At 40.4% G+C, this 249617-nt stretch overlaps 7 protein-coding genes across 26 annotated transcripts in view; 4 read left to right on the forward strand and 3 right to left on the reverse strand.

Annotated features, from left to right (window-relative positions):
• Positions 1-10636, reverse strand: part of brd2.S (bromodomain containing 2 S homeolog) — a 13696-nt gene extending 3060 nt beyond the window's left edge. Inside the window, exons 1-10 of one of the 5 annotated variants that reach the window (XM_018233213.2) lie at positions 9907-10636; positions 6322-6622; positions 4430-4567; positions 4186-4324; positions 3353-3555; positions 2902-3270; positions 1927-2055; positions 1642-1848; positions 998-1227; positions 369-673 (exon numbers count right to left, since the gene is read on the reverse strand). In XM_018233213.2, the coding sequence (XP_018088702.1) occupies positions 369-673; positions 998-1227; positions 1642-1848; positions 1927-2055; positions 2902-3270; positions 3353-3555; positions 4186-4324; positions 4430-4567; positions 6322-6597 (1996 nt within the window). In that variant the 5' untranslated portion in view covers positions 6598-6622; positions 9907-10636. The other 4 variants (XM_018233212.2, XM_018233211.2, XM_018233210.2 and 1 more) reach the window with 4 other exon arrangements.
• An 18691-nt stretch (positions 10637-29327) lies between these two features.
• mhc2a.S (major histocompatibility complex class II alpha chain precursor S homeolog) lies at positions 29328-73390 on the forward strand. Of its 2 annotated transcripts, XM_041574143.1 has the most exons (10): positions 29328-29708; positions 29782-29896; positions 31892-32149; positions 33771-34046; positions 35405-35533; positions 60825-61112; positions 64116-64394; positions 68273-68389; positions 72366-72414; positions 72947-73390. In XM_041574143.1, exons 2-9 carry the CDS (start codon positions 29818-29820, stop codon positions 72401-72403), a joined length of 1464 nt encoding a protein of 487 aa, XP_041430077.1. In that variant the 5' UTR covers positions 29328-29708; positions 29782-29817; the 3' UTR covers positions 72404-72414; positions 72947-73390.
• Positions 73391-80294: 6904 nt separating this feature from the next.
• LOC108700221 (HAUS augmin-like complex subunit 3) lies at positions 80295-124331 on the forward strand. Of its 5 annotated transcripts, none has more exons than XM_018233217.2 (5): positions 80295-80421; positions 120964-121865; positions 121967-122391; positions 123398-123614; positions 124064-124331. In XM_018233217.2, the coding sequence occupies exons 2-5, from the start codon at positions 120990-120992 to the stop codon at positions 124283-124285; spliced, it is 1740 nt and encodes a 579-aa protein (XP_018088706.1). In that variant the 5' UTR covers positions 80295-80421; positions 120964-120989; the 3' UTR covers positions 124286-124331. The 5 variants fall into 5 exon arrangements, with proteins under 5 accessions (XP_018088706.1, XP_018088709.1, XP_018088705.1 ...); XM_018233220.2 differs by lacking the exon at positions 80295-80421 and adding an exon at positions 114610-114847 and having other exon boundaries at positions 124109-124331; XM_018233216.2 differs by lacking the exon at positions 80295-80421 and adding an exon at positions 114611-114847.
• On the reverse strand, positions 86462-107269 carry psmb9.S (proteasome subunit beta 9 S homeolog). Of its 3 annotated transcripts, none has more exons than XM_041574067.1 (7): positions 107238-107269; positions 101444-101504; positions 95923-95990; positions 94057-94188; positions 90987-91116; positions 88706-88847; positions 86462-86646 (listed from the first exon to the last, which is right to left on the reverse strand). In XM_041574067.1, exons 1-7 carry the CDS (start codon positions 107252-107254, stop codon positions 86519-86521), a joined length of 678 nt encoding a protein of 225 aa, XP_041430001.1. In that variant the 5' UTR covers positions 107255-107269; the 3' UTR covers positions 86462-86518.
• Positions 124332-125134: 803 nt separating the features above from the next.
• Positions 125135-181868, forward strand: notch4.S (notch 4 S homeolog). The gene is made up of 32 exons (XM_041575228.1): positions 125135-125280; positions 132202-132271; positions 132457-132581; positions 132988-133323; positions 133422-133544; positions 134646-134876; positions 137653-137805; positions 137962-138147; positions 138527-138640; positions 139645-139758; positions 140796-141029; positions 141282-141474; positions 142606-142748; positions 145842-145961; positions 148131-148280; positions 149785-150007; positions 152261-152462; positions 153454-153607; positions 155315-155499; positions 157596-157725; positions 158337-158582; positions 158986-159098; positions 161068-161390; positions 164253-164645; positions 165200-165354; positions 165663-165882; positions 168015-168096; positions 168185-168326; positions 168897-169204; positions 179396-179543; positions 179806-179903; positions 180079-181868. The coding sequence occupies exons 1-32, from the start codon at positions 125229-125231 to the stop codon at positions 180925-180927; spliced, it is 6315 nt and encodes a 2104-aa protein (XP_041431162.1). The 5' UTR covers positions 125135-125228; the 3' UTR covers positions 180928-181868.
• A 9438-nt stretch (positions 181869-191306) lies between these two features.
• LOC108700223 lies at positions 191307-214969 on the reverse strand. 7 transcript variants are annotated; one of them, XM_041575229.1, is made up of 6 exons: positions 214951-214969; positions 197771-197863; positions 195216-195807; positions 194948-195074; positions 193826-194127; positions 191307-192494 (listed from the first exon to the last, which is right to left on the reverse strand). In XM_041575229.1, the coding sequence occupies exons 3-6, from the start codon at positions 195585-195587 to the stop codon at positions 192351-192353; spliced, it is 945 nt and encodes a 314-aa protein (XP_041431163.1). In that variant the 5' UTR covers positions 195588-195807; positions 197771-197863; positions 214951-214969; the 3' UTR covers positions 191307-192350. The 7 variants fall into 7 exon arrangements, with proteins under 7 accessions (XP_041431163.1, XP_018088715.1, XP_018088713.1 ...); XM_018233226.2 differs by lacking the exon at positions 214951-214969 and adding an exon at positions 206702-207023 and having other exon boundaries at positions 197771-197886; XM_018233224.2 differs by lacking the exon at positions 214951-214969 and adding an exon at positions 202349-202383 and having other exon boundaries at positions 197771-197886.
• On the forward strand, positions 213083-234865 carry pbx2.S (pre-B-cell leukemia homeobox 2 S homeolog). Of its 3 annotated transcripts, none has more exons than XM_018233223.2 (9): positions 213083-213835; positions 222375-222448; positions 227363-227607; positions 227759-227949; positions 228128-228263; positions 230637-230790; positions 231481-231540; positions 232624-232651; positions 233225-234865. In XM_018233223.2, exons 1-9 carry the CDS (start codon positions 213633-213635, stop codon positions 233475-233477), a joined length of 1344 nt encoding a protein of 447 aa, XP_018088712.1. In that variant the 5' UTR covers positions 213083-213632; the 3' UTR covers positions 233478-234865. The 3 variants fall into 3 exon arrangements, with proteins under 3 accessions (XP_018088712.1, XP_018088711.1, XP_018088710.1); XM_018233221.2 differs by having other exon boundaries at positions 213088-213835; positions 231481-231569; positions 232568-232651; XM_018233222.2 differs by lacking the exon at positions 231481-231540 and having other exon boundaries at positions 213087-213835; positions 232568-232651; positions 233225-233365.
• The last annotated feature ends 14752 nt before the right edge of the window (positions 234866-249617 follow it).

Consider the following 249617-nt stretch of genomic DNA (forward strand, 5'->3'; position numbering starts at 1 on the left):
ATTGCTGCGCGACAGCACAAGAACTTCTGCTATGATATAGAGCCGAGCTAGCAAGCAGCATCCAGAATTAAGACTCGTTTATCAGCCAGAAAAATGTTCATGTGAACAAATACACCACACACAAAAAAAAATCCCCATTAATTTAGTGCAGTTTGTTTAAAAGATAGATATATTTCAAATGATTTTGCCAAAGGCAAATAAGTATTAACTCTGGCTAATCTTTTATTTTTAGAAATGAAAGTGATCTTATTGTGCTAGCAGATCATGGTTTGCTTTTACAAAAGAAATCTAATTTTGCATTCCTAAATAGCTTTTAGACAATGCTACAAGTTATACAAGTGTGTCATATATGAATTCAGGACACTTACTATAAGGCTTACGAGGTTTTTTCCTCAGGCAAGACATCACGTATCTCTCCAGTTCTCGCAGAGTAGAAGGTTTAAGGGTCTCAAAGTCTATTTCAATCTCTTCAGGATTAGAGTCTCGCAAAGAGGGCTCACGACACTGAATGATATGAACCACACGGCCAAGCTTCTCCCCTGGCAGTTTGTTAATGTCCAGGCTCAACTGCCGCTTCTCATCATAAGTCATTGGTTTGCTTTCCTCCTCTTCTTCCGAATCATACAAAACAGAGGGGGGAGGAGGTAAAGACTTAAGCGTTTTCTTGTTGCTCCTATTAAAGACAGGAAACACAGGAAATAAACTAGGTAAGCTAAATTCCTTTGCAAATGGTAATCACTTTAGCATTTTACACTATGTATTTAAAAAAAATCTCAATTCTAATCTTCATAAAAGCATGTCTTTCTGCTAGCATGTCAGCAATATTTAGTATTAAAAAGTTAGAGGGCCTTGTTGATGTATTTCTAGCCCTGAAGTCAACCTGCCCACAATGCTGTACAAGCAGGCAGATTCTTTACGTGTGTCCAGCTTTAGCAATGCAAATTATATGCAAAGCATCTTTGCTCAATTGGTTTTTATTACAGTATATCTAACTCACTTAGATACTGCAGGACTGATTGTACTGCTGGTAGCAATTCCTCCCCCAGATTTCTTGGAAGATTTTTTGGCTTGGGATGGTTTGGATTTGCTAGATCGCCATTCATCATCCTCTTTCCTCTTTTTTTTATCCGACTTCTTTTTCTTTTTCTCTTTTTTTTCTCGTTTCTTCTTTGGTTTGGAAATGGGGCCTTGAGAAAGTGCTGCCAGCTGCTCATGTACTGCACGGAGCTTAAGTGAAACACATAAATGGCACATCTTAGTCAATTACCAAGCAAAAAAAGTAAAAGTCCCAAAGAACTTTGATGTTCCCATAGCTGCATTTGAGTGTGAATGTGTGCTTAGCAAGGATAGGCTAGCCAAGGTTTAAAAAACAAAATAATAAATAAAATTTATGTATTGATGGTGCTTACACAAGTTTTTTTTAATGTCCTAAATATATATCTTATATGGGGAGTTTAGAAGCATGTTCACCAGGGCTAGTCTAGCCAAACTACTAAAGAGTACCATTTCTTGGATTGCAAAATATAACCTAATAAAAACTTCAAGTTTTCTTTCTTTGGAAAAAAAACACTATACAAAACTTTAGTTTGTTTATTTTCATGGCATCAGTTTGGAAAAGATTATGGGATTACACTACTATACCTGCTCCTGAAGCTCTGCCAGTCTGTTAGCTCTCTCTTCCTCAGAGTCATCGGAGCTCTCGCTGTCATCTGAACTCTCACTGCTGCTTTCACTGGAGGACTCTGAAGACGATTTTGAATCAGAAGGTGGCAGCTGAGAGGACGTAGATGGTGGATTTACAACAAGGGGTTCATCTGGCATCTTGGCATAACTGAACTCAAACACATCCTAAAACACAAAAACAGTATGTAAACAGCCTGCCAAAGGGGAGATTATCTAAAGTAGAACAGATTTGTGAAGACTTACTTGCAACTTCCGTGCCATAGCCACAACATCATGATCTGGAGGATTGTATTTGTAACAATTTGAAAACATAAGGCGAATAGCAGCTGCAAACTCTTGAGCATCCTTGAATTCTCTGCTGTCCATTTTCTTCTGCAGAAAAATGAGATAAAATTGTTAATTTCTTTATTTTTAATCTAGCAATTTGAATAAATCCACAAACTCTTGAATAGGCTGAAGGTAAAGAACTGTTGAGTTTGAAAGACCATTTGAAAATGCTTCTGACATGAATCATTTAGGGTAAGGACACACTGGACAATTTGTCGCCAACGTTTTAAAAAAGTAAATTGCGGCGACAAGACGATCGTCTTTTTTGAACAGACGATTCACAGCGACTATTGGCACAGAGCGATTTGTATCCCATTACTCTGTGCGATACGTGCCCCACCCAAACCGGAAACTGTTTGTGCTTCCCGCTGTAACCTGGCGTCTTTACGTGCTTGCGTCATTGCGTTCGCATTGTAATTTGAATACAATTGCTGCTACTTATCTGTATGTGTGTGCGTGTCTAGGAGATTTCAGTGCTTTTCTAAGTACATGCTATTTCTGATAAATTGCTCGGAAAAGGGTCTCTGTGCGTTTTGGAGCTACAGGCGATTCACAAACGCGCTGTGGGCACAGGAGCTTGCGTCTTTCATTTGGTTTTGTTCAGAGACAAAACGAGCGATATGTCGCCGCAATTTGCTTTTTAAAAACGTTGGCGACAAATTGTCCAGCGAGTCCTTACCCTTAAGGTAACAAAGTTGTCCAGAGTGGATCTAAAAATAAACAAGCAGGCCAGCTAAGGTGCAGAGTGTACAGGTAAGAAGGGTCTGACCCAAACAGGTTTGGTCAACTTTACAACTTATAAATAAGGTCTAACACTGTTCACCTATCATACACATTAAATATATAATGTCAAAGAACTGTGAACACTTTAGTCTGAAATCACACACAAACCTTGATGGTGCTCATGTCCATTGGATGCTTTATAATATCATAATAGTCATGCAATCCCAGCGCAGATACATCTACAGGCTTGTAAAAAGGCCACGCATAAGCAGCATGCTTCTTTGAGAGAAGCTCTTTCAGGATTCCATTACAGTACTTAAGTTGCTCAGACAATTTGCCCTTCTTTGATGTTTGATGCTGCTGCGAGTCTGGGAGATCTTTTTTTGGTGGCTTTATCGGGCGACCACTCTCCCTCCGGGCAAGTATTTTACCAGGCTTTGTCTCAGAAGCTTGTATGGGTGAGAAGTCTCCGCCAGTTGCAATGATATCTGTGGTGGTTGGCGTAGTGGTGTCAGCCTTTCGCTTTACCCCCTTTTTCTATCAGAAAATACATTTAAGTTAGCGTGAGAGAAAAAAAATCCAAACAAAAATTCAGGTCACATGACTGCAGACTAAATACCTTTGCAACAGGTTGTGTAGCCCCTGGCAATACAGACGACACCGTCTGTGAAGACGGCAAGGATTTAAGAACAGGATTAGAAATAATAGAAGGATGTGCCAGACTGAGCATTGTAGTAGGCAATTCAGGAGAGCTTGGATACAGAGACGATTGAGATGAGACAGCTGGTACTTGGTGTGCTGTGGTGACTCCACCGGTAAGCCCTGAAAAATAGAACAACTTCTTATAAAAAAAGGAATGTTTTCAGTGTGGTAGGATCAAGCTGTAATTTGGCCATACGCTCCCATTTGGTAAAACAGCGAGATTAATTTACTTTGACACTGGCCTATTCCACCCCGCTATCAAAATCAGTTTACAGTCACAGAACATTTCATTTGGTTGATGGATGGGTTAGCGGATATGAAAAGAACTACAGCTCAGACCACCTTTATGGAAATGCCACAAAGGGAAATTAGGCACCAGCATCAAATCTTTCTGCAGGTAATTTTCTCCAGTAGTATAAAAAACAAAAAAAAGTGGGCACTGGTTGCCTCAAGAGGAAATTTCAGAAAAACAAATATATGCGTCATTGCCCTTAGCCCCCAAAAGTAAACCGTGCTATTGTGGCCATACATGCAGATGTTTAAATTCCACCACACAGCAGTTTGACCTATAAAACAGTTATAGTTTTCTAAAACAAAAATGGAAGCTTGTTATGCTCCCAGTCCCCAGAGAATAAAATGGTTTACTTGTTACCCCGGGCCAGAAATCCTCTAGAAACACTGTGCTCAAGAACTACAATGTCATATTAAATTAAAACCGTGCACTCTGGACTTAGTCTCATGCATACTCACCAGAAGTCTTACTGTTCTTTACACTCTTGATTTTGGAAGCAGTATTAGGAATTTCTTGCTCCTCCTGGGGCATTTGAGCAACTTTCTGCAGAAACATCTTCTCCAGACTTTGGGCCATCAGCACAATATCATCAGTTGGCTTAAATAAGAGAAAGAAATTCAAATAAGCAACAGATTGAAATCTTATCACGCATACATACAAAGTTTTACAAACCGAATTATCCGAATTATTACATAAGCTTACTTTGTTGTAGATGTAACAGTTGGTAAACATGGTGTTGAAGTCCTGCATACACTCTAACGCACTCCAGTAATAGTTGTTTTCTAGCCTTTTCTTTACAGTTCCCATGTCCATTGGCTGCTTGATAATCTTATGATAGTCCTGTTTAGGGTACACATGAAATCCAGGAGACAAATTAGTTTTCACTTGACGATTTTGCAAAACGAAGAGGGAACAAAATTAAACCAAACATGCAACTTATTGTAAGCAAGTATCACTAGCTAAAAGGTGATGCATTAGAAATCCAAAATAAACTAAAAGGAAAAGCATGAAAAATGTAGGCATATATATTTTCACAACAATTCACAATGACTGCATGTCACCTAAAACATACAAAGCTTTTTTTGTTGTTGCAGCTTACCCATTAAAAGCTCAGGTGGCTTTCTGTGACCTTGGAACCTGATGACAGCTCTGGGTAACACTAGGCTTTTGGCATAAAACATTTGGTCACATAACAGCCATATTCTATACTGATCGAACGCTCTCCTTTTAAAAAACAATTCACAATTGGCTGTATGTTTGCCTTGTAATTGCAATATAGAATTCAATGAAGCATTCCTTACCTTCTAAATGCTATTCAACAGGGAAATACTAAACAATGACAAGCAGACAAAAGGGCTTGAGTTCCACCCCACCCAAAGATATGACACTTTTCTGTATTGCCAAGGAGCAGTCTGTTCCTGCCTGCTCTGCAGCATGTGGACTGTAAAATAATGCTATAGGTACATTGCTACTTTCTCTCTGCTTCAAAAGGGTAGCCCTTGCCAAAACAGAAGAAGAATGACGAGGCAATTGATGGGGCAAATTAGGACTATATTCTAACGACTAAACAATAGGACACCTACCAGTTTAAAGTACCTTCATACTTCTAATCCAAGACATCAGTATGTGTTGCTTTAATACTTTCACACTTGGGGTCCTTTACAAATTCATGGATGTGTAGATCTGAAACGCATCAATTGGAAATTTGCATTTCACAAAATAAGTAAGAGGCAACAATATTGAGGGTTGTGGCTACAAAGTTTGTGTGTAGAAATGCATTAACTATAATGCTTAAATACATCCATACATTTGTAAGGATGAATGGGAGGAATGTAGCGGACTGGAATGGTAAGGTAGCCGTTTAGGTTAAAGAGATTGTGACACCTGAAATTAAACCTTTTTTTTTTTACATCTATCATAACATTGTCTGATTGCTATTTATAATTTTGCCATAAAAGTGTGTACTGATGATTTTACGTTACCTATCTGATCCCTTATGTTTCTCTATGAGAGGGCTGCCATATTTGTGCAACAGTAGTCCATTAGCATTAGAAACTCTGACAGGCTGAGAAGGGACAGTCAGGTTGGCAAAACAGTCAGGCTTAAGAACTTCTAGTAACAAATACTTACAAAAGCAGACCTATTCGTGAAGAACGGTCAACATGACCCATAGGTAATTTTTTGTGTACACTAATATTTTGAAAAGCTGTATAGTGTCAGTATCACTTAAATGCAGAGATATCTGCTATTTGACAGTTATAAGGCTTATTCCACAAGATGAGAATTCAGCTTAAATGTTTATGTCCACAACTTAAAAACGTTAATTGTGAAATAAAGTGTGTTCACACAATCTCGAAAAAAGGGCCACAAGATCACTTTACGCTGCCAAAAAGAACTCAGCACAAAATGCCTCAAAACGGTCACAGACCCAGAACTGTCATCAGGCCGGGCATAAAGAATCACAATGCTCTTGAGAGACATAATGAAACTGAGTCAGAAGGCAAAATACAATGTTTCAGTTCAGCAAGTTAAAACAAACCTTTCCCAATGGTTAAAAACCGTTACAGCACTAATAGCAACAGAATGATACATACCGGTAAACCCAGTTTAACTGCATCCACAGGCTGTCTGAAAGGCCAAGAAAACTGATGCTTCCACAGTGACTTCACAACTGCTTTGTGTAGGTACTGCAGTTGGTTAGTAGAGCGTCCTGGCTTCTTAGGATTGATAAACTCAGGAGCTGGTGGGTTTGTCTGAGGCAGCTGATGAAACACACTTGATGTCATGTTGGGGCCTTCAAAATCCTCATAAAGGAGGGATGGCTTACGGATTCTTTTCCCTGGTGTGCCTTCTACAGACTGTCCCATCATGCCATGATTCAGATCCAAAGGTGGTCTGCAGAAAATGGAAGTGTCCTTTAAATTAACTTTTTCATCACGCTTCACTAAGTACAGAAAGAAAAGGTGTGCGCGTGTGTGTGTATAAACATACATACACGAGATTTACATACTGTTAAATCCTTTTCTCTTCAGTCATTAAGGGAGACACAAGGACCATGGGGTAAAGGGCCCCTCCCATCACGAGGAAGGACACTGATGACATCAGAGCTGAAGACCCTCCTATTCTCCCTTTACCCTCTAAAGGTGCCAGTTTGTAACCACAAAGAAAAACCAAGTAATGTAACTGCAGAACAGAACTCTCAACGACTGGAGAGAATAGGATTTAACAGAAAGTACACAAACATCCTTATCTCCCACGTCTAGGAGGATACAGGGACCATTAGAAAATACCAAAGCAACCCCACAGAAGGGAGGAAACAAACTGTTTATGAAATAACTGCATGGAGAACCATCCGTTCGAAATATGCCTTTGCAGACAGGTAAGTATTGAAGTGGTGCCTAGATGTGGTGATATACAAGGCATGTAAAAAAAAAAAGCTACACTGTTGTGCAGGTTGGTTTAGACGCAAGAATTAAAACCGAGCAGTTGTGCAACCTTCCCTGTCATCTGGCAAACTTAGTACAGGTATTTAATGTACTTCATTGTATATATAACGTAGTGGGCCCTCTCGCAGCTTCAAATAGAATTCATGACGAATACAGAAGTGTTCCTAGTACTGTGCATTGCAGAACAACAAATGTCATACAACAGTTTCATTGTCTTTACATACTACATAATGGAAATAAAATATTTATTTTTATACCATTCCATCAATTCTAGCCGTTCCCTCATTTTACATTGTTTTGTGGTCCCACCTATATATTATGCATAATACATTCCATAATTTTAAATTTTGGTCACCCAAAAAATGTAAAGTTAGGGTTCTACTGTAATTCTACGCAGGCATGTGTAAATAGAACCAGCAAATGAATGTACTAGCAATACAGGTATGGGAAAAGTTTTCTGGAAACCCATTACTGCGAATGACATCTCCCATAGGCTTTATTTTATCCAGAATACATGATTTCACACCAGCAGAGAACCCATACAACTTCACAAGCAATAGATTATAAATTCACTTTGTTAAACATCCTTATGCAAGAGTGGGTTATCTTACATCAAGCTGACCTCCCCCACCCCATACAAACCAAAGCAGTAGATGCCTGCTGCACTGTGGGATAACAACAACAAGCAGGAAACCAACAGTACTGATAAGGTACATTAACTACAACCAGCAGTCCCTATTGTTTTCACACACAACAGCAAAAGGAAGCTCCAAACGGAACGTGGCATATAGGGGGACCTTCTAGGCATGTCATGGCTATTTGAGTTGCATCTCACACTAAACACTTAATACAGGGGTGCCCAAAAGGTAGATTGGGGTCTACCAGTAGACCTTTAGCTTGTGATCAGTAGATCTCAAGACACTGTCAACAAACAGCTTTTCTAAATTACCCTCCTTTTTCCTGCTTTTAATTTAGATATTTAATATGTTAAGGTTACATAAGAAATAGGGGTTTGTTATATATAGCAATAAAAATCCCATTAATCAGCATATAAATCATATTTTCCATGGAACAGAATGCTAACAATGCTTTTATGGATGTAAATCATAATGGGACAACATAACCAAAAGTAGACCTCGCATTGGGCACGGCTGAGACTTAATACTACCACCTTTTAACCAAATAAGTAAACATCTGCCCTTGAAATAAAACTTTACACGTCACATACGCATGAAAGCAGAAAACTATAAACAGTCTAAGGAACATTTAGACGTACACAGTCTGGCAGACACGATAAATGCTATTCTGTAGTGAAATCTAAAAAACCAAGGACGTTATTTTGTCCCCTACAAAAAAAAAAATCATTTGAAAATGTTATTTTATTGATAGGGAGTCTATATAACTGATTGCTAAAATACAAAATGAGTCAAAGGGACTTCACCCAGTTCCCAAGGCACCAACAGTACAATGTACAATATAAATATATATATATATATATATATTATTTTTCTCCCAAAAGTAAAATTTAAAAATTAAGAATTGATTAAATAACACATTAAAATGGTACATACTGACCCCACATGACCCACCTATTTGATCATTTAACATTTGCCCTAGACAATGTGAAATCCAGCATAAACCAAATCTGCTCAGACCCCCGTTGCTAGGATACGCAGAGCCCCACCTCGAGGGAAACACAAGTCAAAACAGCCGGAAGAAAATGGCGGCGCCGCAGCGTAGGGAGGGAGCACATAACACCCGCCAAAGAAATATCGGATCGGGATCGGAGGTAGAAGGAATACAACACGCTACACATACGCCAGATAAATGTGTGTCTGGTTCAACTTGAATTTTACGTTTAATTTTATAGTCTGCCATATAAAGTCGAATGAGTAAACTACACAAACGCAATCTATTTGTTACATATATTTCGATGCCACAAATATTGTAATGGTAACAAGTGTACAAGGTCGCCACTGGGGACGTACCTCTTAACAGCCGGGTTAACGGCAGCCTCCATGCGGATGGACACGGATTGAATGGACGTCCGCACTCCGAGTGGGGGCGTTGCTAGCTTCCTACGTTACAAACCTCAAAAACTACCACTCTCCTCTCCAGTTGTCTGCTTCAACGAAATGGCGCCGCAATCCAGGCGGCCGGTAATTTATAGAGAAGATCCGAAGATGATTGGCTGGAAAAGTCCCTCCTCCACATCGAATACTAACGTATGATTGGCCGGCATGCATATTCATCTTCATTCTAACCGCCTCTTCGTGTAAAACGATCATCCTATTGGTTGAAAACTCAGCAGCTGTATTGTATGCCTCCAGTGGTCGTGCAAAGAATTGCACTTGTACAAGATGAAGAGAAAGCGCCCTTCCTTTCTCGAGTCTCCAGGACAAATGACTCAGCGCTGGTTCCACGTCATCACATGAAGGGTACGCCCTGATTGGTAGACTGTCTACAAGGCGGAGTGTTGAATCAGACTGCTATTGGCTGTTACCAGGGAGCGAGCTTAAACTGGGCATATTTGGCCTGTCACGCGATGAAAACGTTGTTTCTCCTTCAGCAACGTTCTAAGAGACGGCGCCATTTTGTTGCGAATGTGACTACATCCCGATCAGTCAAAAATAAATAAAATGACCGCTTTCTGCGACGTGTACTTATTACATTCGAAGATGAACACCAATATACCGGGGTTTAAATACGTTAAAAGCCATAAATAATACTCACAGACGGTTGCTAACTTAACACGCGCTCGTGTGAGAGATAAATCTTGTGTCCAGGAAACCGCTCTACTTCAGAATAGTCTTCCATTAGCAACAAACACGTTAAACGCGCATAATCGCCACGCCTGTGGTCTTTCGCGCCCCTCCGCGCATTAACCTTGGTTTTACATTTTCTGTTAAAAAATGCATTCCGCTGGATAGAATATGGTTCGTTCGCGAAGAAGAGTATAAACCCGTAAATTTCCTGGCAGGGAAGTAGCACCGAAGTCGGTAATACAGGACGCCGCCCCCGCCTGGATAGACCCGCCGCCATTTTGTCGCGAGGAGCGTAGAGCTGTGTCATGCTTCTCCATCCTCCTCCTCTCGTTCTCCTTTTCCCCCAACGACCTCTTTCCCACAGCTCCTAGGACGCCCCTGCCCCCGGATGCAAAAAGCGTTTTCGCCCCCTACTGGCGGTGATTTTCTTGATGCCTCTCCTCCCTCTATACTGCGCAAGTTATAGTTCCGTAATGGCAGCTGGGAAGCGATTTCTTTGTCGTGTACGTGTTCTTTGTTCTGAAGGAAACTACCCACAAGTTGTATTGCCATTCCACAGTCGCAACCACAGCCGTGACATCAATATTGGTGCTAAATTATTAGTTTTGAAGCTCGTGCTTTCTTGTTAGGAGGTTTAGCGGGTGTAGTTATGGGCGGGAGTCCCGCCATTTTATCGTGGTTTCTGTAGTGTGCGTCTCACCTTCTTATATCGACTAGACTAAACCACAAACATGTCTGGATTAACATCTCTTCCGTACATTAAAATTATGACACAAACAAGACTTGGAATGAGGCTGTTGTGATAAAGAGGAGGCACCTGAAGAGCGGCAACTCCCCAGCACATACAGTGGCCACTGTGATTAGCAGATCATTCTGTCAGAGCTGGTCTTACTGCAACAACTCCAAGGCCAGCAGGGTTGCCAGGTCTAATTTTCAAAAACAGCCAGTCAGCTACAAAACCAGGCTAAAACTAGGCAAATTTTCGAAGTTTTTTTCATTCGAATCCTTCACTCGAGCTTAGTAAATGTGCCCCTAGGTGTAACTACAGAGGGGGGCCCAGGAGGTAGGGTTGCCACCTCTTTCAGAAAAAAATACCGGCCTTCCTATATATATTTCTTTTTTCCCTATTAATAACATTGGGATTGGCCATCATTTTTACCGGCCAGGTGGCAACCCTACCACCCTTGATGACGCACAAATCTGTCCCATTTTGCTTCATGGAAAATTATGATAAACAGCGAAAATTTGCCTAGTTTTAGCCTGATTTTTACTGGCCAGGCCGGTAAAATGCCAGCCAGGTGGCAACCCTACCAGGAGGCAATATAGGCCATGATACATATGCAATTTCAGACATTTTGGTGGCCAGCAGATTTTTGTCCCAAAATTTTTGAAATTGAGAAAAGTCATCGGAAAATGCGGGAATGCTTAAGAGAGACGGGAGACTGAGGTGGAGACCCCAACAAATCCCCATTTAGGGTTGCCACCTGGCCGGTAGGAATGGCGGTTGATCCCAATGTTATTAATAGGGGAAAAAAGATAAATATATAGGAAGGCCAGTATTTTTGTTTTCAGAAAAGGTGGCAACCCTAGTCCCATTGCATGTGCTTGGCACATTAGGGCAAGAAAAAACTTTGGCTGGTTTCCACAGTACAAACCAGCCAAAGGCCCAAAAAGTAGCCCAAATTAGTAACCCGCATGGGCTTTAAATTAGTAGCCCAATTTGGCTGGAAAACCACCAACCTGGCAACCCTGACTCCCAGTATCCCCTCAGGGCACTGCTGAGGGTGTTTTAATCTCTGCCCCACACTCAGTGTGCCACCTGGGCGGTATTTTACCAGCTGTGCCGTATTTATTTTCCAGAAAAGGTGGCAAACCTACCCATAGTGGGTCATGGGAGTTTACATGTAAAGGGCAAGGAAACTCACATTTTCGGGGGAGGCAAATTATTATACCCTTGCTTCCTTTTCACTGAAAAACACACAGCCTGGGTTCAATCAGTTAAAACAAAGGAAGCTGGAGACAAGCAGGATTCCTGTGTCAGTCACTTTAGGCCACATCCTGTGTGATTTATTGTCGATGTAATTCCTAGGGGCTCCATGGGCTTTGCTCCAGCACTTCCTTGTTCCAGTGTATCAATTTTGGCTGCCCCATACTAGCATATGTGCAGAATAATATGACTTTATTGGGCATGCACTCATACTGGATCATTACAAGGAACCCCTGGAGGATTGTTGACACACATAGAATGGGCCCCTGGCAGGCCCAGATTGTCAATCTTGTGGTTTCTGGTAAACGCCAGAGGGGTTGCAGTTGGATGCCAAGTAAATCCTCAGTCCAACATAGCCAAAGTACCAGCCCCCCAAAGTGCAGTCAGTTATCCAATAGGAACCTCATAAATCAAACTGCATGAGTGTTAACTAAGAGAAAATCCTCAAACCAACTCCCAGTCTCGGGCACTTACACAGACCAGAAGGGTCTTCTTCTTCACTTGGCAACCCTTCTCCAAAAGCGCAGCAGCTCCCCAATTCCAGCAGTAACCAACTCCTCGGGGAACCTAGATTCTCAATGGTTCTGCTTGTGGGAGATACCTTCCTTGACGGGTAGCCAATACGTAGCATCGCAGCTACTATGTCCAATAACTCTACAACAACTACTGACTAACCCAGGTCCTCTTTGGGCAGTTTGAAAGGGCTTCAGATCCCAACCCCTTGTCATAAATTCTATTGTTTCAATTGATGGTCATTTCACTCACTGAGGATGAGGCATTAGTATTGCCTACCATAGTTCAAGCAGGCTGGTATATGTGACCTGCAGCACATCCTACATTGTGACCACCAGCATTAACCCATAGTCTCCTGGCACCTTTTTAACTCCAGCGTATGACACTTCTGCTGTTTTCTCGAAGCGATTATTATTACAGAAATAGATTGATGATTGCTAGATACTTTGGGGCAGATTTATCAAAGGTCGAATTTCGTGAATGTCTATTATTCGTCTGAATAGGAACCTACAAGTTTAGAGTAGGTTTGTAGTTTGGGATAAAAAGACAATTTTTTATGCCATTTTGCATTTACCAGAATGTGTACTTTTTCAATATATAGGATTTTCTGGGATATACTGTCAGGTACCACGGTAATAGCCTCCCCTACCCATCCCACTGAGAACAGGATAATCCCAGCTAAAGAATAGTAGGAGTGCCAGAGAACTCACAAGAATTGTAACACAGTATGTATGTATATGTATGTAAAAACAAGGCACCATTTTTTTCTGAGAAAAAAAAACGAATTTTCCGTGATTTATTAACCTCCGATGGTGTTTAAAGTCCGAAGAAAAATGTACTCTAACGCAGACCTGCCGAATTCATGTAGAAGTCAATGGCAGATGACATCTTGAGGATATCCTGATCTGCCATGGGTTTTGTTCTATAAGCCATACGATTTCACAGTTTTACGGCGATAATCTGAAAGAGTTGCAGCTTTCGGGCGTCAAATCCTAAAAACAGTTTTCAGTAACAAATACAAAAAATTTTGTAAGATTCAGATTTTTTTTCATGATTTTATCAAGTTTTTTTCCGCACAAAAAATGTTGTGAAAATTTATCGATGAATAGTAGGGAAAAGTGCACAATAATGAGAAAATTTCGGATTTTGATAAATAACCCCCTTAGTGTCTCACTACTGACACAGACCGTGCAAGCGCGTGCACAATTGGAGCTAGTCAAGAATCTGTTTCAACTGTGCATGCGCCTGCAGGGTACGTGTCGCCAAATAAACCTGAAGATTATCTGAATGGACAAAAGTGGCTGGTGGAGGTTTTTTTTTTTTTACTTATGGGGGTTTAGTTCTCCTTTAATGGATAAATATGTATTTATATATATATATATAACAGTCCGCAAGTAGTGAGTGCACACTGGGAACCATTCAATAGGTTTGTTTAAAACTTCATTTTATTTAAGTTAATTAAAAAACAGGACGACGTTTAGGTCCACTTCTAGGACCTTTATCAAGATCGTCTTGATAAACATTAAACAAACCTATTGAATGGTTCCCAGTGTGCACTCACTACTTGCGGACTGTTATTGATAACTTTTTTGAGTAGCACCTGGGTCATTTGCTTATTCCAGTGGAGTGCGGACACACCAAGGTTTTTTCTATATATATATATATATATATATATATATATATATATATATATATATATATATATATACACATATATATATTTGATATTGGCACATTCAGAAGACATAGGGCTGTACAAATCAGTTTGTATTATTGTGCATATGATATAAAGTGTTTCTGATATCCTTATATTATGGAAAATAGCTTAATCACTTAGAATTCCTTCTGTTCTTCTAACCCACTCAGCCCCCTCCCTCTGGAATTTGCTTTTGCGGTTGGCTATTGAGCATGCTCAGTTCTTCTCAACTCAGATTACTAAACACACCCTCCAGTCTAACAGCCAATGAAGCAATAGCATTGCTGGTTCCCATAGACACTGTGCTCTAGCTGTCTGATCCTATTTTTAAATCCTAACCCCTTATCATGAGCTCAGAGTAACCATTACAGTGCTCAATCTAAGCAGGAATTGTCATAGTAAACTCTGACATGAACTTTACATTGCATATGTGCTGTTTGCAGATATAAATGCACTGATGATGTGTCAGAGAAATTTCCCCTGGATGAAAGCTGCTATTTGCTTTAGGGATATGTAATGACGCTGGCAAACGGAGGGGATGTATGCAGTACAAATAATGCCATTTGGGTGGGGGAGATATGCCCAACTTATATACATGGGAGGAGAATGTAGGCTTTACGTGTCCTTTAACTAAAGAAGTAGGCTAGAAATATTGTACATTATGTATTCGGCTTCTTTACCAGCCCAAGGCTTATTTTCTGCTGATTCACTGCACATGCTCTGTGCTGCTGTCAATTACTGAGCTTAGGGACTGACTCACAATGTACAGAACACATAGATATAATATAAATGTCACAATATCAGGAAATTAGTAATTAATACAGATAATTACTACATGGCAACACAGAAACCACTGCAACTAGCATCAAGATTTAACAATCAGCCTTGTAGCATCAGCTTATATAAAGGCCAACCTGATAATTTGCGATGACCCCTAAGCTTAGCTTCTTAACAGCTGCTCAGAGCCCAGTGAGCATGTGAATGTCACATACACTTTCCAAGATGGTGACCCCCAGTGACAAGTTTGAAGTCCTGGATCATTGCTGCTATTGAGAAGATGAAACTTTAGGCTGGTGCAATACGTTAAGTATATAAAATATGGCATTTTTGGCCATGTTTATTTTTAGTGTTTAGTTCTCTTTTAAGTCAAAGGCAACTGGACTTTTAGTGGCTTCTTCAGTTCAACTGAGTGGTAGGGAATTCCCTGCCATTTAAACCTGTGAGGGTAGTACAGTCACAGACATCCAAGCACAATGGTTCCATTGAACTTCAGTAAAGTGTTGGCAAATTCTTAGCAACTTTTTCATTGGTCTTAATTTTTTATTTTGTATAGTTTTTAAATTATTTGCCTTCTTCTTCTGACTCAAACCACTGCCTGGTCGCTAGGCTAATTTAGACCCTAGAAACCAGATCTGTGCTGATATTCCAAACTGGAGAGTTGAACAAGATATTTTAATTTAATATTGTTACAGCCATTCTAGATTCTCTTTTTTTTTTAAATAAAAATGTTAATTTCAACATTTTATTTGTGGGTGCTATTTTGTACTGGGTGGGGCGGGCCCTTGAAATGAGGTTTCCTGGTGGGCCCCAGGAACCCCAGTCTGACACTGCTCTTTGCTGACATAGAAATGTAAATTAAGCACCACATCTTTCAGTTTTATTCTTGCCTAGTGCTATATGGGCTCTATCTATACATTGTTCGTTTGCTAGCACTTAAGGAGCTAACTGGGTAAAGAGACCAACCAGGTCCACATAGCCTTTTATTCATGTCTCCACATGTACAGTAGATTAAAGGGCATTCCCTAATTTGCACATCTTAATGAATGCAAATTAGTGGACCGTAAGGGGGCTGGGAGGGGGATGGCTACTACATATCTCCCAGTCACACCACTGATGACTATAGTGCTGGCTAATGCAGTGCATGTTCTTCAGGTCAGCTGCAGGCCATTGGGCTCTGAAAGGAAGCTCTCTAAGCAATTATAAATTACAACTTATCTTTATTATCTAGTTATTTGGTGGTCCCCATATTGATGTAAACTTTTATGCATGCCACAATGTTGTAAAATTCTTCTCAACATAATAGCTAAGGCTTTCTTTACCAGGGTATAAAGGGACCTATTTATCATGCTGTGTAAAAAAAAGGTGACAAAATACACCACATCAGCAGGCATCACTCTGTGGAAAACAATGTATGTATCAAGCTGTGTATTGATTTTTAGCAAATGCCTTCCACTTTGTAAATGAAAGTAATTGCTGCTTGAATTTTCCCCATGAATTATGCTAGGTCTAAAGTGGTGTAATATAATGGCGTCAGATCCAGTGTTCTGGTGGCGTAAAACAAAACAAACACCTTGATAAATTTGTCATTAATTACACCGCTTTTTTTAGCATTAATTGTTTACACAGGATGGCAAATAGGTCGCTAAGTGTTTAGTGGGGCAATAAAGCAATGTATACCTACAGCAAATTCAAAGTAGTGAGAACCAGTACTGTTAAGCAATCCGTTTTAAATCAGTGTCAGAACTAGGGGTAGGCAGAAGAGACGCAGAAATAGCAGGGAAGTGAAAAAGGTGGAAACCAGCAGTGGGTGAGTGAACATGGTGGTGGAGAGTAGGGCGTTGACCAAGTAGTATTGACTTGGGCACCTATTCTGGCCTCTAAGCTGCCCTGAGGTGACTCATGTGTTGCCGCCCTCCCTCCCCACTGCTCTTATCTATCTTGTGCTGTAGGGGGTCCAGGTTTAAAAAACAGTAATTTGTCTCTTAAAGTTACTAGGAGTGGCTTTTCCCTAGAAACTTGCAGGGCAATGTAGCCTGAGGCAAGGTTCTGACCTTGCCTCATGGCAGGTGCACCCCTGCTGTCACTGCACACATTGGTTGGATTTGAGCCTGAGTTTAAAGGTGGCCATACAAGGGCCGATAAAAGCTGCCGACAGAGACAGTTTATTGGCCCGTGTATGGGGCCTTCCGACGGGCTTCCCCAATCGATATCCGACCACCCATTGCTAGGAGATATAGGTGGAGGCCAAAGTGCATTGTAGACAAAAGGAAAAATGTATGAATGCATTTTGCAAAATTCAATTTCTGATGCAGTCACTTCTAGTTGGTGTTGTTTTTGGCGTTTGGTGGGAGAATGATTTGTACCCATTTCTTAAGCATATTCCTTTAATGAACAAGATTGGACTGGACTTTGGGTCATAAATGTGCCCTGAAATCATGTTCATTTACAGAATTTGTTGTAGTTTACCCCTGCTTGTCAGTTACCCCTTAAGTCTTATTTACAACAGCAGGTCAAGGTTTAAGTGGGAACACTCGGTAGTGTCCCCGCAGAGAGCTTGGGGACGCAAAGAGCACTCTACTTACTACCAATGGCTTAGATACCGCTTGGCCGACATATGAAGTTAAAAATATAGGTATAGCAACAATAATGTTCCTTTAAATGCAATACATCCATTTTTATGAGCTGTGATAGCAGGGTCGGATTTACATAGCGGGCGCCCTAGGCCAGCTGCGGCCCCTGTCCCTTCACCTTTATTTGCAAAATGTGTCATCATCGGGACCGGAGCAATGGGGATTTGCACACAGGAAATTTAAAAACCTATCTTATCTCCTGTGTTTCTGAACCATGTTACTCATTGCTATATAATGATATTTAATACACAAAAGTCTTTCAAGTTATTTAATAAAATTATACACATAATGAAAAAAAACTAGAGGTCCATGGGTCCAGTGCCAGACTTGGTCTGGAGCCTCTCTCACTGTGTCCTACAACTTATGCCTTTTTTAACCATAATCCTACTACCTACCCATATACTGTACTCTGATAACTGTGTTGGACTGGCGGGTCCGATGCTTCCTCCAAAGGGGCCCCACCCCTGGGCCTCCTCTGCTGCAACCTCCCTACAGGTCCCCCTGTCTCAGTCACAACCAGGGCTGAAACTAGGGGTAGGCAGAAGAGGCACCTACCTAGGGTGCCACGATAAGGGGGCAATTGGCAGATACCTATTAAGCGTCTTCTGCCTACCCCTAGTCCGTGTTCGCTGCCGTCTCTAGCAACCCCCTTCCCTTTCCTTCACTCTCAACTCCCTCCTTCACCCTCCCTCCCCCTTCCTCCACTCCTTCACTCTCCCATCCTACCCTCCCATACTTCACTCACCCCTCTGTTACTGCCCATGCAGGGCCATATATATATGTAGGCCCCCGAGGGCCTGTGCCTAAGCGGCACGGGGTGCCTATCTTTTTCGTAGGGGCATGTTCATGTCCGATGCTTAGGGTGGCATCGGACCTAAATACAGCCCTGTGCGCATGCACACAGTCATGGTCAGGGGGTAGTGGGCTGGCCGGCCGGGTTGCCTAGGGCGCCCGGTCGCTTGGCCTGGCCCTGGTCGCAACCCCCCCTCCGGCCCCCCGTGTACCTATTCTGTAGTTGTGGGACAGGAGAGGATGAGATTGGGGGCAACGCAGGCCATCAGGGCCGTCATCAGGGTGGCACAGGGTGGACAGTTGTCCCGGGACCACTGATTTTTGTGTGTTAGGGGGCCCCCCTACTGTCAGCCTGCTGCAAAGTTTAGAAGATGGGAGCTTCGGTGTACCCACATTGGTTGCTAAATCCCGGTAAAACTGTACAGGGATTGGATGGGTGAAGTAGGAACTTCCCCTCCAGCCTTTCCAATCCCAATGCCGGTCACCGGGACTTAACTTAATTGACCAATTAGGGTACAAATAGGAGAAACATAATTCTAGCTCCGGAGCTCCCGTCTTCTCTTCTAAACTTTGCAGCAAGCTGACGGGGGGGGGGGGGGGCGGTCATCAATTATTTTTTACTTGCATGGGGGGCCCTGATCAATGGCTTTTCAGAACTTGTGGGGGGGCCCAGGCCATCAATATTTTTTTTACTTGCAGGGGGGGTCCTAATTAGGGTTGCCACCTTTTAAATCTGGCCCTGGGGGGACTGCAGCACTTGGTTTTGGTGAGTAGGGGAGTGGGGGAGAGGGGCGGATCTGAGATGGGCCAGGGGCAGAACAATAGGGATTTCAAATTTACCAGCTAATACATTGACGGTAAATTTGTAATGCTAGTCCTGATCTATGGCTTTTTATAACTTTTAGGGGGAGGGGGGGCAGGCCATCAATATTTTTTTTACTTGCAGGGGCGCCCTGGGGGGCAGCATTTTTGCCGCCCTTGGTACCTAGTGGGGCGCTGCGGCCTGAGGCGAGAGCCTCAACCCACCTTATTGGCGAAACGCCTCTGCCTGCCACTGTAGTTGATACATTCATACTCCAGCTTTATTTTTCTGCTGTAAGGAAAGATATCTTTTTACACCCATGGGGCTCTCTCAGTTCCAGGTGGGCTTGACTGCAATACCTTTAGCCCATTGTACTTATGCCTTTGAGCACATGCAAGCTTCATAATCAGTTAAAGTGCATTAAATATTTATTTCTCTGTGTATTAAGATACCTGCATATACAAACCAACAGTACATGGGCAAAATAGGCGAAATAGGTGAAAATTAGATAACATGCAATACATACCGTAAGTGTTTCTTAACTGTGAAGTCACCAGGTGAGGCCTGAGTGGAGAAATGCCAAAATAAACAGTGCAAGTGGAAAAGCTGGTGTAAATTGATCTACAGTGGCCACAAGATGTCAGTATCACAGCACCCTGGCTCCAAAAAGTAGCTATGGTATCATTACTATATATCATTACTATATTTCTTTATTCTTTATTTGGACTATAGAAATTACACATCTTAAATTACACAATTTAAAGGAGAACTTTGGCTTCCAAACCATAATTTGATAAAGAGGCCCACATAACACAGAATCCCCTAATATACCCATCACAGTTACCTGTTTTTTCAAAAAGTATGAATAAATGCCATTTTCTATGCTGAAATCCAGCTGTTTAACAGTTCATCTCTTTCTGCATCATTTGAAATAATGGCAGGGAAGGAGGGACTAAACACTGATGTTACAAATTGTAACAACTTATCCACAGTTTACAGACAACATGCAGGAACTACATAAACCACAATGCATTGCACTGTGATATTCCATTCCTTATTGAAATCACATGTGCAGGGAACTGTGGGGTTTGGAGGCTGCAGGCTAAGGATAGTTGGTTGTTGATACAAAGTATCAGTAGTCAGCCAGCTCAGCAAAGTAGTCAGAGAGATCAGCAGGAGTGCAGAGGGCTAGGCTTAGTGAACTGTTCCAAACCATTAAAAATCATAAAAAGTTTGCATATTTTTTAATTGGTGTATATTGCAAAGTTGCTTGAAATTATGTTTACTTTTTAAAAAACTTAAGTTATGGTTTTTGTGGAGTTCCCCTTTAATTCTCTTCTCCACTTGAGTAAAATGTTGCAGGTTAGTTTTCTTTCAGCCTCCCATTCCAGTAACATGCTCATTGGTGCTGCCAGCCCTCTCCACTCCAATAACATACTTGCAAGGCTTCCAACCTCACATACTCTCTAGTAACATGTCTGCAGGTACCTTCCCCCTCCTCATTCTGATAACATGGCAACAATTGTCAGTTTTTAGAGCATAGTGCATTTATATTGCAGCCACAGTGTGAACATTTTGGAAATAAAAAAAGGGACAAAAAAGTTGGCATGCGTAGTGCAGCATTTTTTGGACCACACCCATTTCTGTGGTCACATCCCCTAATTACCATGTTAATTTTACAAAATTTGGCAGGTTATGAAAGTTTGAATATATTTCTGTCGTTTTTTTCAGTTATTACAGTTTTGCTAATGAAGGTGAATTGCCATTTAAGCTGTGAGTCTAACTTCTCCCAAGGGACCTGTTATCTTATATTGTTACAATTACTTATTTGCTTATCTTGAAATTGTTACAAAAGTATCTTATCTGCTGCTGTGGCTGTTCTGGGCTCTCTGCCAAAAGCCAATTAAGTTACAAACTTTGTGTCTTTTTCTGGCAGTTCAGTGCAGAGAAAAACCGTACTTTCCAGTACAAAGGAGGGACTGTGGGTTGAGCTATCAAAAGAGGGACTCTCCCTCTAAAAACAGGACAGTTGGGAAGTATGCCTTAAGCGTGAGGTCTTTCTGAAGTACTCTTGCTGTGGGTGGCTGCAGTCTGACCACAGCCAATTCTCATTAACTGAATTTGTTCCTTTGCCAACTAACTGCCTCTTATAAGACTGATGGCAGGGGGTGGGGGAAATACCTTTCCATCTGGATGACTGTAAATCACTGTAAACACTTGCTGTGAATCTGAGAAATGCATTTTATCTGCTTTCGATTGATAATACATTACCTATATGTTTTATCTATCTATGCTGTTTTTTACATGCAGTATGGCAGCAGGGCTGCCATCAGAAATCACAGGGCACTGTATGAAAAATAAATTCTGGGCCCCATCACCCCCAACAGGCCCCAGACCCCCACACACCCCCACACTACAGTAAAAAAGCCACACACACATGGGCGCTAAAACATGAACACTAAAGACCCATTGGTGGCTGGGGGTCTCACCTACAAGTTAAAAAAAAACAATTGGTGGTACGGGGCCCCCATAAAAGTTTAAAAATCTTTACTGATGGCCAGCAACCCCCCTACAACCCAGGCCCCCTACAAGTAAAAAAAAAAATTAGTCAGGGATCCCCATAAAAGTTTTAAAAAACTTCACTGGTGGCCAGACACCCCACCCTACAAGTTAAAAAAGCCACACAAACATGGGCGCTAAAACATGAACACTAAAAACCCATTGGTGGCCTGGTCCCCCTTACAGATAAAAAAAATCATTGGTGGTCAGGGACCCCATAGATTTTTTTAAAAAAATTGGTGGACAGCCCCCCCCCTTACAATGAAATAAACCATAGGTGGTCAGGGACCCCATAGATTTTTTAAAAAAAATTGGTGGACAGCCCCCCCCTTACAATGAAATAAACCATAGGTGGTCAGGGGCCCCATATAAAATGTAAAAACAATTTATGACTGACTGAGTTGGGGCTGTTCATGCTGTAGAAAATGCACTTAAGGAGTGCTATAATAACTATGTATAAATATATAAGGGGATCATATAATAATCTCTCGAATTCTTTATTTACCAGTAGGTCTTTCCAGCTGACACAAGGTCATCCATTAGAACAAAGGAAGAAAGGAAGTTCTGTCTAAATATTTGGAAGGGGTGTTTTACAGTGAGAGCTGTGAAGATGTGGAATTCTCTCCCTGGATCAGTCGTACAGGCTAATACATTAGATAGCTTTAAGAAGGGGTTGTGGCTTTTTAGTGAGGGAATACAGGGTTATGGAAGATAGGTCACAGTACAAGTTGATCCAGGGACTAGTCCGATTGCCATCTTGGAGTCAGGAAGGATTTTCTTCCCCCTCTGAGGCAATCAGAGAGGCTTCAAATGGTTTTTTTTTGGCTTCCTCTGGAACAACTAGGAGTTAGGCAGGCTATATTTAGACTAAAAAGAACTTGCCCCTCATTGACAATTACAGACAAGAACTTCCTAGATGTCCCTGCTCTCCACACATTCCCGCGTTCTCTTCACCATTTAATTGTGTAACCAGGGCATGGGGTTGGACATCGGGTCCCCCATTCTGGTGCACAAACAAGATTCTGAGATGATGCAAGGCTTGCCTTAATAAAAGGGTGTACAACAGTGTGTACAAAATGGCTCCTGCCTGCTTGCTGTAATTATTATTTCCAAAACTGAAGTAAACAAGATTCAAATAATTTATATAGTGTAATTAAAGTTCATTTTGCTTGACTGATGTGATAAAATAGGATTTTGAATAATTCTTTTTGGTGATGGGTCCCCTTTAATACCCAGCGGCATCCAAGTAGTGGAGGGCTGCTCCTGAAGTGAAAGGCGGCTGTTATTGGGTTGAGCCGTGACTGGGATCTTGGGGGCCCATTAACTTAGCTCGAGTAAAGGAATAGAGGAAAAAAAACTTTGAATTTCAAATGTTTATTTTGGCTACTTCGACCATAGAATGGGCTACTTCGACCTTCGACTACGACTTCGAAACAAACGATTCCAACTAAAAATCGTTCAACTATTCGACCATTCGTCAAAGTACTGTCTCTTTAAAAAAAAAAACTTCGACCCCCTAGTTTGCCACCTAAAACCTACCGAAGTCAATGTTAGCCTATGGGGAAGGTCCCCGTAGGCTTTGCTATCTTTTTTTGGTTGAAGAAAAATCGTTCGATCAATGGATTAAAATCCTTCGAATCGAACGAATTGCGGTAAATCCTTTTACATCGATATTCGAAGTCGAAGGATTTCAATTCAGCAGTCGAATATCGAGGGTTAATTAACCCTCGATATTCGACCTTAAATAAATTTGCCCCTCTGGGTTCAGGAATACCTTAAAGGGATACTGTCATGGGAAAAAAAATTTTTTCAAAATGAATCAATTAATAGTGCTGCTCCAGCAGAATTCTGCACTGAAATCCATTTCTGAAAAGAGCAAACAGATTTTTTTATATTCAATTTTGAAATCTGACATGGGGCTAGACATTTTGTCAATTACCCAGCTGCCCCATGTCATGTGACTTGTGCCTGCACTTCAGGAGAGAAATGCTTTCTGGCAGGCTGCTGTTTTTCCTTCTCAATGTAACTGAATGTGTCTCAGTGGGACATGGGTTTTTACTATTGAGTGTTGTTCTTAGATCTACCAGGCAGCTGTTATCTTGTGTTAGGGAGCTGCTATCTGGTTACCTTCCCATTGTTCTTTTGTTTGGCTGCTGGGGGGGAAAGGGAGGGGGGTGATATCACTCTAACTTGCAGTACAGCAGTAAAGAGTGATTGAAGTTTATCAGAGCACAAGTCACATGACTTGGGGCAGCTGGGAAATTGACAAAATGTCTAGCCCCATGTCAGATTTCAAAATTGAATATAAAAAAATCTGTTTGCTCTTTTGAGAAATGGATTTCAGTGCAGAATTCTGCTGGAGCAGCACTATTAACTGATTCATTTTGAAAATTTTTTTTTTTCCCATGACAGTATCCCTTTAAGTTACACAGATGTCTTGAAATTTTCCTTAAGAATTCTCTGGTATAGTTTAGAGTTCACTATTCCATCAATGATGGCGTGCCATTCAAGCTCAGATGCAACAAAACAGGCCCAAACCAGACCACTCCTACCACCAAGTTTCACAGATAATTTTCTTATGCTGGAATGCAGTATTTTTCCTTCTCCAAACTTAACACTCCTCATTTAAGCCAAAACATTCTATATTGACTTCATCCATCCACAAAACATTCTTCCAGTATCCTTCTGGTTTGTCCACATGATAGATGGTCAGCAATATTTTTGGTGGGGAACAGTGGCTTTCTTTTTGCTACTCTGCCATACACACCATTGCTGTTCATTGTTCAACATTTGTCAATGTGAGACAGGTCTTCAGTTGCTGAGATGTTACCCTGAGTTCCTTTGTAACTTTTGGACTATTAGATGCCTTGCAATTGCAGTTATCTTCTGGATAAAGTAACATCAGCCTTGAATTCCCTCCATTTGTACACAATTTGTCTGACTGTTGATTGGTGGAGTCCAAACTCTTTAGAGAAAGTCTTCTAACCTTTCCAGGTTTATGGGCTTCAATAACTCTTCTTCTGACCTCCTCAGACGCCTTCTTTGTTCAAGCCATGATACACATCCACAAATGTGTTGTACTGTACGTGTGATCAGGCTTTGCTGGATGCCCATTCTTTAAATAAAACAGGGTCTTTCACTCACACCTGACTGTCATCCCAGTGACTAAAAACACTAGGATGATAAATCTAAGGATTTACTTACTTTTGCCACATACAGATCAGGGATGTAATTTACAGAGGAAGCAGATGCTGTGGCTGCAGGGGGCCCCAGATGGTATAGGGGCCCCACAAGGCCTTAATTCATATACAATTTCAATAAATGTTGGTAACACAGGTCAACTTTTGGGGGCCTGAAAAATAATTTGCTGTGGAGCCTGTAATATCTAATTACGGCACTGACACAGATATGTCACTGGACAATTTTTTTCAATAAATACAGGACCAAATATAATAATTATTGTTTCATTTGTTTAAATAGATTTTCTTCATCCAATTTTAGGACTTGTTTGAAAATCAGATGATGTTTTAGCTCAAATTCATATAAAAATATAGAACATTTTAAATGGTTCACAAACTTGTATGCACAACTGTATCTATATTCTTGTATGGTTGACTACAAATAAATACATAAATATGTATGTAAACCTGAATACATTTGTCACATACCTATTTCACGTTCTTAGTGTGCCCATGGGCAAGAATTTCGGAAAATAAATGTACACACAAGTAAAGCCACATATTCTCTTAGGCATTTGTTGCTTAAAGGGGTGGTTCACCTTTAAGTTATGTTTTAGTATGTTATATAATCACTTATTCTAAGCAACTTTAATAGGCTTTCATTTATTATTTTTATACCTTTTAATTATTTGCCTCCTTCTTCTGACTCTGATATATACATATTTCATATGGGGGTCACTGACCCCATCTAAACACAAAAGCTCTGTGAGGCTACACATTTAGGGGCAGATTTATCAAGGGTTGAAATGAATTCAAGGGAATTTTCGAAGTAAAAAAATTCGAAATTCAAAGTAATTTTTTGGATACTTCGACCATCGAATAGGATACTACAACTTCGAATTTAATTCGAAGTAAAATAGTTTGAATATTGGATAATCGAAGTACTGTCTCTTTAAAAAAACTTCGACTTCAATAATTCGCCAAATTAAACCTGCCAAAGTGCTATGTTAGCCTATGGAGACCTTCTAGACCATTTTTCTAAGTCTTCATCGAAGTAAAATCGTTCGATCGAACAATTTTACTTCGATCGTTCGATGGCCAAATTCAGTGAAAGATACTTAGACTGCGATATTCGAAGTATTTCAATTCGATGGTCGAATTTCAAAGTATTTTTTACTTCGAAATTCGACCCTTGATAAATCTGCCCCTTATGGTTATTGCTACTTTTTATTAATTACCTTTCCATATAGGCCTCTACTATTCATATTCCAGTTGCTCATTTGAATCAATGCATGGTTACTAGGCTAATTTTGGCCCTAGCAACCAGACAGCTGATTTTGCAAACTGGAGATGTGCTAAATAAAAAGCTAAATTATTTAAAAACCACAAATAATAAAAAACAAAAACCAATTGAAAATTGTCTCAGAACATCAATCTCTACATCATACTAAAAGTTAACCTAAAAATGAACACCCCTTGTGATACTGATGCTAAAAATTTTCTTTTCAAAATATTAATCTACATTAAGGGACAGATTTATCAAGGGTCAAATTTCGAAGTGGAAAATACTTCAAATTCGACCATCGAATAGAATCCTCCGACATTCGAATTCAAAGTCGGAGGATTTTATTAATCGTACGATTGTATTCCGATTTTATTCATCGTACGATTGTATTCCGATCGCGGTAGTTTTTAAAGAGGCAGTACTTCGATTATCGAATGGTCGAATAGTCGAACGATTTTTACTTCGAATCGAAGTCAAAGTAAATTCGAAGTCGTAGTATCCTATTCGATGGTCGAAGTATCCAAAAAATTACTTTGAATTTTGAATTTTTTACTTCGAAAATTCCCTCGATTTCACTTCGACCCTTAGTAAATCAAGTTACCTATAGGTCATGTTGATCGTTTTTTACTGATAGTTCTGCTTTTGTAAGTAATTGTTACTTGAAGTTCCTTAACCTGACTGTTTTGCCAACCTGACTGTCCCTTCTTAACCTGTCACTTAGGGGCAAATTTACTTATGGTCGAATATCGTGGGTCGAATAGTCGAACGATTTTTAGTTCGAATCGTTCGATTCGAAGTCAAAGTCGTAGTTGAAGGTCGAAGTAGCCCTTTCGATGGTTGAAGTAGCCAAAAAAAACATTCGAAATTCGAAGTTTTTTTTATTTTATTCCTTCACTCGAACAAAGTAAATGGGCCCCCTAGAGTTTCTAATGATAACGGACTCCTGCTGCACAAATATGGCAGCCCCCTCATAGAGGCACATGGGGGTAAGAAAGGTAATGTAAAAGAATCAGGCAAATACTTTTATGTCTACATTACAAATAGTATACAAAGGCAATTTTATGTTAGATGTAAAAAAAGGTTATTTTCTGGTGTCAGCAATCATACTGACAACTGTCCCGTTTTTAGAGGGACAGTCCCTCTTTTGACAGCACAACCTGCAGTCCCTCGTTTGTACTGGAAAGTCCCATTTTTCTCTGCACAGAACAGCCAGAAAAAGAAACAAAGTTTCTAAAGCTGGCCATAGACACAAAGATCCGATTGTACGAATCCTCATTTTGTACGATTTTTGGGCCGTGTGTGGAGTGTCCCGACAGTTGTCGTGCCATGCCGATCGGTCGTTCAATCGATCGGACAGGTTAGAAGATTTCTGTCGGCTGCCGATAATATCTCTGCATGTATTGCTGATCTGACTATTTTCAGTGAGAGACCACTGACCGCTGTCACCAGCTTTGTCGGACATAAACTTTCGTATGATTGCTGTAGGGGCATAACATCGGCTGATCTGTTCTTTTACTACTTTATTTGATCTGAAAGGTTAGTGGCAGGTCAAGAGATTGGGACATCCGATTGTTTGTCCGATATGAAGGTAAATCTGCACGTCTATGGCCAGCTTAACTTAATTGGCTTTTGGCAGAGAGCCCAGAACAGCTACAGCTTCAGATAAGATACATTTGTAACAATTTCCAGATAAGCAAATAAGTAACTGTAACAATATAAGATAACAGGTCTCTGGGGAGAAGTTAGACTCACAGCTTAATTTAGGGTAAGGCCAGTCGAGGAGATTCGGGGAGTTTTTGTCGCCTGGCGACTTATCGCCACATCTTTTGCGCGACTATCTCCCCGAACTGCCTCAGCGTTTTTTCCCCATAGGCTACAGCGCAAAATCGCCTGCACTAATGCACACGGCGATGCGTTTTTAATAGTCACCCAAAGTTGCCTCACTGATTTTGCGCTGTAGCCTATGGGGAAAAAACGCTGAGGCAGTTCGGGGAGATAGTCGCGCAAAAGACGTGGCGATAAGTCGCCAGGCGACAAAACCTCCCCGAATCTCCTTGTCTGGCCTTACCCTAAAGGGCAATTCACCTTAATTAGCAAAACTGTAATACCTGGAAAAAAAACAGAAATATGTTCAAACTTTTATAAGCTGCCAAATTTTGTAAAATGTAATGTAATTATAAGGTGTGGCCACAAAAACGGGCGTGATAAAAACATTTTGCCGCGCTACGTGCACCAACTTTTTTGTCCCTCTTTTTATTTCCAAAATGTTGGGTGGTAGGCAGTATCTCTTTAAAGCACTGCACACTAAGTTGGTGCTTTATGAATAAATACTTGCTTAAAATACTTGTATAAAACAGTAAGTTGGAAGATGTATTTTTCACTTCCACAAAGTATATTAAAACTTTGTCTTTAAAGGAGAACCAAACCCTTAATTATAAAAAAAATCCTACCCTACATAGACCCCCTTCCTGCTCTCCCCCAGCCTAGCTTTACCCCCGGTAAATGCTCCAAACTCTTTACTTACCCCTTGGTGCAGATTCTGTGTCCGGAGTTCTCAGGTGCCTTCTTAAACTTCGGGATCGTCGTATTGGCGCATGCGCAGTTAGAGCAATGTTCAGGTTCACAACAACTGCGCATGCGCTGAAAGCACCGGAAGAAGACCCGAAGATTACCGAAGAGAAGAAGATGGCGCCCTTGAACTCTGCTGCATAGAATCAGCACTGAAGGGTAAGTAAAGAGGTAGGGGCATTTACTGGGGTAACACCTAGGTTGGGGGGGATCAGGGAGGGGGGTCTATGTAGGCTAGGGGGTAGGGGTTTTTATAATTTAGGGTTTGGTTCTCCATTAAACAACTTGGATTAGTGTTATTAAACCATCGCTCAAAATGTGATGTTTATAAACACCCTTGGTTTTCTAAGAACTGGTTTCTGCATTAGCAAAAGTTGGCAACATAAAAAGTGTGTGTTTCTCAAAACCCTGTAATTGATGTAAAAAGGGTTAATGTTGGTTTCAGAAAGAGTCCAGTTACAGCTCTGGGAAACACTTTTTATTATTAGCTGAAAGGAAAAGACTCTGCTTAGCAACAAATGATGTCATCTAGACGGAGATTTGCTATAGGGAGTAAACAAGGAACTGAGCTATTGAATACGTATTCCTCTTACAGAGAGTTCAGGTGATTTAATGTGGACTATAATTATACTCATATGTTCAACTTTGTGTCTCCACCATAGACTGAAAGATGACTGTATAGAAGGACTCCGCAAACCACCTGACTTATAGGAACTCAAATGCAAAGAGGTTATGAAAGCCCCTGAGCATTTAACTACTAATGAATGCAGAGACTGATGGACATATATCTCTTCATACAACTGCCTACAGTCCCAGAATATATATATTTATAGCATGATCCTGGATCTTACAGCATTATTCTGAAAGCTATGGACATAGACTTGCTGGAGTTCCCATTATAGGCAAATTGATATTCTGAATGCAAGAATTAATATAAATTAAGACGTTAATAACCCAGTACTCCTGGAGCTGATTTTAGGTAAGTCTATGCTGAATCCTATTGTGCCAAAAAGTGGATTATACCATTCTAACAGTATGTTCTGTGATTCCAGTGAAGGCCTGCGCTGTGTATTACAAGGCTTCCCCACATGGCTGTTTGGATCAAATGGAGTTTTTGGATACTGATGCTGAAGACATTCCCATTGATAGCATGGGGGGATGAGCAGGGTAAATATTGACAATAATGGAGGCTTGTAGTCTGTTAAATAGCAAGTCAATGCTTTCTGGAAAGTAATATGAATAAAACAGAACCTCAATATAACAGCACATTGTTTATATTGTGACACCTCTAGGAATGTGTGACAAAGAAAAACCAGTAGTTCTTATAACATTCCAACTTTTTAAAACGGCATTAATTAAATAAATCTGTGGAAGACTGCATCCAGTCGAGAGGGCCCATGGTCTTTTGCACAATTAAAGCAAACATTATTCTAAGAAACATTCCAATATCTTTAAATCAATATATTTTATGGTATTAAGGTTATTTGTAAATGTAATTTAAATGGTATGCAGCATTTGTTTTTCTGGTCTCTGGGTCTGACACTTGTAACAAGTCCACAGGTATTTCTCCTCCAGGTGTCTTAGCTACTCAGTAAATAGTAGATCATTATAACTTAAAGGATAATTAAACCCTGAAAATCAGTATGGCTAAAAATGCCATATTTTAGATACTGAACGTATTGCACCAGCCTAAAGTTTCAGCTTCTCATTAGCAGCAATGATCCATGACATCAAACTTGAGACAGAGGATCACCATCTTGGAAAGTGTCTGTGACACTCACATGCTCAGTGGGCTCTGAGCAGCTGTTGATAAACTGAGCTTAGGGGTCGTCACTAATTATCAATCAGAAAAAGATGTTTACCTGTAATATAGCTGATGCTACAAGGCTGATTATTAAATTCTGATGCTAGTTGCACTGGATTCTGTGCTGCCATGTAGTTATTATCAGTATTAATTACTAATCAGCCTTATATTGTGACTTTTATATTCTTTGTGCACTGTATATTGTGAGTTGGTCCCTAAGCTCAGTAAGTGGCAGCAGCACAGAGCATGTGCAGTAAATTAGCAGAAAAGAAGATGGGGAGCTACTGGGGCATCTTTGGAATCCCAGATCTTCCCATTTCTAAACTCCTTTAGTTAGGCTTTAGTACTCCTTTAAAGGACACTAAGTAAAACCTTTTTTCAATATTTCAAGTGGATGTGCACCTAACACTTTTTTGTTCAGTTGTTTATGGTTAGTGCATCAGAAATAAAGATGTATTCAATTGCTTTCTATTTTGTATTTTTGAAAAGGGATTGTTCACTTTCCTTCCTTTCAGTTCAGCTATTTGCATATTGTCCAACAGATATAAAAACTTTTTTCAATTGCTTTCTATTTTTTATTTTTTAATAACTGTAATTTTTTAAATATGATAATTGCAAAATTGAAGTTTAACGTTGTCTCCGGTGTTTCAGCAGCATCTATGGAATATCAGCAACTATTTTATCAATTTTAACAGTTGCCTTTAATGAAAATCAGGGATTCTGTTCAGCAGGGCCAAAGATAAGAAATGTATCAACTACATTTCAATTTAGAACAGTTACAGAGTCAGTAAGTCACTTTCCACCATATGTTATATAAGGCACTAAGTTTGCCCAGGAGCAGTAACCCATGACAACCAATAAGATTCTTGCATTTAAACAGGTGGCTAATAAATGCTGCCTGCTGATTGGTTGCTATGGTTTACTGCCCCTGGGCAAACTTAGTGCCTTTTATTACATAACCCCATAAGTCAGAAAGACATAAGCAGATGAAAAAGTAAACTTTAAGCTTCAATATAAGAAAAATGTTCTGAAATAGAAAATAGAAAGTAATTGTAAAATGTTTTTATTTCTGGTGGGCTATCTCAAACATGTTTTTCAGGATACAAAAAAAACATACAATAGTTGCTAATATTTCACAGATGATGCTGAGAAATGTATCAACTAATGTAGCAAATTGTGACAGTTCAGAATCTGCAAATTGTAAGAGTTCAGAATCTGCACCGGGAATAATGAGTTAAAAGACTGAAACACCAGGTATGGAAGGTGTGTGTATGGATGCTGGGTTTCTTCGCCCTCTCTTTCTCCCCTCTGTTTACAATATCTTTATTTTTGCTGGTTGTCACACTTTCTTTTTGCAGACCATTCCCTGAAACAGGTCCTGTTTTGTCAGCCACAGTCCCCATCCCCAGTTCTGTTGAAAATGTTTGACGAAGAGCAGATGTTCCAGTACAATTTTGCAGATAAATCCGTTGTACCTCGTATCCCAAACTTAAAGAAATGGGCCAACCAGGATGTTTTCTCCAATTCTTCGGACCTGGCGTTTGATATACAGTTGTGCACAGAGGCCATGCAAAACTTTACCCAAGCTGTTGTGAACATTACACCAGAGACTAAAGGTCAGCATGAGAATGTTTAAAACTCTCAGTACATGAATATACCGATGCATATATCAATCACAGCTACCATTGTATTGTTTTTTTGGGGGAAACCCAAACAGACATGGAAAAATATGCAAAGACATAAAAACACAAAATTCAGTGTGCCTCACCACAGTTCATAAATATTTTTACCTTTCAGCATACACTATTGCAATTAGTGATCTCTTCACTCTGCTTTGATTATTTAAGCATATACACATTAAGGCAAGGAAAGCCTGGAATTAACATTACCCTGGACCTACAGGTAATTCCAGGTTTCCTTTAGTGGGTTGCTTCATACCATTAGACGGAAGTGATGTGATCCCAACTCATGTTTAGGGAAAATAATGTCTGCCACAATAAGCACACAATTTACCAAGGTCGATGCTAACTAAAATGCTGCATTGTATGGTAATAAACATAACAATTTGCATTCATAACTATGAATTGCAGGAAGTGCCCTAGTTAGAAGTCACCTCCGTTTTGCAAGGTAGCAATGCCAATCTCTTCCTTTACATTTATTCATCTGTTTATAGTTCTTTCATCGCAAAGTACTGAGTGCAAAAAAAAAAAACAACCTGGTGCAATTCCCCATATTTTTTCACAATAAGGCAGCATGTTTTCCAACTATTGAAGCATCATTGCATCACTTTTTTTATAAGTCACTTCACATTAATAGGTCTCATAAAATTGAAACTTTGTGTTAAGTGACAAGGAGCATGACTTTTCTATTTGCCATTTTAACTAGTGTGGTGTTTTGCATCGCAAAAAAATAAGTATAGTGGGCTTCATTTACTAAGTGCTGAGTGCAAAAAAAAAAAACTGGTGCAATTCCCCATATTTATTCACAACAATGCAGCATGTTTTCCAACTATTTAAGCATCATTGCTTTTTCTATAAGTCACTTCATATTAATAGGTCACATAAAATGTAAACTTTGTGTTAAAAGGAGCATGAATTTTCTATTTGGCATTTAAACTAGTGTGGCGTTTTATTTATTTATTCACCCATCACTAATTTTAAAATTTTTACAGCATTATTACATGGGTCTTTGCTTTGTGTTGTACTCACCAAGAGTGCAAGAATGTCAGCTCACACACCAATAACCTGCATAATTAAGAACTGCACTTGAAAATATTCTTTACCCAGTGCAAAGCATAAACCAGACTGATACCAAGAAATGTATTTTTAGTCTGGCATCAGGTTCATGGGACACTCAGGGAAAAAACGGAAGCTAGTTCTTTAATTCACTTGCATCAATTACACTTTTTTCTTTTTTTTTTAACAAGGGCATTTTTCCTAAGATCCTGTTTGTTCAAAAGAAAAATAAAAGGTATGGATGTGGATGTCTAAAAACCTGAGTTAAAAAACTCACTTCTGTTTTTTCCTCCACGTCCTCCGAACTTGATGCCTAAGTAAAAATAAATCTACCTCTTGGGCCTTGTAGTGTCCATAAAGAAGTATTTTACCTGGCAAGTTATTATATAGCAAGGTAATCTCAAGTAAAAGGTTTATAACTGATGAACATTCTAGCATGTCTAACCTTTTTTTAAGTTGAATCTTGGGACCATGCTACAACTATCATATGTTTTTCTTTTAGGGATATTGGATATAAAAGTTTTTACATTACATCCACTTACCATAGGGAAGCCAAACACTCTGGTTTGTTTTATCAGTAATATAATTCCTCCTGACCTGAACATCACCTGGAGGAAGAATGGCATTTTGTTGACAGAAGGAATCAGCTATACAGGTTATTTTGCCTTGAGCAATATCGAGTACCAGACCTTCTCCTACCTCAATATCACTCCGACGTATACAGACAGCTATACATGTAATGCTCAAGAGGGAAGCACTACAGCTGTTGCATACTGGGGTAAGAACCTTTATCTTATCATGTTGAAAAAAGAAGGGGTCTATCTATGGGCCAAGTGAGTTGCAAGAGAGGCCACTGTGTCTAATTACAGTAAATCATTAAAGGAAAACTATACAATTTAGGTCTGTATATTGCATAAAACAGCTCATATGTAAAACCCTGATTAATGTAAATAAACAATTTTCATAATAATATACTTTTTTGTAGTATGTGCCATTGGGTAATCCTAATTAGAAAATTGACACGGGGTCTACCCTATGATTCACTGTGCACACAGACAAACCAAACAAACTATACTTGTTAGGTCACATGAGCCAATTAAAAGACAGAGTTCTGTCTTTTGCTTCCACACTTCTTCCTGTTACAGTTGATGTTAATCCAAACCTAGATACAAATTTATCAAATATTTTCTTTTCTTCAGTATGCACAATACATCAAACAATGTCTTAGTGCTATAATTATGCTGCTTAACAAAAACATACTTAGGATCATTTCTGTACACAATGACAATTGTGTTCATTCTAAAATAGGTGCAAATATTGCATCTATTAATGCCACTTGTTAGAGGTAGTAACGGCCAAACACGCTCCATGCACTTCTGTATGGATGTTCCTGTCTCTCTCAGTAAATTGTGTGCAGTTGCTCCTGATGCTGATGAACCTTGAAGCTACCACCACCCAGTGTTGGACTGGGACACCAGGGACCAGCCTAAAAACCTTTGACCAGGGGCCCACCAATTAATTTTAGACAAGGGGCCCAGTCTTAGTACTATTATTCTTTCTCTCCTATTCTCTTAGTCTCTTTTCTTTACATACTATAATCTGTTATTCCATCTATTTAGCCTCTTTGTTCTCATAGAAATAGGGAATGGCCATGCAATAGGCCAAATGTCTAGCAGCATGAAGGACCACTGACACCTGGGCCCACTGGGACTTTTTCTGGTATCCCGGTGGGCCAGTAGGACATTGCCACCACCCCAAACATGGTCGTAATCCCCAGTGTTCCCACAGTGAGCTGTGACAACAGAATTCAATGAATCTGTCAAAAGAATCAACCACAAATAACTCAGAAATGAATAAAGAGTGGTAGAATTGTATATATCAAATAATTAACTTTCACTAACTAAAAAGAAAGTGAGGGAATTTTTCTGTGGTGAGTTCTAATCTCACATTTTGACAATTCTTCCCCTATGTGTAGTTCTTGTCTGTAAATTGGTCTCGTGTATTTTTGTTTAAATTCCAGATTATGAGCATGGGGTATTTAATCTCACTTTCCACATGTCTGTCTAAGGAACCTGTAGCTGTTTGATTTACCAGTAACTGCTTTTAAATCCTCGCTGACAATGGTTATGTTTTCAGTTTCAGAATACCCGACCCCCTCTGAGATACTGGAAAATGTTCTCTGTTACTTGGCTATTGCTATTGGCATTGTGTTCCTCTTTCTGGGGCTTCTGTTCCTCTTTTTGACTTGGAAACAACATAGAAATGGTATGTATGAGTAGGAGGCATCTGATTTCAGTTGCAATCTTACAGAAATGTTATGAGCTGCGCTGTCTTATTTTTGCAGATCAGTGTAATTTGTAGGCAGGACTATGAACCTGAATCATTTCATTGTTAGATAATTAGCCTATATGCACAGAAGAATAGTAGGAAAAAAAAGACTAAATTCATTCTTATTTTTGGCTTATGATATTGTCCCAACATTTTAATATTAAAAGGTTGGAATAATTAGGCCATGGCTCAGTCTTCCCCAGACACAGCCAGAAAGAATGTGTCCCGCCTAAATCAGAACCATGAGGAATTATAATATACATATTTCATTACAATTATCGGTTGCATGGAGTTATTAAAGTGGCCAAACTCTTACAGAATAATGGGATATAACATGTGCAGGTTCATTGGTTCCTAATAAAGTAGTAAAAGTTGTGTGTGCTTTAAGCATCTTGTATAAACTTGTGAAGTGGTTGCAAAGCAGTCCAGAAACTCTGACCAGCGGTTACATAGACATACAGGAAAACAAATACAGCTGCAGCACCTCTTAGTTGGAAAAGTGAAAAATGTAATTTATTAGGTCAGACAGCCAGGCAATGTTCTGGGTTCACTTTCTGCCTTTCTCAAGCCTTGAGAAAGAGCGAGAGTGAACCCTAAACGTTGCCTGGTTGTCTGACCTAATAAATTAAATTTTTTTACTTTTGCAACTAAGAGGTGCTGCAGCTGTATTATTTTTTCAATTGGATCCTAATAAAACTGACCATAGTGTGTATGAATGAATGCAATGGAAACCTTAGACTGTAAGCTCCAAGGGCAGGGACTGATGTTAAAAGGACCCCCCCAAAAACCTTTTTTTTTTTTTTAATACATAATTAAAGAACATACAAACCTTCCCATCAAACATTCTTAATGGTTTATGTTACGCGACAATGTATTTGCTGTTGAAAGCAGTGTTTGTTTTTTCATTTTCTCTGCGTCTGTAAGGGCCCTTACACATGAGCGTTCCGACCTGCGCTCCCCTGCGTTCCGTTTTTTGGTGTTCAGCCGCAGGGGAGCGCAGGAATAGACGCAAGTCATTATTTGAAATGGGGCTGTACTCACTCAGGCGCGTGTAGGCGCCGAACGCAGGTTCAGACGCAACATGCTGCATTTTTCCTGCGTTCGGCGCCTACACGCGCCTGAGTGAGTACAGCCCCATTTCAAATAATGACTAGCGTCTATTCCTGCGCTCCCCTGCGGCTGAACGCCAAAAAACGGAACGCAGGGGAGCGCAGGTCGGAACGCTCAGGGGTAAGAGCCCTAAAAGTAGTCAGGCCTCCCTCTGGTCTGTTAATCAGCTGTTATGCAACAAGCAAACGCTGCTTTCAATAGCAATAGAAATTGCATTTGCAAATAACCTTAAAATTTTTGATGTTTAAAGCAGCTGTAGGAGGGATGTCACCAACTATTTAACTGTTCTAAATTGCAGTGTATCAACTAAATGTAGCAAATTGTAACAGCTAATATATTACAATATTACATTAGTGTAGTCGCCTAACTCAGAAAGCTAGTGTTAGAAGTTTTATACTATGCAGCAAGAGAGAGACACAAATATAAAATGCAAAGAGAATCATTTTGGATTAAAAAAAACAAACAAATAGTATTTATAGTTTAATTGTAGCATTTAATACAAACTAATACCTTTTAGATATTTTTACAGCATCACCTTCTGACACCAAACAATAATACACCACTAAAATAATTCCACTTCCTGTGCACAATTTGTGCCATCATGTAACTCTTTGAGAGTTCATTAGGTATTGCTACAAGGAGCCCCCGAAACACCCCTGGGAAGAGAGTTTTCCCTTAAACCATTATGCATTTACAGTATTTTGTAATACAGGTATGAGGTCCGTTATCCAGAAACTTGTTATCCAGAAAGTTCAGTCGTCTGCCATATACTCAATTTTATCAAAATAAATCATATATTTAAAAATGATTTCCTTTTTCTCTGTAATAATAAAACAGTAGCTTGTACTTGATCCCAATTAAGATATAATTAATCCTTATTGGAAGCAAAACCAGCCTATTGGGTTTATTTAATGTTTACATGATTTTCTAGTAATGACTATCCAAATAACGTAAAGATATGTTATCCGGAAAACCCCAGGTCTCTAACATTCTGGATAACAGGTCCCATACATGTACCATGCAGTAAACACTACAGCATCCCATGGACTTGGGCGAGGGGGCAAGTGCACAGAGCACAAATGGATGCTAAAACATGAATTCCTGTTTGTGTGACATTTTTATCAGCCAGGACTGGTCTTCCAAGGAGTCATTTTTAAAAAGTGCAAACATTTAATGCTATTGTTCCCTTATTTAATTTATATTTTTTGCCCCCACAGATTGAACCTATGACACTTTCCAGAGTTCATCTACACCTACAGGATGCCATATGTTTTTCTGCTCCCTGCAAATTATTGTGCTTTTCTGTTGTCTGACGCCTTCATTTAAATTCTTGGGAGATTTCTTAAAATAAATCCTGTACCAATCTAATGTAATATTAGATTAGATTATTTAACACAGATTGTTAGCAAAAAAAAGGCATATATTTTCCACATCACCAACAAGCTACCACAGAGAAACAAAAGTTGTAGTTCCTCAGCATCTGAATTGTTATATATTATACTCCCATTTCCTAATGTGTTACATTAAATAACTTGGACTGGAATGATGAGAATTGAGAAATGCATTCTATAATGCAGGGAGCCATTGTACTCTCTGCATTAGTGATGCAGGCCAGCAAAGTGATGCAGGCCCCCTTCTACCTGCTCTGACGCAGAAAAACGAAGTCCCAGGGAAGCAGCATACTTAAGGGCGGCACTCAACTACAAGATGCTCCTGACATCAACTGATACACATGTCCATAGAGAAAATACAATATATTAGAATACTAAATACAGAATAGTAAATTATGTAGCATGAAAGGAGATGCTGTGACATCCATTTAATTGTTTCTGGAAAAAAGCAGAAAATGTAAATTCTTTTGCCAGTTCAAGTACACATTTTTGTAAACTAGTTACAACCTGTGTGCCTCAAACACATTAAATACCTCTGGTCCACTACATCATACTAAATATTTAGCAAAACAGATCCCTCAAAACCTTTTATCCATAATACAGAGAAACTGTGTTGCTTTGGAATGGGTTACAGCTGTGCTTTTCTGTTCAGTCTGATTTAATAATAAAAATAAAGGCAGTGGATGGCCCCAGATCAGGGATATTTTTGACCTGTATTTAACGGAAGATGAATACTAAGGCTATGAATGTTAATATTTAGAACATGGGTGGGCATAGATCTTCTAATGCATGGAAATTAGCATCTATAAGCAGTGTTGAATTAAATTAATTGCAGGGAGATGGTTATAAAATAACAAAGGTTAAAAAGTATTTTAAACATATTGCACTCATAGCTGTTGATTCTACTGCTTTAAACATTCTTTTCTATCCTTTCACAAAAACTTTCACTGCAATTTGGTAAAATGTCCAATAAAAGCCAGACTCCAATTTTTTACCTCCATGATCCTGAAACCAAACTGGGTACATTTAAATGTTTTTTTTTATCTTGTACTTCAAAATAAAAAGTAAATATGTTACTAAATGCATTATTTTTCTTTACTCTAAAAGGCAGTCCATGCTCAGTTAAACAACCACATATAAAAATTTGTGTGCATCAGCGCACAGCTTAGAGGGAACAGTGGTCAGAATTTAATGGAAAAATGCTTTAAGAAATTTAGTGACATATTATTCCTTTTTGCTATCATGCTTAATGCTAGAACAGAATGTAGGGAGAGAGATCTCACTGCATGGAAAGTACATTTAATGCAAAAATGCATCCTAGGGGGTTATTTATCAAAGTCTGAATTTATCTCAGTATTTTCTGCTACAAACTCCAATTAAATCCGCTCAGAGTTTTTTACACTTATTTATTATTACATTTTCCCAAAATGTGCTTTGTGGGAAATAAAATCAGATTTTCACAATTCTATTTGGATTTTTCCATCCGATTTTCAATTTTTTTTCGGAATTTTCACCTGAAAACTTCGGGGTATTGCACGAAACCCAGACATCATTGGGACATCTTCATTGACTTATATGCAACCTCAACAGGTCTGAGATGCGATTCTGACTTTTCCATCCTCTGGGTTAATAAATTCTGAAAAATTTATGATTTTTTAAAAGTCTGATTTTATTAAAAAAAGATCAAGTTTTTCGTGATTTTTGCATTCTGGGTTTAGTAAAAAAAAAACTTATTGTAGAAAAAGTAGTTTATGGAAAGCCAACTGCCTTGCTTTGTGCTGAAGTTATGGCTACAAGAAAACAGTAATCCACAGGGTCGGACTGGGCCGACGGGACACCGAGAAAAAACTTGATGGGCCCCAGCGAGGTGCAGGATCAAAAAGCCATGTAAATAATGTAAATAATAATATAATTTCATTATTCAGATCTTATTGTTCAAGGTGAAACATATTACCATCTGATGTTTCGGTTCATCCTGGGGACCTTTTTTTTAACAATAATATGATGTGATAATACTACCCTTAAAATAACCCCCCCACTGTGAATTTTAGGCGCCAAATGATATCATCAGTCTGTAATAGGAATTGGATTAAAGTCCTTATCTCCATGACCCTTGAAACACTTTCACTCCTCCACCACTAGGAGTCACTGTAATGACGAAAAACTGCAACATATTGAAACAGAAAATGGTTACATTACTTACTTAAATGTCCAAATAAATGTATCTTTACATAATTCTTTCCAGGTCCCCTGAAAAACGTGAAATGGGAATTCTACTGTATTACCTATCAAGGTCTAATGCAGCTTTGAAACTGGCTCTGTGCAATGTTATCCTATCTTTAAATTAGGCCACATGGACATTTTATTATTTATAAAACCATCATGGCTGCACATGTCATTCTGTGCCCAATTATATATTTTGTGCCCATTCAGGATGCCTAAACTCAGTGCCAAGTATAAGTGTATTGCACATAACACATCCTATACATTTATGTTCCACTGAATGAAGAGACAGGAAATGTTGAGAAGGAGCTTTCTCATATTTGGCAATTGGATCTGAAGGCCTTAAAGGGGTGGTTCACTAAGTCAATGTTTAGTATGTTATAGAATGACTAATTCTAAGCAATTTTTCAATTGGTCTTTTTTCTTTTCTGTAGTGTTTGAGATATTTTCTGTAGGTTTAGCAAAGACAGTGGTTCTCAGTTTCTCTTGCTGTCTCTCCTTAAAACGTGAATCAATGCCTATACATAAATGGGCTATCAACTCAGGCAAATTCATCTTTAATATTTTCTGCAAGTTGCCAAATTCCATTCACTGTCTGCCACTAGTATTTTGAAATTCATAGCATACTCTGCTACAGACCAGTGCCACGACAAATGTGACGTGGCAGCCTCAACCACCAAAAACCATAGCCATAGTGGGCAGAAACTAGGGATGCACCGAATCCACTATTTTGGATTCGGCCGAACCCCTGAATCCTTCGTGAAAGATTTGGTCGAATACCGAACCAAACTCTAATTTGCATATGCAAATTAGAGTGGGAAGGGGAAACATTTTTACTTCCTTGTTTTCTGACAGAAAGTCACGTGATTTCCCTCCCCACCCCTAATTTGCATATGCAAATTAGGGTTCGGATTCGGTTCAGCCTGGCAGATGGATACGGCCGAATCCGAATCCTGCTGAAAAAGGCTGAATCCTGGCCAAATCCCGAACCGAATCCTGGATTCGGTGCATCCCTACCAGAAACCTTTCAAAATCAGAAAGTAAAGGGCTATTGTACTCAATAATGGGTGAAGCCCAAGCAAGAGCTTTCCCTTGCAAAAGAGTTATATAAATAATCCCTGAATGTGTTGCGTTAGCATGCAAAGTACTTATTATATGAGCCATGATACTCAGATGCTGACTCAAACTGGTAAGAGCTTGTTTAGTAGCCGCAGAATTCAGGTTAAGCACAGGCTCTTCATTGGCATCCATGGCCTGTTAAACAGTAATATCACTATCAGTAACCCACAAACCCAGAACAATTCCAAGGTCCCAGTCATAGCTCACCCTTCCAGAGGACCAGGTAAAAGGTTCTGGGCAAGAAAGGGAACCAGATCGTAGGATGAGGACTAAGGCAACTACAAGAATCAGAGTTATGCAGACCAGGCCAAAACCAGAACAGCAGCACAATACAAAACCAGGACCCAGAAGAGACGTCAAGCAGGCAAAGGGGTCGGTGCAGGCAAAGTTCAGTTGAAGTTAGGGAACCAGCAGGGTTCAGAGCGAGATATGCAGAACAGAAAGCACACGCAGGAACTATACTAAATAGACCTATAATGGGCATGGAAGGAATTGAGAGGTAGGGATTTATAGGCTGGATAATTGGAGTTTTAAAACAAGTGTGGGTAAATAGAGATCACCTATAGCCATCATGCTTGCTTGGAAAACTAAGGATATTATTGAAGTGAACCAAGACCCTGCCCCAGCAGTTTGCTCAACTAGGTGAGAAGTACGAAAACTGCATTATAAGCAGTGGGTTTCAGGTTCAAATCCAAACGGAATGTTGTAACACTCTGAGAATGAGAAATGGCTCTGTACATAAATCCTTTGCACAAGTCCCGGACTGGCAATCTGTGGGTTCTGGCAAATGCCAGAGGGGCTGCTATAAGGTGCTATATAAAGTCAGTATTTAGTGGACTGGTGGGGGCTGTTTTGGCCTCTGAAATGCCAGGGCCTCAGTCCAGACCTGCTTTGCACCCCTTAGTGTTCTAGAAATCTAGAAATCCACCCAGTGTGCAATCATTGAGCCTGAGAATATCTTTCGCTAAAGTAATTTTGAGAAGGTGACCAATCATTTAGTGATCTTTTTGGGTAAAAACATAGCAATGTGCTCTTTTTATTATAACATCACGGTAAAGAAGCTTTCTTCTTGTACCATTACTGACATACTGTAATTAAAATACAAATTACACGCTGTGTGACGTGATACTAGTGCAGACAGTCAATGGTACAGAAACAGAGGAACTCTGGTACTTCCTTGTTTCCTATTTACAGTACAAAAAAGTCCCTGGTAAACCTTTTATCACTCTCCCCAGCAACAACTGATGTCTGCTTGTATTATTTTCTGATTGGCTGCAGCTCAGATTATCCTTAGATTATGGTTATGCTGAACGAGGGGGATCACTGCAGAAATGAGGGAGTGTGGGAATTTGCTGTGGCTGCTGCTATGCTGCTCGTGCTGGTACACTGGATCAGGTACATATAGGAACATTATACAGATTTGTATTCAAATTAATTCATTCAAGAAACACACTGTTTCCTAAAAAAGTTTGGAAATGAGAATTTTATTTTCACTTTGTGTTTGGTATATACTGTACTTAAATTATTGGTACACTTATTAATGTTTGTGTTTTGAAAAGGTTCTTTAATTACATCAGGGGGTTCTGTGTGTCCCATTAGATAGGACAGCAGCTTGTGCTTAAAGAGGTTGTTCCCCTTTAAAATTAACTTTAAAGGGGAACTATCTCAAAACTGGAAATTTAATATAACCTTCAGCATACTGAAATAAGAAACTTACTAAATACAATCAATTAAAAATTGATTATGTACTGTTTCTGTAATAAGTTAATTTTCAATATTGCATCTGTTTCTCTTCATTCTGTCTTTATGCAGCAGTTGGGTGTCAGATATTCATTGACAGTTAGGTCCAATATATCTTAAAGGGGGGCTCCTTTTGCCTAGAAGATGTAACAGAGTTCACTATTAAAATTACCAGACATCATGTCTCTCTACATACAGGATTTCTTTAAAAGGCAGTTATTTTGTTAGATTTTGTTTGTACAAATCAGTTATTTGAGTGAGATCTAATACATCTGCTAGGAAAGGAAGCCCCCCTATAAGATATATTGGATCTAACTGTCAATGACTATCTGACACCCAAATGCTGAATGAAGACAGAATGAAGAGAAACAGATGCTGAGAGAGGAATAATGAACATAAACTTGATTATTTCAGAAACTATACAGATTTTTATTGATTGTATTTACAAAGTTTCTTATTTCAGTATGCTGAAGCTTATACCACATTTCCATTTTCACGATAGTAGAGAGTAGTAGAGATGTAGAAAGTAATATTCTGAGACTGTTTGTAGTTGGTTTTCATTTTTTTGTGGTTTTTGAGTTATGTAGCTTTTATTCAGCAGCTCTCTAGTTGGTCATTTCTGCAATCTGGTTGCTAGGGTCCAAATTATCCTAGCAACCATGCATTTATTTGAATAAGAGACTGGAATATGAATAGGAGAGGGCCTGAATAGAAAGATGAGTGATATAAAATAGCAAAGTAACTAAATATTTGTAACCTTACAGAGAATTTGCTTTAGATGGGGTCACTGGCCTCTCTTTGAAAGCTGGACAACGGCAAATAATGCAAACACTATAAAAAATAAAGACTAACTTAAAAGTTGCTTAGAATTAGACATTCTATCTATAAAATACTAAAAGGTAATTTAAAGGGAAGCCACCCCTTCAAGCCAAGTTGAAAACCTGGTACTGGGTGGCGATGGCATTAAGATGCAGATCTGGGCCGGCGGGGCCCACAAGAGCTCGGGGGCCCAACGGTTTTTTTCCCGTTGTCCCGCCGGCTCAGTCCGACCCTGGCTGCATGGCAGGTATTTTATATGAAGTATTAATGCAACACCAAGGAAGAAACAGAACTGTGATATTTTTTCAAGAAAGGGTAGGGACTTTAGGGAGTAGTTTGCCTTTGAACTCATTTTTCATATGTTGGAAGGTATAATACCATACCTCCTAGGCTGATGGCACACACCTCTACCACAGGTGACTAATCTCCTACAAATATTTTCCCACCAACAATAATGCAATGAATTTTAATTGTTGCTAAAGATGAGCTGTTTTTGATCAGAAACATTGGTAGGAAGCTTCAGAGCACAGCTCTCTCCTCTACTGAAAGGGAAATGTGCCCAGGATCACAAGATAATGTTGGCAAACATTAATATTATCTATAAGCTAAAATGCTCCCTGCCATTTCAGTTTCCTAGCAGCATTAGGGGAGCTTTGTTCTATATTGAGAGCAAATATCTCTGGTAGAGTACATGTAACCAGGAGGATTCAATTTATACAGTGGGACTTGAACCTACTAGTAGGGATGTAGCGAACGTCGGAAAAAAAGTTCGCGAACATATTCGCGAACTTGCGCAAAAATGCGAGCGGTTCGCGAACGGTTCGCGAACCCCATAGACTTCAATGGGAAGGCGAACTTTAACATCTAGAAAAGACATTTCTGGCCAGAAAAATGATTTTAAAGTTGTTTAAAGGGTGCAACGACCTGGACAGTGGCATGCCAGAGGGGGATCAAGGGCAAAAATGTATCTGAAAAATCTGCCTGTGTGTGCTTGGAAGAGATAGTGTAGGGGGAGAGCTGTTAGTGATTTCAGGGACAGATGATAGTAAGCTTGCTGGCTAGTAATCTGCTTGATACTGCTCTGTATTGGAGGGACAGAAGTCTGCAGGGATTTGAGGGACATTTTAGCTTAGGTAGCTTTGCTGGCTAGTAATCTACTGTTCTCTTTAAACAACTGCCATACGTTGACCTTGTAGGCATTGTTTGCCCAGTTTTTTTGGACGCAGCCACTGAAGCACAGTTGCCAGAAAAAATATGCCATATAAATGCTGAAAATAGTAATTTTTCGCCATACGTTGACCTTGTAGACATTGTTTGCCCAGTTTTTTTGGACGCAGCCACTGAAGCACAGTTGCCAGAAAAATTATGCCATATAAATGCTGAAAATATAAATTTTTTTGGTTGCAGCCACTGAAGCACAGAGGCCAGAAAAATTATGCCATATAAATGCAGAAAATATGCATTTTTTTGGTCGCAGCCACTGAAGCACAGTTGCCAGAAAAATTATGCCATATAAATGCTGAAAATATAAATTTTTTTGGTTGCAGCCACTGAAGCACAGAGGCCAGAAAAATTATGCCATATAAATGCAGAAAATATGCATTTTTTTGGTCGCAGCCACTGAAGCACAGTTGCCAGAAAAAATATGCCATATAAATGCTGAAAATAGTCATTTTTTGCCATATACGTTGAGTCAACGTATGGCAAAAAATTACTATTTTCAGCATTTATATGGCATATTTTTTCTGGCCTCTGTGCTTCAGTGGCTGCGGCCAAAAAAACTGGGCAAACAATGCCTACAAGGTCAACGTCGTTGACCTTGTAGGCATTGTTTGCCCAGTTTTTTTGGCCGCAGCCACTGAAGCACAGAGGCCAGAAAAAATATGCCATATAAATGCTGAAAATAGTAATTTTTTTTGGTCGCAGCCACTGAAGCACAGTTGCCAGAAAAATTATGCCATATAAATGCTGAAAATATAAATTTTTTTGGTTGCAGCCACTGAAGCACAGAGGCCAGAAAAATTATGCCATATAAATGCTGAAAATATAAATTTTTTTGGTTGCAGCCACTGAAGCACAGAGGCCAGAAAAATTATGCCATATAAATGCAGAAAATATGCATTTTTTTGGTCGCAGCCACTGAAGCACAGTTGCCAGAAAAATTATGCCATATAAATGCAGAAAATATGCATTTTTTTGGACGCAGCCACTGAAGCACAGTTGCCAGAAAAAATATGCCATATAAATGCTGAAATAGTCATTTTTTGCCATACGTTGACCTTGTAGACATTGTTTGCCCAGTTTTTTGGTTGCAGCCACTGAAGCACAGAGGCCAGAAAAAATTAAACCAGTAGGGTTTGCACCCTAGTTTGTAACGGTGGCGGAGGGAGGAGGAGGACGCTAAAGGACAGCTGTGTGTGGAGTCATGAGGCTTGAAGAGAAGGACAGCTGCATAGAAGTCAGAACAAGTCTTCCGGCGTGCAGTAACCCTCCGAGATCCACCCCTCATTCATTTTAATAAAGGTCAGGTAATCGACACTTTTGTGACCTAGGCGAGTTCTCTTCTCAGTTACAATCCCTCCTGCTGCACTGAAGGTCCTTTCTGAGAGCACACTTGAGGCTGGGCAAGACAAGAGGTTCATGGCAAATTGTGACAGCTCTGGCCACAGATCAAGCCTGCGCACCCAGTAGTCCAGGGGTTCATCGCTCCTCAGAGTGTCGATATCTGCAGTTAATGCCAGGTAGTCCGCTACCTGCCGGTCGAGGCGTTCTTTGAGGGTGGATCCAGAAGGGTTGTGGCGCTGCCTTGGACAGAAAAACATTTGCATGTCTGACGTTACAGACTGGCCAAAGGGCTTTGTCCTTGCAGGTGTGCTCGTGGCAGGATTACTGGCACCTCTGCCCCTGGAATGTTGATGAGTTCCTGAAGTGACATCACCCTTAAAAGCATTGTACAACATGTTTTGCAGGCTGGTTTGTAAATGCCGCATCTTTTCGGACTTGTGGTATGTTGGTAACATTTCTGACACTTTATGCTTGTACCGAGGGTCTAGTAGCGTTGCGACCCAGTACAGGTCCTTCTCCTTAAGCCTCTTGATACGGGGGTCCTTCAACAGGCATGACAGCATGAAAGACCCCATTCTCACAAGGTTGGATGCAGAGCTATCCATCTCCGCTTCCTCATTATCAAGGACTGCATCATCCACGGTCTCCTCCCCCCAGCCACGTACAAGACCAGGGGTCCCCAAAAGGTCACCACTAGCCCCCTGGGAAGCCTGCTCCTGTTGGTCCTCCTCCTCCTCCTCCACAAAGCCACCTTCCTCCTCTGACTCCACTTCTGGCACCTCTCCCTGCGTTGCAGCAGGTGCCTGGGTTCGTTCTGGTGATTCCGACCAGAAATCGTGCGCTTCCAGCTCCTCGTCACGCTGGTCTACAGCCTCATCTGTCACTCGTCGCACGGCACGCTCCAGGAAGAAAGCGAAGGGTATTAGGTCGCTGATGGTGCCTTCGGTGCGACTGACCATATTTGTCACCTCTTCAAAAGGTCGCATGAGCCTGCAGGCATCGCGCATAAGCACCCAGTAACGGGGGAAAAAAATCCCCTGTGCAGATCCAGTCCTACCACCCAGTTCAAAAAGGTACTCGTTGACGGCCCTTTGTTGTTGCAGCAGACGTTCCAACATAAGGAGCGTTGAATTCCAGCGAGTCTGGCTGTCAGAAATCAAACGCCTGACTGGCATGTTGTAGCGCTGCTGAATGTCAGCAAGGCGTGCCATGGCTGTGTAGGAACGTCTGAAATGGGCCGACACCTTTCTGGACTGGGTGAGAACGTCCTGGAATCCTGGGTACTTGGAGACAAAACGTTGGACTATTAAATTTAACACATGTGCCATGCAGGGCACATGTGTTAAATTGCCTAGTCTCAACGCTGCCAACAGATTGCTTCCATTGTCACACACCACTTTTCCGATCTGCAGTTGGTGTGGGGTCAGCCACCGATCGGCCTGTGACTGCAGAGATGACAGGAGTACAGATCCGGTATGGTTTTTGCTTTCCAGGCACGTCATCCCCAAGACAGCGTGACAACGGCGTACCTGGCACGTCGAATAGCCTAGGGGGAGCTGGGGGTGCACAGGTGTGGAGGAGGAGAAGGAGGACCCAGCAGCAGAGTAAGAAGAAGAAGAAGACGAGGTAGAGAGCGATGGAGGAGTAGAGGTGGTGGCAGAACCGCGTGCAATCCGTGGCGGTGACACCAACTCCACTGTTGTTGTTGAGCTACCCATTCCCTGCTTCCCAGCCATTACCAAGTTCACCCAGTGGGCAGTGTAGGTGACATACCTGCCCTGACCATGCTTGGAGGACCATGCGTCAGTAGTCATATGGACCTTTGGCCCAACACTAAGTGACAGAGATGCGGTAACTTGGCTCTGCACATGTTGGTACAGGTGTGGTATTCCCTTTTTAGAAAAAAAATTGCGGCTGGGTACCTTCCACTGCGGTGTCCCAATTGCTACAAATTTGCGGAAGGCCTCAGAGTCCACCAGCTGGTATGGTAAAAGCTGGCGGGCTAAGAGTGCAGACAAGCCAGCTGTCAGACGCCGGGCAAGGGGGTGACAGTCAGACATTGGCTTCTTACGCTCAAACATGGCCTTCACAGAAACTTGGCTGGTGGCAGATGACTGGGAATGGGAACAGGTGGTCAAGGTGGAAGGCGGAGTGGAGGGTGGTTCAGACGGGTCAAGGAGAGCAGAGGTAGAGCAGTAAGATGCTGGACCAGAAGGAGTGTGGCTTTTAGTTTGCCTGTTGCCTTTGAGGTGTTGCTCCCAAAGTGCTTTGTGCTTGCCGCTCATGTGCCTTCGCATAGAAGTTGTACCTATGTGGCTGTTGGGCTTACCAAGGCTCAGTTTCTGACTGCACTCATTGCAAATTACAATGCTTTTGTCAGAGGCACACACATTAAAAAAATCCCACACTGCTGACTTTTTGGAAGTGTGCGATCTGGCGGTAACAGTAGAAGTTGGCGGAGTTGGCGGTATTGGCGGCAATGGCGGGTGCGTTGGCCGGCTGAACACAGGTGCCGATACATGTTGTTGCCCTGCTGATCCCTGCGGGCTGTCCTCCCTGCTTCTTCTAAGTCTTATTCTCCTACTGCCTCTCTGACTCTCCGTCTCTCCATCTGAACTACCCTCCTCTTGCTCTCTTCTACTAGGCACCCACAAAACATCAATCTCCTCATCATCATTCTCCTCAGATGCATCAATTTCTTCTGACACATCACAGAAGGAAGCAGCAGCGGGGACCTCCTCCTCATCACTCATTATGTCCATCTCTATCGTGTTCTCTGCCAGAATTAAATCTGGTGTAAGGTCCTCATCTCCTTCATCTTCTTCTGGCAATAATGGTTGCGCATTACTCAGTTCAAGAAACTCATTGGAAAATAACTCCTCTGACCCCAGTGAAGAAGGGGCACCGGTGGTGGAGGAAGTGTTACGTGGGGTGGCCATAGCAGTGGAGGATGAGGAGGATGTTGTGGTAAAGTTAGAAACGGTAGAGGATGGGGTGTGCTGTGTAAGCCAGTCAACTACCTCTTCAGCATTTTGGGAGTTCAGGGTCATTGGCTTTTTAAAACTGGGAAATTTGCTAGGGCCACAGGATTGCATAGCAGCACGGCCCCTAGCACGGCCTCTGCGTGGCGGCCTGCCTTTGCCTGGCATTATTTTTAAAAAAACAACAACAACAACAAAAACTCAGTTGGTTTTTCTGGAAACGATAATACACACAGCTAGATGGCGGGTTGAAGAAAACACTGTGCAAATAATGCCTACAAAGTCAACGTATACACTACTACAGCGGTGGATACGGATTACGTAAAATATATGAATGCTGCTTGAAAAAAAGTAACTCAAGTGGTTTTTCTAGAGACGATAATATTATCAATATTTAGACAAAATGTGAACAAGCTCACACAGCTCGATGGCGGGTTGAAGAAAACAGTGTGCAAATAATGCCTACAAGGTCAACGTATACACTACTACAGCGGTGGATACGGATTACGTAAAATATATGAATGCTGCTTGAAAAAAAGTAACTCAAGTGGTTTTTCTAGAGACGATAATATTATCAATATTTAGACAAAATGTGAACAAGCTCACACAGCTCGATGGCGGGTTGAAGAAAACAGTGTGCAAATAATGCCTACAAGGTCAACGTATACACTACTACAGCGGTGGATACGGATTACGTAAAATATATGAATGCTGCTTGAAAAAAAGTAACTCAAGTGGTTTTTCTAGAGACGATAATATTATCAATATTTAGACAAAATGTGAACAAGCTCACACAGCTCGATGGCGGGTTGAAGAAAACAGTGTGCAAATAATGCCTACAAGGTCAACGTATACACTACTACAGCGGTGGATACGGATTACGTAAAATATATGAATGCTGCTTGAAAAAAAGTAACTCAAGTGGTTTTTCTAGAGACGATAATATTATCAATATTTAGACAAAATGTGAACAAGCTCACACAGCTCGATGGCGGGTTGAAGAAAACACTGTGCAAATAATGCCTACAAGGTCAACGTATACACTACTACAGCGGTGGATACGGATTACGTAAAATATATGAATGCTGCTTGAAAAAAAGTAACTCAAGTGGTTTTTCTAGAGACGATAATATTATCAATATTTAGACAAAATGTGAACAAGCTCACACAGCTCGATGGCGGGTTGAAGAAAACACTGTGCAAATAATGCCTACAAGGCCAACGTATACACTACTACAGCGGTGGATACGGATTACGTAAAATATATGAATGCTGCTTGAAAAAAGTGACTCCGGTGTTTTTTCTGGAGACGGTAATATTATGGATATTTAGACAGAATGGGAACAAGGTCACACAGCTCGATGGCGGGTTGAAGAAAACAGTGTGCAAATAATGCCTACAAGGCCAACGTATACACTACTACAGCGGTGGATACGGATTACGTAAAATATATGAATGCTGCTTGAAAAAGTGACTCCGGTGTTTTTTCTGGAGACGGTAATATTATGGATATTTAGACAGAATGGGAACAAGGTCACACAGCTCGATGGCGGGTTGAAGAAAACAGTGTGCAAATAATGCCTACAAGGCCAACGTATACACTACTACAGCGGTGGATACGGATTACGTAAAATATATGAATGCTGCTTGAAAAAAGTGACTCCGGTGTTTTTTCTGGAGACGGTAATATTATGGATATTTAGACAGAATGGGAACAAGGTCACACAGCTCGATGGCGGGTTGAAGAAAACAGTGTGCAAATAATGCCTACAAGGCCAACGTATACACTACTACAGCGGTGGATACGGATTACGTAAAATATATGAATGCTGCTTGAAAAAAGTGACTCCGGTGTTTTTTCTGGAGACGGTAATATTATGGATATTTAGACAGAATGGGAACAAGGTCACACAGCTCGATGGCGGGTTGAAGAAAACAGTGTGCAAATAATGCCTACAAGGCCAACGTATACACTACTACAGCGGTGGATACGGATTACGTAAAATATATGAATGCTGCTTGAAAAAAGTGACTCCGGTGTTTTTTCTGGAGACGGTAATATTATGGATATTTAGACAGAATGGGAACAAGGTCACACAGCTCGATGGCGGGTTGAAGAAAACAGTGTGCAAATAATGCCTACAAGGCCAACGTATACACTACTACAGCGGTGGATACGGATTACGTAAAATATATGAATGCTGCTTGAAAAAAGTGACTCCGGTGTTTTTTCTGGAGACGGTAATATTATGGATATTTAGACAGAATGGGAACAAGGTCACACAGCTCGATGGCGGGTTGAAGAAAACAGTGTGCAAATAATGCCTACAAGGCCAACGTATACACTACTACAGCGGTGGATACGGATTACGTAAAATATATGAATGCTGCTTGAAAAAGTGACTCCGGTGTTTTTTCTGGAGACGGTAATATTATGGATATTTAGACAGAATGTGAACAAGGTCACACAGCTCGATGGCGGGTTGAAGAAAACAGTGTGCAAATAATGCCTACAGGGCAAATAATGCCTAAAAGGTCAACTTATACACTACTACAGCGGTAGTAAAATAAAAAAAAGTAAAATAAAAAAAAATGAATATTAAAAAAAAAAAATTAAAGTTGGTGCTGCTGAACTACTAGGAGCAGCAGATTAGCACACCAGTCCCACTCCCCAACACTGCTAGACTAATAGCACTGGGCTCTTATAGTAGTAGTAGTAGTAGTAGTAGTAGTAGTAGTAGTAGTAAAACAACAAAAAAATAAATAAAAGCAGTCCTTACAAGGACTACTGTTATTGCAGCAGTCAGCAGATGAGATCAGAAGCAGGACAGCTGCCCACTGCAGCTACATACAGAGCACTGCAGTAGAAGGTAGATTACTAGCCAGCAAAGCTACCTAAGCTTAAATGTCCCTCAAACCCCTGCAGACTTCTGTCCCTCCAATAACAGAGCAGTATCAAAACGATTACTAGCCAGCAAACTTTCAACTGTCCCTGAAATCACTAACAGGCAGCAGCTCTCTCCCTACACTATCTCTTTAGCACACACAGGCAGAGTGAAAAAACGCTGCAGGGCTTCGGTTTTTATAGGGAAGGGGAGTGGTCCAGGGGAGAGCTTCCTGATTGGCTGCCATGTACCTGCTGGTCTGGGGTGAGAGGGCAAAAAAAAGCGCCAACAATGGCGAACCCAAAATGGCGAACGTCGCGCGACGTTCGCGAACTTCCGGCGAGCGCGAACACCCGATGTTCGCGCGAACAAGTTCGCCGGCGAACAGTTCGCGACATCTCTACCTACTAGCTTCTCAGAGCTGTATAACGCTATTCGGTCAAGGTTCTGCCTAATGTTCTGCCAGCATCATGCCTTTCACACTTAGGGGCACATTTACTTTGCTCAAGTGAAGGAATAGAATAAAAAAAAATTCGAATTTCGAATGTTTTTTTTGGCTACTTCGACCATCGAATTGGCTACTTCGACCTTCGACTACGACTTCGACTTTGAATCGAACAAATCTAACTAAAAATCGTTTGACTATTCGATAGTCGAAATACTGTCTCTTTAAAAAAAACTTCGACCCCCTACTTCACCACCTAAAACCAACCGAAGGTCCCCATAGGCTTTCTAACAATTTTTTGGTTGAAGAAAAATCGTTCGATCGTTGGATTAAATTCCTTCGAATCGAACGATTTGAAGGATTTAATCGTTCGATCGAACGATTTTTCATTCGATCGAACTATTTCCGATAAATCCTATCCTATCCTATCGAGAGTTAATTAATCCTCGATATTCGACCATATGTAAATCTGCCCCTAAGCATTATGTTTAAAGATGGATTATTTTCACTTTATATTCTATTCTATTACCTAGTTTTTTTCCCCCAAAATGTTCATTTTAAAATTGAATTTGGTATGGAGCACGAGGAACAAAGCAGCTCCTAAGAAATAATAGTAATTCATGTGTAATTAGCCATCAGGCTTGCTGAACTGCTACAGGGGATACATGATTGAGAGAATCAAAAGTAAATTATTTTTAAATGTACATTTTAGTATAATGTGCAGGAATTACACTAGCAGTTATGCAACGCAGATTGTGTCTGCATAAAGAAAACATTCATTTCTCAGTTTTATTTATTTAAAAACTACAGGTGCAATTCACAAACCCCCCATGCACAGGGTCCGCTTTCTCAGCCTGCATTTCTGCTTGTCAGCAGGGCCGATTTAAGGTCTTGGTGGGCTCTGTGCAAAGAGTGAAGCAGTGGGGACCACAACCATGGCACGCGGATTACGCAGCATTTTTTGGTGAAGCCACGCCCACTTTTTGGTCACATCCCCAAATACTACACTCATTTAACAAAACACTATTCAGTCATGCCAGTATAAAATGTACAATCAGAATATTAAACGCAGATCTGACAGTATAATACATTTAGACCAAAAAATGGATAATTAGCATATTCCTAGCTTTTTTAAAGTATAATCATTGTAGGAATGACCAATGAGTACTCCATTGATCCCATACAAGCAAGTAAGATCACTAAAACATGGCCAATGAACAGAAAGTCTCTGTGTCCTTGTCTGTGATTGTGGCAGATTGTGCGGTAAGGCAAAGCCAAGAGAGAAGCAACTCTGAGAAAACATAAATCTGTAGTGAAACTGTGGAATTGGAGCTCCCTGTTCATTAAAGGGGTTGTTCACCTTTAAAATAACTGTTTGTATGATGTAGCGTGTGATATTCTGAGACAATATGCAGTTGGTTTTCATCTTTTAGGGTAGAACTACACGAGTGTCTTCAACGAGATTCCGGCAGATCCGACGAGGTGCGGCAAAACGCAGGTGTCAAGTCAGATGCAACTGAAATAAGGCAAGGAATAGCAATGTTGGATGTTGTCACAGTGTTCATCTGACACGACTGTGGGATGCAGATGCAGCGTCTTCCCCCGACAGCCATGTTGTGTCGGATGAACGGTGCAACATCCGACATTTGTATTTCTAACCTTATTTTTCGTCGCATCCAATTTGACGCCTGCGTTTTGGCGCACCACGTGACATCCGCCGGAATCGTGTTGAAGACTCTCGTGTAGTTCCACCCTTATTATTTGCGGCATTTAATTATTTAGCTTTTTATTTAACAACTCTCCAGTTTGCAAATTACCCTACCAACCAGGTAGTGGTTCAATGAGAAACTGGAGTATGAGTAGGAGATACCTAAATAGAAGATTAGTAATAAATACCAATAACAACAAAATGTAATCTCTTAACTATACAGCCCATAGCACAATAGTTTATGGTCTGCCTGTGGACTACTCTGTGACCCCAATTTGAAAGCCAGGTCAGAAGAAAAAGGCAAATACAGTAATACCCCCAAAAATCATAGTAGGATGTAATAGGGGCAATTCGGATTCCATGTATAAATCTCCCCAAAATTCACAGTAGGATGGCACAGAGGCAATTCTATGAATAATATCTCCGCTGTTAAAATTCAGAAAGACTAATCAAGGAGTTAAGACTCTAGGGGTATGTTTACCAAAGAGTGAAGTTAATAGTGAAGTTCCGCCACTAGAGTGAAATTCCGCCACTCTCCATTCATTTCTATGGGATTTTTATAGGTAAAAAAAAGATAAATACGCCTTTCAAAATCCCATAGAAATGAATTGAGAGCTGCGGAATTTCACTCTAGTGGCGGAACTTCACTCTTTGATAAATTTACCCCAAAGAGTTAATAACTGTTAGAGAAAGGGAGGAGAAAATTGCTTCAAGATAAGGGAAGTGAAGATGTAGACAGTGTAAAAAAGGGGGGGAAATTCAAAGCAATCTCTGCCCTGCCGCACTTCTGCTTCTGCAAACAATTTATACACACCAGTACTCCATCAGAATTTATGAATTTCATTCCATTTAATCAACTTTCAATTCATGTTACACTTCATTTAGCAAATAAAAATGAAGTAAGCATTTCATTTATTTAATCAATTTTTAATTTAATGAATTAAGAGATGAAGCAACTGGAAAGGAACATGGAGATGAACAGTCAGATAAAAAAGAGAGAGGCACTAAACCTAATGGGGAAGTTATGAGACCATAGGGGTTATATGTAAAAGGAAATTAAAGAAGTCAGTGGGCAGGGAGGGTTTTACAGTTACAGTCCATGTGGGTTATGGGGTAATTAAAGCCCACGAATTCCATGCCTCCCCTAGCCCTAGATCGTTTACTCACCAGCACTGTAGTAGGAGCCAGGCAGACCAAATCTTCTGTGGATATAACTGGCAGAGAAGAAATGAGAAGGCAGCATAACGTATATACTCGAGTATATGCCGAGTTTTTCAGCATCCAAAATGTGTTGAAAAAGTCTACCTCGGCTTATACTCGAGTCAGTGGGCAGTAGCTGAGATTGCAGTCACTTTTAATCATTCCTATACCAACAGTTCACTTGGGGAGAGACTGCAATATCACACAGCGCCCTCTGTTGGTTATATGAAAGAATAACAGTGCGCCCTCGGTTGGTTATATGAAAGAATAACAGTGACTGCAATATCACACAGCGCCATCTGTTGGTTATATGAAAGAATAACAGTGCGCCCTCTGTTGGTTATATAAAAGATTAACAGTGACTGCAATATCAAACAGCGCCCTCTGTTGGTTATATGAAAGATTAACAGTGACTGCAATATCACACAGCGCCCTCTGTTGGTTATATGAAGGATTAACAGTGATGGCAATATCACACAGCGCCCTCTGTTGGTTATATGAAGGATTAACAGTGATGGCAATATCACACAGCGCCCTCTGTTGGTTATACGAAAGATTAACAGTGATGGCAATATCACACAGCACCCTCTGCACATGGTAGTGGGACAGTGGGACAATGCACACAGTAATCCATTTGGCAATTCTCTGTCACCATCAACTTTGCAAAGAAGTCCGGTTGATCGCTGGGGGGTCGCTTTGGCGGAATGTGCGCTGCTGGGAGACAGGGCTGTAGTTGTGTCTAGGCTTATACTCGAGTCAATAAGTTTTCCCAGTTTTCGTAGGTAAAATGCTGTACCTCGGCTTATACTCAGGTCGGCTTATACTCGAGTATATAAGATAGTACAGAGAGATGCAGCCAGGATCCATTCACGCCACTAGTACAGTAGTACCTGTGCCCTGAAATCTGACATGGGGCTAGACATATTGTCAGTTTCCCAGCTGCTTCCAGTCATGTGACTCTGATAAACTTCAGTCACTCTTTACTGCTATACTGCAAGTTGGAGTGATATCACCCCCTCCCTCCCCCCCCTGCAGCCTAACAACAGAACAATGTAACCAGATAGCAGCTCCCTGGTAGATCTAAGAACAGCAGTTGGAGTGATATCACCCCCTCCCTCCCCCCCCTGCAGCCTAACAACAGAACAATGTAACCAGATAGCAGCTCCCTGGTAGATCTAAGAACAGCATTTGCTAGTAAAATCCAGGTCCCACTGCGACACATTTAGTTACATTGAGTAGGAGAAACAACAGCCTGCCAGAAAGCAGTTCCATCCCTGATGGCCCATGCTTCCATCCATGCTGGCTCTTTCTGAAAGCACATGACCAGACAAAATCACCTGAGATGGCTGCTTACACACCAATATTTCAACTAAAAAGAATAGACTTGTTGGTTCAGGAATGAAATTTTATATTGTAGAGTGAATTATTTGCAGTGTAAACAGTGTAATTTAGAAATAAAAACTACATCATAAAAATAATGACAGAATCCCTTTAATTTACCAATAATATTGGTAAAGAGAATTGGTAAAGGGGTAAAGAAAAAATTGGTGCGGAAAAAAGTCATGACAAAATCATGTGTCAATTGGAAGTGTGCAACTTTTTCAATTTGAATAGTGCAACTTTTTTTATTCGATGCCCTAAAACTCGACTTTTTTTGATTATCAAACGAGAACCAGCCTGAAACTCTTGACAGCCATGAAGGCAAAAAAACATGTTCCAAAAGTTAAAGGGACTATCTGCCATTGACTTTACATGATTTGACAGGTTTTAGTTTCAGGGTATAATCTCAAAAAATGTATGTTCTTTTTTTCTCTAAAAATTCTAGTTTTTCCCCTTTAAAACTTGACCTAAAAATTTTGAGTTTTAATAAATCAGTCCCATAGGGGGTTATTTATTAAAGCTGATTTTTTCTGGTTGGACATTTAGGGGGGAGATTTACTAAGCTCGAGTGAATAGTTTGAATCAAAAAATATTCGAATGATTCGAACGATTCAAAGTAAAAATCGTTCGACAATTCGATAATCGAAGTACTGTCTCTTTAAAATAACCTTCAACTTCATATTTCGCCAAATTAAAGCTACCGAAGTCCAATGTTAGCCTATGGGGACCTTCCACAGCACTTTTCTAAGTTTTTTTTGGTTGAATAAAAATCCTTCGATCGATCATTTAAACGATTTTATCGTTCGATCGAACAATTTTTATTAGATCGTTCGATGAAACCTTTTGCGCTAAAATCCTTCGAATTCGATATTTGAAGGATTTTACTTCGAGGGTCGAATTCGAGGGTTTTTTAACCCTCAAAATTCGACCCTTGATAAATCTGCCCCTTAAAAGGTAAAAGCACCATTTTTTCGTAGAAAAAAACAAACAAAATTTTTGAGATTTATTAAATCCCGATGGTGTTAAAAGTCTGAATAAAAAAGTACTCTAACTCTAACCTGCTGAGATCATGTAGAATTCAGACAAAGAAGATATAACTGACAATCCTAAAACTTTGTATAACAGATTCTTCTTGGCAATATTCTTGTTTACACCTTCGCCGTAGGGTACAGCAGAGATTAAGGGGGTTATTTATCAAAGTCGAATTTATCTCAACATGTACTGCCAAAAACTCAGATTACTTCTGCACAGGTTTTTTTCTGCTTATTTATTATTAGATTTTCCTGAAAATGTGGTCTGCGGGAAAAAATCTGAATTTCACGATTTTTTTGTATTTTCCGCCAGAAAACTTTTGTATGCATTTTCCCGAAAACAAAGAAATCTTCGGGGTATTGCACGAAACACAGCGCACATCAAAAAATCATTGGGATTTCTCCCATTGACTTATATGTAACCTCAACAGGTCTCAGATGCCGGATTTTTTGATTCAGACTTTTCCATCCTTGGGGTATAATAAATTCCGAAAAATTCATTATTTTTTAAAAGTCTGATTTCATACTAAAAAATCCAGATTTTCTGTATTTTTGCATTTGGAGTTTAGTAAATAACCCCCTAACTGCTCAAACAATGAGTTTATTGCACACAACATGTTTCAGCCTGTGTGGCTCTTAGTCAAAAAAAAAAAAGAGTTTTGTGTGTCAAATCTGAAGAAAAAAATAGATTCAGATTTTTTCATGATTTTATCGAGTCTTTTTTCACACAATACATTTTCATCAAAATGTATTGATAAATAGGGGGGAGTCCATGCAGATTTGCTCATAGTGGTTTTCAGAAAATAGTGAGAAATTTTGGATGTTGATTAATAACCCTCTTAGTGTTAACCAGTTCTGTAAATTCCAACATCACTCATGTATTTTAAGTGTCCTCCAGCTAATCCACAAGACAAGGGTATGTATTTGTGTAGTACATGCTATGAATAGTGAGAAACTGAAAATCAAGAGATGTTCAGCCTTAAATATAGTTGAAGTCTTGCGGCAGATATTAGCATGCTGTTAATATGCAAACAATACTTAGCTTGCTCCCACTCCTAAATGCAGATAGTTTCTAATTACACACTAGTTTGCTAATTTGCCCTACGTTAAGTAAGCTGCCTGGGCATTCTAATCAGTAAATTTCATTTTAGAAATACAGGTAAAGCATGGTGATGGGCGAATTTATTCGACAGGCGTGAATTCGCGGCGAATTCCCACGATTCGCCACCGGCGAATAAATTTGTGAAACCACTGCGAAAATGCGACATTGAAAATTCGCCAGTGTCAAAAAAAATGGACGCCGGAGTCAAAAACGAGCCCATCACTAGTAAAGCATCACATAATTTGTTGGTGTTATATAAATGATGATGATATAGATGGCAAATGACTGCAATTGTATTTGGGTGAAAGAAAAACTCCCCTTTAAAAGGGGTGTACACTTTCCAAACACTTTTATTCAGTTGAGTTGTTTTCAGATTGTTCATCATAAACAAATACTTTTTTCAATTGCTTTCCATCAGCAACGTAACTAGAGGGGGGCGGGCCCTGGCGCGGGACGCGCAGTTGGACCCCCCTCCGTACGTCCGGAACCGCCAAAATTAGTGGCACCCGAGCTGTCGGGGGGGGGGGGCCTGAGGGGGTGCAGGCCCTGGCCCAATTGCACCGCCTGCTCCCCCGGTAGTTACGCCACTGCTTTCCATGTTTTATTTTTACAGTGTTTTCCCAAAATTTACTGAACAGAGTGATGTCGTGTTTCAGTCTGGCAGATCAGTGTTGCAGAATCTGAACATTTTACTACTTTTAGTTGATACGTTAGTTGATACATTTCTCAGCAGCATCTGGTGAATATTAGCAACTATTGTATCAACAGCTGCTTTAATGAAACTCAGACAAAGATAACAAATGAATCAACTAAATGTATCAATTTAGAACAGTTAAAGAGTCACTCTTAGAGCTGCTTTCGAAGGTGAAAAATGTAACTTCAAATACAATTTTTCTTCAGCACACCACTTCTTTCTGGGTGTAGCCACTCCCAAGCTGCCTCCAAGTCAGCCAATTCCTTATCTTGAATAACAGGATATGAAGCACGCCATCCTCAGGCTTTGCCTTTAAAACATTTTAATCAGCGGAAAATCACATCATGTGGTTAAAATGTTTTAAAGGCAAAGCTTGAGGATGGTGTGCTTCATATCCTGTTATTCAAGATGAAAAATTAAACTTTATACTTCAATATTAGAAAAACAGTCACAAATAGAAAGTAATTGGAAAAAGTCTAAAAAACTAGCTGAAACCAGCTGAACTAAAAAAAGTGTTTGAAGGTGAACAACCCCTTAAATATCCCTTTACAATGAGTGCGTTCCTTAACCATGTTTTTTTTTTTTTAATTGAATGTGCAATTGAAAGTAATTCGGGAGCTTTTTTTGGACAAGTATTTTTCAATGTTAGGAGGTTTTTGTGGGATGTAGATTTGACTATCATTTTTTTTCTTGGAGCAATTTGTATGCAGGAACCAGTCAATCAACACTGTTTTATTTATAGAAGAAAAATTTATGCCAATGTTTAGATTTTTTTTTCATTTGTTTGTTTATCCTTGAATTGTAAAGGACTGGCATGGCTTTTATTTATTGGCAGGTTTTGTGGTTCAGGAGATGATAGACTGCTCCTTTGAAAATAATGAAACGGCAACATTTCATTATAGTCTGACTTTCAACCGGATGACTGTAGTGGCGTACGATGCTACAAGGCAGAAATTTACATACTGTGATCCATATCCGTGTATTAAGCAGATCTACATGGTAGCCGCAGGCATCGCCAAAAAACTGAATAACAAGCCTGGCATTGTTACCCGCATGCAACAGGAAAAGAGTAAATGCCAGGCACAAGTGAAGGAATTCTGGGAAAATACAATGGAGAGGAGAGGTAAGTGAAGAAGCCAAACAGTCAGATTAAAAAAAGAGGGATTAAAAGAATAAAGGGGAAAGAATGCAATTTTATTATGTAGGAATCAGAGAAGACTACAAACAGCAGAGAAGCTGAAATGGAGTTAAGGAGTAATCGATTGCTTAGTGGTATTAGCAGCTTCTACTCAGGATTTTCAGGGCAAATTTGTACTTAAAAAAGAAATCACTAGTTGAGCAGCCTGTGACCAAAAACTGGTGCCAGGGGGACTGGGGCTGGTGACTGGGGAAGCTACCTACTTTTTTTTGAAGGGGAAGAAACAGTAATAATAGCATTTTAGTCTATATGTCCTCTGGTGTGTGAAATGGTAAACAGGAACATATCTTTTGGGATAGATTAAAGGATAAGTAAACCTTTAAAATAAGTTAATATAAAATTGATGATTGTGCTATTCTAAGCACTTTTGTAATGTACATTCATTATGTATTTTGTTTTAATCACAAGATATAAAGGGATACATGTACTGTTAATATGAATGAATTTTGTTACAACAGTGCTACCTGCTGGTCAGTTTCAAGACCATTCTGACCACCAAGTAGTCAAGGAAGTTGTCAGGAGAAAGAAAGAGCAGCGATGTTCTTCTGGTTAGGAAATAAAAATTAGAAACCTTTCTCAAATCTTTTCCAATTTTTTTCACCCATTGGAGTCTATGGGCATAATTTTTGCAGCGAAACTCTGCAAAAAAATTCACTCATCACTAGTAATAGTATCTGCTACTACACTTAGTAACTATGTACCGGTTATAGTTTATATATTACTAACTTAAAAACAAACGAAGATACAGCTAATAAAGCCAACCACCAACAGATGATATCTGTGTGCTCAAATCCTATTGGTTAATGTGGAAGGATAGGGCAGGATAATATGATGCACAACCTTTTTGTCTACCAAGTTTCTTTTTTGTTGTGTGCAAAACTGACTGTGTGGTGAATGTTTCGCAAAAAATTTTCGCCAGATATAAAAATTCAGGATCAAGGCGCAGAGCACAGTATTGGCAGACATAGGTCAGCCTATGCCTAGCACTGCTCACTAAAGCTCCCCATAGACGCAAAGACGACCAATTTTTGGTGAAATCAACCAATCCTTAAAATTATCATGCGGTTAGTGGGAAAAAATTTTTATCGGTCCCAGTGCAATCTATCTATGTTTGCAGGGACAAGCAGGCAGCTACCCTTTGTTTTCCTGGCATATGGTCTTTTTAGTTGATAGACAATTCATACGATAGTACGATCATTTCGAGATAATCGTGGTCTCATGATGACGATCGCATCTTTTAAAAATCTTTACATCTATGGCCACCTTAATTTAAATGACATGCAAGTTAGGGGTGGGGGCGGGAGTTGTCTTCTCCCACCCACTAAACATGAACTAGCAGATATAGTAGGGAGAGATGTAGCTATAGAACCATTGGGATAACACCTCCTGGGAAGGAACGGAGGCTGTGGGGTGGCTCAAATGCTAATGCCACACAGTGCTGATTCTCAGTCTCTGGATAAATGCAAGCTGCGAATAAGTGGATAATAATCACCAAAAAGGGGCTCTGGCTGGGGAATAGCAGGTATTGTATAGGGAAATGTGCTGAAGATTGTCCAGACTTAAATTTTAATAAGGTGGCCCCAAATGAGGGCAAATGTTTTTAGAAACCTAGGCCTAAAGAAAGCCCTGTCCATGGAATACAGAACATAAAAATAATAAAAAGGCTAAAATTTTATTCAGAGAGGACATCAAAAGGGATTTTGCCTTGTACCAAGATACAATTATTCAAGTCCTTCTGGAAAATTTTGTCTTGCCAAAAACCCTCAGTTAAACCAAATTCTCCATAAGTTACTCCATGTGAGTGAATACCTACTAAGTCCTAGTCTTTCACTGCACTCGAATTATGAGATTCTCCAGACGGACTTTAATCATTTAGGGGCACATATACTAAAGGTCGAATATCGAGGGTTAATTACCCCTCGATATTCGATAGTCAAAGTAAAATCCTTCGAATATCGAAGTCGAAGTATTTTCAGCAAATAATTCGACTTCGATCACATTCCTGCGATCGATCGAAGTAAAAATCGTTCGATTTAACGATTAAATCCTTTGAATCGAACAATTTATATTCGATTAAAAAAAACTTGGGCTAGGTCCCCATAGGCTCCAATGCAATTTGGTAGGTTTTAGTTGGCGAAGTAGGTAGTCTAAGTTTTTTTTAAAGAGACAGTACTTCAACAATCGAATAATCGAAAGGTTTTTAGTTCAAATCGTTGTAGTCGTAGTTGAAGGTAGAAGTAGCCAATTCGATGGTCGAAGTAGCCTAAAAAATACTTCGAAATTCAAAGTTTTTTCATTCGAATCCTTCACTCGAGCTTAGTAAATGTGCCCCTTAATCTAGCTACAAGTGAAGTTCGCCTATACAACTGCCCAAATTTTGTCATTTAACTTGTTACTATAACTCACAGAACCCCAAAGACTGTGAATTGATGGTGTTTTACTATTTTAAATCAAAATTCAGGCTACAGATTTTCTGCACAATCAATTGGCTTTTATTGGGTTTTCACATGCAAATTAAAAGCACATACACAAGAAAGTAATTACCATTTATAATACACAGTCAATGATTGGCAGTTTAAGCCTAAGGATGCAGCCAATCACCAGCGTGATCACAATAGATAGTGTTTCAAAGTTGACATGTGCTCATACCATTTTTGACGACGATAAAGTGTCTTAAGTGCTTTTTGACACTGAGAATGAAGTCATAATAAAACAGAGGCATAATTCCTGTTAGCTAGAGAAGAACAAGGAGAGGGTAATATCCTTACTAAAAAAAAGGAAATCTAAGTAATAAAAGAAATTATATAAATATGTATAGCTAACCTGCTCAGATAAAAAATAATCTGCTTCCCCTAGCACTCTCTAACAGTTTTTTTTCCTAACCTACATATTTTGCTTATTGATTCTTCCCTTTCTGTTTCATCATAGTTCAGCCCTCCATGAAGGTCTTCCTGCCAGATATAGTTCATGAGGGCTCCATCCCTCATCTTGTTTGCCATGTGTGGGGGTTTTATCCTGCTGACATTGTGGTTTTATGGCTACTTAATGACACAATTCTGGTCAAAAACTACACTAATGCTGTCCCAGTGGGAGACTGGACTTACCAAATAGTGGCCCTCCTTGATATGAGAGGTTCTCTGCCAGAAAACAAATACACATGTGTTGTGCAGCATTCTAGCCTGCAGGATCCCATGACTGAGGATTGGAGTGAGTATAAATGTTTAACAAACCAATTATCTTATATTACAGTACTATCAACTTTTCTAGTTATGTGGGGGTCATACATTGTTTGGTATATATGCAGAAAAGGTATTTGACCATGTCCACCTTTAACCACAGATCTTTTTATGTAATGGAGATAGCAAGAGTATCAGTCAAACTAATCAATAGGCAGCACACACACTGAATCATTCAGCTTGGTTTGGAAAAATCTGTGTCTAATTTATTAGGAGTTTGCACTCAGGTTATTAGCTTACAAGTCACCTGGAGCCCATTGGGAAAAAAGCGTTCAGATCTATCTAGGCCACACTACAAAACTCCACCTGTACTTAATTACACACAAGCCCGGTGCCAGGCCAAGCTGGCGCTGGCCACTGCACTCCCCTCAGTGCTCGCACCCACGTGCTCCTGCCCGAACACAGTGTGATCGCAAATGCGCAGAGCTTTCTGAAAAGCTTACCAATGGCATAACTAGACTAACTTGAGCATAGGATCTATTAATCACACTAGCTAGTTCTCATTTACAAAGGGGCAAATTTACTTATGGTCGAATATCGATGGTTAATTAACCCTCGATATTCGACTGCCGAATGTAAATCCTTTGACTTCGAATATTTAAGTCGAAGGATTTACCGCAAATAGTTCGATCGAACGAAAAATCGTTCGATCGAACGATTAAATCCTTTGAATCGTTCAATTCGAAGGATTTTAATGAACGATTTTTCTTCGACCAAAAAAACATTAGAAAGCCTATGAGGACCTTCCCCATAGACTAACATTGCACTTCAGTAGGTTTTAGGTGGCGAAGTAAGGGGTCGAAGTTTTTTTTAAAGAGACAGTACTTCGACTATTGAATGGTCGAATAGTCGAACGATTTTTAGTTCGAATCGTTGGATTCGAAGGTCGAAGTAGCCAATTTGATGGTCGAAGTAGCCAAAAAAAACATTCGAAATTCGAAGTTTTTTTTATTCTATTCCTTCACTCGAACTAAGTAAATGGGCCCCAAAGTGTCCTACTTGGATTCTTCTTCTTGCGAATGATCTCACTATGCACAAGGGTCTCCTACCCCAGCCCCCAGGTTTTGGAATAAATCCACCCCTCTCACTGGAAAAGACTGAATGTGACTTGCCTTCCAGGCATTACCTGGTATTACTGAAGTCATCCTAGCTCTCCCAGTTTTCTACCCCAGACTAACACTATCCTGGAAAGCAGGTTCCATCCCATATGTCTAGAAGAACTATGCTGCACATATACTATGTATGGTTGAATATCCACTACATATTTATGTATACAGTGGGGGCATATTTACTAAAGAGCAAATTGTGTTCTTTTGATGAATTTTCTCTAAAATGACAATTCGCAGCGACATTGGCAATTTACTAAAAATTGATAAACGTACTTTGTTCACAAAATACCTCATCCCTGGAGAACTTTTGTTCCATTTCACCAGACGAAAAGTCTATTTTGCCAGGTTCTTAATTAATAGGATGACGCTACATCCTCAAAATGACTATGTCAGTAACATCATATCCTGTATTCCAACAAATACGTCATATGCAAGCGTCAAAATGCCGACGTTCTGTCATATTTAAACCTATTTTACTTACACTTTTTTTTATCCTCATATGTTGTTAATGATACTGATGGCTGCCTTCTTCCCACAACTACATTTTTAGACAATGCTCAAATTAATCTAAATAAATAAAATAATCTTAACCTGTTGATTCTGTGTGGTTCACCGCAGTGATTAACATATGTATATGGTTTATCCATGCATGAATGTACTCAGAAATTTTAACCCCTGCGCTGCAATTTGTTATAAATAACTTATCAATGTTGTTTTGAACTATAACAATAATGATTTTTTCAGCGTGTGACTTTGTTCTTACTGCAGCTGGCAAGAGAGTGGGTGCAAATGTTTTTGTTATAAATGTGTTTTTATTTTTAATAACTCCCCTGAGACTTTATAACACTATCCAATAATGTGTACAGTATTTCTTACATATATTTACCGTAAAAGATTTCATTGTAATAAAAAAAAAACACAATTTTTTTAGCAACCATATGATTTTCCAATTTTTCTTTTGAACCTCAAATACATATGTTTTTCAGGAAAAATATAAACTTATTTATAAATAAAAATATTTATTTTTTACATTTTTTTTGGGCACCCTTTTTTTTTTAACATTTGTAGCTCATGCTGCATTTGTGTAAGGGTGGACTTCTGGCTTACTTCCTCCTGTCTGACTTCCTGGCTAGACTCCTCCTGTCTGGGCTCCTGGTAAGCCTCCTGTCTTGGGTCCTGGCTAGACTCTAGACAGGGCTTGTTTCCTGGTTAGAGCCTTTGCTGTTATTATAATTTCTATGGAACATAGATATTGCCTTTTATTAATCTAGTTTTCATTTTGTTTGATCATTACAAGATAAAGTTAAATTACAAACTCCCATGAATTCTAAATTTGACCCTTGATAAATCTGCCCTTTACTTATGGTCGAATATCGAGGGTTAATTAACCCTCGATATTCGACTGCCAAATTGAAATCCTTCGACTTCGAATATCAAAGTCAAAGGATTTAGCGCATTTCCTACGATCGTACGATCGAAGGAAAAATCGAAGGATTTTAATCCAATCGATCGAAGTATTTTCCTTCGATCAGAAAATTGTTAGGAAGCCTATGGGGACCTTCCCCATAGACTAACATTGGCCTCGGTAGGTTTTACTTGACGAAGTAGGGGGTCAAAGTTTTTTTTTTAAAGAGACAGTAATTAGACTATCGAATGGTCAAATAGTCGAACGATTTTAAGTTCGAATTGTCCGAGTCGTAGTCGAAGATCGAAGTAGCCCATTCGATGGTCGAAGTAGCCAAAAAAAAATTAAAAATTCGAAGTTTTTTTTCTCTATTCCTTCACTCAAGCTAAGTAAATGTGCCCCTTAGTGTTCTTGCATTTCTGCCTGCTGGGGTCATGAATAAGCCCCTAATAATTTACAGTTTGAATACCTCAGGCATGACCCTCCTCCTCTGCCGAAGTGGGTGCTGGATACTAGCATGCGCCATCGTAGTCATCTGGGTCCTTTACTTACTAATGAAAAGCTGTCTGCAACCCCTCTCATTAAACTTGACTAATGACTATATCACATAGCATTCAAGCACCCAGCAGTTATGTTCTCGGAACAACTTTCTTAAATGTTACACCTCTATTATGATGTGGGCTAATAGGTCAGATAAACCATGTAGAAACTATGAAGAAAACATATAATATATATATATATATATATATATATATATATATATATATATATATATATATATATATATATATATATATATATATACACACATACATAAATTATTGGAAAACTGTATAAAAGGCACTATTAATAAATTAAGTCCCTTTTCAAAACCAGTCCTGATAAAGCTTCGGCACTGCTATAGTCAGTACAATGTGCCACAGACAGTACAATGTTTCAGTCTTGCATACCAAAGATATGGGAATTTTGTAAGTTAACTTCTCTGATAAAATTAAAGCTAGGATCTCAGTAACAGAAACTGCTTATTTTTTTAGCAGGAAAGTTTACAACTACATAAACACACGGGACAATTTCCTCCATATAAAGGTATACGGAATAGGAAGGTGATATCATAAAATAAGCCATACTTTGCTTTATTCTAGTAACTAACACTTTGTTTTACTCATTTAGTACAATTATGTTTATGAAAGAGATTTGATATAATGCTACAGGCTAAAGATCTAGAGGGGTCTTTGCCAGTGCAGCTGCATAAACTCTCTGATCTACCACCTCGTGAAATAACACCATTTTCCCTCCGACATTAAATCATCACCTAACTTTACAATATTTCACCAGGCTATGGTTTGACCTCCAACCAAATCAAGAAGATAAGCATCGCTACTGTGGTCTTCGTATTAGGACTTGTTACCCTCATAGCAGGATTTGTGCTCTGGCGCAATGCAAAGAAGAGTGGTAAGGAAGCACTAATAGATATGATGATATTCTATCATGTGATCTTTTTTCTACATTGATAATGGGAATGGTATAGTATTAATGATGTATATGTAGTGTAAAGGAACAGTTCAGTGTAAAAAGAAAAACTGGATAAATAGATAGGCTATGAAATGAAAAATAAAAAAAAATTCTAATGTAGGTAGTTAGCCAAATATTTAATGTATAAAGGCTGGAGTCAGTGGCGGAACTACCGGGGGAGCAGGGGGTGCGAGCGGGCCAGGGCCCGCACCCCTCAGGGCCCCCCCGGCAGCCTATGCACCACTGACAAATGCGGCTGTACGGAGGGGGGCGGGGCCCGGCTGCGCGTCACGAACCAAGGCCTGCCCCCCTCTAGTGACGCTACTGGCTGGAGTGACTGGATGTGTAACATAATAGCCAGAACACTACTTCCTGCTTTTCAGCTCTGAGTAAATCAGCAACTTGTGGTCGAAACATCACTGGAAGAACAGGGTAGAATTAAATCCCTACAGAATAATAATTCAATAGGTGTAGTGCACTTAGGTGGATAATCAATTATGTATATGAATTACTAACTACAGAGCTAAAACTTTATGACGACAAAGGAAAATAACGAACATAATTTGAATCTTACATAAAGCACTGACCTAAAGAATGACACGCACAATTTATTGTATTTTTTAATGTAATCATTTTATAATACATATTAGAGTACACAAGAGCCATACATATCCTGTAAAATATATCCTAATAAATGGTGCTTAGTAATCAGTTATAATCATGCTTAGCGATGTCACTTCTGTCACATGACCCACTTTATTATAGTTAATAATGAATCCCGGTTTGTAAAATATGAGGATATTGGAAGTCACCTTGGAGTTACATGAGGACTGCAGCCGTATATAGTCATGGCACGCTCAGTGTCTTATAGGGGAAGATTTACTCAAGGGCAAAGTGGCAAACACTGGCGACAATTCGCCATTGTTACCGCCCGCAGGGACATTGCCAATTTACTAACTGGCACAGGCACCAATTTGCTAGCGAAAGAGATAGACGCTAGCGATCATTCACACTCTATCGCCAGGCGACAATTCGCTCTGGCAAATGGACGTTAATCCGCAAATTCAATAAAATGCGGATTTTACTGAACGTTACCTCTTTCGCCAGACTTGCCTTGGCCAGCTCAGACCAGGCAAAGTGCACTGGAGTGCATAGATCTTCCTCAATCTTCTGTTACTTACATTATATTCTGGAGTGGAAAAAGCATCAAAGTTAAAAAAATGCTGGCGGTTTCTCCCATACATTTTCTAACATATGGAACATTAACTATACAGTGGGCTCATGTGTAGGGCATTATAACAACTCTATTGTCTTTATTAGGTTTCCCTGGACATGTGTAATTAACAGTGGAAATGTAATGTATTTGCTGCAACATATAACATAAAGACGTCCATTCAACTTTAAATTTCCCGCCGTATGCAAATTAACCTGAGCACAAGACCTCTAGCGAATTTGCAATAGGCAGAAATGAGCGCTAGCGCACCTTCGGTTTCAATTGCTCGCATTGCTGAAATAACGCCAGCGTTCGGTGCCCACGACGAAACTCCACATTTTAGTGAATTAGTGTTGTCTGAGTGAATTTTCGCCATGGGTGCGAAGTGGTCGCTGGCGATTTTTCGCCCTTGAGTAAATCTGCCCCATAATATCCATGGACTATGTCAAATCCTGTATTTGTTTAAGGATTTAGACAAATTGCAACAAGGACATTGTGTAATGGAGTCTAAACCCATATTTATGTGACTTTGAAGCTCTTGACACTTCGGGGCACATTTACTAAGGGTCGAATATCGAGGGTTAATTAACCCTCGATATTCGACCCTCGAAGTAAAATCCTTCGACTTCGAATATTGAAGTCAAAGGATTTACCGCCAATACCTTGATCGAACGATCGAAGGAAAAATAGTTTGATCGAACGATTAAATCCATCGAACGATTTTCCTTCGATCAGAAAAAGCTAAGAAAACTTATGGGGAAGGTCCCCATAGGCTAACATTGTAGCTCGGTAGGTTTAAAGTGGCAAAGTAGGTAGTCTAAGTTTTTTTTAAAGAGACAGTACTTCGATTATCGAATGGTCGAATAGTCAAATGATTTTTAGTTCGAATCAAAGTCGTAGTCGAAGGTCGTAGTAGCCTATTCGATGGTCAAAGTACCCAAAAAAAACCTTCGAAAATCTGATTTTTTTAAATTCGAATCCTTCACTCAAGCTTATTAAATATGCCCCTTAAACAACTTTTTGTTTACAGATGATGAAAAAAAATCTGAAAATGTAAAGAAGGATATTGACTTGTATGGTATTAAACTGAACCCTAAGGATTTGGGGGTATATTTATCAAACAGTAAACAGTTAGACATCAAACAGTCCGCTAGAGTGAAATACCGCCACTCTCCATTCATTTCTAGGGGATTTTTAAAGGCTTATTCATCAATGGGTGAACTTTCACCCTCTGATAAATATGCCTTTAAAAATCCCCTAGAAATGAATGGAGAGTGGCGGTATTTCACTCTAGCGGACTGTGGTGATCTCTATCTTCACTCTTTGGTAAATATACCCCTTGGTCTTTGCCCAGATAAAAAATTACAAGTTCTGTGCATTCCTACTTTTTAGTAGTGGTATCAATTTCTTTCATTGCCACATTGTAGGAATGGCTAACACAAAGTCTGGTTGCTAGAGATGAGCGAAGAGCTGCCATCAGAAAGCATGGGGCCCCATACTACAAAAATGTCTTGGGTCCTGATTTAACTATGTATAATAAAAAGGATATCAAAGGTCTTGATGGTTCACTTCCTCTGCCGGTTTCCAAAAGGTCTGTTCTCCCTCAGACCCGCATACGAATCCAATTCAAAGCTGCAAAGTGAAACCAGCGCTCATCCAGCGCGAGGTATAGGCAAAACAAAAGGGAGCAAGAAATTTATTCTCATATAGTGTAGTAGTTTTTTCATAGATGGATTACACCCCTTGTGAAATTAGATTACTTCTAAAAAGGTGCCTCCTCCAGATTATACTATTTGCCGTGCTTAGAATTTACACACTGAGGTGAGACTCATGTGAGTATACTCACGAACGTTTAAACGAAGTTTGGGCGTTTAGAAATATAGTTAGATGTTCATCCCCTCAATTTTCTCCAGGCTCTGTGGCTTGAAAACAATGCGCTGACATAGTGTAAAACCGTCACTTTTTTAATCTCAATAATATCAATAAAATCACACTCACAATATTGCTGTTAAAATATCGCCTGGGACACACGAGGCGGTCGAGACGCCGGCAAGTAACAACCATACCGGCTGCCTGAGTGACTCCTACAGATGGCGGACTGGTGACTTGTATTTTAAATGCGATATTTTAACAGCAATATTGTAAGTGTGATTTTATTGATATTATTGAGATTAAAAAAGTGACGGTTTTACACTATGTCAGCGCATTGTTTTCAAGCCACAGAGCCTGGAGAAAATTGAGGGGATGAACATCTAACTATATTTCTAAACGCCCAAACTTCGTTTAAACGTTCGTGAGTATACTCACATGAGTCTCACCTCAGTGTGTAAATTCTAAGCACGGCAAATAGTATAATCTGGAGGAGGCACCTTTTTAGAAGTAATCTAATTTCACAAGGGGTGTAATCCATCTATGAAAAAACTACTACACTATATGAGAATAAATTTCTTGCTCCCTTTTGTTTTGCCTATACCTCGCGCTGGATGAGCGCTGGTTTCACTTTGCAGCTTTGAATCTGATTTAACTATGTAACTATGTAATCCAGCAATAGCAAAAACTATTTAGTTTATTGTTCCCCACATCAATGCCCTCTTATGGAACTATATGCAATACTTGACTGGGTGCACACTGATTATATTAATAGGTCTGACTGTAGATTCTTGCGAGATATATATATGTAATAATGTTTATTTCTACCATTAGGTTACATCCCAATTCCAGGATACAATGAAGGAAACTAATGCTGTGCCAGGTAAGAAGAAGTGTAAGTAGAAGTGTTGTCAAGAATATTCTGCAGGTGAATGAATGAAGCTATAGAGTGCAGAGGAGTTAAATCCAATATTCGAGATGTGGTGCTTAGTTCATTAAGACACAGAAAACACAGGCACAGCATGGGTATTACTAGCAGGTTTCACCTTGCAAATAAACGAGCAAGGTGAAACCTGCTAGTAATACCCATGCTGTGCCGGTGTTTTCTGTGTCTACGCTGTTTTTTGAGGTTGCCCAATTCCTCTATCATCGAGCACCAGGGATTCGTTTGATTTTGGACGGCCAGGGTGTGCGAGTGTAAGTTTTTCTTTTTTGCTTAGTTCATTAAACAAGAACCCTAAAGCAAAACCCAGTAAGGATGGAAAGTACTTTTAATTGAAAGAATGGCAATAAACTAATACATTAAAGTATCTATTTGAGCTTATGGTGGAGCATAGAAGGCCCAGCAGGTGAGGCTTAAGTGTAGGACTTTTATGGCTGACTATGAAACTAATATATTACAATGATTCTTGCAGGTCACAGATGGACAATAAACTGTACTTGAGTTGGGCTGTAACTGGCTCTGTGGCTGTACAAGGAAGATGAACATCAGTCTCATGTGCCAAAAACTGCCTCATTAAGATAATGTCATATTGTATTTGTTGGGAGTGATAATCTCTCTGACAAAGATTAAAGTTACATAGTTACTGTAAATTGGGTTGAAAAAAGACCAAAGTACATCAAGTTTAACCCCTCCAAATGAAACCCATCATCCATACACACCCCCCTCCATGTGGACCAAGCTCTCTCTAATTTGAATATTTAAATGGTGTATTGTAGCTGTATACAATAATCATTTTGTTTCTGATGCTTGTGTACAAATTAATGTGACCTCTGTTTTGCGAGCTTTGTAATTGGTTGCTTGAGAATCAAGCAATTCAGTTTTGCAATAACAATAAATGACAACCGTTTTAGACTGATCTGCCAAAAACTCAGATCACTGGGTGTTCTACGGATTTTGCTAAATTTTGTCCATTGAACCCTTTCAACATCTTCTTCTAAGCAGGGCTTTTTCCCCGAGGGCGCCAGAAGGCCAGACTACTCTAGCGCCTCACTCCCTTCTACAGGATTGTGGGCATGCTCATCCTACGTACCAGAGCACGTAGAGGTATATTTATCAAAGAGTGAAGTTAGAGATCACCACAGTCCTCTAGTGTAAAATTCTGACACTCTCCATTCATTTCTATGGGTTAAAGTTACATAGTTAAATTGGGTTGAAAAAAGACAAAGTGCATCAAGTTCAACCCCTCCAATGAAAACCCAGCATCCAGCATCCATACACACACCCCTCTATACCTTTACATAAATTCTATATACCCATATCTATACGAACTATAGAGTTTAGTATCACACTACCCTTGAATATTATGTCTGTCCAAGAAATCATCCAAGCCCTCTTAAAATCATTAACAGAATCAGCATCACAATAACATCCAGCAGGGCATTCTACGACCTAACTGCACTTATAAACATTATTGTATTAACTGTTTGAACAGTACCATCAGTACAATCATCTACAATCATTTTTTGGTCTTTATTTTGTATTTTTATATAGGTTTCTTATATATTTACATTTTTCATCCTTAGACTCAAAGAAAGAAAAGAATTTCAATAGATGATCATTCACTTTAATTGTATAGAGCATCTGTGTGGCTTGCTCCACATCCCTAGAGATAAATTAGCATAGTTTTCAGTGGCCTGCACTTAACCAAATTAGTATTGGGGTCTGTTGGTGCCTCTCTGGACATGTCCACAATGTCTTGTAACATAGTTGAAACTGTATGGAAGGCAATTGAGCTGGCACATTGGGTTAAGAAGTAGATTAAGGGGCAGATTTATCAAAGGTCGAGGTGAATTTTAAAATGAAAAATTTTCGAGCTATTTTTTGTGTATTTCGACTAGGGAATAGTCCAAATTCGATTTGAATTTGAAAAAAATTAGAAAAATCAAATATCGAAATTAATCATCTTTAAAAATTTGACTTCGACCATTCGCCATCTAAAATCTGCTGAATTGCAGTTTTAGCCTATGGGGGACCTCCAAGAACCTATATGGAGTCAATTGGTGGACTTTGGGAAAAACTTTGAATCGAAATCGATTGAATTCGCTATTCCTTCGATTCGTACGATTCGCACGGACCTATTCGGCCAAAAAAAAACTTCGACTTCATTTTAGTTTGCCTTTTTGAATTAGAATTTGGAAATTTTTTCAATTCGAAATTCAAACCTTGATAAATATGCCCCTAAGTATTTTAATTAATTTAGTTGCTGTGAAGGTGATTCACTGAAGATTAAAGCCGTATAAATATCTGGGTATTTGACTTTCTTGTTAATTTGTTTGCTAATGTATGTAAAATTATAAACATAAAGGGGGGTATTTATCAAGGGTCGAATTTCAAGGCGTTAAAACCCTCAAAATTCGACCATCGAATTGAAATCCCTGGACTTCGAATATCGAAGTCGAGGGATTTTTACAGTATTCGATCGATTAAACGATTTTTAGCAATCGATCGAAGGATTTCTATTCGACCAAAAAAAACTTAGAAAAGTACTGTGGAAGGTCCCCATAGGCTAACATTGCACTTCGCTAGCTTTAATTTGGCGAAGTATGAAGTTGAAGTTTTTTTTAAAGAGACAGTACTTTGATTATTGAATGGTCGAATAGTCAAACAATTTTTACTTCGAATCATTTGAAACGAAGTCGAATGTAGCCTATTCGATGGTCGCAGTACCCAAAAATTTACTTCTAAATTCGAACTTTTTGAAATTCGAACCAATCACTCGAGGTTAGTAAATCTGCCCCTTAATGTAATAATCTTATACCAAGGGATTATTCTCTGTTAACAGATTTTTTAACACAACAGAGTATTCTTTCAGCAAAAAACACAAACTTTTATAGCACAAAGAATTTGGATATAATCTCCATACTGTTACTCCCTGTATTGTGACAAGCCTGGCAGGACAGTGTGTTTCAGGCTATATCCTAGTTACAATTTCACTATTCTACAGTTTTTGCAATCAAAATGATCAGTTCATCAAATGTTTGCCAAGAACATACATGAGTAAATTCTCCTGGATTGTTTAATCAATGGCTAAATGCCCAGCAGCACAGAACAGCCATTAACGGACCTCACCAACCTGTTCTGCCTCAGACAATTAATTACCATATTGGCCAGGGATTACAATTTTTTGATGATCTGTTGCTGCTGGATAACTCTTTTCTCAATCTGATCACATTAGGCCCCATACAGAGATGTGAATATCTTAACCTGCCTCCCAATGGTTTAGGCTTACCAGGAAATGGCCACTGGAAAACAATTTTCAGCTGTGAAAACACCTTTGCTTGAACCGGACCAGTTACATGTGGACCAATGAATAACAATAAATGACAACCTTTTTAGCCACAGAGACTGAGTGCCAAAACTGAACATCTGAGTGTCAGACCTCAGATCACTGGGTGTTCTCTGTATTTTTCTAAAATATGCCCATTGAACCCTTTCAACATCTTCTTCTAAGCAGGGCCGGATTTTCCACCGAGGGTGCCAGAAGGCCAGACTACTCTAGCGCCTCACTCCCTACTACAGGATTGTGGGCATGCGCATCCTACGTACCGGAGCACATAGGGGTATATTTTATAGTTAGAGATCACCACAGTCCTCTAGAGTGAAATTCTACCACTCTCCATTAATTTCTATAGGATTTTTACAGGCATATTTATCAAAAGAGTAAACTTTCACTTTCACCCATTGATAAATACTCTTTTTTCTAAAATGGAGAGTGGCAGAATTTCACAGAAGTGGACTGTGGTGATCTCTAACTTAACTCTTTGATAAATATACCCCTAACTGTCTAGATCTTAGTGCTACAGAATCAAACAAACTACCTGTGGGGCTGGGCACCATTCTGCCACTTAATTTATGCCGCCCTAGGATTGGGCCTTTGTCACAAGGGCTGGATTTTCAGACTGTGGATAAAGGCCAAAAAGGCAATCGGAACAGTCACTGCATCAATATTATACTAAGTGGTTTTTTTAGTAACCTCATGTTATCTAGAAACCCACCCAACACTTTACTGAAGCTGTCTAATATATCTGCCAGCACAACTGATTCAGGGAGAGAATTCCAAAGCTTTTTATTTCAACTCTGAGGGGCAAATTCATCAAGGGTCGAATATCGAGGGTTAATTAACCCTCGATATTCAACTGAGAATGAAAATCCTTCGACTTCGAAAATCGAAGTCGAAGGATTTTGCGCAAATACTGCGATCGAACGATCGAAGGAATAATCGTTCGACCAAAAAAACTTAGCCAAGCCTATGGGGACCTTCCCCATAGGCTAACATTGGGTTCGGTAGCTTTTAGGTGGCGAACTAGGGGGTCAAAGTTTTTTCTTAAAGAGACAGTACTTAGACTATCGAATGGTCGAATAGTCGAACGATTTTTAGTTCGAATCATTCGTACTCGAAGGTCGAAGTAGCCCATTCGATGGTCGAAGTAGCCAAAAAAACACTTCGAAATTCGAAGTTTTTTTACTTTGAATCCTTCACTCGAAGTTAATGAATTGGCCCCTGACTGTAAAAATAACCTTTGTACATGGAAATCTAAGTGTCATGTATGTGAACCCAAATCCCAGGAGGGGGGGGGTCAATGGATTCTGCACAGGGGCAAGCAAGGGAGCCAAACATACAGCAGGGAAAGAGCCAGTAGAGCCAAGTAGTCAGACCAGGTCAGTATCAGAAATTATGTTATTTCAGTTTTTTTCTTTTTTGCCTTTTGTTTCCTTCAATTTTTTTATTTAGAATTGTTTTATGTTGTTTACTAATTATATGATGAAATACTAGTAGCACCTGTGCGTGGAGCTCTCTTATTATGATCTATTAAGTACTATCGCTGGGACATACATAGGCCCTGTATTTGTGGCGATTGTGGATTTGCCTGGGCCTAGGGAGGCAAGATTTCAGGGGCGGCATGCCGCCCAACTGCACCATCTGCCGAAGCACTGAGGACTGCATGCATGGCAAATTTCCTACTCTCTTACCTGGTGCACGCAAGTCCTTGGTGCAAATAGGGACAGGGAGAAGAGAGTGCGCATGCGCGTGCTTCTGCACGGGGAAGTGTGGGGGCGCAGTGCAGAAACACAGCGGCCGGCCTAGGGGTGCCGGAAAGACAAATTCGGCCCTGGACATACCACTCCACAATATGACATTTTTTTTTTTAATAATAAAATGCTATAAATAAAGAGTTTGGACCAGTGTTCTTAGTGGAGTACCACAGGGCTAGTCTAGTCTATAGGGGAGGCCTCTGGTGCGGTGATCAACTTTATGGGTAAAAAGGTCCCCTGCTATTTGTCTATAATGTCCTCTAATGTACTTGTAAAGTGTAATCATGTCCCCTCACAAGTGCTTTTTTTCCAGAGAAAACAACCCCAACCTTGACAGTCTACCCACATAATTTAAGTCTTCCGTCCCTCTAACCAGTTTAGTTGCACTTAGTCTCTGCACTCTCTTCAGCTCATTTATATCCCTCTCGGTTCAGGATGCTGCCACTTTGCAGAGCAATTTGACTAAATTGCAAAACTGGGCAGTAAGATGCAAAATGAGGTTCAATGATGATAAATGCAAGTTTATACACTTTGGCAGAAATAATATAAATGCAAGTTATACACTAAATGGCAGTGTGTTGAGAAAGATCTAGGGGTTTTTGTGGACAACAAGTTGTCTAATTTTGGGCAGTGTCATTCTGTGGCTACTAAATTAAATAAATAAAGTTCTGTCTTGCTTAAAAAATGGCATAAACTCAAGGGATGAAAACATAATTATGCCTCTTTATAGGTCCCTGGTGAGGCCTCATCTGGAGTATGCAGTGCAGTTTTGGACTCCAGTCCTTAGGAGGGATATAAATGAGCTGGAGAGAGTGCAGAGACTAAGTGCAAATAAACTTGTTAGAGGGATGGAAGACAAATAGCAGGGAATCTTTTTTACCATAAAAAGGATCAACTCACCAGAGGCCATCCGTTTAGAGTAGAGGAATATCCGCTCCAGACTCACCCCTGTTGGGATGCAAGTGCCTCCTGCATTCATCAAGGATAAGGAGCTGGCAAGGTCGGAACTTGGGGTAAGCAGAAAAGGCACCTGCTTAGGGAGCAACGAAAGGGGGGCGCTCGGCAGGTACCTGACTTTTGCCTACCCCAAGTCCATGTTTGTTGCTCCTCCCACTCCTCCCCGCCTCCCTCCCCTCAAGCGATTTACCCCATCTCTCCTCAGTCACTTTCCCCGCCTCCCTCCCCTCAGTCGCTTTTACTGACTTTCACCTCTCCCCTCTGTCGCTTTCCTCTGCCTCCATCCCCTCCAGCACTCTAACACCCTCCCCTCCGGCGTTCTGTGCACAATGGGTTCAGGAGCGCGCACGATCGTACGGAGGAGAGCATGGAGCGGAGTGCGGTGGCTGCCCGGGCCGCCTAGGGTGCCTGGATCGGCTTGGCCCGGCACTGGGAGCTGTCAGTTGTTGGAAGGTAAATTTATTTCCAGAGCAAAAAGAAACAAAAAAAACCCAGAAGAAATGTCTTTTTGCTAACTTTTGACAGAAAGCACTGTTCCAGCTCCATATAACAAAAATAACCAGGGTACCTTGCAATTACCTTCTTTCAGGCAGCCACCCTACACTTAGGGGCACATTTACTAAGCTAGAGTGAAGTATTCGAATTAAAAAAACTTCGAATTTCGAAGGTTTTTTTTGGCTACTTCGACCATCGAATTGGCTACTTCAACCTTCGACTACGACTTCGAAATGAACGATTCAAACTAAAAATCATTCGACTATTCGATAGTCGAAGTATCTTTAAAAAAAAGTTTGACTACCTACTTCGCCAACTAAAACCTACTGAATTGCATTATGCATATGGGGACCTTCCCCATAAATTTTCTACGTTTTTTTTGATCGAAGGAAAATCGTTCGATCGATGAATTAAAATCCTTCTAATCGATTTTTCCTTCGATCGATTGATCACAGGATTCTATTCGAAGTCGAAGGATTTGTGCAAAATCTTTCGTCTTCGATATTCGAAGTCGAAGGATTTTACTTCGACAGTCGAATATCGAGGGTTAATTAACCCTCGATATTCGACCCTTAGTAAATGTGCCCCTTAGACTGCTTGCTCTGAGATCAGGAGTTCGTTATTTAAAGGGGTGGTTCACCTTTTAGTTAAACTTTTAGTATTTTATAGAATGGCTAATTCTAAACAACTTTTCAATTGGCCTTCATTTTCTATTTCTTATCATTTTTGAATGAATTGCCTTCTTCTTCGGACTCCAACTTTCAAATGGGGGTCACTGACCCCACCTGAAAACAAATGATCTTTAAGGCTACAAATGTTTTGTTTTTACTACTTTTTATTACTCATCTTTTTATCCAGGTCCTTTCCTATTCATATTCCAGTCTCTTGTTCAAATCAATGCATGGTTGCTAGGGTAATTTGGATCCTAGCAACCCGATTGCTGCAATGGCAAACTGGAGAATTGCTGAATAAAAAGCTAAATAACTCAAAAACCACAAATAATAAATAATGAAAACCTATTGCAAATTGTCTCATAATATCACTCATATAAAAAGTTAAAAGATGAACAACCCATTTAAGTAAGTCTGCTTTTCCCAGCAGCCCATGCTCTTAAAGGCACATTCAGCTACAACAAATTTAAAACGATTAGCAAAAAAAAAAACCATTTATATAAATATACATTTTGCTTTCTATCTCTCTATAAATGGAGCTTACAATCTTATTATTCACAAAAAAACACAGGCAAAGCTACATCATCAGCATATAAGAAAAACACATTTTGTTTACATGTGACCTGCTGCAGCTTTTACCAATTGCTAATTAAGCTTAGTGCATGGATCCTGCAAACACCCAGTGCTAAGGTTTTACTCACATTATACCAAATGGGAACAGATATACTTGGTAAGTAATATTTTTGATATATATATATGTATGTGCATAACTGTGTTTAGTCCCGATACACAGAGTAAATTTAAAGGGGTTGTGCACCTTTAAATTAACTATTAGTATGATGTAGAGCAGGGGTCCCCAACCTTTTTCTAACCGTGAGCCACATTCAAATGTAAAAAGAGTTGGGGAGCAACACAAGCATGAAAAAGTCCCCTGAGTTCCAAATATGTTCCAAATGGTTATTTGGTAGCCCTATGTGGACTACAAGCCTACAAGAGGCTCTACTTGGCACTATACTAAGTTTTTATGCAAATAAAACTTGCTTTCATGCCTGGAATTAAAAAATAAGCACCTGCTTTGAGGACACTGAGAGCAACTTCCAAGGGGATGGAGAGCAACATGTTGCTTGCAAGCTATTGGTCGGGGATCACTGGGGATCACTGAAGTAGAGAGTGATATTCTGATACAATTTGCAATTCGTTTTTAGTACAGTATTATTGCTGTTTTTTGAGTTATTTAGCTTTTTATTCAACAGCTTTCCAATTTGCAGTTTCTGCAAATTGGTTGCTAGGGTCCAAATTACCCCAGCAACCATGCATTCATTTGAATAAGAGGCCAGAATATGAATAGAAATATGAGTAATAAAAAGTAGCAATACATTTGTAGCCTTACAGAACGTTTGTTTATTAGATGGGGTCAGTGACCCTCCATTTTAAAGCTGAAAAGAGGTAGAAGAAGGTGGTAAAATATTCAAAAACTATATATAAAAAAAAAAATGAAAACCAGTTGAAATGTTGCTTAGAATTGGCCATTCTATAACATACTAAAAGGAACTTAAAGGTGAACCACCCTTTAAGTAGATTCTGGCAAAATATTTTATCTGGTCTTTTTATCTAATGCGTGCAAATCACAATTACAGCATAAACATATCAGTATCAAAGTACAAATTTTGCAAACATGAATAAAGCTGACGTTTCAGAACTCCTCTCTCAAAGGGATTTCTAGTGAAATTCTAATCTTGAAATGTTCCTCTGCTGATTCACAGACCACTGCTCATATCATACCTCCCAACTGTCCCGTTTTCAGCGGGACAGTCCCGCTTTTGAGAGCTCAACCCGCAGTCACGGGTTTGTACTGGACGTCCCGATTTTCTCTGCACTGAACAGCTAAAAAAAGATACAATGTTTCTTAATTAATTGGTTTTGGCAGAGAGTCCACAACAGCCACAGCTGTAGATAAGATACTTTTGTAACAATTTTGAGCTAAGCAAATAAGTAATTGTAACAATTTAGATAAGGAGGTCCCTTGGGAAAAGTTAGACTCACAGCTTAAAGGGTAATTCACCTTCATTAGCAACCTGCCAAATTTTGTAAAATAAACATGGTAATTAGGGGCAAAATTTTTGTCCCTCTTTTTATTTCTAAAATGTTGGGAGGTATGCTTATATGTGAATGTACCTGATCTATGGCAACTTTATTCTGAAAGCATACAGAAAGGAAGCTGTTTTGTTCCTTAAATTCACATAAACAATACTCACATCACTAGCACTGAGGATTTAACAGGAATGGCTGTTACCAATGGCTAAAAGGCCTCCCGCTCTAATTTCTGATAAATCAGCCATATTGGTTCAGTACCACAAACAGACACCATATGTTGCATGTATCTATGTGTAGCCTATGTAGAATACAGAACAGAGTAAATCATAAGCTGCGGCAGGTAAGAACAATGGTCTTGGAACTGATTGTCCCTGATAAATACATTTCTGAAAAATTTCTTGTTAGAGCTACTCCCTCCCCCCACACTTTACTAGTTTATATTTCTGAACCCTTTGTTATATATCTACAGTGTATCACCTTTTATATTGTGCAAGACTTTCAAGAAAACTCAGAAAAATTCATCTATATTAACCACTGAGGTTTTTCCACTAGCAAATTGTCTTACTCAAATTGGCGAATTCACTGTGAATTGTGATTTTGGTGAATTGTCACCAAAAAAACCCCCACAATTCACTATTTAGTTTACGTGCCTTGTTGTGGACTCCCTTTCATAAGCTCTTGCTGGGGAATTCCCCTACAGACCAACCTTAGGGGTTGGTGCCACCTGCTGGCTGACTTGAAAATGACCTATTTACACTGAAATAAATTCACATTTCACCTCCATATAGAGACTCACCTGAGAGTTTAAGTATATTAGACAGGTAGCACCAGGAAGGGGAGAAGCAGATGGGCCTACTTGAGAGAATCCTGTCCATGGAGAACGGACAGACCTGTAATATTTAATAGGGTTGCACTGAATCCACTATTTTGTATCTGGTTGAACCCCCGAATCCTTCACGAAAGATTTGGCAGAATACCGAACCAAATTCTAATTTGCATATGCAAATGAGGATTCGGGTTCGGTATTCTGCTGAAGCTTTCGCAAAGGATTCGGGGGTTCGCCCGAATCCAAAATAGGGCTGAATCCCTATTAAATTTGCATATGCAAAATTAGGGGTGGAAAGGGAAAACATTTTTTACTTCCTTGTTTTGTGACAAAAAGTCACAGGATTTCCCTCCCCACCGCTAATTTGCACATGCAAATTAGGATTTGGATTCGGCCGAAAAAGGCCGAATCTTGTCTGAATCCCAAACCGAATCCTGGATTCGGTGCATCCCTAATATTTAAACAGCTGTTGTCAGCAGGGCCGGAACTAGGGTGAGGCAGGGGAGGCAGGTGCTTTCTTCATTATTCTTCTTCAACAGCTTTATTGCCCAACCCTCCCACCCAGATCTAGGGCATCCATAGAGATCCTAAATGACCTTCAGGTTGGGCCCTGAAAACAGCCACCAATTGCTTCTGTAAAACTATTTTGGGCTATAATAGGTTATGTCCAGCTAATTACAATAAAATATGCGTTACACTTGACTCTAACACATAAGGCAGGGCCTTTGCTATGTGGAAGGTGTGAAGGGGAGATGTAGTTGAACTATTTTTAAATGTGCTTAAAAATAAAATGAGGTTGCCAGAAGGTTCTTGCAGCAAACAAACAGAACACGTTTATTGTCCAAGGCAATGATCCACAGGGTTAAATCCCCCACATATCCACAGAGGCAAGGTATTGCAAGATGGAAAACGCTAGGACAGTCAAACAGAAGCAGCATTATTGGACACCATGTGGAGACATCTAGGGAAGCTTAAGGTACACCTCCTGGTTGTCAATGCCCCTTTTGGTCCAGATCCCATACATAAAAATGAACCAGAGAAAAGACTATGCCTGAATCCCTCTTCAATCCCTTCAGAGCCTATGGGAGAGCTATTCCCTGCTATAAATCATAGTTGGTGCCCAGCCTGCTCATTCAACTTAACTCTCTGTCTTACTTTCCTAGAAAATGTCATTCCACTTATTAACCTGTCACTGACTAACACCTTGTTGATGGGGTCCCTCTAAGGCAGCACAGCTTTACTAGACCTTGTTGATTCCATGCTCCCTGGAACACATTCAGCTGGTTCAGCAACTGAAGGCCAAAGGGAAAAAGAAATATCCACCCCTGACCAATCATTATATTAAAGCAGAGCTGTGGAGTCAGAAGCAATTTTGGGTATATACCCCCCATATGTGATATAAGGTACTAAGTTTGCCTAAGAGCAGTTACCCATGACAACCAATAAGATGCCTGCATTTAAACAGGTGACTATTAAATGCTACATGTTGATTGGCTGCTATTGGTTACTGCCCCTGGGCAAACTTTGTGCCTTTTTTTACATAACCCCAATAGAGTCTAGAGACAAAAATATACAGACTCTAGCTGCTAAAAACTTAAAATTGCAATTAAAAAAAAATACAATATGCAATGTCCTATTTCACAGATAATAGTCATAATAAACTTTCACAAGTGTGAAGTCCAGTTGATCTATTATGCAACCTGACATTCATACGTTGTTTTAATCCGGAGTATACAAGCACTGAAAATAATCAAATGTCATTTAAAAGCTTCTATGAAGGAGGATCTGGCAGAAACAATTCGATTTCTATGAACAATACTTTAGTTAATTTAGATTGTATGTAAAGGAAAACTAAAGCTTAACTAAAGAAGTAGTATAGAAATGTTGTTCATTTATGTTTTGGGCTTCTGTATCAGCCCAAGGCAACCACAGGCTTTTAGGGAAGATCTGTGCCCCCAAAGATGCCCCAGTAGCTCCTCATCTTCTTTTCTGCTCATTTACTGAACATGCTCTGTGCTGCTGTCACTAACTGAGCTTAGCCTATATTATTAACCTCATTTTTTGCTTGATAATTAGTGACGACCCCTAAGCTTAGCTGCTCAGAGCCCACTGAGCATGTGAGTGTCACAGACACTTTCCAAAATGGTGACCCCCCCTGTGACAAGTTTGAAATCCTGGATCATCCATGCTATTGACAAGCTGAAACTTTGGGCTGGTGCAATAAATTCAGTATATAAAATATGGCATTTTTTAGTCACATTAATTTTTAGGGTTTATTTCTCCTTTAACAGCTATATGCCAGGTCATAGTCAGGTGATCCCACTGGTGTCTAATAAAAGGGCAGCCAAGTTTGGGAGTTTTACTTTGAAAGCAGCTAGTAAGTTGCAGGTAAAAAAGAAGCAAATTAGTGACCGTTTTTTACCGATAATATATGCATTATTAGAGAAAACCCTTTATACTACAACTGTCATTAATACCTATTGGGTATAATGTGTTTTTTATCCAGAAGGCCTCTCTTTCTAGTGACTGTAACTTCATATTACCACCTCATGGTAGGGGGCTCACTACTTCTAGGACCATCCACTTTAACTGTGATTTTATGGTTGGCCCCATTAAAGTGATGGTCCTTGAAGTAGTGAACCCTCTACAAATTTGCCATTTTTTTCTATTTCAGATAAATAGTTGCACTTTAAAGAATTTGGAAATAGAGAATAAACAAATGTGTTAATGATACGGCTAATGGTAAGAGTATTGGGGTCAATTTTTTCTTTCCTCTACTGTTACAATTTGTTTGTGAGAAACGTGGTTTGTTTCAGGTGAATCCAGTGGTAGGCCTATTATAAGGGTGGTGACACATGCTAAGATTCGGGGAGATTTAGTCGCCCAGCGACAAATCGTCTCTTCTTTGGGCGACTAATCTCCCCAAAAAGCCTTTACGCCGGCTAGAATCCTAATTACCGGAGGGATGGCACTTCATTTCCGAGGGTCGCCCGAAGTTTCCTCGTGAGGCAACTTCGGGTAACTTTGGAAAACGAAGCAATCCGAGTACCATCCCACCGGCGATTTAGATTCTAGCCGGCGTAAAGGTTTTTTGGGGAGATTAGTCATCCAAAGTAGAGGCAATTTGTTGCTGGGCGACTAAATCTCCCCGAATGTCAGGAATGGCTATTAACATCTTCAAATGGGTCAACGGACCTCTATAGTCGTGAATCTCACATTCAAATTTACATTTGAGTTGATGCTTTTAAATTCGAGTTTTGACACATTTTTTTTTTTTGAAAAAATTGAATTTACTATTTGAACCTTAATAAATTTTCCCCTAAAAAATCGTTTTTTTTCTCGAAATTTAGCCACAAGAAGATGGATCGCTGTATGTTAAATGTTTTACATGCAGCCATCCAAATGAAAAGTGAGGGGAGACGTATTTTCAGGAGATTTTTCATCTGTGGGATCTCCTCCTCTGCCATGACCCTTAGTGAGGATAGATTTGAGGAGGTTTAACTGTTTTATTTTGTGGAATATATAGTTGCTGTTTTGGGTTCCGAGCCAAAGTCCATTCTATGAACAATAATGAAAATTTGTAACCAGGAATAGGGGAATCCTTATGGACCATGGTTATAAGGCCAGCATTTATGGTACCTTGCTAGCTTGATTGATTTTGGGATAGAAATTAGTCTGAATTAATGATTCTCAGAGGCTTTAAAAATGAGACTCTTGTAGTAATGCAAAAGTCACGTTTGAGGCTTTGTTATTCCTAATAGTCATATACCTTTTTCTTTATACTATTCAGACCATTACCGTTCAGTGTTCACCGTGATAGTTAGACAGCAGTCCATTTGACAGGTAGAAGTAGAGAGAAATGTTTATTGAATTAGTAGCAGTGATTAATTGATTCCTACACACAATGTTACAGATTATAAAAACGAGGGATGCTATCTCCAGATATGATGCTGTCCTTGGTTCCTTCCTTGGTCACGGTTACTAAGTATATTACTCCCCCACTTGAGCCATCTCTTTCCATTGCCAGGGACAGAGCTGAAATTAAGTAAGAAAACAAACATACCATGAACAAATATCTGATAAGAATATTTTTTTCTCTTGACCTTCAGAGGCTATCTAAACCAGTCCAAACCCAGATAATAAACCTCTGACTCATTCCCTATGGTATGGATTCACAGACATAGAGGAAAATTCTAAAACATTTTTGTCCCCAAAGCAAAAACATCCTGCCTGACTTCCCTTGCAATGTACCTGGGAACCAGCCATTCAAGTTTTGAGAAAGGAGTTTTGAAACTGAATCTGAGCCCTTGTAGATATTCGAACTACCATTGCAGGAATCTACCATGTGGTATAGGCAGAAGGGGCAATGTGGTTATCCTCAGGGTTGGATTGGACTGGGGGGACACCGGGAAAAAACCCGGTGGGCCTGACCCAGAACTGTTGCAACCTGCCTGCACGACGATCTCTCCCTGCCCCTACTGAAAAATCAAAGGTACGAGCTGTCTGGGTGAGGTGGAGGGCAGGTGGCTGCAAAAGCGAGGCCTTGAAGTTGGCGGGGGGTAGGGGCCCAAACCGGGTGCATGTGGGCCCCCACAGTGGGCCCGGAACCCCCCACCCCAGGCCGGCTGGTTATCCTTCTCTTGTGCTGGATACTGGGCTGCCATCAGAAATCGTAGGGCCCCATATGAAAAAAATTCCTGGGCCCCCTGGGCTGCGCCCACCACAAGCCCCACCTACAGGTCCACACCACACACTAAAAAAAAAAACATTGGTGGCTATGGTTCCCACATGTTAATAAAAAAATATTAGTGGTCAGGCCACCCCCCATTGAAAAAAACATTTGTGGCCAGGGCCCCCCATTAAAAAATATTGGTGGCTAGGACCCCACATGGGAAAAAAAATTGGTGGCCAGGCCCCCTGCTGTCAGTGAGCTGCCAACTACAGAAGGGAGGAGGGAACCACAGGTGGCTGCATCTTCTTCCAGTGACAGCATTTTCTTCCCTTATTGGTCATAGAATTTCATGTCCTGATAAAGCTGCATGGTAATTGGATGAGCTGGAGGAGAAGTTCAAACCTCAGCTATCCAATCCCTGAGCAGCTCAACCAGGACTTAAACTCAGTGACCAATAAGGGGAAGTAATGGACAGAAGATACCTCCCCTTGTGCTCCCGCCCTGCCTTCCTGAAGTCAGCAGCTCTCAGAAAGCAGGGAGGCCCGGCTAATCAAGAAAGTGCGGCGTGGCCGGGCCCCCCTTACCCTCGGGGCCCACTACAACTCTCCCCCCTGTCCCCCCTGATGGCTGCCTTGGCTGGATAATACAGTAACAGCAAACTTTCTCCTACACTCTGCAAGATGAAACCATAACCAGGGTTCATTTACATGGAACTAATTATTACAGTGCAGAGAAGAACAATGTTACCAGACTATGGAAAAAAGCAGGTACTCTTTAAGAAAAAACAAACTAGAAGGGTAGTATTGAGTACATTTATTGTGTCCCTGATTTATCATACAATCTGGTAACATTGCAATATAAACTATCAGATCGCTTTGCTCTTTATACTACAGGCAGAAATACTGAGTAAATGAAAATCCCAAATGGTTGCTATATGTTACTGTGTTTAATGTTGTTAAATCGACCAGTGCCGGGCCAAGCCGGATGGGCGCCCTAGGCAACCTGGCCGGCTACGTCGCCCCCTCCTCAAGCGTTTGTGTGCAGATGTGTGCACGCCGAGGATGCTAGGGTTGCTAACGCTCATGAAGACTCAATCGCCCGAGCACAAGAGTGCGTGCACGGAAGAGTGCAGGTCCGCACTGAAGAGGAAAAGCTGGTAGTTGTGGATGATGCTAGGGGAAGAGGCAGAAGAGATATGTGCCTGGCACCCCTTCACCTTTGCACCCTAGGCACGTGCCTCTTCTGCCTACCCCTAGTTCCGGCCCTGAAATCAGCCAATTAATTCAGCAATAATAAGTCATCTCTCCTTACTCCACTATTGCTGAACTCATTCACTGTTTAGATTAAACACATACATTTCTATTTCCTGCACAGTTGGTGAAAACATGACAAAGCAGCATATTATTTGTATTTTAATCTCACCTTGAACGGCAAATCTTTCACATTCTTCTCTAGACATCCCAGGCTTGAATTTAGAGTCCACAAAACCATAAATATATGAACTGCCGGACCCACCAATTGTGAATGGCTGTCGTATTATCATTCCCCCAAGAGTTCCATAAACCTGACAGAGAGACAAATGATCTTACAGACGGGACTGTTTATGCACTTAAATTAAACTGCACAACCCCTATAGCAAAATCTTCTCCCAGTTTGCCATGTGATCTGATAACCTTCAATGATTTCAAAGTTGGTATTTGATGTACCATTGAAACAAAATAAACAATCACAGACTTACTAACAGGCTGCTGACTGGTAAAAGCAACTGAAGCAAACAAATCAACACAAAAGCTTGCCAGAAACGGCTTTACTCTGCAGTTAGTTTAACTTCAGTTTGAGGTAGGTGGAGTTTTATTAGTGCAACAGAACAGACCATATAAATAGAACCCTTGGGACTCCAGTGGAGCTTGCCCTAGTGCAGAGCTGTCCAACTGGCAACCCCCATCCCCCCCCTTGTGTGCCCCCCTCTTGCCCGCTGTGATTCCTTACTTTGTCTAATCTTTATTTTACTTTATTTTAAAGAACTGAGATTAACTGGCCCCTGCATTGTTTACACCTCAAATTCAGACCACAAACACCTGCTTTGTTCACACCTGTAATCCCCTCTGCATTGTTTACACCCCTAAAGACGTGTACTTTTCACACCTCAGACTGAAACTGCCACATTGTTTACACCTCATACAATCTACTGGAGGAGCACCAGCATTGCAACATTGTATGTAGCACATTGTGAACTGTCCATCTTAGAGTCCTGATACGTTTCCTGTCTCCTGCTCTATTCTGCCTGCCCTATGCTCCCTGTGTGTGCCATACTCTGCCTTCCCTATGCTCCCTGTGTGTGCCATACTCTGCCTTCCCTATGCTCCCTGTGTGTGCCATACTCTGCCTGCCCTATGCTCCCTGTGTGTGCCATACTCAGCCTTCCCTATGCTCCCTGTGTGTGCCATACTCTGCCTGCTTTATGCTCCCTGGGTGTGCCATACTCTGCCTGCCCTATGTTCCTTGTGTGTGCCATGCTCTGCTTGCCCGACTAGGAGGGTTTGTTAGCGTTTGGAAGTTGTTGTTAGATGCCCCTAATGACAAGGTTTGACCCAGTGCACAGTCTGCCATATGTAAGCAGATTTTGAGCAAGAGTTCCAAACTGCTTACCTCTGTGGCAGTTGTGAGCAAATTGCCACTTTAGAGGCTTGTGTTTGAACCCTAGAGAAACTAAAGAAAGTTGCAACACTAAGGTTGACAATCTTGAGAGGAGTCTGAGCAGTACCTAGCAGGATCAAATAGTTTTGCAGAAGGACGATGAGGCAGTCGGCTGGGTGACAGAAAGAAAATCTAGTGTGGGCAAAAGGAAAAGGGAGGCTGCTCCAGGGTTTATGCATCACAACAGATTCACCAGATTGTGTGAAGAAGATGGGAGTGTGAATTCTGGATTTGTAGTTCTAGATGGGACTGATCTCTCTAACAGCCAGGAGACTAGTTTCTCTATTAGTGGTGGGGAGTAGAGCAGAGCCAGGCCTAAACAGATTGTGCTTGTAGGGGATTCAATTATTAGGAAAGTGGATGGAGTAATCTGTTGTCCGGATCGATACAACCAAACAGTGTTTTATACTATTTTTATACTGAATAATTCCTTTAAGGGATGTGATTTTTGTAGATAAGTTGTCCAATTCCGGGCAGTGTCAGTCTGTGGCCACTAAAGCAAATAAAGTTCTGTCTTGCATAAAAAGGGTCATAAACTCAAGAGATATAAACATAACTTTTGGAAGGAAGACTTAAATTATGAGGGTAGACTGTCAAGGTTGGTGTTGTTTTCTCTGGAAAAAAGACGCCTGCAGGACATGATTACACTTTAGATTAGAGGACATTATAGACAAATAGAAGGGGACCTTTTTACCCATAAAGTGGATCACCCTACCAGAGGCCACCCCTTTAGACTAGAAGAAAAGAACTTTCATTTGAAGCAACGTAGGGGGTTCTTCACAGTCAGGACAGTGAGGTTGTGGAATGCACTGCCGGGTGATGTTGTGATGGCTGATTCAGTTAATGCCTTTAAGAATGGCTTGGATGATTTCTTGGACAGACATAATATCCAACGCTATTGTGATACTAAAATCTACTGTTAGTGTAGATATGGGTATATATAAAATGACAACTTAATAAAGCTCAGTTGCCTGTAGCATTTCATTATAACATTGAGCTTACTCACCTGGCCTCCATGCTTCCTATCCCATCCTGCCACAATGAGATGTGCCATTATCTCCTCCTTGTACTTGTAGCTTATTCCTTTAATGAGATTGGCAGCAGCCAGAACTAAAGGAGGAGCCTCCATTTCTATACTGTGGGAGAAAGACACTTGATCACTGATGAATGAGGCATGAGGCCTCTGAAAGGTTTGGTTTTTGTACTGCACACCAATAAAAGATTGGAGGTACTTTGGGTACACCTCATCAAAATGTATGAGTGCATCTTCTTCTTTCTCCATTTTTGGTCAACTCTCCTATTCATATTCCAGTCTATTATTCAAATCAACACATGGTGGCTAGGGTAATCAAGGCCCTAGCAACCAGATTGATGAAATTGCAAAATGGAGAGCTGCTGAACAAACTCAAAAACCACAAATGAAATCCAATTGCAAATTGTCGCACTCTCTACATCATACTAAAAGTTAACTCAGAGGTGAGCAACCCCTTTAAAGAGAAAACATACCTACATTTTGACGTCTTTGTCTGGTGAGTTTATGTAGAAAAGGTGCATAAATATAACAGAACAAAAGGAAACCGGTAAAGTTTGTCTCTGTTATATAATGGACATGTTCCCCCCTAACATCCCCACTTGCATTGTGATCTGATGGATTCTGGGACTTGACTATCTGTGTTCCAGACAATATGTGCCACATCCACACTGCAAAGTAGAGAGAATCAATTACAGGTATAGGACCATTTTTCGGGAACCCATTATCCAGAAAGCTTCGAATTACGGAAAGATAATCTTCCATAGACTTCATTTTATCCAAATAATCCACATTTTAATATTTCATTTCCTTTTTCTCTGTAATAATAGAACATACTTGGATATGATTCATCTTTATTGGAGGCAAATCAGCCTATTGTTTTTTTTTAATGTTTACAGGAGAAGTAAAGTCATTTACCACTTGGGGGTGCCTTACATTTGAATGTATTGACTTACCTGAAACCTAGGGCCAGTGCTCCTATCAGCAGAAAAATGCACAGGCCCGGGGTTATACCAGCGAGCTCCACGGAGTGCTCCTCTTCCAGCTGTTTCTTTCTTCTTGCTACTGCTAGAACTAAAATGTTGGATTCTTCATTCTACTGCACATGCGTCTGGCCGGAAAATTTGAAGAAAGAAGAAGCCGGAAGAGGATCGCTCGGTGGTGCTCGCTGGTATCACCCAGGGCCGGTGCAGTTTTCTGCTGATAGGAGCATTGGCCCGGGGTTTCAGGTAAGTAAATACATTCACTTAGGGGTGCCTGACATTTGGCACCCCCAAGTAGTTAACGACTTTCCTTCTCCTTTAAATGATTTTCTAGTAGGCAAAGATTTACCCACTTCGAATAATCCATAGCAACCATTGTGTGTCTTCAAAGAGCTGTTGAGTAAATGCTACCTGCTGATTGGTTGCAATGGGTTACTAGATAAGAGTGTATATTAGAATACCCTAGTAATTAATCAGCAGGCAGCATATACTACCTGAATACCTGTTTGCAAGCCAACATTTTATTGGTTGCACTGGGTTACTGGACAAATTAGTCCCCCATGTGTAATAAAAGGCACTAAGTTTGACCAGGAGCAGTAACCCATAGCAACCAATAAGAGTCTTGCTTTTAAATAGGTGACCAGTATATTGTACCTGCTGATTGGTTGCTATGGATTACTGCTCCTGGGCAAATTTAGCACCTTTTATTACATGACTCCAGTGCCTTTTATTGAGTAAATGCTTAACAAAGGGAATGTTTGACAGCTAGAAAGTGATTATTAATGGGCAATTCAGCTTTTCCTGAGGCCAATTATGGTCTTAGAGCTCAGTATTTTTTAAAGACTTGTGAAAGCTGTCACTTCAGCCAGTTTTAGGATATGCATTTTATGGAAGCATAGCTCTCATCAGTCTTGAATTATTTTTTTTTTAAAAAATGTAAAAGCCCAAAATTATAGTTAGTATCTGCAGTGGCAGATTAATGAGATGTGAGACCTCTATGCTACACTTTCCACAGGCCCCCCTTCTAGGCTACTTCCACTGCCAAGGTTTAGAAATATACAACAATTAACATCCAAATTAGTAAAAAAATTTAGAATTTCTAAAAATTCCTTTGAAATATGATGCAGTGTCAAAACACATCAGCAAAACAACCACTAATCAAGAATAATTTCATTGGCTGCAGGCTCGCCAGAATTATTTTATTGGCTGGAGGCTGGGAGAATTATTTCACTGTGTTGCAGGCTGGTTACAGCTGCTGCTGGGTCTAGTCGTGTGCCCTACTAGCTGCCCCCTGTGCATGGCTGGTACTTGCTATTAGCTTGCTGGCTGGATTTTTTTTTAATATTGTCTTTAGAGAAAATATTTAACTTTGCTGCAGGCCTGCAGATACTGCTGGCCCTGTGCAGGGCCAGTGCTTCTTGCAGTGCCGGTGCTTCTTGCTGGATTTTTTAAAATGTCACTGTAGGCACATAGCTGCTGCTGAGCCTGATGCTGCCCTTCATACATGGCCGCTACTTGCTGCTTACTGGCTGAATTTTTTTTTTATCAAAAAAATCACTGCCCTGCAGGATTCAAGCACGCAGCTGCTGCTGGGCCCGGTGCTGCTCCCCATGCACAGTCAGTCAGTACTTTCTTTCTGGCTGGCTGGGAGACAATGGCTGGGAGACAATTTAGGCAAGAATTATGCAGGAGCTCCTAGGCTTATGCTTTAATCGACCCCTGACTATCTGTGACCTTTCTCAAGGCAATACGAATAGAAAAGTGTTACAGAAAAGATCACAGATAATGAATGAACCTAAACGTGGGGCTTTAAATATTTTATTCACTTTATTAAAAACCTAATGAATGCGAAATGCAATGCTTTCTTATTTTCTATCATTGATGTTTCATCAGCACCCAGGCATTTAATATTCAGTGTAGAGTGCTCTTTCCAGACTGATCTCAACCTAACTGGCCCAGACAATGAGTACAAAGCAAAATTAATGGGTTTTTTTCTTAGCATACAAACAAGGAAAGTTTGCTGCCCCAGGCAGTTATTCAGTTCAGTGATAAGTTTTCCTCACCTGTGCACCTCCATGTGATAATGAGCCATGTCAGCAACAGCCTGTGCATCTGCTGCGGAGCCTGACAGGGCGCAGTATATCCTCTGGTGAACTGGAGCAAGTTTGTTAAACACTCGATTTACCACAGCATCACTGTGTAGAGAGACAGCGGTCAAAAGAATAGCTAAACATGAGCAGGAACAGATAAATGAAGGTTTTATAAAAAGACATTGTATAAAACAGCTCATTTGTAAAACCCTACTTCATGTAAATAAACCATTTTCATAATATCATACTTTAATAGTATGTGAAATTGGGTAATCCTAAATAGAAAATTGCCATTTTAAAAAAATGAGGGCCGTCCCCTGGGATCCTAAGATTCACGGTGCACACAAACAAAGCAAACAAACCATACATGTTAGGTCACATGAGCCAATTAACAGACAGAGTTCTGTCTTTTGCTTCCACACTTCTTCCTGTTACAGTTACAGCTGCAGTATTTCTGGTCAGGTGATCTCTGAGGCAGCACACAGACCATCACAAAATGGTGGTGCAAGGCAAGAGATGTAAAAGGACAATATTTACTTAAATATACATACCAGTTTCGTAAGATTCTTTAATATGCCACTTAATTTGATATAAAATCTGTTGCTTAAGTATTCATTTTGGGGGTATATTTTTCCTTTAAAAACCAGAAACCATGATCAAGTTGCAGCACCCCCCCCCTTCAAAATCATACATGTAGGTATAGGCCCTCTGCTCAGTTACAGGTCAGTGAATATTATAATGCAGCACAACACACCAGCTGTACAGAGGAGAGAGAAAAAGCATCTATCTGAAAATATCCACAATGGTCAGGAGTCAGTAGACTGCAGCAGAAACACTGGGAATTGTAATTCAAAACAGTGAGAAGGTCACAGACGGAAGAGTACACTAGGATGAAGACTCCACTCATGCAAATACCCTTTTTAGTGGCACCCAGAAGGTATTCCCAAACTATACCTGGTAGGCGTAAAGCAGTGACGAGGGAAGTGTGATTTATAGTTTCACTTTATTGACTAGATTTTGTATTAAAATTGCTGTGATTTGTGTACACCTAGTATTTATTGTAGTAAGGTTTCTATTTATGCCAGTGGTCTTTTCCACCATTAATATTTTTTTCTTCCCTCCTATTTTACCGCATCTCAGTCTCTCAACCTCTACCATTCTCCCCATAAACTTAATGTAGCCTCCAGACCAGGGGTCCCCAACCTCTTTTACCCATGACCAACATTCAGATGTAAAAAGAGTTGGGGAGCAACACAAGCATGCAAAAATTCCTGGGGTGACAAATATTGTGATTGTATATTTGGTAGCTTAGCAACTAAAGCTTGCCTTCAAAACCTAAAATTCAAAAATAAGCACCAGCTCTGAGGCCACTGGGAGCAACATCCAAGAGGTTGGTGAGCAACACATTGTTTAGGAGCCACTGGTTGGGATCACTGCTCTCGACAATTCTATGCTAGTTGGACAGTTATCCCTATGTATCGACTGCCTGATACGGATTTTAGTAACTGGATTCCCCATATGCTTCTCTCCAAACAACTGAGCTCCCAGAAGTTGGTTTAGCCCAAACAGATCTTTGCTATTAGCCACCTGTAGCAGACAGTTCCAAAGGTTGTCTATAGTGGTGCTGGGAGTTTGACTTTGCCTCTCTGTGTGCACTACAAAGGGACATATAGCATGTTGTAAAAGCATCCTTTTCACATGGGCAATAATTAATAATATATGATTAATACATAAGAGAAAAGATGGTACAAGCAACTTATTGAACCACTTCAAATGGCTTTAGTATCACACATGCTTGTCCACTAAATAGGAATATTGACTAAAAAATATTAACCTTACCCTGCAGATACCCGAGAATCTGAGCCCAACACGACTCCTCCATCAAACTCCACAGCAATAATTGTAGTCTAAATAAAACACACATGTTTATAGAGTGATTCATGATGTAAATAGCAAATATTTTTCAATATTAGACAAAAAAACCCACAACTACAATGCTTTTGATAAATGTAAAGGCATGCACCTAGGATGTAAAAATATGCCAGCCACATAATGGGACTGCACTAGGCAAATCTATAATTGAAAAGGACCTTGTAGTCCTTGTAGATAATAAACAAATTGGAGAGGCTTCAAAAGCGAATTTTGCCATCCTCTGGATCATCAGTTAGGCAGGTTATAAGAGAAAATGAATACCGAGATTTTCTTTTCACTGGCCATAGCCACCTGGCAGCATAATAATTTGGAATAGTACCCTAGCAATAAAGTGGGAGGTCAGCTATTTGTAGGTACATTTGTATACATCAATGCACATCTAGAGATCTCCATCTCAATTCCTCTTGTGTCCCAACTTCCAGGATGAAGGCTGGCAAAACAATTGGCTCATTCATGTGTAGGTAAGAGACTACCTTGGGCAGGAGTTGTAATATTGGTCTAAGGACCACCAAATCTGGTTTAAAAATAGTATAACAAAATTTGGATGATAACGCTTGTAGCTCACATGCTCTTCTGATTGATGTCAGAGCTACTAACAGGACTGTCTTCAGAGTGGCATTCCATAGTGTGGTCTGTTCAAGAGGTCCAAAGGGACTAATCACAATAGCATTCACGACTAAAGGCAAGCCCCAGACAGGAGGCAGTGGCTGAAGTGGTGGAACAATCCTGATTGCTGCCTGAAAGAATCTGGAAACCAAGGGTTCTGCTATCCATCTTCTTCCCAGAATAGTGGATAATACCAATAATTGTACTCAGACCCTTCTCTAGGCCTGATTGGAGGAACCCAAGAATGTTTGGCACTGACGGGTTCCACAAATCTCCATATATTGTATTGTATTCGTCTTCCTTCACCGCAAAAAGATGTCAATCACAGCCTCAGAACAGCCTTGCTACTTTAGCCTTCCCCTTTCAACTTCCAAGACATCAGGTTCAACCTGGCAGTATTCGGATGCCCAAAAAAAACCCACATACAAAAGATCCTCCCTGTCTGGTATGTGTGTATCCTTCTCAACAATGGATACCAGAGACGATGTCCTGGGAGACTGGGAGTCTGTGAAAGGAAAAGGATTTTTATTTTATTTTATTTTATTTCCTCCAAAGCTTTGCCGAATAACATCCTGCCCTCAAATGGAAACTTGCATAATGCATTCATTGAGGCAGTGTCTGCAAACCAATGCTAAAGCCAAGGACCCCTATGAGCCACTACCGGTGAGGCCATAGATCTCAAAGACAGTCTGGTTAAATCACCGGCAGCCCCCAGGCAAAAGGTTGTTGCAAGTCTCAGATACCCCAGAGCTGCCAAATTATTTTCAATAGGCTCCCCTTCTCTGGTCCTCTGCTCCAAATGCTCTATCCACATCGACCGGGCCTTGACCACTGAAACTAATAATACTGCTGGTCTTCACGTGGCTCCTGTTATCAAATACAACTTTAATTCCATTTCCATCCTTCCCTCCTTTGGCTTTTTCAGAGTGGAAACATCGTCTTTGGTAGTATAGTCTTCCTGAACAGTCTAGCTACTGGAGCATCCACAGTAGAGATTGCTCCAAATTTCCTGAGACTCTGGAGGAAAGGAATAGAGTTTCTTCTTTTTAGCCTCCACTAGAACCTTTCTAGACTTTTTTGCCACCTCCTGAACATCTTGAACCTCCTTGTGACGTTTTCTCTGCCTGGCACAAAAACACACCTGTGTTTGTCTGGTCCTGCTCTTCAATGACTAAAGTATGTGTGGAACATACTTTATTTAAAAAAATTAACTTTCTTCCTCCTCATCCGAAGCAGAAGGTAGTGTCCTGCAGCTGGTCGGCCACTTCCGGTTTACAATGACAGCACTTCCTCTTTTACTCCTTTTTTTCTAATCAGGTCTACATCTGATGATGCACTTCCTGATTCTTGATGGTCAGTGGGTCGCGGGTTCGGATTGCAGATAAGGTACTTGCGGGTAGGGTCGGATAGCGGTTCCAAGTGGGTAAGAATGTGGGTTGCAGGTTGCGGGTCCCAAAAAATGGACCCACGCAGGACTCTAGCAGAAGGGTTTAAGTTAATAAGTTAAATTTGGCTAGAATGTGGGACTGCAGGCACCTGACTTTGAGAACCCTTTTGCCTCTTGAATTCCTAAAAAGCAACCTTAGGGCAGAGACAGACGAGAAGATTCGGGGAGATTAGTCGCCCGGCGACAAATCGCCTCTTCTTCGTGCGACTAATCTCCCTGAACTGCCTCCCCACCGGCTAGAATCTAAATCGCCGGTGGGATGTCACTCAGAGCGATTCATTTTCCGAAGTTGCCGGCTGGGAGGCAGAACGGGGAGATTAGTCGCCCGAAGAAGAGCCAATTTGTTTTTATTACAGACATAAAAAGCTGTATTTCAAATTAATCTTGAAATCCAATTTCTATTTTTTATTATAGAATTCATAGCTGTTGTAAACTCATTTAAAAATCTCAGTTGTCAATCAAATATTGTCTGCCCCTCCTCTATGCCTTAGGCATAGAGGCAGGGCAGGTTATTACTTTTACTTTCCATCCTAGATGTCACTGAACTCCCCATATTCCCCCTATTCTCTTCACCATTTAACTGTGTAGCCAGGGCATGGGGTCCCCCATTCTGGTGCACAAACAAGATTCTGAGATGGTGCAAGGCTTGTCTTAATAACCGTGTCCACAAAATGGCTCCTGCCTGCTTGCTAAAATTATGAATTCTCAGACAGTGGATAATACCAATAATTGTACTCAGACCCTTCTCTAGGCCTGATTGGAGGAACCCAAGAATGTTTGGCACTGACGGGTTCCACAAATCTCCATATATTGTATTGTATTCGTCTTCCTTCACCGCAAAAAGATGTCAATCACAGCCTCAGAACAGCCTTGCTACTTTAGCCTTCCCCTTTCAACTTCCAAGACATCAGGTTCAACCTGGCAGTATTCGGATGCCCAAAAAAAACCCACATACAAAAGATCCTCCCTGTCTGGTATGTGTGTATCCTTCTCAACAATGGATACCAGAGACGATGTCCTGGGAGACTGGGAGTCTGTGAAAGGAAAAGGATTTTTATTTTATTTTATTTCCTCCAAAGCTTTGCCGAATAACATCCTGCCCTCAAATGGAAACTTGCATAATGCATTCATTGAGGCAGTGTCTGCAAACCAATGCTAAAGCCAAGGACCCCTATGAGCCACTACCGGTGAGGCCATAGATCTCAAAGACAGTCTGGTTAAATCACCGGCAGCCCCCAGGCAAAAGGTTGTTGCAAGTCTCAGATACCCCAGAGCTGCCAAATTATTTTCAATAGGCTCCCCTTCTCTGGTCCTCTGCTCCAAATGCTCTATCCACATCGACAGGGCCTTGACCACTGAAACTAATAATACTGCTGGTCTTCACGTGGCTCCTGTTATCAAATACAACTTTAATTCCATTTCCATCCTTCCCTCCTTTGGCTTTTTCAGAGTGGAAACATCGTCTTTGGTAGTATAGTCTTCCTGAACAGTCTAGCTACTGGAGCATCCACAGTAGAGATTGCTCCAAATTTCCTGAGACTCTGGAGGAAAGGAATAGAGTTTCTTCTTTTTAGCCTCCACTAGAACCTTTCTAGACTTTTTTGCCACCTCCTGAACATCTTGAACCTCCTTGTGACGTTTTCTCTGCCTGGCACAAAAACACACCTGTGTTTGTCTGGTCCTGCTCTTCAATGACTAAAGTATGTGTGGAACATACTTTATTTAAAAAAATTAACTTTCTTCCTCCTCATCCGAAGCAGAAGGTAGTGTCCTGCAGCTGGTCGGCCACTTCCGGTTTACAATGACAGCACTTCCTCTTTTACTCCTTTTTTTCTAATCAGGTCTACATCTGATGATGTCACTTCCTGATTCTTGATGGTCAGTGGGTCGCGGGTTCGGATTGCAGATAAGGTACTTGCGGGTAGGGTCGGATAGCGGTTCCAAGTGGGTAAGAATGTGGGTTGCAGGTTACGGGTCCCAAAAAATGGACCAACGCAGGACTCTAGCAGAAGGGTTTAAGTTAATAAGTTAAATTTGGCTAGAATGTGGGACTGCAGGCACCTGACTTTGAGAACCCTTTTGCCTCTTGAATTCCTAAAAAGCAACCTTAGGGCAGAGACAGACGAGAAGATTCGGGGAGATTAGTCGCCCGGCGACAAATCGCCTCTTCTTCGTGCGACTAATCTCCCTGAACAGCCTCCCCACCGGCTAGAATCTAAATCGCCGGTGGGATGTCACTCAGAGCGATTCATTTTCCGAAGTTGCCGGCTGGGAGGCAGAACGGGGAGATTAGTCGCCCGAAGAAGAGCCAATTTGTTTTTATTACAGACATAAAAAGCTGTATTTCAAATTAATCTTGAAATCCAATTTCTATTTTTTATTATAGCATTCATAGCTGTTGTAAACTCATTTAAAAATCTCAGTTGTCAATCAAATATTGTCTGCCCCTCCTCTATGCCTTAGGCATAGAGGCAGGGCAGGCAATTACTTTTACTTTCCATCCTAGATGTCACTGAACTCCCCATATTCCCCCTGTTCTCTTCACCATTTAACTGTGTAGCCAGGGCATGGGGTCCCCCATTCTGGTGCACAAACAAGATTCTGAGATGGTGCAAGGCTTGTCTTAATAACCGTGTCCACAAAATGGCTCCTGCCTGCTTGCTATAATTATGAATTCTCAGACAGAAGGAAACAAGATTCAAATAATTTATACAGTGTAATTAAAGTTAATTTTGCTTGACTAACGTGATAAAATGGGATTTGGAAAAAAAAATTCGGATGAGGGGTCCCCTTTATCATCTTAAATGCCTAGAGTTGATCTTTATCTCCCCCATAACATGGGGTTAGTTGATTTCTACACGGTCACAGTTTGGAATCAGTCACAAGGGGTTTAATCTGTACACAGTGCATTACCTATAGCAAGTAGTCTGGTGTTTGTTTTGACTTTCTAACTTGTAGACCAATGAGAAGAATTGCCGATCGGTTGCAACTTTGCATCCTATTTATAAATGGGGTCTTGTCATCTCAATAAGCAGTAAGCCGATATTATATATGGCATGTTGCATTACATTATCAAAATAGCCCTTTGTGTTTTCCTGTTACTTTCTAGATTTTACATTTCTATAGCATTACTTGTATCACAGTGGTGCTCTGTCATCACCTATGCACATTGCACATGTATTTTTTATTTTATGCTTGATGCTTTCGTTCAGTCTATTAGTATATACCTATCCCACCAGATATTGTCTTCAATTGATTTCACCCTAATTTAGCATATTTTAATTGCATTCCTTGCTTTTCTTATTCACCCTCCTTCTCTCCCCACCTGAACTCAGTCCATGTACAGAATTAGTAATTCATTTTCATGACTCTTACCCCAGTGGAGACTTCACGAGCCGTATAGGGGTTCCTGGAAGCAGGCATTTTGTGATTCTCTCTGCATGCAAGCAAAAGTGAAAGTATATTTTATACAATGAGAGGGGGAGGAAGCTTCTAATGCAGCGTTAAACCGTCTGAGTGATTTCTGTGCCAGCAAGCCCTACCCCATTTGTAAATACTTCTACTGGAGTCGCTAATAAGGGTAATTCAGCAGGACAGAAGGTAGTAGCCTTCCATAATATTGGTGGTCTCGTACTGGGAGGGAGCTCCCAGTGTGAGCCGTCATATCAGTCAGAGCTAGGGTTGCCACTTTACCCCTTTAAAACTGAACACATATGGAATCCACAGCCTGCATGGCTAATTAGCAATTAATTTAGATGCATGCTGCAGACTGAACTGATTTATATGCAGCCATGCATCTAAATGACTTGCTAATAAGCTATGCAGGCTGTGAATTCCACATGTGTTCGGTTTTAAAGGGGTGACAACCCTACTCAGAGCGCATGAGCAAATGCGCTTCTGATTTCAGACACATGAGAAAGTCGCGGCACTTGCTCATTATGCATGTGCCCCAACATGGCTGCTAGTAATGGAAGCAACCTCCTGACACGTGTGGCCTGTAGCTGGCGGGGGGCAGTTTAAAAAAGAAAAAAAATACTGTTACCTTCAACTGGAGTAGGGGCTCTATTAGCCCTCACCTTTGGTTGGGGATAATATTTTGCCCTTTAACCTACTGCACTTGTGGTCTTAAATGACCACTTTAATATATAGCATATGCGCCATAGTGATATTATAACTGATATAAAAACAAGGGGCAGAGTTATCAAGGGTCGAATTTCAAAGTTAAAAATACTTCGAAATTGAAATAAATCGACTTGTCGAAGTTTTTTTCAGCGAATTTGGGTATCCTGCGGTCAAAGTAAAATCGTTCGAACGATGAAAGGATTCGAAGGATTTCAGCGATCGATCTAATGATTTTACTTCGACTTCCAAAAACATAGAAAAATGCTCTAGAAGGTCCCCATAAGCTAACATAGCACTTCGGCAGGTTTAATTTGGCGAAGTATTGAAGTCGAAGTTTTTTTAAAGAGACAGTACTTCGATTATCGAATGGTCGAATATTCGAACAATTTTATTACTTCGATGCGAAGTCAAAGTATCCTATTCGATGGTCCAAAAAATTACTTTGAATTTCAAATTTTTTTACATCGAAAACTCCCCCCGAATTCACTTCGACCCTTGATAAATCTGCCCCCAAATGTACTGTAACGGCTTTTCTTCATAATAATCGCAGAATATCAGCCGGACCAGGGAAATTCCATTTAATACGTCCAGTGACTCGTTTTGTAACCTACTGAGAAGATTTCTGCTTGGAAACAGATGATGCATCCTGGTTTCTGAAAAATAATTGGCTGCTTTTTCTTTGGTGTATAAATGAACCTATACTTTGTAAATGCAAGCGGCTGGGTTTTTACTGTTCTTGTTTTCTCTGATGACATTTTCGAAAGATCATGTAAATCAGTTTTTAGATTCTCTCTCTGTATGTACAGTTTCATTTTCAAACCTGATAATAGAGAATAAATATCCCTCATTTGCCAACCTTAACCCTTTAGTATCAGGGAAGTTTGTTTCATGAAACCTGCAATTATGTGAAATTCCACTTCTGTAGTGAAAAAATTCTCCTCGCTCTTGGAACGCAGCTCTGACTAGATTAGCAATAGCAATTCTGCTCTCTGCTCTAGCAATGTGGGGGTGGCATTTGAAAAGACAACTCAGAGCAGAGAGGAGCTCAGAAACGCCCTTGAATATTGTAAACAGAAGGATAATTTTCTTTCTGCCTATGTGTACTAGATTAGGGATGCCACCTCACCCCTTTAAAACGGGAAAACACATGGAATCCACAACCTGCATGGCTAATTAGCAATTCAATTAGATGCATGCTGCAGACTGAACTGATTCACGTGCAGCCATGCATCTAAATAAGAAATGTATTGTCACCTAGTAGAATAAAGAATAACACTAAACCTACGTGGCTGGAACACAAAGGTTGTTACTGAGGTGTATAACATGCAGATATATGAAAACTGGGGACACTTTTTCCTCATATACCACTAAAAAAACATAAAATTTACCAACTTATTAATGGCAATACACGCTATGTGGTGTATTTGATAACATGTGGTAAATCCAATATGTAGGACAGACCAGCAGGACCTTTAAAGAACGTGCACAGGAACATACTATGAATGAAGATACTACAGTGGCCAAACATTTTGTCAGATTGCGTCTCAGGAAATTTAGACTTTTTTTTTTTTGATACAAGGAATACAAAGGCTGGTACTTGACTCGGAGGAGATAAGGTTAAGATGCTGCTACACTTAGAAACAAAATGGATATTTATGTTAGCTACTAGTGACGGGACGAACTTGTTCCAAAACGGCGAAAAATTTGTGAAACACGAGTTTTGACGCCAGCGTCAATTCGCGGGTGTCGAAATCGATGCCGGTGACAACTCTTGATGCCAGCGGCAATTTGACGCTCGCCTATTTAATTCAATTGCATTAAAGTCAATGGGCGTGCTGTATAATGAATGCGTGCAAATTTTCTTGGCAACTTTGCGAATTTAACGAGGAAGTTTGCTGCAATTCGCGCAAGGCGAATAAATTCGCCCATCACTATTAGCTACTAGATTTCCCAAAGGATTAAATAATGAATATGATGTGTCTTGTTATTTCTTATCTGTTCGAAATCGTACATCCTTTCCTATCATAAGACTTTATTAATAAAGTTGGTTTTGTTTTGATCTGACTACAGGATTGAGGTGTACCAAGATGGCACCCAAGACCACATAATGGGGATGTGGTTCTAGCCCTAATACAAATGTATGTTCTTAATTGACTGTTTGTTGCTGATTCGTTAATTGGTAAAGTGGAAGTGCTATGGAATTGTTGTACTGATTGTGTTTTGAACTGTTTGCAGTTAGCCTATGACTAACTGTTTGCAACATGAAACGCGTAAGGCTATACACGTGACATAATAAATCATTTTACCTGTATCCACTGCCTGGTGGAAGATGTAGTTCATATTGAAATAATTCATTAGGAAGGAACTACACTGACGATTTCGGTGCGATCCGACGTGCTGCCTAAAACGCGTCACGTCGTATGCGACGGAAATAAGGTAAGTAATAGCATTGTCGGACGGTGTCGCATCGTTGACACACCTGTCATCCACCTTATTTCCGTTGCATCCGACGTGACGCTGTAATGGAAATGGAAGTCGGTACTCATATCCAAGATGGCGAAGGCGTCCAAGATGGCGACTCCCTGCCTCTCCACGTGGATCCTGCTGGTCGCAGTGCTATGACGCCAGCGTCTTCCCGTCTGCAGATTGGTCGCCGGCGTTGGAATGGACGCCGGCGTCCGAACGTGCGCAGGCGTCAGAACGCCAGTGTCGGGACGCCAGCGTCAGCGTCATGACGCCATTGCGCCCAAACTTTTGGCGCCAAAGCCTGGCCTATATAAAGCAATCTGGACATTGCAAACATTGCCCAAGTATAGGTTTAACTTTGTGTATTCCTGGGTGTGCTATTATTGATTCATTGATTCCTGTGTACCGACCTTGCCTGTTATTTCGTATTGACCCTTCTCTGTCTGGATTGAACTATTGCCTGGTCTTTCGACTACTCCCTTGCCTAAACCTACTGATACCGCGAACTCTGGTTTATCTACCTGCCTCCTCCTTGGTCCGCAACTCCAACTGTGCCTTCGGGCCCTTACAGACGCCTGCGTTTTTGCACAGCGTGTAGGATATCGCCAAAATCGTCTATATAGTTCCTCCCTTAGAGGTACTTGTGTCCAAAAACACCCCTTGTATCCCAGTACAGTTGTGCAAAGGATCAGGGATAGGCAGAAGAGGCATGAGCCTATGGCGCAATAGTGTGGGGGCGCTGGCACATACCTCTTCTGCCTGTGCTCCCCTTATTCAGGTCCTGCAGGATCACAATTGCTCCCCAGGTCCTCTGAGTCCTCCTACAAGTACTCCTACTGATGCTGTGGAACCCTGGAGCTACCACCAGCCGGAATATAGCGGCAATTCCCTTGAATTTTGAAATAAACATCTTTTATGTTAATATGAGTTACTGCACCTGGGCAATATTTTGTGCCTTTTATTGCCTAAAAGGGGATAATATCTGAAATGACACTGCAATTTTTAAACTAACCTTCATTAAACCCATTTACCATCACAGTGAGTGACCAAGCAGGAAATCGAAGCTTCATTTACACTGGACCAAAGTTTACTAAGCTGTAGGGCTTTGCACCCTCCTAAATGGGTTAAAAGCAGTAGTCTAGTCAGTTAGGTGGAAGTGTGGACAGGGCTGGACTGGGGGGTAGGGATGGGCGAATTTTTTTGCCTTGTTTCGCCTCAGAAATTACACCCATTGACTTGTATGTTGCACATCAAATTTTTTTGCCGCGCAACAATTTTTTTGACGCCCATAGACTTTAATAGGCGTCGGCGACATTTTGCCGGCAGTTAATTTTTTTCAAATTCGCCCATCCCTACTGGGGGGGGGAAGGGACCACCGGGACTCCTGTCCAGGGCCCCCCTCCGGACCCCCTACTGCGACGCCGCGCATTCGCAAAAGGAGCCGCGCAAATTGTTGTTTTTTTTAGGCCCAGGCCCGGTGAGTGTGGAGATGGTTGCTACTATGGATCAAGCAAACATCAGTAATTGCTATTGGGGGGGAGGATTGTGGATGTAGCAAAGTTACTTTCACTTTCTCTATTCAGTAAATGTAGTTGTGCTTCAAAAGCGGATTAGGCTCCTTGCCACCCCGGGTGCAAGCCGTACCCCCTGCCAGGGCAAAATATGCATATATCAAATAAAGCAGCAGCACTCCGGTATTGTTGAAAAAGCAAAAAACTTTACTCAAATGCTTTAGGCCTAAGGCATATGAGTAAACTTTTTCAATTTTCAACAATACCGGAGTGCTGCTGCTTTATTTGATATATTTTCACTTTCTCTATGAGAGGGTAAGGCAGAGACAGCCAAGAAAGGGTAAGACTAAGGGCAGAGACACACACGGATATTCAGGGAGATTTAGTCGCCCAGCGACAAATTGCCCCTTCTTTGGGTCTCCCCGAACTGCCTTCCTGTCGGCTAGAATCTAAATCGCTGGCGGGATAACACTCTGAGTGCTCCTGAAGTGCTCAGAGTGTCATCCCACCGGCTATTTACATTCTAGCCGGCGGGAAGGCAGTTCGGGGAGATTAGTCACCCAAAGAAGAGTCAATTTGTCACCGGGTGACTAAATCGGAGAAAAAAACTCGAATGTCAGGAAGGCTGTAAACAACTCCAAATTGATCCCAGGATGTCTTCCATTGGCTAAAACAGCAATTTGGCAGGTTTAAGGTGGCGAATAGTCAAATTCAAGTTCTTAAAGGGCCAGTGTATGATAAATCTCGAAAATCAAATTTGAATTTTTAAAAAAAACTTGAATTAAGTTTCAACAATTCCCTAGTCAAATTTTACAGTTTTGGCCATAAAAAAAACTCAAATTATAATTCAAAATTCGAATTTTCACTTCGACCTTTGAGAAATCTGCCCTTTAATGTACATTTCTACAATTTCTTTTGTAGAGTTGCTTTAGTTCTTCTTTAATAAATGCCTAGTCATCGCCTATATATGTTTATCTTTATTTTAGTGTTCGTCTCTTTCTCTCTTTTAGTATACCACATGGAAGAAGATGGCTGGGGGAAGATTGGACAGTTGTATGTGAGCAACTTACCGCACAAATATGAACATGTGACTCAGAGGAAGCAGTCGAAGTCTCAATTAACTTCCAGCCTTCTGCACAATTCCTTCTGTATTATATCTAAATTAAGAAAAAATGCAGCTTTTTTTGTAAACCAAATATTATCCATTCCACACAAAATGATTAGGAATAAAAATGGATTACTGTATTTAGATGTTGCTTCTGTCTTTACGGAGGACAACCTATTCTTTTAAAGAAGAATTCAATCCTAAACTTAAAAAAACCCTATCCCCCTACACTACAAAGACCCTCCTTTCCCCAGCCTAAGTGTTACCCCGGGCAAAAGCCCCTAACGTTTTACTTACCCCTCAGTGCAGATTCAGGCATCAGAGTTCACGGGCGACATCTTCTTCTCTACGGAAATCTTCGGAACGAGACCGGTATGTCGGCGCATACACAGTTGGAGCAATTTTCTGTTTCGCGAAAACTACGGATGCGTTGAAAATTGCTGAATCGCCGGTCTCATTCCGAAGATTACCAAAACAGATGAAGAGGCGCCTGTGAACAACGATGCCTGCATCTGCACCGAGGGGTCAGTAAAACGTTAGGGGCATATTGCCCGGGGTAACACTTAGGCTGGGGGGATGGAGAGAGGGGGTCCATGTAGGGTAGGGGGATAGGGTTTTTTTTAAGTTTAGGGTTGAATACTCCTTTAAGGAGTATGCAGTAGGGATGGGAGAATTTTTTCACCTTGTTTTAGACTCGTGCGTCAAAAAAAAAATAAAAAGCTGCACAACAAAAAAAATTTGTTGTGCGTCAAAATTGTTTTTGACGCCCATAGACTTTAATGGGCGTCGGCGACATTTCGTCGGCGGCAAATTCTTGACTTAACGGGTCAAATTCGCCCATCCCTAGTATGCAGTCTATAAACAGACCATTCGACTGGCAGGTGGATGTCTTTGCAACTTTCACAATGTAGCTCTAAGTGTTCTGCCTGTCTTTATATTTAGAACTATAGAACAAACAAACCAAAGAATCGCCTCTTCCTTGTGCTTCACTTCCTCTTCCTTCACTTGCATGCACTTTTCAGAAACTGCCTGCAGAGAAATTGGTGCATCAGAAATCCTTCCAGACAATGGGGAGATTATTCCCCATGAAACATTGACCATGGCAAAGTGCCAGAAGTTCCATCTTAATTTTCCAACTGCTGTAAAGGGAAAAATGAAAATGTAATATAAGCTTCATCACACTAAGGGGGTTATTTATCAAAATCCCAAAAAGTTCTCTTATTTTCTGAAAACTACTTTGACCAAATCCGCACTGACTTAGCCCCCCCCCCTCTTGACCAATACATTTTCATGAATTTTTCTTGTGCGTAAGGTATAATATCATGAAAAAATCCAAATCCTATGATTTTTTTTTTCCTATTGTTTTTTTTTGTAAAATTGCCTGAAAGTTATGATTTCTTTGGGAACTAAGAAAATCTTCCAATTTTTAAAGGGACATCCGCCATTGACTTTCACATGTCCTTGGCAGGTCTGAGTTGGGAGTACTTTTTTCATCAGACTTTTAATACCATTGGAGTTAAATAAATCTCCATAAATGTAAGTTTTTTTTTTAAGGAAAAAAATTTTGTTTTTCCCCCTTTAAAAGTCCTATCAGAAAAAAAAAAAAATCGGACTTTAATAAATAACCCACTCTAATAGGAAACTTTATAAATATAATCAATTAAAAATTCTGTACCGTTTCTATAATAATTTAATTTATCTTCAATGTCCTTGTATCTGTTTCTCTTCATCTCTCTTCATGCAGGAGTCGGGTATCAGCTTTTTAATGACAGATCTAACATATCTTTTAGGGGGGCTCCCTTTTATAATAGATGTTTTTGGGAACATCAGAGACTGACCTAAAACAACCCATTCAGAAATGTGCCAATTCAGGCCCAGACTTGCAATCTGTGGGTTCTGGCAAATGCCAGAGGGGCTGCTATAAGGTGCCATAGAAAGTCAGTATTTAGTGGGCTGGTGAGGGCTGATTGGGCCTCTGTGTACCTGAAATGCCTATTTTGATTCTCAGTCCAGACCTGTGTGCCATCAAGATATTATGAACACATTTTTTTTTTACTATTCTAACAACAGTCAGTTAAGATACACCATGAATTCTTTTGTCTTTTCTCCATTTTATTTAAAGGGAAAATTTCCATTATATCTCCTGCAAGAGAAAGTCTAATAGCCTGATCTGTTGTTCTTATTTTTAATTAGCCTTTATATATGTAACATTAGCTCATTCCCCAAACCATTCCAGAGATTATACATCAGTCTATATCACATACATACACCATGGTCAGTTTTAACCTGGCTCAACTGGTATAGTAATACAAGCCATTGCACCACCCTGCTGCCCTACTGCCATGTTTAGTAAACTGATTTGCCCAGTAATATCCAGGGATATCAATGCAAATCTGGGATTCACACATGTGCATATCAAATTATTACCTCAGTTCTATGATGGCTGGCATCAGATTTTGTCTAGTCAAATGCAGCACCCAGGGGGTTATTTATTAAAGTCTGATTTTTTTTCTGGTCAGAGAAACCATTTTTTTTGGAGAAAAAAAACTTTTCATGATTTATTAAACCCCCCGATGCTGTTAAAAGTCAGAATAAAAAAAGCACTCCATTTTAAATCTGCTGAGGTCATGTAGAGGTCAATGGCAGATGTCCCATTACAATTGGAAGATATCATAATCTGTTCTGGCTTTCATACAATAAGCCTAACAATTTGTGGTTTTTCCAAAAAAAATTGGAATTTTTAGGATTCAAATCCAAAAAAACCCCATACAATTTGGATTTATGATTTTGAGTCTTTTCCCGCACCAGATTTTTTCGAGTTAATTTATTGATTAATATGCTAAAAATATGAACAGCAGTTTGGTCAAAGTGGTTTTAAGAAAATAGTGAGAAATGTTCGGATTTTAGTAAATAACCCCCTCAGTGTTTTCTTCCAACAAGTGTGTGAATTGCAGCCAAAAATCCACAGTGTGTTCCCTGGCAGTCTTATTCGTGCCTTTCCATACTGAAGTGCATACTTAGTTTTCACAATCCACTCGATTTTGGACAGACAAAAACCTTTAAAGGATAAGTAAACTGTAAAAACAAGTGAATGTAAAATTGATGACAATGCAATTCTAAGCACTTTTGCAATGTACATTCATATTTATTTTTTTAATTCCAAGATATTAAAGGTTACATGTACTTTAGTGATGTGCGGGTCGAGAATTTAACATGAATGGATTGTGTTAAAACAGCACCACCTCCTGGTCAGTTTCCAACCCGTATGACCTCCAAGTAATCAAGGAAGTTGTGAGGATAAAGAAAAAGGGGTTGGTCTGATGTTGTCCATGTTGTTTCCTAAGCAGAATAACATCAGAGCAGCTGTTAAGATATGTATTAATTTGTGCTCTCCTACAGATCCCATAGTAATCAGATACTGACACAGTGTCATGTGACATGATCTTTGTCTGCTAATGCAGAAGTGTTAATAAAGTTTTGTCTTCTTGAAGCAAGAGAAACATGGTGTTTGTGTGCAGTTTCTCCTCTGTCTAAAAGAAAATGCTTATAATAGCACCCATAAGGTTTACTTATCCTTTAAGAATGGAGTTTGTACCAATCAAACTGCAAAAATATTTTTTACCTAGCAGCGACGTTGTAGAACAGGGGTCCCCAACCGCTGGGCCGCTGCCCATAAGCTGGGCCGCTGCCCAAAAGCTGCCGCGGACACTCCCGCACTGGGCCGCCAAGCCCAGTGCGCAAAAATGAGGCACACCGAATTGGACGCCAGCGCGTCCAAATTTGCTGCCGACCCCCCCCCCGGTAAAAGTGTAAAACCCTGTACCCTCTATTTTTGGGAAGGACTGGTTATTGCCATTTACCCTGAACCATGGGCAAATAGAGTTGGATTAATGGGTTATGGGGCCCCTAAGCTACATCCACATAGGGCCTCCTTGTAGGCTACTGCTGGGTCTGGATGTGAGCAGATCCAGGCACACGTACACCTGGGCTCTCTATACCAGGTTTTTTTCAGCCACACATGGGTGATCTTTAATATGTATAGATATAAAAAAATAAATGGGTCTTTGATCACACCTTGTGGGCATATACCTCTTTTTTATTAAGTACCCCTGCTAATAATTATTTTTTAATCTGGTGACAGGTGATTTCTTCTTTTTGTTTCTCAATCTCAAAACCATAAAGGGTAGTGTTTTGCTGGTGCCCCAGTAAGAAGTACAGAAAGTCAAACTTGCCACCTGTCAGTGCCAGCACAGATACCCATTTTACGCTGGGTGACATGAAGTTTCTATCTTCAGATTCTCTCTCTGGAATCCATGTGCTTGGGGTGGACATTTCTAGGTACATTTAAGGCTACTGGAAGCAGTTTTGGAAAAACAGTATCAACATTAAACCTGTCTTACAAAACTATTCCTACAAATCTCGTTATTATGAGGGCACCTAGTGCTCAATTCAGACATTACAGTTAATTACAGAAATATCTCAATCACCGTGCAGCACAGCTTTACCATTGAAGCAAAACTGCAAAAATTTATTTCATAGTGATTAAAGAACAAAGAAAAATAGTGCAGGCAGTGGCGTAACTACTGTATATATTACTGGGCCCACAGCAGATTATTTTTCAGGCCCCCACGTTTACCAGTTTTAACAATATTTATTAAAATTATATATGAATTAGGACCTCATGGGGCCCCCATATCTCCTGGGGCCCCTGCAGCCACAGGGTCTGCTTCCTCTATAGTTACACCCCTAAGTGCAAGTTACTGGATTTGATAAGAGTTCAAGAGATAAAGGAAAACAACTATAATAATCTACCCAATCAGCTTTCCATAAAGGATGTGACATTTGGCCTTTTTAAGTAAATTAGTATTCTATATTGTACTACGCCTATTTATCATGCGGTAAACAACACTATCCCTTGGTTTTTATCCTTCTAATTCAAGAAGAGGTCTGACTGCAGTCAGTATTCAAAAATTTCACAATATCCAAAGGAATAGAAATTTTAAACAAGTGTTACATTCAACCTTACTCACTGATTAGTGGTGTTTATTTAAGTGCTTACTATTTAACCGACTATTAATAAGTGTGTCAAAAATACTTTGTGACTGCCTTAGTTTAGATTGTTCAAGTGGGGGTTCTTTTCTATTCGTTTGGATATTGTGATATTTATCATGCGGTGTAAAAAGTAGAGTAAAACATTACCGGTGATGTTGCTCAATTTGCAATTGGTTTTAATTATTTTTCATTTTTTTAATTTCATTTTTAATTTAGCTGCTCTTCAGATTACACATTCAGCAATCTGGTTGCTAGGGTCCACATTACCCTAGCAACTATGCATTGATTTGAAAAAGAGATTGGAATATGAATAGGAGAGGGTCTGAACAGAAAGATGAGTAATACAAAGTAGCAACAACAATACATACCTTAAAGGGATCCTGTCATCGGAAAACATGTTTTTTTCAAAACGCATCAGTCAATAGTACTACTCCAGCAGAATTCTGCACTGAAATCCATTTCTCAAAAGAGCAAACAGATTTTTTTATATTCAATTTTGAAAGCTGACATGGGGTTAGACATTTGTCAATTTCCCAGCTGCCCCTGGTCATGTGACTTGTGCCTGCACTTTAGGAGAGAAATGCTTTCTGGCAGGCTGCTGTTTTTCCTTCTCAATGTAACTGAATGTGTCTCAGTGAGACATGGGTTTTTACTATTGAGTGTTGTTCTTAGATCTACCAGGCAGCTGTTATCTTGTGTTAGGGAGCTGCTATCTGGTTACCTTCCCATTGTTCTTTTGTTTGGCTGCTGGGGGGAAAAGGGAGGGGGTGATATCACTCTAACTTGCAGTACAGCAGTAAAGAGTGTTTGAAGTTTATCAGAGCACAAGTCACATGACTTGGGGCAGCTGGGAAATTGACAATATGTCTAGCTCCAGATTTCAAAATTGAATATAAAAAAATCTGTTTACTCTTTTGAGAAATGGATTTCAGTGCAGAATTCTGCTGGAGCAGCACTATTAACTGATTCATTTTGAAATCTCTTTTTTTTCCCATGACAGTATCCATTTAAAGAGCATTTGTTTTTTGTAGATGGGGTTAGTGACCCCCATTCTGAAAGCTGGAAACAAGAAGGCAAATAATGATAACTGAAAAGTTGCTTAGCCATTCTATATCATATTAAAAGTTAATGTAAATGTAAACAAACCACTTTACGGTACCAGCAGGCAGTAGACAATATAATAATAAAGACTGTTGTTTCTTCCAACCACTTCATAATCCACGACAGCCTTCGTAAAAACCTGCCTCCCTCAACCCCACTACACTCGATTGGAAGAATAAAAAAAATATTATCACTAGGTGTAGCACACCTGTTGATGGGCCTGAACAGTGTGGCTGGATGGCAGTGTATCCCAGGCATCCTGAGGCTGTGGGCAACTCCCAGCAGTGTGTAGTGACCCCTTTAAGCACCTTACCCAGGTGGATCCTGGGTGTCTCCTGGTCCACAGATCAAACAGGATGAAAGTAACAGCAGTACAGGGTGGTTGCTTCAAACAGAACATTTCTTTAGGGTTAGTTCACACGAGGAGATTCGGGTAGATTTTGTCGCCTGGCGACTAATCGACTCAACTTCTGGGCAACAATCTCCATGAACTGCCTCCTCGTGTCTTCCCATCCACTATAGTGAAAAGTCACCTGTGCTAAAGCACACGCAGCACTGCGTTTTCAGAAGTCACCTGAAGTTTCCTCGTGAGGCAACGAGCCATGCAGGCTGTGTATTCCATATGTGTTTGGTTTTAATGGGATGAGGTGGCAACCCTGATCCAAACTCACCTTGCAGCATTAAAGAACAGGTGTCAATACCCCAGGTTTTTTGTTCAATCAATAAGTCACAGAATGCATAAATCAATGTTTTTTGAAAAGTACTGCATACATTGAGTGATAAAATTAGGAACTTACTGGCTGGTATAGATCAATGCTTTTCGAAAAAATGTACTACATACATGCCCCCATAGTATCAGGTCACATCAACATTTCCAGATGATAGCACTCTGGACCAGATTAAAGTTTGCAACTTGATTTTATCACTAGTCCATTAAATAATAAAAGTAACACCTCCGAATGGTTAGTTGGCAGCACAAAGTGCAGCAAGATCAAAGAACTTTGGCAAGTAAGCGCTGTGTTTTCATCCGACAGTCGGATAAATGTACTTGTTACCTGCAATTTCTCCTTCATCCAACACGTCGCATGCGTTTAGTAGCATTGCGACGTGTCAGCTCCAATTGCGTCATCAAGTCCTGCCCTAAAGGTTTATAGGGGAATGTAAAAGCCTGTATGCATTTCCATCTTGTCAACGCCCACTATCAGATGTACACTCCCAGCACCCCCCAGCAAAGAGGGAGGGTAGAGTCCACCTTTGCAGGTGCTGCAAAACCTGATGTGCAGCCCTGTTAGATACATGTGGGCTTGATAATGCAATTAATTTTCTGATGCTGACTTAGGGTAGGACTAAATGGACGTTTTCATCATGATCTGACGCGCTGCAACAAAACACCGGCATCAAATTGCATGCGGCAGAAATAAGGCAAGTAATGGAAATGTCGGATGAAGTTGCAGTGTTGATGCGACACGACTGTCAGACGCAGTGTGTTCATCCGACAGTCGTGTCGCGTCGGATGTGGTCACAAACTCATTGCACCCCCGGTTAATGTTTTTAGAACTTAGTGGTGAGCACAGGTAAAATTCCAATCAGGTGGGAACTCTAGATTTGTTTAGGCCAGGTAAAAGCTGAATGTTTTACTAAAGTAATTAAAAGTTCAAACAGATAATAGGGAAGAAGATGCAGAGGTAATTTTACCGGCAGGTACTTGATTTGAAAGATGTGCAAATATGCATTTGTATATCATGTCTTTGTACAGTATGTGTTTAGCCTGGGCAGAAAAACTTGTGTAAAGTGTAATATTATCTGACATATCATTGAATCATGAATGGGTAATTCTGATACTTATGGTGACTTGTGTGTTGCTGTGATATAATAATATGCTGCTGTGACAGAAATGTGTATGTCTGGTGAGGCCCAAGGCTGAAACTTATGATGTATAATTGATGTTCTATATTCTTTTTTTTATACAGCCAATTAAATGTGTTTTTGCCCTTAAATTTTCGTAATGAAGTACTGTGTAGTTTAGTGCTTCAGACTGCAGGTGGTCACAATATATTTACAAATGGTTTAATCCAGCATGGTTAGTAAAAGGGTGAACCGTTGTATTTTGAACCCTGCTCTGTATTGTTTGAGATGTTTCATGAAAACTGATTTTTTTTTTTTTTGGTTCAGATGAAATCTATTTTGGGTCAGCTCATGTGTAATCGTATTCCAAACATATCCATTACAGCACTCTATTCATATTTTATAATCTTTGCCCAAATATTCCAGAACTATAACTCCCAGCATTCTCCAAAATATTATCAAGGTTTAAAGCACACTGGGGTTAGCAGAATAGGGATCCATAGTTAAGAACCAGTATATTTTAGTGTTTTAATATGTTGTATTGTGTATTAATTAGAGTTACTAGATCACTAGAAAATACAGATTAAGTGCTTAGTGTTAAGGATACAAAAAGATAGTCCCTGCCCCATAGAACGGAAGGAATGGCATTCTAAATATAAGGATCAGTAGCAGTGGGGGTTGCTCGGAGAGGAGCGGAGGATTCGACTAGGAACATATAGAGTGGGAAAAAAAGGTGCAGAGGAACGAAGGGCTTTAAGGTGAAGAGGATGTTTAAATTATTCTTTGTTTTATGGGAAGCCATGATACGGGGAGGGGCCTGTACCTTTTTCGATGAGAATTTTGGCAACAGTATTTAAAAAAGATGTTAGAGGGGAGAGATGACAATCAGGGAGGCCAGTTACTAGAGGGTTACAGTAAATTAGGCAGGATAGGATGAGAGCATGCAAGAGCCTGAGCCTTGGCCTTAGCAGATGAAAGAAAGGGATGAATTTTGGCAATATTGGGTGAGAAAAAGTGACAAGTCTTGAGAGTGGTGTTAACATGATCAGAGAGAGGAGTCAAAGATTACCCCCCAGACAGGGTGCGAAGTTGTTAGGATTAAAGAGCATGCCACCAATAGAGATAGTAAATGGAGTTTTGGTAATTTGAGTTTGAGGTGGCACTGGTTCGTCCAGTTGGCGATTGCTAGGAGGCAGTTAGAGATTTGAGCCTCGCTTTCAGCTGTTAATGAAGGGGTGAATAAATATATTTGGGAATCATCAGCATACCGATGATAATTCAAATGAATGAGAGAAAAGGGAGAACAACAGGCCAAGTACAGAGCCTTGTGGCACCCCCACAGCAGTTCGCGGGTTTACGAATCCGCCGCAAATGGCTATTACATGTTGCCATAATGATGCAATGTCCTCTACAGCAAGTCACCTCATCGCCTTTCAGGGCGAATCCTTCAAGGTAGCTTGTTGATTGGTTGGCATCTCAGCGCATATTAATTGCATAATATTTCTAGTCTTTGAACATGGCAGCGCTCATGTGGAGGGAGTGTGGTACTCGACAATGGGCCAGGTACTTGCATCTCAGAATGCAATGTAAATAAAGAATGCTGTACTGTCACTGTGTTATGCATACTGTATAACAACCTCGGCTTTTCCTAGTCAGGCTCCGTGTTTGTAGGCGACACACGTGTTCGTCCAGTGTATAATTTATATTTAGTGGTGTGAAATAACACAGTGACTGTGCGTGGTAGTACCTACTGTCAGTCAGGGCAGCTATCATCAGCAGGGTTTTACTGATAGAAAACTTATTACAATATATGTTTTATGTATTGATTCAAGACTTGTTGGATATGCATCTGTATCGAGTATTTGCGTTAGGAGTCTTCGTACAAGCAGGGCCGGATTTACATAGTGGGCGCCCCTAGGCACACTGCTGTTCGTCGCCCCTGTCCCCTCTCCCTTATTCGTGCAAATTTTCATCATCTGGACCAGAGCACTGGGGATTGGCTTATTGGAAATTTAAAAAACAATTGTATCTCCAGCGCAATCTCAGTGTTTTGAACCAATATGGATGTGGTTGGGCAGCATGCCGCCCCCTAAAATCCTGACACCCTAGGCCCAGGCCTAGGTGGCCTTTCCACAAATCCGGGCCTGCATACAAGTAGTGTTTACAGCTGTCATACAGGACATTTTGGAAACTGCTGCGCAATTCAGTCTTATTATATAGGAGATATGGAACATGAACAAGTGACAACCAAAACATAATTTCGACAACATTGCTGGAGTGTGATCCAAAGCACCACTTTTTAAGCAGCCCAAAAATGTTGTTTCTACAGTGCCGAAGAGCAGGTCACTGAGCAGACAATTAGATAGGAAAGTTATGGGGGTTTTGCCAGTGGTGTAACTACCAGGGGTGCAGGAGGTGCAACTGTACCTGGGCATATGGCCCCTGCATCTAGGGTTGCCACCTGGCCAGTATTTTACCAGCCTGGCCGGTAAAAATGATGGTTGATCCCAATGTTGTTAATAGAAAAAAAAAAGATAAATAAATAGGAAGGCCGGTATTTTTTTCCAGAAAAGGTGCGAACCCTACCTGCACCCCCGGTGGGGACCGTGCTGGGAGGTAAATCAAGCAGCAAAAGAGATGTTTTTTTTTCTTTTCATCTGGAAGTACCACAGAGGGATTGAGCAAGAGCGTACATTAGTTTTTAGCACTTACGTGCCCTGTGTGCCCTCAGCAACATCCAATGATATGCATGGAAATTGCCGCCAGTGTAAATTGATGCGTCAAGGCTGACAGGCACGATCGTGGAAGGATTCCATACTCTGTGCTGTAGATTGCCCCCCTTTCCCTCCCCCAGAAAATTAGTGTAGAAAGAATGCAGGACCTCAGACCTGGTAAGGATACAAATCACATTTATTGTGGTTGTGTTTAACCCACGAATGTACAAGGTGGGAAAGAGCACACCAGAATATGCAGGCAATGCCTTAGTTCATTTGCAGATTTATTGAGTGCACAAGCTTTCGGGGTCACAGCCCCTTCCTCAGGTGCACCTGAGGAAGGGGCTGTGACCCCGAAAGCTTGTGCACTCAATAAATCTGCAAATGAACTAAGGCATTGCCTGCATATTCTGGTGTGCTCTTTCCCACCTTGTACATTCGTTGTAATATTTGGCGTGGAGGCGGCCAGGGATACGGATGCACCCAGTAAGAAAGTAAGTGGTGTGCGGCAAAAGACTCTGTTGTGTTTAACCCAGGCATGTCAAAAGTGCGGCCCGGGGGCCAATTGTGGCCCTCAGCCTCCATCATGAAATCATGTTATTAAATTGTCATTTAATAATGAGGCCCCCCAGCACAGTGCTATCTGGAATCCCATAGCAGTAATATTTGGGCACGTTAGTGAAATGATCTGCCACTTGGTCTATACTGCTGCCTGTGTGCTGAAGGTGTTAGCAATAGCTAGAGACGTGCTGTTTTCACATACTTCTTTAGGGTTGAAGGTGTCAATAGACGTATTGACGTGCCAGTACAGTAAACTAAAGAAGTATGGCGTCACTACGTTCCAGTACGTGTCTATTACTAACACCTTCAGCACACAGGCAGCAGTATAGACCAAGTGGCAGATCATTTCACTAATGTGCCCAAATATTACTGCTACGATTACTTGATTCCTGTAATTTAATGTTATTGGTTCAAAGAATGTCGGGCTGAATGGTCACTTCACTCATTTTCACCTCACCAAATCTGGCCCTCGTTGCAAAAAGTTAGGGCACCCCTGGTTTAACCCTTTCCTTGCCTTAATGTGCAGAGTTGCAATTGTGCCATCCTGCTATGAGCTCTGAGTTATTAATCCATGGAATTGCCACTGTGCCATCCTGGTATGAGTTTTGGGGGAATATGTGGGGGGGGGCAGCTGCAAATGTTCGCACTGGGGCCCCTAGGTGTCTAGTTATGCCACTGTTGACAGATACAGTTGATGAGGGATGGAGAAGACTATTGAATATAGAAAACAGATGTAGGGAACCGTAGGGTTAATAGCTCCTATGACTTTGAATCCCTACAGGTTCAGTTCCCTTAGTTGCTGGGCAGAAGGAAATATACAGTAAGTAAGTTCATTTTTATATGGATGCTATTGTCTACCAGGTGGGGTGACCACTTCGAGCCTCACTTTAATGTAGTGCTGGGAAAGGAGTGGCATTTCCTCTTTGCCTTCCACCTTAGGATGTCTGCTTTGGGTCTGGGCCCAGTTAAAGTTTGGGTACAAGGCCTTGTGAATGAGTTATTAGATACTGGCAGGTGTAGGTCCTGTACATTCTAGGAGTGTAAGTCAGTTAGGGTTGAGCTAAAAAAACCCAGTTCTGAGCAAATGAGCCAATGGTTGAGAATAGCATGTGGTTATACTCATTAAAATATAAACTGCATTTTATGAGTTCAACGTGCATATCTATTATTGTGTGGAATGCATGAAAATGCAGCATGGTAAATTTTAAAGTGATACTGATCCTAAAAAACTACTTTTTAAAATATGAATGTACATTAAAAGCGACATATAGGTCATGCTGAGAGCTTTGTTTTTGTAAGTAATTGTTAGTTAAAGTTCCTAAACCTGACTGTTTTGCCAACCTGACTGTTCCACCTCAGCCTGTCAGTTAAAATTTCAAATGCTAACAAACTCCTGCAGCACAAATATGGCAGCCCTCTCATAGTCTAATACAGGGAGTCAGACAGGTAATTTAAAAGCATTCGGGAAATACTTTATGGCAAAATTATAAGTAGCATGCAAAGCCAATATTATGACAGATGTAAAAAGGGATCATTTCTGGTGTCAGTATCTCTTTTTGGCAGTGATCCACAACCAGTTGCTCACCAAACCCCTTGGATGTTGCTTCCAGTGGCCTTAAGGCAGGTGCTTATTTCTAAATTCCATGCTTGGGAGGCAGGTTTTTTTTGCATAAAAATCAGGTGTACTGCCAAACAGCCTCCTGTAGGCTGTATATTCTCAGGGGCTACTAAATAGTCAATCACAGCCCTTATTTGGTACCCAAAGGACCATTTTAATGCTTGTGTTGCTCCCCAATAGTGATGGGTGAATAAATTCTGCAGGCACGAATTTGTGGCTAATTGCCGCGTTTCGCCGCCAGCAAATAATTCACGAAACTGTTGCAAAAAGATTTGCCCATCACTACTCGCTAACTCTTTTAACATTTGAATGTGGCTCACGGGTAAAAAAGGTTGGGGACTCCTGTTTTAAGGGCTATTAGACTTGGGCCTTTCATCCTACGTTCCCCCTGGAGAAACACTGTAGTAGAATGCATGAATTATCCATCTCAGGTACACGCTGAATGACCATTTAAAGCCTTAAAAAAAACATAGATTTTTTATATTGGTGGGTACAATCACACAGGAGAAAATGTTATTCATCAATATCATGCGTTTAGTTGTATTCACGCAGGTATCAAACACCCCAAAATTGCCTGTGTGTAAGAGCCCTAAGTTTGCATCAACAGTTTGTTTAGATTCTCCTTCAGATTCTCTTTAGAAATAATGTTTGTAGGTTTTGTGGTTCCACCCTGAAACACAGCTTGGAATAAAGAATCACAATGGTAATTTCCTAGAGGTAACAAACACAATCTACCAGCTATTCTCCTAATCATTCCTTTTTATTCTCCTACATCATTTTTTTTTTTACCTTTATTTTAGACTGTCTTAAATAACCCATTCTAATAATGTTGGCTCGTCAGAGATCCACCTGCTTTCTTTTGGACCCTCCCCGTGTACATGGGTCAGACTTTGTGGAGATGCTACAACTCATTGGTTATCCGGGAGCTGCTGATTTGAAGGGTGAAGATTTTGATTGGCTATGTGAGAGTAATGAGGAGGCAGAAGTCTTTCTAGGTTGGCTCTGTGGGGCAGTTGATCAGCATAATGCCCTGAATGCAGAACAGTTGGATGCCTACAGTGCTCTTATAGCTTCAGAGCAACCAATTCTGGAAGCAGAAGAACTACATAGCCTATATGTAGGCAGAGGTGGAAATGAAGGAGACTGGGAAATGGAAGATATGAAAAGTTTAGAGGAATTGGAGGCAGAGGTGCAAAGCCTAAGGAACCTTAGATTGCATAGGCTGCATTCTAGAAACAAGCTGGAGTCCTTGGGATTTGTTTTGCTGAACAATCGTCTGTCTTTGGAAAAATGGGAAAAAGAGGAAGACAAAATTTTAAATCGCACTAAGGAAGGGCTGGCAGGCCTGAACACAAGGTCTAATGCAGCACTTGCAAAGCTTCGAGATATGGCATCAGAAATTGGAGGGCTGCACTGTGCTCAGTCTGCTTCTGATCTCTTTGTCTCATTATTTGATCTAGAAGGTTACATGAGACTAGAGGAGACATGCTGGAGGGAGTTGGAAGAGTGTGCCATGAAGATGTTGCCTGTAAAAAAAGAAGAGGTAGAGCAAGACAGAAAGGCACAACAAGAAATTGGAGAAGAAATTGAAAGGATGAGAACAGTTTGGGCATCTCAGAGAATGCAGCTAAGCTTAGCCCTAGGAACTTTGAGTGGAAAAGAGGAGGTGCTGAGCTGGATAAATGGGAATGAAGCAGAACAGGTGAGTTACTAAGGTGAACTCTCAAATGTATATGGTTTATTGTTCAGTTATTATATGTTGGTTAATATTTTTTCTTCCTTTATTGCCATGATATGCCTCAGTGGGATCCACTGAGAATTCCATCCTTGGAGCGAGAGGCCCAGTCGCTAGAATCAGAGGTGGAGACTCTGCAGACTCAGAGATTGCCTACATCTGTATGTGGGGCATCTTTGGGGCTTTGTATCCCTGCACACCAAGGATGGCTGCACATGAAGCAGGAACAGCTCACATGGGTAGAACAGGCCCAGGCACCAATTTCAGATGCTTTAATCCATCAACTATCTCGCCTACAGCTTGTTGAGCTGGGCTTACTGGCAGAGATGAAGGCGCATCGCCAGACTGAAAGTCTTTTGAGAGGTTTGATCAATGAAATGGGAATTTGGAATAGTGATCTTGGGAAGAGAATCCTGGGACCAATGGAGCTGCGACTTACGTCACAATGGTTGACCCCTCTGCGTATCGACAGTAGGGATCAAACAGCAGTAAGGTGATAGTCACTACTAAATCTGGATGTGAATTCATAACCCACCTTCACTGCAGATTAGATTTTCCTCTTTTCCTATAATTAATTTCCTTTCATTTTTACCATTGGTTCCTTTATTGGTTCTATAATTAGTTTTTTCTACCCACTTCCCTCAGGCTTGTCTTCTGTAGATTGCATTTAATAAGTAAATGTATATGTTTCAGCTTGCATAAAATTCAACTTAAGAACTAGCCTACATGTAACCTGGAGAACGCAGTTCAAAATTGTTGCGCCTCAAAATTATTCGGACATTTACAGGCGGCGAAACATATATATATAATCATAGATGCCTGTGCGCATACCGTACAACTGCAATTTTATGCTTTTCAGGGGACCAGTAAAATGTAAAATCATTATATTGGTAGGACCAAAAAAATAAAAACCGTGTAAAATTTCGGAAAACTCAAAATTAGGGGATGTAAGATTGAGGTTTCATTTTTTTAGATATGTTAACCTTTTGCTATAATCAACCAACAACCTTTTTTTTTTTCTTTTTTTAAACTTTCAAGACAAATCCCTCTGGTGGCTGTGGCCACCTCCGTTCTAGTGCTGCCAAAATGAAACTGATTGTTGGCTGCATTGTCTTCTCCTCAATGGCTGTCTTCTCTCCTCTCAATGGAAAACATGGCCCCTGTGTGATATTACTCTTAGGCACCATGTGTACATGTTTCTGATTAGCTACCACTGCACAACACAAAAAAACCCTGCCAGCAACCACTTGCATTTTAGCAGCATCACTTTTAGGGTGGCCAGGGCCCCCAGAGGGGTTATCTAATGATAGGATATAATAAATGAACGTATATTTTAAAGTATATTTTGTTTTTGGGGGGGGATTCTAACAGAATAGCTACATTTTCTTAAATAGTTATTCACCCCAATTAAGAATAGTGACTGCTAAAAGCTGTGAGTACTTGCTGTTACATTATTTATACCACCTCTCTTGTCTTTAATGAATTGTATCTTCACACAGGCTCTCAATGATGCTGGATGATCCAAATAACCAAAAAGAGTTATTTCCAAAATATGAGGCATTGCAGCGCAGGGGAGCAGCCCTTGTACAGGAGTTGATGGCCCTAAATAACAGGCTCCATGGATGTCTACCTCAAACAGCAGGCCTTGAGCAAGAATGTGATGAGCTTCACCACTGTCTGTGCCGAGGAACACCCAACCTACAACTAAGAGAACCGGTTAGATATACTGTAGAAACAAAAGGGTGGCAGGTGTCTTGGCTAGTATAAAAATGTATTATTTCACTGAGAACCTCATGTAAAAGTTATTAATTTATATTGTCTATGAATTCACTTTCTGCTGTAGCTTCTTTGTTTGTTTGTTTCTTTCATACCTTCAGAACAGCCTCGCACACATGCTGAGGTGCAGGTTGGATGACCACTTATGTGTGGGAGAGAATATAAAAAGCATTTGCTCAGGTCTACTGCATTACCTATTGAAGACTAATGGTGCTATACATTTTAGTTTTAACTGCTTCCTGGGCACCCTATAAACCCACTACTATACAGTATGTGTTGATCCTACCTTCAATTTTAATTCATCTCTCTGAAAGCACATACTTACCGATTTTCTAGCACAAAAGGGTAGGTTACACCCGTCCTGTAAATATATTTACTCTCTCTTACAGATCCTAACTGTCTCCTTTGAGACACTTTCTTCTTCTGTCTCCCAGTTCAACCAGTGGTGTCTGGACTGTTTGCGAGATTTGGAAAGGAAGAAGCTTTCTATTCAGACATCTCGCCTGTACCAAGAGAGGCAGCTATATGTGATGTTCTACAGGGATCCTGCTCTACTAAGCACAACTGTTGAGGATCTGGAGAAGCGTGTAGAGGAGCTCCAGTTGCACTAATCCTTATTTTGTTACATAACATTAAATAAACAAAGCCTTCACTTATTATGTGGTGTCTGACTCTAAATATCTTAGCTGGCAGTAAAAAATGAATTAAGCCAACAAACCAATATATAGGGAGGCTTAGCATTCATTTACAAGCAGTTGCGTAACAAGTTGATTCTTATCCCCAACTGCCACATAGGTGGATTATACTATGGACCCGGTGACCAGAAAGTAGATTGATCATAAGGCTACATTACATTTTGATTTTTTTTTAAGGGTAATCGCTCATTTTATTTTCTGAAATCTAAACAACTGCCAAAATGTTTCTAGACCTGGTGCCAGTAGTATCATATTACTACCATAGTATTGCAGTGCCTAAAAGATTACTGAGGACATTGGCACACCCCACATATCACTAATCACCCTAAGCCTCAAGTTGCGTTGAAGGCTAACAATAAAGAATCACCTGGCTGATGTATTAATGATTGTGGGGTGTTCTTATATACATTAGGGTGCTACAGAAATAGGTAACACACAAAGTTGCAGGCTAGCCACGGCCCTGTAGTATGTGTAGTAATGGATTATATGAAATAAGATTTTAGGAAAAGTCTATAATGACTAATGTGATCGTTTTTCTGGCATTGTTTAGATCTTTTAGAAAATTTTAGTAATTTCCCATAACTATTACTTGTGCCAATATTCCTCCTAAGTGCCCCCTCCCTTCTCTTGCCTTTCTGCTCTGTTCTCAGGCTCTCCCTATTGTCTGCGCTCAGGAAGTGTTCAGGGTGCAGTGTGTCCTATAACGGTATAGGATGGGGGAAGTGTTTTTCCTGCCTCTGACCTCACTTATTCTCTTATTGTGTGTTTGGGGTGGAGGTGTGCAGGCGGGGGAAAGAACTGCCCAGATGCCCGACGGCTACTGGAAACCTGTCTCCAGTGGGTTAATTTGCCAGCTGACATGGGCACAATATGGATGTTGGTGCCCATTTTTTTTCTGCCACTATGTCAAGGTAAGTGACCTACATTGTTTCATTATCCAGGACAAAAGGGAGCAACAGAGAAAAACCGTTTGTTAGTTCTAGAATTGGATGAGGGCACAGTAAAGGGTATATTGGAATGTAATCAAAGATAAAAACAACAATTGATGGTATAGTGGCAGTTGGTGGCTGTCAGTCTGTAACAGCATTAAAAGCAGCGTAACATTGTATGTACAGTACAGTAAGGAATAAAACAATAGAAGTGCAGGATGCAGGTGCAAGGGGTTGTGTATTGTGGGAACAGAAAAAGACTAACATGTGGCTGGTGTCAGGGTATAAAGTTAGCACTGAATGATTGTGCAGACATTATAGAGAGATAAAGTTCAGAGGAAAGGTACAAAAGTGGCAGCAGCATGGCTGGGCAAACTCAGTCCGACAAAGTGGCAGTGAAGGAAGACAAAGAAGAGGCAGCATCTCTGCACCTGTTGTATTTAAAGGAGGCCTACTTTGTATAAATCTTACCACCAGATGGATAAGCGATAGCATCACGCATGAGATATTAGTACAGGTATGGGATCCGATATCCGGAAACCCATTATCCAGAAAATTACAGAATGGCCGCCTCCCATTGACTCCATTTTATTCAAATAATCCACATTTTTTAAAAACGATTTCCTTTTTCTGTGTAACAATAAAACAGTACCTTGTACTTGATCCCAACTAATATATACTTAATCCTTATTGAAAGCACAACCAGCCCATGGGGTTTACTTAATGTTTACATGATCTTATAGTAGACTCACTGTAGGTATGAAGATCCAAATTACGGAAAGATCCGTTATCCGGAAAGCCCCAGGCCCCAAGCATTCTGGATAACCGGTTCCATACCTGTACATCAATTCCAGATGAACTGAGATCAACATCATAGGAGCTAATTTATTAACAAAAATTCTAAATAGCAGAAGTGCAGATTCTATAGCAACCATTTGAATTTTCTTTTCCCTTTTTTAACTTGAAGTAGACCTGGTGAAAATAGATGGGCGACTCATTTTGTGCTGGACTGTGTGTTTCTTAGTGCTGTATTGTTACACTAGTCATCCACATGGGCGTAACTACAGAGATAGCAGGCAGGGGTGCCTAGGAGTGTAAAGGGCCCAGTAAGGCCCTAATAAATTAATTTTTTAGATAGACTAGGTCAACTTAACCAATGTTTTGGGGCCCCAAATTATATGATATCCAGTGAGGCCAGGTAACACCTAGTTATGATTTCTGCATGACTAGTGTTTAGGGGGAGAGTGGGTCACTGACCAAAACCTTTTTTGTCTTTTAATTGCAATTTGTGAAAAAGAAGTTTATTATTTGTGTTGGCAGTTTGGTTTCAATCAAGAGCCTGAATTCATCCATGGATACATGAGTTACACTGATTGTGCTCCCTAGTTATGAAAGAGGGGGCTCCCTGTAATGCAAAAACACTCGGGACCCAACAAAGATTGTGAAATGTAAAGGTCAAAGATGGCCTCACTATGAACCATATGGCCTCAGCAATAAACCATGTAACAGGCCCATATGCATCTTTGTGTTATTTTCCGGGATATCTTGTTCCTAGGAAAAAATGCCCTTTCTTCCTAACTCTAGAACTGGCACTGTGCATCAGCAATGTTGTGACTATGTGAAACTTTCTAATTGAGCCTAGCATGTAATATGTATTGTCCCATAAGAGAGAGAGCACTTAGTATGGGGTGGGGTGCTATATGTGCATTATAAGTTGCTGTGCTGGACAAGTAAAAGCCCTCTGCTGGGGACACTGGAAGTGGCTGGACTGTTTAATGCATTTGGACGAGTACTACTAAGTACTGTAGTTTTATTCCTCTTTAATCAGGGTTTTTTGGGCTAACGGAGGCACACATGTCTAGGTTATGCAATGAGCCTTTTGTGAATTATGTTCTTTTGTAAGTTATGCGCTATGGGTGTTGGATTGACCAAAGGTTTGTCTGTTTGGTGTAATGAAAAGATGAATACAGATCCATCATGAACAAAAAAAATACAAATTTTCTAACATTGGCCCCTTGATGTGTGAACATTAGAGATGAGGGCCAGGGTTCTGTATGATAATGGGGCATGCATGTATTAGAATTAGGGGATGGGGGCTGGTATCAGAGAGATGGGGGTCTGAGATGGAGCCTGTGGGTCTGAGATGGAGTGTGTCTATTTTTTTGTGAAACAGAGATACAGTATGAGCCACATACAAAAACTCCAGCCTTGTGTGTATATAGTTATATTATGTAACATTATAATAATATATAAACGCTTATATATACACCTCTCTATTCACCCCAGGCTGATAAGTTTTTTTTATCAGTGGAGTACAGCCTACAAACCTCTTTTAGATCCCTGGACATGTGACAGTTACAGTAAATCAGCTTATGGGTGCAAATAAATGTGGTTTTATATGATATTTGTTGGTGCAAACATTAACTGCACATTTATATAGAGAACAGACTTTCATTTGACAATGTTTATTTTCTGTTATATGTCTTTATGCTAAATTATCCTGCTGTGATTTGAACAATATCTAGGACAGTAATTGTTGTTCTTTTCAAATGTCACTCTTAATTGCCTTTTAGTGTATGCTTTTAGGAATGACAGCAAATACCCTAAACTAAATTAAAGTGGACCTGTCACCCAGACACAAAAATCTGTATAATAAAAGTCCTTTTCAAAGTAAACATGAAATCCAATTTCTATTTTTTATTAAAGCATTTATAGCTGTTGTAAGCTCATTTAAAAATCTCAGCTGTCAATCAAATATTGTCTGCCCCTCCTCTATGCCAGTGGCATAGAGGCGGGGCAGACAATTACTTTCACTTTCCATTCAGCACTTCCTAGATGTCACTGCTCTCCCCACATTCCCCTGTTCTCTTAACCATTTAATTGTGTAACTAGTGCATGGGGATGGACATCAGGTCCCCCATTCTGGGGCACAAACAAGATTCTGAGATGACACAAGGCTTGTCTTAATAACAGTGTCCACAAAATGGCTGCTGCCTGCTTGCTATAATTTCGAAATCCCAGACTGAAGGAAACAAGATTCAAATCATTTATACAGTGTAATTAAAGTTCATTTTGCTTGACTAATGTGATAAAATAGGATTTTGAATAATTTCTTTGGGTGACGGGTCCCCTTTAAATACATTTTCACTCATTGGGGCATATCTACTGAAAGGCAAGTGTTGAATTTGCCATATAATCACCAAAATTGAAAATTTACCATGACATTGGCAACTTAAACTAAAATACAAGTACGACGAGTACTAAGTATGACGTTTTGGTGAATTTACTTTGCATTGATGAAAATTCTCTTAGCCATGGAAAAAAATCACACCTTTTCACCATGTGAAATTTCTCTAGTGAATCTTTAGCAATTTCCTAGCAGCGTAGAAATTAATTTTCTCCAAGAGAAATTTCAAACAGGGGAAAGTTGTGCTCACCACTAGATTTTAAAAACATTAGGCGGGGGTGCAATGAGGGTGTGACCACAAAAAACATATAGACAAATACAAGATTCCTCTGCACTCAACCCATTATCAATATATTTAATTTATATTTAATTCTTAATGAATCAGATGAAAATTGAGCATAGGACTGGCCAGATATGGGATGACTTTGACGTAGTTGGCCAGCTTAAATATATTGCAATATATGGACAAACAATCCCTGTTTTGTTTAAAGGGTAAGGCATTTTTCAGTAGCAGTATGCACAAAATGTCTCTGTCTTAAATATATTGATAATGGTTTGAGTGCAGAGGAATCTTGTATTTGTCCAAGAGAAATTTCTGCAGGTTCAGGCTGGTGAACTGCTAAGTTTCTATATCAATATTAACTGTACATCACCTCCTCCATGCTTATTTCCCACATATGAATTTCTCCATGGTGAAAATTCTCTAGAGAACTTAATAGCCAATTATCCTGCTGTGATTTGAAGAACATCAGGACAGAAATTAGTGTTCATCCTAGATTGTCTAGAGAATTTTCAGTTTTCAAGCTGGACTATCAAGTGTCAAAAGGAATATGGTGCATCCAACCTATGTAAGCACTACTAGAGTAAATTCAATTTCAAAAAATAAAATATGAGTTAGGAGGAGATACTCACAGTTCACCCCAGTCTAAGGGGGCATATACATAGAACCAATACCAAGAATCTGAGTTCCTTCAAAAAAGTGTTCAAGCAGCGAGTAAAAAAATACAACAATTTATTGGAACATATTAGGACATGGCCTGATGCATTTTGTGCCTGTTGTGGCACTTACTCATAGGCTAAATGGCACACCCCTGAACAATGCTTATAAAGGAGTTGTGGCCATTCAATAGCACACATGTATCAACCAATCACAGTCAGTAAAGACAATTTGCCTATTAAAAGGCTAGTTTACATACAGGCTTCAGCTGATACATTGCAGTATACTCATACAAAAGGAAGAAAGAAAAAAGACTACAAGGAAAAAACAACACTCAAAAAAACTCAAAAGTGATATATGTGATCAAATTAACAAGAACCAAAAATGATACAAATAAAGTGATATAATAGTCTATACGCTAAATATAACAATAACAGATAAAGAATAAAAAAAAATTAAATATAAAATAAATAAAAATAAACGAGCAGCATGAAAAAGTTTCTTCAATTTCTTACTTAATGAAAGTACTCGGGATATATGTCTTTACATATTTTAGACGCACCGCAAAACTATATATAAACTTGCAAGTAATTTTATTAACTTGAACACTTTTTTTTATAGAAACTCACATTCTTGGTATTGGCTCTATGGACTATCAAGTGTGTCTAAAAGAGCAAATATGCAAATCTTCTTGTTTGGATTTCAGACTGAGCCCCCAAACTTTAGGGCCAGTTCTAAAGTTTTGGAACCACTGTTTTAGAAGGGACAATGAGAGCACAATACCGTGCCCTTTGGCTCTAATATTGGAGTAGAGAAATAATTATAGAGAGAGAATAATAAAAATCTCTGATTTATTTCTGGGTCTGGCTTAATATAAAGAGCTGTTTGTCTGTTATTAATGCTTAAATAGCGCAATAAATGATGGCACGTGAGAAGAGCATCATTGACCTGAGTCTGCACTGAAATGCTTTGTCATGTAAATATCAGCATGTCTATATTGTTTGTGCTTGAAGCCTTGCCAGCAGGAATCATATTCACAAGCATTTATTTATTTTAGTTCCCACATAAAACAGGAAAAAATAACAGGAAGCGATACGTCTATCCCTCCTAATTACAATGTCGCCTTTGCAATATCCCCCACCCAGCCAGCTTTTCTTCTACACAGAGTATCTCCTCTGCATTCCATGGTGTACTTGCTCTAGGGTGGCTTCAGTATCGGACTGGGACCCCAGGGACCCACCAAAAAACCTTAGACCAGGGGCCAACTCTAAGTATTACAGTATTATTTTTCTTCTCACTCAACCTCTATTTTTATAGTCTCTTTTCTTTACATACTATAATCTATTATTCTGTCTATTTAGCCTCCATGTTCTCATAAAAATAGGGCAAATGTTTAGCAGCATGAGGGCTCGCTGACACCTGGGCCCACCGGGAGTTTTCCTGGTATCCATGTGGGCCAGTCCGACTCTGGGTGGCCTGCACCTAAGATTTCTGCAATTACTCTTGCATAGTTCAATGCACATAATACACCTACTAACCTTATGTGTCTGGCTACTACTGTAGTTTTAGCTGTCGCCTGTTGACAAATCTCCTCTTCTTCAGGGTGACTTATCTCCCCGAACTGCCTTCCCTGCCTTCCTGCCAGCTAGAATAAAAATCGCCAGCGGAATGGCACTCGAAGTGCTTCGTTTTCCAAAGTCGTCCAAAGTTTCCTTGTGAGGCAACTTCGTGAGACTTCGGAAAATGAATCACTCAGAGTGCCATTCCTGCCGGTGATTTTCATTCTAGCCGGCGGGAGGTCAGAGGAGGCAGTTTGGGGAGATTATGGCCCCCCTGAAGAAGAGGAGATTTGTCACCGGGCGACTAATCTCCCCAAATTGCAGCGTGTGTCTCTTCCCTTACATATTAATACAAGATATAGTAGGGCTCGTACTAATGCAATGCTCACTTGTAGTGCATCAGACACTAGGGGGGTTATTTACTTAACTCCAAATACAAAAATCACGAAAATGTGTGATTTTTTTTATAAAATCGGACTTTTATTAAATCACAATTTTTTTCTAATTCGGAAAAGTCTGAATTAGAAAATCTGGCATCTCAGATCTGTCGAGCTTGCATAAATGTCAATGGCAGAAGTCCCAATGACTTTTTGATATGAGCTGGGTTTCGTGCAATATCCCAAAGTTTTCTGAGTTTTCAGGAAAAAAACATAAGAATTCTGAGTTTTCTGGTGAAAAATCTGAAACAAATCTGAGTTTTTGGGTGAGCAATCCTAAAAAATTGCTCCCCGCAAATTTTCGGGAAAATTTAATAATAAACAACCCAAGCTGATTTTAGTCTGAGTTTGCAGCAGGAAATGTTGAGATAAAATCAGACTTTAATAAATAACCCCCTAGGTGCAGAGTGAAAAGCACATAATCATTGCTATCATTAAAACTTGGAGACACAAAATTACTATGTTTTCTATTTAAAGGGGATGTTCACCTTCCAAGCACTTTTTCTCAGTTCAGTTGTTTTCCAATTATGTCATTGGTTATAAACGGTGAGTAGTGATGTCATTTTTGTCACATGACATGAAAACTTGTGACCCATCCTGACCCCCTCCCCTGGTCCTTGCAAAAAAAATTGCCTCTACATCGATCCCCAGGCCAGAAAAGGTTGGGGACCACTGATTTAAGGCATTGAGTTTTGCTTTACTGTGCCTTGTACTAGGCATATATGGACATGGAACTAAGCTCTTTCTTTATATTACTTACAGTACATTTTCCCTATATTTAAGGTTTGGAGTGCCAAATCCCCTGCAGAAATGGAGGTGTTTGCTTGTTAGCAAATGGAACTCAGATATGCAGGTAACTTTATTTATTTTTTCCCCTTACATGTTATGTATTTTTGTAATTCTTTGCTGGCACTAAGCATTTTCTCCAATAAGCAAGCGGAATGACATTTTTAAATTATTTTCTTATAAGCAGATCCATGAGATTTCTAAGCCCTCCAATGTTATAATTTCAATTCTGTTTTATTTATTTGACTGCAGGTGTCCTGATGGAGAAGACTGCACTAACAGGGATCCTTGTTTATCAAGTCAATGCAAAAATGGGGGATCTTGCTATCGCTTCTCAGCTACTGACTATAGATGCCAGTGTGAAACTGGATGGACAGGTAAATCAGGGTACAGTAACAAATAAATGGTGAACTGGTAGATGCACTACCAGTTCACCGTTTATTTGTTACGCTTCATTTCAGGGTTTCTTATCCCTTTTTTTCTAATGTAGTTGTAAAACATGTGTGAGTCTAACGGTTAGGTAATATACAATGGTATGTGCTCTCTTTGACAATATCATGTATTAGGGCTAACTGTTTTTTTCAAATACCCAACTTTATTATCTTGGCAAACGATGCCGACACCAATGTATTTGAGCTAACTGTCAATCAAAATCTGCCTCCTGTATGTTGGGAAACAGACTGTCTAGAAATGAATACATCTTGATTATTCCAGAATGCTTAATTCATTCTATTTAGAAAGTTTCTTTGAAAAAATAACAGATGTGGAATCTTCTTGAAACAGGCAAGCACTGTGAACACCTTGATTTCTGCACCCCAAATCGCTGCAAGAACAATGGAAAATGCATAAATATGGTACCAAGCTTCCGCTGCCAATGCCCATTAGGCTTTGAAGGTGAGTCGTGTGAAACGGATGTGGATGAATGCCAAGCAGCCGATACGTGCCGTAATGGTGGAACATGCAAAAACCTGGTGGGTTCTTTCAAATGTGAGTGCCCAGAGAGCTATCATGGCACCCGCTGTGAAATCAGAAGAGGAGTTTGTGCAACAGACAGCTGTCTAAATCAAGGAAAATGCCAACAAATCAATTTTGATGATTACCAATGTGTGTGCCCAACAGGTGAGCCAATATTAAGGGCATGGGATAAGCTAGAATAATGCACAAAATGCAGTGGCAGGCTTGCTTATTCTGTTGCATGTTTCAATTGCCATTTTTAGGGTATACGGGTTCAAAGTGTGAAGAGAATATTGATGATTGCATCAACCACAGATGTGAGAATGGGGGCTCCTGTAAGGATGGGCTTGGCAAATTTACCTGCCAATGCACCACAGGGTGGAAAGGTAAGAACAGTATTGACAGCAGCAATGGTGCTGTTCTTCTACTGACCTAAAGCAATATTTTATTAACGAAGTATGGACTTAAAGCTACAATCTGTTTTTATCAACCATAACATAATTTTTTTTTCTAAAATTATATATTGATTATACAAACCCCTTTTTTTAAGTTATGGATAGCAGTTTTCTCCTTATTCTATATTTTACTTCTACTAAGGCCAGGGCCGGAACTAGGGGTAGGCAGGGGGGGCACATTTTTAAGGGGAATTTTTTGGTTTGCTTGACCTTTAATAGTTTTTCAATTTTATAAACTGCCTGTTCTTGCCCGTGATTTGTACTGCGGGCAGAAACACTTCCCACCTCCCTCTTGGCAGTTGCTGGCACAGGTACATATTAGTGGGCAAGATCTTGGCTGCTGCTTGCACAGGTAAACAGATGATATGGGGCAATCTGATGGATTTTGAGCAATGCTGGCACAAGTGCATATTTGGGGACAATATAATGGATTTTTGGCTCCTGCTGGCACAAGTACATATTTGGAAGCAATTTTGTGGATATTTTGGCTGCTGCTGGCTCAGGTATATGGGGCAATATGGTGGCTGATGGCACAGGTACACAGATGTTTGGGGCAATATGATGGATTTTTTTTGCTGCCGCTGGCAAAGGTACAGATTACAATATGATGGATGTTTTGGCTTATGCTGGCAAAGGTACAGATTGGGGGCAATCTGAGGGACTGACATTGGCACAGGTACAAATGGAAGCAATATGATAGCTGCTGGCACAGGTACAGATATGAATAGTAATGCAGGACTGGGTGGGGGGCACTGATGGGTAATTTTCTCCACTGTCTTAGATACACTACCTTCCAGTCTAACTGTGTGAACTGACAGGTATGGGATCTGCCACACACACACAGTGAGCCAATTGTGGTGCTCAAATGCTAAAGTATTCCTTTTTCATGCCTAAATAGGCTCTTTGTGCTAAAAGGCAGATCCTGTACCTGTGGACGCACACAAACAGAAGGGGGGAAGGCAGGATTTCAGGTTTTCTTCACTGCTGGAAGTGTTTTTTTCTCATCAGTCTATGTCTTATCTGCCTTTTCAGGTTGGTACTGCTCACAGGACATTGACGAATGCCAGACTCCTGGCATCTGTAAGAATGGGGGGACATGTCAGAATAGTCCTGGTGGGTACAAATGTGTCTGTGTCAATGGATGGGATGGCGACAACTGTGAGCATAACATTGATGACTGTGCAACTGCAACCTGTGCAGAAGGGGCTACCTGCATTGATCAAGTGGGAATGTACTTCTGTTTGTGTCCTCCTGGAAAGATTGGTAAGTGGATTGTTATTCTAACAAAACTGTCTGTCATGTATCCATATACTGTATGCCTAACCATAGAGTCCAGTGAGAATGATGATCTAACACGCATAATATGTATACACATGGTTCCAAATCTACAAGTCAGGGGTATTTTTGACCAATAAGTTCAACAAACTATATGAATTGCAGAGTATTCTAGGATTATGCACTATGTATTCACATGAAAGTAAGAACAAGACAGATTAATTAAATGGTAAATACTTAGCTTATCTAGACAATAAAGAGACGTAGAAATCAAATCTTAATTGACGGTAGATTAGGCTTCTGGATTCAATGTCAGGCAGCTAGTGCTGTAAACCAAAATATATTTAAAAGGTGTATAAACTGTATGGAAAAGATAGCTAAACTAGGCCAATACAGGTCACCTAACGTTTCGCTCGGGAGACATCTTTAGTCCCAAAACAATTTAGGTGGCACAGAGCCAGAACTTGTAAGTAGAGGAAAGAACACTCAAGCATCAGCAAGGAAGGGCCTTCCATGACCGTCTTCCAAGTCTTTCTATAATTTCCACCCTGACTGTATTTTCTAAACGGTCATGCCTTGTTACAAAGGAAGAACACTTGTTTTTAATACAATAAACGTCTGCATCCTATTGCAGCTGTGAAGAACAGCTTTAAAGGACCATTGACTTCAAAATGTGACTTGAACTTTGTAACTTTGTATTGTTTGAAGATTACTTCTTACAAAGAAACGATGTATTGGTAACAAATGTCCTACTTTGTTATGTAGCAAACCATGGCATTTGACCTTGGGTTATATCCCTGTAAACCACTACATTGTTGTAAAACATGTGCCTGTTTGCCCTGTTTTACCTTGAATGGCTCCCCCCATGACTACACTCTGCTAAAGTTTTTAAAGCAAACACACATTTTTTACCAGTGCTGGGCAAGAGCAAATTATACACAATGCATATAAACAAAGTAACATACTGTAGTAAGTTAGGTTGAAAAAATGTCCATCAAGTTCAACCTTTTAACTTTTTTTTAACCTGCCTAACTGCTAGTTGATCCAGAGAAAGTCTAAAAAACCCATTTGAAGTCTCTCCAATTTGCCTCAGAGAGGGAAAAAAATCCTTCCTGACTCCAAAATGGCAATCAGACTAGTCCCTGGATCAACTTGTACTATGAGCTATCTCCCATAACCCTGTATTCCCTCACTTGCTAAACACCATCCAACCCCTTCTTAAAGGGATCCTGTCATCGGAAAACATGTTTTTTTCAAAACGCATCAGTTAATAGTGCTACTCAAGCAGAATTCTGCACTGAAATCCATTTCTCAAAAGAGCAAATTCATTTTTTTATATTCAATTTTGAAATCTGACATGGGGCTAGACATATTGTCAATTTCCCAGCTGCCCCTGGTCATGTGACTTGTGCCTGCACTTTAGGAGAGAAATGCTTTCTGGCAGGCTGCTGTTTTTCCTTCTCAATGAAACGGAATGTGTCTCAGTGGGACATGGGTTTTTACTATTGAGTGTTGTTCTTAGATCTACGAGGCAGCTGTTATCTTGTGTTAGGGAGCTGCTATCTGGTTACCTTCCCATTGTTCTTTTGTTTGGCTGCTGGGGGGGAAAAGGGTGGGGGTGATATCACTCCAACTTGCAGTACAGCAGTAGAGTGATTGAAGTTTATCAGAGCACAAGTCACATGACTTGGGGCAGCTGGGAAATTGACAATATGTCTAGCCCCATGTCTGATTTCAAAATTGAATATAAAAAAATCTGTTTGCTCTTCTGAGAAATGGATTTCAGTGCAGAATTCTGCTTGAGCAGCACTATTAACCGATTCATTTTGAAAAAAATGTTTTTTTCCCATGATAGTATCCCTTTAAAGCTATCTAATGTATCAGCCTGTACCACTGATTCAGGGAGAGAATTCCACATCTTCACAGCTCTCACTAAGAAAAAACCCTTCCGAATATTTAGACACTTTTGTGGTTACTGGTCCTATAAAGCATCTCCTGCTATCTGTCTCCATCCTGACATCCTCTAATGTACTTGAAATAGTACAGTAGCTCATATATCCATACTTTGGCATATCTATCACTCCTTCAGTAAGAGGTATGTAAAAAAAAAATTGCATCCATCCTCAAAATTTTTAGAAGCCTCCTTCAGTACCAAATGGACAGCTGATGCAATGTATAGGTAGGGTCTATACTATAACATTTTCCACAACTTCCAAGATACTATACTGTTTTTCTTTAGAGCACTCCCAATTAACCAGAATTCAGTGCCAGACGTTCTGAAAATGAATAAAGCAATTTGATTGTGGAATTCAAGTTGCGCTTACAGTGGGAAGCAGCCTAACTTTCCCGGATAACATTTCCCCTCATCATGAAGTCCATAAAAAATATCACTAGCAACAAACTATTGTATATGGTAAAAGAAAACTTTCCAACCTGTATCTGTCCTGGGAAAGCTGGGGACATGCAGGAGCTACAAGTGAACTGTTTTTGGTATAAAAACTTTTTTTTCAGTTCAGTGTATATCATTGAATTAAGTGGTGTGCGTAAAGCAAACAAAAACAGTTTTTGGTTAAGAATGATAATGATATTTAAAAGTAATGGGGGAAATGAACATTGCAGACCAAAACAATAAAAGATGCATGTGATCAAAAAGACAAGCAATCACGTGAATCTGCATTCTGTTTCTTTGGGATTAAGATATTTAAGTGACGATTGTGTCTAACATTGATGAGTGTTTATAGTTTAAGTTCTCCTGTTCACCCAGGTCTGCTGTGTACAACCCCAGATGGCTGTAGTAATAACCCCTGCCACCCAGAAGCCACTTGTGATAGTCAGCTAACATCAGTTGCTGTATGTCGGTGCCAGCCTGGATATACTGGCCAAACTTGCCACCAAGATCTAGATGAATGCGGGCTGGGTAAGGAATTAGATAAGAAAATGTTTTAGGATATGCTTATTTGCTCTTTTGACCATGTTTCCAGCTAATTCACTTGCTTTTTGTCCTTTTTCTTGCTGTCTCTTCCTTAATACTGTCTTTTTTGTAATTTTTTTTCTTTCTATGTTTTTCAATCAGGTTCCTCCCCTTGTGAACATGGTGGGCAGTGTGTCAACACGCCGGGTTCATTCTATTGCAGCTGCCCTCGGGGGTTTACTGGTGCAAGGTGTGAAACTGTCCAAGCTGAATGTCAGCCAAATCCTTGTCACAACAAAGCAACCTGCTTGGATCTGCTGGGACATTTTGAGTGTTTGTGTGTTCCTGGTAAGGCAGAAATATCACTACACTACTCCTGAAGAACCTTGAGAAAGGGGGGAGCAAGTGTGTGTGTGTAGGGGGATGTGAAAATACCCATGAAGATTTTGACTATAAATTGAAAGGAGTAAAAAAAATAGGAGGTAGGCACTTGATTCAGGAAAGTATAGGGGAGCTTAAAAGCAGAATCAAGGACTAAGTAGAAAGGAATAAAAGGAATAAAGAGTGAGTAGATGATTGCAGGAAAGACCAGACAATAAAACATAACATGGACAAGAGGAAACCTGTATTACAGCTTCATTCTGTTGGTTATCAACTAACGAAATATGTTTTCTAATTTCTTTGATCCTTCTTCTTTTTCTGGAACACTTGTGTCTGGCACATCTAGGATACAAAGGGGACAGATGCGAGTTGGAAGTAGATGAATGTCAGAGCTCTCCATGTCAGAATGGGGGAAGCTGCACAGATCTGCTCAATGACTACAACTGTTCTTGCCCACAAGGTATGCCTATATGCCTCAAACTATATATTTATTTTATTCTTTGTGAAAAGGGTTATGCTTTTAAACTATATGAGGGAGCAACCTGAAACAGTGTTTAGATGAACCCCAAGATTAGGGATATATGTTCTAAATATTATATAAAAGAAAACACTAATTTAGCTTCATTATTTTTGTAGACAGTGTCAAAAAGAAATGGAATGTATTTTAATACTTCCACCCAACCAAGTCAATGGGGAACACTGTATTTATCAAGGGTGAACAGACTATAAAGTTTATGATTGTAGTGAACTGTCTCTTCACCCTTTTATAAATCTAATCCAGTATTAGCAAATTGAATTAGCTAGTTTAATTAGTAATTTCATTTTAAATTTCATCTTAGTACAAGCCATGAAAATTAAATCGACCAACCCCTCATTATCCCACTGGGAAGAATAAAGTAAAACTGAATATTCATAACATGACTCCATAGGGGTATTTTAAGATTGTTTTGTTTCGCACCCTTCACAAAGGCAATTGAGCTCTAGAAATTAATACAGCAATGAATTTAGCAATGTTTAATTCATGATCGGTGGCATGTGATGGCACATATCCTGCATCCTAGGTTCCCAAGGGAACAATTTTGTAATTTGGTAAATGACCCCTATATATAGTTTCAGAGAATTGGTAAAAATTAAAAATACTACATGTGAATTGGTAAAACATGTAGTATTATATCCTAGACCACAGTGTACCTATAGCCTGTTAGTAAAGGCAAGAATCACGATAAGCAGTGTTTTATGTTATAATTACTTGCTTGAAAGTGCCTAGCCAGTCACATTTCATTTTTGGGCCATCCTTGGTTCAGCCACAACAGAATGAAGGCAGTAGTGAGTTACCATTGGAAGTTGATCAGTGCTTTGGTCCTGGATTTTTCTTATTCCTCAATAGTGTTTTTATGCTCTGCATATTAGTAGATACAAATGTGTAATTTGCTAACATTGTGGGCTAAATTTCGTTCTTAACAGGATTTCAGGGACCACAGTGTGAGGAGGATGTTGATGAATGTACCAGCTCCCCCTGTAAAAACGGTGGACAGTGCCACAATCAACCAGGTTCTTACAACTGTAGCTGCCCTTGGGGTAAGAGAACATCCATCTAGTTTTTCTTAGTAGCAAAATACAGTGTTTTTAAAAATGTTGCAAATAACATAACAAATCTTACAAGGGCAACAATCAGAAAGTATGCATTATACAGGTATGGGATCCATTATCTGGAATCCCATTATCCAGAAAGCTCTGAATTGCGGGAAGTCCATCTCCCATAGACTCCATTTTATGCAAATAACCCACATTTTTAAAAACGATTTCCTTTTTCTCTGTAATAATAAAACTTTACCTTTTGCTTGATCCCAACTAAGATATAATGAATTCTTATTTAAAGCAAAATCAACCTATTGGCTTTATTTAATATTTACATGATTTTCTAGTAGACTTAAGTTCATACACACATTCAAGAAGCTGTATTTTTTTTTGGTACATTTTGCTGGTGCTGAATTGCACACAAAAAGCCAGGCACAATTGAATACATTTCCCCAGATTGAGGTGGCTATCCCATATAGACTATGTACTGGTGGGCAGTGCAACTTTATTTTTCCATTTCTATCATCCACTGCCCAAAATGTATTTGTGTATACTACAGGTATGGGATCCGTTATCCGGAAACCCATTATCCAGAAAGCTCCGAATTATGGAAAGCCTGTCTCCCATAGACTCCATTATAATCAAATAATCCAATTTTTTAAAAATATTTCCTTTTTGTCTGTAATAATAAAACAGTACCTTGTACTTGATCCAAACTAGGATTTAATTAAACCTTATTGGAAGCAGAACCAACCTATTAGGTTTATTTAATGTATACGTGATTTTTTGGTATGAAGATGCAAATTACGGGATGACCCATAATCTGGACAACCCCAGGTCCCGAGCACTCTGGATAACAGTTCCCATACCATAGTTTGTTTTTTTGGTCTTGATATTGCAATTCCCTTTTTTAACCCGTTGTATACATTTTTATCTACAATTGTAGGAGTGTACTTTTGTTTCCCCCATTTGTAAATCTCAATATTCATATTTCAGTTTTGACTTGTATTAACTAATGTTTGATTTTGCCCGACAAGGTTTCCAAGGTTCAGTGTGTGAGACTGACATAAATGAGTGTACCAGTTCTCCTTGTCACTTTGGTTCCTGCAAGGACAGCCCCGGATTCTTCACATGCCATTGTGACCCTGGGTACAGTGGAGTGTTTTGTGAGAAGGAGATCGATGAATGCGACAGCCAGCCATGTCACCTTGGTGCTCAATGTCAAGCCCTTAACAATGGGTTTCAGTGCATATGCCAGCCAGGCATTACTGGTTAGAACCCATTATATTCTTGTTCTACGTCCTTTGTTGATTGTTTTATGCCCTTTTTTATATAGTTGTATGTTATCCTTCTCTGTGATTAATTATCAAATTGTTCATTTATTCTTCCTGCATGTACAGTAAGCCTATTTAGCATGCTCTTGATTTATAGTTATGTTTATTGCACATTTCTTATCCTTTTATTTTCTGCTGTAATTATCAATATCTTTATTCTGCCAATGCTTTTCTTTGAATCTTTCTAAGGCAAACTCTGTGATGAAGACATTAATGAGTGTCTCTCCAATCCCTGTCTCAATGGAGGGTCCTGCAACAACACACTGGGTGGGTTCCAGTGTCACTGTCCCCCTGGGACTCTCCAGCCACTTTGCGCCCTGCAGGATAATAACTGTACCAATGCAACCTGTGTTCATGGCAGCTGTCAGGAACAGAACAACAGGTGGGGGCACAATACAATCCTGCGCTTCAGCCGTGGTCTATTATATTTCAAAATCCACTATCCAGGATTAAAACTGTACAAAGATGGAATCTGTTATCCAGATGGAATCTGTTATCCAGAGATAAGGGTTCTTTTTCTATAATTTTGAAGTCTGCTAAAAATTTAAACATGAAATAAACTCAATAGGATTGTTTTGCCACCACTATAGACTCGTGTAGCTTAGCTACCATCACAAACAAGGTACTTTTTTAAAACTATTTCTGAGAAAAGGGAAATTATTAGAATTATTTGCTTAAATGGACTCCATGGGAGATGGCCTTCCCGTAGTTCATAGTTTTCGGGTTATTGGATTTCTGGATACCTGTATTAAAGAGTAAAACTTTTATATACATGTATAGGATGTACATTGACATTAAAGGGGACCCATTGCCCATAAAAAATATTCCAAATCCTATTTTATCACGTTAGTCAAGCTTTAATTACACTGTATAAATTATTTGAATTTTGTTTCCTTTAGTCTGGGAATTCATAATTATAGCAATTTTGTTGACACTGTTATTAATGGAGCAGTTCAGTGTAAACAATTCCTTTAAGGCAAGCTTTGCATCATCTCAGAATCTTGTTTGTGCACCAGAATTGGGGACCTGATGTCCATCCCCATGCCCTGGCTACACAATTAAATGGTAAAGAGAGAGGGGGAATATGTGGAGAGCAGTGACATCTAGGAAGTGCTGAATGGAAAGTGAAAGTAACTTCCTGCCCACCTCTATGCCTAAGGCATAGAGGAGGGGCAGGCAATATTTGATTGACAGCTGAGATTTTTAAATGAGTTTACAACAGTTATGAATGCTTTAACAGAAAATAAAATTTGGAATTCATGTTTAATTTGAAAAGGACTTTTATTAAACATTTTTTTATGTCTGGGTGACAGGTCTACTTTAAGGTAAACAGCCTGGTCTACGTTTGTTAGTATTATTATAAGTAATCCGTATGGTTTTGAGAACATATTATTCAGCATTGTTTTCTTCAGAGCCAACAGTAGCATGTATTCCTCACCCACATGTCTTCATTAAGATTTCCTCCCACCAATCTCTTTACATCATTCAGCCTTGTCTGTGTCATGACTTGCAGGACAGCGTGTATTTGTGATGCTGGTTGGACAGATTCAGTATGTGACACTTATATACCGTGCATAACAAATCCATGTCAGAATGGTGGAATATGTCAGCCTTCCCAGGAAGGATTTATATGCACGTGTCTTGCAGGATACTCAGGTATGTCTATTTTTGCTGAGTTAAAGGCACAGATAAATTAAATTGTTCCAGTTGGGTAGTATAAACATTATAGGCATATGAAATATATATTATAGAGACACGATGGCAGAAAAGAACCAATAGCCCACCTGCTTTGTTCAGTTGTTGGATAAAACATGTACAGTATAGTGGTTGTTCTCTTTTTGGGCAGAGTAAACTACCCTAAATAATAATTTATCTGCATTTGCCCTGAAGTATATTTTAAAAGACTGCTTAAGGCAGAGACACACACTCAGATTCGGGGAGATTAGTTGCCCAGCAACAAATCTCCTCTTCTTCGGGACGACTAATCTCCCCAAACTGCATCCCGCCAGCTAGAATGTAAATCGAAGACAGGGATGGCAATCGGTGCACTTTGCTTTCCGAAGTTGCCCGAAGTTGCCTCACGAGGAAACTTCGGGCGAATTCGGAAAACGAAGCGATCTGACTGCCATCCCGCCGGCGATTTAGATTCTAGCCGGCAGGAGGCAGTTCTGGGAATTTAGTCGCCCCGAAGAAGAGGAGATTTGTCTCCGGGCGACTAATCTCCCCGAATCTGAGTGCGTGTCTCTGCCCTTAAAGAGATAAACAATGGCAGTAAAAGCTGATAGCTTTTTTGGAATCCCTAAGATAACAAAAGAAGAGCTGGAAGAAAATTAGTTAGGGAAATACTTTTAAATATAGTTAGCAGTGTAAGCTGAATGAGAATATTGGCTGATCTGTTGACTTAAACAAAACCATCACATAGGGTGAATTAATGTGTAATAAACCGCATCTAACATAATGCTCTGAGGCCTTTCTCACAGTGTCAAATGGACTATTATACATAATGAGGCCTTAGTATTGACTATGAAAAATAGGTGAGGCCAGGTGAAAAGTTAATAGGCCAAATACAAAAACAAATCTTTCAGCGGTAAAGTTGTTACTCCTTACAATTTCAAAACCTTAAGTCCCATAAAATTCACTCGGCCCCAAGTTCTTCTACTAATCATTCTTGCAAATTCAGATAAAACTGCTTAACTACTGCAAAACTCTATAAGGTAGTTATGCCTACCTCTGAACATGTTCCATAGGCTGCCTGGCTGTTTATAATGAAGAAAATGTTTATTTGCAAAAGTATTGGTCTCACAGGCTGATTCAGTAACTTACTGTAACTTTGTATAGGGGGTCTTCCAGACCAATAAACAAATTCAAGACATAAGACTACTTGGGGGTACTATAACTGTATAAACTTTTGGCCTTTTCTTTAAAATAATTGTGGTAAAATACAAGGTAGTTTGAAAGCAAGAAGCATCATTTTAAGGGGTTGTTCACCTTTAAAAATAACTCCCAGTATGATGTAGAGAGTGATAGTCTGAGACAATTTGCAATTGGTTTTAATTTTTTATTATGTAACGCTTTCTTGGCCTATCCCGCCAATTAGGGGTTAAGGGTGTCCAGCTAGTGTATGAGCATGGGTTACACTGTGAAACTACACTCAGGGCGGAGCCTTCGCTAAATGGAAGCTTCCCCTTTAAGATGGTGTAAAACTACAACCCACAGGCTAATTAGTGTTAAAATAGAATAATGGACGCCAGGAGGTTCTTTAGATAGTGAAAACAAGTGAGATGGTTTATTTAGCACAACAATATGCAAAAGCAATTGACCACAGGTTTACTCACGCAGGAGTTGTAGTAGGAGTTAGCATATCACAGAGGAGAAAGGATAGCATTGATGAAGATGCAGCATGTACAGATGTCACTCCTCAAGTCAAACAGTAGGAAGAATATCTCACTCCCAAAGACCAGCGACCAATGTGAAACAGAATCGATCAAGTAGGGGTCAGGCAGTGCTCTGCTAAACTGAATTCCCTATCACTGAGTTCCCTACACTAAAGGCACCTTAAAAGCCTTTGGGAGGCTACTCCCTGCTATTCTCCTTGTTGGAGCACAGAACTGCTCATGCTACCTTAATCTGGCTATCTCTCTCTCCTAGAGAGACTATTACAGATCTGCCCTAATGATAACTAATCCTCGTTCACGGGATTGCCTGGTTCCCGACTTCAGCACCAAAGGTACAGGTCCCTTTGGGGTAAATGCTTACTGGGGCCTTGGTGATCCCAGGCTCAATGGGAAACACCTAGCAGCACAGACACCAGGAGCCAAAGAGGAAGAGGCCACTCCCTACACAGCACTATATAGCAGTGTGGCAGGGGAGTGTCATTACACTCTTTGTCCAGTAGGTGAAGATGTTACACTTTACCAGTTAGAAGGGCTTGACCCGCAAAGAAGGGAAAAGAGAACTTAAGCAAAGGTAGGGGATTAACTCTATAGGAGCCTAATAGATCCTATAGGTCCCTACAATTATTTGTGGATTTTTGAGTTATTTCGCTTTTTATTCAGCAGCTCTCAAGTTTGCAGTTTTAGCAATCAGGTTGCTAGGGTCCAAATTACCCTAACAACCATGCACTGATTTGAATAAGAGACTGGAATATGAATAGGAGAGGCCAGAATAGAAAGATGAGTAATAAAAACGTAGCAATAACAATACATTTTTAGCCTTACAGAGCATTTGTTTTTAGACGGGGTCAGTGACCCCTATTTGAAAGCTGGAAAGGGTCAGAAGAAGAAAGCAAATAATTAAAATATTACAAAAAAGAAAAAATGAAGACCAATTGAAAAATGACTTAGATTTAACCAATCATACTAAATATACTAAAAACATACCAAAAAAACGTACTAAAACAAACATACTAAAAGTTAACTTAAAGGTGAACCATCACTTTAATACCATTTTTGGTATTTCACGAACCTATATACATTTTTGTACTACATCTTCTTAATAATTAAAAGCTAATTTAATCGAGAACAATCTCCTAACTATAATAGTTGTATTTAAAAAGTACAGATAGATTGTATCGTCTTTTAGTCTGAAAGCTGTGAAGTGCGGGTCCCTGTTTCGGACTGCATTTTTATGTAATTTGTATGTCTGATACTATATTATAGTACAACACTGAAAAACAAGTTGGCACGTTATAAATATGTGCTAATAATAATTGTATCTCTGTACATGTTTTTCCTTTCTTTCTTCTCTCAGGGCCACACTGTGAAACACGGCTTTCCCCTTGTTACTCAAACCCTTGCAGCAATGGTGGAACCTGCCATCACTACCCCAATCAAAGCATCTTCCAATGTGATTGCCCTGCAGGATGGCAAGGTACTGTGGGAAGCCTATGAGCTGAGAGAGTCTACACTACCACTATCCTGCTTATATCATACCCAGTGAAACATTAAATAAATGAGCAGGATATTTGTTTGTGTTTTACCACTAGGATGTAAAGTATTCATCGTGTGTTTCTGTGCTGGAATCAGTTGCTATTTCTGTAATGACTCTGTAGGAATCCTAGCGATCCATCTCAATAATAGTATGTGTGCACCATGTTCGTTCCTATGTAAAGTCTTGGATGGAAGTGTTCCTCTCATGATAGTGTTTCCATGGGGTAGAAGAAAGGGACCACTAGGATGGTCCCACCGATGGCAGACAACCCTTAGATGTACACAGGCTATGAGTGAGACATACAGTGAGGATTCAGATCTTGGGCAGATCAGGGAATGAGAACCTGTAAGACCAGAGACACACGGTCAGATTCGGGGAGATTAAGCAAAACTTTGTCCATACGCAACTATACCTTTACGTTCGGCTTTTTCCTTCCCGTCCAGACATTAATAGTGCAACTACAACATTCTTAAGGAAGGACCAAGTCCAAGCAGCAATTTACTGCAAAGTGTTTTTATTCAAACAACATGTTTTGGGTGTAGAACCATTTTTCAAGTGTGAGTGGTACAATTAAAAGTGATCATAAATAACAAAACACCAGCAATGTAACCACCTCCAACTTCTCCCTTTCAATTAGTTGCAACTGTGTCTCCAAATTCTGCGACAAATCTCTTCTTCTGGGTGACTAATCTCCCCGAACTGCCTTCCCCTGCCTTCCCACTGGGTAGAAATCGCCGGTGGGATGGCACTCTGAGCCAGGGGCGTAACCACAGAGGAAGCAGACCCTGCAGCTGCAGGGGGCCCCAAGATGTATAGGGGCCCCATGAGTCCTTCATTTATATACAATTTCAATAAATATTGGTAAAACAGGACATTTTGGGGGCCTAAAAAATTATTTGCTGTGGGGCCCAGTGATATGTAGTTACTCCACTGCTCTGAGCGTTTCGTTTTCCGAAGTCAAAAACAAAGCGCACAGAGTGCCATCCTGCTGGCAATTTACATTTTAGCCGGCGGGAAGGCAGTTCGGGGAGATTAGTCACCCCGAAGAAGAGGAGATTTGACGCTGGGCGACTAATCTCCCCGAATCTAACTGTGTGTCTCTGCCTAAAGGAGGACTAGTTACAGTCTGGTTTATATGATCTAACATGTGGATAGTGCAGCCCCTTCTACAGTACATTTCAGGTCAGGAGATTAACCTAGGATTAAGAGAACCAAATAATTTTATAATACATAACTCTTAACCTGCTTGTTAAAGTGATACTGTCATGGGAAAAACTTTTTTTTTCAAAGCACATCAGTTAATAGTGCTGCTCCAGCAGAATACTGCACTGACATCTGTTTCTCAAAAGAGAAAGATTTTTTTTATACTTAATTTTGAAATATGACATGGGGCTAGACATATTGTCAGTTTCCCAGCTGTTCCAAGTCATGTGACTTTGCTCTGATAAACTTCAGTCACTCTTTACTGCTGTATTGCAAGTTGGAGTGATATCACCCCCTCCCTTTCCTCCCCCCCCCAACAGCCTAACAACAGAACAATGGGAAGGTAACCAGATAACAGCTCCCTAACACAAGATAACAGCTGCCTGGTAAATCTAAGAATAGCACTCAATAGTAAAATCCAGGTCCCAGTGAGACACATTCAGTTACATTGAGTAGGAGAAACAACAGCCTGCCAGAAAGCAGTTCCATCCTAAAGTGCTGGCTCTTTCTGAAAGCACATGACCAGGCAAAATGACCTGAGATGGCTGCCATCACACCAATATTACAACTTAAAAATAATACACTTGCTGGTTCAGGAAATTAATTTTATATTTTAGAGTGAATTATTTGAAGTGTAAACAGTGTAATTTAGAAACAAAAACTACATCATAAAAATCATAACAGAATCCCTTTAAAGATGGAAGTCTTTTTCTAATGGTAGATAAACATAAACAGGGGCAATGGCTTATAAAAATACTAAAGCTTAATTGCCTTATGTATTAAGACGAGTATAGTATTGTGTAGTAATGTTCTACTGTCATTTATTCACTTCTCAACAATTTCCAAATATTCCAATCCATTCTTTGATTGCCCAGCTTTAATTCTCACTGATTTTAAATTTTTTAGGTACTTTCTGTGAAGTTGACGTGAATGAATGTGAGAAAAAGCCCTGTAAGAATGGAAGATGTATAAACACTCCTGGGGCGTACCGCTGTGTTTGCCTTTCCGATTACACAGGGACCCTCTGCGAAGAACTTGTAGATCCTTGCTTATCAGGTGAGGCATGCTGGAGTTTTGACCACACCAAACCAAACAATAGCACTGGAAATAGAAAGGCACCAAAATATTACATTGTCTGACTCCCAATCTCCAGGGGTGCTATTCTAGGGTGAAACATAGGGAAGTATATGTCACGGACACGGTGACTTTAGGTGTGACTATCAGGGGTCACTCACTCAGTTTCTCACCCACCTTCTTGCACACAGGTTAGATTAACACAAAAGCACCCCAAACACCAACCAACACCCACAAAACTCATTCGCTGCCACCATCTATCATTCACAGGCGATACAAACCTATTCCCCTGTTCTCTCTAACAGGTAATAACTCACAATACACCAATGCATTAAACACTCTCTCACTATAGTCAGTTAGTTCCTCCTGATTTAACCAGTACTTCAGCATGCAGAGGGTTAAGGCTCACAGTTACACTCTTCCAGGCTAGGTTCGTTTAGAGCACCAAAGACAATCTTATTAAATTCTCTTTAATACTATAAAAGGTATAACAGTGCAATATACAAAAAGATGTTCCAAAAAGAGACATACATTCAATAAACAATTACAAACAGTTGTAAAATAAAAGGGAAAACATGGAAAACCTATACTTAACTCCAAAGATATAGAATTCCTGGTCCTGGAGGCAAGGGGAAACAAACGGGATAACTTTCAATCGCAATTGGTCCTCCAAAGTAAATCCAAAGTTTAGTCACAAGAGCTGACTATTTATTAGTGATTTCAGGGCATCAGGTAACCGCACACTCCCCCCTCCCTCAGGAATGTAAGGGGGCGTGGCCTAGCAGGACACAGATTGAGTTTTTATGATCTCCTGTGAGTAGGAACTGGACCAAGAATATAATGACCATAACTCCTTATAGGAACATAGGAGAGAGATGATATTATATTCATTGGTTATTAATTCTCTCGGGGATTCCATAGATACTAAACATCAATACTATGTGACCTGCCCCTGCCCAGATATTCACATCTAATATACAGAGTACCAAACCTAGTCATGTTTGGACTCGTTTGAAAGCTGATATTGCATTGAACCCATCACCAGTTTTTTATACTGTTGGTACAACAGGTATGGGTTCTGTGAGGATAAATATATTTGAGTATACATTATATGTGACCTTCACTTCACCTTTGAGGGTCTTGCTGGGAACTTTAATTTCTCACTCCTTGGACTTAATCCTCCCCATGGAATGGCTCTTATCAGCCAGGGCATGGAGGAGGGCATTACAGTTCTGACCCCTCTGTCCATAGTGAAAAGAGGCCTGTTATGTGTCTGATTTAGATGCTGGCAGAAATATTTCTCATGATACCTTGGCCTGTTTTATTAACTATTACAGGCCTGTATCATGACAGTATACAAAGCAACACATTTAGGAGCCATTAGGCACAGAGCTGCACTGCCCTATCATGTTGAGAAATGAGTCTGGCAATTAAATTTTTCTAATCTTTCTCTCTTTCTGCGGTTTATATGTCATATGCTGCTCAGTCAAATGTCAGAATGGCGGAACCTGTGTGAGTGAATCCTTCTCATGTCTCTGCCCTGCGGGGTACACCGGGGAGCACTGTGAGCAAGGCATTGATGAGTGTGCAAGTTCCCCATGCCAGAATGGTGCCTCCTGCCTTGACAGAGAAAACTCATACATCTGCAACTGTGATAAAGGCTATGAGGGGGAGAAATGTGAGATAAATACCTTGGATTGTACCACCAGGTAAGAAATACAAGGAAGATGAATACTGGAAGAGTTATAGATAAACAAAATCTCGCAGCGTAGTCTATTGTGTAATTAAATGTGAAAATAGCTGAGGACATGAACATATAAAAATGTTTTGCAATATTGTTTATTCAATGGCATACAGGAAGATTATACACAGGGAAGTGCTATAATTGTTATGTCTTATTGCATAGGTCAGCTTATGATTCTGTCCATTCTAGAGGTAAATGAAATATGCAGGATGCTTCACAAATCACAGTTAAATCCCATTCTCTGAGTAGTAGGTACATGTCAGAGCGCTACCATCCATAGGGGCCGTCCATGGCTGATGGGCACCCATTACTGTAAGATGTATATGAATGGCCTTTACTATAGGAGCAGTCATACTCACAAAGCTGCAATGAATAAAGGCCACACTTTACTGACAGCTTCTTGCAGGGAGGAAGATTTAAGACCGGGGAACTGGTTGCTGAATCAAGGATATAGTAACACAATGCACAATAGTTCTGCAGATTTTCTCTCTTTATCTGCTTTTCTCACACACTCAAAGTGTTTCTCATGAAGCCTCCAGCACCTCTGTCATGCAAGAGATGAACGAACAGAGTGCCGTTAGCCGTGCAGAGGGTTCTTCTTATCAGTTCGCCATCACTTCGCATTTTAGCGAATTAGCGTACTGGTAACGAATTTGAGCCTAGCGAACTGGCGCGAAGTGTTGCAAATCGTTTGCTGGTGAAATTTCACCCTGAATTTGACCACTAGAATGAACTCACACCACCTTCTACCACTAGCTAGTCCAAAGGAGTCAGTCTCCCAAAAATGGTCTGGCCACATTTGTCTTAGTCCTGCGTCTAGATGTTTCTAGGCCAAAGAGGAAGTATACGGCTCCTGCACTTCCTTATGTAGGCTAAACAACAGAGACATAACTAGAGGGGGGCGGGCCCTGGCACGGGACGTGCAGCCGGGCCCGCCCCCCTCCATACGGGCAGAAACGGCCGTATTAGAACAGTGGCGCGAGCTGCCAGGGGGCCCTGAGGGGGTGCGTGCCCTGGCCCAATTGAACCCCCTGCTCCCCCGGTAGTTACGCCACTGCTAAACAACAACATTTGCCAGCTATTAACACATGAAATATGCTATTTTTTCACTTCCTTACAAACAGAACTTGATTTACATTAGTTATGGAGGTCACTAAAATAACTGTACTGTATCAGAAAGAAGCTTAAAAATTCTGGAGTTCAATGGGGCTGCCTATGCAGTTTCTAATTCGTGAGTCTGCCTGCATATTGGAGGGACTGTCTGAATATTTGACAAACTTCTGCTCTTTACTGATGCAGTTGGCCATGTTTGGTATATGTTGTCTTGAGTCATTACCCATTGACACACTAAATTCAGCATTTTATGTAACCAATGCTCCCACACCTTCGGCACTTCCTGATGAACTTTACCACTAGTGCACAGGCCTGATTGCCTCACGGATCTCAGTGATCAGGAATATGTACTCTGCTCAAGGGTCATGGGCCTGCAACAATCACTATAATCCATGTTAGGAGCTGCTGTCTTGAGGCCAAAGATGAAGGCAATGAACACTGCTGTGCAGCTCTACTGTGCTTGAAATGTTATAGGGGCACAGCTACGTTGTGCAGTGGCAGTGATGTTGATCAGGCCCGGATTTGTGGAAAGGCCACCTAGGCCCGGGCCTAGGGCGGCAGGATTTTAGGGGGGCGGCATGCTTCCCAACCACACCCACATTGGTTCAAAAACACTGGGGATGCGCTGGAGATAAAACCATTTTTTAAATTTCCCATGCACCAATCCCCATTGCTCCTGTCCGCCTGGAGGGGACAGGGGCGACGAACCACCGTGGGCCTAGGGGCACCCACTATGTAAATCCGGCCCTGATGTAGACTTGGAGAAGGTCTGGAGGGTTTGTGGATTACTGGCACACTAATAACTTACTTGGAAGGCTTTACTTCCCCTTCAGCTTGCAAATTGTTAAGACTCCTCCCCAGATAAACTATTTATTTGCCATGTTCCAAAGCTTTTCAATGGCTCTTGGTATTATTTACAGATACTGTTTAGATAGACTCATCCCATCAATTACACATTGCTTGTTTGTTGCTCTGTACAAAAAACAGAGATGGAAAGAAAATGAGCGATGAGCCCCTAAGAGAGGGAAACAAAATAAAACTGAATGGGAAGTTTAATGGTACAGGTGACAGCACTCATTAAACTCATTAATGCTTCTTTTTACAGCTCATGCCTAAATGGGGGTACTTGTGTGGATGGCATTGCCAGCTTCTGGTGCCTGTGCCCAGAAAGATTTACAGGTGAACACTGTCAAGAGGAGCTGAGCAGGTGCCTCTCCAACCCCTGCAGCAACAGAGGAATTTGCCAAGATCTTCCTGGAGGCTACTTTTGTTCTTGTCCATTTGGCTTCACCGGCACTAACTGTGAGGTGAGAATTTCCGTAAACTGCACTTTGTACTTATTTCTAATTTTATGGTGCTACATCAATGCATCAATGCAGTTTAGGTGCATGCATCAATGGAGTTTAGGTGCATGCATCAATGCAGTTTAGGTGCATGCATCAATGCAACACTGCACAAGTGTGGTTCAAAGACAACATATACATGTGATGATTGAATGGGCAGATTTTCACATTTGCATTTTGCCACAATTTGCTTAAATCACAGTACAAATTGTTGCAATCAAGTTTTTTTTGTTGCAAAAAAATTGGTTATTGCAATTTTTGCCTCAATTGAAGCAAATCTTCAGCAAAATCTGCCCTTACAATAATGCACAGTGAAGGTCAAGCAAATCAAGTTCAAAACTTGAATGCAATACACCACATTATTTCCCCACACTGCAATGCAGTGCCTACAAAATAGCATTTTTCAATGCTGATGACAAACTGCCATATATTGTCATATTTTGCTGGCATTGATCTGTGCATGAATTGTGTGATTTCTCAGTTTGGCAATGCTCAGTGTGCCAGAAACTGCTTAAGCAGGGGACTAGGTGCAAGTCATTTGTGCCTTCAGCTTACACTGAGGATTCACACAAGGACAGATTTATATTTTGTGCCCGTAAAGTGCCAGCTCACACCTCCACCTGTCTCACCATGCCCCTCATCATGTCCTCTTTAATCCACCTTCCCTCTCTCACAAAATGCCTCCCATTCCCATACAAGATAGATTGCCACCCATGTTTATATCAGATATACGATGTACCTGCTGAGTGACCGAGGCACGTGCAGATGCAGTAATTCATGCAGAATCATGAAAATTACCCTTAGCTATCCTGTTTCTTCAAATAAACTTGCATTACATTGAGTAAATGAATTGTTATCTTCTGCAACAAGTGAGTGAATGAACTATTTAACAGATCAACAAATCATCATTTGATGCCCTTAAAATAATTCAACTGTACGCTTAACTTAAATCCAGGTCGCTGTAGACTTTTGTTCAATTAATCCGTGCCAAAATGGAGGGTCATGTTCTCAAAGTGGGATTAGTTACAAGTGCCACTGTGCTACAGGGTGGATCGGAAGTCACTGTGAAACCCCACTTGCTGGATGCAGGGCCAGAGCATCTCAAGATGGTAAATCTCAAAATCTCCTCTTTTGCTCTCTCTCTATCTCACTTTATGTTTTGAGGCAAAGAAACAGTTAAAAAAAAACAGGGAATCCTACCTCTAGGAGGTACGTCTAAAAGTTATATCATCCAATATGCCCAAAGGTCTAATATATTAGAACATATTTAGACATCAAAGACACAGAGCTAGTAGTTTGTTCCATCTAGTGATGGGCGTATTTGTCCCGTTTAGCCAAAAAAATTTGCAAAACTGCAAAAAAATTAATGAAACTGCGAAAAATTTGCGAAATGCACTTCAAGTCAATGGGCGTCAAAAAAATTTACATGTGACAATTTTCTAACGCATGCGACAATTTTTTTCGCTCCAAATGCATTAAAGTCAATGGGCGATATTCCTTAAGACGACTTTTTTGTCCAAATGCATTAAAGTCAATAGGCATTTTTCCTTAAAGGAGAACTTAACCCCCTTTCTAATAAAAACCCCATACTCTCAAGTCTCCATAGTCCCCCCTCCCTGCTCCACACCGCACAGGAGTTAACACAAGTAAATACCCATAAGCCTGTAAATACCCCTTGTTGCAGAGTCAGCGCAGCAGGGGCCATCTTTAGCCACTTTGGTAATGTCCGGGTCTTCTTCCGTCGCTTCGGTAATTTTCATCACTTTCGGCGCATGCGCAGTTGTAGCGAACTGGGAAAATGCTCCAACTGCGAATGGGCCGATACGGAGCTTCCTTACTGAGATTACCTGAAGCGGATAAAGAGCCCTCCTGCACTGACTCTGCAACAAGGGGTAATTACCGGCTTAGGGGTATTTACTTGTGTTAACTCCTTTGCGAGGGAGCAGGGAGGGGGTACTATGGAGGGTAGGGGTTTTTATTAGAAAGGGGGTTTAGTTCTCCTTTAAGGCGAATTTTTTCAAAATTAATCAGTTAATAGTGCTACTCCAGCAGAATTCTGCACTGAAATCCATTTCTCAAAAGAGCAAACAGATTTTTTTATATTCAATTTTGAAATCTGACATGGGGCTATATATTTTGTCAATTTCCCAGCTGCCCCTGGTCATGTGCCTTGTGCCTTGTGCCTGCACTTTAGGAGAGAAATGTTTTCTGGCAGGCTGCTGTTTTTCCTTCTCAATGTAACTGAATGTGTCTCAGTGGGACATGGGTTTTTACTATTGAGTGTTGTTCTTAGATCAGGCAGCTGTTATCTTGTGTTAGGCAGCTGCTTTCCCTATGCTGGGGGGAAAGGGAGAGGGGTGATATCACTCCAACTTGCAGTAAAGAGTGATTGAAGTTTATCAGAGCACAAGTCACATGACTTGGGGCAGCTGGGAAAATTGACAATATGTCTAGCCCCATGTCAGATTTCAAAATTGAATATAAAAAAATCTGTTTGCTCTTTTGAGAAATGGATTTCAGTGCAGAATTCTGCTGGAGCAGCACTATTAACTGATTAATTTTGAAAAAAATTTTTTCCCCATGACAGTATCCCTTTAATGGAAAAGTAGAAAGTTGCCAATGAGAATATTTGGAAAAGTGTTCTTCCAGTGCCAGCAAGCAGAAAGTATGTTTAGTCCCCCCCCTTTCTAGCCCAGGTTCTGCCATCAACCTGCTAATCATCTCTGTGTTTCATCTGTTTGCTTTATATGTACCTCTCTGATATAGCCTCTCTTTCTTCTCTGAGCCATACTCTTACTTTCAATTCCTTTTGTTAGGAGTTGACACCACAGCCCTCTGTAATGGGCATGGAACTTGTGTGGATTCTGGCCATTCCTACATCTGTCATTGCTTTCCTGGGTATACTGGCTCTCTGTGTGAAGTAAAGACTGGTTTCTGCCAGCCAAACCCATGCCAAAATGGTGCCCATTGTCAAGAGCAAGATGGATCATTCCTCTGCCAGGTAAGAGCATTTCTGAGCTTTGAAAAGGATCATAACTAGATACGCAGAAAGCTGTATGTAAGGAGACAAGGAAAAACTAAGAACAACGAGTTTTTGTGATGCAAACACGAAATTAATCAAATACTTTAAATTAGAGAGGCCATGTTAATAAGTGTAACATTGGACAAACACATTAGTTTTCTATTTAAAAAATATCTGTGTTGGGGTAATATCGCCAGTTTTTTTCAGCTTTTAACAAAAGTTCAACTGTGACAGAAATATTTCATTCCAAAGCAACTTTGACACCGTTTTATCCATACCCTGATTATAAATAACTCTGGCATCCTGTCCGGCTAAAGGATTGCGGTTATTTGTTCTCCAGCTCAAAACTGCTGATAGCCCATCATTTCCCATGGGAGGACGATCTACTGCTTCCCTCTTATTATTGCTATTATTAACATGCATTTTTAGAGGGCCAACATATTTTGCAACGCAAGTAGGATGTGTGTGTGATCAGGATATGATGGTCTCATTTTAACATAACACAATCTAGGGAGCCATAAATACTATTAGATGTTATTTCCAGCCAAACCAAAGACACGTGGCACAAATCTGGTAGCCATAATGACTTAAAGGGATACTGTCATGGGGAAAAAAAATTTTTTCAAAATGAATCAGTTAATAGTGCTGCACTGAAATCCATTTCTCAAAAGAGAAAACAGATTTTTTTATATTCAATTTTGAAATCTGACATGGGGCTAGACATATTGTCAATTTCCCAGCTGCCCCTGGTCATGTGACTTGTGCTCTGATAAACTTCAATCACTCTTTACTGCTGTACTGCAAGTTGGAGTGATATCACCCCCTCCCTTTTCCCCCCAGCAGCCAAACAAAAGAACAATGGGAAGGTAACCAGATAGCAGCTCCCTAACACAGGATAACAGCTGCCTGGTAGATCTAAGAACAATACTCAATAGTAAAAACCCATGTCCCACTGAGACTCCAGTTACATTGAGAAGGAAAAACAGCAGCCTGCCAGAAAGCATTTCACTCCTAAAGTGCAGGCACAAGTCACATGACCAGAGGCAGCTGGGAAATTGACAAAATGTCTAGCCCCATGTCAGATTTCGAAATTGAATATAAAAAAATCTGTTTGCTCTTTTGAGAAATTCAGTGCAGAATTCGTCTGAAGTAGCTCTATTAACTGATGCGTTTTGAAAAAAACATGTTTTCCGGTGACAGGATCCCTTTAATGTGGCCATACACGTAGAGATCCGCTCGTTTGGCGATTTAGCAAAACGACCGGATCTCTACCTGATATGCCCGCACTGAGGTGGGTGACATCAGACTGATCCTAGGGCTCAACGATTGGATCATAATGCTTCCAATACGGGCGGTCGGATAGCGGGACCGCATTTATGATGTTAACACTGACCGATTGACATCTGCCCGACTTTCGGCCAGATATAGATCAGGGAAGCCCGTCGGAGGGCCACACGCATGGGCCGATAAACTGCCGGTCTGTCGGCAACTTTTATCGGCCTGTGTATGGCCAGCATAAGTCATTAGTTGAACACTGCAACAGTGTAAGATGAAACACTGAAGCAAAAAACTAGGACCAAATTCAGTTATTACCCCAAAAGCAAGAATTATTGTGGAAAAGCTGACAAATTCACAGTAAGGAAAGCATCACATCTATAGAACACAATGAACAACTGGGGCCCAGAGCAGGGGGAATTGTTAGTTCCATTTGTAGGGAAAGGAGAAAAAGGAAACATGACAATACCTGGAAACTACAGCAGAGCAAGATAAGAAATTGTCTGGAATTCTGATCATTTGTAGCTTTTCTGCCTTAGATGTGTGCAAAAAAAGTTGCAGTTGTGATTAGATGTGTTACTGTCTGCACAACTGATACATCACGTTTTTTAATCAGATGGGTGCGTCTGAGATGCACAAGTACTTCCATGTCCCAGATTCCTATTCTTAACTGTAATATGGAAATACTTTATTAGTTTTGAGCAATATAAAGATACACACTGCTAACCATTCCCTGTACCATGTAGTGTTAAAGGAACACTAGTTTATATGTTAAGCTACATTTCTCCTTTTTTCCACAGTGCCTCCCTGGATTTCTTGGGCAGACTTGCGCAGAGAGGGATCAATGCCTGTCAAGGCCATGTTTCTACAATGGGAGGTGTGTGGCACAAGTTGGGGGATACAAATGCGAATGTCTCCCCGGAACCCAAGGTAACATCATATTGAAAGCAAAAAGGGTAGAGAGAAAAGAATAATCAGGAACAGAAATGAGGGGAGTGAATGAGAAACAGTAATAACTTGAAATAATAAAATTATAACCAAAGAGGGGAGGAGATAGGTGAACTAGAAGAATCTGTTTGGATATGAGTTTATTTAATTTACTTTATTATAGAGGATTGTATAACTTGTTTGTACTGTGTATACATTGATCATGGTGATGAGTTTTGTTTCTTCTAGATACAATTTCTTTTGTCTTCTTTATCCAGCAGATCTACGATCTCTCTGTTCAGCACATCCAATCCTTCCCTTACGCCTCCACTCACTTCTCTACTCCCTGCCTCTTTCCCACATATCCTTTACTCATATCCACCTATTCTACCTGTTCTTCTTCTGTTCCACTTTTTGCCCTGTTTGAACTCCCCTCCATTCTGCTTCAATCCATTCTGCTCATTTCTTACGTTCCTTCTCTGCTCAACATTCGCACCCTATTCAGTTAATTGAGGTCCATCCAGCATGTGCAGCCCTGCTACTCTACTCTTTATTATATCTTTATGTGTTTTGAATATTTTGATTTATTGTAAATTCTTCTCTGTTTATTTCAGGAATCCACTGTGAGATAAATCCAGATGACTGTGCTACTGTATCCTCTGAACCAAAGTGCTTCCATGGTGGTACATGTAGGGATGAAATTGGTGGCTTCTCCTGCTTGTGCCCCCCAGGATTTGTTGGTAGGAGGTGTGAAGGAGATGTGAACGAGTGTCTGTCCAACCCCTGTAATCCAATAGGAACAGATATCTGCATGCAACTGAATAATGCTTACAAGTGCAAGTGCCATCGCCTATACACAGGTGAAAAACGTACTACTCCACATAATACTTTCTTCAAAATAAAATAATTTCTTTGTGCATTAAGACAATATATATTGTCAGGGATAACAAATGTGATTTAAATGTATATAGAAATGTATATTAATGAAACAATTGTTCATATGACACTTCCTTTGACAAGCAACAACAGGATAGAACTGAATGGCCGGCAATTTTCCTGTTCTCCATTTGTTCTTCTGTGCTTCTATCTGTGTGTTTCCTATACATTACTTGAAGAACTTGTGTTTATCTTCGGTAAAAGAAAATGGCACCGTACTATATACTGTAGGCCTGTTTTATAATTAGGATTTTATAAATGTATAAAATATTTGTTCTTTCGTTCATTATATCCATTATGACCTAACTTTTAATATTCTCTCCTCAGGTCAGAAATGTGAGCAGCTAATAAACTTCTGTGCAAATAACCCGTGTTTCAATGGAGGCTCCTGTGCAGTTACAGCCAATACACCACTTGGATTCACCTGCAGCTGCCCAAAGGTCAATTTTGAATAACCTCGGCATAGAATATTATTTTTACAAGCTGGTTCAAAAATAATGGTCAGATATAGCCACCTAGGTTGCTGCATCAAATTGGTTGTTAGTATGCAAAGATTATACTATGATTATGGAGCTGTCTAATGTAATGTAGCTTGCGGATATCTATCAGTTTTATAATGTAGAACACATTTACACAAATATATATTGGCAGATGAACTGGGAATTCAATTATATTATTTGCAAATTACCAATCTGGTTACCAACAAAAAGAAAAAGCCAAGATGACAATGTAAACCATTAGAGGATAATGCAGTGATCTAGGCTTTACTTCTCTTCTTGAATTTGGAATTAATGGGGAAATGTAACAAAAATATTCGCAATGTGAAAAGTTTTCCTTTGCGCAAATTTAATATAGCTTTTGCGAACCCAGAATCTGTTTAGCGACCACTTCCAACAGTGGAAGAAGGTTTGCGAATTTTATAGTTTGCGCCAGTGTATAGTTAAACTGTAATTGCATTGCGAATTATAATTGTGTATTGCGAAATTTAATTGCGCACTCTTATGAAGTGCTTGAAGGTGTCGTAACTTTTTGGAGCAAACATAACGACTTTTTCGGTAAGAAGTTCCATTATATTGACTGCGCATTGGCGCAAACTATAAAATTCGCAAACGGTCTTTCACTGTCAGAAGTGGTTGCTAAACAGTTTCCGGGTTTGCAAAAGCTATATTAAATTCATGCAAAGCAAAATTTGTTGGCGCAAAGGCATAACTTTTCGCATTGCGAATAGTTTTTTCCATTACCGACTTTTATTACATTCCCTCGTACGACACCTTCAAGCACTTCTTAAAAGTAGGCAATGCGCAATGAAAATTTGCAATGCAATAACAGCTTAAGGAAGAATATTACCTTGCGAAATGCTAATTTTTATTCTTATTTGTGCAAACTGTTTTGAAATTTGACTTTTATTCAGTAATGTACTAAGACGCACAGCCGGGCCCCCCGCCCCCCTCCGTACGTGATTTTCGGACCGGATTTCAGTGGCGCACGAGCTGCCGAGGGCCCTGAGGGGGTGCTGGCCCGCTCACACCCCCTGCTCCCCCGGTAGTTCCGCCACTGCTTTTATTACATTCCCCCATAAATGTCTAATGTGCAGTTTAAAACTTTTGCATCCAAAAAGACAAATAATTCTGTCTCAAAGAGCTTTTTTGGGCCGATGCCATCATACCAGCATAATTTAAACCAGCGTAAAGAACTCACTTTGCTGAAAAATTTGTGAAACTGTGAAAAAAAATCACGAAACAGCAAAATCTCAAGAAACACATTAAAGTCAATGAGCGTTTTTTTTTTTTCTTCAAATGCATTAAAGTCAATGGGTGTTTTTTCTTATGGTGACTTTTTTTCTCCAAATGCATTAAAGTCAAAGGGTGTTTTTTCTAATGGGTGTTTTTTCGCGGCAAATTTTTCCATGGAGAATTTTCACCGCAGTTTCGTGAAAAAAATTCGCACATGGCGAAATTCCGAAATTTGCAGCAAATCCATGGCTGTCAAATTAATTCGCTCATCACTATTCTACACTTTACTGCACTTAACACACAATGCCCTTGCATTTAGTGGCAGAGGAGAAACTGGTGATTACTTGCTTGCAAAGTCCCCTGTAACCGGAAACCAAAGACATTAATTAGGGCAGTGATTATGTCCCAGACATAACTCCACCAAAGCTTGAGAAATAGTACTCCACAGTAGAAACCAGTAGCAACCATTAACTAGAAGTTCTGAAATGCCAACAGCAGCAACAATGACGGGTTTCTCTCTGTGATGACCTTGCGTAAAGGTTGTACTTGCCTTGTGCCTTATTAAACCCTTACTCAGTACAATCTGTGTAAAGGGGTATGTGTAAATGACCATGCTCATTGCATTTTTGACTTTCTGTATTTATCAGCTTTTCTCTTATTTTTCGTAACCAAACAGGGATTTTCAGGAGCAACCTGCAGTGACCCCATTTTACCATGCAGTCCTTTTACTTGTTATAATGGAGGGCAGTGTGTTCCTGGCACAAATGGACAGCATTATTGCCAATGTTCTAGTGGATACAGTGGCCCCCAATGCCTGGAGATAATTAGGCCATACACTCCCTTGGACAGTACTTCTCCACCAGTCTTACCTGAAGCCTGGAAGAGATGCCCCCATATAGACTGTAAGAAAGTCTTCAGAAATGGAGTTTGTGACAATCACTGCAACAATGAAGAGTGTCTGTACGACGGCTTTGACTGCAATGCCACCCAAGCTTGCAAGTATGTTCAGCTACATATTTGTATGTCCCACACACTGTGTATGTGTAACCATGCAGGGATCAGTTTCTTTCTATAACAAACATGAATTATGAAAAGCTGTTTTATTCAACAGTGGTGTGTATGCAATCCGCAAAAAACATCCTCCTGCTCCATGTCCTGACCTTTAGTGGAGCATAATCTAAAACAGGATAGAAATTACATTTTACAAAAATGGTTGGGAGGGGGCAAACGTAACTGCTTCTGCATCTAAAGGATATAAGATAGATTTAGACCAGTTAATCGATAGACCTAAATATGTCCTAGAAAGCAATATATAATATTTAGTAAGGCAAAGCAGCCTTATGGAGAACACAGTTTATGTGCATTCTCAGTAAATTATAAAAATATATTATAAAGACTTTTTTATAAGACACTTTTCAGCATACACTGTACACTGGTGCAAACTGCAGGTATGGGATCTATTATCCAGAATGTTCAGGATCAGGGGCTTTCTGGATAAGGGGTTAGCTCCATACCGTAAGCCTACTAAAAAAATAATGTAAACATTAAGGGGCCGATTCACTAACTTCGAGTGAAGAATTCGAAGTAAAAAAACTTAGAATTTTTGTGCTCCTCGAATATCGAATTGGCGTAAATTCGAATGAGTAGACTGATTCGAATAGATCGAGCGCAAAAACGCTGCGACTATTCGCCATTCGATAGTCGAAATACTGGATCGAGCGCAAAAACGCTGCGACTATTCGCCCATTCGATAGTCGAAGTACTGTCTCTATTAAAAATACTTCGACCGCCTACTTCACCACCAAAAACCTACCGAATTGCTTTAAAAGCCTATGGGAAAGTCCCATATGCTTGTTTTCCAAGTTTTTGATCGAATAAAAAGGCATTCAATCGAATGAAAATCCTTCAAGCGAATATTTGATCGAGCGCCTATTCGCCTGGCGAATATTCGCCAATTCGACTATTGGCCAGCACGTAAATTCGCCCGAATTGTCTATTCGATTCTATTCGATTCTATTCCCCAGTCGAATTTCGAGGGATTTAACCCCTCGAAATTTGACCCTAGATGAATTTGCCCCTAAATCAAACTCAATAGGATTGTTTTGCCTCCACTTGCGATTAATTATTTCTTAGTTGGTATCCAGTACAAGGTAGTGTTTATTATAACAGAGAAAATGGAAATCATTATTAAAAATTTGCATTATTTGCTTAAAGTGGCGTCTATGGCAGAAGGCATTCCTTTAATGCTTTCTGGATAACGGGTTTCCAGATAACAGATCGCATACCCATAACAGCTTCAATCTTTCTTCCACTGCAACTTTTGTGCAAGGGAAAAATTGTACAAGAATAATTTTCTGCATGGAAGTGGGTGGGGTAAAAATAAAAGGGTTTGATATGAGCAATGGTCCCGTTGGGGGACATAATTGAAGAAAAGTAACGGGTACAACCAGATTTAATTAGCAGAAATAAAAAAAAGCTTAGCTAGGCAAAAGAATAACCCCCATGGCAGATTTATAAAACTGGCTATATTTAATAATAGATTATGGAGATGTTATAACAATTATGTAACTGCTTCGTTCTTGTAAAATAAGTTATATCTGCCAAAAATCTGCATTTGTGTGACTGATTTTGCTTCTAAATGCTTTTTCTTAATCATAATTCCTTAACTGGACAGCTGGTAACTGGTGTAGCAGGTGTTTCTTGGTTAGAGAACATTCTTTTCCAAAACATCCCTTTACCCCAAGAACATCTATCACTGCTCAGCAAATCTGTAAATGTAAAACAGTAATTGTCAGTAAGCAGTGAACACTGCAATGCATAATAAACAAATCACAAAGAGCATTCCCAGAGACAATTTGTAAAGCAAAAAACGTGCAACATACAACCTATAAAAAATGTGTGCAAAACTAATTGTTCCTGGTTCCATGTGCATCTCTACCACAATACTGTAAATGGGATAGAACCTCTTTTACTATCAGTAAAAAATAATATGCTGGCCTTCCCACAGTTGCTTCAAACAATGGCTGAAATCAGACCTTTAGGGGAAAATTCACTAAACGACGAAGCGCCTAACGCCGATTCACTAATGGACGCTGGCGTAAATTCGCTAGTGTTACTTCGCTCCCTTACGCCTGGCGAACTTGCGCAACGGACTTACTACGCAAATTCACTGATGCGCGAATTATTCTGAGCGCTACCTTTTACGGCAGACTTCCTTCGCCACCTCAGACTAGGCGAAGTGCAATAGCGTAGATTGGGATTGCTTCAAAAAAAAGTTAAAAATGTTTCTAAGTCCCAAAAAACGCTGGTGTTTTTTCTTTTTTATGGGTGATAGGCTGTGAGATCGAAAAAATTTTTGGGGCTACCCTCCTTCCCCCCTACATTTCCTAACTCATGGCACCTTAACTATACAGTGGGCACATGTGTAGGGCAAAATAAAAATGTTATTTGCTGTTTTGAAGGTTTCCCAGGCTTGTGTAGTGATGCTACATATACCTCCATTGTAACTTCAATTTGGCGCCGTATGCAAATTAAGCATTGCTAGCGTAACTTTGCTTTGCTTGGCGAATTAACGCTAGCGCAACTTCGCAACCTTATGCTTCCCCTGAGCGCAACTTCGGATTTTAGTGAATTTTGCGTAGCACTGGCGAAAATATGCCTGGCGAAGTTCGGCGAAGCGGACGATGGCGCAACTACGAATCTTAGTGAATGTCCCACTTAGTTGGAAATGGAACATAATTTGAGTGGCGTTGAGTAAACGTTGTCATTTTTGGTGTTGTGTGGCCTTTTTGCCTCATTTTTTTTGTTATATTTTTTTTATTGATGCTGATAGCTGTTTCCCACATTTATTCTCTTCCACAGCCCCCTGTATAACAATTATTGCCTGGATCACTTTGCCAATGGTCACTGCGAAAGAGGATGTAACAATGTTGAGTGTGGCTGGGATGGAGGAGATTGTTCAAGTGAAGAAAGAAAGATGTATGAGGGCACGCTGGTCCTAGTTTTGAACTATGCTCCTCCTGTGCTTTACCAACGAGAAATAAACACTGTCCTACGAAATCTGTCCATGTTAATCCGAGCAGGAGTGAGACTTAAGAGAGACAACAGTGGAAATATGTTGTTTAGGTATCGTAAAAGTGACAACCTTGATGAGCTCTCCTCTGATAGACTACAAAGATGGGAGTATAAGGAGGTGGAGAACCCTGACATCAAAGATCTACCGAAGGAGAGCGTGCCACAGGAGGACACTATTGGGTAAGATCTTATAGTAGGATGAATAAATAAATATTTGGGATTGTGGCTGATAATATGGGGGAAAAAAGAATAAGAGAAAAGAAGGGGTGGTTCACCTTTAAAGTACGTTCACTTTTAGTATGTTATAGAAAAAAAATTTGATGTGAAAATGTGCCAGTTTCGTATACTTCTATTTTTAGTTTTTTAATTTGCATTCTTCCTCCTCCAGCTAAAAACAAATGCTGTATAAAGCTATATGTTTATTGTAGTTGCTCATTTTAATTACTCAACTATTGAATAAAAAGCTAAATAACTCATAAACTACAAATAATACAAAAATGACAACCAATTGCAAATTGTCTCAGAATATCAATCTCTACATCATACTAAACGTTAAGGTGAACAACCCCTTTAAGGAATAAATTCTTATGGCACATCCATGATGAACTCTGAGGGTCTGAACCAAGACAGAAGATGAATTAGGTATAAAGCACTGCGTATCTTGACAGCGATATATAAATAAATGATGATGATGATGATGGTAGAAAGATATCAATGTATACTTTTTTTTACAGTTGTGTCCTATTCCTGGAAGTATTTGGAGCTGAGTGTGTGCAGCCTCCTTGTCTTCATACATCAAAAATTGCTGCAGATTTTGTGACAGCTCTAAGTGAGAAAACTGAGCCCCATCTACCATATTCTCTGTTGGGAGTGACATACAAAGATACAGGTGAGTACAAACCACAACATTCCCCCACCCGTTATGTCTACATGCAGGTACAAACTGCTGTTTGTTTCTTCCCAAGATCGTTTCATGCTTTATCAATGATTTTTGTTTTTAATTCAGTGTAATATTCACCATAGCCTTATTGCTCACCTAATCAGACTTTTTTATATTCTACTTCTGTTGTGTTCTTATATTCTTTGTCTTTTCTAATACTTGGTTTTAACTTATCCTTTATTTTGTTTATTTTTATCTTTGTATCGTTTGTTTTATTTTCCATTTTAAATACCTAATTTCCTTCCTCTTTCTCACAGACAAGAATGACATTCTGGTGGCCACCCAGTTGCCGTGGCCTTTGGTTTGGGCATCTGTTGCTGTTGGTGTGGCTCTGGTTTTAGGAGGATTTATTGGCGTCCAGCTCAGCAGAAAGCGTCAACATGGGGTTCTATGGCTACCTTCAGGATTCAGTCGGCATCGATCGGGAGACGGTATCAGGAGAAGGGAACCTGTGGGAGAAGATGCCACCAGACTCAGGTAAGTTTAATAGTTGTTAATTTGTTTGTGCTACTAAATAATCTAAGATAGATCAACCTACATATTAAAGGAGCAGCATGTAACCTAAGACCAATAAAAAGTGTGTATATTGCATAGTGCATAGTATTTAACACAATTATATATTTTAATGTCGTGTGAACTATATACCCTGACTCCCAATGAAAAGAAAATTACAGGTTGGATCATAAGCTTAAGGGTAACTTATCAATGCAAATTCAGTTAAAAAAATGCAATTTTGGGCCGTTTTATTCAACAGTGGTGTGTATGCAATCCACAAAAAACATCCTACTGCGCCATGTCCTGACCTTTAGTGGAGCATAATCTAAAACAGGATAGAAATTACATTTTACAAAAATGGTTGGGAGGGGGCAAACGTAACTGCTTCTGCATCTAAAGGATATAAGATAGATTTAGACCAGTTCATCGATAGACCTAAATATGTCCTAGAAAGCAATATATAATATTTAGTAAGGCAACGCAGCCTTATGGAGAACACAGTTTATGTGCATTCTCAGTAAATTATAAATATATAATATAAAGACTTTTTCATAAGACACTTTTCAGCATACACTGTACACTGGTGCAAACTGCAGGTATGGGATCTATTATCCAGAATGTTCAGGATCAGGGGCTTTCTGGATAAGGGGTTAGCCCCATACCGTAAGCCTACTAAAAAAATAATGTAAACATTAAATCAAACCCAATAGGATTGTTTTGCCTCCACTAGCGATTAATAATTTCTTAGTTGGTATCCAGTACAAGGTAGTGTTTTATTATTACAGAGAAAATGGAAATCATTATTAAAAATTTGCATTATTTGCTTGTAGTGGCGTCTATGGGAGAAGGCATTCTTTTAATGCTTTCTGGATAATGGGTTTCCAGATAACAGATCCCATACCCATAACAGCTTCAATCTTTCTTCCACTGCAACTTTTGTGCAAGGGAAAAATTGTACAAGAATCATTTTCTGCATGGATGTGGGTGGGGTAAAAATAAAAGGGTTTGATATGAGCAATGGTCCCGTTGGGGGACATAATTGAAGAAAAGTAGCGGGTACAACCAGATTTAATTAGCAGAAATAAAAAAAAGCTTAGCTAGGCAAAAGAATAAACCCCATGGCAGATTTATAAATATATTTAATAATAGATTATGGAGATGTTATAACAATTATGTAACTGCTTCGTTCTCGTTCTTGTCTTTTACCCATAAACTAGTCAGAATTGCGGCCACCACAATTGAGCCAAAATGAATTGCATGTGTGTTTTTACAAATCAGACACAAATTCTTAAATAGAGGTTGCATTGTTTTATAAAAAATTTTTCTTTGGTGTTAAAATGATGTATGCGTGTGATTTTTTTTTTTAGGTGCGAATCCGCTGTGCCTATTAACTGTGGAAATGCTGGAATTACCACCACATTTAGGGCAGAGACAGATGAGAAGATTCAGGGAGATTTAGTCGCCTGGCGACAAATCGATCTTCTTCTGGCGACTAATCTCCACAAACTGCCTCCCCGCCAGCTAGAATCCAAATCGCCGGCGGGGTTGGCACTCGGAACGATTCTTTTTCCTACGTTGCTTCACGAGGAAACTTCGAAAAACAAAGCTCTCCGAGTGCCATCCCGCCGATGATTTAGATTCTAGACGGTGGGGAGGCAGTTCACAGATTAGTCGCCCGAAAATGAGGCGCTTTGTCCCCGGGCGACTAATCTCGCCGTATCTTCTCGTCTGTCCTTAGTGTGGTGGTAGCTCCAGGTCACTTGCATCAGTGGGAGCACTTGCACCAGATTCAGCGATAATACAACTATAATGAAGTACAAGGAGCATGTTTGTGAACAAGTACCTAATGAATAGAATGAATATGTGCAATAATTGCATCTAGCAAGACTACAGTGGCTGTGATAAAATGTGTGCCCTTATATGTATAAATATTAACACAGTTTAATGATTCTTCTCTCCCCTTTATGTCAGATGAAAGCCCATGTTATGACCGTACACAAAAGTACAAACCTAACAAATAATGCAGTGCATTGTTCCAAAGTTTATATTCTGGTTTTATTTCTGTTTACCTTTGTGTCCTTCTCAATGTTTCTCTCTTTCTTGCTTTGTTGAAGGCCCCTAAAGCATGATTCGGTGTATGATGTAGATTTAGCTGCTGAGGAAGAAGTTCTACAACCAAAGGCCAAAAGAGTAAAAGTACATACCTTACCCAACTATCTTCTTCTTCACCGCACTTTCCTCTTCACTGCCTTCTGTCATACCCATTACATTTACATTACTGCAGGTACCGGAGGAATGTTCCATCCTTGACCACCGTCAATGGAGCCAGCAGCATATTGATGCCGGGGTGCGTTTCCCACAATGCATTGCTCTGACACCTCCCCAGCAGGAAGCTGATTGCAAGGACATTGATGTGAGAGGTCCAGGTACTTATGTGCTTCTGACTTTTTCCTCCTGGATGACTATACAAAAATACCCTGCTTATTAATGTGTTTTTATCATTCTCCTAAACCAGACCTACATTTTTTGTTTCATAAAGTTGCCAGAAAGACACAGCGTTGTCAAAATGTATTATTAATTATACATTTGCTGCAAAAATCACAAATATTTACCCTTATGGATCAATTTTATAGGGTCTTTACACGGTTAACACAATGGATCCTTTTCAGAATCACCAAATGCAATTACATAACAATGTATGCTCTGTGGTCCTTATTTCAAATCTGATCTGGTCACAATCTGCAAGGAGCTTGTATGTTCTCCCAAGTCTCCCAAATTTCTTCTGGGTACTCCAATTTCTTCCCACATTCCAAAAAACTACAGGCAGGTTAACTGGTGTGTTGTGTGAATGTTTTAGGGACCTTAGATTGTAAGCTACAGCAGTAAAGAAGACATCCATAATTTTTCACACTTTTTTTTCTTTATTCATTTCTCTTATAAATAGTTTATTTAGACGTTTTGACTGATATACTTTGATTTTTATGTTTCTCTTACAGATGGGGTCACCCCTTTAATGTCAGCAATCTGTGCAGGAGGTGGACTTGAACCAGCTGGAGGTGGCACAGATCCACCAGAAGTAGAGAGTTCGGCAGTAGTCATATCAGACCTCATTAGTCAGGGAGCCAGTCTCAATGCTCAGACAGACTCTACTGGAGAGACGGCACTTCACTTAGCTGCTCGCTTTGCAAGGCAAGATGCAGTCAAATGTATGCTGGATGCAGGGGCTGATACCAATGTTCAGGATAAACTGGGGAGGACCCCGCTACACACTGCTATTGCAGCTGATGCTCTTGGTGTCTTCCAGGTAATAAAGTGAAAAAATCAAGGGGTTTGGAGTTCAAATAGTGCCAGGGAATTGAAGGGAAACTGTCCTTTTTATATACAGGAAATGATTTGGTGCAAAAGCTATTACAGTTTGTACTATAAATGCAATTGCCATATGCCCACTGTATCAAATATTCTGCATGATTTAGGAAAAATGGAATATAACATCAGGACTGAACTGGGAGTCAAAATAGGCCCTGGCATTTCAAGTACACAGAGGCCCAACCAGACCCCCACCAGCCCACTCCACAATAACTGTCCATGACATCTTATAGCAGCCCCTACTAACCACAGCTGGTTTCCATATTGCTTAGCACATATGTGCTTTTAAAATGATTCATCAATCAAATCCCTGTTCTTCTCTATGGAATTGCAGTGGAAATCAGATTTAAATGTCATGTGATATGCTGTATCCAGTTATTTTGGAATTCAGCCAACATATTTGGCAGGATTTGGATTGATTTATAACCTCTATATAAAGCTGAACTGATTGAGGCAGTATTTCTATTTAAAAAAATATTAATGAGGTGTATGCCTAAAATATTTTTCCTTTTAAAAATGATAAAAAAGACACACCAATCCCTGAGGAGCATAGCGATGATCTACATGAAGCCTTATAGCAATTGTTAATGTTGTGAAGGACAGTAGGAGTTTATTTTCTGTTTTGTTATAACATACATTATTTATGAAGATGATCCAGCCTATAATTACATAGTTAAATCGGGTTAAAAAAAGACGAAGTCCATCAAGTTCATCCCTCCATATGAAAACCCAGCATCCACACACACACCCCTCCCTACTTTCACATAAATTATAAATACCCATATCTATACTAACTATAGAGTTTAGTATCACAATAGCCTTTGATATTATGTCTGTCCAAGAAATCATCCAAGCCATTCTTAAAGGCATTAACTGAATCAGCCATCACAACATCACCCGGCAGTGCATTCCACAACCTCACTGTCCTGACTGTGAAGAACCCCCTACGTTGCTTCAAATGAAAGTTCTTTTCTTCTAGTCTAAAGGGGTGGCCTCTGGTACGGTGATCCTCTTTATGGGTAAAAAGGTCCCCTGTTATTTGTCTATAATGTCCTCTAATGTACTTGTAAAGTGTAATCATGTCCCCTGGCAAGCGCCTTTTTTCCAGAGAAAACAACCCCAACCTTGACAGTCTCCCCTCATAATTTAAGTCTTCCATCCCTCTAACCAATTTAGTTGCACTTAGTCTCTGCACTCTCTCCAGCTCATTAATATCCCTCTTAAGAACTGGAGTCCAAAACTGCACTGCATACTCCAGATGAGGCCTCACCAGGGACCTATAAAGAGGCATAATTATGTTTTCATCCCTTGAGTTAATTACCTTTTTTATGCAAGACAGAACTTTATTTGCTCTAGTAGCCACAGAATGACACTGCCCAGTATTAGACAACTTGTTATCTACAAAAACCCCAAGATCCTTCTCATTTAAGGAAACTCCCAACACACTGCTATTTAGTGTATAACTTGCATTTATATTATTTTTGCCAAAGTGCATAACCTGCATTTATCAACATTGAACCTCATTTTCCAGTTTGCTGCCCAGTTTTCCAACTTAGTCAAATCACTCTGCAAAGTGGCAGCATCCTGCATGGAACCTATAGTTCTTTCAGTACTTTCAATACAATACTATGTTCCAGGTCAACATTCCTTAATTTAACCAGTAACCTTCTGTGTGGCACTGTATCGAATGCTTTAGCAAAGTCTAAGTAAATCACATCCACTGCCATTTCAGAAACGAGGTCTCTGCTTACCTTCTCATAAAAATAAATTAAGTTAATCTGGCAAGATCTATTACTAATAAAAGCATGCTGGCACACACTCATAGTATTGTTATTTGCTATGAAGTAATTAAGTATAGGGATGTAGCGAACGTCGGAAAAAAAGTTCGCGAACATATTCGCGAACTTGCGCAAAAACGCGAGCGGTTCGCGAACGGTTCGCGAACCCCATAGACTTCAATGGGAAGGCGAACTTTAACATCTAGAAAAGACATTTCTGGCCAGAAAAATGATTTTAAAGTTGTTTAAAGGGTGCAACGACCTGGACAGTGGCATGCCAGAGGGGGATCAAGGGCAAAAATGTATCTGAAAAATCTGCCTGTGTGTGCTTGGAAGAGATAGTGTAGGGGGAGAGCTGTTAGTGATTTCAGGGACAGATGATAGTAAGTTTGCTGGCTAGTAATCTGCTTGATACTGCTCTGTATTGGAGGGACAGAAGTCTGCAGGGATTTGAGGGACATTTTAGCTTAGGTAGCTTTGCTGGCTAGTAATCTACTGTTCTCTTTAAACAACTGCCATACGTTGACCTTGTAGACATTGTTTGCCCAGTTTTTTTGGTTGCAGCCACTGAAGCACAGTTGCCAGAAAAAATATGCCATATAAATGCTGAAAATAGTCATTTTTTGCCATACGTTGACCTTGTAGGCATTGTTTGCCCAGTTTTTTTGGTCGCAGCCACTGAAGCACAGTTGCCAGAAAAAATATGCCATATAAATGCTGAAAATAGTCATTTTTTGCCATATACGTTGAGTCAACGTATGGCAAAAAATGACTATTTTCAGCATTTATATGGCATATTTTTTCTGGCCTCTGTGCTTCAGTGGCTGCGGCCAAAAAAACTGGGCAAACAATGCCTACAAGGTCAACGTCGTTGACCTTGTAGGAATTGTTTGCCCAGTTTTTTTTGGCTGCAGCCACTGAAGCACAGAGGCCAGAAAAAATATGCCATATAAATGCTGAAAATAGTCATTTTTTTGGTCGCAGCCACTGAAGCACAGTTGCCAGAAAAATTATGCCATATAAATGCTGAAAATATGCATTTTTTTGGTTGCAGCCACTGAAGCACAGAGGCCAGAAAAATTATGCCATATAAATGCTGAAAATATAAATTTTTTTGGTTGCAGCCACTGAAGCACAGAGGCCAGAAAAATTATGCCATATAAATGCTGAAAATATGCATTTTTTTGGTTGCAGCCACTGAAGCACAGAGGCCAGAAAAATTATGCCATATAAATGCTGAAAATATAAATTTTTTTGGTTGCAGCCACTGAAGCACAGAGGCCAGAAAAATTATGCCATATAAATGCTGAAAATATGCATTTTTTTGGTTGCAGCCACTGAAGCACAGAGGCCAGAAAAATTATGCCATATAAATGCAGAAAATATGCATTTTTTTGGACGCAGCCACTGAAGCACAGTTGCCAGAAAAAATATGCCATATAAATGCTGAAAATAGTCATTTTTTGCCATACGTTGACCTTGTAGACATTGTTTGCCCAGTTTTTTTGGTTGCAGCCACTGAAGCACAGAGGCCAGAAAAAATTAAACCAGTAGGGTTTGCACCCTAGTTTTGTAACGGTGGCGGAGGGAGGAGGAGGACGCTAAAGGACAGCTGTGTGTGGAGTCATGAGGCTTGAAGAGAAGGACAGCTGCATAGAAGTCAGAACAAGTCTTCCGGCGTGCAGTAACCCTCGAGATCCACCCCTCATTCATTTTAATAAAGGTCAGGTAATCGACACTTTTGTGACCTAGGCGAGTTCTCTTCTCAGTTACAATCCCTCCTGCTGCACTGAAGGTCCTTTCTGAGAGCACACTTGAGGCTGGGCAAGACAAGAGGTTCATGGCAAATTGTGACAGCTCTGGCCACAGATCAAGCCTGCGCACCCAGTAGTCCAGGGGTTCATCGCTCCTCAGAGTGTCGATATCTGCAGTTAATGCCAGGTAGTCCGCTACCTGCCGGTCGAGGCGTTCTTTGAGGGTGGATCCAGAAGGGTTGTGGCGCTGCCTTGGACAGAAAAACATTTGCATGTCTGACGTTACAGACTGGCCAAAGGGCTTTGTCCTTGCAGGTGTGCTCGTTGCAGGATTACTGGCACCTCTGCCCCTGGAATGTTGATGAGTTCCTGAAGTGACATCACCCTTAAAAGCATTGTACAACATGTTTTGCAGGCTGGTTTGTAAATGCCGCATCTTTTCGGACTTGTGGTATGTTGGTAACATTTCTGACACTTTATGCTTGTACCGAGGGTCTAGTAGCGTTGCGACCCAGTACAGGTCCTTCTCCTTAAGCCTCTTGATACGGGGGGTCCTTCAACAGGCATGACAGCATGAAAGACCCCATTCTCACAAGGTTGGATGCAGAGCTATCCATCTCCGCTTCCTCATTATCAAGGACTGCATCATCCACCGTCTCCTCCCCCCAGCCACGTACAAGACCAGGGGTCCCCAAAAGGTCACCACTAGCCCCCTGGGAAGCCTGCTCCTGTTGGTCCTCCTCCTCCACAAAGCCACCTTCCTCCTCTGACTCCACTTCTGGCACCTCTCCCTGCGTTGCAGCAGGTGCCTGGGTTCGTTCTGGTGATTCCGACCAGAAATTGTGCGCTTCCAGCTCCTCGTCACGCTGGTCTACAGCCTCATCTGTCACTCATCGCACGGCACGCTCCAGGAATAAAGCGAAGGGTATTAGGTCGCTGATGGTGCCTTCGGTGCGACTGACCATATTTGTCACCTCTTCAAAAGGTCGCATGAGCCTGCAGGCATCGCGCATAAGCACCCAGTAACGGGGGGAAAAAATCCCCAGCTGTGCAGATCCAGTCCTACCACCCAGTTCAAAAAGGTACTCGTTGACGGCCCTTTGTTGTTGCAGCAGACGTTCCAACATAAGGAGCGTTGAATTCCAGCGAGTCTGGCTGTCAGAAATCAAACGCCTGACTGGCATGTTGTAGCGCTGCTGAATGTCAGCAAGGCGTGCCATGGCTGTGTAGGAACGTCTGAAATGGGCCGACACCTTTCTGGACTGGGTGAGAACGTCCTGGAATCCTGGGTACTTGGAGACAAAACGTTGGACTATTAAATTTAACACATGTGCCATGCAGGGCACATGTGTTAAATTGCCTAGTCTCAACGCTGCCAACAGATTGCTTCCATTGTCACACACCACTTTTCCGATCTGCAGTTGGTGTGGGGTCAGCCACCGATCGGCCTGTGACTGCAGAGATGACAGGAGTACAGATCCGGTATGGTTTTTGCTTTCCAGGCACGTCATCCCCAAGACAGCGTGACAACGGCGTACCTGGCACGTCGAATAGCCTAGGGGGAGCTGGGGGTGCACAGGTGTGGAGGAGGAGAAGGAGGACCCAGCAGCAGAGTAAGAAGAAGAAGAAGACGAGGTAGAGAGCGATGGAGGAGTAGAGGTGGTGGCAGAACCGCGTGCAATCCGTGGCGGTGACACCAACTCCACTGTTGTTGTTGAGCTACCCATTCCCTGCTTCCCAGCCATTACCAAGTTCACCCAGTGGGCAGTGTAGGTGACATACCTGCCCTGACCATGCTTGGAGGACCATGCGTCAGTAGTCATATGGACCTTTGGCCCAACACTAAGTGACAGAGATGCGGTAACTTGGCTCTGCACATGTTGGTACAGGTGTGGTATTCCCTTTTTAGCAAAAAAATTGCGGCTGGGTACCTTCCACTGCGGTGTCCCAATTGCTACAAATTTGCGGAAGGCCTCAGAGTCCACCAGCTGGTATGGTAAAAGCTGGCGGGCTAAGAGTGCAGACAAGCCAGCTGTCAGACGCCGGGCAAGGGGGTGACAGTCAGACATTGGCTTCTTACGCTCAAACATGGCCTTCACAGAAACTTGGCTGGTGGCAGATGACTGGGAATGGGAACAGGTGGTCAAGGTGGAAGGCGGAGTGGAGGGTGGTTCAGACGGGTCAAGGAGAGCAGAGGTAGAGCAGTAAGATGCTGGACCAGAAGGAGTGTGGCTTTTAGTTTGCCTGTTGCCTTTGAGGTGTTGCTCCCAAAGTGCTTTGTGCTTGCCGCTCATGTGCCTTCGCATAGAAGTTGTACCTATGTGGCTGTTGGGCTTACCAAGGCTCAGTTTCTGACTGCACTCATTGCAAATTACAATGCTTTTGTCAGAGGCACACACATTAAAAAAATCCCACACTGCTGACTTTTTGGAAGTGTGCGATCTGGCGGTAACAGTAGAAGTTGGCGGCATTGGCGGCAATGGCGGGTGCGTTGGCCGGCTGAACACAGGTGGCTATACATGTTGTTGCCCTACTGATCCCTGCGGGCTGTCCTCCCTGCTTCTTCTAAGTCTTATTCTCCTACTGCCTCTCTGACTCTCCGTCTCTCCATCTGAACTACCCTCCTCTTGCTCTCTTCTACTAGGCACCCACAAAACATCAATCTCCTCATCATCATTCTCCTCAGATGCATCAATTTCTTCTGACACATCACAGAAGGAAGCAGCAGCGGGGACCTCCTCCTCATCACTCATTATGTCCATCTCTATCGTGTTCTCTGCCAGAATTAAATCTGGTGTAAGGTCCTCATCTCCTTCATCTTCTTCTGGCAATAATGGTTGCGCATTACTCAGTTCAAGAAACTCATGGGAAAATAACTCCTCTGACCCCAGTGAAGAAGGGGCACCGGTGGTGGAGGAAGTGTTATGTGGGGTGGCCATAGCAGTGGAGGATGAGGAGGATGTTGTGGTAAAGTTAGAAACGGTAGAGGATGGGGTGTGCTGTGTAAGCCAGTCAACTACCTCTTCAGCATTTTGGGAGTTCAGGGTCATTGGCTTTTTAAAACTGGGCAATTTGCTAGGGCCACAGGATTGCATAGCAGCACGGCCCCTAGCACGGCCTCTGCGTGGCGGCCTGCCTTTGCCTGGCATTATTTTTAAAAAAACAACAACAACAACAAAAACTCAGTTGGTTTTTCTGGAAACGATAATACACACAGCTAGATGGCGGGTTGAAGAAAACACTGTGCAAATAATGCCTACAAGGTCAACGTATACACTACTACAGCGGTGGATACGGATTACGTAAAATATATGAATGCTGCTTGAAAAAAAGTAACTCAAGTGGTTTTTCTAGAGACGATAATATTATCAATATTTAGACAAAATGTGAACAAGCTCACACAGCTAGATGGCGGGTTGAAGAAAACAGTGTGCAAATAATGCCTACAAGGTCAACGTATACACTACTACAGCGGTGGATACGGATTACGTAAAATATATTATGGCTGCTTGAAAAAAGTCACTCCGGTGTTTTTTCTGGAGACGGTAATATTATGGATATTTAGACAGAATGTGAACAAGGTCACACAGCTAGATGGCGGGTTGAAGAAAACAGTGTGCAAATAATGCCTACAAGGTCAACGTATACACTACTACAGCGGTGGATACGGATTACGTAAAATATATGAATGCTGCTTGAAAAAAAGTCACTCAAGTGGTTTTTCTAGAGACGATAATATTATCAATATTTAGACAAAATGTGAACAAGCTCACACAGCTAGATGGCGGGTTGAAGAAAACAGTGTGCAAATAATGCCTACAAGGTCAACGTATACACTACTACAGCGGTGGATACGGATTACGTAAAATATATTATGGCTGCTTGAAAAAAGTCACTCCGGTGTTTTTTCTGGAGACGGTAATATTATGGATATTTAGACAGAATGTGAACAAGGTCACACAGCTAGATGGCGGGTTGAAGAAAACACTGTGCAAATAATGCCTACAAGGTCAACGTATACACTACTACAGCGGTGGATACGGATTACGTAAAATATATGAATGCTGCTTGAAAAAAAGTAACTCAAGTGGTTTTTCTAGAGACGATAATATTATCAATATTTAGACAAAATGTGAACAAGCTCACACAGCTAGATGGCGGGTTGAAGAAAACAGTGTGCAAATAATGCCTACAAGGTCAACGTATACACTACTACAGCGGTGGATACGGATTACGTAAAATATATTATGGCTGCTTGAAAAAAGTCACTCCGGTGTTTTTCTGGAGACGGTAATATTATGGATATTTAGACAGAATGTGAACAAGGTCACACAGCTAGATGGCGGGTTGAAGAAAACACTGTGCAAATAATGCCTACAAGGTCAACGTATACACTACTACAGCGGTGGATACGGATTACGTAAAATATATGAATGCTGCTTGAAAAAAAGTAACTCAAGTGGTTTTTCTAGAGACGATAATATTATCAATATTTAGACAAAATGTGAACAAGCTCACACAGCTAGATGGCGGGTTGAAGAAAACAGTGTGCAAATAATGCCTACAAGGTCAACGTATACACTACTACAGCGGTGGATACGGATTACGTAAAATATATTATGGCTGCTTGAAAAAAGTCACTCCGGTGTTTTTTCTGGAGACGGTAATATTATGGATATTTAGACAGAATGTGAACAAGGTCACACAGCTAGATGGCGGGTTGAAGAAAACACTGTGCAAATAATGCCTACAAGGTCAACGTATACACTACTACAGCGGTGGATACGGATTACGTAAAATATATGAATGCTGCTTGAAAAAAAGTAACTCAAGTGGTTTTTCTAGAGACGATAATATTATCAATATTTAGACAAAATGTGAACAAGCTCACACAGCTAGATGGCGGGTTGAAGAAAACAGTGTGCAAATAATGCCTACAAGGTCAACGTATACACTACTACAGCGGTGGATACGGATTACGTAAAATATATTATGGCTGCTTGAAAAAAGTCACTCCGGTGTTTTTTCTGGAGACGGTAATATTATGGATATTTAGACAGAATGTGAACAAGGTCACACAGCTAGATGGCGGGTTGAAGAAAACACTGTGCAAATAATGCCTACAAGGTCAACGTATACACTACTACAGCGGTGGATACGGATTACGTAAAATATATGAATGCTGCTTGAAAAAAAGTAACTCAAGTGGTTTTTCTAGAGACGATAATATTATCAATATTTAGACAAAATGTGAACAAGCTCACACAGCTAGATGGCGGGTTGAAGAAAACAGTGTGCAAATAATGCCTACAAGGTCAACGTATACACTACTACAGCGGTGGATACGGATTACGTAAAATATATTATGGCTGCTTGAAAAAAGTCACTCCGGTGTTTTTTCTGGAGACGGTAATATTATGGATATTTAGACAGAATGTGAACAAGGTCACACAGCTAGATGGCGGGTTGAAGAAAACACTGTGCAAATAATGCCTACAGGGCAAATAATGCCTAAAAGGTCAACTTATACACTACTACAGCGGTAGTAAAATAAAAAAAAGTAAAATAAAAAAAAATGAATATTAAAAAAAAAAATTAAAGTTGGTGCTGCTGAACTACTAGGAGCAGCAGATTAGCACACCAGTCCCACTCCCCAACACTGCTAGACTAATAGCACTGGGCTCTTATAGTAGTAGTAGTAGTAGTAGTAAAACAACAAAAAAATAAATAAAAGCAGTCCTTACAAGGACTACTGTTATTGCAGCAGTCAGCAGATGAGATCAGAAGCAGGACAGCTGCCCACTGCAGCTACATACAGAGCACTGCAGTAGAAGGTAGATTACTAGCCAGCAAAGCTACCTAAGCTAAAATGTCCCTCAAACCCCTGCAGACTTCTGTCCCTCCAATAACAGAGCAGTATCAAAACGATTACTAGCCAGCAAACTTTCAACTGTCCCTGAAATCACTAACAGGCAGCAGCTCTCTCCCTACACTATCTCTTCAGCACACACAGGCAGAGTGAAAAAACGCTGCAGGGCTTCGGTTTTTATAGGGAAGGGGAGTGGTCCAGGGGAGAGCTTCCTGATTGGCTGCCATGTACCTGCTGGTCTGGGGTGAGAGGGCAAAAAAAAGCGCCAACAATGGCGAACCCAAAATGGCGAACGTCGCGCGACGTTCGCGAACTTCCGGCGAGCGCGAACACCCGATGTTCGCGCGAACAAGTTCGCCGGCGAACAGTTCGCGACATCTCTAATTAAGTACAGATTTACGGATGGCTGTTAGTTTACCCAGCATTAGGTGGTTCTTTCCCTTGATGCCAAAGCTGGACACAGAGAATGGCATTGTGGGCTGAACAAAGGCATGATATCTGTACAACATGATGAGTTAAAGCAAGATAAAATCTGGGTAAATCATGCTTATTATTAGTCATAAAACAATCCTTTGCAACTGCTTTTGCAAGAGGAATAGTAAATTCAGATAGATGTTTTTTCCCCGCAATTCATCAGGTTAAAATGTATTTTACACTTCAAAAGTGAACAATGAATTCATTTTTATTCACATCAAATGATGAAAATGTCACTGTTTCTGTCTTTGAAGACCTTATTGAGGTGCCGTCAAACTGATATAGATGCTCGGATGAATGATGGATCGACTCCGCTTATATTAGCTGCTCGGCTACCTGTACAGAACATGGTGGAGGAACTTGTGTCCTGTGGGGCTGACCTTGGAGCAGCAGATACACGAGGTCTGTTCATCCATTGTTTTACTTCCCCTAATAACTAAAGTCACATCAGATTTGCCACTTTGAAATAAAAGAAAATCTGCAATATAATATTCTATTATATTTCACCTGTTTGCACCCTGTTATTCAGGATTAAATGTTGTGCCATCATCTTTGCTACTTCATACGTAGATTATTGTCTTGATGAACCTTAACCCTAAATAATGTTTGATGTTGTTAGTTAATATCATACCTTTCATACCTTTAAATTTCCATTGTTTTGCAGGAAAGTCTGCACTACACTGGGCTGTAGCTGTGAATAATGCAGCAGCTGTGAAAACCCTTCTCTGCAGTGGGGCAAATAAGGATCTTCAAGATAAGAGGGTTAGAGCAAGGCAACATGTTTGGATCTTGAACCATGCCTGTATTCATTCACTGAGTATCTCCACATCTATCTTTTGCATTCAAATATTTTACATTTTATTGTAACTTTCTAAATTTCCCCTCTGTATTGCTGCATGATTGCCCTATAAGTAACCTTATATCTTATGTTAACCAGGATGAAACACCACTCTTCCTTGCTGCCCGAGAGGGTAGTCTTGAAGCTACCCGAATCCTTCTTGAGCATCAAGTAGATCGTGACCTCTGTGATCACACTGGACGACAGCCAAGACATATAGCCCGAGAACGAGGTCACAGAGACATTCAGAGACTTCTGGAAGAGCGTTGCCCTGCTGTTCCCAGGAATACTTCTGTAGCAACTTCTGCTGGGGTACAAGCAAAGAAGACCCACCGAGCTAGGACCAAGGAACATACAAAACCTGCCCCTTTACCACACATAGATTTAAGTGCCTCTTGTTATCCCCAAGCTCCTCCTCTTTCTGCTCCACCATATATGCAAGGACCCCCACCGGACAGCAGCTGTTGTCAATCCCACCACCATTCACTGATGAGCTACGGAGGAAACTGCCCACCATATCCCAGGAGTGGCTCATTCTCATCTGCAGTACCAGGATGCCAGTGGGGTAACCGAGGCTTTAGAGTTCATTTTTGTCCAACAGGATGCTCATTGTCTGAAGCACCCTACTCAGGAGGAGGTCAACCAATGTCTCCTCATGCCCACTGGCTTCCGGAATCACACCATCCCCAGTCTCCAAAATGCCAGACCCAACCATCTGGCTATTGCCCAACTCCAGCCTCAGAGCAGCCTGCCTCTAAAGACCTGCCTTGTACACCCACTGACCAATTTGGGAACAGCATCTATTTAACCCCACCATCTTCACAGTATGGTTTTCCTTCCCCTGCTAGCCCAGAGGAAACATCTCAGACACAAACTTGCATGCACCACCACCCCTTCTTAACCCCCTCTCCAGAGTCTAGGAACCCCTGGGGCGTGTCTTCCCCATAAACCAATGGCACCTGCATGGACATTAATTTGGAATGCTCTTCATAGAAAAGTGAAAGTGATAAGGTGGCACTTGTATGACAGATCTGCTAACAATTCATATATGATGACGATAAGCAGGCCACCTTTTTTTATATGATGGTTAGCACTTAAAACGTGTTTTTAATGTAGCATTACTAGTTATTTTTCAAAGATTTTTTTTTAATATCGGAGACACTGCTTTTCTCTTTCTAAGCAACTCTCCCATTTTTTTATCTCAATATTTTCAATGATTGTAAATTTATTTATAAATGTACTTGCTACTGAAAGCAAAATCAAAATTTTACTTTCCGTAATTCGAAACTTTCTGCATAACAGGTTTCCGGATAACAGATCCCATACCTGTATTAGAATTAGCCATGATGCCTGTATGTTTGGTTATTTTTTGCAACTCGCTTGTACTGTACTGGGTAAATCATAACGGGAAACAATGAGAGTGCTATGATCAGAACGACTATGATTATAAGAGGTGAAGATAATGTGAATGTTATGGATTATAGGATAGTGTATGTGTATGGAATACTGAGTGAGGATTCAGCCTATGGTAGGGTAGAGGAATGTGTGTATATAAAGGGAAAATATGTGACATATTCGATTTAAGGCAGCAGTAGGTTTAAGTTAAGGAAATGTCTGAAAATTCCAGAAGGACCCATGATACATTGCAACTGTCAGATCAACAAGTCAGACTCAGACCGTGTTGCCCAACCTGCAGAAGTGAGGATGATGAGGGGGGCTGCTGAACCAACAGTGCATGCACGGACTTTCCTGGTTAATGTTTTTACCTATTTTATTACCTGTAATTTAAACATAGCATATATCTCCATGGTATCTAATCTAACGCTGTTCTATAAATATTGTCATATATATATGTATTTGCAAAACATATTAAAACTAAAATAGCCCAATTAGATGTGTCCTTTTCTTTTGAAGAAACTCTCAATTTGCTCAGTTGCAACCAGTCATCTTGAAAATGAAACGGATGTGCTTCCAAAGCATAAGGGTAGGACTCCACGAGCGACTTTGTCGCGATCCGACGCAATGCGACAAAACGCATGCGTCTGCATCCTACAGTCGTGTCGTGTCGGATCAATGCTGCGACACCATGCGACAATTCAATCTCTTACCTTATTTTTGTCGCATGCGACAATTCGCATACATTTTGTCACAGCGCGTCGGATCGTGACAAAATCACTCGTGCAGTCCTACCCTTAGGCCAACTGAGTAATTTTGGATAAAATTGTAAGTTCATTGGTCTACCTGTGGAGGACTAGCAAGCATTTTAGCACAAGTCTGAGATTACAAAATCTAAACTGGATGTGCGTGTTTGGGGAGGGTGATAACAATGGAGTAAGAAACAGTAATGGCGTAAAATTAGAGCCATATTTATAAAAGCCTCGCTACAGTTTGTACACTTTAGCATTTGGAAATTGTGTTTATATGAACCACTTTAAAAACTCTGGGGTACATTTTTCGAATCACAGTTATTGTCAGAACAACTTCAATAATCTGAAGTTGAGTACGATTTTGTGTTATATAAGGCATACCTCCCAACTGTCCCTTTTTCTGTGGGACATTCCCTTTTTTTCACAGATCAGCCCGCAATACAAGGTTTCTTACTGAAATGTCCCGAGTTTCTATTTGATCTGCTGCACTGATGCCAGAAAAAGATACAAAGTTAAATAAAATAAAAAATAAGAAGCTTTTTGGCAGAGAGCCCAGAATGCTGAGAATCTGCACTTCGATACATTCGTAACAATTTAAGATAAACTAAGATACAAGTGTAACTATTTAAGATAAGCAAGTGTCTTGGGAAAAATGTGATTCACAGCTAAGGGTAAGGGCACACACTAATATTTGGGGAGATTTAGTCATCCTGTGACAAATCGCCTCTTCTTCGGTTGACTAATCTCCTTGAAAAGCTTTCCCGCTGGCTAGAATCTATATCGCTGGCAGGATGGCACTCGGAGTGCTTTGTTTTCCGAATTTGCTGAAGTTTCCTTGTGAGGCAACTTTGGCGACATTTGAAAAGGAAGCGCTCCGAGTGCCATCCCGCCGGCGATTTGGATTCTAGCCAGCGAGAAGGCTTTTCAGGAAGAGAAATCTCCCGGAACCTTAGTGTGTGCCCTTAACCCTTTTCCTGCCAGCCAATTTGTCCTAAATGTGAACATCTACTGCCAAGCAGTTTTTAGACGTTTTGAACTTTTGTCACTTTAAGGACCTTCCCTGGGGGGTCTTTTAGTTCACCCAGGAAAACAATTTATTGGTTTTTTTTCAGGACCTGAGCTTTGAAAATATGCTAGAATTTTGGTGTAATTCCACTTCTGTAAAAAGATATAGGCTTTTAAGTGTCTAATAAAATGAAAAAAATCATGTTTTACATAGTACAATCACATATATCAGAAATATATAATTTATTTTATGTACGAGAACACAGCAGATTTGGAAAGTTCTATGTACACTACCAAATTTCCCCAACATTACTCCACGGCATGCTTCTGATTTCAAGGCCAAACATTCCACTAACAGCAGGTTTACCATAGAAAATGACCCATTATTAGAAAGAGCAGATTCTGGCAATTCAAAAATGGGTAAATATATCTATAGTATATCTACCATATATTTTAGTAAAGTACACATTCTGATGAATCCAACAATGATAAAGACGTCTTTCTACACCAAACTACCAAACTGCAAAAGCTTTTCTGAAGGTAGATGTTTTTGAGATTTCTGAAAAACACCTGCAATTTGTCACATTTATCTCACAATATTTTACGTACAACAAAAACCACCCTAAATATGGATGTCCGAGGTCTACTAAATGGTTTAATGCCCAATATGCATAGATTTACCAAAGTATGTGGTATGTACGGAACCCAAATGAAAAATGTGCATATGAATTTTCACACTGGCCAACTCAGCTGCTGAAAACTGAGCCTGTACATTATGTGCTATAAAAAACCCCAAACTGCAGAAAACCATATATTTTTAAAAGACCTGCAGAAAACCATATATTTTTGCAAAGTACATATTCTGACGGATCAGACAAGGTAAAATGCATCGTTGTATATCAAAGTACCAAACCTATAGGTAACTTTTAATGTACATTCATATTTTAAAAAGTCGTTTTTTAGTGTCAGTATCACTTTAACTCTCAGAAAAGTGTTCAAACTTTCAGAACCTGCCAAATTTTGTAAAATGGACATGGAAATCAGGGGGTGTGGCCATAAAATGGGTGTGGTCAAATAATTTCGCCGCACTGCTCGCACCTGATGTTTTTGTCCCTCTTTACATTTTTCAGCTGTTAGGAGGTATGTATAAGGTAACAATATCAGATTCAAAAGCACACAGAGGAAACACTGTTACTCAGCTCATTGATGAAAATAGGGGGGAAAAAATATCAAACTGAAATTAAGACATGTAACTCCATGGTCAGGTTAACTACAGTTTTGTGACTTCCTCTTGCAGTTCAATCAATAAACCCCACTAGGCTGCAAGTCTATTCATGCATGAGTGGTAAATGAATACAACATTCTCCTATGTATCAAATGTCAAGTGTATGACCAGCTTTGGGATACTGTGTCCTGTATGCAGTGTAAAGATATCTGTACTCACTTGGATGAGTCTATGGCCCCTTGCTGGGGACATCACTGGCCTTGAACATTATACAGGTAGGGGATCCATTATCCAGAAACCAGGTCCGGACTGGGAATTAAAATATGCTCTGGCATTTCAGGTACACAGAGGCCCAATCAGCCCACACAGAGGCCCAAACAGCCCCCACCAGCCCACTAAATACTAACTTTCTATGGCACCTTATAGCAGCCCCTCTGGCATTTGCCAGAACCCACAGATTGCCATTCCAGGCCTGCCAGAAACCCATTATCCAGAAAACTCTGAATTATGGAATGGCCATATCCCATAGACTCCATTTTATCCAAATAATCCACATTTTTAGAAATGATTTCCTTTTTCTCTGAAATAATAAAACAGTACCTGGTAGTAGTAGTAAACTAGATATGAAGATCCAACCCCCATGTCCCGAGCATTCTGGATAACGGGTTCATACCTGTACTGATTTTCAGTGGAGCATACCTACATCAGCACAGATCATAAGAACCATATGTACTGCTGCCAGAAGCCACAAGAGGGCCCACCTTGATCAGGAAGATACATCAGTACTTTGAAATGGCTATAGTTCTGCCATAGTGCAGAATGAACTGTGTATAAAAATTGGTTGACTGCATTGAAAGTGTATTACGCTCATTTTCCATAGCAGATATACCTCACTCAACTTTTAGCCGTAAGAATAAGGTAAATATATTTAATATATATACTGCTTGCCTCCAAGCTCATAGAAGTATTGTGTGCTTGTGTATTACTAACTTTCTACACACTCTGCCGAGACTGCTTTGTGCAGTGTTACAAATGATTTTCACTTCTCTAATTTTATCCTCCTTGACCTATCAACTGCATTCGATACGGTTGACTAATCTCTCCTGATGCAAATTCTGTATTCGCTTGGTTTTCCGCAGCCAGGCTGCATCTTGGCTCTCTTCTTACTGCTCTAACTGCTCATTCACTGGGGGAAATTTACTAAAGGGCGAAGTGGCTAATGCTGGCGAAAATTCGCCAGCGTGGCGTCATTTTTGGCACTTCACCTATTTACTAATGGTAGCTGGCGTAATTCGCTGGCGTAATTTCACCAAGGAGAGAGACTCTCGCATTCTAACGCCAGGCGAATTTTTGGTCTGGCGAAAGAGCGTTTCTATGCAAATTCACTAACTTTTTGATTTTACTGACCGTTACCTCTATCGCCAGACTTGCCTTCACCACCTCAGACCAGACGAAGTGCAATAGAGTAGATAGGAGTTCCTCAATAAAAAGTTGAAAATTTTTCTAAGTCCCAAAAAACTTTTTTCCTATTCAAGGGGTGATAGGCTGAAAAAGATCGTAAATTTTTTTGGGGGTATCCTCCTTCCCCCTACATTTGCTAATATATGACACCTAAACTATACTGTGGGCACATGTGTAGGGCATTATAACAACTATATATAACTTTATATAATTTTATTAAAGTTCCCTGGCCTTGTGTAGTGTAATGTATTTGCTGCAGCATATACGGCCAATGTACTTTAACTGCACGCTGTATGCTAATTAGTAGTGATGGGCGAATTTATTCGCCAGGCGCGAATTTGCGGCGAATTTCTGCGATTCGCCGCCAGCGAATAAATTCGCAAAACGCCCGTGAAAATTCGCGGCAAAAATTCGCCGCCGTCAAAAAATGTTTTTTCGAAAAAACGGATGCCGGCGTCAAAAATGGGCGCTGGCGTCCAAAAACTGGCGCCGGCGTCCAAAAACGGGCGCTGGCGTCTCGTTTCGCGAATTTTTCGCCGTTTCGCGAATTTCGCGAATTTTTCGGCGAAGCGAAACGGCGCAAATTCGCCCATCACTACTAATTAGCCAACGCTAGCGTAATTTTTAGCCTGTTAGTGTCTCTTATGCGAATGAAACCTCCTTTCCAGTTCCACATAATGTAGGGGTGCCGCGAGGCTCTGTACTTGGCCTGTACACTGTAGTCTTTGGGAGATCTCATCCACTCATTTGGCGTTAATTATCATCTGTATGCTGATGATACCCAAATATTATAATAGTATTATTATTATTCACTCCTTCATTCACAGCTGAAACCGAGGCTCAAATCTCTAACTGTCTCCTAGCTATCTCCAACTGGATGAACCAGCGCCACCTGAAACTCAACCTTACAAAAACTGAACCAATCAGCTTTCCCCCTAAGCCTGGTCCCAGGTCTGGACTGAGAATTAAAATAGTCCCTGGCATTTCAGGTACACAGAAGCCCAATCAGCCCACACAGATGCCCAAACAGTCCCCAACAGCCCACTAAATAGGGATGTCGCGGACTGTTCGCCTGCGAACTAATTCGCGCGAACATCGACTGTTCGCGTCCGCCGAATGTTCGCGAACGTCGCGTGACGTTCGCCAATTTGGGTTCGCCTTAGCTGGCGCTTATTTTTGACCTCTCACCCCAGACCAGCAGATACATGGCAGCCAATCAGGAAGCTCTCCCTCCTGGACCACCCCTACACCCCCTGGACCACTCTCCTTCCATATATAAACTGAAGCCCTGCAGCGTTTTTTCATTCTGCCTGTGTGTGCTTGGAAGAGCTAGTGTAGGGAGAGAGCTGGTTAGTGATTTGAGGGACAGTTGATAGTAACTTTGCTGGCTAGTAATCTACTTGATACTGCTCTGTATTGTAGGGACAGAACTCTGCAGGGATTTGAGGGACATTTTAGGTTAGGTAGCTTTGCTGGCTAGTAATCTACCTTCTACTGCAGTGCTCTGTATGTAGCTGCTGTGGGCAGCTGTCCTGCTGCTGATCTCTCATCTGCTGACTGCTGCCTGTAACCCAATAGTCCTTGTAAGGACTGCTTTTATTTTCTTTTTTGTTTTTTTACTTTGCTACTATAAGAGCCCAGTGCTATTAGTCTAGCTGTGTTGGGGAGTGGGACTGGTGTGCTGCTCCTCCTAGTAGTTCACCACTACCAGCACCAACCAGAGTCAAAATTGTTACAAAGTATCTTATTTGCACCTGTTAGCTGTTCTGAGCTCTTTGCCAAAAGCTAATTAAGTTAGCTGTTCAGTTCAGAGAAAAGAGGGACTTTCCAGTACAAAAGAGGGACAGGGGGTTGAGTGGTCAAAAGAGGGCCAGTTGGGAGGTATGCAAGTGCCACCTAGCTGTGTGAGCTTTTTCACATTCTGTCTAAATAACAATAATAATTCTGTGTCCGTAAACATCACCTGAGTGATACAGCAGCAATAATATATTCCGTATCCACTACTGTATACGTTGCCCTTGCAGGCATTGTTTGCCCAGTCTTTAACCAAGTGCCACCTCGCTGTGTGAGCTTTTTCACATTCCGTGTCCAGAAACATCACCTGAGTGACGTAGTGTGATTTCTGCCCTTTACAGCACAAAACGCAGCGCTGTGTCAACAATGTATTTTTCAGATACATTTTTGCCCTTGATCCCCCTCTGGCATGCCACTGTCCAGGTCGTTGCACCCTTTAAACAACTTTAAAATCATTTTTCTGGCCAGAAATGTCTTTTCTAGCTTTTAAAATTCGCCTTCCAATTGAAGTCTATGGGGTTCGCGACGTTCGCGAACCGTTCGCATTTTTGACGCAAGTTCGCGAATATGTTCGCGAACATTTTTTCCGCCGTTCGCTACATCCCTACCACTAAATACTGAATTTCTATGGCACCTTATAGCAGCCCCTCTGCCAGAACCCACAGAATGCCAGTCCAGGCCTGTGTGTCAGCCTAATAGTGGCCGACTTTCAGCCATATATCAATCGGGGAAGTCCATCGTAGGGCCACACACACACGGGCCAATAAACTGCTGACTCGGTCTGTTGGCAGCTTTTAGTGACCTGTGTATCGCCAGCTTTAGTTAAGGCCAAGTAAACCTATGCATTATATTGATAAATTCATAAAATCTAAGCTGCTAATATAACTCTTTAAAGCTTCTGTTAGCCAATAACCAGTATTTTTATAAATGGGGGACCTATGTGACAGTATCCATTTAAAGGACAAGGAAACCCCCAAAAGCCTAACTTTCACAAACAACTGTCCACACTAGCCCCTTGTCAAATGCGATATGTATTTTTCCACAGCTTACTTTTACTAGCAGAACTCTAAAGAATACCACTCTATTTTTAAAAACTGCAGCCCCCATATTCAGTCTGCTGATGTAAATTAACCCCTCCCCCCTGTATGTCCTGAGACTGTGCCTATACCAAGATCTTGTAATAGTCAGGTCATCATACAGTGAAGATCTTAAAGGAATTGTTCAGTGTAAAAATAAAAACTGGGTAAATAGATAGGCTGTGCAAAATAAAAAATATTTCTAATATAGTTAGTTAGCCAAAAATGTAATGTATAAAGGCTGGAGTGACTGGATGTGTAACATAATAGCCAGAACACTACTTCCTGCTTTTCAGCTCTCTTGGTTTACACTGACTGGTTACCCTGGCTACCAAGCAGTAACCAATCAGAGACTTGAGGGGGGGGGGGGCACATGGGTCATATCTGTTGCTTTTGAATCTGAGCTGAATGCTGAGGATCAATTACAAACTCACTGAACAGAAATGTACCATGTGGCCCCCCTTCAAGTCGCTGACTAACTCAGAGTTATAGAGCTGAAAAGCAGGAAGTTGGATTCTGGCTGTTTTATTAGACATCTGTTCGCTCCAGCCTTTATACATTACATTTTTGGCTAACTAACTATATTAGAGACATTTTTTTATTTTGCACAACCTATCTATTTACACAGTTTTTATTTTCACACTGAACTGTTCCTTTAAAGGAAAACTAAACCTAAAATTAATATAGCTAGCCATATTTTATATATTGAATTTAGTAATCCATCCTAAAGATTCCTCATCTCTATTGTATTAATAATCCAGGCCTTTAAATTTTTCACAGGAGTTTCTCATCTTGGATTTTGTTAGGAATGTCTGCGACACATACATGATCAGCTGTTGAGAACCTAAACCTAAAGCAACAGTAACACTAAAACTTGAAAGTGTTTTAAAGGAATGGAAATATAATGTACTGTTGCCCTGTTGGTAAAACTGATACAGAAACTCTACTATAGTTTATATCTTTATATGAACAACTTGCTGTGTAGACATGGGGGCAGCCATTCAAGCACAGACTACACAGTAGATAACCAATATGTTCTGAAGAATCCCATTGTATGCTACAGAGTTTATCGGTTATCCGCTGTGTATCCTGTGCCTATATTTACTTTTTTCAGCTTTCAATGGCTGCCCCCATGACTACAGCAGCTTGTTTATATAAACTATTGGAGAGTCTCTGAAGCAAACACACCAGCTGTACTCTTGCAGCACAATATGTACATTTATCATTACTTTAATACACTTTTGCTTTTTGGTGTTACTGTTCTGTGCTGTTTTTGGTCATTGCAAATCATCCAGTAGAAAAAGAGGATTGCCTGTAATATAAGCTGATGCTAATTGTGCTGGTTTCTGAGCTGCTGTGTGCCAATAATTATTTACTAGCCTCAGCTTTATATTGTGGCATTTATATGAAATATATATTCAGTATATCGTGCATCGGTCCCTAAGCTCAGTAAGTGACAGCAGCACAGAGCATGTGCAGTGAATCAGCAGAAAAGAAGATGGGGAGCTACTGGGGCATCTTTGAGGCACAGATCTTTACTGCTAATGGACTGTGGTTGTCTTTGGCTGTGCAGAACTAAAAAAAACCCCATAATTTACAACATTTCTACCCTACTTCTTTAGTTAAACTTTAGTTCTCCTTTAAAAGGGCTGTTGACATTCCGACACTTTTTTTATTAATTTTTCACCTCCGTATCTCTTTCTGAACCAGCTGGGGGGTGGGGTGGTATCTGACGCTGCAACTGTTCTAAATTGATACATTTAGTTGATACATTTGTTATCTTTGTCCCTGCTGAACAGAATCCCTGAGTTTCATTAAAGGCAGCTGTTAGAATTGATACAATAGTTTCTGATATTCCACAGATGCTGCTGAGACATCTATCAACTATATGTATGAACTAAATGTAGTAAATTGTAACAGTTCAGAATGCAACTAGATCACTGAGCTGCCAGACTGGGTTTATTAAAACTCAATTTTTTCTAGTTGAGTTTTTTTAGTAAAAAAACTCAACTTTTCAAAAATGTATGCCCCTGATTTATGACCCCGAAGCTGCTAAAAGTCTAAATCCGAAAATACTCCACCTAAAACCTAATGAATTCATGTAAAAGCCAATGGCAGCTATCTTTTTAACCATTTGAAGATGTTTTTAACCTTCATGAATTTTGGGGTGTTTGACGCTGGTTTCTGCTTGAAAACTCGATAAATTTGAGTCGTTTGAGTGAGAATTCTATTAAGTTGTACAAATCAAATAGAAACTCAAATTTTATTGGTTTTTTTCTATAAACTCGTAAAAAAATGTTAAATCTGATTTTTTCAACCTGAAATATTAGTAAATAAGCTAAATTTGTGGACGGAGGTTAGGTCGAGTTTGTTTCTGGAACATGAATAAAAAATTAGAGTTTCCTTATCCGCTAATGACAGGCAGTATTCTATACTACACTGGAACCTTGCTTTGGAAAAGAAAAAACGTCATTGTATTTGTGCAATGTTCATCATTGTCTACCATGAGTGTAACCTGTTTAGCACAAAGGAATAGGCAAGATATACCTGTGATTGACATGACATTCATAAACAGAGATAGTATTAGACTTACTTTCTGTCAATTGTTCTAAATACATTTTGCAACAAAAAAAACTATTTATTGAATATACTGTAAGTTTGTACAGCCCCTGAAAGTGTGAGTTTGATCTCTGTGATTCTGCCTGAGACGACTGTGGCAATCATGGCATAAAAGCACACACTGTTTTATGGAAACAATAAAAAATCAAGCTGCAGTTTTTTTCTGGTAAAATATGAATAGTGCTTATGGAAAAAAACACCTTACCATTGTACAGGATTATTGTTTCCACTGGAATCAATGAGTAAACTAAGGGCATGTTGCAATACAAAATACAAAATTCACTTTATGTAGCTAACTGTATATCTAGTTACTGATTATCTGATCACATTGCTAACAAGCACATATTAAAGTTGTAGAGGTTTGATGAAGAATTTTAATATATTTTAGTTAAAACAAGGGTAATGAAAACAATGCAGCAGAAGGTGCTACTGGAGGAAAGAGATTTTGCAGCAGTAATCAAGTGTCAAATCTTGTGTCCCTCTTGGGGCAATGCCACTTAAAACAAGGCAATGTTTCCTGCCTAACACACCCACTTCCCGTTCATAATTAAACTTAAATCCAAACCACTTTTACTGACAAGAAAGTCAACATTATCATGAATTAATAGGCTGAGTAACTTTCTTGATTTCTTATACAATTCATTCATAATGGGGAATTTTATAAAGAGGTTATTCATTTCCGTAGATCATCCTTCTTATTTGTATCCTCACATTGGTGAGGATTATAAATTCTCCTCCATTCTGTATATAATGATTTCATTTCCTTCCAGAGCCTTTTCCAAGAGTTTCATGTTTTAAGAATCCAAACTACCACGTCCTCCAATGTTTTGATGGAAAAAAAAAGTTTTGAAATAATCAGACCTTAAAAAATGAGCATAGAATAAAAATAAATTTTTCCACTTATGTGGTTCTCTGTTTCCTATTCGTGCTCCAAATGGGATGCCAGGGAAAGCAGTGTAAAACAACCTGATACCTTACAGACTGGCTAGGGAATGCTGCCAGCAAGAAAAATGGGGACACATACATTTCATTCATCTTGCCTGATCAACAGGCACCCCCAAGTGGCGGAGGCATTTCCACTCTTTGTTCATCCAAACGATTCCCTTGAACACGAAATAATATCTCAAATAGATCAGCAGCACCCTGTGGGAGTGGAGGAGAACAGCGCTGGTCTTCCATCCGCTGAGCCTAAAACAATACATGATTGAGGAGGCATTAATATTCTATTAGGAAAGTATCATTCCACAAGCCCATTAAGCTTAAACGTATTCCGACATGATTTTTATGGTGTCGTTTTTATTTCTAAATTATACATTATACACTTACATTACAAATAATTCACTCTACTATATAAAATATTATTCCTGAAACAACAAGTGTATTTTTTAGCTGTAAAATTGTTGCGTAAATAGCAAATAGGTTTAAAAGGCGCACTCTAGTGATGGGCAAATAAATTCACCAGGCGTGAATTCGCCATAAAAATTTCTGCATTTCATGGGTTGGGAATAAATGAGCGAAAATGCGGCGAAAATTCACAGTCAAAAAATCCACCATGTCAAAAAAATTTGCCATGTGTCAGAATAGTTACTCGCAAAAAAATTGTCCTGTGTCAAAATTATTTAGACGGCCATTTGGACAAAATTGACGTGTGTATTAATATTGTTGCAGTCGTCAAAATTGCCGTGCATCAAAATTATTTTGATGCCCATTGACTTCAATGCGTTACGCAAACTTTTTGACATTTCACAAACAGGACAAATTCACCCATCACTAGCACACTCCCAATAACAATCCTACCGGGACTCCCCAACAGACTGACCAACGCATAATGAACATTCAAAAACAGATGAAGGTTGCAAAAGAAAAGTTTACATCGTTTTATTTCATTCAAAAGCTACAAATATAAATGAAACATAAACCCGATGCGTTTTGACCATAATAGGTCTTCATCAGAGGCAAAAATCAAAATATCATGAAGAAAAGAATAACGAGAAGAAGAACGAGGGTTTCATCTACTGAAGTTTCATACCTGTGTTTGTCAGTACCACGGTCCCTAATATTGGTGTGTAGGCAGCCACCTGAGGTCATTTTGCCTGGTCAAGTGCGTTCAGAAAGAGCCAGCACTGCACAATGGAACTGTTTTCAGATAAGCTATTGTTTTTCATACCTAGTGTATTTGGAGGAGTTGCATTGTGACTTGGATTTTTACTATTAATGGAACAGTAACATCAAATAATGGAAGTGTTTTAAAGTAATGAAACTATAATGTACTATTGCCCTGCACTGGTACAACTGGTGTGTTATAGTTTATATAAGCAAGCTGCAGATAACAGATAAGCACTGTGGTATACAATGGGATTCTTCAGAACTTATCTGTTATCTACTGTGTATGGATTTCAGCTCAGAATGTTGCTGGAACAGCACAGATTTATCTCTTAAATATCACTTTTTACTTTTCAAGACTTTCCTCTTTGAAAACATATGGAACTCACTGATTTGTGAAAGCAATTTCCCCTTACCTGATGCCCTATAATGGTATTGTACAACTCCTCTTGAGCTGGTATTTTTAAAGGTGCTGGTTTCTTTTTGAGACTCCTCCCAGTCCATGATCCCCTCCTCCTGCGGTGGAGCTCTATGAGCAGCCCTTTTTCATCTGAAGGAAGGGATAGGTTGCGTGAGGTGGGTAAAGAAAAGTGTCGCTTGGCCCGGGGACGTGATGGAGGCAGCTCTGCTCTCTGCTCTTCAAGGCGTCTTGTTTGAGCAGTGGAGAGAAGGTCAAGGAATTGTTCAGTGTGAAGAGACAGAAGTGAGTCAGATAAACCTGAAGAGAGATCATAAAGCAAGTTGGTATCATATGCCAGCCTTTTCACTCAACTGTGCATGCATAGGCCCGAGGGCCATTGAAGAAGGAAGACGTGGAAGAAAAGGATCACTCTTTGGTGTTAGCTCAAAAGTACCCCCGGGCAGGTTCAGTTTTCTACTAAATGAAGCACTGGTCCAGGGTATCAGATAAGTGATTATAATCACTAGGAGATGCCTAAAATGGGTCAGGGCACACAGGCAGATTTGGGTAAAAATTAGTCGCCCAGCTGCCTCCCCTGCCTTCCCGCCAGCTTAAATTTAAATCGCCGGCGGGATGGCACTTGGAGCATTTCGTTTTCCGAAGTTGCCCGAAGTTTCCTCATGAGGCAATGTTTCATATTTCCCCTTCTAAAGCAGCTCTGATCACTGAGCTGCCAGACTGAAATACCTGAGACAGGAACATTAAACTTTACACTTCAGGTTTGGGAAAACAGTAAAAAATAAAAGATGGAAATCTTGGTTTATGGTGAACAATCCGAAAACAACTCAACTGGAAGAAGTGTTTGGAAGGTGAACAACCCCTTTAATCAGTGTGACTTCAGAGAGATATTGGGCAAAATTTGAACTAAGGTGTCAGAGAATGCTTTAAAACTCAAGATGGCAAAAAGATTTCAAACTAAAATAGTGTATTTCTGGGTAGGTTAAAGGGCAAGACCACAAAATTAAGTTTTAATTGCGGACATAGGAAAATGGTGTACACACACCCACATAATATAGAGTGTGTGTATATATATACATATACATGTTTACATGTATAGATAGAAAGTACAAAATACAACCTCGTCTCTCACTGATAGGTGAAGGAGGAGCAGATCTCCAGGTTCTGGGCTTCCCCTCTAAACCATCTGTAGGTGCTTTTGCATCATCTTGAAAAACACCATCATCTCCAGCAGCCATAGGATGTTCCTGAAGACAAAGATCAATGTCAATAAGAAATGGTGAAAACACTGACTGAGGAGGACAATGCGACTCTTTTATCCACTGTCCAGTCCCTCTATGTCATGAAAACTAGTTTTATTGTGTACATGCCATAGCCTTTAAACTCACCTGGTTCTCTGGCTTATTGCTCCCTGGTTCAGATGCCTCGACTTTTTCTGTATCCGTCTGGTCTGATGTCTCATCTCGCACCGTGAATGTCTCTGCAGTCACTTTTTCTGTGTTTGTTTGTTCTGATGCCTCATCTGACACACTGAATGTCCCTACGGACACTTTTGCTGTGTCTCTCTGTTCTAATGTCTCATCTTGTGCATTAAATGTTTCTGCAGTCTCTTTTTCTGAATTAGCTCGTTCTAAGCTTTGATCCTGCACGTTGAATGTTTCTGTAGACTCTTCCTCTGCACCTTTATGTTCCGATGTCTCACTTTGCACAAGGAAAGCCTCTGCAGACTCTCTCTTGGTATTTTTACCTTGATCGCACATCCTGTTCCAACTCCCAACTACTTGTTTTTCATCTACATATATTTGTATATATATATATTTGTATATGTGACTTATATCTGACTCTTGTGCGTTTTTTCTCTCTACTTTCTGTACTCTCTCACCAGCATACTCTCTTTAGTTGTGCCCCACTATTATATTCTCACTTTGGCTTCCTGTTCTAGTTCCTTGTTTTGGCTTCTCCTGTTCCTTGTTTTTCAACCTGTGAAAATAAAAGGAATAACAAAAGGCAGGTGAAGTATGTGTATGAATTTCTATAATGCCACTAAAGCTTAACAAGGTCCAGTAAAACCAACAGTTAGATTAAAGTAATATAGATATTGTAAGTGTAAAATTTCATTTTTTACTTTCTAAAGCAGCTCTGGGAGGAGGGGGTTGCTGATGCTATAAGGGTAAGGGCACACCTGGAGATTTGGGGAGATTTAGTCGCCTGGCGACTCTTCTTTGGGGCGACTAATCTCTCCGAACTGCTTCTCCGTTTCTTCCTCCGGCTTTAATGAAAAAAAGCCTGCGCCAATGCACTCGCAGCGCTTCAGTTTCCGAAGTCGCCCGACGTTTCCGGACAAGGAAACCTCGAGCGACTTTGGAAATCGAAGCGCATTTAAATTTAAAGCAGCTTTAAAAAGTAGCTTTCCTGTATACATTTGTTTCATAACATAAATACAGTATTTGTGTGGAGTTCCCCATAATTCAAATTATCGAAATCCATTTCCTTACTGAATCGTGTGTTCCAGTTGTGATTATTTTCTTGTGTGCTAATCCAAAGCTGGAACTACGGTAAGTGATAGTATTGCTGCAAATGTTTATATTCCCTTTCATGGAGCCTTGTACTAATATAGTGCAAATCTCCTCCCATTATTAAAAGGGGAAGAAGAGTGTATGGTGATCTAGGGAGGGGGCACGGGTTCTTTCCCACCTTCGACTAACTGTAAGCCTTCCATACATAGAGTATGAAGGAGAAGGAGTTCCACTGCGTTATGAATAACTGGTACTGTACAGTGACAGCCGTGTATCACACACTAACAGAGGATGGTACTATGTGAGAAGCTCCAGCAATGCAGTGACAGTTCAGTACAAAGAAACCAAACTTGACATAAATAGTTACCTGACAGCTTTGCAGTTCCCCCAGTGATAAACATGTAAAAGTCTGCTCACCTTATATTTTGTATGTGTCGTTCAGTTTGGGAGCTGTCCCTCTCTCACTCTCTAAACTGTATGTAAGCTGTCACTTCCCCTCACCGCCTCTCCTTCCGTTCATTCTCTTCCTCTTTTCTTCCTCTTTGTGCTTCTCTTTCTGTGCCCTGTCACTCCCACTGACCCCCACTTCTGTAACTACCTCTTACCTACACTCCTCTCTCCAACCAACTCCCCACTTTCTTTCAGTATTCAGTCTCCCCCCACTGACACTACCTCTTCCTTCTGATATGAATATTGCTAACTATCACATTGATCCTTCATCCCAGTGTATTTTTCTACCTAATTCTTTATTTTTTACAAGTTTTACCTTAATTTTACTTTTTTCTGCTTAGAGTTTACAGCTCCACCATTAATCCCATTTCTTAGAATTTCCATCTCACGTCATTCTAATTTATTTCTATGTTTTTTTTTTATATATAAACCCACCACACACACAAACACACATATACAAACACACACACACTCTACTCGTTCCTGTCACTACAGGTCTTTGCAGGTTTGTTGGTAGCACTGAATCTGCCACTTCCTGCCTGCAGCTGAGCACATACATTCCGAGCAAAATATTGTGTGTTGTTCCCTTTTCAACCATGTTTTTTTTAAACTTTGAAAACAAAGTCCTGACTGTAGAATTCTATACAATATTCTGACAGCTCAGCATTTTTTCTTGCTCCCCTTTAAAGCACATGCCGTTGGAACAGGGTCTTGTTTTGGTACACTAGAGAAAGTCGCCAGAGAGTAAGGAGAGAATCATAAGCTTGTCTATCTTGTCAGATCAGTTTTCAGTTCTAGGGTCTGACAGTTTATTGCAAATGTGGTCTGTACCTAGTCAGGTAAACCACAATTACAAAGCTGCTGCATTAAAAGGTTAACGTAATAATAACACATCCAAAATAACGCAGCGTTGGTTTTCTTGCAAAAAAAATGAACCCTACGCTGATCTTTTGATGTAAAAAAATTGCATAGCTCACCACAGACTTGGCACATCTTCCCTGCGGCTCTCATTTTTCTCTGCTCTCCAGTGTGTTGGGCTGAGCAAGCCAGACTTCACTCTTGTGCATTCCCTGTAAATGGGAGTCCCCTGTGACTGGCAGAAGATATCAAAAAATCAACTTAAAAAAAAAAAAATATATATATATATATATATATATATATATATATATATATAGCGCCAGATCTGTAGGAATGATATTTCCCCATCCTCTAACCACTGCACATCACATGACCTGAAAAAGCAGTTCGAAAGTGATACTCAGACATCTGATCCTAATAATAAAGCTTCTTTCACACCCAATAAAACACATCAAAGTAGTGTAAATAGATGTTAGTGGTCCCCACAGCAAATTCATTTTAGGACCCCCAACATATCCAGAGGTTGTCCTGTTTAACTAATAGATGTTAAAAATTGAGCATTGTTTGGGCCTCATGGGGCCCCCTATACCTCTTAGGCCCCCCTGCAGCCGCAGGGTCTGCTTCCTCTGTAGTTATGCCCATGCATCCAAAATTTACTCAATCATGGTTTACAACCTGCAGTCCTCAGATGTTGTAAAACTATTTCTTCTTTTTCCTTATCTTTTAATTGTTTGCAACCAGTTTAGTAGGAATATGGGGACAACATGGGAAATGGCTAGGGGCAATGAAAAATGACCAAAAAATGAGATGCCCTTTGCCATGTTGTTGTTGTTTTTTTTTTTTGTAACAATAGCTCAGCACCGTATATGAGGTATGAGTAAAACTGACTTAACAGTTAAAGATATCTTCTGAGATTATTTGCTACTAGATTGCTTAAAGGAGAAGGAAACCCCCTGGGAGCAAAAGCCCTCCCCCTCCGCTGTGTTGCCCCCCTCCCTCCTCCCCCCTGGCCTACCTGTCCCCCTGGGCAAATGCCCCTAACTTGTTACTCACCCCTCTGCGCAGGTCCTGTCCACGGAGTTCACAGTCGCCATCTTCTCCCACGCACGTCTTCTTCCTGCTTTGACCGGCGTCTTCTGGCGCATGCGCAGTAGGAACTACTACCGGTACGGATCTACTGCGCATGCAACGAATGTCACAAAGTTTTCCGATTTCACTTCGTGACATTCGGCGCATGCGCAGTAGAACCGTACCGGTAAATGTTCCTACTGCGCATGCGCCAGAAGACGCCGGTCAAAGCAGGAAGAAGACGCGCGTGGGAGAAGATGGCGACTGTGAACTCCGTGGACAGGACCTGCGCAGAGGGGTGAGTAACAAGTTAGGGGCATTTGCCCAGGGGGACAGGTAGGCCAGGGGGGAGGAGGGAGGGGGGCAACACAGGGGAGGGGGAGGGCTTTTGCGCCCAGGGGGTTTCCTTCTCCTTTAACTCCATGGATTGTCCCAGGTGCACATTCAGTCACTGTATCAAACTGTACTCGATTTGTCCCTCTCTGATACTCTATACAGCCAGGACATGCTGGCTTTGGTGTGAGGGCATTGTATACAAACTGTTTAAAGGGCATGTAAAGGCAAAAAAATAAAATCCCATTTTTACTTTCTTTAATGAAAAAGAAACCTATCTCAAATATACTTTAATTAAAAAATATGTACTGTTTTTATAAGATACCTGACTGCATGCAGTGAAACCCTCACTTCATTTACTGCTGTGGATAGGAATTGTCAGACGGTCCCTAAATGCTCTTCAGGGAAACAATCATACTTATGAACAGCAGGGGGAGCCCCCACCTTACTTCCCAGCCATGCAAAACTCAAGCAGCTTTGTTTTTTTTCCCTGTAGAGCAGTCAGCGACTGTGTAGAGATTTGGATTTGGATTTTATTTTTGCCTTTACTGTTTCCAACTTCAGCTGCAGGGACTAAGCTCATGGAGCCAGATTTAAACAGATAAACTGGGATTCTATTTGGAGGATTATTTTGCTGCAGCCACTGGTTTTGCAGAATGGGAGAAAGTTTGTATTAAACAATACAAAAACTATAAAATCCACATTTGATTACATGACAACACAGGGTCCAGTGCAGTCTGTATATTCTGATTATTAATCAGTCTTGCTGTATCGGCTTCTGGCAGATTATTGACTTGTGCTGTTTTGATAATTTATGACGATACCTAAGCAGCCCAGACCACACTGAGCATGTGCACAGTCTCGGTCTTGCAAAGATGTTTAACAAAGTTACAATATGGTGACCCCCTGTGGCCAACTTTGAAAGCATAAATCATTTGTTTGATTAGGCCTGTGGTGCAGTAAGTTCATGTTTATGTTTAATATACAAAATAGAGCATTTCTAGCCTTATTCTATTTTAGACTTTCCTTCCCCTTAAAGATGGCTTTCCTCTTTGTTAAAGCTAATGCCAGATGTGGTGCTGCCATTTTTACAATGAGAACAGAAAACACCAAACACTGCAAGATACAGTCGCTCATGTGGCTCATATCATTAACTTCAATGCCATCCATCATTACATACCCAAGGTAGATTTCCAACTGTAAATGCTCACTTGCAAAAATGCTGTAGGAGAAAGATGGCACCTGAAAACTCCCACATACTGGTGTGACTGTCTTGCACAGAGCTTGTAAATCAGTTTTGGATTTTCTTTGTCCCATATTTTAAGATTAGACCTTTGAGAAGCTCTCACATTATAAGAATGGTTAGAAGGTGAAATTCACAGCAGATTATTTTCTTTAACACACACACACATATATATATATATATATTATTATTATTATGAACATGTATTTATATAGCGCCAACATATTGTGTAGCACTGTGTATATATATATATATATATATATATATATTGTTTTAAAACCAATACTCACCAGTTTTTTTTCCTGCACTCCTCTGAGCAGATGCAGCCAACTCTTTCTTATGGGCACAGACTCACAACAACGCATGTAAGCCCCGAACGTAGGTGGAATGCAGCATGTTGTGTTCCACCTGCGTTCAGCGATTACATGCGTCATCGTGAGTACAGCACGCTTTATAAGAATTCATTGAGTCTTGGCCTGCGCTCCTCAACAATTGAATGCAGTATCATGAGTATGTATACTCAATTCATGTACACCTGAAATTTGCTTAGAATTACATTTTATTATGGGGAAAAAAACAGTTGCGGTGGGAATCCCCTTTAAAAAATAGTATTTTAAAAACAGTTGCAAGAAAAATACCATGAAAAGAAAAAGGCAAATAAAACATAGCACAAAGTAGCATAATAAAAATTACCACAAGGCAGAAAGAGGTTGGTATCATCTCCCCATTTATCTTTGGGTAATTAGAGCCTAATTAAATGCCTGCTCCATTTAATTAGACATGCAAAAATGAAGAGCCCTCTCCTTCCCTCCTAATTAATATCTCAGCTTCAGCAAGGTGGCTAATGAAGTGTGCCAAGGGGGATGAGGAGTAAGAGTTAATGGAGCGAAGCTCTGCAGGATCTTTTTGAGCTCATTTATAAATGGGACAAAGCTCTGCAAGGTTTCTCTCTTTAGGGAAAGGGCTAATATAGTGACACTTATCTTTTGTATCTGTATTGTATTTAAAAGGGATGGGTTTAACACTGTAATTTTCTGCCAAGTTCTTACCAGAGTAACAATATAAAACTAGTATTGTGCAGGGAGGGGGTTAATGCTCACTTTGGTTATCCTTCCAAAAAGTGGTACAGGAATAAAAGTCTTCAGTGTAGTGAAAGGGTTAACCAGTTACTGCTAGAGCTTCTCTGGAGACCATTGCCGCTTTATCTTTCCACTGCCAGAAACAGATTTGGAAAGGAGAATTCATTTACTCACCTGACATCTAAGGGCAGAGACACACGGTCAGATTTGGGGAGATTAGTCAACCGGCGACAAATCTCCTCTTCTTCTGGGCGACTAATCTCCTCGAACTGCCTTCCCACCGGCTAGAATGAAAATCACCGGCGGGATGGCAATTGGAGCGCTTCATTTTCCGGAATTGCCCGAAGTTTCCTAGCCGGCAGAAAGGCAGTTCGGAGAGATTAGTCGCCCCGAAAAAGGGGAGATTTGTCGCCGGCGACTAATCTCCCTGAATCTGACTGTGTGTCTCTGACCTAAAAACAGCAATTGCTCACAAAATAGCACACCTGGACTTGAAGAGCTGGACTCCATTCCATCTCTCCTTGCAGAACAATAGGATTTCCCTCTATATCACTTCACTAAACAGTTAATACTGGTATCTGGAAGCTTCTTTCAAGTGTATTATGGAAGAAACCCCTTAATATGAAATCATGCTCAACAAAGGTTTTATGGAAGAGTTAATGCATACACTTGTTTTAAAACTATTTCTGGCAGAGCTGGAGGAAAGCTCTGCGCAATGTTTCAGGCAGTGGAGAGGTTAAAAAGCAGTGCTCTCCAGGGTGTTCCTGGCTGGGGTGAGATAATGAAGGACTGTTTTCTGAGAATTTAGGGAGATATTTAGATATATTGTCTGGGGATTCTGAAAGAGGGAATAATAATTCAATAAAAATTCAAGCAAATTGTTTTGCTTTTGGCAGGGAGAGCGTTAATGAGGCTATATTCAGCAGAATGGGGGTTTTGAGCTTCTCACAGATTGGTCTATCTTTCAAATGTACCTTTTGATGAACATTGTCCATTCTCCCTTGTTGCCCTCCTCCTCCTCTTCACCTTTTTCTAATATGGGCCTTTGTCAGGCCAGCATCCCCCATGCAGTTAGGTTCTGCTGTTATCTCCTAATACATATTACATCTCCCCTCCCCCTCCCTCTCATTACCTCTTTGTATAATACTCCATCCCCCACTCCTCAGGGGGCTCTACACTGAAGGCCAGGGGTCTTGAAAAGGACATATTGTGTGTGTGTATTCTACATGTACATATGCAAATATATCCCGGCCCAAGCAGAATATATACAGACACACACACAAAGCCCTATCTATTCTGCATCCATAGATATGTCAACCATTGCAATACAATTAGCCTTAGTTAAATGTAATCTACCTAAAACATAAGTAAATTAGATATTAGTTATAATAAGTAAATGAAATGAGAGAGAAAGAGAACTGTGAGAGAAAGAGAAGAGTGAAAGGTTTATAGTTACAAACTATTTCTCATAAATTGCAACAACTCTAAAGTTGGCTAAATTTTTAGCAGCTATACTGCAAGCCAAGTGTAATTTATTAAAAAATGAAACATAATATTTAAACCAGAAGCGCCAAAAGGAAAATCCTGGGAGAGGAGAGCAGTGATCCTCATGCGACTAGCAGGCAGCCTTTCCACTCCAGTCACGTGGTACACCAAACAACAAATCAAAAGGCACATTAGCAGGCTGCCATAGACACAGGATCCATAAGCCGAAGTAGTTAAAAGTTCCAATTTTTATTCAATATGTTGCAGTAAAAACATTTTGTAAACACGAATGTATTGCAGGCAGGGTGAAAGCATGGCTTGACGCGTTTCGTGACTCAAACTAGTCACTTCCTCAAGAAGCCAATGCGCCTTCTGCCAGATACCCATATATGTAGCTTCCCCCCTCTACTGTTCAATTAGGGAATTGATAATAAATGAGATAAAATAAAATAATAATATAATTGTGTAGTTAAATGCTACATAGACAGATACATAAAAACACAGTCACTACTGTCGCCCATAACAAATAAATTTGTAAATATTGATGCACGGACCTTGTAAGTTGATCCCTTTACACTCTAATGATCTTGAAAGCCATGCTTTCACCCTGCTTGCAATACATTTGTGTTTGCACAATGTTTTTACTGCAACATTTTGAATAAAAATTGGAACTTTTAACTACTTTGGCCAATGGATCCTGTGTCTATGGCAGCCTGCTAATGTGCCTTTTGATTTGTTGTTTGGTGTACAACATAATATTTAAGATCACTTTGGAATCTTTATATGGCTACTTACACCTGGGAACATATAGTTCTCTAAAACAGCTTTAAGTTGGGTTTGGGTGGAAAGATTTTTCACTGGTTCCTAGTTACAAAGACTGTACAACAATAGTATATAAAGCTGCTTGCCTTTACAGCAGTACATTTCTGCACATTGCCCGTACACTGCACATATGTATATATGGGTTAGGAAAACTAATGATTGAAGAGTATAGCAACAATAGCAATGATTCCTAAAGATGAATGGACCTGGAACCTTATTAATGCTAAGGAGTGGTATACTTTGGGACAGAATATAAATGTGTTATGCCATGACTTGATTGGCTTCAAATCACAGAACCATAACTAAGTCTTTCACTTTGGTTTTGTTCCTGACAAATGTATAAGAGAGGAGAGGAGCCAATAAAACAAAGATAAACAGAAGTAACATACAGGTACAACAAATCAGCCATTTCACTAGTAAACTATGATCTTTTGGACATTATTCTATTTTGTATGTCACCTGGGGTTTCCACCTTTTCTGGAAAAAAAAATGAAGCATCTAATCTTTCTTCCCTATGAATAACATTTGCATCAAGCATCATTTTTACCATTTCATTTGGTAAAATACCAGCCAAATGGCAACTGTGCAGCTGTATTTGGAGGAGGAACTATGAGGAGGAAACATTTTCACTGTAACGCAATTATAACCTTTGGCTTTGTTATTCTTTGAGAACTAAAGCTGTAGGAACTCAGCTCACTCACTCTTTTGTCAACATGACACAGCATACGCAGCTAAAACCTGGGCACTCTGCACTATACACCTTTGCTTATATATCAGCCCCATGCATAGGGTTGCCACCTTTTCTGGAAAAAAATACCGGCCTTCCTATATATTTATCTTTTTTCCCTATTAATAACATTGGGATGAGCCATCATTTTTACCGGCCAGGCCAGGTGGCAACCCTAGCAATGCAGCAATAGACCAGTATTAAAGAGGCTATATCCATTATGGCTTGGCTTCCTATATGCAGGGATGGATTTTCCTTTATCTCCTGTCTAACTGCTCTGCTCTATAATCTGTTTACAGTTAAATTTAATCTGCTTCTCTGTTTATCAATATATCAATATATATATATATATATATAATATATATGTATATAAAACTCTCAAAAACTCAAAATAATTCCGTAGCAATTATAAATAGTAAACATTTGGCAGACTAGTTGCAAAACCTGATGAGCAGAGATGACAGTTACCCAGAATGTTACAGAGGCAGTGAAGTTCTGCTGGAACAGCTGTGATATTGGCTAACATGTTCACATCTGGCATAAACTTACAGGTATATAAAAGCTGACAGCAACTAGTGATGACACTGAATGCACTTATTGCGGTGCAAGTACATTTTGGGGCAATTGACTACACAGAGTACAATGCAGCATATTGCTGTATATTGATTTTATACAATTACATATTTCAAGGCATAGAGGAGAGGCCGCTTGAAAATTGTAAAAACACAATATTGTTCTTAATGCTGTTTTTTTATACTGCTTCTTATGTCGCACATATTTTGCTGCTATTTTCCCCATTGTCTTGAATAGGTAAACCGAGGTCTGAGGTGGTGCAAAAGAATCATATAAATAACAGCAAATAAATGCAGTTGTTTATAAATACTGCTGACATTTTTTAAATAATGGATGGGTAAAATCATGTGTAGGAAGAAATACGCAAGTATATAAATATGCAATTTCTTTTACAGCACTTTTAAGGGCCTTTAACACAGTTTGTTTCTGAGCTCCCCTGTGGTGGAACACACAAAGGAACAACTGCAGGGGGACGCAAGTGCGTAAGGGCCCTTACACTGTTTTTCTGCTGTAGATCAATTTGCACTATTCAATTCTCACTGTAGAGAATTTGCATTTAGGGAAATGTCACACTAGGGGGCAGATTTTCACTTGGAAAAAACCCAAACCTTTTCCCTGTTTTTAACATAGGGCTAAAAAGAAAAATGGGTTAAAAAAAAAAGTACGTTTCCTGCAGAGTAAAACATTCCTGTATTTAATATACATTATATGAAAATAAGAAAATATGTATTATTATTTTTATTATTATTATTATTATTATTCATAATAATACTATTATTAATAATAATCTATTATGCCATTATTAAAAATGTACAGTGACATTGCTCACTTTTAAGCAGAAAAAAACAAGGAAATGTATTAAAAAAAGTAAGTTTCCTGCAGAGCAAAACATTCCTGTATATAATATACATTATAAGAAAATATGTATTATTATTATTATTATTATTATTATTAATAGTATTAATAATAATAATCTATTATGCCATTATTAAAACATGTTCAGTGACATTGCTCACTTTTAAGCAAAAAAAACAAACAAACAAGGAAATGTATTAAGTAGAGGAAAAACACATTTAGAAAATAATTGTTGTTCAGGACTTTTCATCAATATTCAAACATTTGAATATTTGAGCACTATTTTTATTTTAAAGTTCTGTGGGGAAAACATGTTGAATATTTGGAAATCTGCCACTAGGTGCTTTGGCCAAAATGCCTAGTTTGCCATAATCCTTACTATCCCTTTTAGTTTTAGTCAAAATGCCCGATACTTGCAAATTGCACACAGCAACATTCTGTCAGTCAGCCTGCTCTAGTGACGTGTGGGTCAGGAAAAACTTAACCCACATCCAACCGTAATGTATACTCGAACCTAATCTGCGATACACTACTTCTGCGTGTGCTTCTGGTTCCTAGACTGGCAATCTTCAGGAGAAGAGGAGAAGTGCACTTCCCCAGTCTGACACCCAACCAACCCAAGGCTACAACAGTTATCCAGATTTCAACTCAAACCCAAAAGACTCGCTGATCCAGTGAGTTTTGGATCAGCCTGCATATCAATAGCCTCGTCTGATGAATTACACTCAACCCACAGTGCCCATTTATGAAACGGAGCACTGGAAAAACTACATTGATGCTTTACTTACAGAGCAGTAGTGTGACCTGTGTCTCACGGACCCAAACACTCCTAACACTGTACCCCTTCTCCTTACCAACAGCATACCTTGTTTCAGCATTGCAACTGAGCTGATGGTGTCCAGGTAGGAAAGAACCCATTCCCAGTTTTTCCACTGGGAACCAAGGTCACCGGTCTATGGTTTGGTGGTGCTCGCAACTGGGGGGGGGGCAGAATTCCTTGGCTCAGGTGCAGGCCATGCATCTGAGCCCCCACCTCCTCCTAAAAGCAAATTTTGTATGCTGGATTTGTGTCAAAGCGAGCATCCAACGGGCCCCAAGTGGGCGCGAACCTGGGTGCAATTGCATCCCCTGGTAGTTCCACCATTGACTGTTTGTGCCTTCCCCGTCTGCCCCTGTTGAAAGGCAGGCCCCTGTTCAGCCTAACACAGGCCAAACCAGAGTACAGAGGCCTGCGACAACTTACACAATGCAGGATGCAGGGAGAAAAGTGCAAAAAAATGGCTCCTATAATTTTATATATTACAATAGGTGGTATATAAATATATTCTCCTGGCAGAGTTTAGAGCACATCATGCACATTACATGAGGCCATTTTCTCTCTGATCCTGTCTTACACATTAGCTGTTCCATTCTGCACCCTTACACATCTGTGCAGCAGCAGAACAATGAGTAATTGGGAGTTGGATCCCCAAAACAGTTTTGCACACTTATTAAAATTGCACACAGTAAGGACCCCCTCCTTGGTCCCCAGCTGCCACTGAGCCTGCTGTCTCTGTTCTTTTGTCCCTGACTGTTTGGTGTCCCCATGTTTTAACACGGAGCCCTGAACAAACTAGGGAGGTGGCTTTCTCTCCCGCCTTTTTGTTTTCATTCGCCCTCCCCCTTGATCTGTTTTATTTCAAGTGTAAATCAACAGTTGTGAGGGTCACTTCCCCCCTTCACACCATAACTGATAAAGCTAACATCTTGAAAACCTAAGAAAAATAAATGAGGAGATAACAGGGTTGACAGGGGGGGATTTATCAGTTAGTTCATGCACCGTCCTAATCCAACAAACAAACAGCACTAATTCTGCCAATAGCCAATCATTACCTTATCATTATACAATAATCCTTTATCTATTAGCAAAAGAAAGAATAAACACTGTGTCACACACAACAGAAACAATATATGTGACTGTAAAGAACCAAACAAGGAAATTACTGATATAGTGAACTCTACTAACATTACAAATGTTTTATCACTGATGTAATATATATATATATGACAACATCATGGTATATAAGTATGTAAATTTTAGGATCACACAAGTTTAGCATCACCATGTGTAATCCTTAGCATTAGGTGTAGAACTGTAAGGAAAGGGCACACCTGGCGATTCGCTGAGATTTAGTCACAACTTTGAAATACGAAGCACCGCACGTGCCATGCCGCAGGCGTTTTTTCATTATAGCCAGTGGAAGACAGGGGGAAGCCGTTCGGGGAGATTAGTCGCCAGGCGAATAAATCTCCCTGAATTGCCAGGTGTGCCCTTACGCTAAGGGGCATATTTATTATGCTGTGTTAACAGTAGGCTAATACACCACATATCGCCATGCTTCGATGTGTAAAAAACAGCATGAAAACGTTGTAAAGTTTTTACTCATTTTTTCTTGTGTAACTTCAGGGGGGCACAAGGGGAACTCCTGTACCGGGCCTGGGCCTAAAGGGGGCCTGGCAGTGCTGCACTTTTCAAAATAGCCCCCCTTGACAGCGCTGAAGCCGCGCCTCTTCCAAAGTCCTGAACCGACGAAGTCCGGAGGAGCCGAAGACCTGAACTGCCAGAAGCCGCTATAACACCCAAAGCCACGAAAGGAGCCGAAGTTGAAGTCTTGAAGCTGTGAAGAGACACGAAATCATGAAAAGAGCCGATCTTGAAGTCCTGAAACAGCGAAAAGACCCAAAGTCACGAAAGAAGGCAAACTTGAAGTCCTAAAGCCACGAGTTCAGTTCTACTAAACACAAATGTGTTTTTTTTATTTTTTTTAAACCCCTAGCCAACAAAGTATATAGGCCCCTGCCACCACTGTTTTTTTTTTAAAATATTCTATTTTTCTTAACTTGTAAGGGGGCCCTGGAACCAACATTTTTTTTTAAAATAACTTTTATGAGGGGCCCAGGAGCCAATGTTTTTTTTTTAAAATAACTTTTATGAGGAGAGCCCTAGTCACCATTTTGATTTTTAACTTGTAGGGGGCCCTAACCACCAATTTTTTTGGTGACCATCAATGGCTTTTTATAACTTGTGTGGGCGAGGTGTTACCATTTTTTAGCACTGATGTCTGTGTGGTCTTTTAACTGTGGTGTGGGTGGGATCTGGGGTGGGGCTTGAGGGCTGGGGATTTGTTAGTGGAAGCACTTGATTGGCCTGCACAGATCCAGATCTCAACCCAATTTACCATCTGTGGGAATTAGAATGCTAACTGCAAGGCAGACCAGATCCCCAACATCAGTGCCCAACGTCACTAATCCTCATGTGGCGGTATTATTTATACCACTCTCATTGCAGTGTTGCAAGCTGGCATTTATGGAAACTGTAATGACATAATAATTAGTGAATACATTGTAGAATTTATATTTCTTGCTTTTGTATTATGTGCTATGGTAAAAAAAATATTTTCAAAAGATTTATACAGTTTTGTGACAAAACGTCACGGAATTTCTCTCCCCGCCTGCAAATTAGGATTCAGATTCAGTTCAGCCAAGCAGAAGGATACGGCCAAATCCGAATCCTGCTGAAAAAGGCTGAATCCTGGCCGAATCCCAAGCCGAATCCTACTTTAAAACACTTTCATTTTTTGTTGTTACTGTTCCTTTATCGACTGATTTTAGTGCAATTTGATATGTCGGTCAAATTAAGTGAGGTTAGTCGGCACAGAACGATTGTGCATTTAACTAATTTTTGTTTGACATCGGTCAGAAAATCTAATGGGCAGATTTTTTCATCAGTCACAGTGAAATGTATCCATTGTTCAATTGTTTGCAGGGCTAGGCAGCTACCCACAGTTTTCTTGGATCCAGCTAGACTATATCACTTGAAACTGTCTTTTTGGACATTTAAAAGATTGTTTCAAGAAAAGCTTGGTCCTACGATAAGGAAACAATCTTTTAAAAATGTTAACGTCTATGGCCACCTTAACAGGTATGTTCAGTGTGAAGTCCCAACTGCTATAAATTCATTACAATGGAATTCCCAAAAGCTGTACAGCAATAGGGTTGCACACAGTGGAATTCCAAGACATATAGCAGGGGCAAACAGGTTACCTATCTTAAAGTACAATTTCATATATTTAATATTGTTTCTTTTTGTCAAAAATGGCATTTATATTAAAGGAATATGAAAGGCATCACAAATAGAATTAAGCACTTTTTTACTAGTCAGACAAGATGGATCAACTGGTTATTTTTTATGTTACTATGTACTGTGGGAAAAAGTGCTGTTTGTTATTGTCAAGGATATTAGAAGTTACCTTGAATATCTATGACCTACATTAGGGAATGTAGTCTATGCCCTTCTGTATTCGAATGGTCATCCGTAATTCCTGATAGCCGTATATTTTACAATGAGATGCACTGAGCGTTATCCCACATACGTATACTGATAATACACAATTAATTATAGAAAACATAATGTTCTGCTTGTGACTTTTTTCTGAATACGTTGTGGTAATAATGTTTATAATATGTACAATAATGCTATTGTAACGACCACGTTATCAGGAACCTTGTTCAGCAGTGGTACTTTCAGACGCAAAGGGCTACCCTGTGGGTTCCGGTGTTCACCCTTTTGGGACCCCGGGCTTTCTGCTGCGGAAACCGTCAAGGAGTGAGTAAGAAGTCTGTAAATTAAGTACCGGCAAGGATTTAGAGAAGACATAGTCAGAGTCAGGCAAGAAGTTCAAGACAGGCGTCAGGAATCGCAGTCACAAACAGGATCAAAAACACTTTGGCAAGAACAGATAAACTGGAACCAGCTTGGGCAAATTCCAAAATGGAGACTGTGCCTTTTAGGGGTTTCTTGGCGCCAAAAGTCGAATACGCGCCTGCTGACACTGGACACAAGCGTCAAGACCCGGAAGAGCGCGCCTGCGCAGGAACTTAGCAGAAGAGGCAGGAGAAGAGTCTTACAGCTATTATATGCAAATGACCGGGATTTGTGGATTTTCTGGAAAGGTTTGGTGATATCAGTATATCTTATATAAATATAAGAATAGTAAGCAAGGAAAAAAAAAAAAAAAGAAGGAATCAGAGAAAGGCATTGATGTGGTCATATAATACAAAGCTTCAAGTATCACAGTCCTGGTAATTGTTTTGATTCCTTTGCCTTAAATGAAGTGAGGTGGGCGGAGGTCATGGTAAATGATCACATTTCCAGCGTGAACACCTGCTCTTTGCTACAATAGACCACTGGGCAGATGGAGCACATCAGGGAAGTATACCCCAGAGGCTCAACTGTTTACATTTGTAGACCAAAGATGCTTTTTGCTGAAACATATGTAGCTGTGTAACAAAGTCTTTGGATATTGCGCAAAGGCAATGATATGACACTCAAAACACTTTGGGGCCCTCTCCAAACGGGACCAATGATTGCTTATAATCCAGCATGTAATAGTTTCTCTCATTGACTGCCCCAATAAAGCAAGACAAGAAAGTTGTGTAGGGATGGCCTGAAATCTACACAACCCTACATTTAATAACATCCTAAAATAAAGAATTTACCTCGCAAATATGTATTTAACCTACTTTTAACTGCCCCTGTCTGTGTGTGAGTCTATGGGGCAGATTTACTAAGCTCAAGAATATAAAATACTTTGAATTTCGAAGTATTTTTTTGGGTACTTCGACCATCGAATAGGCTACTTTGACCTTCGACTTTGATTTGAACGTTTCAAAGTAAAAATCGTTCAACTATCCGATCGTTCGATCGAAGTATTTAATCGTTCGATCAAGCGATTTTTCCTTCGATATTTGCGGTAAATCCGTAAACTTCGATATTCGAAGTCGAAGGATTTTACTTTGATGGTCGAATATCGAGGGTTAAGTAACACTCGATAATCAACCCTTAGTAAATGTGCCTCTTAGTGTGTCAGCATCCTAGTTATCAGTTTACCACCCTATGCTGAAGGCCTGGAGTATGTGCACCTAGATGCCATGTCATACTTTGTGAGCATTCAAACACTTCAACCAGCATAATATTTATAATCTTGTTCTCATAAAGCAGAATGTACCACATGTATCTATGCACATAGATGCACAAAATGTATGTCATATATAAAGGAAGCCTACACATAACTGCTGTGACTAGTTAACAAATAGCAGGCCAATTAAATGTATTTCATAATTACCAGATGTTCCCTTTATTCATAAATTCTTTTAATCAGGTGCCATAAACTTAAATAGCATTATTTTGTTTTCTGTTTGCTGAGATTGGGTTTAGATATCGTTTTGATTTTAAGTCAGGTGGGTGACTTCTTATTGAGATGAGACCATGCAATAATATCGCTAAAAGCAGGTGAGTGTCAGCTGAACACTGTATTCTCCATGGAACACTTGGCTTTCCTTGGATGCTGAAATTCTGGTCAAACACAAATGCAGGGAATAGGCCAGAATAAGTAATACGGTTCTGCCCATCAACTCCCAAAATATCATGATCAAATTATTTAATTTGTTTCATTACAATATTTCATATAACTCAGGATAATAGCAACACAGTCTTTCTTGTGCAAGAAAATTCGCAAATGTATATTTACCGCAGGTTAGTAAACTGGCAAAAACATATTTGGCGACAAATTTTCTATATTTTGTGCGCATATCTTTACCGCGCTTTAGTAAAAGGACCCGAGTGAGGAGAGGAAGATAATAGTACTGAGAATAGGTTCTTATAGGCGCCCCTAGGCCCACTGCTGTTCGTTGCCCCTGTCCCCTCCCCATTATTCTTGCAAATTTTCATCATCAGGACCAGAGCAATGGTGACTGGCGCACAGGAAATTTAAAAAAATAGGCCGGTGCTGGGGGCGGTAAAAAAAGGGTGGGGTCTGACATCAAAGGGGGTGTGGTGTGATGTCAAAGGGGGCAGGGTCACACGTGTGAATGGCCAGGCGGCAGAAAAAAAGGTAACTTTTGAGCAGATTGGGGCGGGCCAAGGGCTTTAGTTAGGGATATTACAATTTACCGGCAGCTACATTGCCGGTAAATTTGTAATACTGGCCCTGGCCTTGGCAGGTGTTTTACCTTATAAAATACCGGCCTGGTGGCAACCCTATGTGAACCAATGTGAGAGTGGTTGGACAGCATGCCGCCCTCTAAAATCCTGCAGCCTGGGCCTAGGTGGTCTTTCCACAAATCCAGGCCTGGAGACTGACGCTAGGGCAGAAAGGCATTGTGGGAGTTGTAGTACACCAGCATTATAAAGGGTCAGAGGTGGTCAGCGGGCAGCAGGAGGGGACAGACTGATCAAGCCAGTGAAAGACGAGGGAGTAGCTGAGAGGGGGCAGCAGTGAGCTATGATATTCCCTAAGAAAGGGGAGAGGCAGGACAAGAACATTCCTCCCTCTCTCCTCCCCCTCCCGAACTATTCACCATTTTACACTCCTCAATACAGCGCTACGGGCTCTTTTTAGGGATCTCAGAAAAAAAACGCGAAGCGGGATTGCGCGATTGTGTCCGAGCTTTTAGCCATTTAGCCGGCGCAACCCAGAGCGATCTGGCCGAGGAGGAGGAGGAGAAAGGAAGTGTGTGCGCGAGGAGGAGGGGAGCGATCTGTATACACGGGTTCATAGGCGCTGCTGGGAGAGCAGACGAATTCCTCGCAAGCAGATCGCATGGTGGAAGAGCGACCAGTAGAGCAGGAAGGGACTCGGCGGGGCAGGAGGAGACTTCTATGAAGGGCAGGGGGAGTTGCACAAGGAGACAGAGCTGAGGGGACAAGTGAGAAAGACATAAAAACAGGAGGCGAGCGATTAGTCGCTGCTGCTCAGATGGATGAACAAGGCAGGCTGATGCAGGCCAGGGGGGTGGGGATTCCAGGACTCCCCATCCATGGGGGACCCCAAACTCTCACTCCTCATTCTATGCACGACCCCCCAGCGGACAATGGGGAGCCCCGGAAACAGGATATCGGCGACATATTGCAACAGATCATGACTATCACTGACCAGAGCCTTGACGAAGCCCAGGCAAAGTGAGTACAAGAGGGAGGGGGTGAGGTTAGGTGCTGCTGCTGCTGCTGGAGAAGAGGCCTTTGTGTCTCTAGGAGCCTGTATTGTGCCCTTTGCCCAGCAGACCCCATTACCCGGCGCCAGCAGCTCCCCCACAGCACATCTTCCAAACTTAGTGCCCCCTATGGTTTAACATTTAAATGGTTGCTGGAGGATGCTGGGAGTTGTAGTCCATCTGAATAATCACAGCATACAGATGCATTTAGGGATTATGGTACCTACAGATATAAACATACCACCATGCTATGTCCCCTGGTTTTGTTGTACAATGACAGCTGTGAGTTATAGTTTAACCTGGGGCAGTAGGTTGGATTAGAACTATTTTCAGTGAGTTTTCTATAAAACCTGGTACTTGTTTCTGTGTAACGTGGATCATTTAAGGTAATGTCTCACTGTGAGATTGGGGGACGACTAATCGCCTCTTCTTTTAGTCACCCAAAAGAAGGGGAGATTAGTCGCCCCAAAGAAGAGACGATTAGTCGCCGGGGCGATTAAACCCCCCCAAATTTCCTGGTGTGACCTTACTGCAGGGTCTGGCCACACGAGTAGATTCGGGGAGATTAGTCGCCCCATCGACAAATCCCTTCTTCGGGGCGACTATCTCCCCAAACTGCCTTCCCCCTGCCCTCCGCCGGCTAAAATGAAAATAGCCTTCAGCATGGCACTCGCGGCGCTTCGTTTTCCGAAGTAGCCCGAAGTTTCCTCTTGAGGCGACTTCGGGAAAGCGAAGCGCTGCGCGCGCCTTCCCCCAGGCTATTTTCATTTTAGGCAGGGGGAAGGCAGTTCGGGGCAATGGGGCGACTAATTTCCCCGAATATGCTTGTGTGGGCAGACCCTTAAATATGTATGGACAGCACAAATTAGATTATAAGTGTAACCTTTATGCACACTTCCTGCAGATTTCTCTTTAAAACTCAGTGTTTAGCAATCCTTTAAATCCCTTCTGTGATACAAAGTATAAGGCCCAAGCAACATCTGTTCCTGAGCACTGATATTCACATGTTTGTTTCCAAAGTACCGCACAACACAAGTCACATTATATCATTCAGTCCTAGCCATTGCTTAACACTAAACTTACCTGTTACAACGTAACCAAAATCATCATTCCAAACATTCTCTATAGGCTTTAGCTTTGGGTTTGACTAATCTAAGGAGCTCCCTTACCAGGGATATTAAAATCTTCCTCCTGGCATTTATGATAAAGGTGTGTGTAGCTCTATGTTTATTTACAAGCTCCTCCCCTTTAGGCTGTTAAACAAGTATGGCTGCCGCCTAACTTATCCACTTATTTTAGCAGCAATACTCCTCTCTTTAGACTGTTAGCTCTTGTGAACAATGCCCTTTAACCCTCTTCATTCTGTGTCCATTGACTGTCTATATAATATAAAGCTCCAGTCTGATATTTATGTATACCACTGTTCTCTATTAATACTGTAGATGACACTTGAATATATATCTTGGTCATTCCAATATAGTCATTGTGAAAAGTATTTTAATTGAAATTTTTAGTCCTTGTTAAGTTTCTTAACTTTTTGTAGACGGAATCAAATTCAGTATCTTTTAATCACAGCTGCTGGTTTTTATTGTGAGCATGAGTACACACATGTTGACCCATTATTGTACCCTAAACAGTTTTTAAAGGGGTGGTTCACCTTCAAACAATTAGTTGTTTTCAGTTAGATCACCAGAAATAATGACTTTTTTCCTATTTTCTATGTGTCACCGTTTTTCTAATATTGAAGTGTCAAGTGTCTTTTTTTTTTTTTTTTTTTTTTTTCACCTTCTGAAGCAGCCCTGGGAGGATGGGGTTCGCCGACCCTGTGTAAACTGTTCTAAATTGATACATTTAGTTGATACATTTCTTATCTCTCCCTGCTGAGCTGAATTCCTGGGTTTCATTACAGGCAGCTGTTAGAATTGATACAATAGTTGCTAATACTCAGAGATGCTGCTGAGAAATGTATCAACTAAATGTTGCAAAATTGTAACATTTTAGAGTCTGCACCTAAATTACTGAGCTTCAAGACTCCAAATACCATTTTGAAAAAAAAATTTTTTCTTCTTTTTAACGAAAAAAAAACCACCAACACAGTTTAAACTTTTAATTTGCAAAGCTTTTATTAAGAAATTACTTACCGATTCTCTGCATGCGCTCCTCTTCTGACAGGGCGACGATCCATCGTGCGGCCCTCGATTTCTCCTCCCTGCCTTCTATAGGAGATAGCCAGGGAGGAGAATTCGAGCACCGCACGAAGAATCAGTAAGTAATTTCTTAACAATTCTTGTAGTCTAAAATCCATTTGAGTTTAGAGGTTTTTATAATAGACTGTAGCCTTTTCAACATGAATTCGATATTCTCTCCATGTGCATTTGAATAGTCTCTGCAAGATGCTGGATCTCAGACTGCTAACTTTACAGCAGCTGCAAAGCATTAGGCCCTTCCTGGTACAGCACTGGTTAAATAAACTCCTCTGTCTGCTTCTAGAAACCATAAGAATGCCTTTCTTTCTGCACTTCTACATTCCCCCTGCAACACTTATAAATGCAAAGCATAATCGCTGCACTTGATCTACCCTATAAACCGCATCTCAATAAGAGCATTGATTAATTCATAACATGACCAGAATGATGTCATTTATCCCATGCAGCTCACTAGGCCTTGCACTTACATTACTGATAAGCACGGCTGTATTTATTACTATTAAGCTACTCTGTATAATTTTACTTTATAAGTATAATACAAGCCAATAATTGAGCCCTTTGCACTGAAAAAGGCTAAATCTACAGATTGCCTGGCTTTTAGGCGCTCTTGTTGACATTACACGATTAGAGAAAACATAGGCTTTTGTTATAATCTGCGATGTGCTTTCAAGGCTTTTGTGATTCTAATTGCACTGCATGCTGCAGTCTCCCTGGGTATAATTTCAATTCTATTCTACCTCTGAAAACAGAAAAGTTCAAAGGACCTACAATTTGCTTTTCTTCATGCAGTCATCTTGCTACTCTGGTATTTGTCTCTCTGTCAGCCTTTAAAATGTGCAATCGCCTGGATATGTATATTTATTTTGAGAAGGTGCATGCTACCTAATGGTACAGTCGTGCTAATCCAATTAATTTCCTAGGAAAATGGGGAAAAAATTGTTAGAACAAGCTTTTTAAATAATTCATCCCACACATTTACCACCGCTGATATTTATTATAGATTAAATCTGGCCTTTTTTTGTGAATGGTTACTACGAATTTTTCCCTTGAAATAGAGAAAAATGCATGTTCCCCTAGCTGATTATGTGTGTACAAAATATCTATTCTATTTTAATTGTTAATAGTGCATGTGTAATAACCTTTATTCGTGCATTCCCTATAGACTTCAGTAAAAGAGCATCTTTGGTGCTTAAGCATAAATTAACTGTAATGATTTATGTTTAAATGCCTCAACTGAGGATATCATTATGGTCGCTACCATTCATTTGAAGAAAACATAATTTTTTTTTTCTTTATATTATTATAATTTTTTTTACAACCCCGGGAAAAAATCAAGTGCACAGCCCCATCCTTCCGCTATTCTTTGGGTTACATTGAGTCAGCCAAAAGATCATGCTGTTTAGCAAGATTGTTACAAATGTACTGTATATGTTATTCTAGTTTATAAGTTGTTGAATAAGGGTGGATACAATATGTCCTATCGGTTCTCAAAGTCTCCTGTCACGGAAGCACATTGTGTAACCTGAGCTACTGTACTTTGTATTCAATTGTATGTTTCATTCCATGGAGAAATGTCCCACAATTTCCTATTTATTGCTTTAAATAGGAACGTTTGTACAGAACCAGTAGTTTTGAGAAATGCAAGGCTCCGTGATTCCACTGGGGCATTGTGGGATCATGGATGTCACCATATAAAATACTGGCCCATGTGAAATGTGCCACGGCTTTTTCGTTTGGCTTTCTTCTTTGGATCCCAGAGGTCTCTGGTGTGTATGACTGGCTTAAAGGGGCAGTATAAACCCTAGGTTAGAGGAACAGTAACACCAAAAAATTAATGTGTTACAAAGGAATGATAATATAATGTACTGTTGCCCTGCACTGGTAAAACTGTTGTGTTTGCTTCAGAAACTCTACTATAGTTTATATAAACAAGCTGCTGTGTAGCCATGGGGGCAGCCATTCAAAGTTGGAAAAGAAGAAAAGGCACAAGATATACATCAGAGAACAGATTTGCTCTGTAGTTTACAATAGGATTCTCAGAACTTATCTGTTATCTGCTGTGTATCCTGTGTCTTTTCTCCTCTTTTAGAATGGCTGCCCCCATGGCTACACAGCAGCTTGTTTATATAAACTATAGTAGAGTTTCTGAAGCAAACACACCAGTTTTACCAGTGCAGGGCAGCACTATATTATATTGTCATTTCTTTACAACACTTTAATTTTTTCATGTTGCTATTCCTTTAACATGAGTTCAATGAATAGTGCAAATCGTTGCAGGTAGCCCTATCTACATTGGGAAGGAATTTTGTTGGGTTTTTGTTGCAGCATCCCGTTCCCTTCCTATACTCTGTAGCCACTAAATCCTATTTAGATAGTAGGGCTGCTTTATGAAGTTTAGAGTTTAATAAATAAAAACTCACCCATTCTCATGGGATTTTTGGAATTGTATTTATCAATGGGTGAAAGTTAGAACTTCTCATTTGAATAGTAAATACTGTTCTTAAAATCCCATAGGAATGAATAGAACACTGGTGAGTTTTTCTGTGGTGAGTTCTAATCTCAAATTTTGATAAATCTGCCCCTTAGTGTAACCTATGTTCTATATTTGTGAAAAGGCTTTATTATGGATTGGTTAACGTATAAACAATTTATACATATTTTGGAAGTGCTTTCAGCTGTATGTCTATGCTAAACACACAATGTATTCTGAATTATTGTACTCGTAAAAGTTGATTAGGCTGGCAGACATTGGCTATGCCAAGATTGAGCCCCAGTTTGTCTTTATGGTCTTGGGTGTAGGTTTTATGATCACTATTGTCAACAAGTAAGAACAAAATAGGAATGAATGTAATTCGCACATTATATGAAATTGTATATTAAGCAAGTGTCCCAATAAGAATGACAAAAATAATGCAAAATGCTAATTTATGTCAAAGCCAAACCCACAGGGTATAAGTATGGAGCAAGCAGTCCCTGCAGCACAGAAGTGTAGCGGACCCTGTAAGGCCCTGATTAATGAGCAATTTCAATGTATCGTGGTTAAAGTAGGTGAATTTACTAATGTTTTGGGCCCTTGATTGAATTTGCTGTGGTGCCCAGAAAAATCAAGTTACGCCACTAAAATCCTACCTCTTTTTCTGGCTCTGCAACTTTTTAGCTGTTGTTAGCATAGAGCAATCGTGCCCAGAGGCATAAAGGTGTCAGTTCATACTTGTTGCTGATCTTTTAACTGGAGTGCTTGAGTTTCTCCATAAGGAGCCTGAGCAACACTTTGCCTTAAGGCTTATAAAACAAAACCCAATAGAATTTTAGGTTTTGACATCAACATGACATTTTGCTGGTGTAGTAACAAACAAGTGCAAGTTCTGGAGTAATTGATTTAAAAAACTTGACCTATACTACCTCCCTCAGTTGCTTACTGTAAAATGCTGTTTATTGAAATAGTCCTAAAGCTGACCATAGACACAAAGATTTGATCATATGATTTCAAATGATTTTCGGGCCGTGTGTGGAGTGTCTGGGCATTTTTCGTGCCATGGCGATCATACGTTCAGACGATCGGACAGGTTAGAAGATTTGTCGGCTACCGATAATATCTCTTCATGTATTGCCGATCTGTCAACAGCTTTTGTCCGATTGCTGTAGGGGCAGAACATAGTCTGGTCTGTTCTTTTACTACTTTATTTGATCTGAATGGTTAGTGGCAGGTCTGGAGATGGCACTGAACGATTGTTCGTCTGATATGAAGGTAAATCTGCACGTCTGTGGCCAGCTTTAGTGTGCAAACACCTCTTTCCTCGAGGAAGGCTTCCTACCTGTGCTGTAAAGGTAAAACATGTAGGTGCTATCATGTTGGGGGGAACAGTACAACATGTCCTTTCATGTTGGAGCAAGTTGGATATTAGCATTCCTGCCCAGTGTCGGACTGGCCCACCGGGATACCACGGAAACTCCCGGTGGGCCCAGGTGTCAGTGGGCCTCTTGCTTCTAACCATTTGTCTTATTTCATGGTCATTCCCTATTTCTTTATGGGAACAAAGCGGCTTAAAGGGATACTGCCATGGAAAAACATGTTGTTTTTTTTTTTTCAAAACGCATCGTTAGCAGTGCTGCTCCAGCAGAATTCTGCACTGAAATCCATTTTTCAAAAGAGCAAACAGATTTTTTTCTTTATATTTAGTTTTGAAATCTGACATGGGCTAGACATATTGACGGTTTCCCAGCTGCCCCCAGTCATGTGACTTGTGCTCTGATAAACTTCAGTCACTCTTTACTGCTGTATTGCAAGTTGGAGTTATATCACCCCCTCCCTTTCCCTCCCATCAGTCTAACAACAGAACATGGGGAAGGTAATCAGATGGCAGCTCCCTAACACAAGATAACAGCTGCCTGGTAGATATAAGAACAACACTCAATAGTAAAAGCCAAGTCCCACTGAGACTGATTCAGTTACATTAAGTAGGAGAAATAACAGCCTGCCAGAAAGTAGTTCCATACTGTGCAGGCACAAGGCACATGACTGGGGGCAGCTGGGAAACCGAAAATGTGTCCAGCCCCATGTCAGATTACAAAATTGAATATACCAAAATCTGTTTGCTATTTTGAGAAATGGATTTCAGTGCAGAATTCTGCCGGAACTAGGGTTGCCACCTGGCCGGTATAAATTATGGTTGATCCCAATGTTATTAATAGGGAAAAAAGATAAATAAATAAGAAGGCCGGTATTTTTTTGCAGAAAAGGTGGAAACCCTAGCTGGAACAGCACTATTAACTGATGTGTTTTGAAGAAAACATGTTTTTCCATGACCATATCCCTTTAACAATGGAAAAATAGAGTATAGTATGTAGAGAAAAGAATGAGTAGAGGAGGTATAATAGTTTCGAAATTGGGCCCTCAGCCTAAGATTTTGTAGTGGGCCCCTGGCATCCCCATTCCGACACTGTTCCTGCCTCTTCATACATAAATGATAAATTTGATACTATGGTTTCAGGTTATCATAATGCTCAATTAATCTCACTTAGGTTTTGCAGTCCTTACTTGCTCCAAAACCGAAAGCATTTTTGGCACTTCGCAGTGTAGCAGAACCACTAACCCATTCATCAAATTTTTTTTTAATTCGAATATACTCACAATTCTCCTGGGAGGTTATTTAGGAAAAAATTTGAATGGCTAATGTTCGATTGAATGGTTCCAACCCAAAAATTCAGATCTACCAGTAAACCTTTAGCTGGTGATCAGTAGATCTCAAGACACTGTCAACAAACCGCTTGTCTAAGGGTAAGGGCACACCAGGAGATTCGGGGAGATTTATTCGCCTGGCACAAATCGCCTCTTCTTCGGGGCGACTATCTCCCTGAACTGCTTTCCCCTAACTTCCCGTCGGCTATAATGAAAAATTGCCAGCGGCATGGCACTCGCGTTGCTTCGTTTTTCAAAGTTGCCTCGTGAGGTTATGTGAATGCTAACAATGCTATTATGGATGTAGACCATAATGGGACAACATCACTAAAAGTAGACCTCGCATTAATAAAGTATGGGTACTCCTGGAATAGGGGTATTAAAATTCTAATGTGTACATTTTGACACTCGAAATTCAAATTTACTATTCGATCCTTGATAAATCTGCCCCTGATTGTTGCATGATTCTGCAGCAAAGATTTGTCAGAATACTGAACTGAATCTGAGCATATTGAATCTGTGCTCTCAAAATTGTTACCTTCAGTTATCTAGAAGTTAGAAGTTAGTTTTCATTTGGCCAAGACTACTGGTGCCCAACGTACCTACCTCTTGTCCCCTCCCGCTTGCCTTCTCTCCACATCCCTGTTTTGAAAATGTGAAAAACCTACTTTTGGATCTCCTAGATCATTGTACAGTTTGCATGGGCAGTTCAGTGCCCGTAATTATATTTTTCCCTGCCACTAGAGTTTGGCTCATTTAATTGTCATGTGATGGTTGGATTGCTTGCTGATATTTGTATGAAATGGTAATTATGCCCCATAGAAATGCTGGGAGCTTGGCACCATAGCTCTCTCTGGCATATAAATGTGTTAAATACATATCACAGTAAGTGTTAATCACTGCTCACAATTTTCATAATTGCAGATTAGACCAACTTTGCTGGAATCAGAGGGGTGTCCTACAGCGAACACTGATAATAAACCTGCTGGGCTGGATAATGAGTATCTATAATGATGCAGAATATTCATACATTAATAATTGCAGCTCAACAGTGATATACATGTGGTGTACTGTTCTCAGTGAATTATTAAATACATGATTTTTCTTTCCTTTCTTCATAGGAAACATGCTTTAAACTGCCACAGGATGAAACCTGCACTTTTCAGTGTTCTTTGTGAAATTAAAGAGAAAACAGGTAGGTTTTTGGTTTTTTTTTGGATTAAAGGTGTTGTTCACCTTCACACCTCTTATTTTTGTTTTTGTTGAGAAATGCAAGCAAGTAATGCTGTGGCATTGGAACTGTTTCTGTATGAAAACTAGTTTTTCTGTTTTAGACCGTGTTATTTGGAATATGCTTGCCTTGTCTGTGTGCAATCAAACTATTTTTATTTTCATGGAGACCAAGTGGAAAAACAATAATACTTTAAAATGCAGCAAAATCAAGTATACAGCTTTGGGGGGGGGGGGGGGGGGGGGGGGGGGTGTGTATGTGCACATTCATTTGTTTGCATATTTTGCCAGTGATTACCATCTGTTTATGAGTTTAAAGGGTGCTGAGTGGGTTGGTATATAAATCTGAATGGATATTTGAATGGCCCTCATTGAGCCAAGTATTTTTTTTACCTGTAGTTTAAAGAGAGAAAGAGAGGGCACAAAGGTGGCATCTAGTTGTTGCTAGAGTATGGTAACAGAGAGGAGGATAACATATTCACTGGAGTAACAATAAAGGGTCTTGTGAATACCCCCCTCCATCTCTTGGTGCACATACACACACACACACACACATACATACGCACGCACGCGCTGCTAATGGAAAGGGGGAGGGCAGTGCCGGATCAAATGTCTGACACTGCACACACATACCATGGATTCTGCATTCCATTTTGCTCTTCCTTCATTCTCTTGAATAGAATGTTATTTTCTGCTGATTTCTCCCCTCCTTTTATTTTTAATAAAAGCCAGGCTTAAGGGTGGTGACATACGGCAAGATTCCGGGGAGATTAGCTGAACAGTGACAAATCCCCGCCGGCGGGATGGCACTCTGATTACTTTGGCTTTCCGAATTTTCCTCATGAGTCGACTTTGGAAAATGAAGAGATCCAAGTGCCATCCCGCCGGCGATTCACATTCTTGCCGGCGGGAAGGAATTTTGGGGAGATTAGTCGCCCAGCGACAAATCTCCTTTTCTTCGGGTGACTAATCTCCCTGCAATGCCTTCCCGCTGGCAAGAATATGAATCCCCGGCGGGATGGCATACGTATCGCTTCGGTTTTTCGAAGTTGCCAGAATTTTCTTTGAAGCGCTATATATGCCATCCCGCCGGGGAATCATATTCTTGCTAGCGGGAAGGCATTACAGGGAGATTTGTCAACCGGGTGACTAATCTCCCCTGAATCTTACCGTGTGCCACCAGCCTTAATGTGACTATTCCTAGAAATCCCTTAGTCTTGCCTCTACATTAGTGGTATCTTTTCCCTGTTGCTATTTGTCAGTGTACTTGGCAATGAAAACTGCAAATCAAGCTACTGACCTGACTGGATCTTACTGAGACCTGAGGTGGATATCTTGCATATCTGCCCGCCAGAATTTTTTTTCTAGGGAGAACACTGACAAGCTACTTCACTCCGCTTTTATGTGCTTGTGGCGAGTCTGTTTTGCCTGTAATAGAATCTTTAGAATGGCTTTATTTGTTTTATTTGTTTGCTCAAACAGCTGTGTGTCACACCACTGCCCAGCTTCCTCTTTAATATCTCTGTGTTAATTACATAGTTGTGATAGTGTTTGGCATAGGGGAGTAGGCTGGGGGGCAATGTAATTAGCTCATGAATCTGGTTCACCTAGGAGTGTAAACAACAAGGCTCGTTAATCACTGCTCATTAAGCAGAGGACAGCCCCTTGAATGCAACAAAACCTTTACTGGAGGGTCACGGTCTTATAAGGCCAAGGAATATTGGTGGCAGGGACATGTCGGGCCCCATTTGGAGGATTTATAAAATGCAGTCTCTTGATGAAGAATGTCTAATATCCTGTAGATCCTTGCTTTTCTATTAATTAGAAGAGGTGGTAACTACTACTTTATGCTGCACATTTATGATTGGGAGTTTAATTTAATACAAAGATATCATCATATTTTTATACCGATATGGGGCCTGTTATCCAGAATGCTCGGGACCTTTGGTTTTCCAGATCTTTCCATAATTTGAATAATCATACCTTAAGTCTACTAGAAAATTATGTAAACATGAAATAAACCCAATAGGCTGGTTCTGCTTGCAATAAGGATTAAATCTATTTTAGTTTGGATAAAGTACCGGGTACTGCTATATTGTGACAGAGAAAAAAGAGAAATTTTGATTATTTGGATAAAATGAAGTCTAATGGAGACTGCCTTGCTGTAATTTTGAGTGTTCTGGATAACTGGTTTCCGGATAATCGATAGAATGTAAAAGAAAATATTTGCCTGCTTCATATTACCAAGCTGAATGATTACAGCCATTTGATCAAAAATATGTTGCCAAAATAAACTTAGAAATATGCTATATTAACTTTGACTTTAATTAACTTAGTGTGGCTGCCCCCCATTCCCTATAATAGATCATCACAATATCAGTAACTGCCCTTGCCGTTGCTCCTTCAAAGTGATCCAAACTGATCAGCCAGGAGACCATTTCAATAAGTGGGTAACTTTGGCCATCTTTATGATATGTGTTACCAAATACGAATATCTGTCTGTTGTGTGTCTCATGTAACCTTCACTTAACTTGAAGAGTGGGATCAAGATCCCGAATAAAAGTAAGCCAATTGATGGCTAGAATTTCTCTTGTCAACTGCAATTTTGTGACTTTAGCAAAGCCCATAGTGGTATAACAGCTCCATTTCTTATGAATCCGATTACAATGTACACAAAAAAGCTATGCCTTCAGACTTTTCAGGCTATTTAAAGAAAACATGTACTGTTTATCTTTCTTGAAATAGAAAAAGGCCGTGCTGCATTGGCCCCACCTGTTCAGCTTTATCTCTTAGCAGTTTTCATTGTTTCTCCAACAATTTGGGCTTTTGTGTTGTTTATTTTGTGACCTATAATATGTAGGGGTGAATTTGGCAAGATGGTATGAGGGAATGTTCTACTCTGAAGCTGGCCATAGACGCAAAGATCTCCTCGTACGAATCGAGGATTCGTAAGATTTTCGGAACGTGTGTGGAGAGTCCCGTCTGGCGGAGAACGGTCGTTTGGTCGATCGGACAGGTTAGAACATTTCTGTCGGCTGTGGGTAATATCTCTGCATGTATTGCCGATCGTACGATTTTCAGTGGGAGACTGTCATTAGCTTTGTCTATCGTACGATTGCTGTCAGGGGCAGAACATTGGCTGATCTGTTCTTTTACTACTTTATTTGGTCGGAATGGTAAGACTTTGATCTGAATGGTTAGTGACAGGTCGGGAGATGGGAAAGTCCAATCGTACATTGATTCGTACGATTGGATCTTTGCGTCTGTGGCCAGCTTGATGCACGTGCTGAGCAACCTTATTATTGTGATATTATTGGTTTGCCTTGACTGCTCAGTCACAGTTGTCTCTTTATTTGTTAGCTACACTTCCCAGCAGCCCTTGCCAGTTGTAGTCTTCTACAGCTAAGGAAGCACAAGTCTCACTTTATTATACTAAATGTGCACTTGTGGGCTCTTGTCCATTGATATTAGATAGTTGGAAGTTGTCTAATAAATCCTGTGTAATTTTGCAGGTATAATCCAGTATATGTCTCGCCATGTGTATTGAATCACTCATGCTTTGCCCCTCTCCATTGGATCATTAAAATCCACCCTCTTTCTCCCCCAATTTCTCTCATTTTCTCTCCCTCCCTCGTTGCTATGGCAGCCATGTTTCCTCTGTTGTTGCTGTGGCGGGAGAAAAGGTCGTCACTAGGTCGTCTCCATGACGACAGTGCCTGGGAGCTGCTGCTTGTCTTAGGCTGTCCATTGGTGGAGAGGGGGAGGGGCTGCTGGGGGACTGAGTAAAGAGGGAAATATGGAAATTTATATTAAGATGCTCATGTTTTTGCTAATCCTTTTTGCTTTACCGTTGATATGTATGTACATCTTTCTAAAAAAAGCTTCCGGAAACACTTTTCTTCTCTACCTCAAACATGTTTTGCACACAAGCTTCAGAAATGGTTTTACCAGTAACTATAACAAAAAAATTGGAAAGTTTACCAGTAATTACCCATAGAGCCAGACTGCACAATTCAGAATTCTCACCCTTTAAAGGTTGCCATAGAAGCACAGGAAATATCGTACAAAAGGAATTTTCATACGATATTCGGTGTGTGTATGGTGGGAAACGAGACGACCAATATTTTCAGAAGACTTGGCTATCGGTTGACTCGTCGATCGGGCTGTCCGGAAAATTTTGATTGGGTGCCTTCGAAGGCACCTGAACATTAGCCATTGTTAGTGCTGAATCGTCAGATACAGGTAAAATTCTATTGTTTCTATCTGTATATTGGACGATTCAGCTCTACACGTGTTTGTTGAAGCGAACGATCTTTCTTGGAAAGATCTTTTCCAAGAAAGATCGTCATTGTTGCGTCTATGGCCACCGTAAAGCAACAGTAACATTAAAAAAAAGTGATTTAAAGTAATACAAATATAATGCAGTGTTGCCCTACACTGGTAAAACTGCTGTATTTGCTTCAGAAACACGACTATTGTTTATAAAAATAAGCTGCTGTGTATCAATGGGGGCAGCCATTCAAAGGAGAAAAGGCCCAGGTTACACAGCAGATAAGCTTTGTATGAACATAATGGTGGTATTCGTTATCCACTATTTAACCTGTGCCATATAGCCGTTTTTTAATTTCCGCCATTGCTACAATGGCCGCTTGTTTATATGAACTGTGGTAGAGTTTCTGAAGCAAACAGTGCAGGGCAACAGTACATGATATTTACATTACTTTAAAACACTTACATTTTTTGGTTTCCTTTAAGCCTGTCCACACCATGCAATTCCATTCCACCAAGCTTTTTCCATGTTGCCCTCTGGTTTCTGCTACTACTCCTTAACATGTCTAAACTTGCTTTCCTTTTCATATTTGCTTCTTAACTCTTTCAGGATTGAGTATTCGTAACACCCAAGAGGAAGAGCCTGTCGACCCTCAGCTCATGCGCTTAGACAATATGCTACTAGCAGAAGGGGTAGCAGGACCAGAGAAAGGTGGTGGTTCTGCGGCAGCCGCAGCAGCAGCAGCGGCTTCAGGTGGAGTCTCTCCTGATAATTCCATTGAACACTCGGATTACAGAAACAAACTGTCCCAAATTCGACAGATTTATCATTCTGAACTGGAGAAGTATGAGCAGGTGAGATGTTGGAGAATATGTTAAAAAGAAAGTGTTAAAAGCATGTAAAAGAAAAGTAACCTTATATCTCTTTCTCCTTCATTTTACCTTCTTCTCTCATTCATTCTTTCTGTTCCTCATTACACTACCTTATATATATAAAAAAAAAAAGGCCTGTAATGAGTTCACAACCCATGTAATGAACCTGCTGAGAGAACAGAGTCGAACCAGACCTATATCACCAAAGGAGATTGAGCGAATGGTTGGGATCATCCACCGAAAATTTAGCTCCATTCAGATGCAGCTCAAGCAGAGCACCTGTGAGGCTGTCATGATCCTACGCTCCAGATTTCTGGATGCACGGTATGTAGTACGTACGTGGTGGTCATGTGCAAGATACAAGTGTGTGTGTGTTTTGGGCAGTTTGGGGGCAAACTAAATATAGAGATTGTCCTAAAATAACCATTTGTGTTCTTCATAACTTGTATCCCATTGAAATGTACTTGATGCAGAATATTAATACCTTCGGCTTACATTGCAGGAGAAAGAGAAGAAATTTCAGTAAACAAGCTACTGAAGTCTTGAATGAATATTTCTACTCACATCTGAGTAACCCATACCCTAGTGAAGAGGCAAAGGAGGAGCTGGCAAAGAAGTGTGGCATAACCGTGTCACAGGTAACGGCATGCTTCCTGGACAACTATTTCTTACAGTTAGTGCCAAACTACAAAGTGTACTAGAAGTCTATATAGGCATTTAAAGGGGACCGGTCACCCCAAAAAAATTAATTCAAATCCTATTTTATCATGTTAGTCATGCAAAATGAACTATATTTACATTATATAAATTATTTGAATCGTGTTTCCACCAGTCTGGGAATTCATAATTATAGCAAGCACGCAGGAACCATTTTGTGGACGATGTTATTATGGCAAGCCTTCCATCATCTCAGAATCTTGTTTGTGCACCAGAATGGGGACCTGATGTCCATCCCCATGCCCTGGTTACACAATTAAATGGTTAAGAGAACCGGAGGGAAGGGGGGAGAGCAGTGACATCTGTGAAGTACTGAATGCAAAGTGAAAGTAATTGCTTGCTCCACCTCTATGCCTAAGGCATAGAGGAGGGGCAGGCAATATTTGATTGACAGCTGAGATTTTAAACGCGTTTACAGCTATGAATTCTTTAATAAAAAAAAAGAATTTGGATTTCATGTTTAATTTGAAAAGGACTTTTAATATACAGCTTTTTATATCTGGGTGACAGGTCCACTTTAATTCTTATGGTAATGTGTTATTTTAGTTTGTCCTGCTTTCCTGCAAGATTAATGTTTATTTACAGAAATGCGGCAACATTGTTATTACATGCCTAGAACTTATTTAAACATTTCGCAGGCATTTGTACTCTGGTTCATACAATTGCAGGTGTTGCAACGATTGAACAAATGAGTACTAGAAATAATCATTTTGAAATATGAGGTGGGTATGTTCCCTGACTTAAATTTCCACAAGCCAGGTGCTATATGCGTAAGGTTTATTGGTGCTCTGTCTGAATGACTAAATTGTTCAATAGCTTCCTATGTATAGATCTTAAAGGAAGAGTTCAGTGTAAAAATTTAAACTGGGTAAATATATAGGCTGTGCAAAATAAAAAATGTTTCTAATATAGGTAGTCAAAAATGTAATGTATAAAGGCTGCAGTGAGTGGATGTCGAATATAATAGGGATGCACCGAATCCAGGATTCATTTCGGGATTCGTCCTTTTTCAGCAGGATTCGGCATATGCAAATTAGGGATGGGGAGGGAAATTGCGTGACTTTTTGTCAGAAAACAAGGAAGTAGAAAATGTTTTCCCTTTCCCGCCCCTAATTTGCATATGTAAATTAGGGTTCGGATTCGGTTCCGTATTCGGCCCAATCTTTCACGAAGGATTCGGGGGTTCGGCCAAATCCAAAAAAGTGGCTTCGGTGCATCCCTAGAATATAATAGCCAGAACACAACTTCGTGCTTTTCAGCTCTTGAACTCTGTCAGTGACTTTAAGGGGGGCCACATGGGACATATTTGTTCTGTGAGTTTGCAATTGATCCTCAGCATTCAGCTCAGATTCAAAAAGCAACGATCCTTGCGGCCCCACCTTAAGTCACGGATTGGTTACTTCTTCGTAACCAATCAGTGGAAACCAAGTGAGCTGCAAAGCATGAAGTAGAGTTCTGTTATGTTACACATCCAGTCACTCCAGCCTTTATACATTATATTTTTGCCTAACTAACTATATTAGAAACATTTTTTATTTTGCACAGCCTATCTATTTATCCAGTGTCTATCTTTATACTGAACAAGTCCTTTAAGTGAGGTATGTGTATAGCCACCCTTAATAGAAAAAAAAAACTCTTTAATGAGAGCATTTCATCATAGGTTTTGTTGGTATAATTTTTTCCATATTTATACTAGTGTTTTACTGACTTAATCAGTTCTGTTAAATAAGATGCCCACCTTTTGCAAAGTGCTACCAAAGTGTTACCAAAGTGTTAAGAGTTTTGCAAGAGAAGCACTATTGCAAATATATGACTATGAAGATTTTCATTCATCCAGGTCATGGTATATCTAGTATAGGTAAATCTAAAAACAACTGGACTTGCTGAGTAATCAATGAAGAGTTTATATGCCGAGAATTTCCCACACCAGTCAGTTGAACTGAAGAAGCTGCTCGGATGAGTAGTGAAACGTCTTCATTGATTACTCAGCAAGTCCAATTGTTTTTGGCTTTACCTATACTAGATATATTGCAAATATAGTGATTAAATATGCTCCTGAATCTCCTTTTCCTGTTTCCCTTCTGTAAGAGGGTGGATCATCACTGACCCCTTTCTCCACTAGGCACATGCAATGATCGGCAGTGGGTAGTGAGAAATCAGTGAGGTAACATAGGTTCCTATCACTCTGATAGGACTTGGCAAAAAGTTGGACAAACCCTTTAAAAAAAAATGTGCATATGGAACGCCAAACATAACAATATGCACATCCAAATATATTACATCTGTTCCATTAGGTTTCAAACTGGTTTGGAAACAAGAGAATTCGGTACAAGAAGAACATTGGAAAGTTCCAAGAAGAGGCAAATATCTATGCTGTGAAGACAGCCGTTAGTGCGTCACAGGGAGGACACAGTGGGGCCAACTCCCCAACAACCCCTACCTCAGCAGGTAAATAACACTCTGTACTGAAACAGCGACACACTGACTATTCTTCTGACTCTTCATTCACAGCTGCCAGCCCACTCCCTAACTTACCTTCATATATTTATTTAACATCTTCCAGACCCTACTGAATTATTAATTGATGTTCCTCTATGGGCAACTACCCTGTCTAATGTCTTTCTTCCTTTCCTCCTCCCATCTCTTTATTTCTCTCTTACTTGTAACACTAAATCCTCCTGTGTCTTGACTTCCACTGACTGCTAAACTCTTCTCTTTTCATTATAATGCTCTGTTATTCTTCTTCCAACAAATTATATACACTGTAACTACTCCTTTTTCATACCCATTCTATATCTTATCATGCAATCCTTTTTTTTTTTTTAAATTGACCTTTATTTATCGCTCCGTTTTCCCCTGGTGCCCTCTATTTGACAACCATGCAACTTTCTCTAAAACTGTCTCCAACCCATTAACCCTTGTGTTGTTTTCTCTCACTCTTTTCTTGCTCTCTACTTTCTTTCTGCCTTTTATTGCTGATCCACTTGTCCAACTCTCACACACTCCTTTTTACTTTATATTTTCTCTGCCCTCATCTCACGGTTATTAACCTCACCTTAACAATATTCTTTTCGCCATCTCCTCCATCCTCTTTGGCTATCTTTCTCTATCTTTCTCTCTTACTTCTCTCTCTCTCAGGTTCTGGTGGTTCATTCAACCTCTCTGGATCTAATGATATGTTCATGGCGATGCAGGGCTTAAATGGGGATTCTTATCCCCCTTCACAGGTCAGTTTCCCCTATTCCACACAATTCTCTATACTGTTGCATTTTTGTTCCTTTTTTTCAACTCTTCAACATTATTGCTCTTCAGGCTCAGTGCTGCATGCTTTCTGTTCTCTCTCTTTCTCAGCTCTTATCCTTCTGGCATGCAATTACATTTTTTCACTTCCATCCATCCTTCTTACACTTTCTACAACTTCCCTTTCCTCTATTTTTGTTCTTCGAGCTAAACTTAAACTAAGACCAATGGCACATGGAGCATATACTTTGCTACTGCTGAGGCACCCGGTCATAGACATTTGGCAAGTCATTCACTTTAATGGATTCTACCTGTCATTAGTGCTGACACTAGGATTATTTTGGCCTTAAAACAATAGTGTGCCAGATTAGGCTCTGTTTGCCATTGGTTTAAAGGTGGCAAGCTGTGGATTATTGTTCTGATTTTGAGGCTATACATGCAAGTCCCAACGTCAGAGATAAATGTTATGTTTGTGCAAAAGTATGAAAATCCTAAAAACCTAATCTGTCATATCTGGAATTCGCTTGTTAAAAGTCTAATTGCATTTACACCAACTGCCTGTCTTATCTAGCTGCTGTGTTAGTGCTGGTAAAAAAACAACAACAGTTAAAACATCTTGAACTCTTTAGTTCTAGCTCTTGCATCAGAAGATGGATGTGATTGTGTACACTGAGAAGATGAATCTCCTTAGGAGCACAGACAGCTGATTCTGACTCTATCAAAACCATCATCTATATTGTCTTTTATGCCTCTAGAATAGATTTTGTGAGGAACTTTCTTACATTTATAGATTTAACCCAACTTTCCAGAGGAAATACTATACCCAAAATATATGTTACTACATTGATAGCGTGTGTTTATATTCAAGGATTTTGAAATTTGTAGTTCAATGTTATTATTGTTACAAAATATTACTTCATCTTATTACAGTTTATAAAAGGTTCTTGTCTTTATGTCTGTTTTTCTTTTTTCTTTGGTTTCTCAGGTGGAGTCCTTGCGCCACACGATGGGCCCTGGCTACAGTGATAGTTTGTCAGCAAATCAGATGTACAGCCCGCGGGAGATCCGGGTATGGAACAAAGCTTTGTGTGTGTCTGTCTGTGTCTTTAGTATGTTTTTTTGTTAATCCCCATATTATATATTTGTACAATTAATGTTTCATTCTACCGTTCCTCTACCCTGGCTAATGTGCTTTCTGAGACACACAATATGGGTTTGGCACTAACCTGCTCTCTATAAATACTACAGCATAAATAATGGCAGGATTATGTCATAAGAGATTATGATAATTTTGTCATTCAGTTTGTCCCAATGAGTGATGCAACATCATTGTCTATTTTTAGTCACTGGTCGTATTTATTGTTCCAAACAACTTCTAACTGCTAACTTTCTATTATTGTAAAAAAAAAAAAAACTTAAATTGTATAAAATAAGATGGTAATTAATTAATGGACAAGTATAGATACAAGTCCCAGTACAGAAGATCTGAATCCACTTTTTGATATTTTTGTAAACTTAACCTTTCATGTTTTTTCGCCTTAGAATGCATAAAATATTACAGTCATTATTTTGTCTTTGACTGGCTCTACATGTAAAGAAATGACAACTGTTTCATAAATGAATGATGCTTTCTGCTTTATAGGCAAATGGAGGGTGGCAAGAAGCTGTCACCCCTTCGTCTGTCACCTCCCCCACAGAAGGACCTGGCAGTGTGCACTCTGACACCTCGAACTGAGCTCTCTCCTCTCTGTGCTCCACCTCTCTACCAAACCAGGCTCTTTACATGGACTAAACCCCTTCCTCAACTAACTCCCATAATCTGGAACTATTACAGAGATGGATTGTGGAAGCCCAACCTGTCCTTCCCCCTCACTGCCTCCAATTGCTCCTTTTAAAAAGCCCTTGGTTCTTCCATCTTTTGGAATGGCTGACTAATGGACGATAAAGGTCTGCTTTTTTTGTTTTTGTAAGGGGTTGAGGGCATAACACCCTATCCCTGTTTTAAGGGCAGAGACTATTGCCCAAATACTCCTAACCAAAGGATATGAATTGACCACCATCAAGAAAAAATCCAAATGACATTTTTTTTTTTAATGTTCAAGATGGATGCCTAAAGTGGTATTTTCTGTATGGAAGGAAGAAGATAATCATTCTGCCCACTAGAAAAAGAAAGTGGCTTACCCATGAGCGATTACCCTTTAGCACAATAAGAATCATATGTGATGATATGGATATGCTTGAAGGAGGAAAAATATAAAATACCGAATTAACAGGGAATAATAAACCTTATTTCACATTAGGGGGTGGCTTTGAAAACACTCTTTCTGTTTGTAGAACAAGGGAGGAAGACAGGAGAGTGTTTTGAGAGGTGTGAAGAGGACACATTTTGAAAGAAGGAGCAAGCTAGGCAAGAGAGAATGGTTAAAGAAAATGGGGATCCAGGTAAAATGAGGAGAGAAAAGGAAAGAATGTAAAAGCCAAAATGAAGAGCAACAAATAAGAGGGACTGTAAAAATCAATGAAAGACTAAACCTCTTCACTCTTGCCCTCCAGAGTCCATCCAAAATCCTTTGAGGCTCAGCCAATCAAAGAACAGCGTTATTACCTCATAGCGGCTCACATAACCAATAGAGAAGACTCTCTTTTCTTTTTCTTTTTTCCTTTCTTTTACGGAGTTTTCTTTTTGTTCACGCGTTCGCAAGTTTGACTACCTCCGAAGGGAAAATAAAATATATATAAATATATATAAAAAACTCTCACTCCTGCACGGGGGGCGCAGTAAAGTGTGTAGGGAATTTTTCTCTATCTTGATTTGCTTCCCCCTTCACTCCCCTTTTTTCTTTTGGGAAGTTGGGTTATGAATAGGGTTGGTTTTTAGAGTTTTGTGTTTAGGGAAGTCTTCTAAGGGGGCATTTTTATTCTTATTTTATGTTTGGTGTGTTTTTTTTTGGAGAGGAAGTTACAGAAATGAAGTAGCAAGGCTGTTTGTGTGTGTAACGCTCCGTGTCTGACCAAATCACATCCAGCATTTGGTGCATCCCTTACATTTTATAGATTTATATAATGAAATATTATTTGTAAGTGCATAGAGATTTGCAACATACACCATGCTTATTTAGGTACATATATATGTATATATACTGTATAATGCGTGTCCATTTATACAAACCTAAACAAATAAATGCTTTGGTGTTTGTATCTTTATGCAGGGGCAGTAACATGTGCTGACGTTTAATTGTATTAAAGTGGACCCGTCACCCAGACATAAAAATCTGTATAATAAGTCCTTCTTAAATTAAATATGAAATCCAATTTCTTTTTTTTATTAAAGCATTCATAGCTGTTGTAAACTCATTTAAAAATATCAGCTGTCAATCAAGTATTGCCTACCCCGCCTCTATGCCTAGGCATAGAGGCAGGGCAAGCAATTACTTTCACTTTCCATTCAGCACTTCCTAGATGTCACCACTCTCCCTACATTCCCCCCTGCTCTCTTAATGATTTAATTGTGTAATCAGGGCATGGGGATGGACATTGGCTCCCTGTCCCCTGGTGCACAAACAAGATTCTGAGATGATACAAGGCTTGCCTTAATAACAGTGTCCACAAAATGGCTCCTTCCTGGTTGCTGTAATTATGAGTTCCCAGACTGATGTAAACAATATTCAAATAATTTATACAGTGTAATTAAAGTTCATTTTGAATGACTAACATGATAAATAGGATTTGGATAATTTTGTTTGGGTGACGGGTCCCCTTTAAATCTTCACACTTTACTGGTCATTTACAGGGTGATTTGAGCAAACGTGATTCTGCAGGCGTGCTTTAGCACAACAACGTCAACCGATGTACATACACCGACATGTTCCAAGTCTTAAAGTTATTATATCATTTTTTTGTCCGACATACACATTAATTATGCATGAAAGCTCATTTACATATTACAAGTTGCCTAAATGATTAAAATGTATCCGCCACCACTCCTTGACCTCAAGGGTCAAATTCACCAAAATATACATAAAACTCAAGGTTTACATATAGATGGAATAGAATTTACATATAGGTGGCAGAATCCTTAAATATCAGTGGTGGTCCCAGAATCTAGCTTTATCTGAATTCAGTGCATTTCTTTTATTTATAGGGATGCACCATGTGCTTATTTGTTTCTCTAAACACAAGAGAATTTTAAAAGATAGTGAGCACACAACATGTTATTGTCTGGTTGTCTGTCCATTTTTGACCAGGCTAATCCAACGTTTGTGTGTGTGTGTGCACCCAAAACCACTAGAGATATTCTGGAAGATCTGTTGGGCTGCTGATCTTGTAGGCTAATGAATTCAGCTAATGGAAGAGCAGTTTGCTACCATATCCTCTCCGTAATCCATTTGTTTGTCTCAATCACTTTATATAAAGGCCAATTTGGTTCTAAAACACTAAACTGACCACGGCTACATTTTCAATTTGTGTGCCCATCTGAGGCCTTCTAAAATGTAAGGGAAAACACAAAAAAAAAACAAAAAAAAAAAAACACATGGAATGTGCATATTTATAAATGTATATGGTTTAGGCACACTCAAGCACACAGCCTTCCTCTTCTGTTCTAGCGGCCTGACCCTGAATGCTAAACTTTACTGAGGTGTGTGAGATTAGGCAAGATCTTTTCATATGTGTATATTATACTTTTTGTTTGTTTTTTTTTTTTTCCTCTGCCCCGTTTAGTTGAGGGAAACCTGTTTATGAACTGTTATTTTGGGGTTCTTAGAATCATTTTTTTTTTTTCTTTCACAATTATTAAAATGAATCACTGACAAACCATTTCCCTTGTGCTTTGGTTTTTTTTTGGGAGACTGCCGTCAGGGTTGCTCTTTGTGTCTGTGGGAGACGAGGGGGGTGGGCCTGTTCACCTTCCCATTGTCTTTTAGACAGATCTCTGGTACAAATACTATAAAGATCTTCCTTCCTTCCTTCCTTTTTTTTTTTAAAGAAAAAAAATATCTTCAGTTTTCTTACATTTCACCCTAACTTACAGCATGTCCATAATGTTTTATTCCTGCTTTTCCTCTTCCCATTGTCTTTCAGTGCATGTTCCATCTCTGCCTCCCCTCCCCACCTCTGCTATTCTTTTCCTCTCATTGTGTTCTTCAGTTTATTCTGCTCTCCGCCCCCTATCTTCTCTAATGATTTTAGAAATTGCCTCTCTGGTTTCCATAGAAACTGTCACTGTCTTTAGATTCCTTTGTATAAAAGGCACCCCCTCCCCCTATATTAACCCTTGCAATTCCAGACCTATGTTTAGCATGTGACCTTTAATATCCACGTGTTCACACAGCAATAATAAAACCTTTGCTATCTATATAACAACAAAATACCCTCTTATCGCTGTGTAATGTATTCATATGTACTAGATGCAGATTTCTCTTTGTATATGGCACTTTTTTTATAGATGCTTCTCTATATAGCAATCTGTCCAATGCATGAGTACTTATATATATTGATCATGTATATATGAGTACTTATATATATTGATCATGTAGGCACTTTTTGACGGAGCAAAATGTTTAGATTTTACAGGAATGTAGTACAGGTATGGGATCCAGAATGCTCGGGACCTGAGGTTTTGTGGATAATGGATCTTTCTGTAATTTGGATCATCATACCGGAGTCTACTAGAAAATTATATAAACATTAAATAAACCCAATAGGCTGGTTTTGGTTCCAATAAGGATTAATTATATCTTAATTGGGATCAAGTACAAGCTACTGTTTTATTATTACAGAGAAAAAGGAAATCATTTTTAAAAATGTTAAATTATTTGGATAAAATGGAGTCTATGGGAGATGCGCTTTCTCGATAACAGGTTTCCGGATGATGGATCTGATGCCAGTACAGTCTCTTGGTATTGTGCCAAGAGACTGGCGAATTGCTAATGTGGTGCCTCTATTCAAAAAAGGATCCCGTTCTCAGCCTCAAAACTATAGGCCAGTTAGTCTGACGTCAGTATTAGGAAAGCTTTTCGAAGGGTTAATAAAGGATAAGATACTGGACTTCATAGCAAATCATAATACTATGAGTTTGTGCCAGCATGGTTTTATGCGTAATAGATCTTGCCAGACTAACTTAATTTCTTTTTACGAGAATGTAAGTAGAGACCTCGATTCTGGGATGGCAGTGGATGTGATTTACTTAGACTTTGCTAAAGCATTTGATACAGTGCCACACAAAAGGTTACTGGTTAAATTAAGGAATGTTGGCCTGGAACATAGTATTTGTACCTGGATAGCGAACTGGCTAAAAGATAGACTACAAAGAGTGGTGGTAAATGGAACATTTTCTAATTGGACCAGTGTTGTTAGTGGAGTACCGCAGGGCTCTGTACTAGGTCCCTTGCTTTTCAACTTGTTTATTAATGACCTGGAGGTGGGCATTGAAAGTACTGTTTCTATTTTTGCAGATGATACTAAATTGTGCAGAACTATAGGTTCCATGCAGGATGCTGCCACTTTGCAAAGTGATCTGTCTAAACTGGAAAACTGGGCAGCAAACTGGAAAATGAGGTTCAATGTTGATAAATGCAAGGTTATGCACTTTGGCAAAAATAATATAAATGCAAGTTATACACTAAATGGCAATGTGTTGGGAGTTTCCTTAAATGAAAAGGATCTAGGGGTCTTTGTAGATAACACGTTGTCTAATTCTGGGCAGTGTCATTCTGTGGCTACTAAAGCAAATAAAGTTCTGTCTTGCATAAAAAAGGTAATTAACTCAAGGGATGAAAACATAATTATGCCTCTTTATAGGTCCCTGGTAAGGCCTCATCTGGAGTATGCAGTTCAGTTTTGGACTCCAGTCCTTAAGAGGGATATAAATGAGCTGGAGAGAGTGCAGAGACGTGCAACTAAATTGGTTAGAGGGACGGAAGACTTAAATTATGAGGGTAGACTGTCAAGGTTGGGGTTGTTTTCTCTGGAAAAAAGGCGCTTGCGAGGGGACATGATTACACTTTACAAGTACATTAGAGGACATTATAGACAAATGGCAGGGGACCTTTTTACCCATAAAGTGGATCACCGTACCAGAGGCCACCCCTTTAGACTAGAAGAAAAGAACTTTCATTTGAAGCAACGTAGAGGGTTCTTCACAGTCAGGACAGTGAGGTTGTGGAATGCACTGCCGGGTGATGTTGTGATGGCTGATTCAGTTAATGCCTTTAAGAATGGCTTGGATGATTTTTTGGACAGACATAATATTAAAGGCTATTGTGATACTAAACTCTATAGTTAATATAGGTATGGGTATATAGAATTTTAATTAAAAGTAGGGAGGGGTGTGTGTATGGATGCTGGGTTTTCATTTGGAGGGGTTGAACTTGATGGACTTTGTCTTTTTTCAACCCAATTTAACTATGTAACTATGTAACTATGTTATTCTGTTTGTAGCATTGGCTATACTGTAGTGTATAGAGTAGTGTGGACCAGCTTTAGGAGGCATTTTGGCCTGTTTGAAGCAGAACTGCCCTAGACTGTTTAAAGGGCACCAATCATGACCAAAATCATTTACTAAGTAAATACACTATGTGAAAGTTCAAGAAATCCGATTTAGAATTGTTTGTATAATGTAAATGATCAGCTCACTATTCCTTCTGCAAGTTCTCCCCTATCTCCCTGCAGTTCTAGCTGAGGCAGGCATCTTGGATTTCACTGGCTCCTCCTACCTATATCTTCCCAGCCAACTGTAGCTCTGAAATCTCACACATGCTCAGTTGAAATTCCTTGTTGCCTATCAACCCTTCTAAGCTATTTTCAAATCCGACAAACCTGTGTGTTAGCTGCTGTACAATAGTGCTGCCACCTGCTGGAAGTTAGTGTGTGCCCTTCATTTGCATAATGACTTTACCAGCAGGGGACAAGATAGGGAAATCTCATAATACTTCTAGTGGAGGAGTTTACTTAAACAAGGCATTCTGGGTAGAATACTCAAAGCAATCTGAGCATGCTCCTGAAATTTACATATTGGAGTCTCTGTTAAAGTCTCAGTATGGCCTCCCTCAGTGAAAGAACCCATTTGACAAAGTAATGGATTTTTTTAAAACCTGCAGTTTTATCAAAAAACTATATATGTAGTTTGATTAAACGTGTTTAGCTTGTACTGGTAAGATTGTTCATATGTATTTGATTTTGGCTGTGATAGGTGCCCTTTAAGGTTTGATTGATTTGCACCATGTATTTTGGTGAGGATTGAACACATAGGGGCAGATTTATCAAGGGTCGAATTTTGAAGTGCAAAAAAACTTCAAAATTTGATCTATGAATAGGCTAGTTCGACGTTCAAAGTCGAATTCATAGGATTTTTAAGATCGAACGATCGTACTTTGAACAATTTCACTTCTAAAAACTCAGCCAAATATTGGCTATATGTTCTAGGAGGTCTCCATAGGCTAACACAGCAATTCGGCAGGTTTAAGGTGGCGAAGTGTCAAAGTCGAAGTTTTTTTAAAGAGATAGTACTTCGATTATCAAATGGTCGAATAGTCTAAGCATTTTCACTGGTCGAAGTACCCATAAATTACTTAGAGATTCAAAGTTTTTCAATCCTAATATTCACTTAGAATTCACTTTGACCCTTAGTAAATGTGCCCCATACTGTATGGAATCTACAATTGCCTTTCAGCATTCTCAGTAAAACATATTTAGAGTTTTAAAATATTACAGAAAGCATAATTTTAGTATAGATCATGTTTGGTAAAATAATACAAAAATCATTAATAGTCTGAATACTTGCCCATTATAGATTGTGGCTCTATCCTGTTTCACTGTTATTTGCTAGACTGGGACTCAAAAATTGTTAATAGTACGGTTATTGATGCCTCTTCATAAAGGAATAGAAACACCAAAAACTGGAACTGTATCAAAGTAGATATTATATAATGTAGCTCTGCACAGGTAAAACTGTTTTGTTTGCTTCACAGCAGCCCATTTATATAAACTACTATAGTTTATATAAATGGGCTGCTGTGAAGCCATGGGGGCAGCCATTCAAGCTGGAAAAAGGAGAAAAGGCATATGTTACATAACAAATAAAACACCATTGTATTCTAAAGGGCTTATCCGTTTTCTGCTGTGTAACCTGTGCCTTTCTCCTTTTTTCCAGCATGAATGGCTGCCCCCATGGCTACACAGCAGCCCATTTATATAAACTATAGTAGTCTTCCTGAAGCAAACACACTAAAGCAAATAAAGTTCTGTCTTGTATAAAAAAGGGCATTAACTCAAGGGATGAAAACATAATTATGTCTCTTTATAGGTCCCTGGTGAGGCCTCATCTGGAGTATGACGGCAGTTTTGGACTCCAGTCCTTAAAGGATAATTCAACCCATTTGCAAAAAACCCCGTACCCCCCCCCACCCCACCCCACGTAGACCTCCCTCCCTCCTCCCCCCAGGCTAACTCCCCCCCCCCCCCCCGGGGGAAATGTCCCATACTTTATACTTACCCCTCGGTGCAGATTCTGGCAGCGGACTTCATGGCATCCATCTTTCTGGTCCTCTGTAAGCTGACTGGGAGACCCGCATTTTAGGCCCATGTGCAGTTGGAGCTGTTTGCCGGTTTGGACAACTGCGCATGCGCCAAATTCAACGGAAATTGCCGAATCGCTAGAAGATGGAAGATGGATGCTGTGAAGTCCACTGCCTGAATCTGTGCAGAGGGGTAAGTATAAAGTATTGGGCATTTCCCCGGGGGGGCAATTAGCCTGGAGGGAGGGGGGTCTTCGTGGGGTGGGGGGTACGGGGTTTTATAAATGAGCTGGAGAGAGTGCAGAGACTAAGTGCAGCTAAACTGGTTAGAGGAAGGGAAGAGTTAAATTATGAGGGGAGACTGACAAGGTTGGGGTTGTTTTCTCTGGAAAAAAGGCGCTTGCGAGGGGACATGATTAGACTTTACAAGTACATTAGAGGACATTATAGACAAATAGCAGGGGACCTTTTTACCCATAAAGAGAATCACGTGCCAGAGGCCACCCCTTCAGACTAGAGGAAAAGAAGTTTCATTTAAAGGAACAGAGTAGGGGGTTCATCACAGTCAGGACAGTGAGGTTGTGGAATGCACTGCCGGGTGATGTTGTGATGCTGATTCAGTTAATGACTATAAGAATGACTTGGATGATTTTTTGGACAGACATAATATCAAAGGCTATTGTGATAATAAACTCTTTAGTTAGTATAGATATGGGTATATATCATTTATGTGACAGTAGGGAGGGGTGTGTGTATGGGGCTGGGTTTTCATTTGGAGGGGTTGGACGTGATGGACTTTGTCTTTTTTCAACCTGATCTATCTGTGTAACGGACCAAAAGGCAGGATGGTACTTCCCTAATTTGCAGATTCCCTTTCTCCCCCCCAACAATCAGTGCAGATGAATGCTGGATACAAATCCCCCTTAATTTCTTACTTTACTATGTTCAGTTCCCCAAAATTCCCTTATCAAAACTGTTGCAAGGATTTGGCTGGCTTTTCCTCTGTTTTCCGACTGTGACACCATTCACCCTTTTCTTCCCTTAAATAGCCATTCTGATTTTTAACTATCAAAAAAATAGGACTGATATACACGGAATTGTTTTTGTGCCATCTTCCTATGAGTTCTGGGGTATTATACTCGGAAATGCCTTTGTGCCATCTGTTATGAGTTTTGGGGTACATTATACATTATATGTGTGGATGAGTACAAAACCATTGTGTGTTTACATGTGGGCTGCTTTGATTTTTTTGCCCGGGCTGCTTTTTACTCCCAGTCCGGCCCTGGCAATGTGAATAAGGTACCTGCAACTGTGGAATATTGCAATTTAACTAGCCCTCTGCATGGCCCCTCTCAACACCATAATTATTCAGGGGGTTGTTGCTTTCATATTGTGTTTGCTGTGATCACCTGTTAAAATGGAGCATTTTGAGGACTTCGTTCCTCAGGAGAGATCCGTGCCAGTTAAAATAACTCATCCCACCTGCTGCCGCTGCTAGTCTTGGGGGTGAAAATGCATTGCCTGTAGCATAGCACAGTGCCATTGCTCCTGAATTAAAGGCATAGCACTATATTGTGCAGTAGACAGGTTTTTTTTTGTACTGATAGTTTGGCAAATATTTGCATCACAATACTCCTCCATCAATGGATAGTGTGATTCTAAATTCTGGACTGTGCCACTTAACCTAAACAGTCCTGTATAAAGAATGGAGGCTGTTATCTGATACATATCTGTAGAGCTTAGTTTCTCCAGATCCACTCTGTAGAAGAAGTGTCATCCTTTTCCCTTACACACGTCTAGGGAGTAAAGGTGGCCATAGACGCAAAGATCCGCTCGTTTGGCGACATCTCCAAACGAGCGGATCTTTCCCCGATATGCCATTAACGAGCATGGCTTTATCGGGGGTAATCTGTTTGTTCGACCATATGGCCCAACGATCCGATTACAATGTGCAATGTCAGGATCGGTCGGGTCAAAATCAAATCTGACCGCTCTCCGCCGGACGAAAGCTGTCGGCACTCCCCACACACGATCCGAAAATCGTACGAATCCTCGATTCGTACGATAGGATCTGTGCATCTATGGCCACCTTAAATTCTTACTTGCAGTGATTTCCAGGACCCCAATCTTGTGCAGTGTAGGTGCACACAACCTTTACCATTCTTGGCCGGGTGGTTTAAAAAAAAAAAAAAAAAGTTAATTTGCCAGAGAGTATTGCCTGTGCCCATATTGTGTACCCTGGCAGATGAGAAGGGGGCTATGATACTTAATGGCCACCCCTATATGGAGATCGAATGTATAAGAGTGCCAGGTAACTAAAAAAAAAAAGGGATACTATCATGGGGCAAAAAAGTTTTTTTCAAAACGCATCAGTTAATAGTGCTGCTCCAGCAGAATTCTGCACTGAAATACATTTTTCAAAAGAGCAAACAGATTTTTTTATATTCAGTTTTGAAATCTGACATGGGGCAAGACATATTGGCAGTTTCCCAGCTGCCCCCAGTCATGTGACTTGTGCTCTGATAAACTTCAGTCACTCTTTACTGCTGAACCCCCTTCCTTCCCCCCCCCAGCAGCCGAACAATAGAACAATGGGAAGGTAACCAGATAGCAGCTCCCTAACACAAGATAACAGCTGCCTGGTAGATATAAGAACAGCACTCAATAGTAAAATCCAGTTCCCACTGAGACACTTTCAATTACATTGAGTAGGAGACACAACAGCCTGCCAGAAAGCAGTTCCATCCTAAAGTGCTGGCTCTTTTTGAAAGCGCATGACCAGGCAAAATTACCTGAGATGGCTGCTAAAAAAAATACACTTGCTGGTTCAGGAATGACATTTTATATTGTAGAGTGAATTATTTGCAATGTAAACAGTGTATTTTAGAAATAAAAACTAGATAATAAAAATCACGACAGAATCCCTTTAAGGCCATGTCTAATAAACCCAAGTATACAGCTGCTTTTATTTATTCTTTCCAGCCATTTGACTAGGTGAGAAGATACTTTTTATTCAGCTGAAAGGCTGGACCTTTAAGAGTACTTTTATTTAGTTTCATCTTTTTAGGAATTTGTCTTCTCATATGTCACCTTGTATGGGGGGGGCCTTAAGGGCTTTAGCACATGGGCAGCTTCGGGGAGATTTAGTCGCCTGGCGACTAATCGCCTCTTCTTTGGGGCGACAATCTCTGAACTGCCTTCGCCTGTGGCAATGCACTCGCAGTGCTTCGATTTCTGAAGTCTACTCGTGAGGCAACTTCAGGTGACTTCTGAAATCTAAGCGCCGCAAGTGCATTGACGCAGGTGATTTTTCATTTTAGCAGGGGGAAGGCAGTTCAGTGAGATTTTCTCCCCGAAGAAGAGGCAATTAGTCGCCAGGTGACTAAATCTCCCCGAATCTGCCCATGTGCTAAAGCCCTTAGACTGGAATATAAATAGAAGAGGGCCAGAAGAAAAAGATAAGTAAAAAGTAAACAATCACAATTCAATTGTAGCTTCTCCGAGCAATAGTTTTGGCAGCTGGGATGACCCACATTTGACTGCTGGAAAGAGGCAGAAAAGGAAGGCATATAAATGAAGACCAATTCAAAATATTGCCAAAAATAGAACATTCAATGACATACTAAAAGTTAAAGGGATACTGTCATGGGAAAAAATAAATTTTTCAAAATGAATCAGTTAATAGTGCTGATCCAGCAGAATTCTGCACTGAAATCCATTTCTCAAAAGAGCAGAACAGATTTTTTTATATTCAATTTTGAAATCTGACATGGGGCTAGAAATATTGTCAATTTCCCAGCTGCCCCAAGTCATGTGACTTGTGCTCTGATAAACTTCAATCACTCTTTACTGCTGTACTGCAAATTGGAGTGATATCACCCCCTCCCTTTCCCCCCCCCCAGCAGCCAAACAAAAGAACAATGGGAAGGTAACCAGATAACAGCTCCCTAACACAAGATAACAGCCGCCTGGTAGAACAACACTCAATAGTAAAAACCCATGTCCCACTGAGACACATTCAGTTACATTGAGAAGGAAAAACAGCAGCCTGCCAGAAAGCATTTCTCTCCTAAAGTGCAGGCACAAGTCACATGACCAGGGGCAGCTGGGAAATTGACAAAATGTCTAGCCCCATGTCAGATTTCAAAACTGAATATAAAAAAAATCTCTTTTGAGAAATGGATTTCAGTGCAGAATTCTGCTGGAGTAGCACTATTAACTGATGTGTTTTGAAAAATATTTCATATAATAAATCTATAGTTAGAAGGGAATTCGCATGTGTGTAGCATGGGGGCTGTTCTATTTCATTAATTTAGAACAACACTGTACAAAGAAGGCAAATAACCAAACAATTCTCAGCTGAAACCAAGGTGAGCCGCTGCTTACCCAAGGGTGCAGGCAATCAATTCTACAGTATCTCTGTATAGCCCAGAGGGGACCTCTTCTGTCTGTATATAGCACATATGGGATCGCTTCTCTGTGTAGATAATGGCTCTCTAATGAATACTAATTATTCTGTAAGCTCGTCATCGCTGGTCCTCTGATTGCATTTTAATTAGGCATGTTAATTAGACTAATTAGCGGCAAATAGCATTGACACTGACACTGCCAATTGGGAGCAGGAAGGGATATACACACTGCATGCTTATATAGATCATATATTTAGGATTCTCTGATGAACTAAAAATTTGCACTCCCCTTTGAAAAGTTTTATTTTTCCTTTATATGTGATCACCCATTGAAATTTTCCCTTAGAGATTCAATCTGCATTTCTCGGTATTTTCCTTGGAAAAATTCAATGAACTTTTCAGTTCCTTCTGGGCCTTTGTTTAGACGTGATTTAGGGTTGAACTACACGGACTATTTCCGTACGCTTCTGTCGGATCCGATGCTGGACGACATAACCCCCGCGTCAAGTCGGATGTGACGGGAAACAAGGTAAGTAGTACAAAAGTCGGATGGTGTTGCAGCGTTCAACCGTCGCGACACGACTGTCGGATTCATGACGCAGCGTGCAGCGAAACACCGAAAGAGAGGATCTAAAGAGAGTTCCAATACTGGGTCTATTTTTAAACATAATCATTTTTAGCCCAGAGTAAAAACAACATCATACAGTATGTAATTCATTATTGCCTACAAGATCACAGGCACTATATGTCTCCTTAAGGGCTCTTACTGACGAGCGGTTGTAGCTGCGCTCCCCTGCGTTCCGTTTTTCTGCGTTCAGCCGCAGGGGAGCGCAGGAATAGACGCATTTCATTTTTCCCAATGGGGTTGTACTCACACAGGTGCGTGTAGGCACCGAACGCAGGAAAAATGCAGCATGTTGCGTCTCAACCTGCGTTCGGCACCTACACGCACCTGTGTGAGTACAGCCCCAAAAATGTAATGCGTCTATTCCTGCGCTCCCCTGCGGCTGAACACAGAAAAACGTAACGCAGGGGAGCGCAGCTACAACCGCTCGTCAGTAAGAGCCCTTAAAGGAGAACCAAACCCTTTACATTAAAATCCCCTACTCGCCTACCCTACATAGACCCCCCTCACTGCCCCCCCATCCTAGGTGCTACCCTTGGTAAAAGCTCCTAACTCTTTACTTACACCTCGTTGCAGATTTAGCGCATCGGAGTTCGCAGACGCCGTCTTCTTCTCTTTGGTAATCTTTGTGAATTACGGACAGTAATGGCGCATGCGCAATTGGAGCAGTTTTCCGGTTTTTGACAACTGCGCATGTGCCGAAACTGGCGGAAATTGCCGAAGTGCCAGAAGAAGACCCGACGATTACCGAAGAAAAGATGGCGCCCGTGAACGCCGATGCACTGAATCTGCAACAAGGGGTAAATAAAGAGAGTTAGGGGCATTTACTGAAGGAAAAATCTAGGCTGGGGGGAGCAAGGAGGGGGTCTATGTAGGGTGGGGGGGGGGTTAGGGAGTTTAATATAAAGGGTTTGGTTCTCCTTTAATAGTCCGCCCTTAATAACCTGTCTGTACGCTGTTCCTTTTTTGATCTTAATAACACTTAGGGGGTTATGCAATAAATGGCACTAAGTTTGCCCACGTGCAGTAACCCATAGCAACCAATCAGAAGGTAGAATTTATTAGTCACCTGTTTAAAAGCAAACATCTTATTGGTTGCTATGGGTTTTACTTTGAAAGCAGCAAGTTAGTTGCAGGTAAAACTTAGTCCCTGTGTAAAATGTATAATGAAGCAATAGAATCCTTAATGAATCAGATGAAAATTAAGCGTAGGACTGGCCAGATATGGGATGACTTTGACGTAGCTTAAATATTTTGCAATATATGGACAAACAATCCCTGTTTTGTTTAAAGGGTAAGGCATTTTTCAGTAGCAGTATGCACAAAATGTCTCTGTCTTAAATATATTGATAATGGGTTGAGTGCAGAGGACTCTTGTATGTGTCTATATGCAATGGGTTCCTGCTCTATATGGTTACATATGGGGGTTTATGTTAAAAATCAGTCGAAGAGGAATAATTGTCTAAATCAGCATTGCCATCACGCCTTTAAATCTGGTCTAACAAAAATATTTAATGTTAAAAACGAGTTGAAGAGGAATAATTGTTTGTCTAAATAGCACAATCAGCGTTGGCATAGCTTAGAGCTTTCTAAATAGGGTTCTAAAGAGGGTTCCAGGGTTATAGACCCTATTAGAGTTGTCGCCTACAGTAGGTGGTAACAATGATGCTGAATGGCAATATTAATAAAAGGGAAGAAATCTAAATAAATAGCAAGGCCACTATATTCCGCCACTATTATTCCCAGTAAAAGTATCAACTCTAAATCACATAGCTTTACACCCATTACATACAACATAGCTGTTATTACGGACTGCACATCATTGTGCTCATATTAACAGTCTACATTAATGATGCCTAATGCACTTATATATTCGTACATATGCCCAGGGGGATGGTTATTCGGAGGCCTTGGCATAAGAGCATAACAATAGGTGGTTATTACAGAGCCAAGAGAAATTAAACATTCATATTATAGCAGCCTTGTTTTCAGAATTCACTTATTAAATGTTTACAAAGCAAAGACCCATTACACAGAGCTAGAAATATACAGGTTTTGGACAGGGCCTTCTACTGGTCATTATTTGTATTTGCAGACTATTTGTAGACTATTTGTATCATCTGTATGTTTGATGTATGCAACCTTAACCTTCTATTGTATACGGCTGCAGAATATGTTGGAGCTTTTTAAACATGATAATATTCCTAATGCATATAAGGGTAGGACTTCACGGACGATTTCTGCACAATCCGACGCGCTGCGCAAAAACGCAGGCGTCACATCGGATGCGACAGAAATAAGGTAAGTAATGGAAATGTCGGATGAAGTCGCAGCGTGCAGCGTCTGCATCCGACAGTTGTGTCGCGTTGGATCAACGCTGCGACACCATCCAACAATGCATTCACTTACCTTATTTCTGTTGCATCCGACGTGACACCTGCGTTTTTGCAAAGCGCGTCGGATCGTGCGGAAATCGTCCGTGAAGTCCTACCCTTAGACGTGTATTGATCCTTTGCCGGGTGGGTGTTCTGTTTGTGGCAGCATTAGTTTTCTTGGGCCTGAACTTCACGAGCGCTTTTGTAGGATGGTGTCGGATCGACAAAACGCATCCTACAAGTCTGATGTTGTCGTGTGGGTTAAATAATGGGACTGATCCAAAAGTCGGATGCATAAACTACATGAAAAATTTTCCATCCGACATGACACAACTGTCAGATGTGAACGATGCATGCTGCGTCCTCATCCAACAATATAAAAACAGACGGTGTTGGAAAGACTTTTTTTCTCATTGAAATATATTGACTGTCGGATCCGACTTATCTGATCTGACTTTACATTCTAGCCTGGGGGCATCAGATTTTGCTTGTGCTGTTGTGCGGTGTTGCATGGAGGATCAGATAAAATCTGACCTACAAAATCTGAAGAAAAACGCTGGTGTAGTCAGAGCTGTATTTAGGTCTGATGCCGCCCTAGGCAACGGACTTAAACACGCCCCTACGTCGTCACGTGCCGTACACGCTGACGTCACTTCCACAGTCTTCCTTGGACCCCCTACCCCTCAGCTCCGTCGCCAGATTTTCTATGGAAATCCGTGGCGGAGGGTGGGGAGGGCACCCCGAGGGCCGCCCCTAAAACCTTGCCGCCCTAGGCACAGGCCCTCGGGGGCCTATACAACAATACAGCCCTGCGTGTATGCGCTGACATCATACGGTGCATTCAGGGGAAGTGATGTCAGCACGCTGTGCACGTGCCGTCACTTCCACAGTCTTCCTCAGACCACCTACCCCTCACCCCCTCAGCTCTGTCACCGGATTTCCTATGGAAATCGGTGGCGGAGGGTGGGGAGGGTTTTTAAAAAATAAAAAGAAAAAAACGGATAAAATTAGGCACCCCGAGGACCGCCCCAAAACCATGCCGCCCTAGGCACAGGCCTTTGGGGGCCTATATATAAATACAGTGCCGCATGTAGCTCTACCCTTGCTATTGCAG

The sequence above is a fragment of the Xenopus laevis genome, chromosome 8S (genome assembly GCF_017654675.1).
Source record: "Xenopus laevis strain J_2021 chromosome 8S, Xenopus_laevis_v10.1, whole genome shotgun sequence".
NCBI lineage: Eukaryota > Metazoa > Chordata > Amphibia > Anura > Pipidae > Xenopus > Xenopus laevis.

Bases quoted from the DNA above. Each gene is read 5' to 3' on its own strand.
- mhc2a.S (XM_041574143.1), top strand. From the start codon at position 29,818: ATGGCTGTTTGGATCAAATGGAGTTTTTGGATACTGATGCTGAAGACA. The intron at 29,897-31,891 runs GTAAATATTGAC...TTCTTTTTGCAG, and splicing joins AGCATGGGGGGATGAGCAGG to ACCATTCCCTGAAACAGGTC. The intron at 61,113-64,115 runs GTAAGTGAAGAA...GTTTCATCATAG, and splicing joins AAATACAATGGAGAGGAGAG to TTCAGCCCTCCATGAAGGTC.
- psmb9.S (XM_041574067.1), bottom strand. The intron at 88,848-90,986 runs GTGAGTAAGCTC...TCTCTCTGTCAG, and splicing joins ATAGGAAGCATGGAGGCCAG to GTTTATGGAACTCTTGGGGG. The intron at 86,647-88,705 runs GTGAGATTAAAA...ACTTAATTTCAG, and splicing joins TGAAAGATTTGCCGTTCAAG to CTCTGTCCCTGGCAATGGAA.
- LOC108700221 (XM_018233217.2), top strand. From the start codon at position 120,990: ATGTTGGCTCGTCAGAGATCCACCTGCTTTCTTTTGGACCCTCCCCGT. The intron at 121,866-121,966 runs GTGAGTTACTAA...GATATGCCTCAG, and splicing joins ATGGGAATGAAGCAGAACAG to TGGGATCCACTGAGAATTCC. The intron at 122,392-123,397 runs GTGATAGTCACT...ATCTTCACACAG, and splicing joins AGGGATCAAACAGCAGTAAG to GCTCTCAATGATGCTGGATG.
- notch4.S (XM_041575228.1), top strand. From the start codon at position 125,229: ATGGGCACAATATGGATGTTGGTGCCCATTTTTTTTCTGCCACTATGT. The intron at 155,500-157,595 runs GTAAGAGCATTT...TTTTTTCCACAG, and splicing joins ATGGATCATTCCTCTGCCAG to TGCCTCCCTGGATTTCTTGG. The intron at 168,327-168,896 runs GTACTTATGTGC...TTTCTCTTACAG, and splicing joins CATTGATGTGAGAGGTCCAG to ATGGGGTCACCCCTTTAATG.
- LOC108700223 (XM_041575229.1), bottom strand. From the start codon at position 195,587: ATGTGCGATCAAGGTAAAAATACCAAGAGAGAGTCTGCAGAGGCTTTC. The intron at 195,075-195,215 runs GTGAGTTTAAAG...CTTTGTCTTCAG, and splicing joins GCAATAAGCCAGAGAACCAG to GAACATCCTATGGCTGCTGG. The intron at 194,128-194,947 runs GTTGTATTTTGT...ATCTCTCTTCAG, and splicing joins ACCTATCAGTGAGAGACGAG to GTTTATCTGACTCACTTCTG.
- pbx2.S (XM_018233223.2), top strand. From the start codon at position 213,633: ATGGATGAACAAGGCAGGCTGATGCAGGCCAGGGGGGTGGGGATTCCA. The intron at 228,264-230,636 runs GTAACGGCATGC...CTGTTCCATTAG, and splicing joins GTGGCATAACCGTGTCACAG to GTTTCAAACTGGTTTGGAAA. The intron at 230,791-231,480 runs GTAAATAACACT...TCTCTCTCTCAG, and splicing joins AACAACCCCTACCTCAGCAG to GTTCTGGTGGTTCATTCAAC.